The sequence below is a fragment of the Mchenga conophoros genome, linkage group LG11 (assembly GCF_057382185.1).
Source record: "Mchenga conophoros isolate Kocher_MC1m ecotype Shallow Benthic linkage group LG11, M_conophoros_male_GT1.1, whole genome shotgun sequence".
Taxonomy (NCBI): Eukaryota; Metazoa; Chordata; class Actinopteri; order Cichliformes; family Cichlidae; genus Mchenga; species Mchenga conophoros.
This window is the reverse complement of record NC_140536.1, coordinates 25693458-25975480: the sequence shown is the minus strand read 5'-3', so window position 1 is coordinate 25975480 and position 282023 is coordinate 25693458. Positions and strand designations below refer to the sequence as shown.

Below are 282023 nucleotides of genomic sequence, written 5' to 3'. Positions count from 1 at the left end.
CCACGCTGATTAAAGGAATGAATGGTGGTAGGAAAAGATTTAAGAGTAGCTTCAAATTGGACCCCAGATTAAAAAAACCTTTGTGTTTTCATCAATATTTTATCACCAGCCTTATCGGCTTAACTCGTTAATTCAGATCTGTTCCCAGTGGTGTTAACACAGAGCAGCTTTAAAACATACCACACATTGCTGGTCTTGGTTTGGTCCGTAACAATGAGAGATCCTCTGTACTCCTCCAGCAGCTCAGGAGCAATCCAGCGCAAAGGGATCCATAGTTTGTCTGGAGTTAGGTAATAGTCCTCCTTCATAAAGACACGCCACAGAAATTATTATGGATTTGACTGAATTGACTTTGGATTTCATTTTTCAGAGGAAAAAAAAATCCTGACCTTATAATGGTTATGCGAGAGGCCATAGTCCCCTATCCTGACAGTGAGGTCTGAGGTCAGAAGACAGTTTCTTAAAGCCAGATCACTGCAGGGAGAAAACAAGCAGCTACCCTCAGCAGAGATCCTCACGTTTGGAGGCGTGGCAACAGTGGAAGTGAAAGCGACAACTGACCTGTGGATGTAGTTGTTTTCGTGAAGATGGAGCAGACCCGAGGTGATCTCAAAAGCCATTCTCTGAAGGGTTAAGAGGTCCCGGGTCAGCAGGTCTGGAGTCATCCCATCTGACTTACGCTGGGCTCGCAGATACCGCTTCAAGTCACCCTACGTTGTACATCACAACAAAATATAAACAGTGGATTGAAAAATATGGCTGAGTGAAGTGCATACAGAGTGTTCTTCCTTCTCCTGAAACAGAGATAAAACCTGCAGGACCATCATGTAGGCAAAGAAGATATATTTTACTTCTGCAGCAAATACCCCCCCCTTTTTTTTTAGGTGTTTTACATCACAGCGCCTCAAAAGCAGCAGGGGAATTAGTAATGAGCTGGCAGCCTTTGTGTTAGTCATTTGTGCTCCTGGAAGAGCAAGGAAATAAAATGGGGACAACATAAAGGGATGAAAAATATCTGCAAGGAAAGGACAATAGGAGACTTTATCAAAGAGGGTAACTGCAGTCAGTGAGGACTCCAGTGCTGTGTGGCTCCTCTCACTGTGTTGCTGTAATTGATCTGCTTGTATCTTTGTTTGGCCTGGAAGTCTGCTCATATGGTTTTCTTAATCAGCTGGTGATTAAACCGCCCGAGAGAAGGAAAACAAATTGATTGTATCGACGCAAAACAGATTTTAGTGACAGCGGAGCATCGATAACTGTAAAAAACAATTTTGCCTCAAATTATATGAAATTAAAATAAGATGTAAAGATCTTATCGATGCAGCTCGACTGTGATTTCTCATGTGTTTCTCACTGACATCACCGATATACCATAACCAATTTGTGCACAATTTATCTAAAAAAACCCAAGCATAGCACAACAAAAACATTGCACGCTATACTAAACTAAAAATATGCACCTTTCATTTGTGTGATTCCTATTATTAGTTCATCCGCCTCCTTTTATGTTCAGTTACTTACCAGCTGACAGAACTCCATAACCAGGAGGAAGGGGATGCTCTCACTGCACTGCCCCAAACACTGAAGGATGTTGGGATGTTTAAGGCTCCTGAATGGAAACATAAGAGGGACGCAGGAACAGACAGAAGATAGATAAATGTTTATACGCTGCCTTTAAATGCTTAACAGTGAGACTTAAAGTGAGCAAAACTTAGCTAGATGATCCTGAACACTGGAATTCAGTTCCATCTCAGACCACACAGGCTAATCAGGGCTGTCACCATTATCTACTTATATTTCTTTAAGTGACTAAAAATCTTCACATTAATTATACGAATAGTTCTATTAGTAAAATAAATCTTTTGTTCTTTTCATCACATGAATTATAAATGATTCACATCACAAATGCAAACCATGCAGAGCTAGCAGACAAGCCTTAGTGAATCTGAGTATATATGCTATAGCTGTAAGTGCACCCTTAAAAACTCAGTAGTAACACACCAATCACAGCACAAACCGATCCACAGGACCAGACACTCACATACAAACCAATGAATCCTCAATCATTCAAGCCAAAATATCACAAAACTGCACAAACACACTGAAGCCGAACATAAAGTCACGTAACAAAAGACATGACTTTCACCTAAACACACCACATGATTCAGCAGGCTGTAGAACCAACTTTAGGAGCATCGACTTGAAGCAGTTTAACTTTCTGTATGACTTTATCCAGCTCTCACATTGTTGTTGAGGAATTATGACCCACGCTTCTTTGCAACACTGCTTCAGCTCACTGAGTTGCATTTCAGATTTGACTTTGATTGCAACACTGACTCTTTTCTTTCTCAGATTTGCTCCTGTGCTTGGCATCGATGCACAATTTGGACCAAGTTTTAGCTGACAGATGGCCTCACATTTGACTCTACAGTGCTTTAGTATACAGAGTTCATAGTTGACTCAATGTGTGCAAGGTGCCCAAATTATTACCAATCCACCACCGTGTTTGACAGTTGGTATGAAGTGTTTGTGCTGATATGCTGCGTTTAGTTTTCTTGAAATGTGGTATTGTACATTATTCCAAGCATCTTTACTTTGGTCTTGACTACCCAATGGACATCTTTCCAGAGATCTTGTGGTTTTTCAGATGCAATTTGCAACTTTTTAGAGAGAAGATGCTTTCTTCTGGCAATCCTTCCAAACAAGCCATAGTTTTTAAGCCTTTTTCTAATTGTACTGGCATGAAAATGCTAACTGAGGCTTATAGAGACTGAGATGTAACCTTGTCAGACCAAGGTCTAACCAAGGTCAGACCTTTCAGAATGTAGCATTGCGTTAATACACAACTGAATGCTCTAAACCAGTAAACCACCAAAACCTTTGATTTTATACAGTTCCTCACACTTGCTGATGATCAGTTAGTCAAGCAGTACCTGGCTGCTTCTTAAGTCGAATGGAAACAGTAGTGTTACGCTTAAGTTTTCACAGGAGTCTGTGCAGTCCTGGCAAGTATAAGAGAGTCACACCTGATTCAATATCCTACATTTATTATTTCTCCATACCTGCCTCTTGTGGCTCCAGTGGTTACTGTTATGCAAATTTTACAGAATCTCACTCAAAGGCTGCAATATGGCTACCAAAATTTAAGCAGTTTCTCCCACCTGTATGGCTCAGACTCAGCCAAGAACTTCCTCTGCTCCAGAGGGCTGGCACTGACACGCAGCTCCTTCACCACAGCCTGCGAGGAGCTGCAGTCACACAGCACTTCAGCCAGAATCACCTAGAAGAGATCGATGGACAATAACATGGAAAATTCCCACAGGAAGAGACGGGTACTAAAAGAACTACTTTGAGTTAGCATCTGTAATCTGTTTGTTAGACAGAATTAAAGCAGGGGATGCTGTTTTAAAGACAACCAATGATTTGGGATGGTTATATTTCAGATTTCCTTACCTTTCCAAACCAGCCATTTCCTATCTCCTGGAGATAGTTTAAAGCGTGCCTTTTGAAGCACTGAGATTTGGGATCTACAAAAAAAAACAGAAATAAAAACAGATTAGGGTCACACAGACGTCAGCAGTTGATGTTCTTTCAGATGTACAATTTATTAACAGAACAAAAACACTCAGATTCTGCCCTGTAGCAACACATAAATATGACATATCCACCCCAACCATGTTTTAAACATATACGAAATCATATAAAAATGTATCTAGCTGGAAAATTCAGAGTCATGGACAAAATTTTAACTCACTGAGAAATCTACTCTCGCTGTATTTTTCCCTGGTTTTCCATGTTGTGTTTTCCTGCTGTGCATGTGCAATCTGAACTGCGATGATCAATGAACATAATCTTCCGCCACTTTGATAATCAGTTGACTGCTTAAGCTGTTATTCCAGGTCAAAACATCTCTCATTCCAGCTTCTCAAATGTAAGGATTTGTTCCTTCTCATTTTACAGCAAAAATGAATAATTTCATGTTTTGGAGTGTTGATAAAGCAAAATCACAAATTTCACGACATCACTTTAAGAAACTTTAACAGATTTTTGTTCCTTTTTTTTCTTGTGATTTTATAGAAACTTAATCAATAATGAAAACAATCATCAGCTCATGCCATCGTGCAGAGAGAGTTCAATGTTTCCACAATAAACTTGATTATTGTTCATGCTCATACATTCAGCTTTTTAACCTGAATTAAGCAGAGAGAAATATTTCTCTACTTTTTGAAAACTTTCATCATCAGAATCTGTACCATCAGAGTTCAAACATACAACTCAAGAAAGCTTGCTCAAAGGAAGTCAGAGTCTCTCATTATAATGTTGAGTTTGCATGGTCTCCCTGTGCCTGCGAGGGTTTTCTCCAGCTACTCTGGCATCCTTCCACAGTCTACAGTTAGGTTAATTGATGATTTTTTTAAAAGTCCAAAGGTGTGAGTGTAAGGTAGATAAAGCTCTTATGTGCATAGAATAGAACTGTGTGCACTATAAGTGTGGCCTGCAGTGTAAAGTGCTGTGAGCGGTCAGTGAGACCACTAAATAGCAAAACTCATGACACTTTACTGTATAGTTTGAATACGTTTGCAGGTTATATTGCAGTGCTACATAAATAAAACTGAATTGAACCAAATACATAAACTCCACACATCCCTGCCTGTGTCCTGATTACAGCCCTGATGCAAAATTGTCACAAATCATAGTTTCCACTTCACTGAGGTTCAGTAGGGAGTCCAATCCTTCTGGTTGTGCACTCAGTTTGAGACCTTTAGTGGATCCGCATCAGTGATTCAGGCAACAGATCCTGAGGGAGTTTAGTGCAGGATTTCATCTTTATTTTGAGCGGTAGGAAGGTCAATAAGAGTTTGAGCAAAGTGAGAGGCACTTTAGGTTTTTACCTGCTCCATCCTGCAGGGAGGGGCAGCTGGGGCGGTCTCTGACTGGCAAGGTGTAGACCTCAGGGAGGGAGGGACATGATGACAGGCTGTCCTCCTGGATGGGACTGGAGCCTCCAGAGCACTCCTCCCCATCTGCGTTATCGAACTCCTGGTTGAACCACAGCAGCACATAAAAAAATCACTAAGCTGTAATAGCTATGAATATAAAATAAAACGTATTATTCCACTTAATAATAAAGCTGAGTTTAGCAGTAACCACCAAGGACAGACAATGAAAAATCATTCATTCTGAACAAATGGTACTCTGTCTGCCAGCTGAACAAAAACACTAAGTTAAAATTAGACCGAGAGATGATTATTGACCCCTTCTGCTTCATTAAGTTGGAGTTACTGACTGTTCACACTTCGAAATCAAATACTTGTGCAGTTTACCAAGTCAGACACATATAAAAGCATGCAGACAAGCACAAAACGCATTAAAAAACAAAGAAAAGAAGCAAAAGAAAGCAGAGAGAGGTGAATAGATCTCTTACATGTTGAAGACTTACATTGAACCCCACTCCTCCCCTCTTACAGCACAGGCAGGTGAGGAGCAGCAGAACAAAAGAGACAAGCCCCGAGCAAGAGATGAGGATGACGACGTAGGGTGGAGGAGAGAGGGATGCAGCCCTGGACTGAGAAACTGAGAGGACGACAGGAAGAAAAATACAACGGAGGACAGGTTTAATGTAGAAATTCAGGGGATTTGTGCTTCTACAAGGGGAGCAATGCTAGGTCTGAGTCAGTGAAAAAAGAAAAAAAAAAGAGAGACTTCACTGAAGCAGAAAGGTGTGAAATCTTGTTACATAGGTGTTGTGTTTAGCAGAAAAACCATTGGAGCGTTTTCTTAGAAGCAGGCCTGAGACACAGTGGAGAACCCCAATGGACGGTTTGCATCAGGGAGTTGGGGAGAAATAAGCAGGAAAACAAACTAAGTTGAAGATTAAAGAACACATTGTCTGAGTCAGTAAAAAGAAAATAGAGACTGGAATTAAAATTTGGGAGAGTATACCATTCCAGTAAGGAGAAAAGCTTGGGGGGAAGGGGGGAAATATCAGAAATGGCATTCCACTCAGGAAACACAGTTAAGAAGCAGGGGAGGTGGGTGGCTGGAGTTGTCATTTAGGTAAAAAAAAGGAGCGCTAACTCGGGAAGGGATCAGAAATTGGAGAAGAATTACTCAAATCAGGAAGGTTTACTACTCAGGTGAGAGAGGGAGGGGTCGGGACATTTGATTTTTGTACCTCAATGTAGTCGAGTGTGGGAAGTGAACCATCTGCAGAAAAGAAAAGGGGCAGGGCAGCGTGGTTAAATACCCTTCAGGTATTGTTTATAGGTTTCATTTCACTTCTGCAGCCAAAACATTTTATTACCATTGACAGATGACCAAAAAAGAGGAACAATGACACCTTGAAACAGTCACGAGGTGTCAAACTCACGCTTAAACTGTACATGAAATGTAACCATTAATAATTAAATTACATCTTTTCTGTGTAAATAAGGCAGTCAAAAGCAGATATACAACTATGATCATAAGAAAAAATTAAGAGATATAATACAAAATATAATAGGGGAAAGGAGGCACATATAAACCTTGATACTGTAACTATAACTGGCAGATAAATTGCTGTTTATTTTTATATGTGCAGTCTGAAGATATCACAGTGTGATTGTCTGTGTCCCTCATAAAAATCCCAAAGTACATTCCTCAACATGGTCATGATATTGTAAACACTGCATGCATAAATGTTAAAGTATATTTAATAATTGAACAGCTTGATAAATATTGTAAGAACAGGATCAACACTCGACAAAAAAACTAAAACTTTTTTTTTAATCTAGGAAATGAAATAATATTTTGTTTCTGTGACTTCTGCACAGCACCTAATGTAGACTTTTATCAACTTTTATTTTATTTTATTTTTGTGCTCAACATAAAGTTGCAACATAGTGCAGAAGCAGCCAGAGAAAAGGTAAGTGAAGATGTGCCCAGCATATAAAACCAGCTCTGTACTGAAGTGAAAGCTGCTGTGGCCCAATCTGTGGCTAATAAAAGAAAACTGTCACTCTGGATTGCACCAAACTGATAATCCAAGAAAAGGGAAAGATAGCTAATTATTGGTCATATAAACCTCAAATCACATCTGCAGAGCAGTGGAGCATTGTAAAGTCTGAATGACCCTCTCGCCCCCCCCCCTCCTAAAAACATGCACCAGCAGCACAAGTAGTGGCACAAATCCTGATGCACAATTCCTGAGCAGTGCTATTCTTTCATCTTTCCCTAGACAGATGTCCAGACAGACACTGCATATAAATAGGAACCCAGCACAGGGCCTTTTCCACCAGCCTCTGTGCCAACAGCTTCTATCAAAACAATACACCACAATACAATGACTGCACACATTACACAAACACAACAGTCTGCCAGCTCTCAGCGAACAAGGCATATTCAAATTTACGGCAAAAAGTAAAGATGCCAGCAGTGGTTATTGGGCTAAATAGTCTCAAGAGCCAAGTGGAGGCTATTTTTAGACTAAATATCCAGCACTGGTCGACGATTTTAGCCCTGCTGTGCATACAGTACATGTTGTTTTTAAAAAGGCATCGATGTGAGGCCCGAAATATTTTCATCATTGCATGCAAATACGGTACCCAACCCATCACCCAGTCGGCCTCGCTCCTGTTGTGATTAGGTCAGCCAGCACTAATAATTCGCATTATGTCTCAGCCTAACTGGCTGATAATGCAATATTCACCTCAGTGTGCAGAGGCCTTTTCATAAATGACTATACCACCCCCCCACCCACCCCCCAAAATCCTCTTCTCCTTTCTCCAGCATCCCTGACAGCTTTTCAAACCTCCTCCTTCTCCGACTCCGCTCACCTTCCCTCTGCGGTGCTCCGAGGGCTCTCTCCGGGCTGAAGTACGACATGATCCCCGCCAACGCTACCATCACCCAGCAGTGTGGCCGCATCGTCGCCGCGTCCGCAGCAACAACAACAACAGCATCCGAGCGCCGCTGCCGACTGTCAGCGTCGGTGTCCTCTCTCCCGTCCCCCCGCCACGGTCTGTGCCGTCTCCGGGCTCACGCTGTCTCCGTCTCCCCCTCCTCCTCTCCGCTTCCTCCTAATAATAAAGAGCGTCTCCTTGCCTTCCTTGTTGTGCTCTCCCCCTCCCCCTCCTCTTCCCCTCCGCTCTAATCCGCAATTAAACACAGTGTGTGAGATGCTCTATTGTGCATCCTCAGGCCGCCTCTCGCTGCGCATCCATTTCTGCTCTGCCTCGGTCACAAGCACCGCTGAAAACAACCATCCTCTATTTCTGACGTTATATTTATATATTTCCTACCCTCTACCTGCTCCTCCTCCCTCCATCTCACGGTGTTGGAGGGTGTCTGTGTTTTTCTCCTCCGCCAGCCTACGTCAGCCTCGCACGGCGCGCATTGTCATGGTCCGGCTTGATCATTCACCACAGCCTCATAGTATCAAAACACACCCGTGATAATGCGCCCACAGGGGAGCAAACGAGGCGGCTTATATCGATCTGGGATTGGATTTTTAAAATCCACATAATATCACTTAAGGATTCATATCATGACCTTTGGGTGTGATGTGATTTGTGCTCTGGCATCCTATAAAATAATCTCAGAAACAAAGCCATAAATTCACCTTTTAGAGGTTATTACAGCCAATCTAAGCCTAATAAACTTATCAAAAAGAGCCAGCACATATGCCACCACAAACTAGCTATATCACCTATAAAAGTAGTTTTGCATTGCAGGGTGGGTACATTTCCACAGCATATGCCTGTAAAATCTCAAATCCTTTGTTCTGGTCACCGTCACACACACAAAGGGTCATTTTTTCACAGCCGTGTTCTCCTATTAGGAAAAGCACGAGTGTTACTATGAACGTTAGCGATGGCTCTGCTCTATTCGAGCATCCTGTAAACTGTGAGTGTGAGTCAGCACAGCGGCATGACCCCGAAACTGAAGCAGTCGTCAGTAATTTCAACAGTTCTACCTGTGCCTTTTCTTTTTCTGTGAGTGATGCATGATATACATTAAACACATACACAAAATAGAGAAACGGTCAGTTCGCCTCAAAGATGAGTAGAGAGAGAGCTTTTTCCTGGAAATAATAATACTTTTATTGTTGCCATTGACATTTACAGTGTTTCTTTAAACCAGCAGTGTCACAGAATACTGAAAATATTAATTATGATTTTTGTTTATATTTGATAATCATACATTATAAGGGATTTGGATCGGTGAAGAGAAGAGTTGTCGAAGATACGAGCCGTGGAGATGATCTTCCTCTGAAGCGCTTCTTTAGAGTCAGGGTGAGGAGCTCTGTCATTCTGGAAGTACTCTGAGCACAGCCGCTACTCCTCCACATCTAAAGGAGCCTGCTGAGGTGGATCGGTCATCTGAATATGATGCCTCCTAGGTTAAATGTTTTGGACATGTCCTACCAAGAGCAAACCTTGGGTTTGACCCAGAGTATGCTGGAGAAATTAAATCATTATATCCCTCTTTCTCTGGTTTGGGAATGTCTCAGTCTCTCCCTCAGAAGACCTGCAGGAGGTGGATGCATGCATGTATGGAAATGGCCTAAAACTAGTAACTCAAACCATCGCAGAAGACGATTTAATGTAAATGTTTTTAGATTAACAGACTCTTTAGATTGTTACTGTATATGTCCTGCTAACAGCTGTTCACACAGCGCTGTCTTTGCTGGCGTGCTGAGCATCAAGCCCCCTGTGATGGGCCATCTGCCCTGCTGATGTGTTCATGGGTAAAACTCTGCAGATAAATTTGACCTCTGCCCCTCATGCGAGTAACAAATAATAAATAAAAATAAACGATCACAACGCTGAAGGCTCAGACTTTCTGTTTGTATCATAGTGAGTTCACAGTGACGCCGTCCTGTGAACGTCTTTATTTGGAGTCTGTAAACAGCAAAGAGAGCTCAGGATTTTAAAATCTCATCTCTCCAGCTCTCCCGGTCCCGCCTTTGTCGCTTTCGGGCTAGTTCTGGGAAGTATGCGCTGTTGTAAGGCCTCTCCCTCTCGCTCACTTCCCTCCCAGGCTCCTTTCCTTTGCCGCTCCTCTGCTCCAGAAGTGCCTGGGCTCTCCTCCTTTCCTCAGCCTCCCTCTGTAAACGCTCAGCACGTAACCTTTCTATCGAGCTGGAAGAGACCAGACAGACATTTTGTTACCGACCTGCTTTGATATTCACCACAAGATCGCTTTAATTTGACTTGAGCCCCAGTAAAATACTAAGGGGGATAAAACTTCCAGACAATCAATACTGGTATTCTTACCTCTCGCCGCTGCTCCTCTTTTCCCCTTTGTCTCTTTTTTCCTTTTTCTTGCTCTTGTGCTCCTTTCTGTCTTTCTCTCCGAGAGCTTTCTTCATATCTTTCAAAGGATCCAAACTATCCTTCAGTCTACGATCCTTCTTCTCTCTCTCCTCTTCACTTATCCCTTTTCTCTTTTCTTTTTCTTTGCTCTCCTCTTTGTCTTTGCTGCTTTTCAGATACCACGGCGTGACCTCAGACCCCGGCTGGGGTCCCAATGACACCAGTAAGCCAATGGCTCTTTCCTGCTTCTCCTAGAAACCCCCCACAAAAACAACAACAGAAAACAAATATTTTGTGTTATTTTTTTCATTACTGTAGCACACTTTTTGTTTATACATGTGTTTGTTTTGTTTATACAATGCCCAACAGATAGGAGAATGTAAATATCTGAGTAGCCAGACGGGACATTAACCTGTCTTTAACCTTCCACGAGCTCCATAGTACTTGTTCCTAAGTGCAAATAGCAGAGCTAACTGTCTGAGGCATCATGTGTGCCGCATGCTGTGTGCTATTTGAGCAGCTCCCTCACATAAAACCAGCAGTGGGAAGATGTCAAAAGCAAACTATTTCTTGTTGTGTGATAAAGGAAAACAGTGGGAAAAAATGCGACCTGATACTCTCGACCGTATTCCAAGCTAAAGTCGAAAAGGTCTAGAAGAGCAGATGAACTGCTTTTTGATTGGTCTCTATCTTAGCTTCATATTGTTAAAACAGGAAGTTGTTGATGGGGTAGGAAAGTTTGAAAGGTACGAAACTGGTAAAAGTTTTTGTATTTTGTAGGTTTGGCCTGTGGGTGTGGGAAAAATAGTTTCTGGTGCTACATATAAAAAAAACAATAACAAGTTTCACTTACATGTATGAAATTCTGTAGCCTGACTTAAACCTGCAATATTTAGAAAAAAAGCCTCTTGGAGACATGCTCTAAACCCAACAGGAAGTCCAGTGTTTTAAATGTAAAATGCTTTTTTTCAGGCAGTACACTTTTATCAAACTCCTCTTAGAGAACTTTAATCTAAAGACCTTGGCAATGCCAAACTAAGAAGTTTTTGAGTTTGTGTTGTCTGGTGCGTCCATGTCAGCTCAGCAAATTTTGATTAGTTGCCACAAAAAGCTCTTATAACTCAAATGTACACTGTCCACTCTGTCCTGAGCTTGACGTCCTGGAAGCGAGTCTGGAGACATCTACACAAAGTCAGCGCGACAGCTAGTGGCAACAGGAAATCAGCATTAGGTGATAAATCGTGGCTGACAATATCCCTTTTGAAATCCAAACACTCAATACAGCAACGTGACATACAATTAGTAGGTGTTCTTGAAAGAAAGAAAGTGCTTATACAAAGTGTTTGGAAGTAGTGCATATACACATATGTATATACATGAAAGGTTACCAAGGAAACCAGAAATGTTTTTGAGAGCGTTTTCAAAATGCTGCGTTTTCCATCAGCAAAAACGCTGTCTCAGTGTGGACAGGAGGCCGAAACAGAGAGAAAACAATGCGTTTTCAAACGACAACGCATTAGTGTGGACGTAGCCTGAGTGTAGCGTATCTCATTATGCACCAAGGTGTTTCCCACCACACCACTTCAAAAATTCAACTTCCTGTTGAGTTCTGAATTTACTGAAGCAAAAAATTTTAATTAACTAAAACACAACAACTGTTATGGATATTCTCTGCTATTAAAACAGGACACACAATAAACTAATATACTTCAGCAAATCATTAAATAAATGTAAATGGTACTAAAGTGCCTCTGCTTTGCCATCAGCAGCATTTTGGCATTTTCTGACCTGTGATTGGAAAGCCTTGATCACATCCACGGGCTTTAACTTGTATTTATATTGTCTGTCTGAATTAATTTCCCACCCGTCTCATGCTGCATCTATTTACGCTGCATGCATACATACTGGCACTGGGCTGCAGAATAGAATAGCAGGTATGATGACAACAAGACAAAAATTTAAACTGATTGCATTGCTTTTTAAAGTGTGGTGATAACAAACCACTCAAATGACATCTGAGAAAACTACACCCACTAATGATGAGATTAGATAAGAATCATCTTTTCTCTGGCAACATTTCAAAAACATACAAAGCATTTAGCATTTTTGTGACTGAGCTGAAAAGCAAGATTTTGCAGATCCACTCCTAACTACTAAAGGTTTTTAATGGAAAAAATGAAAATGTAAATGGTATTCAGCACTGGACCTGCAACCACAGACCATGCAGGACACTGAACCCAGATGTGGTACCAAACTTGCAAAAGCTTTGCTATCATTCAGCTGCTACGTCAGAGCAAAAGAAAAGCATGAAAGAGAAGACTGACAGAAGCAGCAGCACGGACACCTTTTCTTCTTTCTTTTCCCTGAGATACTCCTCATTCCCCTTCTTCTCCGAGGACTCCTCCAGGGGGAAAAGATTGAGATGCTCCAGAGCTCCACTTCCTCCACCCTGTTCCTCATCACCATCATCTCTGCTTCCTCCTGTTGGCTGAAGAGCAGCTCGGGCTTTCCTTCTCAGATACTCTGTACGTGCCTGTAAACAATGAACAACAATTAAAGGACATTCATGGGCACGGCAAAGCTTATTTAACCTTCATAATAAAAAACTAAACTCAAATCATAAATACTTAAGTTTTCTACTGGTGCCAATTTAGAGACGTACAGTACATTTACAGCAATCTGAATAGTAACACACAGGAAATGTTAGCATTGATTTCCAGGTGTTGTTTTTTTTTTTTTTTAAATATTAACAAAAGACAGCATACAACAGTAAATGTGTTGTTTTTTACAATTGTAGAGGATAGGCGTGCACTAGTGAGAGATCTATTAGGGATGCAGTGATTGCAAAACTCTGGACCAATACTGATGTTTAAAATAACAACTTGTTTGTTTTTTAATTAGTATATTACATATTTTTACCATTAACTATCCACCCTTTTTTGGCAGGGGAAATAAAGAAAAGATCACTACACCGTTTGAACATTTAGTCAGCACAAAAGTTAGCTGACACATCAGAGAAACAATGCTAATCAGCAGTCAACAAGGACAGTATCTGATGCTTACACTCTACCTATTATAATGCATACGTGGTTGCTAATATTTAGTCTGCTTTCACTCTGTTGTTTCATAAAAACAGGGTGTTTCCTGTCTCAGTGTGGGCCTTTTAAGGGGTTCTGGACATCTGGGTTACTTAACGTATCAAAGGTCTATATGTTTTCCAATACATTTTGTCTATTTGATCAACAAAAATTTATTTTAAGCTTTAATAAGTTAAATAAAATGGTTAAAAATATTTTTAGTGACAGTGGATGGCAAAAAAAACCCTCACTGATGGGCTCAAAGCTTCTTTAAATACAGTAAAACCCTAATAATCTCTGCAATGCAACACATAAGTGTAGCAGAGAACAATCTGTTCTCGCATGATAACATTTTATTCCGGCTCTGCACGGCCCACTACATTTTACCCCCTGTGATACTGAGCTACTTCAATGTCATCTCACGTTTCCTGTCCTTTACTTTAATGTACAGTACTGACATTATTGTTTTTGGGTAACTTTTCTGTAATACATTTGATTTCAAAATAATTCTGCCTTTTTAATATATTTATTTTTTAGATTTCCATCCCATTATAAAAAGCTTTAATATTCTACATATTTATTTATTGTGCAAAATGTAGATTAAAAAGAGAATGCCTTAATTTGCATTTTGCAATTTTTATTCACAACTGTTATTGTTGTTTATAACCAATGTTTTAAATGATTTTGTTGGCAGCAACAGATCTCAAAAAGTTGGGACAGTGGTAACAAAAGGCTGGAAAAGTAAGCTTAACTAAAAGGAAACAGCTAGAGGAATATTTTGCAACTAAGTTAACTGCCAACCGCTCAGTAACATGACTGGATATGCAAAAACTGTGTCTACAAGTTGTGTACCAATTTCAGCATAAAGCTCCTAAATGTAAAGTTACAAAGACTTTGAATATCAATACTAGATGCCTGTGATTTTTGGCAACACAGGCAACAGTGCAGTAAAAATAGGCAGGATTCTGTCATGGAGTCACTGCATGGGTTCAGGAACACTTTCAGAAATTACTGTTACACTTCAAAGTAGCCATATGTGAACATGATACAAAAACGCTGCCTTCTCTGGGCCAAAGCCTATTCAAAATGGACTGAGGCACAGTAGAAACTGTTTCTCAAGGTACAACGTGTGCATTAGTGCCTATGGAACTGGCAGCTTGCAAATCTGGAAAGGTACCATCAGTGCTTCAAGGTATATTTAGGTTTACTTAATTTAAAAATCCTCAGTTTTCAGCAACACTTTACACAGTATTCTAACTTTTTTGTAACTAGGGTTGGACTAAGAGCATCTCAGGTAGGCCCTACTGAAAAAGGACATTTACTGTATACTTTTATTATAAATGAGTACTTTTTTTTATGTTGTTCAAGTTAGTAACCTTGCTTCTGATCATATCTGGTTTGAATTTGAGGTATCCTGCTCAAACTACATGGGAAACAGAGCAAAAAGTATGTACAGTAACAGCACGCCACGGTCATCCACCCGGAGTCACCTCTTGCTCCGCGCGTTCCACGCGACGCTTGGCCTCGCGCTCCTCCTCTGCTGCCTGGGCCTCGTCCCTCCGCACTCGAGCGACGTTGTCTTTGTTGCGGACATGCCAGCTCTTCTTCGGAAGGATGTTCATTGTTCCCTTGGTGACTGTTACTACTATAGGTTAGCAGTCGGCTAGCAGCGGCAAAAGTGGAAGGAAAACGTGAATAAGTTCCCCCAAATAAAGCCGCTAGTTGTGGAAGGAAATGCGTCAATGCCCCAAAGCGGAAAATAGAATAAAAATATATAAATATACAAAAACAAACTTTATATTTGCAGCTTTGACCTCCCAAGAGGCAGAGCTAACGAGATAATGTTAGCCGATGTTTGCTACTTTCCACATCTACTTTACCTTAAGGACTCAGCACCACGCATAGATATCACATTTCCGCCAATTTAGCAATATTTTTTTTAACATTTTACTCTCTAAAACAGGGCCCAGGCACTGTCACCAACTTGTTGAGTGAAGAATTGTTCTTGTTGGACAGGTAGCAGGACCTCACAGGAACAGGAAGACCCAAACAGGAAGTAATCAGTAGCTCCATGTTGAAGCAATAACACAATGGCGACAGCAGAGGGGGCTGTTATGTTTCTCATTTTATTTTATTATGTAAAGAAAAGAATATCTGCTTTGAAGGACAGACAGAAAAGGCACTAATCTATTTACATAGTGGAAATGTTATACTCTAATAACGATAAAGTTTTAATTCTCCTTCTTTATGTATTCCTTTAAAAAAAATCACAACTTTTAATACAGTTATCTTCGTGCAGACGTGTGTGGTAAAACCTAGCCTGCATTAAATTATAAACATAAAAACAAGTCTTATTATGTTGTTTTCAAGACGGTAGATCCTTGCCCATATGTCGTGTTCAATCTTGTACTCCTGCATGATGTGTCGGTATATGAGCTTGCCGACTCAGGCTCTCAATCTGCTTGATCAGGAACTGTTTGTCACGGCTCTCCTGTAAACCAAAAACTCATAAGTCCATGTGAGAATCAGGAAACCATTTAACTTACTGTTTCAAAGTGAAGCCTAATGACGTATATAAAAGATCACCATTTAATTTCGGGACTGTAGGGTCATTATAAACTGTAAGGTAATTAACGCAGATAGGTTTGTATATTTGGACTGGACTGTGTGTAGTTGTTGTAAAGTGCCTGTGAATGCATCCTCTTTGAATTCCAAGATTTTACCTATCAACACATGATATTAATCCTCGGCAGGTTTTAAAATGAAGTTAATGTAAATACACACAAGCAGAAAGTTATTATATATTATATATTATATATATCCACTTAACACACTGTTTGCTGCTACAACTACACATGTTTCTTTTCCAAATATTTATTTATAAGTGACTTATGTATGTATGTATGTATATATATGTATATATTGTACTATTCTTAGTTAGCGTATTGTCTGTCTTGTCTTAATGTTGGTTTAAAATGGAGCACTGTAACAAAAAATAATTTCCCCCAGGGATCAATAAAGTATTCTGATTCTGATTCTGATTATTAGACTGTTTCATTTTGTAACAAATACTGAAACATGATGCAGAAGCAGTTGTAGAAAACTGACAGTACAGTTTAAAAAGACTGGCTCGTTTGGAAAGGTTGCCAGGAGAAAGCCTATTTACTGTAAATCATGGCAACACAGCTTAAGTCTAAACAAACCTTAAGACTTCTGAAACAATGTCCTTTGTTCAGTTTAGACCAAAGTGGCGATCCTTGACCATAATGTGTAGCATCATGTTTGGTGAAAACCAGGCACAGCATATCAGCACAAACATTTCAAACCAACTGTCCAGCACGGTGCTGGAGGGGTAATGATTTGTGCTTGTTATTTGCACCCACTGGACCTGAGCACTTTGCAGTGATTGAGTCAACCTTAAACTCCTCTGTATACCAAAGTATTCTAGAGTCAACTATGAGACCATCTGTCTGACAGCTAAAGCTTGGCTGAATTTGGGTCATGCAGCAGGACAGTGATCCCAAGAACAGCAGCAAATCTATAACTGAATGGTTGACAAAGAAAAGAGTCAAGGTGCTGCAATTGTCCAGTCAAATTCCTAACCTTAAACATATTGAAAAGCTGTGGTGGGCCAAAATTCCTTCATAACAATGTGAGAGACTAATAAAGTCATACAGTTCTAACAGCTACTGAATCAGGAAGTGTACCTAGTTGTACCTAGTTTGTCACACAGCGCTTCTGCATTTTGGCATAATTTTTGTTAAGTAATCACATGGTGTAATACATCATGTTAGAGTCTGATAAGGACCAGATGATTTTTTTTGTTACTATGTCCTGAACAATTGAAAGAGGGTGTATTTACTTTCCTTCTTTGGCTTTTTCCTTAAGTACATGACTTTATCTAATAATAATAATAGTAATAATAATAAAGCAGTTTACCAGTTTAAGCTGAGCTTTTAGCAGTGCAATGCTTCTCCCATAGACAGTTGCTAAAGCTACGACATAGCACATCACCACACTGCCAGGGAGAAGAGAGACATAATATTACTCCATGAAATGCACAGTAAGGACTATTTAATATGCAGGTCATCATTACACAAATAGCATACTGAGAGTTCACGCACATTGCTAATGCAAAAAGAGGGATGGAGAACGCCTGGGAGCCGACGAAGAAGAGAAACTCCTGTGTGACGTTAGAGAGATTGTTGAATGAGTCTGGAACAGTTGACCACATGGTACTGGATGAGTGGAAAGGACCACAACCGTAAGAGGGACGGATCCTGTTTGAGGAAGAGGGACACACTTGTCCTCAGCAATGTTAAATAACATGAAAAATGTTTTCATGCAAAGTTTATAGCAAGTATAGCAAGACAGCAAGTTTTCTTACAGTGATGCAGAAAAAGCAGTTGTGTTGCAACTGTTACAGGTAAGTATGAAACACTCACTCAGAAAGACTGTAAATCAAGACAACTGTTGCCAAACCCCATCCAAACAGGAGCACCACCAGAAAAAAGAAGGTGGAGGTGGTAGAACGAAACGTCCTCAGCGCTGGCCGACAGTTTTGGAAGAGTGTTATCTGCGGGGGGAAAGTGGCAATTTAATAGTGGATTAGGGACACAATCACCAAGCAATGTGTGACGTGTTGGCGGTGTTAAAGCTAGAGCCTCACCTTCTTGCAGTAAAACAGGATGACAAACTTCAAGGTGTTGATGGCGGGCAGCAGAGGGCAAAAAAGAGCTCCCACCCAGACCACAGTCTGACCATAAACCAGGCCAAGCACATTGGAGGGAACCACAAACTCCTGCCGCCCCACCCACTGAACAGGCTTACAGGAACAGTTATCCACCACAAGCCTACCACATACACAAAAAAACACTACATAGCTGAACACAAGACTGATTGACCAGTATTCAAATATACAGCATGCATTTGCATGATGTGCATTAATACGACTCATATCTTTATGCTATAAAAAAGTACCTGCGTGGAAATTCAACCAGCAGAAAAACAGCAACGGTGATGAGGAGGTCAAACATTGTGAGCTTGTACATTTCCTGCCCCACACGTGTTTCCCAGCACTACCAATAAGAAAAGATAAGATTGTCTTTCAGTGTGGACATGCTGAATATATTCAAAGCTGATGTTACTGTTGTGTTAACCTCTTTGTCTGCACACACAGGCTGCTATAGCAGCTGTTAAAGAGCGCGTTTTGTATTTTACTCAAGCCTCCGTCAGCGGAACGAGGCAGTCGCAGAGCTGCTACTGTTCTCCCCAAGAGATCAAAAAATATTTACTGAAAAACCTGACATGCTTTACCATTATTGTTTATGACTTTTTAAAATACAAACGGAGTGTAAATGAGTTTCCAGTTCAATTATTCTGTCAGTTTTTCTTTTGCACGTCGAAGCCTTCAAGGGATCCTGTTTAATTTACCCAGCAAAGTCTTGATCCAGCAACAAACTGAAAGCACTGCTTTTTCTCATGACAGACAACTTAAACACAAACAACAGAAGGTCTGTCATATAGGACCCCCTCCGCGCTGTTACACTCTGAAAATGAAGATCAGTAATATAATTACTTGGAATTCTTTGTAGTTGTACCCGCACAGTGTACAGTTTCCTTTGAGCTCGTTAGGGTAGCAGGTGATCTGACTCCACAGGGTGTAGAGGAGGACGCCCAGACTCACCAGACGCAGAAACACTGCCCTGGGTGTGGAAGAGAAATGGGTCATTTTCATTCATCTAATTTTAATTTCACACTAATCTTACTTGATAACTCAACACAGATAAGGATACACTACCATATTTACAAGTTTGTTACATAAAACTAATGACCAGGTTTAAAGCAGGGAAGGTTTTAAGCTGTTTTTTGTGTTTATTTTACCTTGAGGGCCCCATGAACAACGTTTTAGCTGATGTAAGTTGTGTGGGAGCCAGGGTGAGCTAGTATTTTTTTTAAAACTGAAGGACGTGCCACACGAAGTAACCTGAGCTGAAATTGAATTGTAGAACAGGTAAGGTGGTGATTGCAGCATAATTTCCTTCGTATTGCACACTATATTGGAGAATCATGGCAAAAGCATTATAGCAGCTTGTGTATAGCCATAGTGGCCAGATAATAAAACATGTGGGTTAGATCATATTTATCATCAGGCATTTAACATTTTGCTGTTTGTTTGATCCATGGCTTGTGACTAGACCCATTATTGTCTGCTCTGTTAGAGCCAGTCGTTAAGGATGAACCTGGCAAGCTAGGCAGTCTTGATAATTATGGGCCTAGTTATAGTACTATGATTAAAGTGAGTAAAATATTTATTGTGTTTAATATTCTGGTCAATTTTTAAAATAGGTGCAGCAGCATCATTATTATCAATAGTTGTTATAGTGTTATAATTCTGCATTTACTCTCTTATTTACAATAAAAATTTCCACATTTGCTGGAGTTTGTCATATCTCATTGTGTATTTGTGATAAGAAGATATGGGCTTGGAGCGACTGATCAGATTTTTTTTTTTCAAGCATTACAAACACAAACAAATTAAATGCATGTGACATAATCTCTTTCTCACAAACCTTAAGAGAGCCAATATGATAGTAGTGCTGGGGGAGTATTGCTCTACTAAGGCGATCTTGTCACACAGCAGAGGCACCACAAAGTTTCCAGCAGTGATGACCATGGACGGGAGATACTGAATAATAAAGCCAAGGATCCCTTGCTCATCAGCCCTATTCTGTTTAGCAGAAATGGGAGATGGTCACCCAGAGCTTCAAGAAGATCATGTTGGCATCATTATTTTTACATCGTTTACCTGGCTGAACTGTGTGGTCACATAGATGCCGTAGAAAGCTCCTCCAATGAACCCAAGTGAAAGAAAAGTCATTAAAACACGCAGAGAGTATAAAATCACTTTTTTTGATGTTGACAGATCAGCCTTGTGTCTCTTTCGACTCTCCTCCTCCAGATCCACCTGGCCGAGGGAGAGAAGAGAAATGAGGGGTCACCTGAAGGCACATCGTGTATACGAAACTGTGGAGCAAAGCTGCCACGTGTGGGTCACGTTTCTCTTTTCCAGCACTTCATCCTGTTAAGTAGGATAGATCTCTTCTGACCTGTAGCTGGTAGAGGATGTTTTTCTGCTTCAGTTTGATAGCTCTGTCTCCCAGGCAACTATAGTCCCATCCGGTGAACACGATCATGCTGTAACTGCTCACTCCAGTGCTGCTTCCCGTTGCCACAGCAACTCGAGCTGCAGTCCCCATCCTGTGTGTGAACAGCCAGTGAAAAGGATACAGACAGAAGTCAGGCTGACTGAACTCAGGACTCTAAGCTAAACATGCAAACACACAGCCTTTATTTACATAATGCATCCGTTTAACACGAACTATAGTGTCTCCAGACCCCAGGAATTCAGTAAAACAAACCCAATTTTGCTGTCTAAGCAAGAACCTGGCCGTTACAGTCGTGGGACTGACCGTGTTATCATGCAGATGAGACAAAAGGCAAAGTAGAAGACAGCAGTGAGGATGTAGGCAAGAGGGATGTTGTAGAAGAAGTCCCTGTTCGGCATCTCTGTGATGTTGTAGTAGCCATAAAACAGGTATGAATACTCCATAAAACCCTGTAAAGGAGAGAAGAATATCCAGCTCAAGATGCAATTACATTTTGCCGGCTGAGAATAAAAGCAGGAGAATTGTGCAATTTCTTCACTACAATATATCGCTAGATTTATTATTTAGGCCTATATTGTAGGCTTCAGCTCCAACGTGAAGCCTAAAAGCATAAATGAACCAGTGTCATTCACATAAAACACTTTGACAAGGTGCAGCAGAAAAGCACAGGTGTAAAGCCTGAAATGAGTCACAGCTCATTCAAACTAGCTGCTTTAGTTTCAGTGTTGTGGTTCTGCGTGTGCTGCCTTACTTTCATACTCATGCCAACATAGTGTCAGTAACACCCGTGACTTTCTATTTTCAAACCACCACACACAAAAAGACATTATTACTCCAGCTGTACCTTATATGTGTTCTCGGTGTCACCTTTTTGCAGAATGAAAGTGGAATGACAATTCTATGAAAGTCTAAAGTGCCTCAAACTAAAGTGCAGGTCTATATACATTCTGCAAGTCTCTCAACGTCTCACCGTTCCCGAAAGGAAGTCGAGCAGGTACTGATAGATCTCCGTTGTGCTCTTAACTTCATACACCTTGCATTTAGCTGGATTTGAAAAAATAAAACACAGTAAACAAAAAGCTTCCTCTGAACATAAAGGTCATGCTGTTGCCTCAAGAATTTATGATATTTGTAAATAAATTAAATACACAGAAAGAGACCGGGAGATTCAATGCAGCTGCAGTGGAAACTATTTAACGTCTAAATAAGATCTGTTTCTTATGTGGCTTTAAAATAATCAAAGGATTTGGAAAAGTCATACATCATCCTGTAAAGCTATTTCAGGTCTGGAGATGATAAATGATATTAGGGATAAACTCATTTTTGTATATATTTGAATGTCACAGATGTGGAATTTTGTATAAATATTCTGCTCATCCACAGGTGAGCAGCCCACATTTTATTTCTGAAGGGAAAACAGAAGGGGTACCACTCTCTCTACTCTTACTCCTACAAATGCAGGGCTGTTGCCTGGAAACTGTTGCAGCAAAGTGCAAGAAGGCTTCCTGTTGTAATTACGAAGAAATGTGATAAAAGATGAGTAACAAGGAAAAAAGGAGGAAATGAAGAAACAGGACGCACCGGTGCAATTTGTTTCACTCAAGTTATTGCTAACAGTGAGGATATCTGTGCTGTTGGTGGTTGGTTGGTGGTGGTTGGTGGATCTGAAGACAACACTGGGAATGAGGACAAACCCAGCAATCAGAAAGAAGGACACAAAATTCAGAACCACCAAGAAGCGAAGGAACACGAAGTAAGACTGGACACCACCTCCAAAGTTCCCTGTGAGGGCAAAGAAACATGGTTTGTTTCAAATGTAAACTTAACGCGTGGGACTGAGCTGCTTCCTTTATTGTCCTTTTATATTAATTTACTGCATGTGTACCTCCAATCATTTGCACTGACTTCCTCCACAATGAGAAAAAGTAAAGAAATTCTTTGCATTTGTTTCTGAGTTTACGCAGCATCTGTCTCCCTCTCCAGGACACATCTCTGGAAAATGCGGGCGACCGCATTTGCTGCACTTCCCTGTGAAGGACAAATAATAAAGAAATTATATTACAACAACTCAAAATTCCCTCACAATTACCAAGTAATTTAAAATAAACTATATATAGGAGAATTATTAAATAAACATGAATTAGATAGCACTTACACAGTATATACATACATTAACAAGCAGTTTTTGTCATTCTGCCTCTGCACATCACCACAGAGGATTTTAAATCAATCAAGATGTGACTGAAGTGCAGGCTTTCAGCTTTAGGGGCTGTATCAAAAATGTTTTCATTGACAGTTTGTGAATTTAAAGCCATTTTGATAAATAGAGACGTATTTTCAGAGACGTATTGCATAATCATAATTTTAAATGTAAGTATCGCTTTTTAATTCTCCTTTAAATCCTTTACAGTCAACGACTGCGTGAAGTGTATTTGGACATCACCAAATGCTGTGTTTCTTCCCTTGAGGAGTCACATCAGGATCCCCTTCAATTTGCTTACCAGCCCCGTCTCGGAACTGATGACGCCATCATCTCTCTGCTCAATCATGTCTACACCCACCTGGACCAGCCGGCGAGCACTGTGAGGGTCATGTTTTTTTACTTTTCCAGTGCTTTCAACACCATCAGGCCGACCCTCCTGGGTGATAAGCTAACAGTGATGCAGGTGGATGCTTCTCTGGTGTCCTGGATTGTTGATTACCTAACAGGAAGACCACAAGGTAATCAGCAATACAGGGGCACCACAAGGAACTGTCTTCTCCCTCTTCCTCTTCACCCTCTACACCACAGACTTCAGCCACTGCACAGAGACCTGCCATCTTCAGAAGTTTTCTGATGACTCTGTGGTGGTTGGATGCATCGGCAGGGATGATAAGACAGAGTACCGGGCTGTGGTTAACTGATTTGTCACGTGGTATGAGCAGAATCATCTGAGGCTCAACCTGGCAAAGACCGAAGACTATAAATACCTCGGAGTATACATTGACAATAAACTGAACTGGGCTAAAAACACCACAGCACTTTACAGGAAAGGCCAGAGCCGACTCTATTTTCTGAGGCGGCTGAGGTCCTTCAACATCTGTCGGACAATGCTCCGAATTTTCTATGAGTCTGTTGTGGCCAGTGCAATCCTCTACGCGGTTGCATGCTGGGGCAGTAGGTTGAGGGTTGCTGATGCTATATAATAATAAAGTGATCCACAAGGCCAGTAATGTTGTGGGGATGGAGCTGGGCTCTCTTAGGGTGGTGATGGAGAGGCGAATGTTGTCCAGGATAAAGACAATGTTGGATAACTCCTCCCACCCACTCCATGCTAGCTAGCCACAGGAGCACGTTCAGCGAAAGACTGAGATTACCAAAAAGCACCACTGAACGACACATGAAATCATTCCTGCCTGTTGCCATCTCCCTGTACAACTCATCCACCTGATACACTGTGTACTGCAATAGCTACACCCTTTTTGCTCTTCTGCTCTTCTTTCTTATTCAGATATTTATTAGTAAGTGACTTATATATATATATATGTATATATTGTACATATTGTGCTATTTCTTACTTTTTGTATTGCCTGATTTTGTTATTGTTTGTACTGGAGCGCTGTAACCAACATAATTTCCCCAAGGGATCAATAAAGTATTTTGATTCTGATTGCCAGGCTTTTACTGCAGCCTCCTCCAGCTGCTGCTGGTTTGAGGGGTTTTTCTCAATCCACTTTGTCTTTAGTATCTGAAAAGCTGATCTGTTGGGTTGAGATCAGGTGACTGACTTGCCCATTGAAGGATATCCAATTTCTCTGCCTTGAGAAAACCTTTGGGTACTTTTACAGTTTGCTTTGGAGGATTATCCTTTTGTTCTGTGAAACACAGTCTGATCAGTTTTGCAGTACTTTGTTGAATTTGAGCAGAGAGTACAGTTTTGTACTTCACAGTTGGTCCTGCTACTTTCTATCTGAGGTCCCATCATAAATAAACACCAGTGAACTGGTTCCACTGGCAGCAATACCTGTGCATGCTACATTTCCTCCACCATGTGTGACAGATAATGTGGTTTGTCTCCAAACATGACCTGTTTTTCTCCTTCTCCAGACCTTTTTCTTCCCATCATTCTGATACGTCTCAGTTTCATCTGTCCAAACAGTTTTTTCCCATAGATGGCCACCGCCTTCTTCTTCCTTGTGACCAGTGGTGTGAACCCTGTAGTAAACCCTGTGCATTTACACTCATGAAGAAGTTTCACGATTGTGGACTTTGACAATGATACACCTCCTCAAAAGTTGTTTTTACTAGAGCTGATATTATAAAGGTGTTTTCTTCTTAACCACAATAATAAAAGCTGGCCTATATTTTCTTTCAGGCCTTTTTGGTTTTACTGAGCTGCTCAATGCAATCCTTCTTTTTAGGAATGAACCAGTTTACTGACTTCTAAAGTATATTTCATTTTTCTGAAAGGTTATTTTGAATTTTCAGCCTAATTATTGCCTCCTTCGCCTGTATCAACATCTCTTAGAACATTATATATATTCAATTAAAAGACTACTGAATACAAGGTGAACACTGGAAATCAACTCTAACTATCATTCATCTGCTTAATTTGTAATCAAACAGTGAGTGAACAGGCCTCACCTGGCCATGAAACTGCTCATCAATCAACTGTGCAATTACTGTGACTGTGTATACAAATGGCTGTAATTACTAAACAGTTAGTGCAACTCTTTTGTTAAGTCCACTTGATTAAAGCTGGAAGTCTGCACTTCAATCATGTCTTGATTGTTTGATTTGAAATCACTGTGAGGGTGTAGAAACCTATGAAACCTACACAAACTGTGTCCATGTCCTTAGGTTTCTAGATGTAACTGTAGGCAGACACGTACAGTTTAATATACATGAACAACCAGCTGTCTATAACAACTAGCTAATGAAATTGATTGGGTTTAAATGAAGCTATGCGTTGAATGATTTTTCTTCCAGAAATCTACTTGGAAATTATGTTGTGTGTGTTTTGCAGATCGACATTATCCCAGCTCCATTACAAGACTCATGTTATTTAGATGACTTAAGTTTTTATCATATACTGCTAAAAGTTAAAACCCAAGCACAAGTGAAGTTATAAAGTCCAATATATACTATTGTAACAGAACACAGTGAGATAAGTCACAGTGTATGATGAAGGGTGATTATGTTTTTCATTTGTAAGAGGATGAATGTTCTGCTTCATATCGGCCACATACTCATTCTTTAAGACTGCGTTTAAATTTGGGAACATGCTATCATTTACGAGCAATACACTGCTGACTCCCTGACCTTTAAACTCTAGTCATTAATTTACTCGCATTAATTTAGTCCATGACCTCAAATCTGGGCTCTCCATTAACTTTCTCTTTATTTCTCCGTTTTTCCACTGAATTACTGAAACGTCACCACCAAACATTCAGTAGAAAGTTTCATACCTTATAGTTCTTCTCAGGTGCATGGGCAGGGGAATACACCTGATGTCCCGTTTGGGTCCACCATCGCTGTCTTCATCTTCATCCTCGGGGGTTGAGTCCCAGTTGAAGTGAGGATAACTCTGATCAGGAGCTGGAGACGAAACCTGCCGACGCCTGAGTGACTGCTGCTCACCGTCATAACCATTTCCTGTGAGCGAAAGGCATTCAGACATCGTCTAAGAGTTTAAAACAAAACAACAAATACGAGCAGGTAAATCTGATCACCTCCAATGTAATTGTAAATATGAGAGTTTTGTCTCTGTATTTCACCGGCCATCTCTCTGACGAATGTTAACAGTTTTCCTCTACGATCACATCTAATAGCTGACCGACAACAAATCCAGACTCAAACAAATAAGTGAAACACTTCCTTGTGAGGATAATCTGCGTATCCATGACCTGCTTCCTTGTTGTCCCCTTTCACGGACTTTACTCCCTTTGTAAATGACTGCACATGCACTTCCTTATTGGCTTCAACCTAATGAGTTAGCTTTACCCAGCCAGAAGGGAAAAGCACACTGAAAACAAGGATGTCAGATATTTTGTCTTGAAGTGCTAAAATCATAAATGTCTTTGACTTTACAGGAGAGGGGAGGAAATTAATGCATTTTAACAGCGGACAGGGATGCCAGGAAATGAAATACAACACGCTGCTGTGTACAACAAAAGCAACAAAAGGTTTTTAATAACAGGATGTCGTTAACAAACATTTACCTAGAGAAAGCACTGCGTCCCAATGCTTTGCAGAGGCTTTAATATGACCTTTATAACAAACTAAATCTTCACAGAGGAAATGCTGAAATGTATTGCACTTTCAACACTGTTACAAATCAGGGAACGTTACAGCCGGCGCAAAAACAAAAAACCCCCACAAATAATAACCTCAAGACCATACAGTGCGAACTAACAGTGAGGGAATGGCAATAACTCAATAACATCATGTATTAACTTTCTGCTGAAGTGCACTGAGGAGATCAAACAGTTTTACATTAATGTTACAGAAATGTTTGTATCACAAAAAATGAAAATATGGCCTCTCTAAAACATCATCGCTGCCTTAAAGAGAATTAACAGTTGAGACATGCTCAGGGTGTTCCCCACCTCTTGCAGTCAGCTGAGATTGGCTCCTGAATTTATTTTAGGAGCTTTATTGACAATATCCCCCAATCCTAGCTGTGCTGTTTTCAATGACAAACACTGGCAGCTTATAGAAAATTGTAAGTCTTCACATTAAATGTTTGGTCCCTACCCAGAATGTTACACGATGGCAGTACAGACATTTTGGCAGTGAACGGACTATTGTTATCATTTACATGGCACACCTTTCCCTGGATACAACAGCATGCAGTGGAGATGCTCCTGATATGATCTAAACTGCTTACATCTATAAGCAGAACAGTGAGGGGAACTAATGCAAAAAAGATAAAAGAAAAAGGAATTTAGAGGATTAAAATTTAGGAGACAGTAATGTTTGGCATACAAAAATAACAGAACATACAGTGTGTGCATGTGTGTATATAACATATATATACACATATAACAGGAATACAAAAGGTCAATTCTTATCAAACAAACCAAAATAGCTGAACTAATGACACACTCATTAGGTTATCTCCATCATAAAACTAGTCATTCATCATTCTAATATAGGCTGTAGCCAGGATCTCAACATGACATGCACCTCGTTTGATTAGAAATACAATTCAAGACTGCTTATACCTCATGAAATACTATCAAGACCACCATACAGGTGACAGGAGTGGATTACTAGTGCAGCAGGTAATGGTAAGAATCTTTCAGATGTGAATACAAGCACTGAAATCTGGGTGTTTGCTCCTTTTAGTGCCCTTAACTTAAAAAAACCCATGCACCACTGGTATTATCCATCACTTCCAGGTGAGGAAACGGCCGTCTTTTTTTCTTTTTAAAACCACACATTTTCAACATTTTACTTGAAAGATAATTGCAGTAACACACTTATAACAACAACATATGGATACTAAGGGGACTGAAACCACTCCCATGTCTTACAGACACAGTTAGTAAGTATGAATATTTACCTACGTTAGTTTTGCTACATACAGAAACAGATTTAGTCAATCATCTGTGTCCGAGGTACTCGTTGCTCTTATAGTAATAGGTTTAACTGCAAGAGGTAAAGGTAACCTTGTAAGCATTTCACGTTTAGATCTGGAATCGTAGATGGATGCATCTATGCTCAGTATCTTGTCAACGTGTGGACTGGAGGAGCTGGAGATCGAGTCTCCAGACATTTCTAATACTAGACGACCTACTTTACACCTGGCCCAGCCAGGGTCGTGGACTCATAGATGGTGGTTGTGTAAGTGAGGAGTGCAAGGAGTCCACCCAGAATCTACCTCTACCACTACTGCAATCCTATACACCTGTTGGTACAATATTTTGAAGAACAAGAAAAACAAAGGATGTATGGTACAAATTGTGGTTTGGTTGCATCAGAAAGGCAACCCGGTATAAAAAAAACAAAACACCAATCAGACACCTGCTGTGGTGACCTCTCACGAATAAGGGAGTAGCCAAAAGTAGCTTTCCTTATATGATACTACTACTGGGATCCTGCACTTTCAAAGTCGAGTTCTACGCCAGCAAAAAGGGTTTCTCAGATTGATTTCATGTCAAAAAATAATGTTGAAACTGCTAACAGGCTTTATCAAAAGAGAAACAGAAGGAGTTTGTGAAGTTTAGGCGTTTGTATCCACGTGTGAAAGATTCCTCAGTAATGTTAAGATATCTGCTGCACTGTAACCGTTTACAGACCAGCTGCCACTCACACTCTAAAAGCCTTCACGGCGCTCGAGGATTCCTCTTCCGCTGTTCACAGCATTTGTATGAATATGTTTATATGAAATGCACTTTTATTTTTGTTTTTTAACTAAACAAGATTTGAACTTTTCTCTTGGACCTGTGTGAGCTTTCTTGTTAGGAAGATAAGTGTTGGTGAAACCAGCGTTTGAAATTCTGCTCTTGCAGCAACCTCCTCCTCCTCTCCCAAAAATGATCTAACCAGTTTTTATTTCCTTGCACCTCCTTTCAGTCTGTTTTTTCTCCACTTTTGTTTTTATCATTATCTATCTTCTCGCCCTCTCTTTTCTCTTCTTTGTCCCCTCTCCTCCCTTCCTTCTTCCCTCCCTTTAAGACCCTGCCCACTAGTATACAGCAAACAGCAATGACATGCATGATGAAGTAGATCGACATCCAGTAGTTGATGGTGTCAGTGGCGTTCAGCAACACGAAGCCCATGCACATGTAGTCGTAGGCCCTCATTTTCAAGAACCAGTGAACCCAGTCGAAGATGTTCTGCCCACGTGGACCCAGTTTAGCTCGGACAGAAGCCTCCATGGCAGACTCTGCTGCGATGCAAAGGGGGATGGTGAGGAAAGAGAGGTAGTAGCCAGGGTGCAGTCCGTGCCAGTAAGCACTGATGAACATGGTCCAGCCAGCCCTGAGAGGTACAGACACAGGAGAGAGGCACACCAAACACGAGGTGAGTTTCTGTCCTCAGTTGTTAGAGGTGTTAAGATCGTGAGGTGGGATAAGGGTGGTTTAAGTGCAAAAAAGGAAGAATTGTAAAAGGTTTGACCCACACATTTACATAAATGGGATATTTAAAGTCTGCGGTAAGTGTATTTGTAAGAAAACAAAACACAAACCTGCTTTTTTTTTTTTTACCCACATTATTAATATGCATCAGAATATTCATGATTCTGTGTGCTATAAACTTCCACAAAAACATGTGAGCTGCGTCGTGGCACTGGCTGACATGTTCTTTTATCACAATGAACACTGTGTACTCTCTTTGTAGCAGGCAGTGTAGTTTATTTTTGACACACACACACACACACACACACACACACACACACACACACACACACACACACACACACACACACACACACACACACACACACACACACACACACACACACACACACACACACACACACACGGAGAACAGAACGCTTTGCTGAGAAGAGGCTATTTAAATAAATAAATAAATAAAAAGAATCCACTACTGAGTGAGTCATGTTTGCTACAAACTGAAGTGTCAAGCTTTTCTTTTCTGTTATGTCTCATCATTGTGCAAATGAGACACATTTTTTTAAAAATGTGCATGTGCGGCAGCGACAGAGACACTTGGAAACATAAGCCAGTTAAGAAAGAAGATAGTAAGAGAAAAGATGGGACATTTGTTATTAATAATAAAATGGGGGGGGGAGACACTCAATCATCTTTTGGACGACGTTTAGCTTTCATATTTTCATGCATGTACGTGATGTCATAACATTTATGATTTCCAGACAAAGTTGCATCAACTTTTCACCAACATCTTGTTTTGATGATAAGAGACTCAGACTCACTCCCATGAGTGGAAATGAAGCCTCATGCTCCCTTAAACACTCTTTCACATTTGAGCCTGATCGGGTCACCTGACCTCATTGTTTCTGGCCACCTAATGTTGCTGAGCCTAGATCTGGCTTACTGAAGCAACCCCAGATCATAACACTGCCCTCACGGGGTTGCACAGTACATAATAGGCATGATAGGTGCATCGCTTCATTCACCTCACCCCGATGCTTTCATCACTCTGGAGCAGGTTAAATCTGCACTTGGACCACATGATCTTTTTCCATCGCCCCAGAATCCAATCTTGGATGCTCCTTACTAAACATTTCCTTCCCAATTAGCCTCACTCATAAATGAAAAGAGGAAAAAAAAAGTGTTTTTTTTTATTCTTTCCTCCATAAAGACAACATTTGACAGTCTCCCTAGCACACTTATTGACAGGTTTTGACACCTCAGTACATATAAATAAACATGTGTTTTGGCACCAGTTAAAACTGGTTCTGGGATTTTACTAATCTGTACACCCAGCTATTTTTTTATATAAGCATGTCTGAAATATGACCTATGACTCAGTTGAGCTTTGAGGGTTACCCCTAGTCAGTTTTCAGTGGGTAAAGCTTTTGGGTAAAAAGTTTAAGTGGTTTCTGACCACATTTCCTCTTTGAGGAAGATGAGACACCACTTTCCTTCCAGGTTTCACTAATGCGTTGGACAGTTTTTAATAGTTTCAGTAATCTCCTTAGTAGTTTTCTTTGCTTGATGCCGGCCAATAATTTGACACCTCTGTAAATGAATAATATCATTTACACAGCATGAGATATGTCTTCTGATGTGGTTGTTTAAAAAAAAAAAAAAGAGAGAGAGAGAGAAGCTACTCATGTCGTCAGTTAGGTTTCAATACCCTGAAGCAGTTATTCAGTGCATGGCTGTTACTTATTTGCTTATTTAAATCCAGGTAGTTACGTTTTTCCCCACGTACTGAGTTTGGAATTTTACTGTTGCCTTGTAATGTTTATTAGCCAACAACAGCATTGCATTTAGGACTTATTACTTCTGTATAAGATATGAAGCTTCACTGGCATCCCTGCTGAATATAAACAGAATATTAAAGAAGACTGCTGCCACCTCTCACATGTACCTCCTAACATTAGAACTTATTGCACAGGTCCCATATACACCACACAGGGATCTCTTACTGTAGAATAAGTAGAACCTGCTTCACATACCTGAGTGTGTAGGCTTTGAAGGGGGCGTTGGGGTAGATGTAGTGATGCAGCCACCACTGCACTGTCATATTCCAGTAACGCATGCCATGTCGGACCTTCACACAGAAGTCAGTGTTGTAACAGTCGATGTTCTGGATGGTTTTGAAGTCATATTTCTCCTCCGTGGTGGGATCAGGACTGGAGAGAAGGAAAAGAAACCAGCATTTAACACCAAAAATATGAAACCCCTACACTTTTAGAATATTCGTTTATGTACACAGATGCATCCTCTTTTTATATGCTTGCTATTCCTGTGATTATGTACCTGTAGTCGACAGTAGGTCCTCCTCCAGGTTTAGAAAGAGCCTTTTCTGGATAGCAGCCCAGGCCAGCACTGATACAGCCAGCCTCAGCGCCGCACCACGCTGAATAGAAACGCATTCTAAATACGAAGAATATTGCTACCATGTAGAACATCCTGAGGATGAAAGCAAAGACAAAGTGTATCATGCACCTTTGTCCTAAGAAACAAATAAGATGTGACAAATCTATTCAGTGCCCTTTACTGAAGAGTTAATTACGTTTTGATATATATACAGTTACTTTATTAAGTACACCTGTTCAGCTGCTTGTTAATATCAAATCAGACAATCACACGGTGGCAACTCATTGCATTTAAACCCGTAGACATGATCAAGACGACCTGCTCAAGTTCAAACAGAGCATCAGAATGAGGAAGAACAGTGGTCCAAGTGACTCTTGGACAAACTTCACAAACTTCTGATCTGTTGGCATTTTCTCCACACACCCTTCTCCAGAGTTTACAGAGAATGGTCTGAAGAAGAGAAAATATCAAGCAAGCATCAGTTCTCTGTGTGAAAATGGCCAATTCAATTTGAGCTGATAGGAAGTCAACAGTAACTCAAATAACCATTGTTACAAGCAAGGTATGCACAAGGGCATCGCTAAACACACAACACATTTAACTTCGAAGCAGATGGGCTACAGCAGTGGAAGACCACACTGGGTGCCACTGGTTTCAGACTGGCAGGGGTGGTGTAATGGTGTGGCACACGTTGGGCCCTTTAGTACCAACAGAGCATCATTTAAAAATCACCGTCTACCAGAGTATTGTTCCTGACCATGTGTATCCCTTCATGACAACAGTGTACCCATTTTCTGATGGCTGCTTCCACCACGTCAAAAAGCTAAAATCAACTGAAACTGGTGTCTTGAACATGACGACTTCACGATACACTGTAGATGTACCTAATAAAGTGGCAACTGAGTATAAATGTTATTTTTGAGTAAAATCATTCTAATGAATTCTTCTAATAGAATTTTTTAAAAATTGCTTTGTTTACAGTTGTCTTACTTTAGTCTACTTTTAATCACTGATAAAAAAAAACTTAAACAACTCTCCAGTGATAATATGACAAAATATAATTAATCTATAACTCCTATTAATTTCCAAAAGCGTATTGCTGTTGTGCTGATTCTTTGTCACAATACCTATAGAAAACGTTTTGATCCAAGAAGTCCTCGGTACGAACGTAGGCCAGCGGAAAGACAGAGTTGACAGCCAGGAACAGAGCGCCATAGACAGGAACCGGCTTCAAGCGCTGCAGGCATGGCGTCAAACCGGGGAGGGCCAGCGGGCTCGGCTGCCTCACCCAGTCAATGTATGTTTGGAAGCGGAAGAAAGGGCCTTTAAGGATATGAAGAGATGAGACAGAGGGATAAATGCAGGATTGAGAAGACAGTGACAGACAAAAATTGGGCAATCAGGATGATGCAAGGTATAGAGAGGAACATTAGAGGGCAGTGTGGTTCAAAAAAAAAAAAACAACACAGGGTGCAGTTGAGTAGGAAAAGGAAGTGAGAGAATAAAAATAGAGTAGAGATTTATGAAAACTGTTAGAAATAGAAATAATACAAAAAAAAAAGCATGGACTCACAATATTGGACAAGTAGCAGAAAGCGAGACAAAGAGAGACAACAGTTAAAATTCATGCAAAAGCAAATGAACACCAACACTTAATTACAATTTACAGCTAAAAACAGTTCATGTAAGATCAGAATTTCCTTTTTTCTGAACATTTAAGACAAGTTATTTACCCGTCATTATACCGACATAACAGTAACTATATGACAAAATGTCGTAGATGGAAGGCTCCTGCGACAGACCGCCAACGACGGGGGACTTTGCAAAGGAGCTCACGTCTTTCTTCTTCTCCACGTGGAAGCTGCGCACCTCATTGGCCAGACTCACCATCTACATAAACAGTAAGATAAGGATGCATGAATTTGAAATACACTGCAGTATAATTTTAAACTGATTTCTCCACTTGAGTGTTTTTAACTTTCCATACCTTGAGCGTGAGAAGTAGCTGGACGGCGTTGGCGAAAGGTGTTGGTGATGGCAGACCAAACTTAGTGACCAGGCGGAAGAAGAGGAGGTAGAGAAAGGTCCAGCTGAGGCTCAGCGCTGGGGCGTGCCTTGTAAACAGACATATATAGTTAGGAGTGAGACTACATGTACATGGAGTCCTGTTGCATGCTGTGATCTTCACTTTCTGGCTGAAATTAAAGCTTACAGGTTTTTATTTCTATTTATTTTTTTAACCATTTCTACACTCTAGATCAGCTGCTATATTTGAGAAATTTACAGGTGAATTCACAGACAACAGTTTGTGTGATACAAAGTAAAATAAGTCTGAAATGCATGGATGTTCGTTCCTCACCTCCAACTGCTCTTGATAATAATCCATGTTCCGATCACGGTCACCAGGGAGTGGAGTGTGTGGATGTGGCAGGTGGCGATAGTGATGGACAGGCCGAGAAGAAGAGCTGCACCCTGCTTCACAGGTGGACCTGAAGTGACAGAAAAATTGCAGAGTGGAAGCCACCTACAAGTGTCTACCGTGGGGCAGGAAAAGTGCCTGACACAGCAGGAAAAATATAATGTTATATAAGTCTGTTGATTCCCACCCACTGCTGTCAGCCCCCGTTGATAAAAGGTGGAGAAATGTAATTTTTTTTATGCAAATTGAAAATAAAAATAAAATCATCAGTTAATTAGTGAAAACCTTTAAAGAGAAAGCCATGCAAAATATAAACATGAGCATTTTTTGTGATTTCCATGTGTTTATCCTGAATATGTGGTCGTCCTTTCACATATTCAAGCTAAGGTAAAGATTGCCTTTGGGGCAAACATCATTTATTGATTCCAGGAGACGTGAAAGTCCCTTCACTTTATTATTCAACTTATACTGATTGATCAATATCCTTGCTGATAAACGGTCTACAAATTTAACTGATCACACACCAGCAGTGTAAAGCAGACTCTGCAGCAGAATACAACCAAAAATAAAATCATTAAAATGTTTTCTGCAGCACCAGCTGAATGCATACGATTTCCTGTTACAAAGTGTCACACACTTCTGTGCTGCTGTAACTTCAGTGCTGTTTGTTAACATGGACTTTTGGTGTGACTTTGAATCCAGTCTTCAAAGGACTGACTCCCCCCCCCACTAACTGTTGTTATGTTGTTTTGTTTCCAATGAATTGCACAATGTGCATCACTGAAGATTTTTAGCTTCATGATTTTATTCATCAAGATCCGATGTGCCAGTATTTTTTCCCCGAGCACTTACAGAGCACTGAAAATCAACATAATTCGTCCCGTTTTAACCCTTTACTAACCAAGTATCGTGTATGCAATCTGGACTTATTTGAATAATCACAACTCTCAAAATAAGACTTTTTTTCCCCTTTTGCATTTAAATAGTAAATTATGGTTGTGTCAGTTTTTCATCTCATAGTATAACAATCACCAGCAAACAGCATTACGGTAGATAAAAATAAATATATAAATTATGTATGAATGTGTTCATAATTTGATCGAAATACTCACTGAGGTACCGGAAGAGGAATCCAACAGGGATGGAAGCAGCAAGGACTCCCAGGTACACCAGCTCATCAGGAGACATTGCTCTGCTGACACACACACACACACACACACACACACACACACACACACACACACACGCTTTTATAATGCAACCCACATGCAAAGTAAAGCATGAGAGAAACACTCCATGCAAATACTCAGAAATAAAGTTTGTGTGCTGAGAGTGAGGGATATTTCTAAGGGCCGCCACAGTGCAGTGAATTACACAAACAGACCACTGAGGCCAGAGTGGCTAGCAACAGGAAGTCTAAACAAGTGTTGTTTAGCTGTAGATGCAGGTGTAGGAAAGGAGCCTAAAGTACACAAGAAATACTACAACCTCCTCTAAACACCATTTGAAGGACAGATTTATTTTCTGCATTTTAGTAACAACAAATCACTTGTGCTTGTGTAAAATTATCTCGCCAGCAATTATTAGGTTTGCTGAATTTGAACTTCAGCGGTTGTGGTGCCATATGCACTGGTATACTTTGCGTCAGCTCAAAATGTAATCCTAACAGCCCTTCTAGTCTCCCATAGTTTATATCGAAATTCAGCACAGTAATAGTTTATCCATTTGAATAAAAATGAATAGTTACAAACATTGAGCCCACACTTATCCAGCCTGAATGCCTGAATCTTTATATCCCAGCTTTTTCATTTTTTATATACTTTTTATATTCTCCACAAATGTGCTGCACAGGAACACACTAGGGTCTAAAATAATAATAACGATAAAAAGCCATTTTAACATCATCTGTACACATCCGCGAACCCTTGTGAGAACACAGAGTCGTCTGTAACACCCCTCACATGGTTAGAAAAAACCAAAGAAAATCTGCTCTACGTGAAGGAGAAATTATCCATGTTAAGGTAACTTCCGGTGACAAGACAAGAAGAGCCCCTTGTGCAAGAGCACACTTCTCTTTTTATTAGTGTGGAAACCACTGTCGATTATATTCCGGGGTTAAAACGTGGCTGCTGTCAGTTACCATCAGTATGCACACCTTCAACAAGATAGGTGCAGTGTTGTAGTGACTAGTAACAGCACTGTGTGTGCGGTGCTGCTTGACTGAATAAACTGGGTTAAAAACACAAGATTACGCATAAAACCCACGTAACAGGAGTTTAAGCCACGGCTCCACAACCGTTAACAGGCAGGAAGGAGACAGAAAGCAAAACTATCAGTCCACATTAATGTTTCATATTGGATTGAACACCGTTAGAGCAGTAGACACTGTTACTTACATTTATACAGCGGGATACCTGTCCGTTTGAAGACTGGTAACACACCTAACTAGCCATTCACACTTTAACACCGGATCAGTTTTCACTTCCTGGTTGACGAGCGATGCGTCAGAGATAGATTATACCATTTTTTTAAAATTATATTTTAAATTATATTATTTTATTAGCGACAGAAATGAAAATGGAAGAAGACGGGGAATAAACAGCCTCGACTGGGGACTCGAACCTGCACCTTTACAGTCAGCCTTTTCAACAACTGAGCTAAACAAGCGCTCGGATTGTACCATTATCACTTTAACGGCAGGGGTGCGGATTGGATGTCAGTCTAAAACGATTCATTTCCATATTATCTGCATTTAACGCTGTGGCTCACTGTATTTTACTGAAAACTGTCGAGCAATGGACGTGAACCTTGAAATGCATATTTTTATACCCCAGTTAATGGTTGTCATTTCCAAATTGTCCAAATAGACTTTGAAACATTAAAAGAAGCTTTAGAGTATTTTTTTTTCAGAAATTAAAAGTACAGTAATTACAGTATGCAGTGTAGTACGGTGTGTGCGATATTGAAAATAAAAACAAACCCACAGCTTTGTGTCATTCAGTTACAATAACTCATACTGCGTACTAGCTAGCATGACGGAGTTTCTATACAGCTGGGTAGGTGCTATGAAGTTACTGATAGTGAACTTTTATTTTATTCACAAGGTTAGTTAGTAGAGAAAAACGGAATCGTCTCGTATTCAGAGAAAATATTACTCAATATTTGGTATTGAGCTGAATATGAATACAGTTTGTCCCGGACTTCAGCTACAATGAAAAAGACACAAAGCTGGAGTTTTTCTGTGTCTTTACGGTGCACAGCTGCCTCTTCTTCTCTCATTCTCTCTCCCTCCCTCTCCTGTTGCTACTTCAATCATGAAACTGATCAATGATCAGCTGATCGGCTTTTCTCTCTCGTTTGTTTATCGCCCACTTTGCGCCAGAAAGAAGAAACCAGCGGATGTCGCGTTAAACAACAGCATCACGTTTAAGCTTGATCAGCTGTTGTTAGAATGTATTTAATATTATTTTCTTTACGGTGGCCCCTAGAGACAAAGCATGTACAAACTCCAAAACACATGCAAATTCCAAAACACGTACAAATTCCAAAACACTTGCAAAATCCAAAACACGTACAAATTCCAAAACACTTGCAAAATCCAAAACACTTGCAAAATCCAAAACACGTACAAATTCCAAAACACTTGCAAAATCCAAAACACTTGCAAACTAAAAAACACATGCAAATTCCAAAACACGTACAAATTCCAAAACACTTGCAAAATCCAAAACACGTACAAATTCCAAAACACTTGCAAAATCCAAAACATGTACAAATTCCAAAACACTTGCAAAATCCAAAACAGGTACAAATTCCAAAACACTTGCAAACTCAAAAACACATGCAAATTCCAAAACACAACGGAAGTGCTCCAGGACGCTAGGGGCAGTGTTGAGCTTTTGTTACCTAGTAACTACACAAGCCAGGAAGTACCAATGACCGGATTTGGGGTTTGCAGCCTTAAAGGCCGCATTTTAAGGCCGATTACGTCACAGCGACAAGAGAAGGCTTTCCCAATTCAAAGGCTGCTCGAAATGCGGCCCTCAAATGCGTCCATAATTTCCCTGAATTTTAAGGATGGGTCGGTGTAGCCTTCATGGCCCAACATATCCCAGACTTCATAGTGCGGTGGTGGTGTGGATAATTTTGCCGAAAAAAAAACGGTGGAAGCGGAGCGGAGGAAGTGTAAACTTTCAGAAGTAAGTACTGAATATTATGTCACTTATTTATGCGCAAATATTTTTTTAATGAAGAACATTAAACCATTATTGTTGGCCACATGTCGGGAAAGTTATGTGACATTAGTCATGTCTGTACTTTCAGAATTAACTTGGTTTTAAAGCCTTTACTTTAAAAAAATATATATAGTCGACCTTAATCTTACAGAGATTGTGATGATTTTGTGGATAATTAAAGTCAGTCATATATCCACAAACACAACAAGCTGTAAGTCAGTGATGCTGCTCGGTTTGCAGTCCTGAATATCACAGCACAAGCAGGATTCACTGCACTGTTAATGTTAGCTGTGTTATATTGCTGCCTCTGTTCGGTGGTGTCGAGCCAAACGGACTTTAACGTGTGTTTGAACGAGCTGAAGGTTCACTCGTTAAGCTGAAAGAAAGATGCTTTAATCACAGGAGTCACACATGTGTCCACTGCACCATCTGGGAACTCCTCTTGTTTCGTAATAACACAAACACTAAATCCTCCTTCTTTTGTGCTGTTTTGTAGCAGTGTATACACCTGAGACTGTCACCTGTCTGTCTGTCCTGCACTCTCTCTGTTTCTTTCTCTCTGATTGTGTAATAAAAATATGAACATGTGTTTATAAGTCACACTTGTGTTTGAATCCTGCAGCTTATCACACATTTGATTTCCATGTGTGACGACTGCAAGTGTCCAGAGTGAGGACAGACTGAGGGACCCACTGCTGCACATCATCTGTGAGGCTTTGCACCCCTGATGATCCACCAGGACAAACTCAACAGTGTGTGAGGAAGAGGAGGAGGAAGAGCCAGCAGCAGCTGACAGATGGAGAGAATAGACAGACTGTTCCCTGTTTGTGAAGGACTGCTAGAAAAGTTTAAAATAACTAATTGTCTGTCCTGAATCAGTCTTATTAGGTAATGTTCAAATAATTTTATCATTCCAGTGTTTTCAGTGTGGGAGAAAGTACTCAGGGCCTTCAAGTTACACACTATGAAAGGCAGCAACAAGTGTAATATTCAGAAACCTAAAGTATGTATCAGCAGCAGAATGGAGCTAAAAACAAATGTTTGTTTCAGTTCTATGAAGCTTTGAGTATTTTGGATCAGTAGCACTGCTGTGTTTGTTGCATCATATTGCTGTAATTGTTTATATGCTTTATATATTCTGAGCTAAGTTGATCTATAGTGTTACATCATATTCTGTAAGGATGTTATGTGTTTGTTTACTTTCTGCCCAGTTTGACCCATTTAGCAGAAGCCAGCCTGTTTAAGGCTCTGATATCTATTCTGTATGACTTAAAGCAGTTATGACATGGTCTGATTTTCTCACCCAATAAAGGAATATTTCATATATCAGTCTACTCTTCATTTTATCAGAAACAGTTATCACAGCTTGTACATTTTCTTTTTATAAATATATGTAAGCAATGAGCCAAATTTAGTAATGCCAGCATGAAGGAACAACATTTGTCTCTTATATATGATACACCTATATATGCACTGTCAAAGATACTTGTCCTTGAGTGAAGATTTAAGGTGATAAGACATATAAATAACTGCAACTTGAATCTGTACTGAAGCTCAGTATTTGACACAGAGTTCATGTTCACTGCTGTAATAGCTAATAACGATTAATATAATAACTAGAATATTGGCCATATTATATTTACATTACCAAAGTGATATGACTTTAGTCTCATGAACAACATCAGCTAATTCTTATTTACTAATTAATCTTGAAATGACTGTTCAGTACAGAAATGAAGCCCAAAAATCATGTTTTACTGTCCTGTGGTCTCAGCCTCAGATACTTATCAAATCACACAAAGCTCATGTAGAAACAAACAAACAAATGAACAAAATATGTTCTCCCTCATTTCTGTCAAACCAAGTTGTATGACACGTTTCCAGCGGTTAGTATCACGGTTGCTAGGCAACCTGGGAAGCGCGACGGAGACTAGACCGTCCCATACAGACAAACTTGCCGTTTATTTTGCAAATCGAGCTCAACACTGCCCCTAGCGTCCTGGAGCACTTCCGTTGTGTTTTGGAATTTGCATGTGTTTTTGAGTTTGCAAGTGTTTTGGAATTTGTACGTGTTTTGGAATTTGTACGTGTTTTGGATTTTGCAAGTGTTTTGGAGTTTGTACGTGTTTTGAGTTTGCAAGTGTTTTGGAATTTGTACGTGTTTTGGAATTTGTACGTGTTTTGGAATTTGTACGTGTTTTGGATTTTGCAAGTGTTTTGGAGTTTGTACGTGTTTTGGGTTTTGCAAGTGTTTTGGAGTTTGTATGTGTTTTGGAGTTTGTACGTGTTTTGGAATTTGCATGTGTTTTTTAGTTTGCAAGTGTTTTGGATTTTGTACGTGTTTTGGGTTTTGCAAGTGTTTTGGAGTTTGTACGTGTTTTGGAATTTGTACGTGTTTTGGAGTTTGTACGTGTTTTGGAATTTGCATGTGTTTTTTAGTTTGCAAGTGTTTTGGATTTTGTACGTGTTTTGGAATTTGCATGTGTTTTTTAGTTTGCAAGTGTTTTGGAGTTTGCATGTGTTTTTTAGTTTGCAAGTGTTTTGGAGTTTGTACGTGTTTTGGAATTTGCATGTGTTTTTTAGTTTGCAAGTGTTTTGGATTTTGCAAGTGTTTTGGAGTTTGTACGTGTTTTGGGTTTTGCAAGTGTTTTGGATTTTGCAAGTGTTTTGGAGTTTGTACGTGTTTTGGAGTTTGCGTGTGTTCTTTAGTTTGCAAGTGTTTTGGAATTTGCATGTGTTTTGGAATTTGCATGTGTTTTGGAGTTTGTAGTGCTTTGTCTCTAGGGGCCACCGTACATCAGTCACATGATCACATTTAACCAATGATCGCCCTTGACGGCAGAACGCGCTGGTTACGAGCCGGGAACGAGCTCACAAAGAGCACGCGCATTTTTTGCGGTCCGGAGCTGCAGGAGAAACACAAGTTAACTCAGAGACACAGACTTACTATATTTCTTCCATACAGACTGATGCCACAAAACCAGTAAGTAGGTGTACAGCGTACACTGTAGTGTGTAGCACCCAGGAGTATTATCTTATTACGTACACGTTGGTAAGCTGTCTTGTTGCAACTGACAAACGAGCGTGCTGTGTGTGCAACAGCGCGACAAACATTACCTGTCCTTTTATTAACTGCACAAGTAGTGCTGGTCATAGCTGCTGGCTACCTGTGTAAGGCTGTCATGGGTCTGTAGTAGTGATGGGTCGTTCGCGAACGAAATGGCTCTTGGAGCCGGCTCTTTGACGTGAACGACGCGAGCCGGCTCCTTATCGCGAGCCGTCACGTGTTGTTTTTTTTTTTCCCTTTCTCTCAGCCTCTCTCTCGCACTTTTTTTCCGCTTCACTCTGCACGCGAGCCTTGTGCTTTACGCTGGGCAGAGGGGGGAGGGGCGGTAGTTACACTCAGTAGCACAGGAACAGAGCCAGAGAGAGAGAAAGAGGGGCAGGGACAACAACATTAGAAAGGTATAGTAATCATCCACAACTATTTTCGGTTGCAGATGATAAAGGATTGAGAAAGTTTATTCATGCAGGTCCATATGACAGAGAATATGCATGTTCTTTTAGTTTTCATATTATAATTTATATTTAATTGTGTTGTGGTTTGCAGGTGTTCTTTTCACTTTAAATTTGTGAAAGGAAAAAGCTGAAAATTTAAATAGTTAAAACTTGAAATGTGAATAGTTGATTTTTGTATTATATGATTTATTTATTACATTTTATGTGGAGTGAATAAATAAAAGTATATTTACGGTGGCCCCTAGAGACAAAGCACATACAAACTTCAAATCACGTACGAACTCTGAAGCATGTACAAACTCCAAAACACGTAAAAACTCCAAAACACGTAAAAACACGTACAAACTCCAAAACACGTAAAAACTCAAAACACGTACAAAAGACAACAGAAGTGCTCCAGGATGCTGGGCGCAGTGTTGAGCCTTTGTTATCTTGTGGCTACACAAGCCAGCAAGTACCAACGACCGGATTTGGTGTGTGGTAATAACAGGTAAATGAACTTTTTTTTAAATTATTTGAATATATATATGAGTGCCTGTGTATAAATACACAAACAATACACACATGCTTTCAATTGTGTAATTTAAGTGATCTAGTAGCTCTGCTTTGGAAGTTCAGTTCATGCTAGAAATGTGTTTTGGAGTTTGTACGTGTTTTGTCTCTAGGGGCCACCGCATATATTTATATATAAACATATATAAATAAAACCACTTGTTTTTACGTTAGTAATTCCTTTTGTGCATAATTTTATATTATTGTTAATAATAAATTAATTAAAGCAACAAAACAACCTGAAGAGCCGGTTCGGAGCCGAAAGAGCCGGCTCTTTTTAGTAAGCCGAACCGAAAGAGCCGGATCTCTAAAAAGAGCCGGAAATCCCATCACTAGTCTGTAGCTCTGTCACCGTTTTAGGGAACATATTTAGTTTTAAAGTATTTAGAACATATTTAGTTTTAAAGTAAGTTTCCGGGCTTTTCCTGCCTTTCTGGAGGGATTATATTTCACTAAAAAACGATCTAATATTCATGTCCACATAATAATTATTATAATTATAATATATTAAAAAACACACGCTGTATTTTAAAGAACATACATTAAGAAGCAGATTATATTGATTTATATTTTAAATAAGACAAAAGTTGGATTTTACAGCAGTAAAATGATTGTATCTCTACAGTTTAAAAATGTAATAAGCTTTGCCCCTGCACAGAGTGGATAGTGAAACAAATGGAATCATCATAAATACATTATTTTATATTTATTACTCCCCCTCCTCTTTGCTTTATTATTGTAGCTCTAGTAATAAATAATAATGTAAGGATTCTGGATCAGCACCATGATGCCCATAGTATATACAGTATTCTGAAGAAGGTCTAAAATGTCACTTTGTGTGTGTGCATGTGTGTGTTTTATTTAGATGGATTTTTAAAAAAAATATTACTCATGATATAACATTGTCCAGACATGCCTGGTAAGGACATGAGGAGGAAACAGAGCTGTGTGAGGCTACTAAAGGCAGTGCTATAACATTTTTCTCTCATCATTTTATTGTAGATTAAGTGCTGGAGTTGTTAGGTGTGGATGATTAAATTATAGTTTATTGCAATAGCAAGTTGTGCCTTGTTCTCACATAGCAAGTGGAGAGTGATATATGAAAAGATGGGATGGAAGGAAGAAGAGAAGCAAAGAGTGATTCACAGGCAGAGCCTAAGCGCTGTCACCAATCTTTGCATTTAGTTATTATCTCATGACACTTGTTTAATCAGCTACCATCTCTCCTATGGACTTTTTAATGTCTACAGTCTCAGATCAACACAGCCCTGCCCTCCAGCACTATCCACAGCAACCCCTCAACAGCAACATTGTACCCATCAGGTAAAACATCGGCTACGTTTGCTTTGCCTTGTTGCCCATATTAGATTCTTGATGAATGTGTGTTGTTGTTATTCAGCCTGGCTCAATGTGCCCCTTTTTAGCTTTAAGCACCCGCCCCTTTAAACCTCTCTGCACGGCCCTGGCTCAGAGCACTGGGCTGTGCAGTTCGGGATCGCTGTCCCGATGTCTCTTCTTTTTCTTTTTCTTCTTCATTTCCGCAGCTCTGTCTGAATCTCCGTCAGAACTTCTACGGGATGACAGAGAACCAATCACATTGTTTAACAAAACCAAGATCTCAAGCTTTACGGCCAGCCTAAGACAGAAAAAGTGACCCATTATCAATAAAATGATGAAAATTCTTTCCGTTTTTAAGAAAATATTAATACTGATAGTGAGCTTTAACCCCATATTATTTTCAAAAAAAATCTAGCTTAAAACAAACAAACACATTTCCTTCTGTTTTCATTAAAGGATCGAGAGAAAGATGGCAATACTCACCCACTCTCACGGTGTCTGTCTTTATCCTTTGATTTCTTCTTTTTCTTACTCTTTTTGTGTTTTTTAGTGTGGTGGGCCTCAGAGCTGTCGTCCCTGTCTTTGCTGAGAGTCCTCTTGCGATTTTGAACCTCTTTGTCTGGAGAGGAAAGGCGAGCCCTTGAACTTGTTTGTTTCTGGTGCTGTAGAAGGTGAGAAATTTCCTTCCTTTGAGGAGTAATTTTCTCTCTCTTTGCCATTACTCTTATCCTTAATTGTCCAGGAGTCTTTACTATCCTGCAACCACCTCCGACTGCCACGAGACTCCTCTCGGTGGGAGTAACCATATCCCCTTTGCTCATGGTCAATGTCCTCTCTTGACCGGTAGCGGTAGTAATGGTTAGAGCACCTGTCGCGATCACGCTCCCGAGGGTGCTGGAAGGTTCGCTCCCGGTGACGATCGGCCTCCCATTCCCTGTAGTAACGTCCAGAAAGGGGGAAACAATCCCTGTACTGGCGGTGGTGACTGTCTTTGTAGTCCCGTCTGTACCGGTGACGATCATCGTCGCTTTCTCGTTCGTGACTCCTATCCCTGTAGTGTTTTTCTCTATCTCTGCCAGAGCTAGAGTACAGTCTTTTCCTGTCTCGGGAAGATCGTTTTTCATTGCAACTAGAACTAGGCTTGGACTGATGCTGCTCCTTTAGTATTTAGTCCTTCAGTCCCTGTTGTTGCACATTTTGCGACAACACTGCCTTTTTGTCCAGCTTCTTTCTCTGTCTGGAATATGAGCATAGGCAACACAACCAAATACTTTCATATGGCTAATGTCTGGGTTTTTTTTTCATACCATCTCTGATAGGGTGTTTCGTTCTTTAAAGCAGATGTTGGGAGCTTATTCTGTATGTAAGCTGCAGTAGCAACAGCTTCTGCCCAGAATGTGTTTGGCAACTTTGCATGTGACAGCATGCTTCTAGCTGATTCCACTAGAGTTCTGTTTTTTCTCTCTGCAACACCATTTTGCTGTGGTGTGTGTGGTACAGTCATTTCATGGTGGATGCCTTGAGCTTTCAAATATTCTTGAAACTCTTTAGATGTGTATTCCCCACCATTGTCAGTTCTGAGTCTTATTACTCCCTGTCCACATTCATTTGAGAAGGTTCTTTCAAGCTCTTTGAACTTGCTCAGGACTTCTGTTTTTTCTCTTATGAAATACACTTTACAACATCTGGAGTAGTCATCAATGAAAGTCACAAAGTACTTTTTTCCTCCTACCCAGATAGCAAGGAAACATTGAAACAATGTTGAGTCAATATCAGGTGATGTCATTGAATCAATGTTGAAGTGTGACGTTGACCTAACGTCACTCTTGCACCCTTTTTTAGCGTTGAAACGTCAGGTTTTGATGTTGAATCAATGTTGAAACCTGACATTGATTCAACGTTATATTTTCTAATACTGTTGACATTGAAACAATGTCAGATTCTGATATTGAAACACTGTTGAGCTATGGTGTTGATTTTCCACCTCTTTCGCACAGTTGCTTTTTATTAAAACAACAGTTAAATCATGACTGGAAATCTACCTCTCTTTATAGGTATTTTAACCAATACTAAACTACTGCATGTTTCCATCAATACTTAAACCACCTAAACACATAATTGTACTTATTCCTCAAATTGGACACCCTTTAAAAAAAAAAAAAAACCAAATGTCTCACAATGTATCATGTCAATATTAATATCCTAAAATAAGAAAGCATTGCATGTGATGTAACAGAGAAAAAACTAAACAAAAAAAGGTCAATAGGCATGTTTCGTTTGCTAAATACTTTATTAAAAGACAGTTTCCTATTTACATTTATATGTTTCACAGAAGTTTGTAATTTTTTACTCTGGGATGGGGATACATGATCACATGCATGATTTAATTAATTTATTATTAACAATAATATAAAATTATGCACAAAAGGAATTACTAACGTAAAAAAAGTGGTTTTATTTATATATGTTTATATATAAATATATGCAGTGGCCCCTAGAGACAAAACACGTACAAACTCCAAAACACATTTCTAGCATGAACTGAACTTCCAAAGCAGAGCTACTAGATCACTTAAATTACACAATTGAAAGCATGTATGTATTGTATGTGTATTCATACACAAGCACTCATATATATTCAAATAATTTAAAAAAAAGTTCATTTACCTGTTACTACCACACATCAAATCCGGTCGTTGGTACTTGCTGGCTTGTGTAGCCACAAGATAACAAAAGCTCAACACTGCGCCCAGCATCCTGGAGCACTTCTGTTGTCTTTTGTACGTGTTTTGAGTTTTTATATGCTTCTAAGTTTTTACGTGCTTATGAGTTTTTACGTGTTTTGGAGTTTTTACGTGTTTTGGAGTTTTTACGTGTTTTGGAGTTTGTACGTGTTTTTACGTGTTTTGGAGTTTGTACATGCTTCAGAGTTTGTACGTGATTTGAAGTTTATATGTGCTTTGTCTCTAGGGGCCACCAAAAATATACTTTTATTTATTCACTCCACATAAAATGTAATAAATAAATCATATAATACAAAAATCAACTATTCACATTTCAACTTTTAACTATTTAAATTTTCAGCTTTTTCCTTTTACAAATTTAAAGTGAAAACAACACAAAACACTGCAAACCACAACACAATTAAATATAAATTATAATATGAAAACATAAAGAAGATGCATATTCTCTGTCATATGGGCCTGCATGAATAAACTTTCTGAATCCTTTATCATCTGCAACCGAAAATAGTTGTGGATGATTACTATACTTTCTAATGTGACGTTGTTGTCCCTGCCTCTCTTTCTCGCTCTCTCTCTCTGGCTCTGTTCCTGTGCCACTGAGTGTAACTACCGCCCCTCCCCCCTCTGCCCAGCGTAAAGCACAAGGCTCACGTGCGGAGTGAAGCGGAAAAAAAGTGCGAGAGAGAGAGAGGGTGAGAGAAAAAAAAAACAACCCACGTGACGGCTCGCGATAAGGAGCCGGCTCGCATCGTTCACGTCAAAGAGCTGGCTCTAAGAGCCATTTCGTTCGCGAACGACCCATCACTAGTTCCCATTCTATGGAGAGCTCCATTCTTTCCTCTTATGTAGCAATGAGTCCTTTTGAACTTCACTGTGTTTCCCTTCTTGGCAGCAGCTCCCACTGAGAAAAGGTTCATTGATAACTTGGGAACATACAGCACATCATACATTGTGGCATCTTTTCCATTACTAACTCTGAATGACATTTTCATTGTTATGTTGCCCAGACCTAAAGCCTCAACTACTCTGCCATCACTGAGTTTTACTGTTTGTGGTTCTGAAAACTCTTGGTAGTTCTGTAGAGCTTCTTTATTCCATGTCATGTGTTTTGACACTCCTGAATCAATTAACCATTCTTCTTGTTGTGCATCACTTTTACATGACTCATTTACAACAAAAGCTCCCTCAAATGCGTCCTCTTTGTCCTTATACACCACGCTTTTAGCCTTGTGGGCCTTGTATTTCTTTTTAATGCTTGGACAATCACGCTTGATATGTCCTTCCTTCCCATATTTGTAACATCTCCATGAGTCGGAGCTGTTTGCTCCCACTGTTTTTGATCCACTCTGTTCATTTCTATGCATCTGAGATGACATCGCTGATACACTACTGGACACAGTGGTGTTGTCAGTAAGCACTCGCTTTTGTTCCTCATTTATCAAGGCTTGTTGAACAAACTGTAGTGTCAGACTGTCCATCTTTGTCTCCAAAGCAGTATCAACAGTTGCATAGCTGGGTGGCAAACTACCTAGAAGGGTGACAATTAGGGCTGGGACAACGCGTCGACGTAATCGATTACGTCGACGCAAAAAATACGTCGACGTAAAAAAATCTGCGTCGATGCGTCGTCACTTTCAAAAAAAGACATGGCGGCAGCGAGTAGCGGAATCATGAGTGAGGCAGTTGCAGTCAACTTAAATCACTCCACCCGAACACGCAGTTCTACAGTATGGGGATATTTTAACAGAAAAGGAAGTGATTCAGTCGTTTGCCGGCTTTGTGAGGTGGAAATGGCCTATCATAAAAGCACGACGGCTATGCACCAGCACCTCAAACGACGGCATCCAGGAGCAGCTTCTGCAAAGGACAAACCACCGTAAGTTTTCAACTTTTTTACTAACGCTAGTTTTTACCCGGTAATTCATCCAGACCGCGCCCCCCCCCCACGTAGACGTACACTCACTCATAGACACAGATAAACACCCAACCTCCGTAAATGCAAAACTCATTTAAGCTGCTGAGCAGTAACATATAGCAGCTGCTGTTGTTATTGTTTTTTTTTTTGTGGCCCATGCTGGCAAAATGAGTCTGAATGCACGCAGGCTGATTATCAGAATCGGCGAAAGACAAAAATGTGAGACAGCGAATTGGCCGCAGGAGAAATGTTAACAAGGATAATGCACCACCTGCTAAACGTAGCCGTCGTGGACACTGTTACAACATTGTTAAAGTGCTTGCAAAAGCAAAATGACAATGAACTCTTGATTTGTCAAATTTAATGTGTTTCATCCTATTTGAATGCTGTTTTTATACATTATGCTTCTCCAGCTTGATCTTATAAGTCAAAGTTATGCCATCTAATGACTAGAAAGCAGTGCACCAGTAAAGGTGCCATCAGCTATGGCTGTTTAAACATTATCTTTTCCAGCCATCATGATTACTGCATATCATATGTTCAACATTGGGGATTATTATTAACCTCTTACTGTTATGCTATGAAAGCACATGGCATAACAGTGTGTGTGTATCTATCTATCTAGCTCAACCAGATCCTTATCAAATTATTTTGATATTATGCTTTCCATATAATTATTTTGTAATTATTCGAATTCATCTGTGTGCTGTGTGTGATTTATGATTTCAGGAATAAACAGAAAAGTCTGGAGGACTACTGTCAGAGAAGAAGTACACCATGCACCCCCCAGGAGGTGGCTGTACTTACTGAGAGCGTCTTAGCTATGATTTTAAAAGACAAGAGACCACTTGCTGTGGGTGAGGGATTCAAAGAAATGCTGACCACTTTCCAACCAGGTTACACTCTGCCGTCTAGGCGTCATTTTACAAGCATGATGGAGAGAAAGTATGAAACTTCAGTGGAGAAACTAAGGAATGAACTAAAAAAAGCCACATCCAAAATCTCCCTTACCACTGATGCTTGGACAAGTCTGGTCACAGAGTCCTACTTAGGGGAAACTTGTCATTTCATTATTTGTTCAAAGACGCCATTGCTGCTGTTTGTATATTATTAATTTTTTGCTATGATTTCCTTTGTTATATTTGTTTTGCAAAACATTTAATTTTTTGTTAAAAACAGAAGATTGTAGTACAATGTTATTGTGGATTTTGTTTTGTGAAGGAAGAGCACTTTTTGGCAGAAAGCAAAGTGAATATTACATTTTGTTTGTTTAAAGACACCATTGTTGCTATTTATTTGAAATGTTTTGTTAACTTTTCCTTAATTTTATATATGTTTGCACATTTCATTTCTTGTTAAATGCTATCTCTATTGTATTGATTGTATGACCTCTACAACTTTATTTTGCAATTTTTTTATTTTTTATTAAAAGGTCTTCAAATGAATAGATTTGTGTTTTTCATTTATATACATAAATTAATAAATGTGAAATTGCTATACAAGTCAAATAATGGGGAAAAAAAATCGTTAATCGAATCGAAATCGAATCGGATTGAAAAATGAATCGTTAGATTAATCGATGCATCGAAAAATTAATCGCTAGATTCATCGATTAGGAAAATAATCGTTTTGCCCAGCCCTAGTGACAATTTGATCTTCCTCTTCAATTACAGAACCTATTGCCCCTAGCTGATCAGTAAGTTCCTTCATCCTCTTTAAATGATCATTGAGATGTTCTCCTTCCTTCATTTCACACCGGAAGTACTTCTTCAGAAATAGCTTGTTAGCAACAGTATCTCTTTCAAACTGTGCTTTTAGCATCTCCCATGCTTCTTTGGGGGTCTTACAGTTTGTTATCAAGTACAATTGGGGTGTACTTACATTCAGTACCAGCACTGAAAATGCCTTTTCTTTCTTCCGTTCAAATTCAGCTCGTGCTTGGGCATTAGCATCCGCAGCTAACTGCTCCGTCTCCTGTACCATACCCCACAGTCCTTTTGCCTTCAACGGGTGCTCCAGTTGAAATTTCCACATTGCCCAATTATCCGGTCCGCTCAGCTTGTCAATAAACAGTCTATCTTCCATTGTGAATCCCACAATTCTGTTTATGACTCCCAAAAGAAACGTGTTAGCAGCTTCCCTTGGCGACCTCTGGGCCCATAACCTGATGTTTTTAACGAATACCTTTTGAGTGTAATGCACAGACACACCAACAGAGGGCAGTAATATCCCTTCAACATACATTGTAAAATTACTATTACAACACATTTATCTTGTGGTAGATCCTTGGCTTCATCCTTGCTTACGCTAACTTTCTGTCGAGCTGCAGAGGCCCCACTGGTGCTTTGAGAGCAGCCCGGCTGAGGGGGTAAGGCTGCAGGGTTGCCATCTTGCCCAGAAGAAGAATGAGCGGAAGCAGATTCTTTAGCTGCAACAGAAGGGGTAGTTGTAGCAGTAGCTGAGGGTGAAGCGCTAACGGCGGAGGATTCTGTACAGTGAGGCAGGGGTTCAGATGGAGTTTTACCCCTTGTGACAGGAGTGGAGAAATCCTGGCTTTCATTAGCAGCAGGATGAATGCTCTGAGAAGAACTAGCCTGGGATGAGGCATCTTTGCTGGAAAAATAAAATACAAAAGCAATATGAGCAATGCTTTGTCACACTGGCAGAGAGGAAAGTCTGCACAGTTTTAAGATCACTCCTCTAAACTTAAAAATTTAAATGCATAAAATGGACAGCAGAGCAATAATTTTTTTTTTAGTTCAGTGTTAGGCTTACTTTGGTTGGCTATGGTCATTGCCTATTCCATTAGCAACAGGAGCCGTAGACGTCAAACTGCCATGATTACTGCCAGAGATCTGATGTGGCCAAAATAAATAAAAGAAATATTAATATAATATAATATTAACCATGACAAAGCATCAACATTATAACATTAGGTTATAATAATACATTTTCTACAAGAAAAGTGGGAATAAATATGTCTACATTATTAAATAATGATGGGAAAAGTTCTACTGAAGGAATAAGCCTAGAATGTTTAAAAATACCGATGTTTACTCACTTGATGTAGAAGAGGACATATGCCTGCTGGTTGAGAACGGTCCTAATGTCACTGACTGACACGGACGAGTCATTCATCTGAAACCACTGCAAATTGCTGGCCTGTGAGACAGAATGAGAGAGATGTGACACAGCAGATTCAGTTTCTGAATTGAATTTGAGCTAAAAAGAAGAATCTTATGGTTATATAGGGGTCTTTTTTTTTTTCTTTCTTTCAATGCATACAAAGTATTTTTCTCTGTTTGCATTCAGTTTTCTGCTTAAATGTGTTGTTTATGGTGTGTGTTTGTTTGTACTAAGCAACAGCAGCATTCAAACAGATTCGGGCACAGCCAGTACCTTAATATAGCAGAAATAGTGTCCAGCATGACAGCTCAATCCAGAGTGAACCAGCACAGCATACAGCCTGTAGAGCTGGGGCTCCCCGTGGGACTGAGACATGAAGGGCCGCAGATCCAGATGCTCCAAATACTTCACATCCTGATGACCACCACACAAAGAATTTCAAACATTACATGCAAATATCCTGTTTTATAATAAAACAAAGCATCTGTCATGTATCTTTATGACTTAAGCAGACACTATTGGCCATTTGACTTTGTGATTTTGCCTCCACTGAAGTCTGCAAAGCGTTTGAGTGAGAGGGTGAGCACATTGGCGCTGCGATGGATTGTGAATCTTTTTGAGGCCGTTACCATTTTTTTGCACCTGAAGGAAACAAACATTCATCATGGTTTGGCATCTCTTTGACTTACTTGGTGCATTTGTAAGCATTTTCGCCATTCCAGCTGTTCTGGCTTGACAAACTGCTTCAGAGCTTTGGAGACATTTGGAGCAGTCTATATGAACAGAGAGAGAGAGGAAAAACCTCACACTCCATAATGCAGAGAATACATAGTAGCAACGTCACTTTGAATGTTGTCCAATTACCTTAATTTCCAGAGTGATATCCAGAAAAGGGTCAAATGTATCTGAGACAGCTTTGCAGTTTAAACGTTTAACAGAAACAGAAATCAGTGCTATGAGTATCACACAAGCTGTAAGACATAAAAAGACAAATAAAAGAAAAATAAATCAAACCTTAAAATACAGTGACTTACCTCTGGATCTTAGGTACCCACCAAACACTTGATGGATGAAAGAGGTTGCCTGCGTTTGCCTGTCCAATCTATAATAAAAAGATAAAGCACAAAAGTTAACTAATAAGGACAGTGCAACAATTAACTGATTGACCATTTATTTTTTAGCATTTTGGAACCAGACGATCACTTTACAGTATTCAAGTAGCAGAAAAGACAATAGGAGGAATTGGAGCACGATTAATTACTTAAGAGGCCATCTGCTGCTACACGGGAAGAATTGATTTGATGAGAATTGACACTTTAGGTTCTTAAAAAAATAAATTAATTAATAAATTATTTTTAGGAGTCTAACAAGAAGCACAACACTCAGCCCAGTGCATCTGTTAAACGTGTAGTTTTGGTTAAATGTGCACATAGACTTCGAAGCTCTATAGTAACACATAGAAAAACCTGGATTTTCTGAATTTTGCTGCTGCAATAATAGCACGAATGCCATTAGGGTGAATAAGAGATGACCTGAGGGGTTGAGTGCTCCTGCTCAAACTGCTTACCCTGTTGGCTCAGAAGAAATCTATCTGATTGTTAAGTGATGATGTGACGAATCCTACTTCCGGGCCTAAAGTAGTCTGCGTTTAATATGGCTTTTGTGTTGTTAACATGTTTAATGTTTTGTATTTTCTTCTATTTGATCTCAAAAAGCTCCTAAAACAGTCAGTGATCCCCGTTGACCTCCCTCGGCTTTTATTACCGCTAATCATTTATTTAAGCTCAGTTTTTAAAACCTTAGGATGTAACTACAGCCCAGCCCATGCAGCAGTATATGAATGACTAACCTCGTATTGTGGATGGATTATCTCAGTTGTTCTCCTGGCTGAAGTTTGGTTCTTTTACAGCATCCTGCCATGCGATTACATTTGTTCCTGACCACCGAGAACACTCACGTTAACTTTTATCGAGTGGAAAAAAGTTAGCTTGTTTATATTATGCTAACATAGCTGTGTCGCTAGCGGTCACGTAGCACATCATTATATACCAGCTAGCCCAACTTCAGTAACCCTACAAACGTCACTGCTGTTTAGTTTTCTGTCTTCATTTATGTTGGAAGTGATAGCAGAGCTGTACGTTTTAATTTGTTTCCAAAACCAAATTTGTGTTTTGGAATTTGCATGTGTTTTTTAGTTTGCAAGTGTTTTGGATTTTGCAAGTGTTTTGGAGTTTGTACGTGTTTTGGAATTTGCAAGTGTTTTGGATTTTGCAAGTGTTTTGGAATTTGTACGTGTTTTGGATTTTGCAAGTGTTTTGGAATTTGTACGTGTTTTGGATTTTGCAAGTGTTTTGGAATTTGTACGTGTTTTGGATTTTGCAAGTGTTTTGGAGTCTGTACGTGTTTTGGAGTTTGCAAGTGTTTTGGATTTTGCATGTGTTTTGGAGTTTGTACGTGTTTTGGAGTTTGCAAGTGTTTTGGAGTTTGTACGTGCTTTGTCTCTAGGGGCCATCGTACTTTCTAGTATCAGCTGATGTTTGAAACATGAAGATGAAACCAGGAGATGTCCTTACTGAATCATCAGAGCTGAACAGATGATGGAGAAACAGGTTTACCTTTTAGGTGACATGAATGAGTTGAAGGGAAGTTATGAACTGTTTCTGAGAGACAAATAACACCAGGATCCTTTTCTACAGCTGACAGCTGGCAACTGTGCAGGGGCGGATCTAGCAAAACTTTGTCAGGGGGGCCAGGTAGGGCATTAACAGGGAATCTTACAACCAAAGTTTTCATCTGATGTAAAATGTATAGAAATCATACATATACTAACAAGACAGTGTACATCACTGTTACAACAGCGTTTGTTTTCATTCAAAGGCTTTATGGCTTTTCCTATAATACCTGGCCAATTTTATGTTTCTTTAAGCAAGTTCTTCATGACTGAGCCAAGTGTCCTCTTTTTTGGAAATCAAAATATGGTCACCCTACTTTAGATGCCACTAAAAGCGAAAACATTTAAAGCAGGGGTCCCCAATCCCAGTCCACAAGGGCCGGTGTCCCTGCAGGTTTTAGATCTCACCCTGGGTCAACACACCTGAATCACATTGATTAGTTCATTACCAGGCCTCTGGAGAACTTCAAGAGGTCATTTAGCCATTTACATCAGCTGTGATGGATCAAGCACACATCTAAAACCTGCAGGGACCGGCCCTTGCGGACTGGGATTGGGGACCCCGATTTAAAGTGTCGGCTTTTTAAAAATGAAACCTTAATAAAATATATGAGAGACATGGTGCCCGAACATATAGTTTGAACCTCGATAAGCCAGTTTTCTTTATCACAATATCATTCTGTGACATTATTGTGGAGAAATTTTGATCCACTCTTCTACACTCCACAATATTGCTTCAGTTCACCAAGGACCTGTACAGTTTGAGATGTAGACATCAGGTGTTTTGCCGTTTTTTCTGAACATTGCACCATTTGGCGTTGGGATAAATTTGCTGGGAAATCCTCTCCTGAGAGGTGTAGCATTTTGTTAACACACACCTGAGTGCTCTATGCTGACGCTCAGTCATATATCAGGCCCGGGATAAAGACAACATATGTTCTGTTTTTAATTATTAGTCTCTTCTAAGTCTAAAAAGGGAAACCCTTCTTAAACAGGAAGAGTAGTGGAGGTACCAAGGAAATATGAAATATAGGGTTCTAAAATATAATTTATTTCACATAAAAACCGTCGAGCTGCTCAGTCCCTCCCGACATAGTCCTTAAGTCTGTGACGTACCGCCGCTGCCACCTGACGTCTCTCCCCAAAGCGTTTCTCCCCATCCACAAATCCACAAATCAGTGGAAGTGTGGAAGGTGTTCTAACAAAAGTTTTCTGAGACGTGACCAGAGGGAAGAAAACTATTTAGAAATTGTGGAAAAGTTTGAAGTCAGTATGTATGTATGTATGACCCATGGCTATTGAGCGCTGAAAATCAGAAGCCTTTGTCACATAAGCAAGAATGAAAAAGAAACACTGAAAGTAGTAAGAAGGGTGAGGAACAAGTCCACTGTATGTGATCTGTTTCAGCGAGGGAGTTCATGTTAACATTTAACATGCTAACTGAGCAAGAGGAACTGACCTGAAAGATAGGATCATCGCCAACCTGGAAACTTGGACCCTCGGTAGCCGGTTACCAAGATTATGTGAAGTAATCTTGTAGAAGTAACCACCACCCTCTGAGGGTCTACTAGAGGAGGTCAATACAGCACTACAGACAATCGAGGAATCCAGTATGGAGGCACTAATCATGGCAACACAGAAACAAGCTCTAAGGACAAGATCCACAGAGGCTGGGGTCTATCACACCAGGCAAGACCCCAGGTGCAGGCTGTGTTAAGATGCCTCTGAGACAATCCAGCACATAACAGGAGGGTGTAAGATGCTAACAGGCAGGGCATACATGTAAAGCTATAACCAAGTGGTCAGCGTAGTACACAGGACCATCTGTGGAGTGTATGGCCTGGAAGTCCTGAGGTCAAAATGGGTGGTCAAGAATGACTGAGCTAAGATTCTGTGGGACTCCTAGATACAGACGGACAAAATGTTGGTGGCTAACCAATCGGACATAGTGGTGGTAGACAAGCGAAGAAGAGCCCAGGAACAACACCTGAGATCTCTGTCCAGAAGACTGCAGTCCTAGGAACAGCTAAGATTCTGTGCAGGACCCGTAAGCTCCTGAGCTTGAAGGATAGATCGAATATATATTTAAAACTTGCTATATAAGGCTTTGATAGATGTCTTATTGAGACGTTGGATGTCTACAAGACTGAGTCAACTGCTTTTAAAATAAAGTTGTGTTTTTACTGTATTACCTGTACTGTGTTTCTGAAATCTGGCCCCTGACATATTCCCTTCATGAAATAATAATTAATAAAAACTAAAACTAATAGAAACTGAACTAAAACGAAACATTTTCAAAAAAAAAGAAAAAAGAAGCTAAACTGAAATGAGAAAACTCACTCTAAAAACTAACTGAAACTAAACTCAATAAAAGCGAGTCTAGAGAAAATAAAAACAAATTTATTACAAATACAGACGTCCTGTATAAGAAGGGCCAGAGTCGACCCCACCTACTGAGGAGACTGAGGTCCTTCGGAGTCTGCTGGACTCTGTTAAGACCATTCTATGATACTCTGGTAGCATCTGCCTTTTTCTTTGCAGTGGCCTGCTGAGGGAGCGGATGCACGGACAGGGACAGGAGCAGGATTGACAAACTGGTGCAGAGGTCTAGCTCTGTGCTGGGATGTGCTCTGGAGTCTGTGGAGGTGGCGAGAGGAGGATGTTAGTAAAGCTGACATCCATCATGAACAACCCACATCACCCTCTGCATGAATCTGTGAGTGTGCTGAGCAGTTCCTTTAGTCCCTTGCTGCAGGAAGGAGCGCTTTCACAGATCATTCATCCCAACAGCAACTCCTCAATCACAATGTCATGAGTCACTGCACATTGTTGACATCCACGGTCACACTTCATGCATGTGTATCATCCATATGTATATTTATTGTGTACATGTGTGTGTGCGTGTACATATTTATACTTTTAGATATCTATTACTTACATAGTAATAGTAACAACTCTCTATCCATAATCACGTACAGTGTATGCTACTGTTGGATATAGTGTTTACTTATTTTGTATTTTTTGTACTTTTCTTCTGCCATCTGTACCTGAGCTGAGGTAACACAAATTTCCTCACCGTAGGATCATTAAAGTCTTATGTTAAGATTACAAAACTATAAGACCTAAGACCTTGAGCTTGTCATCCACAGGCCTAGTTTGAGTTTTCAATCCTATGGAGATGACACAAGCTTTACAGCTCTTTAACCTCAGTAACAATCTTAAACTCAACTTCCTGTGTTTCTATGTTGCTAAATATGAATAAGAGTGACGTAATAGTTGTCAGCTTAATCTGGCATCTAGCACACTCACAGCTACATACCTGAGCTCTATGTCTATAAAGCTGTATAGTTTTAAAAACCTCAGTATAAATAAGCATGTCAGTTCAGGTGTCAAGTTTTGTTTCACACAGTTAAAGAGACTTAGTAAAATTAACTCAAACGAAAAGAAATCTAGAGTCAGTACATACTATTGAATCTCATACACCATCTTGATTGAAAAATCCAGCAGCCACACATAGTAACATTGTATGGTTTTTCTAAAATGTTTTGTTATATTAATTATGTTTCTCTTTCTTTGAGTTACCTGGGTTTGGGCGGTGGCTGTTTCCTGTCTGGGCAAAAGGCGTGGCTGAGGACTCTGGGGACAAAATGCCTGCTCAGCAGGACCAACCATGGGCTTACCAGGAGCAGGGGTGTTTAGGGTTTAGTTAGGTTATTCTGTGCTTAGTGTGTGTTTTTGTTTTCCCCCCTATTGTGTTCAAATGGTTTGGCCAAATCATTATAAAAGCTACCCTCATTAGGTCAGTTTGTGAGTTAAGTTGTGTCTCACTTTGTTTTTTAAGTTTTTGGAAATTACTTTTTGTAGAGTTATATTTAGTTGACCTGTTTTATGGGCCTGCTAAGTATGGTTTTGAATTTTGTTAATTTTGGACTTTTTGAGGGTTAAAATAAAGAAAACCCTTTTTGAAGATATTTTTTTGCCTGTGTCCTCTTTGCTTTGGCAGGGTACAGGGTACACTATATCACTGCCTGTGGAAATGTGAAGAGATCCAAAAATTTTGGAGCTCTGTGTTAAAATATATCTCTCAGATCACAACTTCTCCTGTACCTAGGGTTGCCAACTCCCTGAAAAATAAATAAGGGACACCTCGTGGCCAGGGCCGGGCGACCCAGTTGTCTTCACCCTTCCCAGTGTGGTGAATTTTCTAGCTCTTTTTTTGTGTGTGAAATTATTTTTTTAACCATTTGACTTGAAGTTGATTTAAGTAGATGCATATTCTATTCTTTGTGATATGAACACATGTGAAACAAATGATCATTTAGCCATTTATTTTTAGCTCAAAATGACAAGTAAAACAGGTCTCTTTCTTAAACAGAAGCCTGTCATGCTTAACTTTTGAGAATATAAGTAAATCTTTCTTTAAAAGCACTCTGTCCTGCTTAACTTAAAATAATAGAAAACAATAGAAAGAAAAATATTCTTGTAACAGTGCACATTTAGTGCATTTAGTACAATTGGCTTCAGTTGAGGTATTATTTCAGCTTTTCTAATGCTAATCAGCTGCTCCTGTTTGTAAACCCGCTTGTTCCCATGATTACGCATCATAACTCATCATCATTATTCATCTATGTATTACTTTTATGTATTAGTCATCTATTTGTTGTAATCATCTATCCTTGCAGTTGTTTATTACACAAAATAAATTATATGATCACACTTCTGGCCACATAGCGCTGATATTCACTGCACATGCCCATATTAACGTTTTCCAGCCCGGTGTTTTCCTTTTCCCATTCTTCCCTTTCTCTGAGGGGAACAAACATTGCTGCTCTAATGCTGGGCTCACACTGTGCGATTTTTGGCCCATTTTGAGCCGATTTTTGAGTGATCGGACCGATTTTGGCCTTCATCGTGCGTCGTGTAGTATACGTGGGGTAACGAGAAGTGATTAACACCTCACGACCAGCTCCCGATCATCAATCGCTCGTGAGGGTGTCACCACAGGCGCTCACACTGCTCACGCGCAAACGTAAACGTTGGTGAAAAAGATGGAGCAGCACAGCTGTGCAGCGTGTGATCTGGACACAAGCGATGGAGGCACAACTTGTAGAACTTTGGAAAGCTCATCCGAGCCTTTTCGATGTGGCATCACAAAATTATCACGACCACAACAACCGTGAAAATAGTTGGATTTACACTGCTGCTCAATCACAGCTGCTTGATCAATGTTTTTCATTAGCAATTTAGCAAAGTTGATGGTAGTGGTGGTGTGTCTGTGTGAGTGAAAGACAGAGAGAGAGAGCGACAGATTTTCTGTTATAACCTTCATGTTATGGAGGCACAGTGTGAGCACTCAGGTCGCATCAGAGCATCGGGCGGTATAGTGTGAGAGTACATCGTGACATACCAACTTCTAACCCCTGCGAGTCAATCGTGCAGTTTGAGCAGGAGCTGAATAACGTGACAGTGTTTGCCCAGCTTTAGGTGTACTGTCATCCGAGACTTGCACCGCAGAGTCGGCGTTTGTTCCCCTGTTGGCCATGCTTCTTGTTGTGGTCATCTGTTGTCTTCCGGTATTTTCTCCGCAAGCGACCTTTCCTCGACCAATGAGATGAGCGGTAATCTGAATTGTCATAAGTGTGCTGTCAGCTCATTGGTCACAAAGCAGGAGAGGGGCTGGGAATTGTGTTTTCAAACAAAGTGTTAATTCCATAAACATTTATAGACTTTTGATTCTCACTGTATTACGGGACAAAGTGCGTCCCTTATTAGCTCAATACGGGACGTGTACTTTTGTTTCGAAATACGGGACAATTCCGTATTTTAAGGGACGGTTTAGGATTAACACTTCAATTATCGTTATTACTATTATTATTATTATTAGTGTTGTTATTATTATTTTAATGACTGCCATACGTTCATTTTATGTTGGTGTTGATACTGTTGAAAAAACAAATAAACATACGTTTAAAAAAAAAAAACCAACAAAAAAAAAAAACTGCATAGAGTCAGCTACTTTTTTTTTGGATAAACCAAACATTTTATTGAGAATTGTCACAACAGGAAGTATCAAGAAACACTCCTGTACAACATCCTTCTTAATCCTCCTCCTCATCGTCAGCTCCTCCAGCTCCACCCTGGCCCTTCTTGGCGTTCTTTCTCTTGACGCGGCCTGGGCGTCCACCGCCGTACGGAGACCTAAGGGAAAAGTCGATGTGCTTCTGGCTGTCCAGGCGAACCACAAAAGAGGGGATATTCACCACCTGCTTGCGCACACTGCCAAGACAGACAATAAAGGGAGGACTTTAGAAAATGTTGATGCATCTTCCAGCTGCACTTAAGAGTTGTCTTTGCAGTTTAAAAGCTGAAAAAGCTTTCAGGGTGGAAAAAGTGTGAATCTTTAATATTTTACATGTATAATTTACTGCAGGCTTCATTGACGAGGAATTCTTGACACCACAGGAAATCTGAACTTATGACTTAAATCATCAGCCTGAGTACTTCATATCCAATGCTGTAGTGAATACTACAATTGCCCGAGGTGCAATCCCCCATACCTTACCTGACGGCCACAACACCGTGGCACTGTCTGCGCCCTCGGCGGCAGGATTGGCTCTGGGCAATGTCTACTGACAAGGTATACGGTTTTGATACCGAATTGACCTTGATGAAAATCTTAACTGTTGTCAACAGGGTGTGTTACAGGTTGGTGGTCCTCTGATGGAAGAGGAAGCATCGACAGGTTCTCATGAGTCCATCAAAAAAACCAAAACAAAACAAAAAAAACCCCACTGAGCCCGTTATGTGTTGCTTTGAGCTTACCGAATGTGCCTCTGGCGGATAAGGACACGAGCGTGGTGGATGCTCTTGGCAAGTCCAAGCTTGAAGACCTGTGTCTGAAGCCTCCTCTCCAAGAAATCCTCGACCTTCAGGCCCAGGATATAATCGAGCTTCATCTTACCCTCATCGAGCACACCGATTCTCACCAGACGCCTGAGCAAAGCGTTACCTGGAAAACCACACGTATACACAAAACGTCATTTAAACATACAACCACAGAGACGTACTCAAAAATCTATGCAGAGCAGAAATATTGGCCTCATTGACGAGGAATTCGTGACACCATGGTGAAGTCTGACACTTTATATATTTAAATCATCGGCCAACACAAACCAGCTTCAACTCATCCTACCCACCTTCAAACAGACGCTTTGGGTCCTTCTCATCCAGAGTGAGCAGCTCTCTGGCAGCCTTGCGGATCTTGGCAAGGGTGAACTTGACCCTCCACACCTCACGCTTGTTCCTCAGCCCATACTCGCCTTAAAGGGAGATGAAACGCCGTAATCAGTTTAGTATACCTCATTAAAGGGTATGCCTTGAAATATATATATGGACGGAAGTTATGAAAATGAAAACATACCAATGAGTTTCAACTCCTGGTCGAGACGGGACTTCTCGAAGGGGCGGCGGGGGGTGACATATGTCTTACGACAAACCCAGCTTCTGGCAACGGGCATGATGGCTTATAAGTGCCTGCAAAACCAAGAAATTACAATGAGGGGGACGCTACATATAAGATTTATACCATTTTACACTTTTAATAGGTTATTCAAGGTTGACATGTTATTTGAATCTTGTGCACAGAAGACATTTTAAAGGCAAACATTATGCACGTTCAGCAATAACTCATGTTACAATTTACAACTAAGACAATCAAGTCAACCTCAAAAAGTAGAGTCAGTTTAATTAAGCCAAATAGGCTCTCCATCTGTCAGTCTAGTTCCGTTTTTCAAAGCGTTTACTGAATAATTAAAAAAAAGACATTAACTTTTTACCAGGCTAAAGGGACCTACAACCGTCACTATTACTTCCATGCTTCAACTGTATCGGTCAGATTTGCCACACGATCGTACGGTTTATGAAGACAAGGGTAATGTGTAAGGACCGAATTGACTAGAAACACTGATACATCGGATGCGCTTCATTAAATGTTTCTGAAACTACAATAAATCGCGTATAAACGTTTAACAGACCGGGCATCCGTAAGACTAGGCCGCAGCTACACCGCACCACGTTGTTTAATGTTAGCAGCTAGCATTAGCTTAAGCGCTTTTCGTTTAAAAACGCTTTAAAAAAACATGCAGGTCTTCAATCGGCACAGGCATAAGTTTAGTTTCATGTCCTATGACTGTTTTTCAACGTGGAGGTCCAAATACACTCGGTTTGTATTGCTGGTAAGGATGAGGATGGTAACCGTACCTGTCTCGCTCAGGCTCGCGCAGTAAAGAGGAAGTTAAAGGAAGTCCATTATCATTTATAGGGCCTGCGAGCACACTACATATCCCATGATGCCTCTCACCGCCCAAACGGAAGTCGGGCCCGCTGGGTTTGTCGCTCTCTGTTGGTCAAAGCGAAGAGCACAACCTGAACACATGGAAGAAGTTAAGATGAAGTTTGTTTATGCGCTTGAATCACGAACAGGCCTCATGTTATTACATAGATGGTATAACACACAGCTTCAATGTGCACAGAGAGGCGGGAAAGGCCTGCTTCTTTCACTCTGCACAGAGGTTTGACTGAGTGGTCACAGATCTCCTCTTACAAAGTGAGAGTGAGGGAGGTAAGGTGGTAAACTCAGAGAGAAGGACATGGGTGACTATTTATATAACTCTGAAATGGGACCCTGACCATGTGTTTCTGTCTGTCAGGCTGCATGATCAACTGATGGACACACAGAAGCTCACTGGCTTTCTCTTTCACTGCTCTAAATCCCATCTTTTCCGGGTGTTTTGGGGGTTTCCCTTGTGTTTTCTTGCTTGACTTCATTTTCGAGGTGAAGCAAAAGTCTTAAGCGTGGTCTTTTTTTCCCACCTCCCTCACTTTCTTGGAGTTTCTGTTTCCTTCATTTGGGATTTTTCCTCCCTTTTTAAAAAAAAATTCCAGCCTGATCGCCTGCTCTTCTGTGTGTACATCAACCCTTCCTTTCCCCCTGCTCTCCTTTTCCTCCCATTTTCCTCCGTTCCTCATCTCCTCGTGTGTCGTTTTTGGGCTATGCTCTCCTCACCCACTGTGATCCTCCAGCCTTATGGACTCCCCGTCTACCCACAGGCAACCACATGCTACCCCAGCATAGTTCAGGTAAACTTCTTGATTTACACTGTGGCCAGACATTATCACATAAATACTGAGATTTTCCCCCCTAGGGAACATCCCTGAAATCATCTACTGGGGAACTATAACTTTATGCAACAAAATAATATTATTTATTATTACAATTCTTAATCTCAATGTCAGTTATTTTGCATTTCTAGAGCTCTGGTTGTTATTTATTCTTTTATTCACCCAAATACTCACATTAAGAAATATAATCAAATAATTGGACATTTAAATCAGCACCTTTGTATGATTTTGCTTAATGATTAAACTAAAAAGATCTTATTCCTATTGCCAGACAAAATCCCTGTATTTTGTAAAACTTAAAACATTTTCCAGTGAGCAGAAGAAGCCAAAAGGCCCTAAGTCACAGTTTAATCTAATTCAGTCTATCGATGCATTGCTTAATATGCAACAGGATCTGTGTGAAGTGTGCTAGTTGTGAAATGTCTTATTTATTCACTAGTAAGGACATATTAGTGGTTATCTTTAGTCCACCAGCAAGTGTCCCTGACATGCCACTAATGCCACAGCTCATTTAGTATCTCTCTACCTTGTCTCTGTGCTTCACACCAGCTGTATTTTTAGCCCTCCTCTCCTGAGCAGATAATCACAGGAAGAGGGTCTGTCACCTGTCTTGTGTCCTGTAGTGAGCTGTGCTTAAGATAAATGTGTGAAACCAGCCTGTTGTGCATTTAAATGTTGAATATTAGGCTCCTCCGGGGTAACCTTGACTTATTTCATAAGATTCAGAGAGCTGTTTATGGAAAACAGATGCAGAGAGAATTGTTATTTGAAGGTGACTGGCACTGAAGTAAATAGTCTGAAGCCCCAGCTAGATCTTCCAAGATTCAAGAACTTTATTGTCAGTGCAACAATATACACAGTATACAGCGTACCGAAATGCTCGAATCCTTCACTTCAATCCAGCAATTGTTCCCTTTTTAAAAGTGTCATATTTCCAAGTGCTGGGGAAATTCCTTTATGACTGATGTGGAGCATCTGTTTTAACACAACATTTGGCAGCTTGTAAAACTCCTCTCTCCTCATTATCAGCAATCTTTTCTTCTTTTTTTTTTTTATCAGCAATATAAACAAAAAGCCTGTCGTGTCGCTCAATAGGAGGAACCGGGATGTGCAGAATGTGCAGATGGATGGATGAAAAAAAGGAATATTGTGTTACACTTTAATAAGCTACATGTTGCTAACATTTGTAACTCAGCCAGCACCAAAAGGCCACATCTGCAGTCAGCTTCGTCTTGTGTAAATCCCATGGCAACTGTCCCAGCAAGCACCTGGCTCCGAGCCGTCGACCTCTGACCGGAAGCCAGCAGCTGAGGAAGGAGACGAGCGAGAGAGGGGGAACAAATGGCAATGATAATAAAAAACAAGCCCGTGAGGAGTCTCGTGTTGAGACTGTGGTGCTGAATCAGACACAGTGGCTGGTTAGTTAGTTAGTCTGTAAGGTGGGGGGAGAGTTGACAGTGATATCTAACAGATGCATTTTCTTCGCTCAACATCGCTTTTATATCTCGGAGGAGGGTCGGAGCAGCTAGATCGTCGTTTCTTCTGATAAGTAGGACAGAGTGCAGGTGCAAGTTGTGTCAACATATTTGGAAACATGTTCCAGCTCCAGTGCGAGAGTTAAGAACGGCCTCAGAGTTGGACGGCGCCTCAATACCTATCTTTCAGCTCTGGTTCAAACTTAAATATTTCTCTTGAATAATGAGTAAGAGCTGCAGATGAATCATCTCCATCAACTTTTCCTCATTCAGTAATTATCAGGGTGAAGCCTGCTTGAATGTCAAATCTGGTTTGTTGAGAGTGCACAGTTTATTAAAAATCCTCCTCCAAACCAACAGAGAGTGGTCAAATGAAATCCTCCAAGCCAACAAGAGTCTGCCTGACAACCATTTCCTTGCTTATACAACCAGTTTAACAGCCAGCAGAGCTATGCCAGCCATTATGAGCTGGCGTGGGATAGAGTTTTTTTTAATCGTGACTCCTTTAAATCCTGAAGGCAGCTGACACACTTGTGGCATTTTGCTTGTAAGGTAACTCAGGGTATCCTCTGATCCAGTGATTAAGTGAAAGTATCAGTGCTCTAATAGAAATATTCCCAGTTACTGTGGGGGAATCCTCACAAATGTGAGGATTTTCCAGGATTGTCTTCCAGAATAAATGTTCTTAGATTTGTGAAGTCGTATCCGGAAGCCAAGACAAAATAATTTCATCTGAACATTGTGCTGCAGCATTATTGTACATCTTTAAATGAGGACTGTCCACCATCAGAATGAACATACGGGCTCTATACATTATCTTCATGATCAGCACAAACCTTCATGTGGTTGAAACATATCATGTCACATGTGTCTGAAGTATTAAGATGGAAAAGTTTAGAGTACGAACAGCTCCAATAGTAAGAATCTGCCACTCAGTGTTACTGTTGCGATGAAGTCCTTGGAAAGTTTTCCCTCCTGTAAGAACTCCCTGTCTCCTGAAAGTCTGAGAAGGCCCGTCACAGATATCTCATCTGTTTATACAAGAACTGTTGTGTTAAATGCTTCAGCTGGAAGTCCTAACACAAGATATAAAGCAATAAATCAGAAAGTTTAAATACACATATAACAGTACAGAAGGCGGCATATATACAACATATATGTAGACAGTCAGTGTGAAGAGGTGAGGCTGCACAGACTGTGTTTCTTAGTCTCCTGGTGTGTGACACGTGGACTCATATCTCCTGCCAGACGTTGTCAGGGAGTGCAGACTGTCATGTTGATGTGGTGGGATCTTTAACACTATTGAATCACTGATGCATCTCGGCCTTCCTGAAGCATGGCTGGGTCCAAAACGAGGCGGCGGTAGGTTTATAGTATAAAGCAAGCTCAACATCAGAAATTCAAGTGTAAGCAGTATAAGTATGCTGTAGTCTGACAGCTGGGTAAATGTGTTCACTTTGTTGTTTTTTCTGTTGTGTGGTCATGTTGTAGTAAGATCAGCGAAGCACTTCACTCGCACCCAACCCAAACATTGATGTCATTATTGTGCTTGTGAAGTCCTCTGTTTCTTAAAAGGCAACTGAGCCACTCCACACAACACAAAGAGAAGTAGATGTTCATGAAAATGTCTCTGAGGTAATAAAACCGTGTCTGTCAGGGCCGATATTCTCGGAGGCGACATTTAGCACGATGCACCCTCAGCAGGAGCACACACATTCATAAATACTTAATCCTGGGGGGGAAGCTCCGTACGCTTTCTGTGTTCATGAGTAGGTTAGAGGGGCCCTCTGGGCTCTTTGTGGGAGCAACAAGGTGACTGAAAGTTACAGATGTCCACAGCTGGTGTGGAACACCTCCCCCACCCACAGCCACCCCCCACCCCCGGTCACTTTTCCTCTAGCAATCATTTGATGATTGGTGGATGGGTAGAACTTATGGTGCGGTGGGCGGGTGGTCAGCTGGCATTAAAAATGCGGCAGTTGTTAGACAATGCATCAGAGATCGAGGAATGCAGTAAGGGGGTAAGACCGCTTTTATTTCTCTGCTTTTTACCTCACTTGAATGGAAACTGCGCAGGAGTTTCCTCCAAACCACTGCTTACACTTGGTTTGGAGGAGGTCCTGTTTTCCTGTTTAATCTTGTTTTTCTCATTAAAGGTAGTTTGTTACGCATTTAAAAAAAAAAAAAAAAAAGTTTTTAAGTAAACAGTTGTTTAATTAAAATGGATATTAGAGATTCTAAAGTCTATGAGACTTAAAACATACCTGTGGCTGTTGAATCTGATGAGATTCCAATAATTTTACATGACATTGTACTACATAAAGTCAACATTTTGGACATAAATATTGTTTTCAAGTGCCAAATCTGTCATTTGTAATGGGAAAAACAGAAAGAGTTAAATTTAACAATGAGCTCCACGTTTGGCATTAAGAATGAATCAGTTATTACAATTGTGAGAAATGTCTTAATATTAGAGATGTTTTTAATTATATCTATACTTGGATGTTGCTTTGGATAAGCAAAAAGAAATGTAGTGTTTAGGACTGGTCATCAGATGTATTTTTCAAGGATAATTTACTATTTCTTTATTACCACACACAAAAAACAAACTCACAAAAGGCAGTTATTTAAAAAAGAATAGGTAAATATATAAGGTAATTTATAGTGACCTCTTCCAAACACTGCAACCTACCAGTAAGCTTATTTAGCTTTGTATTTTGTCTTACTATTACTGTTAAAAACATCTTTTGCTATGGTTATTATTATCAGATTATTTAAGAGATTTCACAGCATTTTACTCCTGACAGTTAAACTGATGTGTAAAATTGGGTGGAACAATCATTTATTGTGGTATTTGTGTATCTGTCATCTTCATTAAAGATCACAGTGTCACTGCAGCGTGTTTATGCAGTTTGTTTTATTGTAAAAACAGAAGATCAACAACAACATCTTGTGTTTCGTTTGTTTACATCTACGCTGTCATATTCTGGCATGAGTGGCTCATTCGTCTCCCTCTTCCTCTTTTCCTCAGGGGGCCCCCACTCAGGAGGCTGCCCCAGGCAGCGCAGACCCTGCCCTGCCTCAGGTCTATGCCCCGCCTCCCTCTTACCCCCCACCAGGTCAAGGTCCCCCAACATCCGCCAGCAGACTGGCAACTCTCGACTTTAGCTCTGCACATCCGAGCTCAGAGTACCAGGAACATCCCCAGCTCAGAGTCTATCAGGGCCCTCAGCACGATGGGGGCGACTCTCTGACATCTGGCAACACGGTAAGAGCGGTCTGTGACAAATGTTGATGTTCCAGGCCAATAAAACATGATCGTCAGTAAGTCGACAGGTAGCACTTTCACATGTTCTGCAGAGCAACAGGCCCAGATAGGGTTTCCTTCTATATTTAGAGCCCCATGTCCACCGCGGTGTCCTTGTATGGAAATGCCTGTCACCCTCTGTGGAGCAAAATGTCGAGGCAGCTGATAAGGGATTTATTGATGAAAATAAATGCCCACTTTTCCTTTCTCCCTCCCCCAGGTCTCATTTAAGTGTCAATAAAACTGATCACCTTTCCAGATCGCCGCTCGAACTTTGTGCTGATACTTACAGTTTACAGTTTAAGCTATCTGAAGGATGTTTATAAAGTCCATGTCAGGCTTTTGTGATTTGTCTGATGAAATCATTTCTGGTACAGGATAAACAATGATTACATCTTTAAAAATGTATCAACAAATGGTTTTTGAAACTAAAGAGAATTTTTAATAGATAATTTGTGTCTTCATTCTGCTACTGCGATAAGATTATTTCAACCTGTTTACCATCAAATTTGCTTTACATATTCTTTTAAAAACCAAATTAATCTTTTATTAAATCAACGGAAGAAACCTGCATTATAATTTTATCCTCAGTTGAATCTAAAGTCATTGCTCTGCAGCTGTTCCTGGCTGGTTGCGTAGATAACCCTCGTGTTTATTACCTCAAATGTTTCAGTGTAATCTTGCCGGTGGTGTGGCAGCAGTGTCCTTTACTCATACTGACAGTTACCACACTGATGAATTTCACTGACACCCTGTGGTCTCTGGTTGCTGCTGATCTCTTTCTGTGTGTGGCCTGCACCACTTCAGCATCGGTGCACTGTGGGAGCGTCTTTAATTTCCATTTATATTGTAAGATAAAGACCCTACAATAACAGAGAACACATTAATGCACAAACAGGTCACACTGGCCTCAGTCTTTATGAGCTGCCTGATGTTTCCTCTTGATTTTGAATGAAATAACTTGATAAAACGATGAGGAATTGTTGTTACAACAGGCTACTAATCTGCTGGAATCTTATGGAAATTGTAATAAACTATATTATACAATTACACAGTTCAGAACTTGAGGGGCTCTCTAGAATTTCCATCTTGTGCTGCCATCAGGTTAAAATCAAAGTGATTTTTTTGTTAGCCTACTTGCAGAATAATGACCACCAGTAAGCTGTAGGCTACTTGCATTATTCCTAATTAGCAATTTGAATTCAATTTCAAGCTCATTTACAATAACAAATTCACAATAACAGTTGCCTCAAGGGCCTTAATACTGTAAGCTAAAAACCCTGCAATATGAGAGGGAAAAAAACTTTTTAGCAGGAAGAGACAGCCAGCAGAACCAGGCTTTACAGTTTAAAAGCAAAATTTACCATGCCACTCTCACTGAATTGATTAAAAAAACAGCAACACACACGAGAGAAAGTTTGTCTTTTTTAAATAATGTAATATTTTGACTCACACTGCCTGCAGAGACCTATTGTCACTTCCCAGGTCTGTAATTGAAAAAAACGTATTTATTATTTTATTTTGAAAAAACTTATCTTAACCATGTAAAGCCTGAAATAAATATTACCCTTAAAATTAGAAGCCATCTATGTCCACTGTAAGCGACCATCTTTGAACAGGGGCGATGGTTTACGACACCATCTATAATCCAGTTTTGAGTTCCCTCCCCAGACGCCTTAGCGCCCACTCACACCCTGGGCCATCTGACCTCAGGAAATCGCATGATAAGGTGGGGCCAGGTTTCACAATGAGCTCACCTGAAACTCTGGCTGATTGGGACCCACACCCGTTTTCACACCTTGGCTCATGTGATTAGAGGATCATCAGGGGGTCCTTTTGTCCCTCTTTGGGGGGAAACTCCCACTGGGTTTAAATCTGGGACTCTCCACCATTTGACCTTAGAACTGAAGAAGCTTCTCGGATGAGAGGTGAAACGTCTTCAAGCAACTTAAAGAAGTCCAGACGCTTTTCTTTGCAAGCTCCTTTGACTACCCTTAAAATTCTATTTTCTAAAAACTGGATTGTTTAGTAAACAAAATATTGTTTAGTAGACAAAATATAAAAAATATATTTTATTTTTTTAGTGCATCAGTGTTTGATTCATCGGGCTGTGATTGCAGCCATTCCCCAACTCTGTGAATGGTACTCATGACCATTGATCATTCGTCCTTGATCAGTGGTTGTTGATCAATGACAATTTGCATATTAATGCTCAAGGAACTGACATCACAGCCCACTGTTTATTCAGTGGTGCTAGTTTCAGTCATTATACAAATGTACTGTTTATAAGGTTGGGGAAACCTGCAGTGAGCTGAGACTGAAGAAGTCACCTGGATGAGTGACGAAACGTTTCTCCCACTGAAAACGGTTCATCCAGATGAACAGAACCAACCTTTTGGGACCTTGCAGAAGTGGTTACTTGAAGATGTGATTTCACCTTGGAACAGGTTTAAATATTCTTAACGGATTAGCAGATTTTTTTTTTCTTATTCATGAAGACATGAGTTATGTGGTCAGAGATGTGTGTGACTGTTTTGTTTTTGCAGTGCAGAAGTCTCCTTCAGACATGGAAACATCTACTCTGACACACGCAGAGCCGTCTGATCTGTGTGGCAGGTCAGCTCTGTGTCCTGCTTCTCCCTTCCTCCTCTCATAAATGGTGTTTTATGGCCCCGTTTATATATTTTATCACTAGAGTCCCAGACATACTCGGGTCCGTGATGATTTTCGGGGAAAGTTGAGACGTCGCCACGGAGGGAGGGGGTCAAAAAGGGGGGGGCGGGGTGAGGCTGACCGGATGATTCCCCCCCCTTTCCCCCGTCTGAAATATCGCTCAGGTCCAGAACTCAATCCTGCATCGTGACAATGACACCACCACCCAACTCAACCCTCTGTACCTCTGTCCCCCCCCCCTCCACTCTGGCCTGTATGTGCGTGTGTGTGTGTGTGTGCGTGTGTGTGGGTCTGCTGTCTACAGTTGAAGCCACATCGAGCCAGTGTAGTGTACACCAGTAGTAGCCTGTGTGCATTTATATGTCTGTATGAATGTGTTTCTGTACCTCTCTCTGTCTGTCTCCTTCTTATTAATGATGCCCCCTGACGAACGACTTTAACCTTTGGCAAAAAAGCAGCACCGTGACCCCCCACCCCACCCGTCCCCCACTGACCCTTCAGTTTTAAACTCTGTCCCCTTTCTGTGCACCTTCTTTGCCTTGTTTACTGAAGCCTTTTTCACTCCTTATCTGCCTCGTGGTACTAGACTGCTAATACTCAGGGCTTGGGAGTGTAATCTTATTTCCATTAGAGTAGCACATCTCCCAGTAATTTTTCTTTTTCGCGTTAATTTTTGTGCTCCCTGCTCCTCCTCTTCCTTTTGTTTCTTGCTGCTGAAGCTCACTGGTTTTAGTTTGTTGCCCTTTTTTGCAGATTTTCTTTCAAATCTATATATTTTTAACCACTTTTCTTGCAATGGTTGAACAATGCTGGTTGGCCAACACACCTGCACACACATATATATATATATGCACATACATGCACACACACTAGCATCGTGGTGCATTGTGGGATAGTGAATGTTTTGGTTTTGGCACATTAGTTCTTGAATTTTTCTGCATGGGGCAGTTTATATAAGTTAATCTAGCACAGGTATGTCTTTAATACTAAGGTAAAACAAGTAGTTGTTAGAGCCACTGTGGGAAACTTTGAGTTAGAGTCTGAAAACAGCTTAAAACAACTTCTCACTCTTCACGACGGCTGGAATGAGCAGTTTTAATACCAGACATTTGGCGTTTATTGTTAGCGTCACTGTCCTAATCTCCTACAGGCATGTATTCAACGACGCCTCACTAAACTGGAGCCCCTTCCACGCCTCCTTACATTTGCTTGAGAAGGTTCACTGGTTGCTGAATGCTGGTTGAACTTGGTTTGGTTCACTTGATCTCATGAAAGTGATCTTTGAGCTTTAATGCCATGTGATGCTTACGCAACTGGAGTTTTTACCTAAACATGAAATTCTCTGGAACATGTTGAATTTGTTGAATTTACTTTGTTGTTTGTTTGTTTTTCTCTTTTCCTTCTTTGCTTTTCTACTGATGCCCTCTCCCAATTTTTCTTCACATCTGTCCCACCTCATTCACACCCTCTCCATCTTTTGTTTTCCATCTTTTTTTGTTCTTCCTCTATCCACTTGCTTGCCTCCTCCTCTTCCTCTGCCTCCTTGTCCTGTTTCGTGCTTTCTCACTGTCAGGAGGACTCTTTGGTCCCCGTGACCTCTGACCCCCAGTCTCTCAGTGTGTCCGTGTCATCGGGGGGCGGGGCAGGAAGCGGTAGCGAGGAAGAGGGGTCAGGTAAAACCCAACCGAAACGCCTCCATGTCTCGAACATCCCCTTTCGCTTTAGAGACCCAGACCTCCGCCAGATGTTTGGGGTATGACAGTCACCTCGTTTCTGAGCTTCACACATACACAGAGCCCATGTTTTCATGTTGAATCCAACAATTTCCACTCTGTGAAAATTGCTCTGACACTTTCAGCAATTTGGCAAGATCCTCGATGTAGAGATTATCTTCAATGAGAGGGGGTCAAAGGTGAGCAGCTCAGAAATATGATCAGTGCTTTTAAACCAACGTGGGAATCATTCATCAGTAAACATATAACCGTGCAAACACACAGGGCTTTGGATTCGTCACTTTCGAGAATGCTACCGAGGCTGACAGAGCAAGAGAAAAGCTGAACGGGACAATTGTGGAAGGGAGGAAGATCGAGGTAAAGCGAGATTTCCCCATTTCTTTTTTAAAACTAGAAAACAAACATGCAGTTTTGTTTTACCCAGAGAGAGAAAAAAAATGGCCACCTCACTATAAATGTATTTATGACCCTGTAACTTCCCTTGGACATTATACCTAAGTGATATTTATTGATCACATGGCTGGAAATCACGCAGCTTTTGTGTTGTAGGTTTAACTTTCTGATTCCATGATTATCCTTATTATTTTATCCCCAGGTTAATAATGCCACTGCACGAGTAGTTACCAAGAAACCCCAAGCGCCTCTCGTGAACGGTGAAATCTCAAGTAAGAAACTTCTCATTAATATTTGGGTCCTGACTAATCTTTGGAGCTTGTTTTTAATAGAGGCCTTGTTTTTGCAGCTTCCGGTTGGAAGATCAACCCAGTCATGGGGGCCATGTACGCACCTGAGCTCTATACAGGTAACTAAAGGTTTCCCTCTTTCATGCTGACATATTGCTCTGAAGAGATGATCAGCACTGCCATTTCACTCCTCCTGCTACTTTTTTTCCTCTCCTCTATTTTAGTTGCCAGTTTTCCGTACCCTGTAGCGACTCCTACGCTGGCCTACCGCGGTTCAGCGCTGCGTGGTCGGGGTCGAGCTGTCTACAACACAATTCGCTCCACTGCAACCACACCTGCTGCTGTCCCCACCTACCCTGGGTAAGACTCTGAGCACCGGTGTCGGCTTTATATCCAATTACTTTCATTTTGATAATGTTTTATTCTTTTTTTTTCAGGGTTGTGTATCAGGATGGACTGTATGGAGCAGAAGTCTATGTACGCAGCTGAACTCTACTCATATCTTTACTTTTTTAATCAGTCAATCAGTTGCTGCTGCTTTATTGTTGCTTCATCTTTCCCATGCAGGGCGGATACCCTGCAGCATACAGAGTGGCTCAGTCAGCATCTGCTGCCACAGCGACCTACAGTGATGGGTAAACAGACAAACAATGTACACAAAGATGAATGTTCTTGCTCATTCTGATGCTGTGTTTGAGCTTCAGCAGTACCACTGAGCAGCTGTGTGCCTAATAGTATATACCGCTTTTACCTGAGCAGAAACACAAAACCTATTTGGAGCATTTCGGCTATTCCCATGAAAATGTCTTCCTACCTACACAGAGCTCACTCTTTGAACTCAAACTTGGCTTTTGTAACTTTTATCAAGATAAACACAGCTTTTGAAAATATTCTGCCTTGTGCCAGGAAGTAAAGATCTGGATTTTCTCAAACAGTCAGGAATTTATCTTGTAACATTTACTGTGAGTGGACACAGTATGTAAAATAAAAAACCTCATTTCTTTGTTCCTGTGTAGCTCAAAGATCCCACCTGAGATTACGTTCTTGTTTTTATCTCAAGGATTTTATGGGCCTTGTTAAGCAGCTTTAAATTAACCAATAACACACAAACTGCTAGTAGAAGAAGAAGCTTTCAACTGCTCCCTTAGTCACAAGGGGTCGTCACAGTGGGCAGATCCACATGTTTGTTTTGGCAGATTTTTATGCCGGATGGCCTTCCAAACACAACCTCAAAGGGATGTGTGGCTCTTCCAAGGATAACAATATCATAATAACACCCAAAGTACTGTTTTTGTAAGATACTTCAGATATTATTCAGTACCAAATGTGCTTTTGATTGGTTTCCATCACATAACTTATTACAGTGCTGGATGCTCACATTAATCATGGCAGAATATTCACATAATGTAAAAAAATTCACATATATGCCTGACTTCAGTTGGCTTTCATTAATCATAAAGAATTTGCAGAATTTCATTTGCAGATAAATTAATAAGAAACAAAGTTTAATTGGAGTCGTGATATTATTATTTTTTTAAACAGATATGGACGGGTTTACGCTCCAGAGGCCTATCACCACTCAGTCGGACCAACAACGTATGGGGTCGGTACAATGGTGAGCAGCTATCAGAGTAAACAAAGCTTAATCTGAGAAATACATCACGGTGGTTAACTTGCACCTTTCACCCTACTACTGTCAACAGGCCAGTTTGTACAGAGGAGGATACAACCGCTTCACCCCCTACTGAGGCCCGGTGAAGGGCGGGGTCGTCGGGCATCTCTGTTGAACTTTGGGACACTGCAGGGCAGATTACAATAATCCTTAAAAACAACCTCGGAAATGTGGCACACGTGGTGTCACCTCCTGTCTCCATCACAACCTCTCTTCGGGAGACTAAACAGACTGAAGGTTAAAATACTGTAGGACCCACTTACCATCCGCTCTGTTGGAGAATACGTAGGAGACGCTGTCGCTTGAAACCTTTTAATGCTTTGCTTTTTTTTTTTTTTTGGATAAGTGGTTAAAAAAATACTGTGAGATTCTTGTGTTTAATAATTTGGGATTTTTTTTCAGGGGTCAAACTGTGCAAAAAACATTTTGTACAATTTTAAATGATTTATTTTTGTTGGCATTTATCTACTGAGTGTGTGTGTGTGTGTGTGTGTGTGTGTGTGTGTGTGTGTGGGAATGTCTGTGAGTTTCAACATCAAGAGAGCGATTTGGCTGCGACACTGATATTGCAACTAAAAGCACAGAAATAATGTTTATCAGCTGGACTTATTTTTATTTCTAACAATCTACCTCTAAATCTACATGTTTAGCTTTTCATACAGCCGTTACATTTAATCCTTGTTTGCAGTTTCTTGAGTCCTTTCCTACCTTTCTGTTCATAAATACTAACACAGTGTAGTTTCTGTTTTCTGGCTTCACTCCTTGCTACCTTGCTTGAGCTTTGATGACCGGAGGGTCACTGTCCTGTATTTTCTCCCTCTTTTCTCCTTCATTACTGCTAAATGACTTCTTTTCTTGTATCAGTTAGTTCTTCTTGGCTTTGTTTTACTCTATTCTGCTTTGTTTGATGTTTACCTCTGAATAAATCAGACTTTTTTCTCCTCTATCTCTTCTGTTCTTTATTCTGCTTCTCCTCACTCCCTGGGTTTCTGGTTTTTCTTCTGTGGCAACGCAACATTACATCGACAAGGCTATAGAAAAAAAACCCCCAAACAAACCCTTCTTTTATTTTCTTTGTGTGATTTCACTGCTTACTGTTTAGTTGCATCATTCTCATATTTTTCCCTCCTCCTTCTAACACTCAGTGCCAGTATTCATGCTCTACATGTATGAAAACCATCCTGGGCCTGTTTTCTATTTTCTGCACATTCTAAACTTCCAGATTATTGGCCTTTGTTTCATTTCCTTTGTAAGTTTCACCTCATGTGATAGATCAGCAATGCATTTTAATCTTTTCTTATTAAGTCTTATAAGTGTTTTATGCAACAACTTCTTTACTCCACGTTTGTTTCCTCGTGTGAATTTCTTCTGTACCGTTTCGCTGCTCTGCTTCTGCCTTTTTTCTTCTTAGTAGTATTTCTTTTAGCGTTTAGTCTTTTTCGTTTGCCAGCTTTCTTGCTATTTTTAAACTGAACTGTCCTTTGCCATTATATGCCTTTTGCTGTTTGCATGACAAAATGATTTTTTTTCCTGCTGCACTTTCTACATCTTTAACCTTCCACACTAACTTTTTTCCAGCTGCTCTCAAGGATTTTTAATCTGTGTTGGTTAAAGTAAAAACTATCACCATATGAATGAACATTAAACCATCGTGCTTCGTCTGCTAGCTGATCTGCTTTATCACAGATGCCATCATTCAACATCTTCATAATAAACTGTTTGCAAGCAACTCTGTGCTCCACTGAACTGCTAGATTTCAATCAACTCCAGCAAAAACAAAAGACAGTATGTGCTCTCTGTACTTTTTTTTTTTTTTATTAGACGTCTTTCCAAAAGATATGTACACAATATTTACAAAATGGCAGTTTATCCTATCAGATCTATGTAGCCATGGGAATGAGGGATAGGGAGGGCACATTACAGATAGACCTTCAGCTTCAGTTGTTAAAGTGCTGCAACACAAACTATTAAAAGCACTGCAGACAGGATACAATACTTACTAGTGAGAGTTGCACACGGCAGTCACAAACATACCCAACATAAGAGGAAAAAAAAGGGTAAGAATGACAAAAGAGAAATACTGGTTAGAGAGTCAGGGGAGAGGAGAGAGGTTGAAACATCATGCAGGGAGGAGTGAAGAAGAGAAAGTGAGAAGATTCTACAAAAAACTAGTTAAAAAAAGAAAAAAAAAAAGAAAAAGAAATGAACAAAGGTGGAGGGAAAGAGGGAGATGGGAGTTCTTCAAGGGTCAAAAAAGCAGTTACAAAGACTGATGGAGGTATACACCAACATAGGAGCAAAATACACAAAAATTGGGAGGGGTGGGGTATTAAATGAAAATGTGTACATTAGTTATCTGGATGATTTTTCTATGTAAAGACAAACATCCTGGGCTGTTTCAGTGCTGAAAATCTGAGACATCAGATGTATAGAATACAAGCCTGCATTAAATTAAAAAAAAAATAATAATTCTTACATCATTTCAGAAGAGTCACTGCTTAGCATGTGAACACAAACCTATAAACTTTATACTTGAAAAAAAAAAAGAAAAGGTGTTGGTGAGTTTTAGGTCACTATGTTCTGCATGTCCAGACATTTTATTCAATGCCAATTCAACTCTCAAGCAGCCTGCCAGTATAACAAACAAAAGCTAAAACATTTCTAATCAGTGGAGAGAAAAAAAATCCAACCTAACTAAATATGAAAAGTCTTATCAACAAACAACTATGCAAATGCATCTGGACACGCAGAACCCCACAGCACAAGGAAAACACGACTCGAGAGCTTTGTTTTTAAAAACTAGAACAGGTACGATGTTGCACACAAAACCATTTTAAATAAGGGCTAGCAGCAAATCCCATTAGCAGCATTTCAACATTTTCAACTTTTCATTATGCGATGCTCCCCTGTGTTTTATGAGCTGTATGGCTTCAACTCAGGCGGGTCAAACCGAGACAGTGCTCACAATTCACTCTCTCCGGCAGGCATCTGGAGGAGTTTCGCCCACTTATCCCTCCGTGTGCTCCTGCAATGCAGCAGCCTTGCAAGCTGAAGGACGAGAAGTCTGGCGGCATGTGGGAGGAGGGTTTAAGGAGTGAGGGGAGGGGGGGCAGTAAGGAGGATAGGGGAGTAAGGTAAATGAAGGGAGGGGGGGGGGGGGGGGGGGGGGGGGGGGGAAGAAAGGAAACATGTTGAGATCTTTGTCATTACAAAACATATGCTGAAATCAAAGGTCAACAACGAACACATCTAAAATATATATATGATCCAGGGTCACACGTGATTCATCGACATGATTGGTCAGGAGGCAAGGTTTTAGCCACATTGGTCTGATTTGTCACTGAATATATACGAAACCAGCAGGAACCAATCAGAGAGCACAAAACAGGAAAATGTGGCACAAAACCTAAAGGGAAAAATTTCAACAACTTATTTTTCCTTCTTTTTTGGACCAATGGAGTCTGAGCATCGAGCCAAAATTGGATTTGACAACCTGTGCAACTGTGTTCAGGCTGCACTCGGAAACAGCGCTAACTGACATTTCTCCGATATAGCCACACTGAGATCACTGCATACAATCAAATTCTACTTTTTTTTTTTTTAACATATTCACAAATTTGTTCAATAGTTGTATGAACAAAGAAAAAACAAACAAAAAACATTCACACTTACCCATGTGTGAACAAAAAACAAAAACAAAAAACCTACACGGTGTACTAAAAAGAAATCACATCAATTATCATACAGTATTTACAAAGTATACTTTGTTAATAAGTAAACGTGGAGGTTTTACATTAAGCCTGAATCCATTCCTGTTCTTATCAATCAAAACAGGATTAAATACTCAATGTCAAACTCAATGTTCCTACAGCGGTTAATACTGATATTAATTTAGAAGAAAAAAAAAAAGAAAAGAAAAAAAAAAAAGGAGGAACAATGTTGACCACCTACACGTTTTCAGCACAACTCAATTAGGACCAGATGCTTTGCTGGTGAAAAGCAACACATGGATTATTTTCCTCACACTTAGGAGCTGATCAATCACCATTTTCAGCGTAACTGAATTTCCCCACTCATTGTCTAAAGGGTTGTTAATATACCATCAATATTACTAAACTGGGTCCTAAAAAGCACAAAGTACAGAGAATCAACTCCACGGCCACTTAGAGAGCTTGTTTTTATCTTGTTTTGTTTTTTTAAATACTAAACTGAGGCTCCCATTTCAAACCTTTTGTTAAAAATTTCATATCTTCTGGGGAAAAAAAATGGACATAAAAGCACTTGTCTGGACTCAAACTACTTCTTTATTTCACTGCTGTCTGTACCACTTTAAATTCATGTTTTGATTGCAATACTCAGAGACAGCAGCTTCCATCTGTGTAGTAAAAATTCTGGGATTTTAGGATATTGTTTAATTTTTTAATGACACGTGGACTGTCCAAAAATCATTACGAAGTATATAATTTAAAAAATAAAATTCTGATTCCACCGCCATAATTTTTTTTCCTTTTGCACAAGAGAATGCCAAATACTGATAAGTGATAAACCCACAAGATGTAAAACAAGTTGGGAAAAAACAAAAAAACAAACAAAAACTTGAGGCAACATCTCTGTTGTGCGGTCATCCACCTCCTTCCAGAAGAGTCCCTTTCTCTTACCAGCCTTGCGTGTAGTATACAAACCACTTTTTAAGCCTTCCTGAAGAAGCTGCAGGTCTTCCTTTGATGCTCCACCTCAAAAAAAAAAACCCAACTAACTTTCAGCTACATCCAAGGTGTCAGCTGTGACGTCACCATTATTTTCTGAGGAACAGCTGGTGAGGATACAGAGGTGCACTGCTGCATTTGACAGGGTGAGCTGGACACCAGGTGCTGGTAGGAACTTCTACCTGAGGGTGATGGAAGCAGAACTGCACTCTGCCTGGGGCTACTCTGGAACATGAAGCTCAGCTTCCAGGTCATGGAACTTGATCTTGATGAGGAACACTTATCCGTTACAAAGTCAATGCGTATCCGAGACTTGTTTAAGTGCTGATCGACCAATTCATAAACATGAGCAGTGGATGAATAATACTAAATCAGGAACGGGACTTTAGACTTCAGTTTCTTTCACAGACCTTGTAGAGACAAATGGGAGGAACAGCCAGCTGTAGATTTGAGGAGGAAACTAGATGCGGGAAGGGCATACAAACCACCTCTTCTTTCAGGTAAATTGCTGGCATCTCTGAGTCTGTAAGAATAAAGCTAGACTTGACTTGATTTTGCAGGTCTGACTTCAGACAGTGAAGAGCTGGATGCATGACTTGAAAAGCCGTTTCCCTTTTGGTAAAAGTTGAATCTTCTGGTCTTTGAGCTGCTGACTTGGGAAGGAAAAGACATAACAACACTGTTAGCGTTGAAATCTGAAGGTGGTAATGGAACAGGAACCGTGATCTGGTTCTGTGACTTCTCAGTCACTAAGACTACTTGATCTCAGGTCTAATCTGTTCCCTCACTTATGTGGCATCATAAATGTAATGAGATGGGCTAAACTTAGAATATGTGAGTGACAGTATGTGCAGTTCTGTGCATTTTCAGAACAGTTCTTAGTGTCAGAAAAACAGATCTGCATTTTTTGGCCTGACAGAGTAATACACTAGCCAGCATCTTTCTATATGGGTGTTAGTCTGCCACTGCTCTCATCTGAACTCGCTGTGGTATCTGAAGTGCAGTGCATTGAATATGTAAGGATCCATGATGGTCCCTTAGCCACTCCTTTCACTGTGCTACCCTTCCACCCCTCTCAGGAGGCAGCCAAAGAGGCTGTGCTGGTTTTGCAGTCTATTTTTTGGGGATCAGAAGGCGTGAATGTGACTCCTAGCCCGGTTAAAAAGGCCATACAGGAGTCTAAACAAGAGAAGGCTAAGGTGGACTGCACATACTGCACTGGCAAGTCGGGTCTGAACCTGTGGACAGAGAAAATAGGCAAACGGGTCAGGAAACTGGTCAGCAATGAAGCAGCTAAAATTTACAATTAGCATGTTACTGGAGCATAACTTACGTTTTGACCATGGCCCTAAGTGCTGCCTTTCTTTCACGCTCTACAAACTTGTCAATGAGATATGAAGCCATACGCGGGGCTTCCAGGTAGAGCTTAAAGAACCGGTGATAGTTTCCTAATGCCCAAGCTGCACGAAGTGAGAGGGCATGAGCCACACAATCATCTGCCCGTAGTGCTGGGGTCAAATACACCAACTCAGTGGTTAGATCTGCAGGGGGAAGATGAATAAATGGCCAGTGTCAGAAACTGAGACAGAGAAACTTGTAAATATAGTTAAAACAAAACAACAACAAAAAAAAAAAAAAATCCCACAATGTTCAGTGCAGTGGTGAAGACTTCCAAAAAGATCTGAGCATACCTCCAGAGTTTTTAGTAAAGATGTAATACAGCAATCTATATGCTGTAAATTCTCCAATGTTCTCTGAGGGATTGTCCTTATACAGGGCCTTCAGCTGGGTCTGGCACTGGTTGAACTCTTCATGGTCTCCCTAAAATAAATAAATAAACAAACAGATAAGCATTCAACCAGTTTAAAACAAAAACACTTTATTACTTTTAAGTAGTCTGTAATTACTGAGGAACAACAGATTCACCTTTTCTAGAGCTATCCGTGCATGACACTCGTACACTTCCACTGTGAATTCAGTACGAATTCCTTGAACCTAGGTGCAGGTAAGAGGAATAAAATCAATGAATGAACGAATAAAATAACAAAGACATCAATTAACTTTGAAAAAATAAATAGCATTTCAGGACAACCAACCGTTAGGTCCTGTCGTATGGACTTCATCTGCTCACAGGCATATGTATAGTCCTGGTTTGTTTTCCAGTGGGCTTTCACAGCCTGCAAAGATTTTCTCAGCACCTAGAATGACAGTTAAACCATTTAAAGCCTGAATCTTGATGCCCTGTGATGCAGGGATTTAGGAGTATGTACATGTAGTGCACAGATTCAGTTCCCCTTCCTCTGTCCTTGGGAGATTTTCCTTCAATATTGTAAGAAAAAAAAATCCTTATTCAAGAATATATTTCAAAAGAATTCCTTGTTCTCTTGACAAAATGATTTTATAATGCAAGTGGACATTGTATCTGAATTTAAAAGCAAAATGCACAAGTAGAATGAGATTTAAAAAAAAAAACCAAAAAAAAAAAAAAAAACCTTGACACTTACATGCACTGGGCGCACAGTGGAGGGGTCAGGGGCACAGGTGAGCCTCAGGTAGTGCTTGGTGATGTCCTGACATGTTCCCACAATGGGGCAGTCCTCCCAACTAAGGCCCTCTTGTGTTCCATCAGGCAGGTCCAGGGCATTGATGGAGAGAACCAGAGGCTCTGAGCGAAGCTGTTTTTGGAAACGGGCTGCTCGGCTCTGCTTCTTAGCTTCTCTGTTGGGATCGTGGAAATCCAAACCAGCACTGCCACCTTTCCTCTTCTTTCCAACAGCTGAATCCTCCATGTTTCTGGGGAAAAGGTGGTATACTAACTATCAGCACCATAAAGCAACTTAAAAAGACAAAACAAAAATGTTTTCTTTCTGCTAAACAACGATACAAGACTTTATAAATTTACCGTCTTCCTCTTCCTTTTCCACCTCTTCCTCGTCCTCTCTCACCACCTCCACGCCCTCTATCCCGATCATTGCCACGACCACGCCCTCCTTTCTGACCTCGCCTTGAAAGCTGAGGTCGGAGGTCACTGCAGATGCTGCTATCTGACTGCGAGTCAGAATCACTGGCAGGAAACAAACAGGAGAACATTTGAGCTGGGAGCATGCAGGAAAACTACAATAACCAAAGAGAGGAGGAGAAATGGTTCCATACCTGCGTCTGTGCCTTTGGTTGCTGCGGTCCCTGTGCCGGCTGTGCGAAGGTGATGGTGAGCGGGAGGAGGAATTGGATGAACTAGAAGTTGGACTCCTTTGAGAAAAGATATTCCTGTAGTTGCCCAATCTGTGTCCAATACCTCTGCCTCTTGAAGCTCCAGCCACTGTGCTTCCACCACAGCCAACTGAGGTATCGGTTGTCCTCTGAGGTGCAATGCTTTCCCAACGAGACTGCTTAACCTTTAACCTAAAAAAGGAGAAGAGAAAGATGAATACAGTTTGAATGCAAAACAAAAAACAAAAGCAGAACTCCAATGCCTAAAGTAGTTACAACCACAACCTACTACTGAACTCACTCTGGCAGTGGCTCACGGGTCCAATCAATGGTGTAAGCAGAGCCATCTTTTAAGCGGTCCTGTAGAACTTCTTTCAGCACCTTCTCCGTACGATCTTTGTCTTCCTCTGTCTCACAAGCTGTGAAACAACGCTGCACATATTCCTTCATGGCTTGCGGCCAGTCCTGCGGTCTGGAGGAGAAGCATTTACATTTAAAGTCATCAAGTCATTCCCACATCAAGAATTACTGTAGACAGAGCAGTTTTCTCACCGTGCCTGAGGACCTCCAGGTGCAGCACTGGCAGTAGCAGGAGATGAAGGTGCTGGATTCAACCCCGGGGGCTGTTCGCCTGGAGGGAAAGCCTGATTGGAAACTGGGGATACCTGATAGGTCCTCTTGGGAATATTGAACTTCACAGAAGTTGTGCCAGGTGCCTCTACAAGATGTAAAAATCATAGAATTGTAACTGAAACTCACTCTCATAATAGCAATAGCAACTTATTCCTTTACATATTTTTGAATTTGGATGAACACTGCTAGACTGATCACCACAAACACTTAGTCTCCTACTCTATTTCTGCATTTAATGGCCTAACAAGTTTTTAACTTGTTTGAATATGGTGCATCTACACACTGCACTTGAATACAATGAAAAGAGGGGGATAGAATGAAAACAAAAGCAGCAACACATCCATTAAACTCTGTAATAAATCAATAAAGTTAACATTAGGAATGTAAGCTTCCCAGCAAGACAATAAACCTTACGTTTCATGCGGTGCCAGAGTTGCTGTCCTTGCTTCTGGTTTTTGTTCTTGTTGGCTTCTCCTCTGCCCAGTCCAGCTGCATACTGAGCAGGCTGTTGTTGCTGCTGGGAATTATTCTGAGATGCCTGATAGGCATTCTGAGCCTGGAAGTTTTGTCCATAGTTAGGCCTTCCCTGTGAATGATTGTAGACTTGCATCTGGTTGGGGTCTCCAGGTGGGTATGTCATACTGTTGTTGGTATTGTAAGAAGTTTGTGATGGGGGAGGGGGGTACTGGGAGTTGGGTGGTGGGGGAATGGGAGGGGGTGGTGGAGGAGGGGGGTTTTCTGAGGTGGTTGGGCTCTGGGGTGGTTGAGGAGTAGCAGGGGGAGGTGGTTGAGGTTGAGTTGGGGAGGTGTAGCTGGGGGACTGATCTTCCATTCCAGGCACTGGGGGAGGCTGTAAAAAGACAGAAAAACCTGTTTCAGCACTACAACAAAAATGAAACTTTGCAAGCATAAGCAAGCTACACATGTATCTGGAGAATAAACGCAATACTTCAAAAAAACCATATAACCTGTAACACTACTACAGCTTCAGTGGTGCCTGAATATGTGCTTATTTTTCAGGTTTCTTAATCCCAGATAAGTATCATGAATCATATTAATCATTTCTACATATAAATATTCTGCTTTACTAAGAAAATGTAGATTTTGTACCTGTCCATTAGACGTAGGAGTTCCTGGGTAAGGCCCTGGGGGTACACCATACTGATTTGGAGGATAGGCACCACCATACTGGAAATTCAGAAAAGGACATTTTATAATATTTCTCACTTTAAATTCAGTTTTTGTAAAAAGTGTAACTGTACAAAACTTCTCCAAATGAAAGCAGCAGTGCTCATATCTTTACTTACTGGCCCCATGGGGTAGTAGTAGTTATAAGAGTATGTATATCCAGGATAGTGTTGCTGAGTTTGCTGGTACCACGGATAGTACTGCTGCTGCTGCATAGCAGCAGAGTCAGTTGCTGCTGGTTGGAATTGGCCAGCCTGAAATAACAGACAAACGCAACATAGCTTCAGTGTTACCACCAGGAACTGAGAAAAAATTAGTCCAACACAGACAGCAATTATAGTGCAGTGTGAACATAAAACTTCACCTTTGTGAAACCAATAAAACAGTTGATAAGACACTTTAAAAAGGTTAATACCTGGGGTCTGTACTACAAGAAAGCTTCATCATACATAAGACATCTTTATGTTGTCTAGTTTTAATAAGACCATTATTCAAGTAGGATTGTGCTACTGGATGAATACTGTGGCCATTACTGTTTCTAGGGAGCAATATTTTTATTTAATTTTGGGAATTTAACAGCCTGCATCTTTGAGAATTCTTTCTGTAAATAATTAATCCGAAGAGCAATAAAAGAAGGTACTAAAAGGAACTGGCAGCAGGAGTTGAGCCAGCTATGATTTTGTTAGTTGGTGCAGTCAAGCCCCAAGGAAAGCTGTAAAACATCTGCAAATGCAGAAGCCAACAATATATTCTAATATATCATTAACAACACATAAGTCAGACTAGAACTACAATCTAGTATTGCTTATCTCATGTTTTTGCTATGTGTAGAAAGTATTTCTATATATACACACAACATAAACACAAACTCACAGTTAAATCTGATTAGGTCAGTAAGTAGGAGGTTTCAGTGCTTTAACTGCTGTGAACAATATAATTAGGTCATGATCAGTGATCACCACTGTAACCCTAAAAACCTAGGACATCCTTGCTAGTATTCAAGCTAATCCCCCATTCTTCTTCACAGAATCCCCCCCCCCCCCCCCCTTCAATTGGCACTCTAGACTTACTTTTCAATCATTTTATTTACACAAGGATTGTCCTGCATATGAAGAAAAAACCCCCCCCCCAAAAAAAACAACAAAAACATGGAAGGTTTTGGCCTCCCTCCAATGGAGGATCAATAGGACTGACAAAAACTAAAATGCTAAAATGGATTTTACTTTACTCATCCTTACATACATTTCTGGTTTTTGAAACAGCCACAAATTACATGATAATAGTCTCAAGTGACAAACTCATGTTAAGTCTGAATGGTACTTGTGGCCATTGACCAATGATCATGAAACTGAACTCACAGCCTATTGTTAGGCACTAGATTTGGTCATTATGCAAATGTGCTGTTTATAAGGTGGGGGAAACCTGCATTCAGCCGAGACTGAGGAAGTCACTTGGATGAGTGACAAAACATTTGTCCTCATGAAAATGCGACAGAATCAACTTTCCGGATTTTCTTTACATGGATGACTGAGCATGCAACAAGATATAAAATAACTATTAAACACTTTGGTTTAACTAAAATAACAGCCTTGTAACTCTTCAAGAGCTGCACTACACTAAAACTGAAAAATAAAATTGTTTTATTAAGTGAAATCAAGTCACAACAACAGTTGCCTCAAGGCAATTTATATTGCAAGGTGAAGACCATAAAATAATGGGTGTATGGTCCAGCTGCTAGTACATCTTCCTTCGCAGCCTGGTTGAACTCGAACTTGTGATTTTTGTCTAAAGCAATAAAACAAGTTTGTAGCTTTCAAATTCACAAGAAAAAATATCCTTGCATATTTTGCAAATATTAAGCTTGTTGGAGGATGTTCAAGTGGCTCGCTTTGTAGGTGCTAGATCACTGGAGGCTGTCATGCAGCTCAGGCTCTCAAGACGTGCCTGGAGCTTGTCTCACTGATGTTCACTAGGGAATATAACTGCATGAGATTGCTAAGGCAATATCAGAATATGAATATTCTAATATTTTTGTATCATACAGAAATTTATATAGCTATAATGGAGACTATATGATATGGTACAGGTATATTCAGGTGTAACAAACAGACTGCACAAAAAGACAAACCTCTGCAGCGGTCCTGTTAGGTTGTGTAGTCTTAGCAGAGGTCTGACTCTTGCTGATGGATGCTAATGCTTGTCTTGCCTTCTCCCATTCAGGATTTTCATGGACTTGGCCGTCTGCAGCAGCACCATAGGACCTGCCATCAACAAAAGGTCAAGTATCAAGTCTATTCTAGTGATCAGAACACATGATCAAACCCATTTAATCAGCAGAAAAACAGAAGTAAGCCCAATTACCGTCTGCAATAAGATTTATATTCGTTTAGACAACTGCTCGCTTCAGAAAATAGATTGAAGGCCTACTTGACGATTACTATTGTGCTCAAAATGTTGACCATTTAATCATTACCCGTTTACACAACAAGTCTACCCTCCCTCTGTTAACACCGGATATCTATCAGCTAATTAGATCATCTCAAGCAGATGATTAAATCATTACGTTTAAAGCAACAGCTAACAGCCAAAACAGCTGATGAATTAAGGCCTACCCTAAAACTGCAACTGTCGCTTGCTAACATCAACGTACAACATTAGAGTGAGGTGCAACAAACCCTGGCGTTCAATCAAAAATATTACATGTTCACAAATAATGTATAAAAAAACAAGCATCTTAACAAATCACCTTTCTGCTAACTACTCCAACGGCCTGCTAGTACTTGCCAACACCCTGGCCTAAGCTAACATCCTTCCCACGAATTTAAGATTAGGGTATAAATACCTATTTCAGTCATACATTAAAGCAAGTTAACCTAAAATCACAATCTGTTCAAAGAGTGTTGCCTACCAGTTAGTTGTAGGGGCTGCTTGTGTCGTGTTGGCCGCCATTTCGCTATGTTTAGCGTTAGAAAGCTAACGCAGGGAAAGTTGTCTGCCAGCTAAGCTAGCAGGTTGGCTAACGGCGTTAGCGTTAGCTTTTCCGCTGTAGAATGTAAACAAGATGAAGTCCGAGGCGAGGGCCAACGGTCCGGTTAGAAGAAGAACAGCCGGTCGACCTCGAACAACACTGCCTAACTAAATATATCACACTTAAATATACTTCTGCAAGATGTCCCAATTAGTAAAATAGCATAAATTTCATCTTATTTCGTCCCTCGTTCGTTGACGACCAACTTCATCTGACCGCACAGTGGAGATACAAAATGGCAGCTAGGCGAAACCTGCCAAGTCACGTGACACCTTGCTGTTTTGTTATTGGTTGAATTTTCCAAGAGTAACGCCTTGCAGTGCTGAGCACACGGAACGTTTTTCTCTATCCTCTATCAACTACACCAATCAAACCTTAAACCGGATTATGGTTAGACTCTCATTTTAATTCTTTACGAAACTGTGAATTTTAGTATCGATCCGCCACCACGTAAATACCAATAACAGATACTTTTAGCCCATAAAGGTAGCTTATGTTGGGACGAGCAGTGTGTCAAATTCTGAATACGTTTTAATAATTCACGTAAGGTAGTTAATGCAGCAAAACATATATTTCAGCTTTTCATGTATTTTAAAACGGTTTGTTTGGGGGGGGGGGGGGGGGCTGAAATATAAATGGGCCTATTTTAAAGCACTTTTTATTAACTTCTATTGATTAAATGTATTAGAGGCTATAAATACAATAGATGTAAGCGTCAACACAAGAAGTTGAGACATTTTTCACAGTATCTGTCCATCTCCACTCCACTCCATACACATCAGTCTGTCACCAGAGTCAGTAGGTCTCAGGGGTCCATTACAGTCACTGACTTCAACAATGAGTTATACTTATTCATATAGTTTGGTAATGAAAACATAAACATCCATTTTACCAACTGGATGTTAGTGTGAGCTCAGTATAATTATTCAGTTAACAGTAGTTTAGTCCTTCTGCAACCATCATGCTGAGGGGAAGTACCCCTCGTGTCGCTTTGAAACTATAAATAGGTCATTCATGAGCTTGCACGCAGGTTTTAAAGCATGAGCCTATCGAAAACTGCAAAACAAATGAAATGGAAACCTGTTGAGGACATTGTGGTGACTTCAGTGATCCCACTTTTGCAGAAAAGTCTCTCCTATTTGTCTCTGTAATCTAACAGATATTTCTGCACTACAACTGTGGCAACATTTTTCTGTGAGTGTACTACAGTCAAAGTCGGTTACCCGTCGAGTTCACATGGCCTGCTGCCACCCCGAGTGGGTGAAGTATGTGAGGGTGGTGCAGGGCATGTATGAGGACAGCAGATTACATTTGCTGATTACAACAGGGATCTGCTCCGAGTTATTGTTTGCAGTGGTGATGGTCAAACCTACTGTGATGTGTGGTTTGGAGGTGGTGTCATTAACACAAAGACAGCTGGAGTTGGCAGAGTTAAAGAACAAGCACATCAGAGGGACAGCTCAGGCAAAACTGGACTGGATGTACCGGACAAAGGATGCTGAATACAGAGCTGCCAGGCAGGAGGAAAAGAGGAAGGCCACAGTGAAGACACGTAATGAAGGAGGACATGCAGGGGGTACGTGTGACCGAGGAGGAGGCAGAGGTGGCGACCCCTAAAGGGAGCATCTGTAAGAAGAAGTCATCGCTAATATCAATCAACAATTACTTATACAGAGCCCCCAAATGAATCCTATTATCAGCACCAGTGTCAGTTTTTATTCACGACATTCAACAAGTTTCACCACAGTTGACCATGTCTGGCAATGAGTAATGAGGGCAGCTCTTATTTTAATCAATGATGGGCAACAGTAGCTATTTTTTTTTACAGTTCTCATGATCCATTTTTCCCCTTTGACTTCCCGTGAAGCACACACAGCTGCAGGATGTGTGTTTGTGCTAGTGTGAGTACTACTGAGGGGAGGCGAGTCATTTCCTGCCTTAGTCGTTTCCAGAAATCCCCTCACCACTACACACACACACACACACACACACACACACACATTTTTCAGAAATGTTCATTCAAGAGAGTCTTTAGAAGACTCTCTTGAATGAACATTTCTGAAAATCATCATACATGTCAGCATACAATGAAGTCGTGATGTGTGTTAAAGGAGAAATCATGGGGTTAATCTTGGGGGCATGATGCTATCAAACATTAAACTCTGATAAGGAAAGAAAGACATGCTGCTGCGTTGCTTTTATTGTTGACACATTAAGTAAAAAAAACAGAAGTGCTCCTTTTCATCTTAAATGTAAAGTAAAAAGTAGGCCTTCAACGAGTAATCTCATTTTAAGGGTGCAGCTTTTGAAAACAAATACCTCACTTCTCATTTCTCACGGTGAAGGAAAATGTGCCTAAGGCTGAGTGAGCAGCTCGTTGGCTACATCATCACCAAACTATGTTTGGCATTTGTGACGAGAAATCACTCACAATGACTCAGTAACTGGTCCTATTGTATGAATACCTTGCTGTGGTAATGTTTCTGTTTGCTTTTACCCAGGGGAGGAAGTCTGATACTATCCTAAAAAGCATCTCTGCTCTACTCCCGTTGTCGGCCCAAAGTCAGGGTTTGTCTGGCCTTTTTTTTTATTTTAAAAAGATGAATCCTGACTTAGTGCACATGTAAATGATGTGGTTAGCTATGTGAAGTAATTATAAGGTGGAAACCCTTCAAAAATATGAGTGTGTCAACCGGCCTGTGTGACTGCATTCCTTTGGAAACATAATTGCAGGTATTCTGTCCACCCTACATCATTCAGCATGACATCAAAATTGTTTGCTGCTTGTGTAGCTCAACTGAGTTAAAACAGTGTGCAAGATGTCAACACAGCACAGAGAAGGTAAAACTGAGGTGCTGTTTGTCTAGGAATTGAAGCATTTTAGCAATCTTGGACAAGTTTTTTTTGATAAAGTTGTACAATTTTTAATTGGTCAACAGAGCACTACAGCAGCATATGTCACACTTACATTGATAAATAAGAGCTTTTAATCTTAAATCAGGGAATATGAAGACAGCTCTGTCTATTAATTGGATTGTGTTGTGTTCATGAGTAATTTCTGATTTCTCTAGAAAGAACTGCCACATTTTTTTATTAATCCTCATCTTAAAATGAAGCCAAACAAGTGCACTACTTAGATGATGCTTTGTTTCTCTGCTTATCAAACCCAATTAATCCCAAATAGCTAGGAGAAATGAAATATGGAAACAACAAATAAGAGCTGGAGTCTGGTGAGGTTGAGATGGTTGGGGTTGAGTGGTAAAGGTTGGAAAGTTGGACAGTAGAGAGTAAGATGAGAAAAGACTTAAGATGTGCCCAAAGTTGGGAAAATACTGTGCTATAACAGCCAAAAATAAAACACAATCCATAACCCAAGAACTGAAATCAGTAAATATAGAGCTAAATTAGAAAAAATTCAATATGACGAAAAGAATCTCAATAAGGGGAAAAAAATAATAAACTGTTAAAAAATAATAAAGAAATAAATAAAACAAATGACCTTAATCAAATAGAAAAAAGTGAAATAAAACAAAATAAACAAGCTAATAACTAAAGATCTTTTGTATACAGTGTATATAGTCTTATATAGCACAAAACACAATAAATGTAAAAAAAAAAAAAAAAAAAGATAAAACGATTATTTCGTTCATATTTTTTATATTATACATTTCTATTTTATTTTAATAGTAAATAAAGCTACAGAAGCAATTTGCTAGCTATTAAAAAGTTAGGTGGTCCTTCAAGTAAAATGAGAAGAAACGAACCCCAATGTGTGGTTAGTGAGCAGGACTCTGTTTTTTTTTTTTTTCTTTAGCAGTATTTACATTTTGGCAACATTCCCTTAAAAAGATCAAACACACGCACACCTCGTGACAGGAGCCATTCGTTACATTTGTAACTAAACTCACTCATTCACAGAAACTCTGAATCAGTTTAACTGTGAACACAAACCGGGCAGCAGACAGGTCACGTTCGTGGGTCTGGTTTATATTTAACACTGTGCGATAGAGTCGTCAGCACTTTGATCCAGCTCGCTCCAATAACTGGCGCGTCACTTCCTCAGCCCGTGCCCATCCCTTTGGAGGAAAAAAAAAGAAAAAGAAAACTCACACAGGCGGACGACGGCGAGAAAAAAGAGCGAGGGAAAAGTTGAGAGGGAAGCGAAAGCGAAAAGCCAGATGAAAAAGCTGGAGAGTGGAGAGGGAGCCAACCAAAGACCAGAGTTCACGCTTTAAAGTAAGTTTTTTTCTAAATACTTTACATGTTTTGGTGGCGCCCACACTCAGTTGATAAGCTGAGTTTTACATTGATCCACACGCTTCTCTGATTGGTTTATCAATAGCCGCATCTCCCATTACCAATACTTCTTAGAGCTGTATATTTATCTAAAGAACATTTACTTTGAATTGTTATTGGAAAACTTTGAGGGTTGGGCTTACAGGCCTGCAGCCCCCTCCCCTGCTAAACCCATAACTACAGCCAAACGTGGAGACTGGCTTCAGTCAGAGTGTATAACATGTTATAAAGGTGACTCGAGAGATTAACAAATATAATGTGCAGTAATGGCTAGCGCTTATTCCATTAATTAGCCCTTCTTTTTAATTAAATAATGTTATAATGATCTCAGCAGGAGCAGGGTTTAATCTAATGTCCACCGGTTGTTTTTAACTTAGAGATCTACTTTTGTAGAAACTGTTTAACCGTGGTTTTGTCTACAAACACCCCTGAAGGCAGAGAAAAGTATGTGCTAACTTTGCATAGTGTTCTTCAAGTACAAGTCTCAGCATGGCCTTCACAGCTGCACCAGTGCCAAAACGCTCACTGGTTTCCCACAATATTGCACAACATGGTGGATTTTCAGACTGGCCTGTCCTATCACTGGAGCCCTCCATTGTACACGTGCTTTTTTAACTTTTTGTTCATTCACTAGTTGTTGTTCTTTTTGTGTCTTCATTCAGGAAGTGCTGTCATAACAAAACAATTGAATAATTCATCCTTCCTTTTAATTTTTGCCTTCTTCCTTCCTTTACCTGCCTTTCTTCACAGTCATGCCACTCCACAAATCATCCCGGGCCTCTCGCCTGGACCCTACCATGATCTCAGCCCCGCTGGGTGATTTTCGTCACACGATGCACATCGGCAGGGGAGGAGACGCCTTTGGCGATACCTCTTTCCTGTCCACTCTTGGCCCGAGTTCACCCAAACCTGACCCGGCGAGTCCTGGGATTGTTTCTTCTTCCTACCACAGTGATCTTAATGCAGATGCACCAGAAAGCCTGCAGAACAATGAGCTTCGGCACTCTGACTCAGTGTCTTCATTAAACCTGGACCTAGACCTGGACCTGGGTCCATCTATGCTTGGAGATGTACTAGGCGTAATGGATGGTTTGGGGCTCCACTCTAATCAGGAGGTAGTGGAAACAAAGCAGGGGAAAGGGGCTGCGGCGATGTCTGTGAACAGGCAGAGAGAGCTGAATGGGAAGAACTTGGCAGAGCATGACGGAATCCAGGTGGAAGACAGCAGGATACCAGATGTGAACGGGATGAAGCTAAAGGGGTTACGACCAAAGGTGAGATTCAGCGATAAACGGGAGGAGATCATTCGTCAGGCATCGGAAGAGGAAGAAAGTCAAGGGTTTGACTTCCAGGAAGAGGATCAGGATCTGGAAGCATGTAATAGCCCAGTGAGGAGTGAGAGCGAGAAAGGCAAAAGTCCAGCTGATGGAGGTGAAATTGAGTTCACCAATCACAATGCAGATTTGCCGCCCAGTCCTGCCTCGTCACAAAGCTCCGAGTATGAAGGGGTCACCCCATTGGACAGGAGGAGGGTTGGCAGCTGCCATTCAGAGACTGATTCAGAGGAGGAGGAGGAGGTGGATGAAGAAGGACGAGGCTACACATTTGAAGATGAGTTTGATGATGAAATCGGTTTATAGGGGATAAACTACACCAACAAATCTTTGCTGTCAAGTAAATCAAATATACTGTATTTTCCTTATTTCATCATTCCTCCACCAAGGACATACCATGTGTGACCAAAGATGTTGATTTGGCCGTGAACCAGATTACGCAAAAAATACAAAGCTGAATGTTATTAAACTTTGCGGAGAGTTGGAACACGAGCAAAGGACATACCAAATGTGGATCCAGATGACCTCGTTTCAAATTACAGAACAGGATGCTGGCCTTGGTGGAGGACTGCGTTCTCAGAGTACCTTTCTTTTTCGGTAGCTTTTGAATGGGAGGTTTAAATACGATATATCTGACTTCAAACTGGATTTTTCAGAACTTAATGAGACGATGTTGCTCAACTGGAAAAGACATTGTTTTTATCTACCAGGGTAACAGATTTGCAGAAGACTTGATATTTGATCAGAAGAAAAAAAAATCAGTGAGCCGTTTTGGTAATGAAAGTGAAAAGTTTGCGACACTTTGATTTCTTTTCATTCTTGGACGTTTTTGCTTTAGAAAGCAAAGCTCAGCGGAAAGTTTGATTGAAGCTAAATTAAACTGCATCGTTAATTAATTTCTTTTGTCTTTGATGTCTTTAAAGGGAGCTATACACTTACATTATTGTACCCTGTGATATACGAGTGTCTTACTACATATTCATCATATTGCATGTTTATTAAAGTCTTTGAAAAGGTCTTCAAAGGGTTGCGAGAGACGGCGTCTATAAATAATTACTGTGAATGTGTCACATTCCAAATCTTACAACGGCTCAGACCAAATGCGACTTGATATCAAAGTGCAGTTATTAGCACAGCTGTTCCTTTAAGGCCGTGGGGCTGGGTTAACACTAAAATGCAAAGACAATCATGTGATTTTAAATCAGGAGCAGCAGTGGAATTGCTATTTTTTTGCTTTTTTGTTGTTGTTGTGTTACTTCATAATGCTGTAAAAGGGAAATACCATTCAACTCATGCTGAAAATGCTGGTTAACACATTCGTTAGCCTGTGGTTTCACAAAGATTACAGTGAAAAGAATAAAGCGACTTCAAAAAGATAGAAACCAGCCTCGGCTTTTGTTTCAAGGAAAGTTGCTGAAAAGCTAAATGCCTGAGATCCAACTATACCAGGTAGCTGCTGGTGAGAGTGAAATTTCACACACATTAATACTGAAATAAACCTGTTTCATTTTATCATTTTCATAATGATTCCATTTATATTAAAGGTTAGAGATGTTTGACAGGAAACTCATTTTTTCCTTTAGCAATTCAAAAAGTAAATGACAGAGCAGTCAAGTTATCAAAAATTTATTTTAAGCATGCAAGTGATGCCTTAAAAAGTTCAAAAGTCTGTAAACATACAGGCTGAAAGTTAAACGGGACCATAATGTGGTGCCTTTGTTGGAAAATAAATGTCAAAGAGCTGAATTATTACATACACAGCTTATTTATATACATTACAACCTTCTTAGTGCTTGTTACACATGTATCAGTCATGTAAATGCAAAACTATCCATTTGTCTCTAAAACGCACAAACGCTACACGGATATCGTCCTGAACACGTTGAATCCCGACAGAGCCGTGGAGACCATCATGCCCGGCATCTGCGGGTGCCAGTGGATCTCCTTGATCTCAGACTGACCCTGGTGCAGGAACAGCAGCTGAGGGGGAAGGTCCCTGACCGCCTCCACCCTGGCGCCCACGTCGCACGACTCCACAGACAGATCCCACTGGCTGACGATGTCGTCGGCGCCCGAGGCGGCGAACACGCTCGAGTCCACGGGGTTCCACTCCACCGAGGTGATGGGAGCGCTGTGTTGCTTGAAGTTGGCCACGGGACGCCCGGTCTACAGGAACAGGAGAGCAGTGAGGTGTGACAGCTGTTCATACAGTTTCAGCTCAGTGGGGTTTCACTCTGAAAACATACTAGGAGCAACCACTGAACAGAGCAGTTACTGTCATGCTTCAGGCCTGCTTGAAGAACAAAAGGACTGGGTGTGCATCAGAAGGGTGATCTGTGCTCATGTTTTTACCGATGTACACAGAGGTGTCTAAACTCGTCATTATGGGGGAAAGGGTTAAATATGTCACTCATACGGTGCAACTAGGACTTTGTGTACTGTGAAAGTCTCATTCAGCTCTCTGTAATAAATCATGTAAATGTTTTTTCACCAAATATATTAAAATAGTTTCCTGATTTAGAAGGGAGGCAACAGCTAAAGCTATTATTGTTACACAACTGTACAACTAATGTTAGGTGGGGCCGGAACACTAAGAGGTGAGACAATCTGACAGCACAAGCCTAAAGATTGTTTTCCATTTAACACTAATCGTGGGTCACAGTGACATGTTGGCACACTGATAATAGCTCTGTTATTGTGAGTGCAATGTGTGTTTAATTAGACTTACATAATTATCTTTAGATGTATTGCCTCCATTTATTCTTTTGTACCTTAAACTGTCGCAGATCCCACACTTTCAGGAGTCCATCGTCCCCTCCTGACAGGAGGAATGGTTCGCTCCTGTTCCAGCTGATTACATTGATGTCCGATGAGTGAGCTTCATTGGCTGAGAGCATTGAATTGGGCGGGGCACGGATGTCCCAGATCCGAATAGACTGATCCACTGAACAAGATGCAAAAACCTGGTGAAAGAGAGTCCAGTTACTTTAAAAGTTTACTTTACAATAACTATTAACACAATAAGATCCAACAGCCTTCACAAACAAGGAACTATTTCCTTTTAAGAATTTACTAGGGGAGGGCTCTGGTGGGCTTTGCATGCTTAATGATCCTTACTGCAGCAAGAAATTTTAGACAAGACTGTACAAGTTGAAAAGCCCTGAGAATCCAAAATAAATAAAGAATACTTTCATAAATGGAAACACCCAGTCTTATAGGACGAACATCGACATGTCAAACTGGTTTGGTGACTAACTGCTGCGCTAAGACTCGCGTAATTTACATAGTTTGGGCTGTAATTTGTTATGTCACAACTCTGTGGTGCCACACAGCAAGTGTTACCATATTCTATTTTTACCACGTGCCATTTAACAGCAAGTTTCCATAATTCTGCTCCGTGACCGCACCCAATTTTTTCAACGAATTACCCACACATCACCAGGGACTTAACCTTAGTGGAAGATACCTAGAAATGTATAGACATCACAATTCTTAAGATTCAGAACAGACACTCCTACTAATGTTACCGCTGCGGTTAAGGGTGCAACAAGCCAGCAAGCACAATCTGCCAAAGTTTGTGCCACTACGTCACCGTTGGTGTACAAACATACTGTAGCTTCTGTAGGCGACCACTGCAGATCTTCCACAGACTTTGTGTGGGAGCTGAAAGGTCGCTGGTCAATCTGCCAGGAAGTCCCCCCCTCCCGCGGCTCCCACACGTGGATGTTTTTCTTGCAGTCCCCGCTGACAAGCCGACCTGTCAACAAAACACAAAACAATTAACATTTTAATCTTTGACAGACATCTATTCAATTCTTTATCTCAGTCAATCGCAGCTTTCAAAGACATTCAAATACATGCAAATAAAAACAACCCGTTTACATGTTTAAGAGGAATTTGTGTTCTTCTTTGTCGGCACTTTAAGGTGGATTTCCTTCCAGCGTTATTCTTATAAAAGCCCACACTGGCATCTTTTCACTAAAACTACTGCACGTTTTTAATCGTAGCTGATCCCTCTCTGACGTATACACCGGTGTCAGCCCTGCAGTGGACAATACTTTTCTGATTCCCGATGACAGGTTTGCACGGGCAGACACAGTTAAGAACATGGGAACAAAAATATCTTGCACAAGGTGGAGACTGTTTTTATCATGTCAATCAGATAACGAAGTAGTCCAGGTGCAATCAGGGACATGGCTGCTTGCACAAAACAATGTTGCCACACAGGGTGAGCTGTTTTGCTTTTCTTTTGTTTTTTCACATCTGTATAGCAGTCTTACAGGATAAGCCTCACATACCAGGTACTTTAGGCGACCAGTCAATTGCAAAGCCTTCAGTCATGTGCCCTGAGAAACTGAAGAGCGCTGCTGCCTCCTTCTGCTGTTTGATGAATGCAGCCATAGCAGCAGAACTGTGGACGGCCTCCAGCTGGGATCGGAGATCAAAGATTTCCACCTGTCCCTTGTCTGACCACACAGCGGCTAATGACTGCTCTCCAACCTGAGTCACCTGGACGCCAAGAAGCAAAATTAGTCGAATCATCAGAGAATTAAGAAAAACTGATGCACAAGATACTGATTTTATTTACTTATAAACGTCTACATACCCTGACTCTGTTAATCCCCCCATAGTGGGGCATCATGGCCAGTTCCATCTGTGGTTTCTTTTCTTCATCCTCCTCCTCTTCATCACTTTCGTCATCGCTGCTCTCTTCCTCCTCTTTGTCCTTCTCTGTTCCATGAAGGTTATACATGCGCATGACCAAAAGTCTGCCAAAAAACAAAAAACTATTAATTAACAATTAATTTATTAGCATTGATTTCTGGGACATACCCCAGTCCAAAAAGAAAAATCAAACTATCCTGCATCAGTGTGCTTCATCTTTGAGTGCTTGAGATTTTCCAATAACCTTTAATTGACCACTGAAGTCTCCACCGAAAGGAGACCTTTCAGGGGAACAGTACGAGAGCTGACATCAGAACAAAACTGAAACTGTGCATCACAGGAAAATCCAAACAACAAACAAATAAAAACAACATTGTGGTGTGGTCTATAGTGAAGAGAGTCAATGCTTTAATGTTAGCATCCAAAAGAATCTTCCTTTAGACATTAAAGAGTTTGCTTTTCTCTGCTATAAACGACACATTTGGTAATGATAACAATAAACATGTACAACAGGAAAAATGGGAAAATAAGGGGAATTTAACATTACTACACATGGAAACGTGGCAATAATGCGATGATTTTGGATGAAAGGACACCTCCTGGGGACACCTGCACAAAGCAGCTTTTTAAATAAGGAATGAAGTTGTTGGAGGTCTTAAATTTAAAGAAATTAAAATCATTTTCAAGTTTTAGTCTTGCCCACTACTCCTGCAATACTGGTCTAATGTAAAAACATCCATCCTCTAATCTAATTAGAGGTCTTGAACCTGAACGAATGTGTTTCTCCTCCTGGCATCCAAGCAGGGATCTTTCACAGGTATTACTTATTGTTACTTATTAAGGTTAATTATGGTTATTTTCGTCTTCTTTCAGCTGCTCCCTTTAGGGGTCGCCACAGCACATCTGCCTCCATCTCTGGCTTCCTCCTCTGTCTCATTAGCCGTCTGCATGTCCTCCTTCACTACATCCGTGAACCTTATTCTGTGGTCTTCCTCTTTTCCTCCTGCCTGGCAGTTTAGCACCCTCGCTTGTACCTTTCCTTCTTTTTCATTGCCTTCAAGCAGACCTTCCTTACTCCTCCTCCTTTTTCTTTGCCCAGCAGTAGCACAATTTCCTCCAGCTGCCTGTCATTAACCCGGACCTTGACCGGGCCAGTACATAAAAAGCTCTCTTGATAATCTGCATATTTGATTTTCTGAATGCCGTTCCTGATGCAACCCTTAGCCTTTATTCGAGCTTGGGATCAGCACTTGCAGTAACCTGGCTTGTGGCCCACCGTGTCTGGCATTGGTATTCTTTTATTGTTGTATGAATGAGAAAGTGTGAGTGAACAGAGTTTCTACAACATCTACACGTTTGTTTTTATCCCACACTGTGATCAAACTATAGTCAGACTATAGATGACCAACTTAATCTGCTACATAAACTCATTGTCTTAGGACAACTTTGCCATGAATTAGGATAAAAATGCAACTACAAATACCTGTGTTCAGCTCTACTGCTCGGCACATGGCTGCAGCAGAGCTGAGCTGCTGTCGCTTCTAAATGTGGTGAAGCTTAATGCCTGCTTTCAGCTTTTTGAACTCTTTAACTCTCCCTACTCAATACTCCAGAGTAAACAGACCAAGTGCTCACTTTGTGCTACTGATTAGCTGCGTTACAGTGATGTGACTTTTAAAATTAGAGTAAGCCAGCCTTTATTCTGTGAACTGTCCTAGTAATAATAGGGAGAAAAATGGAATATTAATTGTGGCCTCACGGCTAGAAGGTTCAGGGATTTGAACTTCCAACAGACTGGGTGGCGCCGCTCTGTGTTTTCTTTTAGCTCACTTTCTCCTACAGTCGAGCGGCTTACAGTTAACTGGTGACTTAAAGCTGGGTGTGAATATGAGCATGAATAGGTGTCTGTCTCTGTAGCTTACACAGCTAAAAAAACAAAACCACGGAAGTGCCAAAAACTACAGGTGCTCAAACAGTCGCTTCAGGCTAGCCAAAGCATTAAAATGCCCAAATCCAGCCATGAAGCTACCGTGGTTACATCCTGGTCTCTGCAGCCAATCTCTCCCATTATAACAGCTGTACAGGAGTGTGTGTTAATTTAATAACTCACCGACTTGGATTTCATTTGGATGTTTTTCATAACTCTGACTCCCAGCTGTGCCAGGATCAAGCAGCTGCAGCCAGCTGCTGTGTGCCAAACTTGTTCGTGCCCTTTGGCATATTTTTAATAGAACAATCCGCTGTGTGGTATTGAGTGTCCAACAACTGTATGCTTCATTTTTAGGGAGAAAAATTCTAGTATTTGGAACAAATTAGTAGTAAACACATTTAAACCCGCAGGTCTCACAATTCCCCAGCTTGGATAAACTGGAAAGTTACCTCAGGACATCCGGGCTAAAAGCTATACCAAATCAGCATGCATACTCAGACCCCTTGGGAAAAAGGGAGCGGCTCAAAGTACCCAATTAGTAATAATATGGAATTATATTTGTCTGGGAGGGTTGCACACAAATGGATGCAGCTTCCTAACCAAGCTTTTTAGAATTAGTGGAAAACAGTCCAGTCCAACCTCTCACGCAAAAATGAATACGTCCCACTGCAAAAGTGCTTCCCTCTGCTTATGGTTTTTGTACTTGCTCTTGTTAAATTTCAAAAATATCCTTTTGTAATCACTTTACTTAATTAGTCTTGCTCTTAAATAATATTTGCAAGCCATTATTTTATCCTCTGGTGCTGTGTTTGCTCATTTTAACTTTGCCTAAATGTTGTTATGCAACTGCCATCTGAATGCGTCTGCTACGAATAAATATGTATTTAAAAACTGGGGGGGTGGGGGGAGTTTATGGGTTTAACTTGCCTCTTGCACAATGTCAGCTGGATAAAATTACTCCAGGCCAAACATGACAGATCACTCTAAAATATATTTGTGAAACTAACCACTGACACCAGTTTAAACGACCAAAATAAACACACGGAGGTGCAGGACATCCGGCGTTATTGAGCAGGACCTTTAAAAATGGTGCTTTCGGATTAAATGCTGAGTGCCGACAGTAATGAAGGTGTGGGTTAAAGGTCAGTGGTCCTGTACCTGTTCTTCAGAGCCGTGTCCGCCTGCGTGCCCGCACAGAGCAGCATGGACAGGGGAAACTGCTCCCTGCTGTCTCCATCTCCATCCCTTAAGATGTCGAAGCTCAGGCATGGAGCACCTGAACATAAACAACAAGGTAACTTAAGCCCAGAGATCCCACATGGTGGAAGCGTGAACTTCATTGGGAGTAATGATGACTTTAACTTGCCTGTCTGGCACTCGTGATACATGCGGTACGCGGAGCGGTCCATCTCCAGCTCCTCCCCGGGCTCAAGCGGCTCGATCCCGGGCACGTACACTTTCTTCTCCTCCTCTCCCTCTGCCCCTTCCTCTTCCATTTCCACCCCTTCGTCCTCATCGCTGCCTGCTTCGTCCATCTCCTCCATCTCGTTTTCCTCCACGGCGTGCTCACCGGGCGCAGACATCTTGGCAGAGGCACGGTGTGGCGTACTTCCGGTGCAGGCAGCGGCCACGTGGTTTAAACGCCGCTCACCCTCCTCACCAGCGGCGCCCCTCTCTCCCTGTTTACGGGAATTCAGCTGACCTCTTTGGCAAAAGAGCCCCTGTTGCCAGGAAAGACCAGGCTTGCAATTGTTTGTCTCACACTGTAAGCCCTGAGGATCACGTGAACATTATTAGCGTGGACACTGTTAGCGTTAGCTACATGGCAAATGTTCTGTCTCCTCCCTGGAAGATAATTAGCCTTTTGCTTAAGAACATTTGGGATCGTGTCCATGCACCGATCAGTAAAGAGTCTTCACCTCTGAGTCATGATTGTGTGATTTAATGAGATTTATTTGAATGTGCTGTATTACATCTTACGCAGCACAGCCTGGTACTGGCAGGGGGCTCAGCAGCCCCTGCACCACTAATGGGAAGTCAGGCTTTGACTCACAGCTACTCACTGGCAATAATTTATAGATAGTTTTGCACTCACTGTATCAGGGTGTTGGGAAACTGCCATAAAAGCTGCTATGCTAAATTCATAAGAATACTTGGGCAATTTCTCTTATACACGTTTGTCTAAGCATGTGTTTCTTTCTTTTACATTTGTGTTTGAATTTCATTATTAAAATTGTGCCAGAGATTCTCTTGAAACCTTCTCTGCTCTTTTAACAAACACTCACATTTAAGAGATTGTGAAACTACTCGGGGGGTTCTGTCAGGACGAAGGTGTTTCTTTCACGTGTAGCTGAGTACAAGTAGAGACAAGTGCTCTTTTATCGAGGTCTTTGACAAGAGCCTTAACATCCCGGGCTGTTCTACCACACATTCCTCTGTCATCTGCAACTGATCTCTTAGACTTTTTAGTTATTTAATTTTTTTTTTAACTAAAGCTGCAGAATATATTTGAAGAGTTTCCAGACAAAGGCTGCCTCTTTACAAGAGAATCTACGGTTGAGTTCACACGAATGCAGACTCTTGCAGTTGGAATGCAAGATTAAACACAAAACGTAATCTCTTAAAAGCAGCAGGGAGAAAACTGTAAACATATAACTCCGACTGATTAAATACTTTGCTGCTGCAAATAGCAGGACCACACTGCAAAGTTACAAATGCAAATTGGGCAAGAATTGTACCTGTGATTGCTCTGCAACTGTAGTTTTATTAATGTCATAAGTTAGTGCTGATCATAGGCTACAGTATCATTATGCAGGCATTACAGCTGTAATTGGCAGTGCACTGATTTTAACAACTTCATAAACTGTTGAGTTTTTCAGTGTGCCACAGTGCATAATCATTTTTTACAAATGTGGAGAGAAATGACAGTATTTACCTCTAAAATGTGGCGTAAAAGTGTATTTAAATGAAAAAAAAAAGTAAATATGTATATCCCAACACTTAAGCACATTTACTTAAGTAGTCTAACTGTAAATGTACATTCAAAATACTGTAATAAATATAACACAGACTTTGGATACTGGCAAGTTACACCAAAAGCTAACGATGCATATATCTAAATGTCTTTAATTTATTTTTCTGTACAAAAGTAAATACATATACATCCATTTGTAAACAGTGGCAGGCAATGCCCATTAGCAAGAAGAACATAAACCATAGATAGCTTGCTCTAAATAGTGATGCTATTGGATTACATCTGCGATATCACCTCTTACAGAGCGCTGTTGGACGGCGAGACTGATGGTTTGCTCTAATTTTGTGCATCAGATGTAACACTTGAGTTTCACAAAGCTTACCACACCGAAACACAGAGACAAAAACTTAAGAAAACAGTCATCAGTGCCTATAAAGATATATATAAGACTCTTTTTGACAACTATGGTAGCAAACACCAGTAGAGTCTTAATAATAAGGAGCTCCAAACAAATGCAGAATATGATGGGGGAACCCCACTGGACAGTGGCGGTGTGTCTATAATCCTGCCAGATTTCATATTGTCTACCGCTCTAGTGGTTAAAAGTCTGGCCCTTGATGGGCTGTAGTCCTTCCTTTCAACAGACGGTGGCAAGTTGGGCAGGGTGCATGTTTCAATTGAAGGTGGGCACCCAATTTGAATCCACCGGCTAAAAAGTTCTGATGTTAACTTTAGGAGTTCTTCTGGAGAGGAAGACACCAAGGAGAACTGGGATAAGTCTGTCTCCTCCCGAAACATCTGCAGCAAGGAAACAAGGAAGAGAGATCAGTATTATCAAGACAACAAATCTGACTAACAAAGTCATGTTTGAAACAGCTACTTGATACTGAAGCGAGCAATGTCACGACAAGAAAAAGAGAATACGTACTTCCATGTTTCTGTTCTTGCTAATAATTTTATCCAGTGTCCGTGTAAGTTCCACAACAAGAGAGTGATTTAAGTGTTCCTCCCAGAGGTTTGTCAGGAGCACTTGCCAAGAATCATGGAGGACATACGCAGCAGGGAACACGCAACACTGCGAGGAAAAACAGAGCAACACAATAACCCCAAAATTAGGACTAGCATGTAAAACACATGACAAATCACCGCAAGAACCACACAAGTAACCGTGTTACGAGAGAGGCTGGAGGCCACTTGGGACAACAGACTGTTATTAAACAGAGCATGTGACTTGTTATAGTGGAAGACGACCAAAGAAAAAAAGCAAGTAATTATTCTCTTTAAAAAAAACCCCAAGTGGGCTTCAGGAGAAGGTTAAAATGAACAGGATATATAAGATCTATATGAGCACTTCCTATATAAACAACTCACCGGATCGGTGTCACAGAGCATGTGTCTTGTATATCGATGTACCACATAGTAATCCTTAGGAAACACTGTGCGCTGAAGGAGGGAGAAAAGAGGCAAAGATGAGAAGCCAGATACCCAGAAGGACCACACAGGTCTATATGGACATAGAAGTAAATATTTAGAAACGAAGTAAAGAGAGTTTCACTTACAAAGCCTGCTGAACTCGAATCGATGGTCCCTTTGATATTTTTCACACCTTCCAGGTCAAACTCACATCCACCACATGGGGCAGTTAGTAATGACAGCAACAGTAGAACTGTTGGAGACATGATAAGAGCGAAAGCCACAGAAAACAAGTCACATAATTGCTGGAAACTTTCTGTGGTTTGTAGCTTGTTCAAAGTGCATAGCTACTAAAAAGAACATGACATCATTTCCTGTGTAAATTAGCCATTTCTTTCTTTTTAAAAAAAAAGAAAACAGCAGGAGACACTGGGCTACGATTGCAACATCTCTAATTTAATTAGGGCACCAGAAATGGCTGTGATGTTTCAAAGTGGCGCAAATAAACCAACTTTGATTCACCATTTAAATCTCACTATGCATTAACCAGGACTGCTGTTTCACTATAATCCCACAGACATTTAAAAAGGGTGAAAAACAGACAAAAATTTAACATGAAAATAATAGTTTCTCACCTCGCAGTGTCATCGTTTTATCTTGACTGCATGTCCATTTCTCTTGTTGACAGCAGTGACTCTGCAGGCAAGCTTCACTGTCACTCTGTAAAAGGCGAAGCTTCCTCCTGTGGTTTTTTTACAGGTCTTTGAAAGAGCAGGCTTCTGTCTCTTCTTCTTCACTGCTTGATATTTAGTCTTCCTGTTCACATCCCTCAGATCATCCCCTTCTCTTTACTTAGGGTCCTTTGGTACTTTCCATGCACATGCCCCACTTGTCACCTCACATCGACATGCTCTCTCACTTTGGGTTTTCCCACTTGAAGCCAGGGTGGCTGCAGCCTTTCACTTTGAAAGCCTTGTTTTTCTATTTCCCTTTCTAAATCTTTTCTCCTTTCCCTTTCTCACTACTGACCTAGAATTTTCCTGGCCACTCTGTCTCTGTCCCTTAAAAGTGGTTAATGAATAAAGTGCCAGAGCTGACCTCTTCCCCTGGATTTCTCCCTATCCCTCTGTATCCTACTCAGACACAGGCACAGCTCAAAGTGAAAGTGCTCCGCTCAATTCTCCCTTTATGCGTCGGCCACTCCCACAGGCACACGTTTTACCTCACTATTGACTGACCCGTCTCCCTCCCTTCTGCTTCCCACATTCCCCAACACCCCCCCACCCCCATCCTCCCGCTCCCACCCCCATCCTCCCGCTCCCAACCAGGGCCGAAGAGGCTTAGTTATGCAGTCAGAGCATATGTTTTTCATTTGGATTCTTCCCCACACCTCTCTGCCTGTTGATTCTATCAGTCGCTGTCCCGTAAGTCAGTGCGCAGTATCATCCCATTAAGTCATTCATTAACAGTCAGTTTCTTTTAGAAATAAGGATCACATTCATTACATTCCTCGAAGAGCTAACGAGAAAGATTGCAACACTGAATTGCCAGAAGATGCAAGTCATCCCAACATGACTGCTTTCTTTAGTCATTAATGTTAAAATTGGCTTTACAGAGTTGTATGGTATGATTGTGATGATAGCTGTGCACAGCTGTCATCATCCTGTCTGTAAAGTGTTGTTTTGTGGCCTCAGGTTACGCAAAGCATCACGTTGGTTTGGGATATCAGTCAGATGTCAACAGGAGTTGATTAATGATGAAAGGAAGGAAGTCGTTATTCTTCATGTTTGTTGGATCATAAGCCAAACGACAGAGGAAAATTTCCCAGAGAGGTATCTCTACTGACAGGAAAAGGAAACCAGATAGCCGCAGCAAGCGAGGGCTCCATATTCCCCAAGGCATGACTAAATCAAAACCTCTTTACTTATGCTACGTTTATAATGATTGATATAAATATCTAGTCAGAGTGCCGTCTTCCTGGTTCATACTGCATTTAAAATTCAGAGGGAAGTAAATACGCAGAAAATTTGTGAAGCTGCTGCAGATGAAGTCCACACATGTCGGAGCCTAACTCAACAAATGAAATCCAGATTTAATAAAAACAAAAGAAGTGCATTCCTTTAAATAGGAAAAAAAACCTAGTCACTCCAATATATGCAAACTCACTTTTTCCTTCATAATTAGGACTAAAACACAAGTTTGAAACTTAAAATTTTGGGGTCATGAAATTTTTTTTCAAAAACATCCTCCAACTTAAATAAAGCCACATTTTACTGAGTAAAGTCTGCGAGCTTCAGCACATCAACAGGCTCATATAACTGGCATGGAAAAAACAAAAGCAGATCAGAGTGACTGGTTCATTAAAAACCCCAAATCCTGCCGATGTGGTCATCTGTCCCGGGTCCTTGTTAGGCAACACTTTTTGTATGTTTCAGGACTTGGGGGAAAATTTTTTCTTTAAAAGTGCTGTCTTACACCACTTAAAGCTTGCTCGCAGGAAGACCTTCAAACGAGTGGGAGGTGATGGAGAAACAAAAGGTCTCCACCTCCGCTTCACTTTCCCTCCCATTTTCTTTCTATTCACCACAAGGTGGAGCCAACCATGGGTCGAGAAAGGATGTCAGGCTCAAAGTTTACATTGGTTTTATTTTATTTTAAAACATCAGCAGGAGTAAACAAAGTGCAAAGTCTTTTTTTGTAATAAGCTAAGCTTTACATATCTGTATAAAAAGGTCTCCTATAAGAGTTCCCTTTGACAAATAAAAGCCCTCATGCATTATCCAAACTGATTCTACTTGTTTAGTGAGCAAGATAATCATCATCGTTAGATACACAACAGTTACTGAAAACAACCATAATTGACGAGCGAAACCCTTTGTGTCATCCGTTCACAGTCCTGTCATTAAATGACAAGAATGTGGGTAAGAAAACCCCCCAAAACTAAACAAATTAATAAAAGAAAACAAAACAAAACAAGGGGAACGTCAAAGAAATGGCATTCCCCCTCATTTCAGCTCCCCTTTCTTTATCCTAATCTCCTCCTCCTCCTCTTCTTTGTCACTGGCTGGGGCTCCTCTCCCCTCCTCGGACAGCTGTCATTAAATGGCTCTTGTATGTTTTGCTAAGTCCAGTCATCCAGTACTTGAGCAGCCTGACGTTGTCCTCTTCCCCGGGCCCCGTAGCACCGAGGAGTGCCAGAACCTTCTGCGTGTCCTCTCTTCCTCGACCGTCCACTTTGGAGAACTTGAACAGCACTTTGACTTTACTGAAAAAACAAATAGATCACACTTAAGACTAATTATGCCTTCCTGAAGAAGACAGAATTCGGAAACACCAAGTTTCCGGTGGGAATCTTTGTGTGGAACGCCCTCTCAATAAGACTTCCCACTTGGAAATATCCTAAGTTAGCAATCCAAGATGGCAGTACTGAATGTAAACAACAGTAAAATTATAAACTTTTAATCTGTACTGCAAGTGTTGTGTGTTTTTGACTCATTAAATAGTGAGCAGTGATCGAGCTCTATCCATTAATGTGTTTTTCCCTGTTTCTCCCTGAATGGCTCTACCTTAATGAGAACCTAAACAAATTCTGTTTTTGCTGGCTTTTTGTAAAATGCGCTGTTCCGACATCCGAGTTCTGAAGTATCTGGAACGTGGCATAAAGGAGCTTTACTCACTTCATCCACTCCTCCTTCAAACACAGCAGGCAGTGAGACACAACATCCACCGACAGGTTCTCATTGCACAGAGCGACCTCCAGCTTGTTCAGTAATGCTGGACCTGGAGAAAGAGGACAAAGATTTAGTCAGTGGAAGAACCATGTGGGAAAGTTGAGGGAAAAAAAAAAAAAAAAGAGTCAAGCAAAAAAAATTAAAAACTCTTAGTAGGTGATTGGTTGAACTATTTGTGTATAACCGTCTGCTGTGAGAAAACGTCAACAAATCAGACTGACGAACCACAGGATGCAGAGAGCGCGAAAAGGAAAAACAGGCCGTGGTCTGAGTAGCTTTATGAGCTTGCAAGCAGTCGCTGCAACCAGCTACGCAGCAAATGTTTTGCTGTTTACTCGAACGGTTACTCATTCTCATGTTTTAGGTTTCTGTAGCTTTGAAGTTTATAATTTGGATTTAGTTTTTGACCCTTTCTCAGGTATGCTGGTATGTTTGTTGCTTTTGTGTATTCTGCTGTGTGTGTGTGTGTTCCTATATAGTCAGAACCCTTTAAAGGAGGGGTGTCAAACTCGTTTCACAATGCGGGCGACATACAGCCTACTTTGATCTTAAACTCCCCTCTCTGTCAGCGCGAAGAAGTTTAACTTCACGTTTAATCCTGGTATATGTTGGTATAAGTTTTATGACATGATCAAGTAATGGGGCCCTATTTTTGTAAAGGAATTGAGTGTTAAGAAAAAAAGGCTAGAAATTTCTATAATAGATAGTGATTAATGGGAACTTTTTTCATTTACGTTTTACTGAATTAATAGGAATTTATTAGTAGGAATTGCTGTAAAAAACGATGTTCGGTGCACCTGTAAAACCTAAAACACACCTGTAGCCGTGACCTTCTGACTCTAAGTTCATCACAGAGCTCTGATTTGCCCAGAACCAGTTTGGTTTGTCTGCTGGCACAAAGTCTGAAGACGTGTGAGATGGATTCTCTGATATATATTCTGTGGGAAACAACTAGTTTCTGTTTTCGATGCAAATTCTTCATTTTTTTTAATGGATTCCTTAATGCTCTTGCTGTGCTTGAGCATTTTTCTACTTTCACTTTAACAGCTGCTCTGACTTAAACAAGGGTTAATGAATCAGGAGGGGGAAAAAATCTGTCCTTTTCACTGATACAGAGTCAGATGATGATAAATGTAAATTTGTAATCTCTATAAATAGATTCTACATATAAAGACGTCTATTTGTAATCTGCTTTTAGTCCATGTGGTATCGATCAATTAGGCTAGAGCAGGCTGGGGTTACATAGCTGTAAGCTTTCTGTGTGAAGAGCAAGGGAAGGATGGCATTTGTCAAGATGGAAACCTGAAAACATCGGCTGCCGTAGAAAATGAAGCTTTTTATTATCGGTCTTTTAATTTACCTGACTTTTTGTAAAGAATGAGCAAAAAGCACAGAAAGAAAGCAACGAACAGAAAAACGCCGACTACACAGGAAGCCGTGAAAAAAACCTTTGGCCTCAGAGGATTAATCAGCAGACAAGCCGATGGGTTCCCAGACTGTAAATTGTGTAACGCTAACAGAGGCAACAAACATGCAGCAAATTAAATCAAGACTGATGTACTCACCCCTGTCTATAGGTTGCGTGTTGGCACTGGTGATGGTGAACTGATAAAGCGAGCTGATGTCGTCTTCTCTTACAGCTGGGATGTGACAGCTTCTCTCTGAGGTGACGTCCACGAGCACTGTAAACTCTGAAGAGCAAATCGAAGCAAAATTATTACAGTTTAATCTGCAAATACACATCTACAGTTTTTGACAGAGAATCTCACACAGCGATCTACAAATCTCAAAGAGCTTCTTGCACCTGAGGAGCTGACGTGAGCTGGAATAGGCACATCGGGGCAGAGACCCAGAAAGTTGCACTTGTAGGCCTCCTCGTACTGAGAGCTGTATGGCACGGAGCGCACACAGCCTACCGGGAGCAAAGACTAATGGGAAAATAGAGAAGTGAGTTAATGGCCGTGATGATACACTGTTTGATCTGGCTAACATTCACACAGCCTCGCTGTCTCTGCTTACTCATTAATGCTATAAGTGATGCTTTTCTGACAACTACTAAAGAACTGTGGTAAAGTAACACAAACATTACAGTATGAACTTGTCTTAAAATTATATACTGATAACATTAAAAATTTATCTTTCAAGTATTCAAATGAAAAATAACCACAAAGAAAACCCCAGGAGAGCATGTAGTCGCAAAAGAAAAGGTCAAAACTGTGCAATAACAACAGCATTACACCCTCACACAAATAGTAGGTGCGCTCCCCTGCCCCAAAAGTTCATGTTTACCCATATTATAATACAACGCTCTATCTACAAAGGCCACACCACTGGAGCAGAGTACCTTTAGCACTGTAAAAGCTGACTGGATGAGAACTGGATCTGCACCTCTCCATATGACCTGATTTCCCATGAGCACGTGCCAGGCTAGCTGTCGAAAGTCAGGAGCCCCGAGGACCTGCCGAACGAACCACAATGTTTACCAAGCAACAGCTCACAGACATAGTGTATGAGCTATTTTTTTAACCAATATGCATCACTTTACCATATAAATGATTGTAAAAACACGTATTTTTCTTTATTCAATCTCAGTTTTCTATCGCTGTTCATGATTAAGTTGGGTATACATTAGCAAACTACAAATGTGCTTAAGTTCACCTGTCTCAAATGCCTCAGTGACCTAAATTTTGGACCAGGTAATTCATCCAGTTTTGTATCATCGCTCAGGAAGTTGTGGGCCAGCTCGGTCTCTGACAGGTGTCTCTGCGTCTTTGAAGCACCTCCTTCTGCTCCCTCCCAGCAGCTCATTTCCTCCTCTTGCTCTTTAAAACACATGACATTAAAAAACAGAAAAAGCAAATGCTTTCAAGCAAAGGTTCATTACAAATGTGGGGAATTTCCGTAGGAAACTGTGATAAACGGCGGTTCATACACCACACGAGTCATACCTACACAACTATCATCATAGTGCACACATGAGGATAGCTACCCACTGTTTCCAAAACAAAAAAAACAGACTCTGTTAGTAACACCTATGACCTGCACTGCATAGCGACCACATTACTAAGTACAGTGTTTCAACTACTTGGTAACACAAATATCCGGCCAACTCACATGATAGCAACCCTGTTCATTTATTCATGTAGTCATGGTCAACATGACCTGCTGACGTTTAAAGTGATCATCATAATGGGGAAGAAAGGTGATTTATGAGACTTTCAATGTTGCATGGTGGGCTGTGGCCTGATCTTAGCAGTTCAGAAACTGCTGATGTTCCCACACAACCACACAGAGTTTACAGAGAATGGAAAAAAAAGAAGAAAATACCCAGTAAAGAAAAAAGAAAAAAAAAGAGAAAAGAAAATATACAGTAAGGAGCAGTTCTCTAGGTGAAAATGCCTTGTTGACATCAGAGGAGAATCACCAAAACTGGACAACTTCCAATTGGAAACTTGGAAAAATACTGCCTAGTGATGAGTCTCACTTTCCGCTGCAATATTCAGATAGTAGGGTCAGAATAAATAACATGAATCCATCCTGTCTTTCATCAACAGTTCAGGCAGCTGCTTGTGGTTTGGCCCACATTTTTTGGATTCTTAGTACCAATAAAGAACCATTTAATTGCCACAGCTAAGATCGGTATTGTTTACTTATTGTTATAAATGCATTGTCATAAATCTGAAGATACTGTGTGATGTTGTCATGTCATTATGAACCAAAATCTCTGAGGAATGATTCCAGCACCTTGATGAATCTTTGTCACAAATAATTAAAGCACTTCTAAAGGTAAAACAGGACTCAACCATCTCCTAGCAAAGTCTATGTAATGAGTGTCCATTTGGTGTATAAATGAACAGATTCTTGGTCAAATGACCCAGAATAGGATTTAAAATTACAGAGCTAATACTGTCAGAGAAAGTTTCACTGTAAATGTTGGGTTTCTTTTTTTGTACATGATATTACTGAATACTGACTGGAATTGTGTAAACTCTCTGGAAAATTGGGATGCTTTAGTGAATCACTGTTTTTCTGGCGTCTCTCCACAGACTTGTCTGGTGATTCACACTTTCACCAGAGCTTTCTCAGTCAGATGAGAACAACCATAAGCATGTTGTTCAAACTAATGACATGCTGTCATGAGTTTAGGTTAATTTAGGAACAAAATGAACCTTACCACATCTAAAAGAAGTGGTTTTTAAACTTTTTCACACACGTTCCACTTCAGAAGCTGAGTCAAGGTGACACTGCACATTTTTTTAAACCAATCATCAACAAGAAAAAAAGATGCACGTTGAATTTTGTTTAAAAGCTTCAGCAATTTACATCAGAAATCTCCTTTTCGCCTATTTTCCTTTTAAATGCATTTTTTTCAACTTCATATTTTTCAACTGGTTTTCTGAGCCCCACCTGTGGGACCTCAGAGAACCACAAGAATTTGCTGGTTAGATTATCCTTCTGCACTGGAACACAGTTCATGTTCCAGGGTAGAATAATTGCACAGCCAACATCTTTAATGACTTTAAAAAATAAGAATTGGGTGCACCAGTTTGGCTATAACTGGTGCACCCAATTCTTATTTGGCTATTCACTGTTGCGCTGAAGGTTCTACAAAGTCTTTACTTGCCAAGCCCTATTAATTTTCTCTCGTTGCCAGCATAAAGAGATTTGTTTGACAGCACTCATTGGATGAACCACTACTCAGAACAATGGGAAAGTCAAAGGAACTCAGGGAAGATCTAAGAAGAAGAACTGCAGATTTACACAAGCTGGGACGGTCTCTTGGATCCATTCTAACCAACAGATCAGAAAATACACAGATTCGAAGGTTATCAGTTAAAACCATTGTACGCAAGTACAAATTATTCAGATATGTCACCACTTTACCAGGTTCTGTAAGAAGACCCATACTGTCACTGTCAGTTGATACTGGAAGACTTGAGCCAGGAAGCACCAAGGCTCAAGTCTGCCTTGAAATGTCAAGCATTGTGCTGTAAGACCTTTTGACTGACAGTCAAATAATAAGTTGTACAAAGTGGATAGGATAATGAAGAAGGATGACTAACTCCACACAGTTGGTATTCCCACAGGATAAACACATCAAACCTGGTTTTGGAAGGGATAAAGCAGGCTAACACTAAGCATCTGAAATGACCTTCCCAAAGCCCTGACCTCACTCAGAAAATCTGTGGACTATGCTTATAAGCTGAGCTGATTCAACAAACCAACAAATCTAAATGAACTCTGCCAAGAAGATGGGTCAACTACCCAGCCCCCAAAATATGCCAGATACTTATTGAGCAATTAAGGTGCAACTTCCTAAGGAACATTAAACCAAATTTTAGAGGGAGTGTATGTATATATTTGAGTCTGTATGTATACTTTTGACACTGTGTGGATTCGAGAAAATCCCAAATAAATTCAATCTTGTACATTCAGTTCTTGCTTTTTAAAGTCATTAAAGATGTCATTCCACTGTGGAAAAAAATAACAGTTCAAACGAATCATTTAAAGCCCAAAATTACTATGAGATTCATGTTCATGATGAGTGTATGCAAACTTCTGATCACAACTGTATATGCATAAATAAATATCACGCCTCTTAATCGAGGTCAATGCATCTACCCATTTGTCTCTCTATGAGCACCAGAGTGTCCTCGGTGGGGGCTCCTTCCAGGAGCTTCTCCGTCAGACGGCTACCACAAGCTTTAAGTAACCTGGAAGTGAGGTGAGACCACTCATTAGCCGGGTGAGAGACTGACTGGAAAAAGAAGAACAGTTTCTTTGAACCTAATGACTCACCAGCTAAAGGAGGAGTGCAGGCTGGCCCAGAGGTTAGGATGCTGGGTGAGCGAAGTCAGCGATCGGGCTGCATTGCCGCTCCTTTGGTGTGGAAAAACTGCAGGTGAAAATGCACTGTTCATCCTCACAGCTCGCTGGGGACAAACTCCCTGTTCATTGTCAAACACCTAATGGAAAGGACAGTCCAAAGACATCAGAAGCACTAATAAGTCTGCTGAGTTTATTATGTTTATATACGTGCTCTACCTTTAGAGCTGTGCTCTGCAGACTCTGTATAGTAAGCTTCAGGTGACGCAGCAGGAAAGGCCAGGAGTTTATAAGGTAGATTCTGTCCATGGCTACCATAACAATACTGTACCAACGCTGGAAGCCTCTAGCGAGACTGTCTTTGATAAAGAAGGTGTGTGAGAACACAAATCCATGTTGCTCATCTCCAAAAAAAATGGGCCCTTCACGTCCGGGACACACCTGACACCAAAACAAACAGAAAACACAACGAAGTATATCAGTAATCAGCCGATTAAAGCCCACAGACAACACCCACATAAACATGTCACTAATTACCTCACAGCTGAGACTGCGTACGCAAGCCTGTCGGACCACGCTGAAAAGCTGGGGCTGTCTGGGGTGCTGGTGACTAAGGAAGCGGATGCCTGTTTCATCATCAATGCTAACAAAGCCCGGGTGAGATGCAGGCAAGGATCGGCAACCCTACGAGACAAAGAAAAAAGGAAATCAGTACTTTAAGGCTGAAAATTAATGAAGGAACAAATAAAGCGAGGGATCCAAGCATCTGATAAAGTCACAGTCAGGCCCCTTCTACTCACCTCACACATTTCTTTCTGTGTGGCTGAGCTGTTGGCCTTCATGGTTAGACCTTCACCATCACGGTCACCATCTCGGTCCCCTGGCATTTGGGCACCTACCTGGGATGAAGGGGATGGGGAAGGCGGGTGTAGTGCCTCAGTGCAGAACAGGGTTCGAGGGCCATGGAGCTCACAGAAGTGACAGAGAGCCACCAGAGCATTCATCTGAAAGAACAAGACAAGTTTTCATATGTTTACTGTGCTAAAGATGTCTGATTTAGATCAGGACACCTACATCTAGTTCTGGTTAATCACTGACGTTACCAGATTACACTGGGGTTAAAATACGGGTACAAGTGGCAGTATGAGACGGTCTTACCTTCAGTGCAGAACCACGTTCAACAAATGACTGGTGACACTTCACAAAGAGGTATTCATTGGACGTAGTGTTCAAAAAGCCGTGCCGTTAAAAAAATAACAGCGCCGTGAAACAAAATCAAATCTTCATCGAGCCTGTATTTTAAAAAGCCATCGTTCCTAACATTTTAATTGAGGCTTTCTACACTTTTTTGTCCTTTGTGTAGCTGCCAGCAGGCAACAAAAACAGACCTCGTCACATGATGCAGAGTCACGCGCTCCGGCACAAGTGACGCGTGGCTGCCAACTGCTGCTCATTTTCTCAGTTTTATCCGTCGAATCAAAAACATCTTTAATGCTTTACCAGTGACGCGAAAGCACGCGAACATATTTAAGAGTTTTTCGACTTTTCTGTGTTCCAATATCAGGCTTTATGTACGACAAACGAGCCATTCCTCGGCAAACGAAAAAGTGGAACTACATTACCCATAACCCAATCTGGTATAACAAACATGGGGTTAAAGGGCAATAAAAAAAAAGTCGGAACTGTTTTCATTGAAGGTTTGTGTACTACAAGGTATGTTCCGGTTGATTTATAAGCGTATATATGGTTTGATTATGCTATCTTAGCAGACTAGCTGGTTTATTAGCTTTTCTTTTAACACTGTACAACGTTAATCCGTCACTTCCGCATTAAAACATGAAATTTTTATAGGTGTGTCACTCTTAAGTAGTCAACAAAGAGATAACTTGCACACAGTGAGTGACACGGCAGATTTTTCTGACTTTTAAATCTCAGATCTTAGGATGGCTTCAGGTGGATCAGGAGTTCCCCCCACCGACCCGACTGACACACCGAGTCCACAGGCAGGGGTCCCCGCTGACTCTCAGAGTGGCAAAGACACCCCAAAAGCCAAAGGAGGTAAATCAGTTTCGCACATTTACTATATGTAATCTAAAGTGAGTCTGTGAAAGCTTCTAAGGTGGTTTGAAACACATCTTGTTATTAGACATGTACAGTAAAACCCTGCTGGTTGACTCATATGATTACACCAGCTTATTATTTTCCTAGTAATCCACTTATAAATCATATTGTTCAGCCTGTGGTGTGAGTTCTGGCCAGGTCTTAGTTTTGTAATCGCGTGGCCGGATCCTCTTATCATCAGAAGGGGGGCTGAAGGATGGAGTCCAGTACTGTATTGAACTGTTTCCTACATTTTTCACGTCCTGCTGGGCCACTCTGCTTAGCTGGAAATGTTTCAGGATTGACTGACTCTGATCTGCCCGCTTCTGCTCCCACTCGGAACTCAGCGGACTAATCTGTGGATTAACTTTATTTATACTAAAGAATTTCAAAGTTGTAATGTTTAATTTTATGCTTAGACATTTACTTATAGGCATTCAATTTAAGAGAGTTGAAAACTCTCCCAAAACTTGTGGCTGATCCAGACAACCATCTCCCTTTCTAATAAATAACTCAGAGCTAATAAGTAAAGTATTTGTGTCATGAGTCACGTCCATTTCTCCTGTCTCTAAATAGTATTGCAGGATGCGTGTTATTTGGGTGTAAAGGCAACTTCGTCATGTACAGCATACTTGGCTGACATTTGAGTCCTCTGAGTTGAGTCACTGCCACCTGTCATATGATAATACTCAGTGGAAGTGGACTGGAGATGGACTGTACACATCATTTTCTCCATGCCTCTTTCTCACTCATTTATTTATGACACAGCATGGTAACGGGAATGATAAGAGGGTTTTCTAATAAATGGACAGACGATAAGGAATCCTTTTTCCAGATGTCTGTGTGAGTGACACAGATTGATGCGGAAGCTCATATAAGGCATCAGCCAAAATGTAAACACACGCAGAAGCAAACGGTGAAAATCTACATGAACAAAAATCAGAAAGAAAAGTACTGCACAGCTCTCATGGCTGATCTGACAGGTGCTCATCGGTGGTAGCAGTAGAAAAAACAAAATCCAAGAGAACTTGCTCAGTATTATGTGGTGCAAGGATAATCATATACAGTAAAAGCCCTGTGGTACTTCATCAGGATCTCAGATTTCTTTCTTCCATTTTACTTTAAGAATGAACTTAAAACTTGTAATTTTACCAGAGGCCAAAGTGGCTCATTTGTTTTCTATGGTTACAATTACACCACATAATTTTACAAATTTTTCATGGATTTTGTTCTAAGTAGAAACATACTACATCTTCTGAAAGTATGGTATAAGTAGCACATGTGTGATCTGATATTGTTCATTTATCAATCATATCGCTTTGCTGAACACTTTAACTTAACAGCGACTACAGTCTAATAGATGAAGATAGTTTCACTGATAGTGAAAACTACTATAAACTAACAGGGTGTAAATTTCCTCTGTTTTACAGCTGGGATCAATGTGAAGAAATACAATCTTAGAACTCGCAGTTTTTGGAAGTTGGACTTTTTGTAGGATTCAGCGTAGCCCATGACCCAGTCACACAGGGTCAGCAAGGAAGTACATTTGGGTAGTGATGTTGTTTCTTATGAAACTCACTTGTTTTAACTTTAAAATACCATCACCTCTGTGGCAAATTTGGCAGAATTCTTGTGAACTTGCAGACTGACACCAGCCACACTGTCTTTTTTTAGAGATCTAAAGAGGGGCACAGCATTTTTTACAGCTACAATTTAAAAAAAAAAAAAAAAGATTCATAACATAAATCTAAGTCAGTTATGCTAATAAATTATGCAGCAATCTTAGCAGAAGATTACAAGTTTCTCACATTGACTTTTTTGGCCTGTGAAAATGAACAAGGGGCCTGGGTAAAAGTCAGCTCTACGGTTCTAGTGGTCCAATGGCGAAAAACATTATTTTGAGTACTGCCTTATTGTAGCAAAGATGGGTACCTAAAATTACGAGTGACCATAAAAGATGTAACATGCCTTGGGACTGCTTTAAACAAAAACCTGTTGATCTCTGCTGCCATTACATTGTTTTTTTCTGACATAGTTTGAATGCAGAAGAAAGGATGAAATGCTGCATGACTTCTGTTCAGTGTTATTAAACGTTGGCTCTTTTTATTTTTAACCTTTTGTTCTGTCTCTCCCTCTGGTGCCCTGTCTTTCAGAGTCAGCAGAATGTTGCAAGGATGGAGCCAAAGTGTGCCAGTTTTTCCGGATAGGAAAATGTCATTTTGGCCTCAGATGCCGTTTAGCTCACAGGTTTGCTCTCCTTACTTTATTCAGAAAAGTCATCAGAAGCATAAATGAGGATTTATAGTTTTTTCCAGATCATTTCTTGGCATCTTGTGGATTTATTTTCAAAATTAACACAAAAGACTTTGGAAATTATTGTAGAATAGCTGCTGTTTATCTTCAGATCACAGATGTTAGAAGCTTGGTTTGGAGACAGAGAGACATGGATGTAAATATCTTTGGAATGACCTTTTGTCTGCATTTTTTTTTTTTATCTGCAGGACAGTTGGCTAGATATGATGAATACTCTCACTGATGAAATTTCTGTCTCAATCTCCTTGTCTCTGCATTTTTTCCACTGCCGCTCTCTTTCTTAGTGACCCATTACAGGATGATTCAGGGGCTCTGTGTCCTGGTGTGGATGAAAAACAGGAAGAAGAAAAACACAAGAACAAGAAGGGCAGTGTGAATAAAGTGCCAAAGCCAAAACACAACGAGAGAAGAGGTGACTCCGCATTTATTTAACTTTCTGTGAGATCATACTTCCATGAGACCAATTACGCTTTATACTCTTGGAACTTGTCCGTTCACTTTTTTTTAACTGTTTCTCTTCAGCAGAGGTGAACAAAAAGCCTCGTATGCGCACAGCAGATGAAGTGATCTCCCGGATCCTGTGGGACCCATCGGTGGATGCATCAGAATTTGTAGTGGGCTATGTGGATCGATTCCTCGGCGTGCTGGAGCGCCCCTTCTGTGACTTCAACTGGGAGACCAACCCATGTGACTGTGATTACACTGTTGAGCTGGCCCTGCCCAGACACAGGATCCAGTACTTCACTTACAGAGGGCACCGTGTCTGGGACCGCCACACCAGGACTGACCGAGTTTTCGGTTCCACAGGTCAATCTCTGGCTCCCCCCTTTGGAGGGGAAGAGGAAGTAAGAGGTAGGAGAAGCAGCTTTGGTGCTGCCAGACCTTACATGTGACCACATGCATTCTGCAAGATGACTGAATGTTACGTTTTGTTTTAGAAGAAAATACAGCAGCGCTTGAAACAACTAACGAGCAGCCACCTGCAGAGGAAGAGAAGCCGAATGAGACAAATATTCACACCCCTGAGTCTGCACCACCACCAGAGTGTACAGGAAACACTTCTCAGGAACAACAGGAGTCACGAGGACCATGTGTTGTGGAGGAGGCTGCAGATAGGTCTGGTGTTCGTGTTGCTCGTTTAAATATAACTCAGAACAGATCTTAAGTAAAAGAACCCCCACCCCCCCCCCCAAAATCATTGTTAGCATCTACACATTGTTTTCCCAAATCACTTTGTGCTAAATGTTAAAACACTTAAAATGAGAAAGATGCTTGAGGATCTTCAGCATCAGTGATTTGAGGCAGAATATAAGGGTGGGGGTATATTATAGTAAGAAATTTAAATCAGACCGTTTCTGATTGGAGCATTCAAATGGCATGTTACTATCTAGAGGTCTGAGGACCTCCACCCACATCTCTTTCACTCACACCTCTGCATCAGGAAGACGAGAATAAGAGAAAAGCTGTGTGTGTGTGTGTGTATGTGTTAGTCCCCATAGGGAAATAGTTCCTCTGCATTTAACCCATTTACCCAGTGAAGCAGTGGGCAGCCACCAATGCAGCGCCCGGGGAGCAGTGTGTAGGGACGGTACCTTGCTCAGGGGTACCTCAGGGTAGCCGTTCAGTGGAGTCGAACCCCCGACCTTCCGATCATGGGGCCACCACTCTACCTACTGAGCTATCCCTGCTGAGAAATGCACTCCAGTTATAGCTTGCCTTCCTCAAATAACAACCTCATTCAGGCTTTTGTGACACATGTTAGGTATGTAACAAGCTGTAAGAGAATGAAAAGAACTTGCAATTAGAAGTTAGAGAATGGATTTTTCAAAATGTGTGTTTACAGCTGGCTCTTTATTGATTTTGCTCACCTGCTTTGATTCCAGACATCAGGTTTCAGCAGATCAGAGTTCCTCATCCGAAGAGGAGGCACCGGGTGTAAAAGAGGAGGGTGAGGGGGAGATTCTGCCAGAATGGGAGGAAAGCTGGGAAGGCCATGAAGACTGTATAGTGAGTACAGCACATCTCACCGTGAAATCTTGCTTTTACACTGTATGTTATGTTATTTGAATGTTCCCTTTCTACTACAGAGTTATCCTGCAGCCCAACAAGTTAGCAAGAATCCATCTGTACCTCTGGAGCAGAGAGAAGAGAAGCGTGGTGGTCGCCCCCCTAAGAAGAGACCCACACACTTCATCACCTTCCGGGCCAACACTCCTGCCATCCTCTCCTGTTTCCAGCAGTTGCAGAAGGAGCTCACCTCCCTCATACCTTCCTCTGCTCCTCACTGGCAAACCGCCTCCAGCCTTCACGTCACCCTGTGCCTCCTGGTGCTGCACAGCCCCGCTGAGGTGGCGGCTGCTGGGGAGATCCTCCAACGGTTTGCACAACTGGACCGAAACCCGCCGGTAGCTGTGACCTTTCCTGTGAAGCTGAAACATTTCAATGGGAAGGTGCTGTACGTGAGTCCTCAGCCTCAGCTCCACCTACAGCAGCTCAACAGCGGTCTGCAGGAGGCCTACAGGAAAGAGGGTTTTCTTCACAGGGACTCCTACAACCCACGCTACCACCTCAGCCTGGCCAGGGTACTGGACAGGGAGGCCGAGAGGATATTTGAAGGTGTGGGGGACCTGAGGGTGGGGAAGGGCTTAAACTTTGGGCGTCTGCCAGTTAACACCTTACACCTTTGTGCCATGGGCGGCTCTAAAGTAGACGGTTTTTATGAGAGGGTGTGCACGGTAACACTTCGATGATAAAGAAGTCTGATTTGCAGACATTACTGGGTGCAATAAGCCACGCCTTTAAGGTGTCGCGGATAAATACAACAAAATAAAACTAGTACCGGTACCGAAAAAAAGAAGATTTATTCATAACACACGTGAAAAGACCCAGGAAAACCGAGTTAACGATAAAAACGATAACAAAATAACGCTGAAAACCGATTAAAAACCCTCAAAACCATACATTTCATACCTGAGCCTCAACTCTCGCGGCCCGGTACCAAACGACTCACGGACCGGTACCGGTCCGAGGCCCGGGGGTTGGGGACCGCTGTGTTAAGGTACTAAATCTCATGTTTCATATTTCTAGATGAGATATAGAGGAAAGAAAAGGGCGGGGATGGGCTGTAAACATCACTAAAGCTTAAAACAACATCCTGGCTACAATACAACATATAAATAATTAATCCACAATTTAAAAAAAAAAACTGCTTAAGGTGCTGAAGTTTTTAGAGCAGCAGTCCATTTTAAAAATGTTAGCTCCGGTTCTTTTAGCCATGGATCTTTACTGCACAGTTTTCATGTTATAGTGTCCTCAGTGTCATCAGCCTGCTTAAATTCTGGTTCACTGGTGAATTCAGTGGTTGTGACGTTTTATTTGTTACAGCTAATCATATTTGGGGAAAATCCAGAAACGAATCCATAATTGTTTAATAATCAATAAGCCAAATAATGTTTTGCTTGGAGAGCCTTTTTTATGTAGAGACAGTAAAAACCATGAAGAACTGTTTGTGCAAACATGAGCTGGAGCTCAATAATATTTATGTCTAATTGACTCGGGACCATGAGTTTGATAATATCAATATTGTTTTTATTTCTATGAAGAACTTTAAGAATGTTTTAATTGGTCATCTGTTTTTCTTGGTGCAGAAATGCTTGTTATACTTTATATCTGATGGGCCTAATGATTGGGGTTAACTTTGACCTGTAAGCATGCTTAATTTACACTGTTTTACTACTGCACAGACAATAAATTTGAAGCTGATTATGGACACATAAAGTGTTCTTTTTATAGGCCTGAATAATTGCTGTTCATAATTCAGGGACTTGTACAATGGGTTTTATATGAATGTTGCATGGACTGCGCTCCAACAGAATGATCCCTTTGTACTCTTTTTACAAATGATTATGACCACTAGATTATCATGTGGATTAAATAATGAATTGGTTATTTTAAAGTCGTGTGAGTGGTGAGGTGCCAGCGCCGTTATAAATGCCTTCATTGTGGTGCCGAGGATGTGGAAACGCTCCCTGAGCTGAAATCTTACATGCATCCCTTTCTGCTCCCCCTTCTTCTTCCTCCCAGATACATAAACACTATACATAGACTATATGAGTCAGTGAGTATGCTCTCTGGCTCTCAATCGTGTCTGCACTCCCTCCCTTGCATTATCTCCCTTCCCCCACTCTTTTTCAGTGACACAGAAAAACTAACGCCGCCCCCTCCCTCTTTGCTCGCCTGCTTCTGCCCCCCTTACTCCAGTGGCAGACAACACCGTACTCTTTTTTTTTTTTTTTTTTTTTTTTTTAACTCGTTCTCGCTGCAACATTATGTCGTCAATTTGCATTTTCTCAGTCCAATCCCCCCCACCCGCGACCCAACTGAACATCTCCATCCGTGCACTCCCATCACTTGTGTCACGTTGTTGCACATTCTCCGCTGCCTCCCAGTCTCTGAATCACTGTTGATGTTGTCCTGCAGCCTCCGCTGAAAACTGGTTTTGCCTACAAATCCATTGCATGCTGCTTTGCCCCTCTCTGTTCATTGTTCACTCCATCTCTGGCTCCCTCCCTCTTTCTCTCAGCATCACTCCCTGGGAACCCACTTTTTTTTTTCTTCTACTCAGTATTTCATGTTGCCTTTCTCTGCATCTCCCACTCCCCGTTTTCTTCTCAGTGTGCCTCTCTTCCCCCATTTTTCTGTGCATCTCTTCCTCTCATTAGCCCTCATCAGACTGAGAGAGGAGTTCACTATTGTGTATCCAGCGTGTGAGTGGATTTCTAAAAATCTCTTTTTCCTGATTTGTTTAGTGCACACAGTTGGCCGGCAGCTTTGCATTTTTACTCTTTCTCTTGTTAATCTGGTCAGGGTTCAGTCTGGTGCTCTGGAGAGAGATTGGTCAGGTTGATGTTGGGGGTGGTCGGCATTAGAAGTGCGCCCCAGCTATGAAGTCAGCGAGGGGTTAGACTCCGCTAATCCGCGTTAACAGATTAATTATCTTTGGGTAATATCGTGTCACTGCGGTGTTGTGAAGTCGCTCGGGTGTTAGGCTATGAAGGGCTACAGTGCAACGATAAAGAGTCCCTTAGGGGTGTCTCCTCAATCTTAATCCCCCTTTCTCTCTCTCCCCCTCTCTCTCTCTCTCTCTCCCTCTCTCCATCTATCTCACTCTCTCCCACTCTCACTCACTCGCGCTCACTCAGAGATCCTCTCCCATCCATCAACACAAGCACCTCTCTACTGTCATCAGACGACCAGACACTTCTCGGCCATTTAATATTTAAATAACTACCAGAATTGCCGTCTTCATTTTTGTGCTTTTTGTCATATTTTTGGCATGTCTCCAAGCCATTTTTTCAGGATGATGTTTTCTCAAGAGCATCAGGCGGTGATGGCTGGCAGTATACCTCTCTGAGTGGTTAAATATTTCACGGACGCCGGCAGAGAGAAGAGACAGAAGGAGAGAGAAACCTCCCAACACAACCGACAGAGGTAAGAGACTGACCCCTCTCTTTGCCGATTACTGGCTTAATTGCTGATGTACATGCAGAGATTGGCCAATTAAAAATGTACATTATGCCAAATCACAGTGTTTTCCCAATTTGGGCTCACGCTTATCTTGGCAAATATGATTAATGGATGATCATGACACCATTAGACTGTGTTGCCAAAGGAGATCCATGCTTATCTTTTCCAACCATGACACTTAATATGGGTCTGCTGCCTATCAGAGTAATGTGAAAATGCTGTAATGAGTTTTATTGCAGTTTCTCAGGGAAATCCAATGTTTTTTCCACCTAATTGGAGTTTCATATGACTTGGAGCTTATCTTTTTTCATGATTTTCACCATCTGCAGGATGATTTACTGTCATCAGTGGGAACAAACTGTCTCACCCTCAACTTCATGCCATGCTGGACCCCTCGCACACATCACAGCTTTGATTTGCACTGACTTTCTGAGTACGAGCTGCACTCGCTTACCTTCGGTCAGCTGACTTTGAAGGTTCATTGTTGCAGCTGAACATTAATTTTGAACATAGATGTGAGGTAGAAATTTATTTTGAGGTTTGACTGTCCCTCGGCTTTTACATGGGCGAGAGATTCAACTATACAGAGATGTTACTGAATTTCTTCTGGCTGATGAAGTGTCAAGAGGGGTTTTTTTTTAATGTTGTCTCATAAATTCTGGTTATCAAGGTTGGTTTTAAGAAGCTCCACGCACAGGCTGTTATGTGAACGATAACAGGTTTTATGAGCCCAGACTGCAAACGAGCATAGTTCCAGCAGCAAGCCAACAGCATTATTTATATCTTGTGATTCAAAGAGATGTAGCCTCATAAAAAAAAGAAAAGGTGCAGAATGATTTTCCTCGTGCTAAAGATGATCCTAAATTCAGCTGACAGAAGATGCTTCAGCCTTATTCCCATTAGCTGCCTCACAAAATGGCCCTTTTTAAAAAAAAATTCAGACATCATGGAGTCTTGTATAAACCAACTGACTACATCATCTGTGTTTTCTGAGCTCTGCACAGACAGAAGACAACACATTTGTTCTCCTGCTTTGTTTTCTTTTTATTTATTTAGTTAGTTAGTTAGTTATCTCTCAGAGCTCAGAGCCATGGTGAGAATCTGTGGTTTTCCTCCATCTCTTTCATTGTCTTTCGTGTTCTTTCCTTCTCCTTTTTTCATCTTTTCTCTCCACCAACTGTGCCTAAAATCACATTTATTTGCCTTCAGTTACGCAATGGTAGCTGGCATAATAACAAGCTGGCAGGAAACATCATGTCAACTTGAGGGTTTTTATCTATGACAACTGCTGAGTAACTGGAGCTCCTCCTGGACTGTAACCACCCCCCACCCCTTCCCGTTAAACTTCCATCAGCGCCTCGTTAGGTGTTCCTCTACTTTTTGGGTTGTAGCAGAATCCTACCTGAACTTTGACCAGACATCTATCATAACTGTGCATTTCCTCTTTCTCTCACCCTGACCGGCTTAATTTTGTGCATGAATTGATCCAGATAGCTGCGCTCTCAGGCTATTGACTCATATCTCTTTACCATTAACTATTCAGCAATGGCATTTATGTGAGGTTTTCTGCTTCTGTTACCACTGATGGGCCTCACAGTGACATTCACTGCATTGTTGTTCGTCAAAGGAAGTGCTTTTCCGCGCTGACCCACTTCTCATCAGGTTCTCCTTTGATGTTGAATTAGTCCTTTACTTGTTATGGATCTCAAAGAGCTTTTACCCTCAAAGTCTGATAAATGCATCTCATAGACATGCTTCAATATAGATAACCTAATAAACACACTTAAGATAAATGGTACAGTAGGAAACGTAATACTGGATGACTTACTACAGAAGTCTGTTTACACTGCTGATTTGTGTTGGATGGATGTAGTTCTCACAGTGTGTGAACCATTATGTTCAGCACAGTTTTAATAAGGGAAATGGAGTGTTGGCTGTGATTTGATTTGTGACAGTTGGGCTGCTGGAACCATTAAGGTGAACAGGCTTATTGTAATGGGCTTAGAGAAGCCCTGTCTGCCCCGTGGGTGAGCCGTTAACTCGTTCTGGGCCGCAAAAATCTGAATGGCCAAACTGTTCGGGCTTTGAATGTGACATGTGGCAAAATCCAAACTTTTATCACGCACAGTATTTAGTACAGTTATGTGCAGTGGCTTGTAAGAACCAGAGCCACTGTGTGGGTGACTCAATAGGGAGAGTGAAAAAAGTCTCTCTTAAGTAGAACATTGTGCTAGCTGAAGCTACTGGACAAATCACAGTGGCTTTAAAACATAGAAATCCAACACAGGCCATCAGTTCAGGGTCTCTTTTGTTATTGAATAGTGATTAGAGGCAGAGTTGTATCGGTCTGTGATATCAGCATTGAGCTGCTCTGTATAGCCTCTATATTTAAGTGACAGTGCTGTTGTTGTGAATGGTTGTCTCTCCTGCCGCCTAAAAATGCTCCTTTGTCGAACAGTAAAGCTCTGACGGTCTCTTAATCTGGGCAGCCGGTATCAGAAGCCTACCAGACTCTGTCTTGCCCTCTGTTCCATCTCTGCTCCTTTATTGTAATGAGTATTCCAGTGTGTGTTTTAGCTAACCGGATTTGCCCTTTGTATTTACCCTACTTTCACCCCCTCCCCTTGACCAGCTTTAGTAAGATGCGCTGAACAGTGGGGGAGATGGTCAAGAATTGTGCAGCCTTTTCTCTTTCATAGCCTTCACTGTACCTTGTCTGCGGTTTTTCTTTACTTTGTACTCCAGAAAACACACTTTAGAGACCCCGAACTATACGTTCCCTGCATGCAGAGGCTTGTCACATACTACTATTCATTATATTAGAGAAAGGAATGGCATAAATAACAATGTTATCTATATTTCTTTAAGTCAGTGCATTTAAATCTAATTGTATTTGCTTTTTGATCGTATTTTATACTTTATTCAATATTACAAGTGGAGAGAGACAAAATAAATGTGAGGAAAGAGAGTCAGTATGCATGAAAGTCTAGTCTGCCAGATATTGAACCAGGGAGTCAGCGCTGACCGAATTTATGCCCATGTGGTCTGTGGCTAACCAAACAACTGCCAGTTGGCCCTATGAAAGATCTCTTTCTTTGCAACTAGGCAAAAAAATTAAGAAAATTTGATTTCATCTCTAAATATTTTTGTCACAAAACTCCACATATTTTAAGTTTTTTTTTTTCTTAATTTATTTCGATCATGTAAACAATATTCAAAGTTTATTTAGCAAAGAAAAGAAGAGAAAAAAATGCTATACATATTAAAGCTAATGCATTTCAATATTGCTTCAACTGTTACAGATCAAAAAAACTAGTGGGAGGAAGTACACATTTATTTAATCCCACCAGTTTAAGATGTTATAAAACACAGAAAGATCTCCTGATCATGTATTAATGGAATTATTTAACATTTAATTTGATCAATAGACCAGTGAAACTAACAAAACAATGTTTTAAACTTAAAGATAAAAGGTAAAAAAGGGAAAGTTGCCAACAAAATAGTAACATTTTAAAAATCTTTAGCAAAGCTTAAAAACTAATCAACAAAATTATAAAAGTGTAATAAAACTGCAACAATTAAAAACCAATAAGAGCAATGGTTAGGAGGTAATTAAGAGCAACACAAACGATGAGGCACCTTAAGCAAAAGCAACACCAGAAACATACGTTTCTTTAAAAAAAGTAGAATATCTCGGATGCTGAGACTGATTGTGTCACAGCTTGGAATCACAGCTGCTTTGGACTGATCGAGTTTTCTACTCATCTCAGGCAATTGTTTGTCATGAAGTCTAGTTATCACCTGCAAATGATGCTTGAAGACATTAATAGTAACCTCTCTTTCCTCTCAGCTTCACCTTGTGCTCAGGAAGACCTTCATCCCTCCTGAACCTCTTTCCTCTCTTCCATTCTTCACATCCTGGTTATTCTGACCCCTCTTTCTTGCCTCCTATAGGGTGGAGGAGGGGACTGGTGGCACCAGAAAACGGCTACCATGACTACGGTACCCAGCTATAACCCTTCGCTGTGGGTGAGAATATGTCACGCCCTGCCCCGGCTGGACTTCTCCATGCAGATGAGGGACAACGTCTTTGTCCCTGTCAGCTGGGAGTACCAGCAGGTAACCGACACCTGCCACATGCTGTGCTGTGGCTGTCCAGCCTGAGGTGCCAGATCGCATAATAATTACAGCCCTGTTACTCAATTTGCAGTTGCAGATACAATTGATATTTTACTACAACTTGTGGCACATTGGGCTATAAATTGTTCCACAAATTTCTACATGTCAGAGCAACCTGTAGCAATATGATAATGGCATTTACAGGCCTTTAAAAGCATAATTATTGGTGCAGTATGTCAGATCTTGTCATTCCTCATTTCTATACCTTGATTTTGATGCTTTAATCCTCCTTTTGAACCATACCGATTGGAGCTATTTTATGCAATTTGGTATCAGGTAGTGCAAGATATTCAACATGGCAGGAACCCGCTGGAAGGTTTCCACAGCTGCTATTGTGCTCATGGTCCTGTTTGTGCTGTAAAATGCAAGGTTCATCCCTCTCTTCCAGCAAGCGCTCATGCAAGCGCTCCAGCTAGCCATGTCTCACAGTGTTTGTGACTTCTCTGCGGTACAAAGAGGAGGTGGAGGGGGGGACTCAAATTATCCTGCAGAACAGAAAGACAAAAGAAACTGAAAGTGCTCAGAGAGAGGGAATGAGTAATGCAAGGAGGTTTTCCGAATAGAAAGCCGGGCAGAGAGAGAGAGCGAGAGAGACAGAGAGAGGGAAGGCAAAGTGAGTGAGTGAGAGTGGGAACGAGAGAGACTGGCAGTGAATGTATTTAAGTAGGTCACAGATTATTAATAGAGATTCAGTGGTGTGGATAGAAAGAAAGAGAGGGGGGAGAGAAAGAGAGTGGGAACGAGTGAGAACGTGGGGAAAGAGGGATTGGGGGAGTGGAGCGAAGGGGGCGGGCTTCAGAGGACATGAGGTGAGAATGGAGGGAAGGTGGAGGAATGGGGCAGATGGATGGAGGATAATACTGTAGATATGTGGCTGATATGTGGCTTCAGCTGTGTTGATTTCATGACGTGAAGCCTGATGAAAAGCAAAAGGCTGAAATGGCTCAGTGACATTAGAATCCAGCAGGGTGCACAGACTGATGGGCATTCAGGGGTAAAAATCTTTGAAACAAGTTGCATTAATCCTGTGGGGTATGCATTATATGTGTCTGTATCCTTGATTTATATCCTCACACCTTTTTTATAACCATCTCCTGCTGTTAGTGGAGGCAGGACAATCTGACAAGCACTGAAATTTAACAGGATTAGTCAGTATTCTTGTAAAAATGGAATCAAAGTGCCATTTTTCTTTTCTTTTTTTTTATATTCACTGACTCATCCTCTGATATTTTCCCCCTCCTCTTCCTTTTTTCAGACTTTGCTGGTTTTGTCCAGTTTATCAGCCATCGCTCTTGTTATCTCCCTATTGGTGGTTCTCTCCTTCCTCATACACTACTGCTGCTGTCACCGTGGTGACCGGAACGAAGGATCAGAAGAAGAGGAGGAGGATGAGGATGGCAGCACGGGTCACGGTTACAGTGGGAAGAAGGGGCGGGGAATCTGCTGTGTCACGTGGGTGGCGGTGGCGGCTGTCACGCTCTGCTGGTGAGAAAGAGTTTTTAGACGTTACTGTACTTCCTGGCAAATGTACACACGACGCCTTTTGGCAGTAGTTGAAGAAGTATTCAGATGTTTTTCTCAAACAGAACCAATCACACTCATTTCTGGCTCATTATTTTTTATCTATAGACTCCTCTAGAGTCAGTTTGCATCAGTCACAGCTCAAACCAATATCTATCAAAAACTGGGCCTTGGTGCAGCCCTCCAGTTCATCCTCTCATTGAAAAAGTAATTTTATCTCAGGGCACCTTCCCTTTAGCTCTTTACCTCCTGAATGCTTCAGAGTAACCCTTGAAGCTCTTTTCGAACTAAACAGTTTCTGTCAGAGTGAGGGTGGTCTCTGCCTTTGCAGCTACCTTTGAAAAACCCAGAAACTATTTTAATGGATATCAAACCACATCTTTATTGATATGGGTTAGTCATCATCCATGCACCTGTCTGCCTATCCCTCTTCTTTCATCTATACCCATCCATCCATCCATCCATCCATCCATCCATCCAATATTTAATTTACATCAAATAATTGCACAGAGCCAAGTTGCATACCTACATAGTCATTCATTCATTTTTGATGCATCATAATTTTTCATTAACTACATTTTAGAGAAAAATAAAACACAACAGTTAACTCTACTTTTTAATTATAATTGGAGATAAAAACACATAACTGCTTTGTACGTTTCATCGATACGTTTATGGAGTCTAAAACATGTTTTTCAACCATCTAAAAATACAGCAGGATGGAAATTATACTTGAAGTTAAATCTGTGTTGATAGTATATAGATCAGCACACTTGGGTCAAACCAGAATTAATCTGTAATATTTCTTTTGGTTTTTAAACCATAATGTTTTAACCATCATGAACCCAAAGCTTTTTAAGACTAAAGAATGCAAAAAACAATTTCACAGCTATTTAATTATAAACACACGCTAGGATATCCTATCAGCCACTCCAACAGTAAACCACTCTCTGATTCATTGCCTATTTAACTGTGAATTTGACCATAATTTGTAATCATGCTCTATTAAAGAAGACTTGAAAATATCTATTGAGACCATAAAGTTGTCAGGAAAGTTCCTGAGGTGTTAAATTAATTTAGAATTAGGGTAATATTCTCACAGTCTTAAATAATATTGGGCTGCTGCCACGTAGATCGCCTCCTGCAGGCCATCAGAAACAATGCAGATTTATAGTGCTTGTGCATTGGCCTCAATTTGTAGGGAAAACATCCACTTCTATGCAGTATATCAAATTGCCTTAAATATGATAAAATAAACTAGAAAACTGCAATGAAGCTCCCCGTGGAATTAAACTTATTGTATTAAATGTACTTTGCTTTCCAACAGCAGTGAAGCTGTGAATCACAAGCTGTCACCTCCATCATCCCCATCGTCATGTGTTCTTTCCGTCTCTCACTCAGTCACTGATGTGTTTATAATAAAGACTGGCCCAGACAGCAGCTGACAGTCATGTGACGTTGCTGTTTCCCAACCACAGGGCAACAATTGCACTGTTAGCTGTGTGTGTTTTGGCATTAAAGTGTGTTTGTGGATGATCTCAGCTCTCCCACCTACGGTACAGCAGTCATTTACCCACCGGTGTTCCCTGCAGCTCCGGTGACCATGCAGTCATCAAGTCAGTACATTGTGTTCACTGTATATTGCACAAAATTGCTGCCTGACATCTGTCCAAAGCACTGCAGTTTAACGGAAGTGTGAGTCACTCAGAGTAAGCTCTGCTCCCCATCAGACATTTTAAGTCTGAAGCTCCATCCCAGCTGCATAAGAAAATTATAGTGCCATTTAAAGCTTCAGCAGCACTTGTTATTATATTCCAGTCCATTGCCTGCCTAGTTATATACACTGAGACTACATCACAGGAAATAATGTGCTGCCGATTTGATTTCGGCTGCTTTAATGATTTCAGCACATGCAGACTGTAGGTGTTTGAGTTGGTTCGTGTCTCCCCCTTATGGAGCATAATGTGATGTCATAGTCATCGTCTCCTCTGATGCTCAATAAGGCTCTCTGTGCTGGACTGAATGAAGAAATTGTGCTGCGGTTTACTGTTAACAAATATTTATTGTCCTCCTGTTTTCTCCAGATGGTAACCTTTAGCCTCCAGTATGAAACAAGCATGTGTCATTTTTAAAATGCAGCTGCATTAGACAGCATTTAGGTTTGACAGTTTGAAATGCAAAGCACACACAGACACAGGCGCACATTCCTTCTTCCCCCCCCCCCTCCGCTTTCTAATCTGGGTCACATACTTTGTGGGAGATTGGGTCATACCATTCCTCTTGGGTTTGAGGGGATTTGATGAACATCTGGCCTGGGCCTTAATCTGAATATTTGAATAACAGAGAAATGTGTAAACACGTCGCTATGTTTTACATTTTGAATATTTTCCTTGCCGATGCTGTGAGTCATCTTTTTTCTCCCATCAACTGTTTATTCCATCCCCTGCTCACCACTGATGGTATGCTCACCCAGAGCGCTCATATGACATCCTCACCAGCTCTATCTCCTCCTGTCACATTCATTTAAAATGTACATCCACGCTGAATTAAACATTACATTTATGCCTCTGCTATCTGTTCTCCTGTCCCCCTCTTTCTCTCTCCCTGTCACCCTCCCACAATGTTTTCATGTTCCCCCCCCCCCCCCTCCCTCTCTCACGCAGTGTTGCCATAGGCATCGGTTTCTATGGCAACAGTGAGGCTAATGATGGGATGTATCAGTTGACCTCGTCTCTTCTCACAGCCAATTATACGCTAGCTTCCATCGATTTGCTGGTGAGTGGTGCTCTCTGCAAGTAAAATGTCATGCAAAGTATCTACCCTGTATGACTGTGTGTGTGTGTGAGAGAGAGAGACAGAGTGTGAGAGAGAGGAAGACAGATGGGCTGAATTTGTTCATCAGGTCTGCAGAGAGGGAAAGAAAATCAGATACAAACTTCTGCTTCATTGATCTCTGTGGTCAGACAGTGGTTTATGTGTCAAACTACTAAATGGCACAGGCCAGCAAATCTGTGCATATTACACATGAATTAGAGAAGATATACTCTATTCATTGTAAATGTTGGCTCAATTGAAAGCCTATAACAAAATTACTTTAATAAGTACATTAAATTGCATTTTATAGTTCAATACAACACAGCATGGCTAACTGCATAAAAGAAAGAAACTCAACAAAGCTGAAAAAATAAGGTCAATTGAAACAAGGAGTTAAATACTTAAATAAACTATTACATAAAAAAAAAAGCAATCCATTTAAATGAATAGTGTAGTGCACAGTGCAATAACGTGGTGTGAGAGTGCAGATTTATGTTTACATGAGAGAACAGATTACTCTCTGTAAAGCAGATTTGCTGCATTGCATGAGAAATACCACTGCATGATGCAAAGAATATACATGAAGAGTTACATCAGCTCTTAAACTAACACCTGAGAAACTGTAGGAAGATATGGAAAAAATATACATACAATATGTGGTACAAAAAATGAGACAATCGACCACACTTCTAATAATTACACACTTGAAATTGTTTAGAGAAGTAGTGAAAAAAGTTAAGAGAAAGATACTTTATTCAATCTACTCCTAACCTTCAACGAATTATTCTTTATAAGCAGTGTTTCTAGTGATGATTGATATGATCAGTGGAATAATATTTGGCCATATTTTACTACTGAAAAAAAGAAACCCTGAATTGAACCTCAAAATTAAAACGTTTTGCAAAAGTGAAGCGAAGTTTCAAGGCTTACAAAATCTGTTGATTTTGGTTAAAAAATAAAACTGAGTTTTCCTCAAATTGGAGAATTCAGGTTTGTTTATGAATTCAGGTTTGTTTCCCAAATTACCTCCAGGCTCAGAATCACTGCATGATCAGAGAAACTACAACACCCCCAAAGAGCTATATCTCAGACTCTACAGGCATCAGATAGCATGTTAAATGTTGAAGTTGGTGGTAGTACAATTAGAAAAAGACTGCACAGGTGTGGCTTGTTTGGAGGGTTGCAGTAGAAAGTCTTTTCATGAGGTTAGGTTTGCAAAGTTGAATCTCAACAAACCACAAGACTCGTGGAACAATGTCCTTTGGATGAGACCAAAGTGGGGATGTTAGAGAATACAAAGTAATTGATTCAATAATTAATAAAAAAAAAAAAATCAAATTTCTGCAGTAACTTTAAAAACTCTTTTTTGCGAATCACTAATCGTTTTACATGACAGCTTTCCTCCACCACTAGAAACATAATGCAAACTATTCCTACAGTTGCCTCAACCTTTGCACAAAGACTTTTAGGGATAAACTATGTTGATGTGATGTTTCATTCTTTATTAGGGCAGTACTGTACTGCAGGAAGTAGTGCTTTTGTAAAGTAAGGCTGGGGCATCAGTTCACCCTACAGCAAGATGACGTCCCAAAAACATTAGGTAAGGATAAGGATGATGAAAGAGCAGCACGGTCTCCAAATTAAACTCCAACTTCTGCAGCGTATCACTGCTAATGGGATGAAAACCACAACCGTCCCGAAAAGACCTTAAAATATGGAGACAGAGACATAAAGATAGCAAACACATATGAGAAGTAGTGAAGTATTCAGAAGTTTGATAAGTGTAAATTTGCATTATAGACTATGAGAGCCATTCTGAGGCGCCGAGGATGTCCAACATCTTTAGCTCTCTGTTTCCTACACCAGGATTTTATGACCCTATGAGCATCATCAAGCTCACTTTGTGGTTTCAGTCCTACTTTACTCCCCTCACATTCCTCCTTCCTCCCTCAAGATTTCAGACACAATTACTGGACTTCAGCTGTCTATCTCTGGACCACTGGCCTCGATGGAGGAGTTATTTACTGGCAGCAAACCCTTCCTGGTTTCGACGCGGAACTGCCGGAGGTTATCTGAGAACGTCATCAACCTCCTCTCCTCCATCTCCCTGGCTCGGTCCAGCATTGACACTGGGCTGGGGAATGACAGCGGTATCAGCGGGGCGTCCATCACGCCTCTGACCCCGGTACCGCCCTCTGTGGCGCCTACAGTGGTGCCTAACAGCGGCTTAATGGCCAGCCCCTTCTCACCTGGCTGGGCGGCCAACACACTGATGGTCAATGAGGACTACAGGTAAGGCTGGACAGTTCAGGATAATATAAATTAATAATACAGTTTATCAGTTTGAATGACTGATCTATTATTCATGCAGCATTTTCACGGGGTGAAAAGAAGCAGTTCTTACACCAGTTCAAATACCAAACTAGTGCTTTTACAGCCTGAGATAATGTGACAATGTGAGCTTTTGTTTTTTTTTTACTTGTTTATGAGAGAATTATTTGTTACAGTTAGAAAAGCCCATGAGATTTATACCCAGTGCTTTAAAAATAGAAATTAACAGCTACCTTTCAGGTTACCTTGTCAGGGTCGGAAGGTGTTTATGTATTTCTGCAAAAACCTCTTTGCCTTACAAACTTCCACATGTACAAGCTGTCTGCAAACACAGCCACACTCTTATTCCTACGATGCTGTGAGAGGCTGCCAGACGTCCTGCCCCAGCCCCTCATAAATGTTGCATGTTTATTAAGATGTGCTTGTTGATGTAATGCCATTTCCCCCCCAGTTATGTTATGTTGACGGGCTGCTTTTATATTCCATATTGGAAACATTTCAGTTGATAAATAAAAGCTAACAAGTATATCCTAGCTTAGATAAATAACGTCAGTCAAGTAATAATAATGTCCTCATAAACAAAGCAGATTGTTCCCTTGTTGCAGGGAGAGGGGAGATTTGTATGTGTAAAAAAGATTTGTATGTGTAAAAAGAATTTGTGTGTGCGTAAAAAAGATTTGTATGTGTAAGAAGAATTTGTGTGTGCGTAAAAAAGATTTGTATGTGTAAAAAAGATTTGTGTGTGCGTAAAAAAGATTTGTATGTGTAAAAAAGATTTGTGTGTGCGTAAAAAAGATTTGTGTGTGCGTAAAAAAGATTTGTATGTGTAAAAAAGATTTGTGTGTGGACTTAGAAAAAAAACCCCTGCAAGTTACAAGTACGGATTTTTGACCCTATTTTTCTACCCTTCATCTGATTGGTCAATGTCATGTCAATCACACATGTAACAATCCAATCAGAGAACAGATGGGTTAGGCTGTCAGAGGGGCGCTGTTTTGAACTGCAGGTCCTTGAAGGGTGATACCGTTTGAAGCTGGAGGATCGCTATATAAATATCCGATAGCAGCTAGGTCCCCTAACTTTCAGTAGCTGTTGAAAGGAAAAAGTTGTGGTATATCAGTGGTTAGAAATAACATTATTACTTTAGGATTAGTTTAACACAAAGTCAGGGCTGACCCAGGACCATTGCTGTGAGTCACAGTGCGCAGCATAAAAGTCCTTTCACATCGGATGCAGGATACGCTGCTAATGCTAACTGCTAACTAAAAGCAAAGGATCCAGAATTTGTTACGCTGGCTGCTGGGCTCTGTGGGTTTTTGCAGCTGCTCTACCTGTACTAGATGCACCTGCTCCTTGTCTTTTCTATCTCTGACTTTATGTCCTCTACAAGAGTTTGTTTTTTTTGCTAGTTCTTCAAATGTTCAATAAAAACATGTATGCTAATTCATAACGAAGAAAGCTTTGTAATGAAGACTGTCATTTCCAAAACACTGCCCGCCCCCACCCCGCGGTCCGCAGCGCTGTTGAAAAGGCTGTGGAAGTCCCTGTATTAAACACGTAGACCTGTGACATAAAAATCACCAAACTCGGACGACCACAGACTGTTTTCCTTCGTGGTGATGAAGGAAAACGCTGGGTTGGCATGTAAAAGGGCATTTATTCCCTTCAAAGACCTGCAGTTCAAAAAAAGCGCCCCTCGACAGCCAAACCCATCTGTTCTCTGATTGGATTGTTACATTTGTGATTGACATGACATTGACCAATCAGATGAAGGGAAGAAAAATAGGATCAAAAATCCGTACTTGTAACTTGCAGGGTTTTTTTTTTCTAAGTCCACACACAAATCTTTTTTACGCACACACAAATCTTTTTTACGCACACGCAAATTCTTTTTACACATACAAATCTTTTTTACGCACACACAAATCTTTTTTACACATACAAATCTTTTTTACAAGTACAAAATATTTATGACCACATTTTGAGCCCATAAAGCTCCTCCTGACTCATTTTACACAGGCAGCAGTTTTGATTCTGGGAACAATTGCTGGTGACTGAATGTTTATCCAAGATCAGGCGGAAGAATCAAAATGTGATCAGATCTGCCCGTTGGTGATTTGGGGAAAAGACACATACATTGGTTAAATTATTATATTTTATTTTTCAAAGAGCATTTTTCTTTCGCCCTCAAAAATTGGTCAAATAAAAGTGAAAATCACTTTTATTTATTTCTTGATCAACTTATAATTCATGTCCCCAGTAAAACTAGGACTTTTAAATTAAAAACTAGATATTAAATGCAACTAGCTCCATCGCAAGTAAACAAGTTCATAAAGCATAATTACTTTACCAGGAAGATAAAAAAACATTTCCACATGGTTTTTTCTAGTTGTAAACACTATTGTAAACACTGCTGCCGCATTTATCCCCCCATTGTTGAGGCAAATTCATCATGGCCAGAGGATTCAAAATCCATAAAAACATTGCAATTGCTACTAAAAAAAAAACCTAAGAAAACAGAAATTTGCTTTCAGAAACTGTGGGATTAATGGGCACAACATAGCAGTTGTGCTATGATAGTAAGATGTGATGTTTTCTATTAAGTAGCTTGTATGCAAGTATGGATTAATGATAAATGGTGATGGATATGTACAGACATGTAGAAAGGTATATAGATGGATAGAAAATAGATGGGTGGATCATGGGTAGATAGGTAGGGTGTGAATCTATGGATGGATGGATGGAAAGATGATAGATTGATATATAAATAGACAGATGTAGGTACATGAATGTATAAATGGGTAGATATGGGTGGATGGATAGATGGATATCCCATATTAGAAAAATGTTGATTGGACTTTAAGTAAAATTTTGGTCAAGTTGCTGTTAAGCAAGGATTGATATTGTAATTAACACACAGTAATATGTGTGTGTGTTGTAGGTGGCTGTCTTATGTGTTGCTGCTGCTCCTTGACCTCATAGTTTGTCTGTTCATCCTGCTGGGACTCGCCAAACAAGCCCGTTGGCTGCTCATCCTGTGAGTACACACACATTTGTATCTTTAGACACATACCACACAAAAACTGGATTGATGGCAATGGGTGTCCTCTTGGTTGAAGAGTTTCTGTCCCCCCCCCCATCCACAGGATGACAGTGCTGGCTTGGCTGGCCCTCTTCCTAAGCTGGGGCTCCCTGGGTTTGGAGACAGCCACTGTGGTGGTGAGTAGACTCAGTAAAACTGCGATACAGGCTGGCTATAGCGGAGAGAAGAGAGCTTTAGGAGGCCGACCCCTGATGGCAAGCCAAAGTAATGTGCATATATGTGCTTATGTGTGAATTCTGTGCCTATTGTGCTAAACTGTGAAAAGACCTGCCTCCTAGGGAACGCTGCAGTCATTGCAGAGGACCAAGGAGGCAGGAAAATGGGGCAGAGATTAAAGATTCAATGTGCGTGTGCACAAGTGCGTTTGCGAACAAAGTGTGTTTATGCAGCAAAGTGCGTGTTTTACATGCAAGTGTGTTTGCAAGTGTGTGGGTTGTTGGCTTCAAGAAGTAAAGATAGAGAAGTGCTTTCAACAAGAGTGAGGAGGGGAGAGGAGGAGCAGGAGAGTGCATCTTGAGATCACTTTTAGAGCGAGAGCAAGCCGAAGTAAGTGATAGAGAGAGACAGAGAGTGGGGAAACCATCAACTTGCGAAGGCATTTGGCTCCACAAGTCTTTACAGTGAGCATACAAAAAAATTTGTACTGTAAAATAAAGTTTTAAATGGACAGTGTTTGCCTGAAGGTCTACTTTCCACTTGTATAGAAAATGCATCAATGTGCCATTTGTTATCATCAGCAGTCGAGCCACAGTTTTAGATGGTGACATTTACCAGCAACAAAGAGCATAAAGAGCATTTTTATGTCCAAAACAGAGGGCTGTCCATATGAACTATTTCTCTTTTAAAAGCGCCCATTCTCTTTGAAGAGGAGACTTTGTTGGTGTGCGTGTGAAAAAAGAGTAAAGGGTGGGTGTTTTTCTGCATGGCTGCTCAGTTTAAGAGTCTCAGTGTCATGTGGGGCTGCCGGGAGATGTCCCAAGGCCTGTGGGTCCACACAGGGCTGCTCTGTCCCTGGTCACTGACAGGGAAACAATAGGCCAGCTGTGGGCCTCTCAACCTTATTCTGGCCAACATCGTCGCTTTCTCATTCCGTCAGCAGACTCCCTGTGTGGCTCTTGCACCCTCTTCTGGTCGGGCGATCTCAGGCTGAGAGAGTTTGTGGGAGTACACTCTCTGAACCGAAGTGCGCCAACCTCAAAAACACAGATGATATTAAAAAAGAAGCTAAATGAAAGAGTGATCTAACAGCAGAAGAGGAGCGCATGGGAGGAGGGGGGTGTCGATATTTGCTGCTGTGTTGTCCAATGCTGTCAGTTATCTGTAGAGACAAGTATGTCAGTTGGTCACTGTGTCTACAAATGTTTTCCTATCTGATCATTTCTCTTCCACCTCACCTCTTCCTCACTCTCGCTATCCTCCTGTCATCCTCTCTCACTCTCCCCGTCACTCTCGCCAGGCTCTCAGTGACTTCTGCTCAGATCCAAACGCGTTTGTCCTTAACTCCACCCACTTCAACAGTGGGACCAGCTCAGGTACAGATTCCCTCTCTGAGCAACACTTTCTGGAAAATCTAGTTGTTTTCCATGCCTGCCATGCACTTGATTTACCCCCTGCCCCAAATGTGCTTTTGCTAGCAGAATCCAATATAATGACAGATGACTGTTTCCGCATTTTTTCCTATTGTGCATTGATCTTTTGTACACTGCTGTTTTGTTGGCCACCCAGACGTGTTGGATTATTACCTGACCTGCAACAGGCGCATGAACAGTCCATTCCAGCAGGTAATGCCACCTCTGCCAGTCAGCGTATTACATTTGCAGGCATTTGCTGATTCTCTTACCCAGAGTGATTCAAAGGGAGTGAGCAGATAGTATGTCAAAGTTTCTGAAGGGCAGTTGGAGGGGAAAAATAAAACTGAGGACAGGATGCACAGCTGTTGCTACGTGTCCTGTCCTTAAATTATTTAGTCCCTCGACAAGTAGCTACACTCTCAGCACATTAATGTTATGTTTGAGAAACAATGCCAAATAAAACCTCTGATTTCCACTGACTATATTGACTTGTTGGCTTTAGCTGCTGACCCAGTCACAGAGGGCACTCTCAAACATTCACACACATCTCTCCAGTCTGGACAGAAATGCTCTCACACAGTTCCCCAAAGCTGAGGTATGTGCACTACTTACTTTTATGAAATACTACATTTTCTGCACGTGGACCGCCTCCTTGGTGGTTTTCTCACATTCTGGAATTTCTATGTCGTTGCAGAAATCACTCAGGGATGTTCAACAGATACTCAACTCAACAGAGGGCAACTTTCATCAGCTGGTGGCACTACTGAACTGCCGGGGTCTGAATAAGGTGATCAGAAGAACTCGGCACTGCTCGCTACTGTGCTGCTCTGTTCTCATTTATTCATTTCTGTATTTTTCTGCCATTTTATTTTAGGACTACATTGACTCACTGAAAGGCCTGTGCTATGATGGGATGGAGGGATTGCTCTACCTCTCCCTTTACTCTTTTCTCTCTGCTCTGGCCTTCACTGCCATCCTCTGCTCTCTACCTGGTGCCTGGAGGAGCTTCCCCAGGTGAGAAAAAAAATCAGTAAAGTGCACGTCTCCAGTGTAACACAATAGAAATGTGGGGTATAAATACTGACACTGAAAGCACAAGTAAAAGTAGGACATTGTTGTTATGTCTTTAAGAACTGGTCTTTAGTAGAAGTTATTTACATTTGTCTGATTCACAGTGTTGTCATTCAGTTTTGCCTATTTTGCCTAGTAATGCATTTCCTCTAGAAGTGTTTCTCTGTAGCAGATATTGCTGTTTAATATTTGAAGCATGAAACATCTTGCAGTTTATTCTCCTGCTAAATAAAACCTGATTTTTATTTATTTACTTTTGTGCAGATAGGTTCAGTTTAGTATTTTTGTGCTTAGCAAGCCTACAGGAGCAGGGGTGGGTGGATGGTGGAAGTGGTAGCTGGTTTTCTCTGAATACATGAAATCCATTTGGAGCATTACCTATTACAATTCCATTCAGTTCAGTTTTATTTATATAGCACCGAATCACAGCATCAGTTGCCTCGAGGTGCTTTATAATGTAAGGTAAAGAACAATGATACAGAGAAAACCCCAGCAGTCACACAACCCCCTGCTAGAAAGGACTTGGCGACAGTGGGAAGGAAAAACTCCCTTTTAAGAACCATAAAAGTAGACAGGGTCTGTCTCCTGAATCCCAACTGAGAGCTGGTTCCACAGAACAGGGGTCTGAAAGCTGAAGGCTCTGCCTCCCATTGAACTTTTAAATACTCCAGGAACCACAAGTAAACCTGCATGCTGAGAGCGAAGTGCTCTAATAGAGTGACACGGTACTATGAAGTCTTTAAGATGAGATGGGGCCTGATTATTCAAGATCTTGTATGTGAGAGAAATATTTTAAATTCCTTTCTAGATTTAACAGAGAGTCAATGAGGAGAAGCCAATATGGGAGAAATATGCTCTCTCTTTCTAGTCCCTGTCAGTACTGTCGCTGCAGCATTTTTGGATCAACTAAAGGCTTTTCAGGGAGTTTGTAGGACATCCTGCTAATAACGAATCACAGTAGTCCAGCCTAGAAGACATAAATGCTTCTAAAGTTCTTCAGGATCGCAAGATGAGAGAATTAGATGTCTTTTTAAATTCAAAACAGAATCCAGTAGCTTGGTATCGTCATATTTTTGCTCTTTTTCTCTCTTTCATGGTCGCCGACAGTGAATCAGAGGAGTACGAAGACTCAGACAGCGAGAGTGAGGACCCCTTCACTTCCCATCAGGCACGTAGACAGACGTCCTCGGGGTCTCAGCGAGGGGCCATGGCCCCCTTCTATAATTACCCAGGGGCAGGGTGGACACCCCCCTTTTCTAGCGCGCCGCCCCTCCCGTGAGTAACACAGACACACAGACACACAGACAGACAGACAGAGAGAACGCACACGCGCGCACACACACACACACACCCTAAAATTATTATTTTTTAAATACAAGAGGAGGAAGTTGCTGAAACAGATGTTTCAACATCTGGATCCATGAAAAGCTTTTTACACTGGTGTCTCCCCCCGAGCCCCAGACTGTAAAAGTCCAAGAAAATATAAAACAAAAGAGTAAATTCAGAGACTGGCGGAGCACTGTTTTTGTTTTTTGTGCAGACACATAGTCTTTTTGCTGAAGTGTGAAATCCTTCAGAACATTATTACAGCACAGTTATAGCTATACTGATGAGTGCAGGACAGTCAGCCAGGTTCAAACTCTCCTGCCTTACACACATGCACACACAGGATTAGGCTGAATCCACAGAGCTGTCAGGTTAAGCACATGCATTGCAGACAGACACACAGACAGGTCATTATGGACTACAGCGTAGGCAGAGAAACAGACACAACTCCAGAGGTCTGTCTGTCTGTGTGTCTGTCTATTCGTCTGTCGAGTGTTTCGGGACAGACGACGTAGGCCACTCGGTCATTTCACAGATCTCGTCTCAAATGGCGTCCTGTCTCCTAAACAGCAGTGCGCTGCTGCTGTGTTGGGTGGGGGGCAGGGTGTCATTGACGAGGATGCGCTCGTAAAAACTCCGGCGGTGTGAGGCTCAGGTTGACTATAGGTAACCCCTCCCACACACACCCTCCTGCATCACTCTCATCTCTCACCTCATTGTGGTGTCCAAACCCCTCAGATTATTATCTCTCTCTCTCTGTCCTGCTCCTTTTTTTTCTTCATAATTCCTCCTGCTTCCCGATTAGTTCTCTCTATATGGAGGACCAAAGCAGCCAAAATAAAATAAGCATAAAGAAGTAAATAAACTACTCGGAAAATCAATGATTATACAAAAGGAATATTTAAGAGAAATGTAGGCATGAACAAATGTATAAATGCAAGAGAAATTCATGTTTTTTTAAATTGGTTAAATAAATGAAAAGTACATAATAGAAATATGAACATCAATTTGTGTCGCATTTTGTAAATTAATCGGTGTCTACATTTCTTTTTCTTTTTTTTTTTATTATTATACTCATATATTTACTTCCTTATTTATATTTGTTTTTGGCTGTTTTAGTCCTCTGCATATCTTCAATTTTCTCATCTTACTTTGTTTTGACCCCCCTCCCTTTACTCCTTTATGCAAAAATCAAAGTATAGTTAGTGCTACTAATTTTACTTACTATCCTAATGCAGTGGATCGTCTTGACTCCATATGTGATATTAACGCACAAATACAAAGATACATAGAAACTCAGAAACTCAGCTAAATACAGTCCACTCCTCTTAAATGGAAGCTCAGGACTGCTTTAAAAGCTTTCTGGGTTTTATCGTGCAGATAAACAAATTCATTAGCAAAGCAACATAACGGCTGAAATGCAGCTGGCGATTCATACCCAGTCCTAAATGCCTGTAATTGCAGATTATTGTGCAAATCCTGTTGTGCACCAGTCATCAGGAGTGGACTGTACAGCTGCTGCTGGTGCTCACAGTGTCCTGCCTGAGTGCCAGTAGTACTAATAGCTCTGCTGAGTGCTGTGTTGTCTGCACTATTTCTCTAAACGTTCTTTCTCCTTTTTTCCTTTTACCTGTCCGTGGGTCTCGTCATCCTGCGGTCCTCTCCCCACCCCCCTTCTGTCTGTCTCAATGTGTCTCACCCCTTCTTTCCCTCTCCTCTTTATCCTCTATTCGTCTTCTCCCGCTCTCTTCTGTCCTTGTCTCTTTCTATCTCTATACAGGACTCCAAACGTTTCCTCCAATGGCAACCCTGGCTATGAGAGCCTACCCTTGACTGACAGGCAGTCCCCACCCCCCTCTGTGAGTTCCTCTGTACCTGTGACACCATCGCACTCTGTGCCATTTTTTTCATTGCTGTTAGTGCTCACGCTCGCTTTGATAACGAGTAGCAAACGGACTAACGTGATTCACTTTTACTTCAACAGTTTAAAACCTTTAAAAAGTGCAAAGCATATCAGGAAGAACATTTGTCCATTTTGACAACAAAAACTATCAACACTGGGAAAGGAAATGAACTAAAACCAATTTACAAGTTTTTTCTGGTTATTTTAAAGCACATAGGAAAGTTTCAGGTTATGATACTGTCAGAGACACTGCATGACTTTAATAGCGTCTCCCCCTCATATGTGACCTCCTGAACACCTTTATCTGTCAAGGAAGACCAGGAGATGCAGATCAAGGTGCCACAAAAATCTACTAAGTGACCTTGATCACGACAAGTTAGTCATGCTCAGCAGTTTTACAATGTTTTAACAAGGTTTCAGCTTAAGTTATAGAGCGCACAGAGTACAGACTTGCAATCTCTACCATCATATAACCTTGCTCTAACAGGTGAACAGACTTTCAATTTTATGACAGCAAAAGTAATTCTTTGAAAATTCAAATCAGACTCCATCTTCCTGGCAAAAGCTGTAAGATAGGGTTGAAAGTCCAGGTGGCATGATACGGGCTTATTTTGCAGCTACAGGACCTGGACACCTTCCAAACACAGAGTCAACCATTGAACTCTGTGTAACAATGTACTCCAGAGTCAAATGTGAGGCCATCTGTCAGGCAGCTAAAGCTTGGCCCAAATTCTGTCATGCAACAGGACAATGATCCCAAGCACAGCAGCACATCTGAATGAACAGAAAAAAAACGAAAGAATCTGGGTGGTGCATGGTCAAAATCCAGACCTAGGCCTGACTGAAATTATGTGGAGAAGAGTGGGGCAAAATGGCTCCATAATGATGTGAGGGAACAATAAAGTCATGCAGAAAGAGCTGTTAAAAGTGCTTCTACAAGCTGCTTTATTATTACTTGACTGACGTTTATCATGGTACTTGAACGCTTTCCTTTGTACATGACTGTATGACTCGATTTCAACAAGTGAGCAAGCTTTCACTTTCATAATGACAGCTTGAGCAATTCTTTGATGTTTCGGCAGACTTCAGCTTCTGAGAAATGCTGTAAAATGCACCGGGAACAATGCCAGTCAAGATTTTGCTAAATAAAAAAGAACATATTTGGATTTATAGTCTAGTTTGCTTCTGAGGAAAGAATGAAGTAAAACAGCAACATTTACTTTAGACCATCAGTTTGAGGGCCAGCCAATCTGCCACACGTATATATACCAGAGGACAAAATCAGCTGCCTAAAGGCTAAAAGAGCTGAAAATAAAACGGTGATGCTTTAAATGAGCGTAATAGGTGCCGTGTTCTGCTTTGGATGAGCCAATGTTCACATGAATGAATAACAAACTATTTTTTTTTCTCTTTTACTTTCTCTCCCTGAAACTTCGGACCATCTTGACCTCTCGTCTGTTGAACCCCGTCCTGTTCTCTGGAAGCGCAGTACTCTCCCAGCATGCTGACTGGTTACGGGGGAAATCAATCACACCCCAACCCCGCCCATTCGAGGAACCTGTATTCACGTTGATTATTATTATTTTTTGTTAGGAAATGTATAGAAAAAAAATGTTTAGTTTTCTTATGAATGGACACTTTAATGAAATGAAAAAGAAACTAATCTAAATAAAATGAATGCTAGGTGTCAAAGTGCGTAACGTCAGTACCACTGAGTATTATCATTATTACTAGTATTATTATTATTAAAAGCAAAAGATACAACCGACAGTGATTCTGCTGCTTGGTTATGCTTTAAACCAAGTGTGCTTGGCCTAAATTCCTCCCTCCCTTTTGTCCAAACTGTGTAAACTGTGGTGAGCCAAGTCAGAATGGTATTGACGTTACTACGTTGTAGTTTTATATTCTTAAATGTATCTGTACCACCACTTTATTTTCGAGTTTTTATATAAATATTGTTGTAGAAAAGCACTGGCACGTAGCAACAAGACACATTTTTTTCTGTGAATGGTTATGCAGTTCCTTCACTTGGTATGATTTTTTTTTTTTTTTAATTACTTTTTATAGGTGGCGATTCTGTATTTTCCTCGTATTACCTTATGGTACTCTGTATATCTCTCACTGTCTGTAATATCTGAATAATCATGAATCTTTGCTCTTTAAAAAAAAACAAAAAAAATCAAAAAAAACTTGAGGGCTGCCGTGACTCTGTTTTAATGACGGAACGGAGAACCGCCACTCAATCGCTGAGGGTGGAGAACTAGAAATCCCATGCCATGACAGCAGGTACATAGCAATATGATTCTTGCTACTGGTGCTGCAGTAGCCCTACCATAACTAGCAATAATAACTATGTATAGCGTTGGATTTCTGAGATCTCTCCAAGAAGTTTTTGTGTATATATGGTACCGGTGTGAGATTTCATCGAATCCCTCCCTCTCTGACCCCGTTAACCCTTGAATTGAGTTTGTATGGTTATCAATGCTCCTTTTGAATGGCATCCTTTTACACTCGAGAGTCTAATATAAATAAAAATAACTTCAATAACCCGACACTGGTCCTCATCTTCATGTCAACACAATGCCAAGAAAACACACACACACACAGACTTGTACTTAAAACAAAAGGTCAATGTTTAATATAAATTTAAATATTATTCACCTCTGAGCTTAGGTTTATGTGTAAGTTATTCACTAGTGTGTATCAGAGACAGCGCTCCTATTCTTTCAGATATGCATAGATCACTAGGGGAGACAAAACACAAGTGTAGCGCCTACATACAGTCATGTGTCCAGTGTTTTTGCAGGTTTTCAAGATTAGTGAACTTAACACTGCTCTGTACCCCAAACCTGGATTCACTCACTAACTCTTCGTGATATCAGCTACTTTACTCTTCGCATCATCTCCCTGGGTCCTGTGGCTTCCTCACAAAGTCCAAAAACATGCATAGGGTTAAGTTATTTGACTCTAAATGTACTGTCAGTGTAAATGGTCGTGTTTCTCTGTCTTGGCCATGCAACATACTGGCAACATGACCAAGGTGTACCCTGCCTCTCACCCTGTGACCACCCTAACTACCCCAACCTTGAACTGGATAAACAGAAGAAAAATGGACTGATGGAGCTTCTTCAGCGTGTGGCTTGTACAACTTTACCACACAACTATAACACAGCTGTGGTCAGAGGTTTACATCCACTAATGGAAAGGCCTTCCCAAAACCTACTGAAAATTTATGGACTATGCTTAAACACTGTCTCTGTGCCTGATTTAAATTAACTCCATATCTGCCAGGATGAGTGGTCAACTATTCAGCCAGAAGCTTCCAAAAGAGTCTGGCTGAGGTGCAAAATGCCAGGAGAAATTTAACCAAATATTAGTGTGGGTGTATGCAGATATTTAACCCTGTGTGGTTTAGAGAAAATCCAGTTTCAAACCTGCACAGCCAATTCTTGTTTTTAAAAAAAGTCATTAAAGACATATGCTGTACAATCATTCCACCCTGGAAAAAAAATGTTCAAAGAAAGCATTAAAAGCCCCAAATTGTCATAACATTCGTGCCCACGAAGAGTGTGTGTAAACTTCTGATCACAACTGTGTAACTAGACTAAAAAGAACGCAAGAAGTCAAGTAAATGGATGAACACATGCAAAGACACTGGCGCAGTCTTCTGGTGCCTCTTTAAGGCGATGCATTCAAGGCTCCTGTGCCTGCATGAGTGCTAACAAAGACAAACAGTGCAAATAACTCAAACGCTGCAGTGCATAGAAGGTTAACAACAAGGGTGAAGGAAGAGATGGCGCTCCTTCACAATCAACGCATTCTGGCATAACCATAACGCATGAAGGACATAACAAACTGGATCTAAGACAACAGTATCCTAAGTGGCGAATTCATCCTGATAGCATTTTAAGTAATCAAATTTTTCCAGTTACCAAAAACACAGTAACATTTCACAATCAGGGCCGTTTCAGAAAGCCGGTTTAGTGCAAACTCTGAGTAAGTATACCCTGAGTTAACGAAAACTCTGGGTTTTCGGTTTCACAAAGCGAGTTTAGATTAATTCTGAGTGAGTTACTATGATGACACACTCCGTGAAGCTAACCTGCCCCCTAGCAGGTTTACTACAACTAACCCTGACTTTCTCCGCCTCTTTGTCGGAAACCTGACTGTAGGAAGTGTCAGACATGGCGTGCCCCTTCCTTGAAGAGCCAGTAGATGTTGAAGCCCAAATTCTCCGCAGAGCTCTCCACCGGGAGAGAGTGATTAGAGCGCATTCGGACATTTTATCATTTCCTGATGATTTCCTGTGTGAACGTTACCGTTTTTCAGCACAATCTATAATTTATTTGAATAACATCCTCAGGCCTAATATTGCTCATGTGACACATCGCGGACATTCTCTCAGTTCTGTACATATTATTTGTATTGCACTTCGGTTTTTTGCAAACGGGAGCTTTCTGTATAATATTGGTGACGCTGAGCACGTTTCCAAGGCTACCGTCTGTCGGGCAGTCAGGAATGTTACAGTTGCACTGAAACGTCTCCTGTACTCGTCTGTGGTGTTCCCCGGTCATAGACCCACAAGATTTATCAAAGAGGGATGCCACAAAATTGCAGGTAGCAGGATGAACAAAACTTAATACATGATGTGGTGATACTTGAACTACTACTTAAATTTTACATTTATTTTCAGGGTTCCCAGGCGTGATTGGCTGTATAGATGGCACTCACATTCCAATCATTGCTCCTTCAGTAAATGAAGGAGACTATGTGAACAGGAAGTCTTTCCACAGCATTAATGTACAGGTACATAGTTCCCTGTAGCATTTCAAACTAACAAATTATTTCATTATAGTAGGGGAGACCGGGGATAGTTGTAACGTGGGTCAGTTGTAACACTTCCAATTTCTCCAATCAGGGCTAAGTTTCAAATGATGTGACTCATCCTGTGCATGCCCAACTCAGTTCTGCTATCACATGTGAAAAGTCAGCACATTTTGTCAAACACAGACAATTTAACATGAAAAAAAGTAATTTGTATGCCAAAAAGTAAGTTTTTCTACTTTATTTCAATGTTTAATAGCATTATCTGCTTTGCAGTTAAACTCATCAAACTTAAATTATGTTATTTGTATGTCTATGGGGATATATTCTGTGTAGGTCTTTAGAGCTAGTGTTTTAGCCGTTGGCTGTAATGTTAGCTAGTTCATGGCTATAGGAGTCTGGGTCAGTTGTAACAATAATGCAGATGTTACAACTTACCACACTATTACTTTAACTTATATTAAACAAGTTGGGGCAGCGACATCAGCAGAGAGAGGTTCACTGGTCACATTTGTATATGCGGTTAATGCCATTGGCAACACAATTACTTCACTGTTTGTGTTCCCCACACATACTGTACATTATGCAGACCACTGTGTCAGAGATGGACAAGTAGGAAGTACTGGTAGTGGAAATAAGTCAGGATGGATGCACGAAACAGATTTCCTCATCTTTCTGAAGCACTTTGCAAACCACACCAAGGTAAGCCATGATAAAAAGTAATGGAATTGCGATGCTGGTGAACAACTACATTTTTTCAGCTTCATTGTTATGTTTAAAATTGGTGCAAGAGTTGTAGGTTATAATGCCCACTGAGCCAATGGGACCAAACTCAAGGAAGACCAACCAAAATTAATGAAATATTCAGCTGCAGAAAATTCCATAATTTGTCTTTTTTGGGGGGTTGGAATATGTTCAAAAGCTAGATTTCTGCATTCTGTCACACACACACATAGCTACATAAATGGCTCTAAGTGCATTCATGTGTTGAATAAACAAAGATTACATGTTAATGTTTTGTTAGTACCCTTATTTCATTGTGTTACATTTTACCCCAGGATATGTTACAACTAACCCAGACTATGGGGTTAATTGTAACATTTCACTCCTTGTGTTTGAGGCCATACCATGCAATGGGTAATTGTGCTGCAGAGAAAATAGCTGCACTATTTAATAGCCGACACATGTAAATACTTTGCATTAAATTTTGAATCCACTACCTTAAAAGAGCTCCAATTTACAGACAGAAATGTCAAAAATGTTACAACTATCCCCGGTCTCCCCTAATGGATGCTAATTTGTGTTCTCTGCACTGTGAAGATCATATGTGATGCTTCCAACATTATCACAAATGTGGAAGCCAACTGCTCAGCCTCTGTGAGTGGTGGTGGTGGAGGACCCCCACCTGTTTTTCGGGCCTCTGCTTTTTTTTCTGTTGGCTATAACGGGTCACATTTGAGCATACAGAGTAAGCAAATATGTACTTGTAATGTGCTCAGATAATTTCAATAAGTGCTTACAGAGGGGAAATTAATGTAGCCTCTAACTGCAATTGATTTACATCGGACAAACAGACCAAGCACTATGGCTCATAATACAATTCCAAGCATGACATCCCAGTGTATTTCAGACCCAGCAACACGCTCAGACAGAAACTGGTTCACCCGAAAGACAAAACGCCAAAACACAAACTTAACAATGTGGTGTATGCTGTACAGTGCAGCGAGGAATGCTCAGACCTCTACATTGGAGAAACCAAACAGCCACTTCACAAGCGCATGGCACAACACAGAAGAGCCACCTCCACAGGACAAGACTCAGCAGTCCATCTGCATCTTAAGGATAAAGGACACTCTTTCAAGGATGCCAATGTTCACATTTTGGACAGAGAGGACAGATGGTTTGAAAGAGGAGTGAAAGAAGCCATCTTTGTCCACTGTGAGCGACCATCTTTGAACAGAGGCGGGGGTTTACGACACCAACTCTCTGCCATCTATAATCCAGTTTTGAGATCCCTTCCCAGACGCCTTAACGCCCACTCACATCCTGGGCCATCTGACCTCAGGAATTCGCATGATAAGGTGGGGCCAGGTTTCACAATGAACACACCCGAAACTCTGGCTGATTGGGACCCACGCCCAGTTTCCCACCTTGGCTCAGGCGATTAGAGGATCATCAGGGGGTCCTTTTGTCCCTCTGTGGGGGGTCACTCCCACTAGGTTTATATCTGGGACTCTCCACCATTTGACCTTAGAACTGAAGAAGCTTCTCGGATGAGAGGTGAAACGTCTTCAAGCAACTTAAAGAAGTCCAGACGCTTTTCTTTGCAAGCTCCTTTGAATACAATTACACCTTACCTGTTTGGACTATATTTTTATATTTCATTTTTACTTGCTGCCAGGAACGTTTGGGGCCTGTTGGGTTGCACCTGCGCTCAAATCACATCACAAAATAAAATGTATGAAATAAAAAATAAAATGAAATATAATAAAATAACGTGTTAAATGGGTGGAAATCCCTAGATCAATGTTTAAATTAACACTCACGCATTGACTCTGTCGGCTTTGTTTTGCCATGCATGCTCCCTTTGTTTTGCAGCTGAGGCTGTGTTACTTTTTTTCCGCGGAATTTGCATGTTATCGGCATATGCTGCCATCAGAATTTCGGCCTCAAGCGCTGTAAAATACATTGACCGCGCCTTCTTTCCTTCCGTCTCCATGGTGACTCGCTTAATCTGTGCTCCACTAATCAGGGCTTTATGTATCCTCGTGCGCGCGCTTAACTTTGGGTTAAAGCAACTCCGCGTTGACTGAACTAATTGTTATCAGCCTTTCTGAAACCGAATATTCCGAGTTGGACAGTTCGGGGTTACTCAACCCTGAGTATCGTTTTTCACTCTGAGTTTTCTAAACCGGCTTCCTGAAATAGGGCCCAGGTCACAACAAAAGTGTCATAAACTAGCACACGTTTGCCTCTAACCTGCAACTTTGTCAACCCAAGAGTTAAAACAAAAAGTACAAGAGTATAGTTGACGTTGCAGATAGATGGGTCATACCAGAGCAATGGTTTTCTTTTTTAAGCCGTTACAATGAAGCAGTTCTTCATTTCAGGATTAAATGCCCACCTATACTTCTCTTTGGAATTTGTATGTTTGTGTAGATATTAAATGTATTTTAGTGCATTCCCTGAAGATATTTTTTAACGAGGTGTTTGCTTCTCTCTTTCAAAATGTCTTTCATTTCCCCAGAGGAGGGTTCCCCCCCCCCACGCTTTGCAAAGTTATATTCTGTCCCAAGGCATCACTTCTTGCTGTCAGCGTTCAGCCACGAGCCGTCCTCCTCCACCTCCCGTCGGACAACGAGCAGCATCTCTGCCACGTCCTGAGAAAGCTGTTCAGTGAGAAATGTGCTGAAACAGAAGCGAAGAGAGAGAAGGTTAGAAGAACAGACAGTGGGGATTTTAATAGAGCACAGTGTCCTAACACAAAACAAACAATGAGCTAACCCCCACTCCCATGTGACCAGTCACATGGTATGACTCACTCAATGAGTTCAAACAGCACACCAAAGCCAAGTTTAGATCGAAGTCAGAGCAGAATCACTCACACAGAGATTACGTCTCTGCTCCTGAGAGTCCGGGAAACATTGGACGTATACGTGCGCAATTCTTACCGCAGCTCTGCTTCTCCGCCGATGCAGACCGGACTCTTCAGCTTAGAGTCCAGGTTGTAGTACTGTCCGCTAACTTGCCGAACTGCGAGCCAATGCCGCCGCCGGAGCGGGAGGGACACAATCCCCAAAGATACTCGTGATGGGACATTCAGAATAAAGCCTTGGACCTTTGACATACAGAGGTTCTCAACTTCCCTGCAGTTTGAAAGAGGGGAGAAAGAAATCACTAAATCAGCCACTTTGAGATAGTCTTACTTAACCAGTTATTACGCGCAGTGCATCTCAGGGCATTTTTCATTATGAATGACCTCGACCCGGATAGCCTACTTCTGCAGCACTTACTGAGTCTGTAAATCTATCAAAGCACAAAATTCATTTTCACATGTAGCTGCGGTTTGGTAAGACTGCCAATATGCTTTTTATGTGTAATCCAACAACGCCTCAGGGTTACATCACAAGTGGTTTAAAATTAAGATGTTGTTTTAAGGGGAAAAAAAAAAACACCATCTGTGTCTGAAAATAGTCTCAAGAATTCCCTTTTATTACAACAGCCTGGCACTAAGAGCTGATCTCAATATTCTGGATCCCGTTGCAGTATACAGTCCCAGCCACTTTATTAGGTACACCTTGCTAAAACTAGGTTGGTTGGTTGTAATCTCAGTTCCCTTTGTGGCCCCCGGTCTAGTCTTCTGATACTGTATCCCATCTGCTTCAAGGTTTGACATGTTGCACATTCAGAAATGGTGTTCTGCCCTGGAGATGGTTTCTTGGGAAAATTCCAGAAGATCAGCAGTTTCGGAAATAAACAGACCCGTCCATCTGGCACCAACAACCGTGCTACGTTCAAAATCACTTTAAATCATCTTTCTTCCCCATTCTGATGCCCAGTTTAAACTTTAGCAGGTCATCCTGACTGTGTTTTGATGGCTAAATTCCTAAACGAAATGAGTTGCTTCCATGTAATTGTCTAATTGGATATTTTTATTAACAACCAGCTGTATAGGTATGGCTTTAAAAAAGCGACTGTGAGATTAAGTAAAGGAGAAAGGTAGAACAAACAGCCTGGAGACATAGTGTAAATGAAAAAGTAAATTTCAAATTTAACACCAACATTATGAGCACAGAGGCGGGACCTCTACACAAAATGACTTTCTCATTTCACAGACTTCAGTGTGACTCACTTACCTGCGTTTGTCCCACCACACCGCAGCCAACTCCCGGCTCTGTAGTGCCGCCATGATGACGTTGACATCATAGTTTCCCGTCCCTAACACCGACCGATGTGGGTTCACAACACACTGTGGAGCCAGCCTGCCACAAGAGAAAAAAGGCAGAGTTTTAAAAAACCAAATGTTATACTGCATCTTCTTCACAAAACTGTTTAGATTTGTTTTACTTTCTTGCATATAAATATCATCACAATGCATAACTGTTGTCCCAAAACAACCACACCGATATGAAAAAGCTGTGTTTTTGTGGGGTTGGGGTTGAGCTGCTCTGCATTCAAATAAATGTTGTTTGTCAAAAGCCACAGAGATCATGACTCATCTGGCCTCATGTTCAATTAAGCTAATGGCTGCTGACATACATGCCAGCCTCACTGAAAAACAATGGTTTCTGCTACACGGACAGCACCCACTGCTCTTTCCCCACAAAAACTTAATGTTAAATTTTCCCAACAGTGAATGTAAAAACAACAACAAACACCCACACACTTCTGATCAAATTAAAGCTTTTGTTAAGAATAAATGTTTGGCATTTTTCACTTTTAGGTGGAAGACATGATGGCTGAATGAGGGAATTCAGTAATTTCTGCTTGAGTCTTGGAGTTCCCAGTAAAAGCCTTGCTCGGCACTGCCAAAACTGAAGCTAAACATGAAAACCTGTCATGTTCAGCATCTCACACACGCCTTAGAAGATAAAAGCAGCTGCTGCATTGCAGAAAAATGGTAGTCTGTTCACAGGGTAAACAAATGATGGAGTATTGTCTGGAATGTTGAGGTTATAAACTGGTCAGATCATTGGTGAGTTTAGCAGATGGATCGTTTGAATGCTGTCGCTGGTTTGTGTACAGATTTCCGTACACCGTCACGTCACCCAGAGGCTCCCCTACCTTTTGCATATATCGTCGGCTGTCTCTTTGGTAAACACCCGCTCCTGGAGCACGTTGTTGAGTGCGTGAATTGCGCACAGCTCCAATCGTTGCTTCTCATGAAACACCTCACCTTCGCTCATACTAAAGCTTCACAGACAAACGAGAAGTCTCGTTAATTAACTGTCATGTTACATCTGCTAGCTAGCAGTTTGTAGCCCATTCAGGCTAGCGGCTGCTCGCTGTAAAAGAAGCTGAAAAATCTGAGTATACACTGTGTTTATGACTGCTGGCAGTTTGGAAAAACATCGCCCCGATAAACTATTATTAATCAACAATAGCTAAACGAAGCTACCAACCTGCTGATAAAGCGATGCCCCGTTTAAATGATGATGGAGCCTGACAGCTACATCCAGAAACCGGAAGCTGAGCCTTTGTTGTTGAGGTGGTGTTGGGGTTTTTTTGTCGTCCGTATGCGTCCCTCACAGCAGGGCTGGAAACCCCGCCAGTTTAACAGTCTAATTATGCTGAATAGAGGAAAGTAATAATAATGGCAGGATTAACTCATCTTTAACTCACCAATGGTGTCACACACACACACTTCTTCCCCGCGTCTAATCACTGAGCTGATGCTGCAGCGCCCCCTAGTGACGAGCCTGATTACTGCTGACTGCGGTGATACAGACTGAAGTTGATGAAGTGAGCTAAGCCTCGAATAAAAATAAAAAACTATATTCTAGGAAAAATATAACTAAACTAAATGAAATTAAGTTGTACAACCACCAAACTGAAATAAACGAAATAAATAAATAAATAAAAATATGTAGGAAATAAGATAAGATAAGATAAGATAAGATAAGATAAGATAAGATAAGATAAGATAAGATAAGATAAGAAAATTTTTTATTAATCCCTCGGGTGGGTTCCTCTGGGAAATTCGGTTTCCAAAAGCACAGCACCGACAGAAGTTACAGTTACAGAATATTATATATATATATATATATATATATATATATATGTATATATATATATATATATATATATATATATATATATATATATACACACACACACACACACACATATATAAATACAGAGACATATATAAATAAAATATACGAAGGGGATAAATAGAATAAATAGGAATAAAAATAAAAATACAAGTGAATTGCACATTTCAAGTATTGAGGTCTATTGAACCATTGACTATTAACAAAAGTATTGCACAAAAGGTATTGCACAGTGAGGTGAAGAGGCACTACAGCTTAGTTGTTCCCCCCTCCTTTGTCCACCTGTTTCCCCTCCCTCTCCCCTCCAGAGAGGAGTTAAACATTTTGATGGCGTGTGGGACAAAGGAAATGTTGTTTTCAAAGCCTGCCCGACTAAGGCTTTGATGCATTGTTTGGTGAGACTTGAGATTTCTACATGACTGCCTTATTCTATTCTGAAATAGTGGACAATGATGTTTGCAGACGACATTGTGATTTGTAGTAAAAACCAGGAGTAGGGCGAAGAGCTGAAGAAAGTCAGTAGAAGCATGACTAAACTAGACTAGACTAGACAGGTGAAAAGGTAAAGTTTCAAGGAGCAGAGGTTGCAACGTTGGATGAGTTTAAATACCTGGAGTCACATCCAAGACAACAAACAGTGCATAAGAGAGGTTAAGAACAGGCAGGGTTAAGTGGTTGGAAACAAGTGTGGGGGGTGATTTGTGACAGAAGGATAGCAGCAAGAGTGAAAAAAATGGCTTACAAGATGATTGTGACACCTGCTGTGATGTCTAGTTTGGAGACGGTGCCACCGACAAAAAGACAGGAGCCTGAGCTGGAGAGAGAAGGCTCAAATGGTTTGGGGATGTGCTGTGGAAAGATGGTGGATGCATTGGACAAAGGATGTTGAATGTGCAGCTGCCAGGCAGAAGGAAAAGAGGAAGTCCACCAAGAAGATTCATGGATGTCGTGAAGGAGGGCATGCAGGGTTGGTGTGTCACAGGAGGATGTTAGGGGCAGGGTAAAATGGAGGCAGATGATCTGATGTGGCGACCCCTAAAGGAAGGAGTCGAAAAATGTATATATTCTGAAATTATTAGCAAATTATTATTAGCTCTTAATAAATATTCTCCATAGTATAATAATAAAGTTAGAACTTAAAACAATTAAAACAGAAGCAAGTAAATCCATAAACTGAAAACTGTAAATTTTCAAATTTACATTATTACAGAAAAATGTTAAATCTGTCTGTTTTTTTATTGAGATAAATGTAATTATTTGCATTCCTGAACAGGAAAAGATTTAATGGATAGATGTTGCACTTGAATAATTTCTTAAAGAAGTCCAGTGTGGGAAAACTAATTCTGTTTAATGTGTGTCTAATAGATAACAAAATATTTTTTAGTTTTAAACAGATTTTATGACAAGTAATCTAATAGATTTGTTAATTACTGTAACGGTTAGGGTGACAAAGCTTTGTCTTACTGTAGAGGCTAAGCCTACGCTTGAAGCCACTGAGGTATTTGTTGACAGGGATGACGCGCGATTTCACTGGTATGCATGAATATATTAAACTTGATACAGTCCAATAACTCCAGCCTTACTCATCTTGTCCTTTAGATTCTTTATTTCCACAATTTAACATAGCAGCACAGCGGTCACAAACTGTTTGCCTTCTTCCGATCAACAACACACCTGCTGCTAATTACGTGTGTCTACCTTAAATACATTCACCATACCAAAAAACTCAAAAAGTGACCTCTAGCGGCATACATAAGGTATCAACCCCAAAATTTCATAAATTATGGCAGTGTTTTGGAATCACTTAAACGATCTCTCTAAACTTGATTATAAACAGTGGGACAATTTTGGCAAAAAGGTCAAGATTTGGTCACGATGACCTGTCTGATCGAGCATCAGTATGCGGAAAAATACGGTGGCCCCTAGAGACAAAGCACGTACAAACTCCAAAACACTTGCGAACTCCAAAACACTTGCAAATTCCAAACACTTTGGATTTTGCATGTGTTTTGGAGTTTGTACGTGTTTTGGAGTTTGCAAGTGTTTTTTAGTTTGCAAGTGTTTTGGAGTTTGCATGTGTTTTGGAGTTTGCAAGTGTTTTGGAGTTTGCAAGTGTTTTTTAGTTTGCAAGTGTTTTGGAGTTTGCAAGTGTTTTTTAGTTTGGAAGTGTTTTGGAGTTTGCAAGTGTTTTTTAGTTTGGAAGTGTTTTGGAGTTTGCAAGTGTTTTTTAGTTTGCAAGTGTTTTGGAGTTTGCAAGTGTTTTTTAGTTTGGAAGTGTTTTGGAGTTTGCAAGTGTTTTTTAGTTTGGAAGTGTTTTGGAGTTTGCAAGTGTTTTTTAGTTTGGAAGTGTTTTGGAGTTTGCATGTGTTTTGGAGTTTGCAAGTGTTTTGGAGTTTGCAAGTGCTTTTTAGTTTGCAAGTGTTTTGGATTTTGCAAGTGTTTTGGAGTTTGCAAATGTTTTTTAGTTTGCAAGTGTTTTGGAGTTTGTACGTGCTTTGTCTCTAGGGGCCACCGTAGAAAAAGGGTGATTTAAGTGACTTTGAACATGGTATTGAACATTGATTGGTGGTGTGGTGTCAGACAGACTGGTCTGAGTATTTCAGAAACTGCTGATCTACTGGGATTTTCCCACACAACCATCTGTAGGGTTACAGAGGATCCTAAAAAAGAGAAAATATCTAGTGATCGACACTTCTCAAATGCTCAAATGTCAGGGGTCAGAGGAGAACGGCCAGACTTTTTCAAGCACATGGGAAAGCAATAGCAACTCAACAAAAGCATGCAGAAGAGCATTTCTGAAAGCACAACATGCTTAAAGCTACAGGGCTACAATCATACTGGGTGCCACTCCTGCCAGGTAAGAACGGGAAACCAAGGCTATGTCCACACGTACACGGGTATTTTTGAAAACGGAGATTTTCTGTTTTCGTTTTAAAAAATAATCCCGTCCACACGTAAACGCAGAAATGAAGGAAAATGCTGCTAGGAACATGCCAAAGCAACAGGTGGCGATATATTCCTAACCGTGTAGAAATGTTGGCCAATCAGAAGTCTAGAAGCCTCGGTGGGAAATAGTAAACAAGGATGGGGCATAGAAGCAGAACCCAGTCATATGTGTGGAGGGACAGTAACTGTGTGTATATGTAAGCATTTAAACACTGCAGAGAGTACAATTAACAGTAACAGTATGGTAGAAATTAATTTCACCGAAACAATAACGTGGCGCACAGTGTGACGTCAAAAAAGGCGCACACCTTTGACGCTGCGCTTTCTGTCCACACGTAAATGCAAAAACGGAGTTTTCAAAAATATCCACCCTGGCAGGAGTTTTTAAAAATCTCCGTTTTCAGTGACCAAAAACGCCGTTTACGTGTGGAGGAAAGGTGCAAACGCAGAGAAAAATCTGCGTTTTCAAAAATACCCGTGTACGTACGTCCACATGTTCAGTGACTGAAAACGTTTCGGTCACTGAAAACGGAGATTTTTAAAAACTTCTGCCAGGGTGGATATTTTCAAAAACTCAGTTTTTGCATTTACGTGTGGACGGAGAAAACGCAGCGTCAAAGATGTGCGCATTTTTTGACGTCACACTGTGCGCCACGTTATTGTTTCGGTGTAATGAATTTCTATAATAGCGGATGTAGACAAAATACTGTTACTGTTAATTTTACTCTCTGCAGTGTTTAAATGCTTACATATACACATACAGTTACTGTCCCTCCACACATACGACTCAGTTCTGCTTCTATGCGCCATCTTTGTTTACTCTTTCCCACCCAGGCTTATTGACTTCTGATTGGCCAACATTTCTACACGGATAGGAATATAGCGCCACCTGCTGCTTTGGCATGTTCCTAGCAGCGTTTTCCTTCGTTTTTGGCTTTTATGTGTGGACGGAATTTTTTTTATAAACGAAAACGTTTTCAAAAGGAGAGGCGGAGGGAATTCTACAGCAATTGTTTTGTTTGCTCTCAATTTTGACAGCCCTATTAAAGATTAATATGAGTCTGTATATGCTCCAGATAGCTTTTCTTCAAATTCTTTAACTCTCACTCGAGTTTTGCAACTTTGCACCTTTGTGTTACTTACAGCAACAACTCCACCTCATTGTTAGTCCATTTAAAAAACGCTGTGCTTTTCCTCAACATTTTGCAGCAATGTTTCAAAGAGCTGGAAAGTAAATAAGCAGCAGACAGAAATAAGGCAGGTCAATCTTCTTGCGCTTCACGTATGCGCAGTACTGGAACGTAAGCGTTTTCAGTCGTTTCAATGTGGACGTGCAACGCTGTGAAAACGACTGAAAAACGCATGGACGCAGAGCGTTTTCAGATGAAAACGCCGTTTTCAGATCTATCCGGCCTAGTGTGGACGTAGCAGGCTCACAATGATTGGACAATCAAATACTGGAAAATGTTGCCCAGTTTGTGAGTCTTGATTTCTGCTATAACATTAAACATGAAAGTACACATCCATCCTGCCTTGTCCCAGTGGTTAGGGCTACTGCTGGTGTTGTAATAGTGTGAGGATATTTTCTTGGCCAATTTTGGGTAACAACTGAGCCTACCTGTGATTATGTCCATCCCCTCATGACGACGGTGTGCATATTTTTTGATGGCTGCTTCCAACAGGATAATACACCATGTCACAAACCTCAAATCATCTCAAACTGGTGTCTTGAACAAGAAAATTAGTTTACTGTCCTCAAATGTCCTCCACAGCCAGTTTACCTCCAGTTTACCTCAGTCTAATAGAGCACCTTTGGGCTGTGGTGGAAAGGCATATTCACATCATGGATGTGCAGCCAACAAATCTGTTTCTACTGTGTGATGCTATCGTGTCAATCTGAACCAAAATTTCTGAGGAATGTTTCCAGCACCTTGTTGAATGTCATAAAGAATTAAAATAGTTCTGAAACCAAAAACGGCTCCAGAGCAGTACTAACAAGGCGTAGGTCACCTAAAAGAGGGTCTGATGAATAAATGTTAATTGTGTTGTTATTTTTGGTGGTGTGTTGCTCAGGCACGTTTCTGTACTACACGAATACGAAACAAAATGAGTGTAATTTAATCCAGTTATTGTTATTGCCAATTAGAGTGAACTTAATTAACCAACATTAAAATAAATCTATCATACAACGTAACAAAAGTGACCCCGCTTATCAAGTTAAGTATTTATCTATTGAATAAATTAGGCTGGCTGGTTTAAACAGTAGGCGTTTCTTAATTTTGGTGTTCAATGTAGCTGGTGCTGATCTTTCAGTATCGATTAGATTTGTGAGTTTTTCAAATGGACCTATCGCTGGCGTGTATCAGATGTACTTTTCACTCTATGTGGCTGATAGGGCTTTTTGATGTGACGCAGCTCTATCGATGCATTTCGATTGGTCTGTCTCTTCTGACGTTTCACACCACTGTGCCGGTCATTGGTCTGTGCTTTAAGGTTCAATTGAGGATCGTATTTTTGTTCCTGTGTCAACGTAGAGAAGAAAAGAAGAACGGCGATCATCAGCCAGTCGGCTAAGTTTTCATCGAATATAGTTTTTCACTCCTCTAAGCTCTATTAGAAACGGTTCTTTATATCTGACACCAGCCAGACACCCACCACCCAAGCAGAGCTCCTTTTTGAAGATGGTAAGATCAACCTCTTAGCTAACAGCTAATGGGAGACACTGCTAGCTCTAACCGATTTTAGCTGTCGATTTTTTTTCTTTCGATTTTTATGGGCGGTTGTGTCTATTTGTTGAAAGTTAATGCGTTTATTAAAGTCTTCAGATGTATATTGGTGTAATTAATAAGTACCTTTATACACAATAGAAACTATTACCACTAAACCAAAAGCTTCTTTAACACGAAATCTAATCGAGGCATTTGCTAGGCTAGGTATGCTAACGGTAACATAAAGTTAACATTGCCCGTCGACTGTTTAACTGGTATTAATTATCTACTGCTGTGCCTTTAAAGCATACTTCAAGTTGATCAAGTTATAACTCATCTGACTTCTCTGAGGATGCTTAACGTGGTGCGGGGACCGCTGGCTCGATGATGAAACCGTAGCTCCCCCAGAGGAGCTCCAGCTCATGTTCATTACGTAAATACGTGTTAAAATTAGGAAGATAATGACTGGCAAGCGCAGATTACAGAGAAAAGCTTGTGTAAAATGACAGCAGATCCGCAGCGGAAAATGTAGATGGTCTCAGGTGGTGCCGATGATAGATTTTTTTTCTTCTGCCATATGGCCGATCGACACATTATTAAAATGTGTGGAACGAAATCATCAAAGCCATACAAAAAAATATGTTTTAGTGTGTAATGAGTCGATACGTACCTACATAATAAACATTTTGATAATATGTTAAATTTACTTCACTCACACTCGCTGTATATTAAAGAAAAGGTGTCCAGTGTGCTAACAGACCAACATGTTGAGGCAGTGTCATATTTATTTGTTAGTCAAAGTTTAGGAAAGTAAACACGTGGTTGTAAAATGTGTACATCTACAGAGACAAAGGTTTTTGCAGCAAGCCAAAAACGAAGTGTGAAATAAATATTTGAGTAGACTGAAATACAAAAAAAAAAGTGAAAATCAGAATGTAGAGGAAATAGCCTTAGGTTTAGCCACTTTGGTTGTCAACATAAACTGCCTAATGCTGAAACTAAATATTTTCAAAGATTAAAAATGAACTAAAATGAGCGAACCCATTCTGGAAATTAAATGAATGCTTAGAAATAAAAAGTCAAAACATGTGAAAAATATAAACTAGTGGGCTTTTTTTTAAAGTCCCAAAGTCAGCTGAAATAACACTGAATAATATGGGACAGTTGTTGCTATAGAAAAGGAAAATAAATTTACATTGTACAAACTATCACATAACAAATGGGGAGGGGGGGGATGTAATGAAATGTGCTTCATTTTTTTTCTGGACTTCTTGATGTCAAAACTGCATAATTTGTTTAAGTCTAGTTCTCAGCATTAGTAACATGTCCCAGTGTCCTACACAAAGATATTCTTTTCTTTTTTTCTGAATCTGGTGATCCTATATTTGTTGATTTTTTTTTTTATTTTTTATTTTTTTTTTTTCTTTCTCTTCTCTTTTTCAGCTGCTTTGGCTTACATGCTTTAAATGTAAAACTTTATCTTAACAGTACCTGAGGTGAAGTTACAGCCTTCATTTTTCCTCATTCTTAGTAAGAGTACAGCTTGGTCATTCCTGTTAACGCTGTGGCTAAACTATTGTTATGTCTCTCCAGAACTCCAATGTGGAGAATTTGCCCCCTCATGTTCTTCGCTTGGTCTACAAAGAAGTTTCAGCTTTAGCAGCAGATCCACCCGAGGGCATTAAGATTTATCCCAGCGAAGAAGACATAACAGAGCTTCACACAGCAATAGAGGGACCAGGTAAGGATTATGATATAGTGTCATCACTTCACACTTAGAGCAGGACCGACACAACTCTTGGGAGTAAACTCACCAAGTGAGTATTTGCAGTATGGTCTTTTCATAATTTAGGGCTTTAGATTTGCAAAAGTTTCTTTAAGATCTCTAGTTTGAACCAGATTTGTTGAGTTTGTCCTGACTCAAAATATTTTATCATAGAAGATCAGTACAGAGCATTTCGTATTTCATTAAATAGACAAATTGTCAGAGACTGATGAGTAAAATAAACTTAATGAAATCCATACTAATTGTATTACTTCTATCCTTGAATAACTAATGTGGAAATTTATTTTCAAAACCAGCGATAAAATATCCTAGTTTAGTCACCTTGCAGCTTGTATTTTCAAGGGTTTTTTGTGTATTCTTAAATATATTATCTCTCAGGGTTTTTCCTGCATGCAAACATTTCTAGGTTTCTAACAAAAATATTTTAGCCCATTTTCTTTTTAGGCTGTATTTTATTTCCTTCAACATTACATGCATTCTTGTTTTTGAAAATGTCCAGAAATAAATTCAGATTTCTGTTAAGTAAGGTGACAGACACTCGCCGCCTTCACTGTGTGCCAGTCAGTTGTGCCAGTGTGTTATAGTCATTAATCAAAGGGTCACCAGTGTCCAGGAAAAACCCCGAGTTCTGCGTCATGTTCGCAGCAAACTGTGCATTTACAGTGTGTTAGTTACTTCACCACTTCACATCCAGAAAAACAGCTTCAAACAATAATATTTAAAGGCTGAGAGTTTCTTATTGATAGCCAACTTTGTATTATCAGCTCAAGGTAATAACATGACTGGTGATGACTGAGCTGAGTCAGCCGTCTGCTCCATGATTTTTAGGTATTATTGAAGCTTAAATGGAAGCCATCAGCTTTGATGGAATCTTTTACTATCTGTACATAATTTAGTCTTTGTGCTGTTAATTTGTAGAATAATAAATCCTCAAGGCCTGTTTTACATTTCTATTCCCCCCTTCGTGGAGCTTTCAAAATTTATGCTGTTGTGTAATCACTTAAATTATGGGTTTTGTGGGTGTTGTTAATATCATGAGACACATAAGTCACTTTAAACTATCATGATATCTTGCCACTATGCACTCATTGCTTCAGATGTTATTTTTAAGTAGGTCTTGAAGAGCCAGACACTTGTCCACATTTTCTACTCCTCCACAGAGCTCCGTCGCGGCATCAGTTTCATTTATTGGGCACTGACATTTATATCTGATTTCAGATCAGGTAATTCATTATGTTAAAGCAGCAGTACAGTGTGTTTCATAATGTCAAATTTTTGTTGTTGCTACTTGGCATACCTGGTTAAAAGCTGAAGCGTACACAGACAGATGGTGATGATGGTCAAACAAGAAATATCAGATCAAATATCAGATTATTTCATTGGAAACTGATAGAAGTTAAATAGCAGGAAATTGACTTAAGAGCAAGTGACAAGGATTTGAAATGGCCTCGTAAACTTCCTTACTCTTCTCTCGCGAAAGAATATTGTGTTTATTTCACTTTGTTACCACTGATGACAGGATAATATTCGATTATTTTTGTACACAAATCTCCTGTTCCCTAAAAAGTCTCCTCGCTTTAAGAAACCTGTCTAACAGATGGTAAGATTAAATCTTCGATGCTGGCGCAGTTTTCATTCTGGAACCTTTTTATTTTATTTTTTTTAAAACCAAGACTAGGTGTCAAGGAAAAGTGTCAGGTGGTGTTTCTTCGGCTTTGAAATATTTGCTGTTATGTGGCAGATTTGAAATGATAGTTAATGTGCTCTGTGACTGACTGACTTGTATGCGCTGAATGTGTTGTCAGAGGACTCGGTTGCAGCTCTGTGACCCTCTTTTTCTGGATGAAGTTTGGCAGAGTCAGGACATAATGTTCATGTGATGAATTCTTTATACTTCAACAGAGGGAACTCCATTTGCTGGTGGCATTTTCCGAATGCGTCTGGTCCTCGGGAAGGACTTCCCTGCGGTTCCACCCAAAGGGTATTTCCTGACCAAGATTTTTCACCCCAACGTGGGTCATAAGGGAGAGATCTGTGTCAACGTGCTGAAGAGGGACTGGAAGGCAGAACTCGGCCTCAAACATGTCTTACTGGTAAGAAGGATGATCTGTGTGTTTGTTTCAGTATCGCTTGTGTTGAGGCCACTAATTTCACATCTCTTTCCTTCACTTTCCTACATACAGACAATCAAGTGTCTTCTAATCCATCCGAACCCAGAATCGGCTCTGAACGAAGAGGCCGGCCGCTTGCTGTTAGAGGACTATGCTGAGTACGAGTCCCGGGCCCGCCTGCTCACAGAGATCCACGCCATGGGCGGCACTTCTGGGGCACCTCAGGATCCTAATGACGGCCCCCAGCCAAAGAAGCATGCAGGTGACCCGATGAAGAGAGCGGGACCCAGTGCGGCGTCTGTGCCAGCAGCTTTGGGTAATGGAGCCAATGGAGCCAGCACCACCACCAGCAATAGCAACAGTAGTAGTAGCACTAATAATGTAGCAGGGAAGAAGAAAGCAGATAAAAAGCGTGCGTTGAGGCGACTTTAATACCTCCATAGAAATTCTCAGTGGGTGTGTGTGTGCGCGTGTGTTTGTGTGAATGTGGGAGAGTAAATTTAAATATTGAAGTATACTGATGATGTTTTTGTTCCCTTTGACTCTTTATACCCTGAAAATCCAGACTTCTCACTTTGTACTTATACCTTATTCTTTGTCTTTCCATCACTCTGTCTTGTCCAGTTGGTGTCACGGGTTTAATTCTTCCCATACCTGAAGACGGTGACAAATTGTTGCTTTTCTGAAATGAAAGAATACACTTTCAGTCTAAAAAAAAAACAAAAAAAACCATCATGCCATCAGTTGTGATTTTCCTTTGGCCTACTGTGAATGAATGATACTTAATGCGATTCACTGTGCAAACCACGGCCTCTGATGTCTGTCCATTAATGAGATATAGCTCCTGTCGTCTCAGACTTAATAGCAGCCATTTTTTTTTTTTTAAAGCATTTCTTGGTAAAAGCAACTGTGATGGTACTGTGTACTGCACAGCCTGACTCATTGTCGAGTCTGAACCACGATGCTACCTTAAAGTCAGGTTTTTAAATTCAGCTCAAAGGAAATGATGGAAGAAGGCGCTAAAATTATGCAACGTCCAAATTGTATTCTTCGTTTTGTGATCCAATTTAGGTAAAGGTGTAAAGGTATGGATTGTTTCAAGTAAAGGAAGTCTGCTGTTTTTTGTTTTGTTTTTCTGACTTTTTAAAACTGTTTCACTGACCAGTATTTTCAAAAGCTGTTTTTAATCGACACGTCCATATTCAGCTGTCTTGTGGTTGTGTGTGAAGATGTAGCTCAGTGGCTGTAAGGGAACAGGGTAGATGGCATGCGCATGCCACCTCAACTGTTCTCTGTATTTAGGCATACTGTGGTGTGACTCGCTTCAACTACCCCTGCCTCCTAACAAAAGCAGCATGTCCTCTCAGATGCACCGCACGCCGACCAGCCGCGTGGAGTACCAGAGATGACAAGTGCCTAGTTTGAACCAACTTGCCCCTCCATCCGTGGCAACTGCAGGGTTTCTCGGGCAAATTTTCTTTCCGTTCTTAAATGCATGCGGGGCCTACATTTCCCAAGGAAACACACTGAAGCGCTGTTTTAATTTGGATGGAAAAGGTGCCTCTGAAACTCCTGTTACTGTGCACACTGTCTGGCTGGATATCTTGTGTCCATTTTAAATTATTTAAATTAATAAAATGTTGAAATACCAGAAGTGAAATGGAAAATCAACTCCTGTTTGTGTTTTTTCTTTGGTCCTCTTCTGTCAAGCGATGTTGAAATTAATGCTAAGAACAAATGCAAATGAGGCTTTTCTAGTGACGCGTATTAGCACATTTTGTTTAGTGGTCTCCTGTTCTGCAGTGATGGAATAACCATTATGAGGAAAAACGAGTAATTGCATCCACCCCAGCAAACCAGTGAGTTGAAGTGCACCCGATAGAGCGTCTTTGGGCCATCTAATGAAGGGCTCCACTGGCCTCTGCTGCCAACATGCAGCAGCCCACCCACCTGTGTAGAAATAGCAGCCTGCCATGCAGGTAATTATCAGACCCTTCTTAGACACCTGGGGCTCCGTGTAACCCTTTACACCTTCCTCAAGACCCGTTTTGGAAGTGCTTACCTCCTTCAACACCTGGTATAAACATCCATGCAGTGAAAACCCACACCGTGCTATTAATCATAAACACAGTTTCACTGAAGATTTTGACGTGTGTGAGAGATAAGATAAGATAGAACTTTATTAATCCCTCGGGTGGGTTCCTCTGGGAAATTCGACTTCCAAAAAAAAGCACAGCAACGACCGAAGTTACAGTTACAGAATTGTTATATATATATATACATACACACACACACACACACATATATAAATACAGAGACAAATATAAATAAAATATACAAAGGGGATAAATAGAATAAATAGGAATAAAAAATACAAGTGAATTGCACATTTCAAGTATTGAGGTTGTTAAAGGTTCAAAATTGAGGAGGGAGAGTACAAACCACCCTTGGTCCAGAAGCTCTTGGTCAAACAATGATTTTAATGACTACACACGTGTGGGAAGAACACTCTGTGCACAGACAGCAAGTGATCTTCGACTTAATCAAAGCACAAACAATTATTTTATAACATCAGGGTTTGTTTACTGACGCCCCTTCATGCGTCACAGATACATTTTATACATACGTCAAATCAACACCACAATGACTTTTAAGACAGAACATCATCTTCTATTTTCATGGCCGGCACTTCCTTTCTACCTTTCAGTTCCTCTTTCTTGCCGAGACGGCAAGGACGGTTCCTCTTTTACCGAGACACTTTCGCAGTTCCAATCCAGACATGACTAATCTCTCTCTCCTCTAAATAAATCTAACTCATGTGTGTGTGTCACGACCTCACATGCTCTCTGTGTCACCTCTTCACCTGTTGCACTTCTGACCTTTCACTAGACCAGAGGCTCACTGAGACTATGTGTATGTCTTCTACTAAATAAATGTTTTAACCAAGAACCTCTACTAAAACCTTAATATGAAATGACCTGATATATAAGTGTTTTGTAAGCATGTATTGCAATTCCTTCTATGTTCTAGTTTTCCCTCAGCATGTATCACCTGAACAGTCACGTCAGTGAAGCTTAAGACCTTTAAAGAACCTGAACATCAACTCAAATAAGCACAGATATGCATTGTGTACACAATAGTTATAACTGCATCTGAAATACAAAATTAACATCACCATAAACATCTTAAGGCCATCTTAAAGCTATCTGTTACATTGTCAAAGCAATGATCATTTTGAATAACCTAGTAATTCAAATGGCCTCGTCTGGCCTGCTCCTCAAAATAACTGTCTGCTTTCACTTCTGCAAACAACTTCCTGTCAGCCTGCAACTCAGTCTTTCTGAAAGAGACACTGTTTAAACCTCTGAATGCAATATCCATGCTGCAGATTATATTCTTAATGCAATGGTACTGTTGATAATTATTTAACAATAGCAGTAAAATAATTTCCCTGCTCCACAAGGTCTATTGAACCATTGACTATTTACAAAAAGTATTGCACAAAAGGTATTGCACAGTGAGGTGAAGAGGCACTACAGCTTAGTTGTTCCCCCCTCCTTTGTCCTCCTGTTTCCCCTCCCTCTCCCCTCCAGAGAGGAGTTAAACAGTCTGATGGCGTGTGGGACAAAGGAGTTTTTAAGTCTGTTGGTTCTTGTCTTGGGGAGAAGCAACCTGTCACTGAACAGACTCTTCTGATTGTTTATGGCCGTGTGCAGAGGATGCCCAGCATTGTCCATAATGTCCAGCAGTTTCTTTGATGTCCTTTTCTCTGCCACTGTCACCAGAGTGTCCAGCTTCATGCCGACCACAGAGCCAGCCTTCCTGATCAGTTTCTCCAGCCTGGGTGAGTCCTCCTTTGCTGTGCTGCTCCCCCAGCACACCACAGCATAGAAAAGTACTCCAGCAACCACCATATGTAGTCTGGGTCAGATGTAATATGAATGCATGCTGGTGTTTCTGTCACATAAGTGCGTGACTCATCCTGTAGGCCTGATGTGCAGTCAGTGATTTCATTTATTTGGAGGATAATCGTCGGGGGATCAACCCTAAACCCGGTTTCATTCATGCGTGGTGGTGATCTCAGAGGATCGCGAGGTTTGTAAGACGGCGCAAACACTTGCAAACCTACCGTTACCTCTCATCCAACTATCCTCTTTTTCTTCTCTGGATTTCCACCTGCCCGGCTCGTCCTACACTCACAGAAATCAAGACTTGTCAGTGTAGGTTTGAGTCTAATTGACAGTTTCGTTCACGCTTCAGTGTTAAGGCTTTTGCGCCAATCCTCTCCCCTTCCCCGTTTTCATCGCTTTCATAATTGCCACCAACATAATGACACAGTTGCTGTGGCAACCATGTCTGTGTCTCTCTTCTCTCTCTCTCTCTTTCTCTCTCACACACACGTACACAAACACACTTTGGATCTTCCCCTCACTTTACCGGCTGCTTTAAATTTTGCAAGTTTTCTTCCGTTTTTTCGGAGAGGCTTTTATACATTCTTTTTTTCATTCGTTATATTTTTTTTTACTTCTTCGGGAAGAACATCAGTCAAATCCCTGGTCGACATTTTTTTCCCCGTTTATGTTTATTTATTATTTTTATCAGAGCCAGTAAAACGTATGCAGGCCTTCAGGGGCGCGCAACTAAAGATGGAAATTAAATGGAGGAGAGTAAAGATGAACGCCACCAGTTGAATGGGCCTATTGACCATCAGCGCCGAGCGGAGCGCGGAGCCTCATCAGCGCCTGTCTGACCGGCCAATCACAGCGTCCCCCCCCCCACTGGTGGACCTCCGTGAGGCCAGTCGCAGTTTAGGCGGTGTAACCTATAGGCTATCGCGTGGAGACGATTAACTGAACCAGTCTTAGTCAGTTTCTAGATGGAGAAAGTGAGCCTGGCGGATATTTTGTTGGTGAAAAGCTTCACATTTTTGCGCACCTGACATGCGAATCCGGCTACTTTGCGTGCTGTCCGGGATAGTTACTCTGCAGGCTAACTTGTGCCGCACACCAGGCGGAAATTTCCGACGTAGTGTGTAGATGAAGTGCTTTGTCACATGTATCAGAAAATCTCAGAACATCTCGTTGTTCACCGACTCTCTCTCCCCTCCTCTCCCGCTCGCGCCCCCCCCCCCCTCGTCTTTCCGCCGTCATGATGGATTATCAATAGCCTGATGGAGACACAACAAGCGCGATCGAGATTTGCTGCACTTCTAAAACACACGGGCAATTAAAATAAGTGGCGCATCCAGCAACAGTTCACCATCTTCTGCTACAATAACAGGCTGCCATCTGAGAAACCGCTGAGATACAGTGCGCAGGCTCTTCCAGCGCTCCTCTTCAGCATCAAACCCCCCAGAGCAGCGCACAGGTAAGGCACGACATTATGCACCTTTTATTAATGCAACGCCAATTACGGAATTGCAATCAAAGCTGATTGATAAGTGCTCTGTGTGTTTGTGCGTGCATGAAAATTGAGTTTGGCATCAGTTTAGACGCATCCGCTGACCTGGAGGCTGTCAAACAAAAACATTTGAATGAAATCTGCGCCACACAAAACATCTGCGGGCTTTATTCCGCGAACACCTCTTTTCCCCCACCTCTTAATCACTTTAATCGACAAGTGGCAGCAAACTGCGACATTATAACCATATTGGTATTAAGAACACTGATATCACACGCACACACCGACTCATCCAGCCGGACTACACACACACCGGCACGGATACACCCACGCACTCTTAGCCTACTGATAGATGCAAGTCATGTCCATAACCCGCATGCTTGTTTGTTGCAAGTTGCAACTTATTAACACAATGAAGGATGTAGTGTAGTCTGAGGAGTCTGTCCACATCCGTTCGTCTGATGCAAAGTAAATGCGCAGCATATATTCGCCGGTGAGACCAAAAGCAGCCGCTGCTCCGCGCGGCTTTCGCTGCAATTAGACGTCTTTTTGCGCACACGCAACACACGACTTGTTTGCGCGATTTCTCCCCCCTCCCCCTAAAGGATTCACACCACAGTGCGTTTTGCAACAGCACGTCTAGAGGAAAAAAAGGGGCCATTTTGTTTGATTTTTTTCAACAAACACCTGTTGAAATGATTGCATGCCCAGCCGTTTGCACAGCTCCTGCAGTGAAAGAGGCCCCAAGGTTCGTTTGCTTTGACACACTGACAAATCTAGGAATTTGGAGTTGTAAGTGATTGAGTTGTCCTCCCTCCTGTGGCCATGCAAGTCAGGGCTGCTTCCTCACACATGTGAATGTGTGCCTTTCACCCCTTTGGTACAGTTCTTCCTCTCTCCCTCCCTCTCTGCTGCATTGCTTCAGCACCACACTATACAGACATCTAGAGGACCAGATTTATGAATAATAGCAGGGGGGGATTGTTTTTGTTTTTTTGCCATGGATCAGTCTTCTGTAGTTTAAATACATTCAGGGTGAAAATTTCAATGTTGGGCATCTGCATATGCACGTTTAGCAGGAGCGGTTTAAGGATTTGGTCAAAAAATCCTCATGAAGTGGAATGATTGAGAGCAGAGCACAGACATTACGGTGACGGGAGAGTTGGGCAGCGTTGGCGGATGACGGTGCGAGGCATCAGGTGTCATCGTGTTGAGAAGGAGACGTGCAGATGTGACTTTGAAATCTGGTTTGGCTAATGGGTGTAGATTGGATTCTACCTCCCTTCTCTTTCACTGCCTCTTTCACTCACACACAGACAGAGCTGCAGTGCTATTCTGAGAGAGTTAGCTGCCTCAACCCACGCACAGAATCTGAGAAAGAGAGAAAGGCAGAAAGAGGAAAAGGAGGGGAGCAAGAGGAATAAAGGAGAGAGGCAGAGACCGACTACGAGGGGGTTTACAGAATGCCAGCTTTATTCTCTCACATGCATGCATGTACACACTCGCACAGTAAAGGGTTTCTTTACTGTTTCACATTCTTTCCCTCTTACTCTTCCAACAGCGGTTGATTTGCAGTTCTGATTAGCACTTCTCTTCTCCTCTTGCGTGTGGCATGGACTGTGTTTGCAGATCTGTTTGGTGGTGCTGTTTGTGTGATGTGTTGTATTGGTAAGTGCTGGGAGAAATGTACTTGATTCTGTGCCACCCACACACCGCCCTCCCACTCATGGTCGTCTCTGCATCTATACCTCTGGCTCTTCCCGCTCGCCACAGTCTCTTTGCTCATTTAAATCCCTACCCTGCATTTATCCCTCTGCTCCCGTTCTCTATCACTGGCTTTTCAGGAGAGTGTTCCTCCTGCAACCAAACAGGCACACTAAAACACACGCACACACACTTGCAGCTTTCCACGATGCACATAGCGCATTTAATAAAAATAACTGTGGTGTGCGTGTGTGTACCCAAAATGATCACACACACTCACAAAGAGGGTCAGTAAGTGTGGAGAAGAGGTTGCAGAGCTGCTTTCTAATCTAATGTCTCTCATTTGTATTGCAGTGGACATTTGGCCAACGATTTTCCAGATTTGTCCGTACGTAAACCCGAAGACAGTTGTGGAAATCAAGCAGAACGCTTAGAAACGACAAGAAGGGGGGGGAAAAAATCACCCGGAGAACTCCTTTGGAACATTAGTCAGTGGGAGAGCTGCTGTGCTTCGTGTTTCTCATTTTTCCTCCACTGAACTCTCCTCACAAGGTTAGAGGAGCATGTAACTGAAACAAGTGGAGCCCTCGGTGATTTCAGCATTCTGTCTCCCCCATCTGTGCCTACATTCTCTGCTACAGATAGGGACATTTTGATAATTACATATAATTATAATTTCTGTGGGAGACAGATCTGCCTCTGTCTATTATTGCCAACACCTCCAACACAATAACTTCACACATTTACATATTTCTCCACAAAAGTGATATTCTTTCAACATCGGAGACAAATCAGGAATAATTTTACTTAGAGAGACATGTCACACGGAGAAGCAATGTGCCATTCACTTCATATCTAATTAGCGACACAGTTGAGTGACACGGGCAACATTTTGTGCCTACAAGCTGAAGGCAGAGCACTTAAAATCATGACATTTGCCTCATTTGTGCAATGTATTTTACAGGCTGGGAGTCGTTTCTTTGCTTTATGATTACTCCCAATTTTCAGTGCTTGCGGTCTTCTAGCACTTAACCAGAGCCATTCTCATTATCACCCACAGCCCAGTCACAGTAACGGTCCGTGCCAGGCGAGTACTGAGCACAATAATCCAGCCATAGAAAAGACTGAGATAAAGTACACAGTGTATCTATAGATGTGATGGGTGCCGAGAACAGGCTAACGTGGAGATAATGCGGTACTCTATAGAAACTAGGCCACACTAATGGACAGTATTTATCAGTGGTGCAGTCATTTATTTCCATTTAATTGTTTACTATGGCAAAAAGTGCCGAATATATAAAAACAAAATAGATTTAATATCTTTTTCCTTTTTTTTCCCCCCCAGAAAGGATTTGCTTACAGGTTAAACAAGTGCCATTTCTGAATGTACGTAGTGCCAGGCTGTAAAAGGAATGAAGAGAACAGATAAACTTGTTTACATTTAACAAAAAACTGGCCATAGTCTATTCTTTAAGTGCCATCAGCGCAGGAATGTACAGGAATGCCATATTCTATTAAAAATACTTGCTCCTAACTTTGTGGTTGCAAAGCGTAATTTCACCCCTGGTAGTAAATGAGATGTTTGTTCTTTTGTTCAGTAGGGCATGTAGGATGAGGCATTAAGGACTAAAAGCATGAAGATTGTTTTCAATCTGTGCTTTTTACAAAACTGCATCCATTTGAGTGTTCTCGAATCGAGAGGGGTTTTTAGAGGGCAAGAGATGAAGTCATTACACTTTCAGAGCTCCCTTCTAACAGGAAATTAAAAACATTTTAATACCATTATCATCAATTATTGAAACTTACAAAAACATTTTGATACTGTTTGTACAGTTTTTTTATTTTTATTGTTCCCGACCTTTTCTATTATTATAACACCTTATAAATACGAACAACACAAAAAATTTCAGATTTCATCAGCCAGCATTAGTGAATGAAACTCCAGTACCCAGTACATGCTGAATGCATCACATGCCATTTTAGTGGGTTAAACTGCAGAAGCGGATACACCGTTGCAACTGCATTGACTCAATAAAAAAAAAATAGATGTCTTAGTCATGTAAAAATGCCGCCCACCACCAATCTCCGAGTCCTCGCTGTCTCCCTCCTCTCCCTCCTCACTGCCCCTCTTGCTACCGTCGTGGAGGCCTCTCCGTCCCCACCTCCTCAGCACCTAGACCGATCAGGGAGACCGTTCACGGAGGAGCCCGACACTGGTTCCAGCTCCTCGCTCATACTCCTCGCCATCCAGGCCAACCTCAGGCCAGCTGCTCTCCAAGGAAGGACAAAAACTCCAGAAACGCTCCCAGAAACCGCAGAGGAAGTTCTAGAGACTCCTCCGAGACCCCTGCCCCAGGTAATGTTCCCCAAGAATGTAACTTCAGCAGAGGCCCTCGCACCTCCTTTTCTAGGTGCAGCCAAGGGGCCACCTGTAATGGATGTATGGGTGGATGGATGCAGAGGATATTACGATGTAATGGGACACTTTGACAGCGCTTTCAACTGTTCCAAGGACACATTCATCTATTGCTGCGGAACCTGCCACTACCGCTTCTGCTGTCCAGACCGAAGTCGCCAACTGGACCAGGACAACTGTAAAAACTACGACTCTCCGGACTGGGCCAAGCCACAGACGGAGCCCATGATTACACCAGATGACTTAGGTGACCCAGACTTTGATCCACTGAAGCAGCAGAGCCACAACACGGGCTTTGTCATCGGTGGCGTGGTTGTGTTTATGGTGGCTGTCGCAGTAGGCATCAAGGTGGTCTTCAACAAGGTGCAACAGGAAGCCAACCAAAGGGACCTGAACATGCCCAGGTGAGGCTTACACGTTTTTTTTTTTGTTTTTTTTTTAATTTCATCACACCTCATTGCTGAATTCAGTACTTCATTTTGATGTATGAATATTGTAATGAAATTAGGTTTTCAGGACTCCATAAATGGCCTACATTCATCATTCTGGGCCCAGAAAAATGTTATTAGTCATCAGCTGAAACATATTTGATCTTCATCGAGTGACTGCTGCGGAAATCGTGGCTGTTTTGATTTCCTCTTGGCTTTCTTATCTCATATATGGGCCGTCGTCTTGGCAATAAAGATGGGTCTTTTGGTGTTTTTACTAGTTGCATCAGTCATGGAAGATGACAGTTGTAGACCAAAACGAAGTGTTGGTTGATCCCCTCAGGGAAGCCCTGCATGTTATTTTGGTTTCACATTTTCCATATTTATTCATCATTGTACTTAAATTAACCGCACAGTTAACTGGTGATTATAACCGGTGTAAACCCTAATGTCCGACCACAAGATTAACATTCACATTTATTTATATTTAAGCATTCATCCTCACATAGATGGCTGATATGTTGCTTATTTGCAATCCAAAAACAGCATTCATGGGAGGAAGAATTTAGTGCCTATACCCTGTTGCCATTTTTATCTCATGTTTCCTTTATTGCTTTTTTTATGGCATCTTTAGAGCTCTGGTGGACATGTTGCGGCACCAGTCGAGCCCAGTCCAGCAGGATGAGAGAAACAACAGCGTGGCTCTGGCTGTAGGAGATGGCCAGGGGACACTGGGGAGACCGCCGAAAAATCTCTACGCCCCCGGGCTGCCCAGCAAAGACAACAGATGTGAGAGTCTAGGGCTCGTAGCGCGTTAGTGAATAGCACGATCAGAGGTGCACTTTTGTAACAGCATCCTCTCTTTATGCAGAGGCACTTTGTGCTCGTCACGTCTGTAAATGGATGCAGCTTTTTTTTTCTGTGTTCCTCCATCAAGATGTCTTTATGAGAGAGAATAAATTAAGAATTTTCAGTAGTGATGTGCTAAAAAATGAATCTTTAACCTCGGTAATTTCTCTGCGAGGGCCATGGTCATTTATAAATGATTCTTTTGGGGTCCTCTGTGTCTCTAATTCTCCACTTCAATATTAAAGTAGTTAATTGCACAAGAATGTGGAGATGGGTGCTTATGTGATCATGTGAAAATGAATTGATTTAGGTAGATACGCACGTAAAGTTTCCTTATTCCTTTTAGTTGAAGACACCGCTCAACTGCCTGACATCCATTTTGTGAGCTGATTACTTCATGTTCTTTTCACTTACAGTGGGCAATTTGCAACACAATTTCATCCACTCATCAGGCTCCAGTCCCAAGCACACTGCAACTATCGGTAAGGCAGCTGATGAAAGCCGGGCTCCCATGTAAATTGCATGTAATCACTTGGATGCTTCATTTACTTCATTCAGCTTCGTTTGGAGCTCAAAAGTAGACTCATTCATTTCAACAATAATAATGATTATCATATTTTTGGTTGCTTGTGTTAGTGCTGAAAGCAAGTTCAAATCTGTCGCTTTCAGTGAATGTTAGAAGATTCACACTCTGCTATGTGCATCGCGCTATATCCAGAGGAGCAAATCTCATTTAACACACCGTCGTCTTCTCCCTTTGGTCTCTGCAGAACGCACACCTCGGATGAACAATGCTCAGCTGGCAGCTGGAGGCACCCTGCTCTCCAGTAAGCACAACAACACCAAATCACAGCCTTCCTTCCACCACTCCCTGCACAACCTGGCCCAGCTGCCGCCCTCGTACGAGAGCGCCACCAAGCCTGAGCTCAACAGATACTCCTCACTCAAACGGCTCGGTGAGTATCGCGCTTTTCCAGGAATGAGACATGTTCCGTCTAAGCTGCGCTCCCCTTATGCTGCTTTTTCTGCAGCTGTTTCGTAAGTGCTGAAGCAGAGCGACACTCTTGACACGGGTGCTGTGAAATGCACGATGCATCATTATGTGCTCATGCTATTTACTGTGGTGATAAACAATTCAGAGAACTTTTGTTTGGCTTGCAGAGAAAGGTCTTGACGAGTACTCATCTGGGTACTGCACCACCAAGCGCCGGCCTCACACAGCCCAGCCGGCCCTGCAGTCGTCTCAGCACCACCTCCACTGGGGTGGAGACTACACCCTCAGCGGGCGAGGGACCCTCCCCAGACATGCGGCTCGGCCCTGGATCCCACCGCCACCTTCTGGCATGCCTGCTTCACCCACTCCCAATCCTTACCCTTTGGATCCCCCAGAGCCCCAGCACAACCCCAACTACGACACTCTCTCCAAGCCTCCGAGAAAAGTTAAGTCCACCGACCAGCTGCTCAACATGGGTGATGTCCCTGGAAACACCGGGACTCTGTCCCGGCTCTCCAAGAACCAGCAACACCAGTACTACAAAGCCATGGCTGCCTCCAATAAGAACTCCAACACGCAGACGCTCACCAGGAAGACCCAGGACAGACAGGACAGGCAGGACAGGCAGGAGAGACAGGAGAGACAGGAACGGCTGCTCATGTCCCCAGACCATTTGGAGGAGAGGATGGGCGTTGGTGGGATGGGTGTTGTAGATCCGTACGCCCACACGGGAAGCGGGATCGTCCCCACCCTGCCTCGCCAGCAGAAGGCCCAGTCCCAGCAGAACGTCTGTGCAACGCCTTCCCTCGACCGGCACCACATGATCAAGATGAACTCTCATCCCACGTCCGGACGGGAGCAGGAGAGGACCACGCCTATGACGGGGCACATGAGCGGGGGCATGGGCTGGGCTGGGGAGGGGCCCGGAACCGGAGTAGTCATGGGAACGGGAACACTAGGAGGCCACAGCGCCCGGAGGATGGCTTTCGCAGCAAAACGGCAGAACACAATTGAGCAGCTACATTTCATTCCCGGAGGGGGCGGTGGGGGGTCAGCAGGGAGCGGGGGAGGAGGCAGTCAGGGGATCAGGACGGGGAGTAAAAATGAGGTGACGGTGTGAGGTCAGTGCCTAATGTAGAGTTTAGATTAAAGGGACAGGAATATATCACCCTTCTGCATTTAACTATTAGACATTCAGCTACAAGAAATACAACTAGAAGTATAAAGTATTGTAACAGTATAATGTGTTTAGGCTATTCAAATTAGTGTTATCTTGTAATTAAATAGCTTAAATATGACTTACTTATAAAAACTAAAAATTAGGTAGGGGACATCTGTTCCAGTTATGTGATAGCCTACATCAGCCATATTTTGTATCTGAATTTGCCGCATTGCCATATACAGAGGTGCCATTACTTGTAGAAGGACTGACTGGGAGGGTGAAATAAAACCAACAGAAATGCCGTTCATACTTTAGTTTTTATATATTTTTTTCAAAAAGTACTCAGGAGCCATATTAGATAGGAAACCAGATGATATTAATGAAAAAACAGGGTAAAGGAAGCGGAGGCCTGTGTGGAATATCCTGTCACAGAATTTCAAAGAACTGAGCCAACTACCTGGACTGCCACTCCGCTCGGTCCTCACCGACGAAGATTTATTAAACTGACTCTCAGATGAGGAGCCCGGTGGACCGGACGAGGCTGAATGATGAACTGTGCGCCTGTTGAACTCTTCTGCACCGACCTCGTGCTGACTTAGTGAGACAGAACTGATTTTTTCTTTCTTGCTTCCTGTATAACCTAGAGGACAAGACGGGCTCTGTTTCTGAGCGACACGCAGCAGTCTGACACAACGCCACCACCCGACAGGAACTGAGGACGTATCCACATTACTGATCTGATTCCATGGGTTGCCTACTTTTCCATGTGACCTTAGATTAAACCTCCAGAGGAACTCACAATCTCATTACTGTTACACTACGGGAGCGTAAGCTGATATAAGATTATGGGTGAGTTTTTCTCAATGTTTTCATCTATAGATCAGGACCTACCTGTTTGAAAAAAATAAAAACAACGGGCTACCAAATATTATAGAGCCATCAGTCACGGCGTTCCAAAAATTCTTGACATACACATACAAAATCAAGAGATAAAAGAACAGACGTATGTGTTCAGTTTACCAATAAAGAGGCAACTCGCTCTAACGAAGAGCAGAGGCTTCTCCACAGAGCACAAACGATAGACCATGACGCAGAGGTTGCACTTACACAACTGTCCTTACAAGCCATTTATGGAGATACAAAGAAAATCCCACACAGGAAGCTGGTCTGACAATCACCATTTAATTATTATCACCAGGTGACAAGTTATTAAAAAGTCAGCAACATTTTGTACAGACAGAAGGATTGGCTTCAGAGCAAGCCGAAACCCTCAGAGTCAAGAGCGAGGGCGACCTGAGGTCCTCTCCTGAGCGGCTCCAGTGTGCCATACAAGAGACTCGGATGGTTAGGAAGCCCTTCCCATCTTCAAGACAAAGACCTTGCTGTATCATAACGCACTTCAGCCAGTATGAAAAAAAAAAACAGAAACGGAAAAAAAAAAATCTTCATCAATAACAACGCTTTTCAATACTAAGGGCTATCCTATATACTGTAGTATGTGATATCTGTGGTCCATATAAAATGCTATCTCTTTCTATTGATTTTGTGTTGATATTGTCATGATGTATTAAGTATTAATGTGTACAAAAAAACAAGAGAAATTTAAGCACAGTTCAACGAGAATCAGAGACTAAACTTTGCACAAATCTAGCCCCTGATATTTGCACCAGATACAAGCACACTTTGTATCGTGTCCTCAAGGTTTACATTCTGTACAAGCACGGCTGAACGTGTGACCAATCAATGGAAGGTATTATACTGAGAGAGGATTTTCTTTTTTCTTTTGCTTTTTTTAAACAGAAATCGTCGGTAATAACGCCGATCAAAGAACGAACTTGCACCGGCTTTCTTTTCTTTTTTCTTTTTCTTTGTGTTCAGTCATGTGGAAAAGCTACAGAGATGAAATGCTGATAAACAGAAACACATTTGGACAATCTTCCTACACACAGTGCTAAATGTAGTTGTTATGAATATGATGGAGTGTTATTATTAATAATTATTATAACTGTTATGGTTATTATTAACAATTATCTTACGATGTGATGTTCTTTTACTTGGTGGGATTTAAGTGTTTATTGTTTTTAGATAACTAGCATTCTCGCGACTAGTTGGTTTTTCATACATCTGGTCATAAACTCGAGTTTTTAAGACATTCCAAATCTTGATGCATGCCAGCTCCATTTCATTGAGAGGCATTTTTACAGGATGCCTGGATTTTAGGGTCATTGATGCCTTTATGGCCATTTTTCCAGCTGTATGTACTGTGCCTAGACATCGGCCTTATGACTTCTTGATCTTAAGTGATTACTTAGGTTTCCACTCTGGTATTGAATAATCTGCAGCCTTCTAAACGTACGCGTAGATGACGGCGAGGGATAGATGAGTTTGGGATGGGCCAGAAGTGATTTTAACATCACACGCAGTCTGCTGTCTCCTCTGCGGCAGCCTGCCCCAGTAACTTAAAAATGGGTTGTACACGCTGAACCCATGATGCCATAATGTATGTATGTATCGAATGAATGTTTATTACACAGGTTGGAGACAAAACAGGCGTCTAATGGAAACCTGATTGCTTTGAGTGCAGTGTCTTTTTCAGGGAAATAGGACAGGTGACATACAGTAGTGTTAGACTTTTTTAATAGAGCCACAAAAGGTCTGTAGCAAAGTCTGTAATATCTCACAAGCCATATCCATCGAAGCTCATTATCACAATTTTATAAATGGTTAATCTAATTTGTGCAAGTATTGTATTTTGTATAGCTAGTACAATCAGAATATTTTAAGTGATCTCTTCGGCATTAATTTGAAGATTCAGAAAAATTCTGTGTTAGTATTTAATGATCTGTACAGTGCCAAACTCATAACATTTTGTTGTCTTTTTATCGTCACACCCTCCTAGATGGCCACAGGGGTTATTTACTTTTTTCACAGAGGAGAGCGAATAGACAGCCGAGTGAAGCTGAAAAGCTCCTTTTCAGAAGGAAATGAATGAATATGGTGTGTGTTTTTAGCCATTATGAATTCATTTAGAGTGCGGATTCTTTAATGGCCATCTGAAGCGGACAGGGACAGTGTCCAGTATTGGGGGAAAAAAACAATTCATGGATTAATTTTGACGCCTATAAATTTCGAAACGACCCTTTTGTTATTGTTTAATGCATTGATCCCCTTGGATACGACAGTGACTTACAAAGAATTTGTATAATAAAGTTGGTGGGAAAAAAAACTGTGATTCTTTTCTTGCGTTAATGCTCGTCTTTTCAACTCTTCTGTCTGGGTGAATTCAGGACTTCACCTGCACCATACTTTAAAGTGCTTCCCAACTTTTTCTTTTGTCATTAAATCATAAGAAAAAAAAAACTCCATTCCCAGTCATCTCAGCATGGGACATGTTAAAGATGAGCAGCATTCAGTTTCCTTGTAAATACATTAACACCGTAAACCGAGTTATCAGCATCGCACTTGGGTTTCAAATGATACTTTATTAATCCCCGAGGTAAACATTGTTCCTCTGCATTTCAAAGCACTTCATAATACCTACAAACACCCTCGAGTGCCTGTTTTCTCAAACCTATTTAAGACTTAGCAATATATCACATTGACGTGTGTGCTCACTGGGTGCACAATGAAATCATATCTAAGCCAAGGTGTGAATAATGAGCTCTGTAGTTTAGATAAACGAGCTACTTTTCAGTTGTTTTCAGAGCTCTTACCTGCACGAACGTCTTAATAGTGCAATATAAAAACAGTCTCCGACGATGAAAATGTCAAGTGTGTTATTATCATAAACAATATCTGCTCTGACATATTTACAGTATTGCACTATATATTATATAACTGCGACAGATTATTGTTTCTCACGTAAAATCTTCATGTAACTAGTAACCTGATCAAATCTAGTGGAGTAGAAATAAAACACTGCTATGGAAGCTTGCTTCTGTCACTGAAGTGTATTTATTTATTGATTTGTAACAATCTGTGAGTCAAACTTTTAGGATAATAACCAGATCTGACACCAGTGGCTTGCTCAGCATCAGTATGTTAATAAATATGGGTTATCATAACAGTAATCATAAGGCAAACTGGTGTTTTATAAGGAGTCAAACTAAAAGCGCCTCCTATATTTGGAAAAAAAAGGCCCTTTTAGTGTTCAGTAGGTTAGTGAGCACACAGACTGGTTGTATAATAAAATCCCATATCATCTGCCTGTGAGATGTTATATAAGTTGCAGTATGGCTATGCAGTGCTACTGGGAGCGGACAACTGCACTTTTAAATAAAATGAAAAAGGTGGAATTGTTTTCGTATAATTTACAGCTCGAGATCGTCTGGGCTGCAAAGTTATATCACTGCTGGACGTGCTGGATTCCTATGGTGAAACAAGGGCTCCGCAGCTCATATTTAAAACCTCCTGTGAATACATTTATTGCACTGAGATGTATGAAGGGGCAGATAACAGCCACCGTGCTGACACAGAAATAATTCTTGCAGGGGCTACACAAGAGGGCACAAAAATGATTATGTTTGATTTAAGCACTATCTGCCTCTGATGCGTCAGAGTCGTAGTTTGCACATTTCACCACCAGGAGGTTCAGTGGCTCCAGGATGAGCTGTGCAAGAAGGCTTTGCTCAGACTGTAACTCACCCTTAAAGCTATTTCTGTTGCTTTACACGGGACTGACAAAAACAAAACACAGAACATAATATCATCTGACTGTTTGTAGATATCAGTAAATGCACTGCCCAAACTGTCCAACGCCTCTCAAAACTCATATTAACACACCATAAACAAGTACCTGTGAAAAGGTTTGAACACTGTGACTCACTCATTTTTCTTCCTTTATTTTTACTGTTTCCAAAAACAGTTACATGTGCATATTAGGTATGCAGGAATGAAAAGAAACAAAAATATGTTTCATATTTTGTTTACATCTTCAAAGTTTCAAAGTCACTACTGTTTGTCTTTATCAGTTTTTTCACATTTGGCTATGTCTGCTTCAGATCATCACCTGGAGGCTTTGCAGGTGTTGAAAGCATTCCCACTGGTGGCTTTTCAGGTGCCATTCAATTAATTCCAAAGCATCTCAGCTAGTTTTAGGTCACATGACTGTAGAGGTCATCTCATGGGCCACCCAATCACTGTTCATGGTCAAACAGACCTTGTAGAGCCTGCACGTGTGATCTGAATCACTCTATTTAAAAGATATTTAAATTATAGTTCCACTCCTTCAAAATTTAGTGAGAAAACTACTCATACAGATATTTTCTGTTTCCATTGTTCTTTATGTCCAGTCCTCTTGTTGCTTGTCCCAAGCAATTCTCTTAATTGCTCTCCTTCAGCAGTAGTTTCTGTGGAGCAATTTATCTCTAATTCACGCAAAGAGTTGATGCTGATGTGGTTTTCCTACTTCAGCACTGGGAACCATTGATGTGGGATCTAATCTGAGGTGGTGTTAATTGGTGACTTCTCAGGTTGGTAACTCTAATGAGCTTTGCTGCTCCAACAGACTCAACAGCTCTTGCTCTTCTTCCTCTTTGATGGGGAGATTCACATAAAAGACAGTTTCTTCACAGCGGTTGATGGTTTTTGCAACTGCGATCGAAACTTGCAGAGTTAAAAAATAGATTCTCTTTACTAAGCTGAGTCATAATACGGACTTCTACAGTACTCACATGACGACATTTGCTGCTCTATCTCAGCACAGCACACCTGATGATCTCGAATACACAAAGATGGCAAGAAAAAGATAACCTGAAAACACATCCAATAATGTCTGAAGCTAACTACAGTGCATTTTGTAGCACTATGTACTGTAGTGTATTCTGTGACATATGTCAACCTGAGTCATTTCAGTTTTAATCTGCACTGCAACAGCAAACATTGTAAAAACAGTAAAAAATATATATTGTTTCCTATAAATGATGAGAAGTTAACGAGGAGCTAGATAAATTTACATTAATATCTAAACTGCAAACACTGATCATAAGAGATTCTTTGCTCAGTTTTAACAGAGAGGCGTGAAATTACTCACCCCTCTTGTGACTTGGATAACTGAATCAATTGAAAAGAATAATAAAATGATTATTTAGTCTGAGGATGTGCTTCCTAAGTCACTGTTTTGCACAGATTTGGTAACTACTAAACATTATTAAATAGCTTAGTTACCCCCGACCTATTGTTGGCAATCAAACACTGAACTGTGTTGTGCAGATTTGTTGTTGAGATAGAGGGAAAAAATGCCTTTAAGACGTATTTACTCAGTATACAGTCAGTTATTTGACTCTGCCAAGCTTACAGCTGCAGATCTATTAAACTGCAAGCTGACTGTATTGAATTACATTACATTTTAATTATATAGTGCCAAATCACAACAACAATTAACTCAAAATGCTTTATATTTTTAAGGTAAAGATGGTACAATAATACAATAAAATACAGAGACAACCCCAACAATCACATAATTCCCTATGAGCAAGTGCTTTGGCGACAATGGGATGGAAAAACTCACTTTTAACAGGAAGAAACCTCCAGCAGAGGAGTGTGTAAACACATAGTGAGTGAAGAAAGTGACTGAAGGAGAAACACTCATGGTGCATCATGGAAATCCCCCAGCAGCCTAGACCTATTTCAGCGTAACTAATGGAGGATTCAGGGTCCAGCCCTAAATATATGCTTCATTAAAGAGGAAAGCTTTAAGCCTGATCTTAATAGTAGCAATAGTGTGGGGCCTGAAAGCTGAAGCTGAGTTCTACTTTTAAACACCCTAAGAATCACAAATAAGCCTGGAATCTGAGAGCAAAGTATTTAAAGAACCACCTCTTGCAGGTATTAATCATCAGCAGCAGTACAGCTTTTATACACCTTAATACACATCCAGACAAATTAGGTAAAACACTGGACTGCTCCTGTTAGGGGTCGCCACTTCAGTTCACCTCCCTCCATCTTACCCTAACCCTAGCATCCCCTTCTGTCACCCTCTACATTTGTATAGAAATATAGAAAATTAAAAGCATTTCTAAATCCTGACAAATGATTTTAAATACAGCTTAGTCCAAAAAACTAAATGTGTGAATGTTTAGCGTTTCTGTAGAGTCACTCTAATCTGTAATCCACATGTTTTTGAGACTGCACTTAAGTTTTCTATATATTTGTGTGTTTTTTTTAATGGTTCATTAATGTGAATGTGCACTCGTTTTAAAAAAAAATTTCAAAAAAGATACATGCCAAGATTTATACCGTTAACAAAAAGTAAGCAGAAAAATAAAATGATGTGGGAACAAACGTTTTAGTTTCATCCATCCACCTGTGGCTGTAGATCTTGAGATGGAGTACATCATCTACCAATCAGAGGGCTGTTGGTTTGACAGCTCTCCCACTCTGCAGGTTAGTTGATGTTAAAAGTGCTTTGGTGTAGAAAAAGCCTGTGTGTGAATGAGGCTTGCAGTAAGATAATGCTTTGAGTGCTCAAATAGAGCAGAAAAGCATTACATAAGTACCGGCTCATTTACCATCTTCTTAACCGCTCATCCAATTTTAAGGTTGCAGGACAGCTGGAGAAAAATCCACAAAATCATAGCAGCTTAAATCACCAGTGGGAAAATATTTTTTTTAATTTCACTTAATTTTATATATTTTCAATGCCCTGTGTAGCATAACATAATAACTATTTCTAGGCCTCCAAGGCATGCATATTGGAGCTTGGGGGGGTAAAGTGCTTCACGGATACTGATAACTTGTAATACAATGACACAGGGTCTGTACCCTGATGTAGCAGGCAATGTGAAAATGCTCATCTTTTAGCCCAGCATGCAACCAAAGGTGCTGAATCCGCTGTGAGCCCTAAACCGCCGTCTGTGAGCCCCGCTGCTGCTACCCGGAAATATTACAAGGGCCGGAAAGGACCAATGTTAAGGGAGCACACGTCACTCACTTTTACCCAAAAATATTATCACCGAGCATCCTAATTTTTCTCGGCCGCCGAAACATCAAGCAAAAGCTCACTGACAGCGCAACATGTCGTAATCAAATGGCGAGGAGGCGGCTGCGGTACCCGTCGGCGTCGATTTCTTGGGGGGAACTGTGCAAGCGTTCACCCAGCTCAGCATCAGTGAAAATGGCTCTGGCTAACGACTGGAAAACAGCACGCAGAAATGGAAGCGGACGATAGCTAGCTAGGCGGTTAGAAGAAGGCGTGACAGGCCTCATCCGTCTGCAACTGTGCCCTGCAACTGGATGCGTAGGTAAACATTTGCCGATTATAGGTTACGCAGATGTATATGCTAACGCTAGCATCACAGTGTTAACGGCAGTCGGCGTGCCTGTATTTTTGTGGTTTAAAATGACGGCTAACATTAGCGGTCGGTCGGTTATGTGGTTTTGTAGACTGCGTGTGTGTGGCAGCAAACAGCTAAACACGCCGAGCCAGTGTAAAATACGATGCTAAGGAGAACCGTGAAGTTTTGCATGCAAGCGCTTCCAATGTTTTCTCTCTCTGTGTGTGTGTGTGTGTGTGTTTTTTTTTTTCTTCTTCCCCGCACTTTCCTCCAAATGTTAGCCAATACTATTTCAGGATGCCACCTCAAGTGCATCCGTTATAACTGGCGCCTGTAACGGACTGCTAATGTTTACACTGTACAGCGTCACTGTGTTAATTTGAGCATTTTCTGCCCTTCTTTACAGGATTGCCGAGGTGCATTATAAAATGAGAGGCAGTCAAATGTGCGATAGATTATCTTCCTCATCTGCCCGGGGAGCTCACTCCCCTCTAGCTTCATCGCATCAATTAGAGGAAACGGTAAGATTTTTTTAAGAGGTGAGCAAAGTGAGTGAATCTGCCGTAGACAGTTCATGTTAAGCCATCCAAGTATTCGAATAAATTGGAACAACTTCATACTATTTTTTTTATTGCAACGTCCATTTATGCCTACTTGTTTTAATAAGCCATGCAGATTGTGCCCATGCTTGTTGGTAGTGGAGGTTAGATTGGTTTAAGTTTATTGCTGCCCGAGGCACAAGAAAATCACATAAAGCGTAAAGAAGTAAAAATAAAAGTGCTAATAAGAAATATATGTATGTATCTGCAGATCAGCCACCCTGTTGATCTGTATTAAGGTACTATACACCTACTGTTGCTGTGTAATTACATCCATCATACCTGCTCAGGTAATTGATCATTACTATTAATCTTTTTAAAAACATTCCTTATGTATATTATAACCTGCTCATGGACCTTTAAGATTAAAACTAACATTTGAATTGTGTGATAATTGACACAATAACATTAAAATATCTAAGTCAGCATTGTTGGTTTTGTACATTTTGGGGCTAAAACGTGCATGACTTATTGCCAAATTTGAATGAAAATTTTATTTTTTTGCAAGGCAGTTTTATTTGCATTTAAATGATGGAATAGTTTAATGTTGGAAAGTGAAGTCTTGATAATTGGCTAACAGGCTCCCATGTGTCTAATGATTCAAGTTATACAGAAACTTATCTTTAAAAGGATTCTTAAGAGTGAATAACCTCATTAAATTAATTTGTATCTAATTTGCATCTTTGAAGTTTCTCTTATCACAAGGATTGAGTTCTACTGAAAACCCTGAAACCTTCTGAAATGCAGCCATGAGAACAAGAGCGATTTAATGAGTCGTACTAGTCCTGTGAAAAACTAAGTACACCCTTACTGTATCCATAGGAATTAAGAGGGTAAGAAGCTGTAAAAGCAGACATTTTGGCAGTTTTCTGGTCTGTCATTCAGGTGTGTGTTTACACATTGCCTGGTGGAAAACAAACACAGAGTATCAGCACAGACACCTCATACCAGCTGTCACGCACAGTGGTGAAGGGTTGAAGATTTGGGTTTGTTTTTCATGTACAAAACTTGGAGACCTTGCAGCCATTCAGTTGATGAACTCCTCCTCTGTATACCAAAGTATTCTAGAGTCACACGTGAGGCCACCTGTCCTTGGCTGAAATTGGGTCTTGCAGCACGATGATGATCCCAAGCACACCAGCTTAAAAAGGAAGGAATCAAGGCGTTGCAATTAGGGCTGCCACAAACGATTATTTTGATAGTCGACTAGTCACCGATTATTTTTGCGATTAGTCGACTATTAAACATTTATTTTGTGACCCAGAAAGAATAATAAGAGTAATATTAAAACTAACTAGCTGCCGCCATTGATGGAAACTGAGCAAGGCCACGCTATGAATTCTGGGATAGGTTGGGCTACGAAGTATACACCGACCCATCCTTCAAATCTGGGGAAATGAAGGGCGCATTTGTCAGCCGCATTTGTTGGAGTCTTCGAATTTGTACAGTCTTCGTCGTGTCGCTGTAACGTAATTGGCCTACAAATGCGGGCACAGGAGGATGCAGTTCCTAAATTTGGACACAGCTACGTTACCGGACACTGCGTCTTCTTCTTCGGGGTTTTATGGCAGCTGGCATCCTAGTACATGCAGTGCTGCCATCTTCTGTTTCAGTCTGTTATTACACTCTTAAATCCTACTACTTATTCCTGCGTCTTTTGGAATCTTACAAAGCTTCAAACGACGCGTCAGTGATTTTGATAGCCGACATAATCGTGACTAGTCGACTAATCGTGGCAGCCCTAGTTGCAATTGCCCAAAGTCCAGAGCTCAACATGATTGAAATGCTGTGGCACAACTTCAAGAGAGCTGTGCTTAAATGAATGCCCACAAACCTTAAATAAACCGAAGCCATATTGTAATAAAGATTGTGCTGAAATTTCTCCACAATAATGTGAGAGACTGATGAGCGCATACTGATGATTACTTAAAGTTATTACTGTTAAAGGTGGCACCACAAGCTACTGAATCACGTTGTGTACTCAGTTTTACATTTGACTGTACGTTTACAATAAACGCCGTCTCGTGTTTTCTTGCACTATGTAAAAGAGATTGCAATGCGAAAACTGTTACTGAAGTTGTAAATTCTTACAGAACACATGGTAAAATATAGCAAGAAGTGGCTAGTGTCTAAGTAGTGTAGGTTAAAAGTAATGCAAAATGTCTTTCTTGTTTCACCACTGGTGGAGAGAAGTCACTTTACTCAAGTAGTCAGTAAAAATAACATATAATCCGTGTCATGTAAGGCTTTAAGAAGTCAAAACAACCAGTTTTTACACACAGACACACCTGCTCTTAACCAGAACCAAGAAATCTGCTGTGTGATGTGGTTTTTCGTGGAACACTGCCACATGTCTCTCTCTCTCTCTACATCTTCCTGAGTAACTGTTGTTATTAGAGAGACGCAAATGCTGCATTCATAATGTAAAACACACGAGATTCTTCACAAACTGCTGCAGCATGTTAGGGTTAAAGGGTTAGATAAAAATCTGCCTAGTTTCATACCGTGCACCTGTAAGCATAGACACTAAAAATGCTTAAAAAATAACTTTGTCTTCTGTAGCAATTATGAGTCTAATAATAAAGGAATTGGCCTTTATGCAGCAATTCTAGTTGTGCTGCAGTCCACAAGAACTACATACCGGTAAGTCATTACAAATTGTAAAATGTTTAATGTATTTAATAGTTTGCTCAGTAGCTGTGAAATGCTAAGCTTGATTTGTTAATTGATTCTTTTCCTAATACCAGTAGAAACCTTCACTTTTCCAGCCTAACAGCAGTAGTTGTATATTGGTCACATCTCAACTAAATGTTTCCATTTATAAGAAGTATTCACTTTAGGTATAAATGCCATATTTATTAAAAGTAAAGGCTACTTAAAGTCAGGTTGGTGGGTTGTGTCATCCTCACTATAGTCTGTGTATTGCTGCAGTTTAATTTGAGGCTGAGATTTAAGCATGTACAAATTCACCTCAATAAATTAAAGGACTGTTATAGAAGGGGCATAAGTGAATTTTAAATACATTTATAGACTGTGTAGTAATGCTATGACTTTCACTCCTGTTTGATTTTGTGTTTTCAGCTGTAGGAACTTCTTGGCTGAACACCGATGAGGAATCTTGCTTAGGTGAAGGAGCGCAGTAAAGGAAACAAGAAGTCGTCATTTGAACTGCTTCTCAATAAAAACTATTCTAAGCAAGTTTTAAAATTAGGTGGATCTTATCTACCTGCCAAAAGACACGTTTTACCGTCTGATCATCAGATTGTCGTCTCGGCTACCCCTCTCAGTTTGGAAGTAGTGCGTGGGCAGTGGATGATCAACAGAGAGTAGCAGCACCAGACCTAAACAATCTGGAGAGACGAACTTTTAGTTTTAAGCTATCATTTAAGTATTTCTTGAAAAAGAAGTCGTAGGTTAGTTTCACCCTTAGGGTTAAGTTTGTCTTTCACCAGTCAGTGGTGGGATCATTTTCGCCGCCCCTAGTGCTGGAGGTTTGGCACCTGCATCCCCATGTGCCAGTGAGTGGGAAATGTTCCAATTTGGAAAATACAATCTGGACATTATAGAGATGTTAAGTGGGCACCAGGCCCACCAATTCAAAGGCCTTGGTTTAGATCGGCAACTACAGCATCAGCAGCAAGTGCAGCTTCACCAGCATCAACTCCAGCAGCAGCAGCAGCAGCAGGCTGAGTCCCCTGGAGCTCTTCTGTCTGGACTTGGCTTGGGCCCCCTGCAGGGGTCTAGAGGTAACGCCTTTTCTGATTCTGCCTCCATTTTTGCCAAGATGAGTGCCCCTCCTCCCCCACCTTTACAACAACAGCCTTCCTCATCTCAGAGCTCTCGTTCAAAGTCAAGCAAGATGAGCAGCAGCAGCTCAAGCCATTCTTCAGGCTATCCACAGTTCCTGCGCTCTTTCCACCCGTCTGAGGCAGCACTAGCACAGGAGCAGTTACACCCAGGTGTAGGCCGCTTTGAGCACTTTGCTGGGGGAAGTAGCAGTAGTGGGAGCGCTGGGGGATTAGGAGGATTAGTAACATCAGCACCTCCACCCCCCCCTCCTCTGCATCCCGGCCTCTCTGTCCCCCAGGCATCACCTGGCCCCTCCTCTTCTTCTCCTTCCCCTTCAACCTCTGTGGCAACCTCTAATAACCCTTCTAGCAGCAGTGCAGTCAGCTCATTGGGACACCAGTTGGTTGGGGCCCAGTCTGATGCACGGAGCCTTCATCAACAGTTTAGTTGCATGTTAGCTGCTAATCAGTATTTTCTTTCTGGGGTGCCTGCTAATGCTAGTTTAGAACAGTTTCTTGTTCAACAGGGAACTCATAACCATTTAGGCATTGGCTTAAGTCAGACAGGCGGGGAGCCTAGTACTAGCCTTGCTCCGCCTCCTGCTTTGCACTCTTCTCACACTCATGGCCACTCTACTCCCCAGCCACAGCAGACTCCACAGCAACCACCCCAGCAGCACCAGCTTCCACCGCACACCCTTTCTCATCCTCACTCTCATTCTCATCCTCATCACCCTCTCCACCCAGGCTCTCAGCCCTCATCGCTGGGCGGCTTTGACTTCCAGGGCATTCCTGTACTATCGTCAAATCAGATAGCTTCTCTGATGCAGCAGGAAGCAGGTTTGCCCCTACCTTTGCCGCTTCATTTATCTTTGTCTAAGGATGACGGTAAAGGGGAAAGCAGCGGAGGTGGAAGTAGTAATAGCAGCAGCAGTAGCAGTAGGAGGAAGAAAGCTATGGCCGGCTATTTGCCACAGAGAAAATCTGACAACAGTAGTAGCAGTAGCAACCATGGGCACAGTAGCCACAGTGGTAATCCCAGCACTAGTAGTAACGGGGGGCTAAATCATGGTCAGCCGCCAGCTTTAATTGGGAGCGGGGTGGGTATGTCAAACATGGGTGGAGAACCGTCATCCCTGCTTGCCTCATCATCTTCATCCTCATCAGTAGTTTCTTCTTCCTCCTCCTCTGCTCCGTCTTCCACTGCTGCCTCAGTACTGGTTACTAATGATTCTCACCTTTCTAAATCTGATAACCAGAGCTCAATGCAACCCAACACCACAGAGTCTGACACAGAGCCAGTTTATAGCTGTGGAGAGTGTGGCAAAAGCTTCCCTCAACTTTCAAGCCTTCGCAGGCATATGCGCATGCATGAGCCAACCGCAGCAGGTACTAGCAATACTGCCACTACTGGCCCAAACCCTGTTCACATAAAAACACAGTCTGATCCAAGCCTTCCCCATTCGACCCAAGAACCTCCCCAACCCTCTTCCAATTCTTGTTCTAGCCCAAACAAAATATTTCATTGCCCTGATTGTGGCAAAGGCTTTAAGAAAAAAGGGCATCTCCTGCAACATGGTGTTATACACTCGTCAGCCCGCCCATATGGCTGCTCCACCTGCTCTCGGGCTTTTAATCGTAGAGAGTCACTGACACGGCATGAGAAGATACATGAGGAAAAGCCATTCCGATGTCCCGCCTGTGGTCGTGCCTTCCGTGAGAGCACCTCTCTACTCAACCATGCTGCCTCAGGCACCTGCGGCAAGCCAGGTAGGGGACCCAAACAACGGGGCAGCAAGACAGGAACTGATGGTGAGGACAGAGTCGAGGGAGGGGGTGGAGGAGGTAATGGAGGAGGGGGAACTTATCAAAGCAATAGAGGGGTTATTTATGGGAAAACTGAGGAAGAGGATGGTGTAATCATTGTGAGGGAAGGAGAACCAAAATCAGGTTTAGGATGTGATGGTCTGTTTCATTCTGGAAGGGGAGGGAATTCAAATGACAGGGACAGAGCAGATGGTAAATACCCCACTGACTACTCTCGGAATCGTTACACAGGCTACCATGATGACCACCGTTCTCAAGGTAATCCATCTCCATGCTACTCTGGTGCCTCCCCATGTGGAAGTGGGATGGCGGGCCCAGCTCTGAGAAAGGCACCCCTGGCGCCAACACTGCATCCACATTCACAGACCCACAACCAGCACCACCATCCGCAGCAACAGCCCCACCTGCCCCTCTCTTCTCTACTGGATGACTCAGAAGATGATGTCACTAGCTCTGTGAATAATGCAATCTCTGCTATAACAGCAGCTAGTAACAGTGGAAATAGAGGGGATGACAGGGGAGACATCATAGGAGGTCTGCTAGGTGGTCTTGGTTTAGGACCTCTGGGCTCACCTTCATCCACATCTGGTATGGATAAGAATTTCAGAGGTGGTGGGAGTCAAGAGGCTATGACCAGCAACCCGCAGAATCCTACTGCCAAACCAAAACGTCCCCGCAAACCAAGAGCTAAGAAAGATCCTGCAGCTGGCGGACAGCCCCCCAAACGTAGGCAGTACACCCCCAGAATGGGCCCCAGTGGGCTCCCACGCACTCACCTCTGTAGTGTCTGTGGTAAGGGATTTGCACGCCGCGAGACCCTGCGCAGGCACGATCGCATCCACACAGGAGAGAAGCCCCATCACTGCACTGTTTGTGGGAAGTATTTCAGAGAAGCTTTCCACCTCAGCAAGCATCAAACAGTCCACTCCGGGGCAAAGAATTACAAATGCAGCATCTGTGGGAAAGAGTTTGGTTACTCCCAGAGCCTCAGGAGGCACAGTAAACTCCACCAGAAAGGGGAGATGGAAGAGGTGCCCACCACACCGGCTCCAGAGAACCTTAACAGCTTTAACCCAAATCCTCAATGTAGCGTGGCCCAAGACCGGAGCCAGAACCAAGCACCAAGCACCTCCTCCTATTATCCCTACTCCCAAGACGTCAAGCCTCAAGACACCAACCCCCAGCCGCAGCCTCCTCCCCCACCCCAACCACAGCCCCCGCCGCCACCTCGACTCTACACCTGCGCTATATGCTGGAAGTCGTTCCGTCACCACTTTCACTTGACTGCCCATCACCAGACGGTCCATGAAGGTGGGGGTGAAAAGCTCTTCTGCTGTGAGGTGTGTGGGAAGGCGTTTGCTTACTCTAACAGCCTCACTCGACACAAGCAGTCTCAGCATGGCATGACCCGCCCTGAACAGTCTAACCCACAAGAAAGCAACAGTGGGTCTGGAGACAACCGAGGTGGGAGTGATGTTAATCAGTCAACCTCTGAGAGTGAGGCTGCCACGAATGCACTGCTTCAGATGGCACCTTCCAACGAAGGCCACGGAGGGCAAAGTCTAAGTGTTGTCACTCATAGCCACCAACAAGCACCCCCACAGCCACCAGTTGGTTATTCTCCCCTCTTTTATGATGCTGCAGCTACTCAGTCTTCTGCCTCTGCGGCACCAGCTTACTCTCAGCCACTTCCTCCCAACTCTACAGTCATGCCCCCGCAACACCCGCATTCTCCAGCCGGAGTTAAAGGAGAACACATATATCCAGCTGGATCCCGTAGCCGAACTCTTCACACCACGGCCCCGTTCCAGCCCCTCACGGAACTGCCCTCCACTGAACATCATCATCTGCATCACCATCATCATCACTCCCACCATCATCCCCATCATCAGTCAGGCACCCAGCCCCACCAAACCCTCGACTGCGACGTCCAGTCGTCACACGATGACATGAGACGACACAAGAAGAAGAAAAAAAAGTCCAACAGGAGAGATTGGAAGGGAAATAAATGGGAATCTCAAGATTTAGTCAGATTTGATGAAATCAAACGAAAGAGAAAGATCAGTTGTACAATAAGAGGGCAGTTGAATAAAAAACAAGGCTCTCTTCGTTTGACAATTAGGCGAGGAGGAGGATCAGGTGGTGGTGGGTATAAGCTTGTCAACACTGGTGGAATGAAAGTGCAGATCCTGTCATCTCTCAAAGTTCCTGTGAAACGTTTTGGCTGTCCAATATGCCCCAATTCTGTGTTTTCCCGTAAAGCGGGGCTGCTTGTCCACATGGCAGTTAAACACCCACAAAAAGCCTTGAGCACTCAGGAGCGACTTAGGTGCAGTGTGTGTGGGAAGCAGTCTTACAGGCCTTTGGCAGTCTTCATTCATCGGGCTTCCCACCGTGCCAGAGGGACTTTCTCCTGCCGACGCTGCTCAGCTCGCTTTTGGAACGCTACCCTTCTTCACAGGCACAAAGTGTCCTGCCGCCGCAGGGCTAAAGGACTGCAGAGGGGAGATGCTAAGAGGCTGAAGCTTTCAAAAAGACCGGGAGAAAGACAGACCCGTGAGGGTCATGAGGAGATGCCATTCCTACAGGGACCATACAGATACTGAGCTTCCTGGTTTCTGAAGAGAGTGGCATACAAGAGGGATGTTTCAGTTCTAAAATAGGAAGTGAGAGAAAAAAAAGGGACTTGAAAAGGCATCTGCTGCCTTAAGGAAAATTTGCCTCGTGTCTCTGTTGCATCTACTCTGCTGACTATTAGAATGAGTGTGTTAACAACTACTGTAGAGTGTCCTATAAAATATCTCCAGAAATTCTTCCAGATTATGTTGGAAGGTGTTTTCAAAGACGTGACTGTTTCCATAGGATCATTAATTAACCCCTTAAGTGCATTGACACTATGCTTGGCTGACACTGTGCAGTTACTAGAGCAGTTTAGGTGAAATGACCTGCTAATGTATCTCTTACCCATAACTAGAAGCCCCGCTACACCTCTTGCTGTATGATAAACGTCTCTGCTGTGTATTTTGTCTTGTTGTTGTTCAATTAGAGGCTCTGAGGATTTTTTAAAAATGTAAAGTGCATTTATTAGGAGTAGGGACACGGGGACAAAGACCTTTGTTGATAGTTTGTCAGTGCATGTTTGTTCTCTGGTCAAGTTTTTTGCTGAGGTTGTGAAATCACTCCTACAGTATGTGATGGTTTATTCAGTATATCCCCAGAAGTTTGTAGTGTAAACCTGATTTGAAAGTTGCTCTATATTCCCTAGTGATTTAATCACACATAGATAAAATGTCAACGTTGCTGGTAATTAGCATTACAAGGACCCCTCTCCTGCCAAAATGACGAAAAACTTACAAGAAGCCTTGCTTATGATGTTCACTTTACTTCATTTATTTGAGATCTTCCTAGCTTTTATACCAAGAGATTGAAAACAGGTTAAACAAGTGGACTGTAACACATGTTTATCTCATGTTATTTGTATGCTCTTTTTAGCAGTGATTATTTCTACAGTACTTCACGGTGTGTTAAAACAAGGACCTATCATGATAGAAACAAATGTAATATTCCATGTATTTATGTGTGTAACCCAATCAGTCTTCATGCCAATCTTATACTTACCCCTTCTACCTTTTTACTTTTTGCTGAGCTGCAATCATATTCTTACTGTTAAGCCTTGTTTTTTTTTCTTTTAAAGAAAACTAAGTTCAAAATACATCTTGTCACTTTATTCACACATATGAAATGTTCATACCCCTGTCAAGCCTTGTTTTTTTTCTTCTTCTAAAGAAAAATAATAGTTTTAGTAGATTTCTATCACATTATTTACTGAGAAGTCAGTAGTTGATTATATTTCAGCAATGAATAAACCTTAAGTGTAATTATTTGTTTTCCTTTCATTTCTGATTCAGAGTTACTCACTGCAATATCCAGGAAATGGTAAAAACTGCTAGTTATCGAACATGAGCGAGTTGTTTCTGAAAGGGCATGTAAAGTGCATTTATGACTTGATGTGAAAGTCAAGGATGACGTTCACATGAATCTTTGGATTAAGTGGTTATCAGCATGTAGGTACACTAATAAAGCTCATTGAAGTGCTTAGACTTACTAATGTTATCAGCCAAGTTCCTCCAGGATGAAGAATGTTTTTTACTGATCAAAGCTTGCACATATGACTGTTGTGGGGAGAAAAAAACAAAAAGAAAACTCACTTCTGGCTCCACAAGATGGCAGTAAGCAACTCATTTATGGTGTGCTCTTGGCCTGGTGGGGATGAGTGTGGCAGTCACATGGATTTTACAGCGATAGGGGGTGGACTGGAGACGCTGGTGCTGTGTGGCTGTCTGCTCCAGATTAATGAAACAAAAAAGATTGTTGTAGCGACCAGATTCAGTAACCCATAGTTAATTTAAAAGCACCTTTTCCCCTCTGGAAATTAATGTGGTTTATAAGCAGATTTCTGTGCATTCTGTGCATTTAATTTTGCATAAATTGTCCGCAGATAGATAGATAGATATATATATATATATATATATATATATATATATATATATATATATATATATATATATATATATATATATATATTTTTTTTTTAATTTAAGAACTCTTTAAGTGTTGTGAGGTTTAATTCATGCTGATGATCTGGCTTGCTTGCAGACACAAAAAATGATGATTCATCCACTCTGATATTTTTTATGTGGGGGTGACACGTGGTTATAATCTTGGGAGAACACAGCTGGACAAGACTGGAGTCTGATAGGTTAATTCGGAAAAATAATCATTAAAAAAAAGGGACTCTCGGGACAGGGCTGAACACAGGGCTGCCTCCTCCTCCTCCAGTGCTCCTGCCTCCAGTTGCATTCACTTATTTATTTTCAGGGCATATTGTTCAAATGCAATTACTCAATGCGTCTTTTGTATGCTGGTCTGTCTGTAATCTATTTACGTCAACTTCTGCATGTCTAACTCTGGAGGAAAAAAATCAAAGGGGATGAATTCCTGCTGCACGCATTGTTTTGCATGTGCTTTTCAACTTGTACAGTAGACAAGACAACCCTCGCGCTTTTTTTGTATTTCGAGCTGCTCGGTCTCACGCGGCAGTAGCATGCACCGGGAGGGAATCCGAGCGGGCGGGCTTGTCCGACCTATTTCTGCCCAATCGGCTCCGGCGCAAGGGCGGAGCAGCAGCTCTCCGCGGGCCTATCAGTGCCCGAGCTGTGAGCAGACGGGCCTCGTCTCCGCGTGCCTCATACACGTGAGCCTGAGCTGCTATTGTACGCCGGCAGGCAACGTGCAGAAGCGTTCCTCTCGCCTGAAAAAACGGCGCACTCACGTTTTCCGTGGATTACAAGGAAGCTGGAAAAGTCATGCAGCAGTGCCTGAATATTAGAGAAAGCCAAATTATGCTCCAACGGAGAGCGCGAGCCTAAGCGCCATTAACCCCCAGCTTACAGCACAGTTAGCTGTTTCTCATGGTTTCTTTCCCATCACCATGGTGACGCTGAGACTAATTTACATATTTCCTGCTTCTTGTTTGATTTTTATTTTTTTTACAAAAATAATTGTGGTTGTACCTGTCGGGAAAAACAACACAACCTGCTGCTCCCCTCGAGGTGTGGCACGAGGGGTAGGTGTGTCCTCATAAATAATTTAGGCGAAAATTGAGAGATCGGTTAAAGCCGGGCCCCGCCCCTCTCTCGAGGTGTGACGTCACGTGAACTGCCCGTGTCCATTCCAGCTGAGAGAAAGAGAAACGGGAGGAGGAGGAGTACGTCGCGCGGCCCAAACACAGATCCGAGCCCGTGCGCCCGTGACTGGATCCACCGGATGGAAAAAAAAGTACAGACAGAAAGAGGAAACGACCCCCTCCAGCCTCTCCAACCACCCCCTCCCCACCGAGGGACAGCAGAGCGCGACAGCAGAGAAGCAGCAATACAACTTGTCATCTGACCACGTACAGCTCGCGTCGCTGGCTGTTTTTTTTTAATGCTCCTCTTTCTCCACGACAGTTTTGTTTTGACGGAGGAAGTCTCTCTCTGCGATCTTCTTTCATTATTATAAGTATTTCTTTTTAAATTACCGCACCACTAACTCGGGATATCGCTCTTCAAGTTTTTACTGTAATATTTTTTCTTGTGCGTGCAAAGTGTGTGTGCGGAATTTTCACGCCTTTGCAGTTTTATTATGGACAGTATTCCTAATCAGATGGTCTGACTGTCCCTCCCACACTGTTCTCCGAGAATAACAGCTTCATCTACAACATCCAAAGGCAATGGAGTACTTCGAGGAAAATATTTTTGCAGGGAAATAAAGAACTCTTTATATCTACAAGTGAAAGGTAAGAGTTTGCGTGTGTAATTTAAACTTTCTGACATAATGCCATGCCAATGTCATGACTGTAATTACAATATAACAGATGCTCTATTCTGCATAGATAAGTCTCAAAACTACCTTTTTGTATTTGCCCACCACCCCACCCCTCCTGTGCTCACAGCCACAGTCATCCAGCCTGCTTGTCCCATTGGTAGGTACTCCTGTCAGCTCGCCTAGCCCTTTCAAGTGCCCCAGGTGTGTTTCTGCGACCCGTCTGGTCCAGGATGTCCAGGCAACTCTCCCAGCTTCCGACCCCAGACCTCCCAGCTGGGGCAAGCCCACAGTTTGGAAGCTGTACTCAACCTGGAGGCTCCCTGACAGGGGGGCACCTCAACTCTATGGCAGGTCTGAAATCCCTCCTGCAGCACCCCATGAAAGGAGACCAGCGTTTAAAGAACTCATGCGATTCGAAAGGTGAGACCCTTCTGTGAATTTAATTAATAAAAGGTCAAAGTGTTGCTTTATCAGCATAATCTGCCTTCTTCTCTACGCAGTGGAAAAGCATGGATAAATCTTTTCCATCCACTATTACTGTTGTATAAAAATATGTACCACTATTAGTAATTTTTCATATGTAAAGGCCACAAAGGTTTCATGCCCCAGGACATGTGCTCAGGATGACTCCTCAGTGACCATGGCCAGATGAGCTGAATTATAATCCCTGATGCAACTTCAAATTAGGATCTAGATTACACTGGGTGATAACATGCTTTGGTTTAGCTGTAAATCTAAACCCATACAAGCATGCGTTCTGGGTGCGTTTTCTCTGCCAAATGTATCCCTGGCTATTGTGAGATTTGTTCTGGAGTTTGTGTATACGTTATGACAGCAAATCGGCTTTGGCTGTTGGTTAATGCTGCAATTCAGCTACCATCTGGGCCCATCTGTGTTTCTGTGTGTGATTGTATGAGAGATAGGCGGAGAAGGGGATTTTGTAGAAGTGCCATTTAGTTCTGTGCAAATATGAAGAGCTGATTTTTAGCATAAAGCAGCCGAAGCGTGAACTATCCCAAGGCCACCTTCTTGTCCACTGAAACCTGTTAAAGTGACACCAAAAGTAAGCATCGTCATTTTTATATTCCACTAATAAGTCTGCTTTTTATTCCCATCTGGCAGACAAAGACAGACTGGACCTCGATGAGGACTCCTTGGGAGTGTGCCCAATGAGGAATGGAAGTGGAATAGTCAACAGTAATAGCAGTAATGGCTGTGGAGGAGGTGGAAATGGAGGAGGAAACTTCAACCAGTTCCTGGGGCCTCTTTTGTGGGATCGCACTGTGCCTGCGGATGGGGGCCTCTTCCAGCTTCAGTATATGGACTTGGAGGAGTTTCTAACTGAAAATGGAATGGGCAGCATGCACAACAACAATAACAACAACAGCTCCTGTTCAGCCCAGATTCCCTCACAGAGCCCGCAGTCAGCTGTGCCCAACCAGAGCTCCCAGTGCCTACCACCCTCATCCCCACCTGGATCTTCATCCTCACCACCTTCTACCTCTTCTTCTCCATCTCTCATCGGTCTGGAGGTGGCTCAGCCACAGAATCTTCCAGGAGGAACTGACTGCCTGCATGGTGAGTTGACTAATATCGACTAGTTTGTTATGGCCAGTGCAGAGACTGGTTATTATCTAGGGATTGTCAAGATCACCTCACAGCAACAGTCGTGGAAAATGGTTTCCAAGCTTTTCAGAGTTGACAAAGTTTCACCTGCTGCTGGTCGACTAGCAGACCTTTCGGTTTAATAACAATAGTTGTGATGTAAACAGGGTTATGTGGAGTGTGGGCTAATGATTCAGGACTTCAACTGTTCTTGCTTCACAGTGACTATCATGGCAATCAAACATTTCGCTGTCCTGTGGGGTCAAGCTGAGGCCGTGAGATCACATGGTTATGTAAACAAAGTAAGCTTTAAAAAGAAAACAGAGTTTAAAATTTGCACCTTAACCATGAAACCATGACCATTTGGTTGCATGGCTGCAAGGTAAAAACTGATTGGGAGAAAAACAAAAAGCTGAAGAGCAGTGAAGAACTTGAAAAAAAAATAGGTAAAGCAAAATAAGGAGTCCTGAGCTATTTGATGAATCAACTTCATAGCTATGACAAGAGAGTTTGGTGTAGTTTGGCATGTGATCTGTGCACTGCAGTGTACAACACAATCAGCATTCACTCCCGGCCAATAATGATTGTGAAGCAGGGTCAAAACAGTACACAGAGAGAGAGAGAGAGACAGCAGTGTGTGTGGAGTGTTTGCGGTTGCGTGTCTTTAAATCTCTCCCCACTTCACACGCCACAGCCATGTGCACGCGTCATTACACGTGCAGAGGCTGGGAGTACTGGAGTGAGAGAACTAGAGGCAGGGCCAGCAGACGTGTAGGAGGAGTCCACAGAGGAGAAGGAGGGGGGGGGGGACGACAACAGGAAGAGTTTCCCTGTGCCTGCTGGACTTCACACCGAACATATGATCACCAATGAATGACAATAAGTGCACTGATATCAAGAGGGGAGCTTTATACTTTATGGGATCTTGACTGAAGACCTTTAATTCACTCCTTCAGTTACAAAGCACTCGTTCATAAACTCCGATAAGACATTTATACTGCATGATAAAGGCTTGTGCATTTTGATCAATGTCCCTTTGTTTAAAGTCTTATAATTACGTCTAGATGCTATTTGCCTCCTTTTAATGCTAAACTGCAACATCACAAATGTACTCACAAAATATCAGACGGCCTAACGATGAACAATTATTAGGTAACCAAGGAGAATGACCCCTGTTTACCTTCGCAACGGTTTTGGGCTTTCTTGGAATGCTGTTGTACAAGTTCTGGAAAGTGTGAGGGCACATGTCGGGCCATGTAATCAAAAATGAAATCCTGCTGTTATTTAACGGTGGAAACATGTGAACGAAAAATGCACCAAATCTCCTTGGCAAATCTGCGTTCCAGAGCTGCCCGAAAGTCAGAGGTGAGAGGTAGCAGTAAACTGCAGGGTCTTTAGGTTTTCACTCCAACAAAGCACCACAACAGGTGGTGGCACTACCTAGTTCCTGCTGTTGGGTTTAAGCAGCACGACACTCGGTTAACCATATCCACAAGAGCTTTCAGCAATACGTAGATCTGACTGCTGATTGTGCCCCGGTGCATCTACCACTTTAAATAGTTTTATTATAGTACGGAGGCATTGCCAAGGGAGTGTGAGTGAACAGTGTTCACCTGGTGTCAAAATATGGCCTCACATTACCTGTCTATTATATAGCCATTACTCATGCTGTAGGTTCTGTTATACTACAGATCCACAGGTAATATAGTTAGCAGCTGGCAGCACATACAGACCAACAACCTGCTGGCTTGTTTTTTTTATTAAACTACATTAAATATTCATTATATTCACCCTGGGTTTGATATTTGTCCATATTTGGGAGGCTGCAGTGCTGTGTTAAGTAGATACCTTGTTAGGTATCCAGCTAACACATAGAGGAGCTTTGAGTCAAGTTGACATCTCTGTTAAATTGCCTCACTTGCATGTGGACAGGCTTATACATTCACAACAAGGATGACTGAGCTGTCTGGATTCACATAGAAGTTTAATGGAGGCTTGTGCTCTTTGAAAGAAAAGCCAGTCGAGTAAGGTGCATTGGCCCTACAGGGGGGTGGGCTGGCACATCACCCTATACCGGCCCCACTTAAAGAAACTGGATTGGAGAGGAGGGAGAACACATTATATAACATTTCCGCTTATAGATTTTTCTATCTGCATTTGTTCTGGTTGTGAGCTTTGGTCCACAAGTACATTTTCAGCAGTTCATGTGATAAAACTTGTCAAGGTTATGCTTTGGGCCAAGAGGTTTTGTGTAGTGGTGATTGTGTGTTATATATTCTTAAAGCCTGTGGACCAGAGGATTCACATCAAGACTGTGGTTATGTTTTTATTTTATCAGTAGCACACTCAGTGGGACATATAAAGAACTAATTTGATGTTAGTTTCCCATTATCGACAGATGCATAATAAATTATACAGATGGGTAAGAAATGAAGAGGAAATCTGCACCCATTTCTGACATGGCACAGCTTTTCTGAGAGGTTACCTTTATCTCATGATGAAGTCTTTCCACCCTGATAAAAAGATAGATAGTACCTCCATCCATAGAGGTTAAAAGATCAGTAATCAGATCTCAACAAAGTGAACACTTGTTTAAAAATAATGAAATGCTTTCCTCCATTACTGACAAAACAAATAAGGGTAAATATTGAAGAAAAAAAAGTTTCCACTCCCCCATTAGTGTATTAGAGATGTGGGTAATCTGTGCCAAGGTGCATTGAAGCTATGTTTTTGGCACAAGATGGCTAAAATCTTACTGAGACAGCTAGCATTGGCTTTCAATTAATTAATTTAGGTATTGCTTTAAACAGCTTGTTGCTTAGTTACATCCACAAATCTGTGCACTAAATATTTGTAGATTACATGATTGAATTATATTGCATTTGCTATTGTAGTATACTTTAAACATTACCTTGACTATGAAATCTTTTATCTGCCAGTGAAAGCTCACTGAATACCAGCCAACTCTTGGTTAAGGCCAAAGCAATGTTTGTTTTTATTAACAATGTAGCTCTCTGCTGCCATCTGGTGGTTATCATGGAGTGCTGCATATTGTTTTTTTTATTTTTGTGGCTGATCTGTCAAAAAGTGTCAAAACGTCTTCCACTAAAACTGTCAAAGTGTTTAGTGTACTTAGGTTTATCTTCTTTTTAATTCTAGGGAGTCAAAGGAGAATGAATGACTCCTGTGAGTCACCCTCTTCTTCCTCTTCATCCTCCTGTCCGCCTCTGCTCACACCCACTGGGAATGGGCCAGATGTGATTGGAATGTTTGACATGGATTCTTCAGACATGGCTATGTCCAACACGTCGGAAGAGCAGAACTTTGATCCGCGAAGGCACTCCTTCAGCGAGGATGAGCTCAAGCCCCAGCCAATGATCAAGAAGGCACGCAAGATCCTGGTACCCGATAACATGAAGGTGAGGCTGCTGAGGTATTCACAGCATTGATGCAAGTGGCTTACATGCAGTTTATGCCCTGAGACTGAAGTAGTTTGAAAGCAGATAAATAGTAATTAAATCGGTTATTTTAAAAATTTGTATCGAATGATTTTAATGTCATAAAATAGTGAAAATGCCATCTAGATTTACCAGAGATAAAGCCTTGAGAGGCTCAAATGGTTAATACACTGTCCACATTGTTTGAGATTCATTTATCCGATGACTAATGGGGCAATTATCCAGCTATGATCATGGAAAATGATCAGTTGAGGAAAATACTGGCGAGAGCTAAGCTGTTTACCTGATATATTTATTTTTATCAGAAATGAGCACACGCCTGGGTCTGCATTTATATTTTACATTGTTAGCGCTTCAGTTTAATGAAAACAGTGTAAAAGGCAGAACAGTTTCACAATGAGGGCATCCGATAATGGACAAGCAACAAACACAGGAGCTGCAAAATAAAAACAGAGATTACATAAACAAAAAGCCCAGTATAAGTTATAAGATTGATGACTTGTAACTGAGTATAAAGAATCATAAACTGTGCAAATCCTCACTCTGTAGTTTATGGAAGTCCATAAAATATTCTACAGCCAGAAAAAAGACAGCAATTCAGTTTTTAGCAGCTGTGTGTGGCACATGCAGGTTGTTTGCTTACTTTATTTGCTGTCAGACAGTAACCAGTAACCAAATTCTGAGGATGTGGTATGCAAATAAACAACAACGACAAAGAAGTGTCTTTTCATTGCCAAACACCCACATAGCTGTAGAAGTTAAGCTAGAAAAAACACTACACACTTCTTAAGAAACAAATCAGAACACTCACTGATTCTTTTCTTTATACATTTTATACCTAATAATCGTGAAATTCCCCAATAAAAATAAGTGGATTGCATTGGTGGATGCTGAATAATCCATATGTGCTGTTTTTTTTCTTCGGTCCTTTTGTAGGATGAGAAGTACTGGAGCAGGAGGCACAAAAACAATGAAGCGGCAAAGCGCTCCCGGGACGCCCGCCGTCTCAAGGAGAACCAGATATCAGTGCGCGCCGCCTACCTGGAGCGAGAGAACGCCGCCCTCCGACAGGAAGTGGCCGAGATGAGGAAGGAACTTGGCCGGTGTCGTAACATACTTAGTAAATACGAAAACCGTCTCGCTGACCAGTGATGGCAGCGCGGAGAAGAATTAGGACGAGGAGAAATATAAGCTGGATTCAATCTAAGACTCTGAATTTCTGGGGTAACCTGATGGACATAAAGGGGGTCAAGCTGATTATGATTATAATGATGATGATGATGATGTTGATGATGAATGTATAAGACGAGGAGAAGGTTTGTGCATTGAAGCTCAGGTGTCTTGTTTCGTTGAGGTGTCGGCTCTTAAAAGTGGCGGACAGAGAGAATAATTTAACAGATGAAAGATGTGACTTTTAAGAGTTTTGTTATTGGAGAATTGTATATTTTTATAATACTTCAGAAAAATTAGAGGGAGAGCAAATTACAGAATAATTTTGTATATTTTCTACATGATGGGGACACAGAGATGGGGGAAAGCTGCGGTAAATATCTTTTTATCATAGTTGAGTCAGGAGATGCTTAACAGGTTGTCAGCCATCGATGATTTTGTTTTTGTTTTTTTGTGTTTATAATTATAGCCAGGATGCAGCAGCAGGGTTGAGAAGGCATGTAACAATTGTAATATAGAGAGCAAAATTATCTTAAAGACGTGTAGTTCGACATTTTGTGGATTTTATTCAAGCACTTAATTTGTTTCCTTTTATGTTTCTGTCACTGGGGATGCTTGAGGGAGACAGAATGAGAGACACTATGTATACAGCCCAGCTCTATCCTCTTGGCCAGTCTCGTATATTATTTTCTATTAGAACAACGTCACCCCCCTTCCCCCTTCTAACAATATTAGCTCTTTTTACCTTGGTTTTAACTTTATGAGACTGGTACATCTTCCTCTAGCCCATATTTCTGTGTATTGCTCTTTTACTTTTTCACTATCCCAGTGGAAGTGCTTTCAATCTGCTCTGGTGTTTTTAGATATTTCCCGAGCCTGTGGAAGCCTGTTGTGATGCCCTGGGTAACTCTGCTCCTCTTCATCCTCTCTTTGAATTGCTCCCCTGTTTCTATATCCGATGTCTCTATTTCTGTCTGCTCCCACTTGCAGGCAGTCCTTTGACAGTTATGTGCAAACTCTTCCCAATGCATTTTGTCTTTGTGACTCTCTTGCACCTGAAAGGTGCACAGAGCAGTTCAATCTCAGTGTTGTAACATATTCTGCAGTAGTAATCAATCGTCCCTGTAAAAACACACGTTGTTACTTTACTGAACACACTTTAATTAGCATTATTACAGGGGTGTGGTGGGGGGAAGGGAGGGGAATTGTTGTGTATATTGGATAGGCCTCTACTATTTTGTGTATTTGATGTATTCCAGGAGATGGGTTGAGTACCCCCATTGAGTGGAATGTGTTAATTTCTCAGATTTCTGGGAGAAATAAAAGCCAAAATGTTGATCCTATGTCGATCCACGAAACTTGTTGCTATTTAGTGCTTTTTCAATCCTGTTATTGCTCCTTCCTTTTTACTGTATCTATGAACTTCTCTGTGTACCCAACAACACCTACACAGGGGTATGGTACACTATGTTATGTTCCCTGGGGGAGGGACGACTAGTAATAGTGTGATTTTAATCCTCCAATGACCATGATGAGTAGTTACCATTACAACTATTATTATTGTTATGATTATTATGATTATCCCTCTTATTGTTGTTGTTCTGTATTATTGAATGTTTTTTTTTCTTTCTTTGGATGATCTGTTGCACCTTGAAACATCTTTGATCTTCAGTGTTCCTCAGAAAGACTTTTCAAATGGAAAAACAAAACAAAACAACCCCAGTCTCGGCTATTTGCACCTGTCTTCGGACCCACATCTATCCACTTCTTCTACAGAGACTTCTGTTTTCTTTGACCGGGGATTTCACAAACGTGGCTCAGTAACTTGAACATGATGTTCACTCAGACCAACTTGACCTTTCATCATGACCGTTTTCTCACCTGTGCATGGACTGTGCACACTACTGATACGCTCCTTGTTGGTTTATCTGCCTTTATCACCTCATTCAGTGATTGTTTGCTCTCCTAACAGGATTTTAGTCTCCTGTATCTTCACCGATGTGGTTGATAACTCTTATAGTGACTCTTAACTGATCAACTGCCCTGCTGCATCAGTAGTGTCGATGATGCCCAGCCCACCAGTCAGTGCTGGTTGTTTGGATGTAGTATGAGATTTCCTCCCCCCCCCCCCAAAAAAAAAAAAAAAACACAAATAAAAGATTGTTCTCATTAATCACTGCGCTGTTTGTGGTTGCTTCCAAGTAATCCAGAATTGAATCAAAGCCCAGTTTTGAAGGCAAGACGACAAAGGTTAAAAATTCAGGTTTTTTTTTACTTAAGCTGATAACCAGACTGTGATACGTGGTGAAATGCACCATGTTGTTTTGATATCCTCCCTGTTTGTTCACATTGTGTACATTCCTTAATTGGCAAAACAGTTCAAATACCAAGTCTTGCCCAACTGAGGCAGTTCTGGTTCCTGTAAATAAATTTAAAGAGTGTTTTATGCATTTTATAATTAAATGCACACTACGTTTAAGAGACTGAGTTAGAGTATATAAGGTAAGATAATGTAAAAAAGTTTATATGATGGGCTATGCGTAAGATAAAGCATTAAAAAAGCCACACTGACCTACTTTGGTGCTCACACACACACACACACATATATATATTGCATTCAATATATAAAGTCAAATCTATCAGTTTCTTCCTTTTATAGCATTTCCTGTTTGTTAATTCTCTGTGTGGACAGTAGTTATGCATATGTCACCCCCTTTATCTGTTGTCTCAACAGAAATGGGTGAAAGGTCCTTCAGAGTGGAATTTTCCTCACTTTTCTCCTCCTCAACACGAACCAGATGTGTGCTCCTGGGCTGTACCCTCTCTCTCTCCACTTCTCCCTCTCTTTCTCTTTGGACCTCTCCCTCTTTCTCCCCCTCTCCCACCCTTTGTTCCCCCCTTCCTTAAAAATGCTGCATCTGCGTGTCCCTTGCTCATATCCTCGCTCCAAAGATGGACCGTGCACTGCTGCTGCTGTCCATGTGGGCTCTGACTGGAACCGTATCCCTGCAGGATTCAGGTAAGCCCTCCATCACTTTCACCTGGAAGAGCACTGATCCCTGCATACACAGTTAACGCAGCTGGACTGAATGCTCTTTAGTGATGCCATTAGGATTTTCCCTGAAATGCTTCATCTTTCTCTAAGTTGTAGTTTGAAATTTAGGTGAGCACATAGCTCAGATACAGACGTACGCAATTAATCAGTTGGAAAGTGGCAAATGTTGGTCATAGTGTACTAATTAAGAAACTAAGATTTTATTTTAATGTTTATTTTGTATGTATATTTTGCACGTAGCCTACATCATAAATGTATGGCTTTCTAGTCAGTAGTTAATGATTGCAAAGCTGTTTTGGATCATTGTTTACCTTCACATGAACAGTTCCAAGTCTTCCATAATACTGGCCTGCATTTCATAGTGACTAATTAGTTATATAATATCATAGGTGCTAAATATGTATGCCATGTCTGGAACGATCATGTGCTGCGCATTCATGTTTTTTGTGTGCACATGTGCTTTTGAGCAGAGTGAATACAGCAGCGCACACATTTTCATTCTGAGAATCGAAAAATGGGGCACCGAGTTTGTTTCCCCCACATCCCCTCCCCTTTCCGTCTCAAATGACAAGGTCATGTTGATGTTTATGTACAGTAATTCACTGTGGTTTTTATGATGTATGACTCAGAATTGCATGAATTGCATTTTAGATAAAGTTTCTCACACAAACACACTCACTTTTCAGTGAAGAACAAGATTGATAGCTGAAAGGCACAGAGCAGCAAAGCCCGCCATCGAAAAACCTCTTCGTTCTGCAACCTGGGTGGCAAGTGTTTGCCCGGCCACCCACACTGAATTTGCTTTCCTTCACAGAGAAAACAGAGCAGAATTGGCAAACAAAATCTCTTTACGACACAGCGTTTGTCTTTTTTTCCCTTTTTTTATGGGGGGCCATGAATGAAATAGGAGTAAACAAAGGGGCAATTACTGTGTAACAGTGTGTGGGTATCACAACAGGGTCATGTCCGGAGAGGCTTGTGGGAGAGGAGGGAAGGAGGATGTGTCCACGACCCTGCAAAGCTGACAGTGACTGTGGCAGCAAACGCCAGTGTCTGTGTGACGGCCAGTGTGGTCTCAGCTGTGTGGCTCCAGGTAACTATTTGTATGCATGTGTGCTGTCAGTTCTCACTTTGAAAAGCATTGTGGGCTCAGCTATTAAAAGGGTGTGTGTGTGTGTGTGTGTGTGTGTGTGTGTGCGTGCAAATGCGTACGCATACGCAGCTGTGCCAACATACATCAGTGTGTGTGTGTTTCTTGATGGAAAATAAAATAAAAGCCTTATGCCAGTGCTGAACAGAAGCTTTTTATTATGCTTCTGTGCTGTAAAAGGGAGCACTGTGCGTGTATCCAGACTCATTATACAGCCTCATTTGTGCTCTTTTCATTTGTCTCCTGCACATTCTCTGAATTGTTTTGTTCCCTGCCTCTTGTTTTCTCTCCTCTCTCTGGACCATCTCTTTCATCCTCAGGTCGTACTTGTCCCTGGCCTCTACCCCACAGCGAAAACGCAGAAGCTCGCCTCCTCTCTCCCACTCACTCCTTTTCTGCCCTGCTTGAAGTGCGCTGCAAGCCAGGATTCACATTGCCCAGCGGCATGGATGCCACTATTCGCCGTTGTCAGGGTGACCGACAGTGGAGTGGCGATGAGCCCATCTGCACAGGTAGGTTTGAGGTCACGGGAAAATGTTCTTTGGTTCGGGTTTCTTCCTGACAGGTAGTGGTCAGCTGGAGGTCTATGCAGTGAACACACACAGCTGTTTGTGGGTGTATATGTGAGACGAGAAATCCAGAAACCCCTCTGTGATTTGTGTCAACGTAGACATTACACAACTGGGACCTATTCTCCCCATCACCATAGCAACCAGAGCCTCGGTTATTCAGAGTGGGTCTGAAGATTTTACCATTGAACTGTCGAGAACTTTAAAAAGGAGACAAAAGCTGAATACACAGCTGTGTCTGTGCATGCATACAGTATGTCTTACATGTTTCTTATCTTAAATACAAAGAATATGCATTTCAAAAAATATGTGTGCAAGAACATATACGTGTGCAACATTTAGAGGTAAACAAGTTCAACACAAAGATACACAAGCATGTTTTATTTGTTTTTTAGAAAACAAAAATGTAGAACGTCCCAGAGCATCGCAAGCTGCCTTTTTTACTTCATGGGTCATGTTGAATAATCCCAACATTTGGATTCTTTCGTAAGATTCATAAATGCCACGTTACATGTAAGGGCAAATAATCTGGAATTTATGGACCAACTCAGAAAGTGGAAGAATTACAACTGTTTACTTACTGACATTTGAATTAGTGGCAAAACATAGTGTTACAGAAAAACAGTGTGAGCGAGTCATTAAAGCAGATGAGAAGACACCAGAGAAAGAATTCAAGCTAGATAGAGATAATATTGCTAATCAGCTAGTGAGCCTTCTAGATGGATCATACATTTCTTATCACTCATTAGTTATTGTGTTACTGTGTTAGATGATGGTACAAAACACACCCGCATGTTCTGCAGGGTTCTCTGGCTTCCTCCCACAGTCCAAAGACACACAGTTCGTGGGGTTAGGTTAATGGAAAAACTCTAAATTGCCCAACGTGAGTGCAAATGGTTGTCTGTGTCTATGTGTTAGCCCTGCAACAGACTGGCAACCTGTCTAGGTTGTACCCTGCCTTTTGCCCTAAGACAGCTGGGATAGGCTCCAGCCCCCCACGACCCTGAAAAGGATAAGTGGAAGATAATGGATGGATAAATAAAACTAATGGCAGCCTCTGTAGGAATCTTGCATTTATATAGCCTTCTAAACTAAATCAGAAACACTTAATGTCAAAATATTACATCAGCAATGTTGAACTGCCATGACAGAAATGGAGAAGCACACAACTGCCAACAAAGAAACATTTTATTTTTAATAAAAGAAACATAAAGAAAGAATAAAAACTAGCTATGGTGTATGAAGTCAGTCCTGTTGGGGGTGGAGGCAACATTATTTAGTGCAAGAAAACAAACTAAGGAGCAATTACAACCAAAAACAGCCTCTTACAAAGGAGAGACACAGTAATTGAGCTCTGAGGGCTTTTACAGATCATTGGCACACTGGGCTCAGGTGTTTCCAGTGATGCTAATTGGGAACAAACCACACCTCCTCTCCAGTACCTGCTGGAAGGATCTGCCACACAGAAAGCAGAAAGGTAGGCAGTGTATTTGGTGCTATAAACAGATGATTCCCTGTTTCCTCCGCTGAGATTTATCTTTTATTTATTTATTTTTTTGGCACGCAGAGCTGAGTCAAAATTTAAAGTTATTATCTCAAAAATGTCTATTTCCTCAGTGGTGAGTCAATACGTCACAAATTTGAGATAATAACCTGAAATTTTAACTTATAGATGACAATTTATTTATTACAGTGGCTTCCATAGCAACAGGACTACCATACACAAGAGCTGAGATGAAAATGTGCTCACTATAGCAGACTTGCTTCTTGTCTGCAGCTCATGTGTGTGTTTTTGGAAACTGTGTTTGTAACATTATTTGCTTGTTTCAGTTGTATTTATGCTGCTGCTGAACTAGAGGGCAAGATGCAGTCTACATATGGTCAAAATTATAATGTAAGGCTAGACAAAATAAACCTACCACAAAAACCAACAAGGCAAAAAAGACTAATTACGGCCTGAAAGTGTAATCACGCATAAACACAGGTTCAACTAAAACTTTGCTCATGCTGTGTTTAAAGATATAGGTTGGTACTAGATCTATAATAAACATGTGACCAGCGTATTGGAAACAGAAAGGCATTTATATAGTACTCTTCTGGTCTTACTGACCACTTAAAGCGTTTTAGACTGCAAGCCACATTTAACCATACATTTGAAACCTAACATGCCTGTCTTTGCTCTGTGGGAGGAAGACAGCGTCCTTGGAGGGAACCCACGCAGACACACAGAGAACATGCAAACTCTGCACAGAAAAGCCTCGGGAAGGTTTGAACCCAGAACCTTCTTGTGCTAAGGCGAGCGCACTAACAACAGAGAAAGAGCGAGAGGGAAGAACAAATGTCAATTCAAAGAGAGCAAGTTCAAAGGCCTTCGATTTGTGTTAATTTACAACCAAAGTGCTTCTCTGCCCCAAGGTAACCGTGTTGTTCGAATCAGGCTTGTGAGCGGCAATGTAAACTGACAACAGACTCCAGAGTTTATAAAAAATACATTGCTTATTTAAATTATTACATATCCAAAGTTAAAACCCAGAAGACAGGGTGTTAAAAAGCAAACCCACTTGAAGACTACTGCACTGCCACTGCAAGCACTGTGGGCTGCAGATATTTTATGTTTCTGTCTCATGAAATATAGAAAAATAAGCGTTGATTCTGAATTGAATTCAAACAAAAGGCATCCTCACTACTTCACCTCTATAAAGTTGCAGCGTGCAACATAAGGTTCTTCTTAGTATCTCCCCAGACCTGATCAGTACTATTGCTTAGGTCAACCTGTCAACGCTCATGATAACAATGTAATTCAGCTTTAAAGGTCTGAGGCCTGTTACATTCATCGCCCACCTGCAGCTACATGCTTTCCTAGAAATCCTCAACCCTGCTGCGTTTCAGTCTCACCCTCAGGATTTTTTCACCAATTCAGAGATGAAATAAGGATACAATTCTCAGCTCGCTCGTAGAGTATCCTCCTTCTGAGAGACAGGCAGAAGGTAGGTGGGTTTAGAGCGTGTGAGAGTGTTTGTATTGTGTGTCCTTTGCATGTGTGTTAGAGTGTGAGCCGAGCTCCTTCGTGCCTGCTGAGAGGCAGTGGGCGGCAGATCACTGTCAAAGTGGCACGGAGCTGCGTGCACGCTGCGCCAGCGAGAGCGAGTGTGAATGCGGGTCTGATGTGAGTGAGGGTGTGCGTTTAACAACACGTAGAGAGGTAGATGTGTGTGTGTGTGTCCAAGCATTACTCATGCTGGGGACATGCCTTCCTTATGGGGACAAAAATCAAATCAATGCATTTGAAATCAATCTAGTTTAACATATAAATGTGAGGGGTAGAGTAAGGTTGGGTTTAGGTCAGGATTAGGCAAATAGTAGTCATAGTTGAGGTTGAAATAAGTCTCCAGGAAATTAATGTGTCAATGCGCTGTGAAGTCAGATACACGACTGTGTTTGTGTGTGCTTGTGTGTGTGGGCGACAGATTACAGTCTGAAAGCTCTCTTGCTCACGCTGCTCGAGGCCTTTCTGTTCCCAGTTCTCTTCTCCTCTGCTCTTTCTTCTCATCCTCTTTTCCTCTCATCTCTTTCTCCTCTCATCCGCTTCCATCCGAGGCCTCTGATAAGGTCTCTCTCTACAATAGGAGCCAAGGACAAGTGTGCAGCTCTAGGCTTTTCAGCTTGTGTTGTGTGGATATGTCTCTGTGTATATTTTTATTGGAAAAAAACCCCATAGTATAAAGAGGTCTAAAGTATATGGGAACCGTGGTGTACCGTTACATCTTTCATCTCGGTCTAATTGGTGCATATTTAGCGCTGTTTCGTTGAATAAAAAATAAAAAAAACATCACAGTTTTACAGTTTTTAGAAGATGAATTTGGTATACCTGCTTTATAGCACTTTGGTGCTGCAGCCTGTGTGGGTGGCAGCGGTACAAGGTAGGAGCAGGGCGGTATGTGAAAACAGAACTCTGCTTCGGGCTCTCAACTGCAGCCAAACAGAGTCGTAACTCTCCCTCTCCCATAGGTCCCTTTACATTCTCACATTAACGTTTCTCGGTTTCAGATACCAAGATAGCCCTCGGGCGAGCGCTGTCTCTACCTTTCAAAGCCGTGTTCAGTTTTGAAACCCCGCGCTTGATGCAGCTCAGGTCACTCCAGCCTCTCTCCAAGCACCACTCTTGATATTTATATTTCCACAAGCGTGAGGCACTCAAACATCTAGGAATGAACAATGCCAGGTGTTATACAATCACAGTTAGAGCTGTGAGCTCGGGGACGTGCGGGGCGGCGTTTCACCTGCTCGTCGAACTTTGATTTATTATCTAAGAAGGCCTGTTTCAACTTGAATAAAACAAGACACTGTGTCAAACGCCTCTGTGGGTCACAAACTATATGGAAACCTTGGTTAACACAAGTCAAATGAGATGACATGATGGCTGGTCCTGCTCTCTGTTTTTCTTCCTGTTTCATTTCCTTCAGGTTTTTTCTTGATTTTCTTCACACATGGGACGAGTTTGCATTCAGGGCTTTTTGTCACAGCGGCTCCTTAAGACGCAGATATTTTAACCCAAACTACCATCTTTTCCTAAAACTAGCTATTAGGTCGTCATTGCCCAAAACTAACCAAACTATACTCTGATAGCAAACTCTGATAGTAGATTTTACCTTTCTTATCACATCTATGTCACTCAATCGAGGGCTTTTTTGGGGTCATTGTGAGTCATTATTATCATTCACTTAATATACTTAATGTCTTGGAAACAAATGCATGAGGACATGTATGCTATTGAATGCTTTACTCTTGCAATGACTGCAGTTTTGTGCACTTTTGTGCAGTCTGATCTTTAGATGTTTATATGTACTCCTGCAGTCTGTAATGCCTGTGATTATAGTTAGTTAGCAGATGAATGGAGTAGAGTAGACTGGGTCTTTTCTGCCACTGAAAAATCCTGCAACAACAACACAATAATAATATTAATGTTTTTCCTAAAAAGTGCAATATTTGCCAATGAAGTGTAGTTCAGAGTCAGCGTACCAGTAGATACAGAAAAGAAACTGCATTTGGAGAATGACAAAGGTGACTGTGTGTATTTTGACTTTGTACACTGACTTACCATTTTGTGGTTACATCTTGCTAGTACTGAGCTGGACCCCCTTTAACCTTCAAAGCTGCCTTAATCCTTCGTGGCATAGATTTATCAAGGTGCTGGAAAGATTCCTCAGAGATTTTGGTCCATATTGACGTGACAGCATCCCACTGTTGCTGCAGCAATAAAGGGATGGACATGGTTAGCAACAATACTTTGGTATACTTTGGCATTTAAAGGATATCCCTCTGGAACATCATACCCCCACCACCAGCCCGAACTGCTGATACAAGGCAAGAAATGTTGCGGCAAGAATCGAGACTCATCAGATCAGGCAACATTTTTTTTCCAGTCTTCTACAGTCCAGCGTTGGTGAGCCTGAGTGAACTGAAGGCACAGTTTCCTCTTCTTAGGTAACAGGAGCAGTATATGTTATGGCTGCTGTAGCTCAACGCTGTGCGTTGAGAGAGGCTCTTCTGCATATCTTAGTTGTAACACGTGGTTATTTGAATTACTGTTGTTCTACTATCAGCTTGAACTATTCTCCTCTGACCGTTGGCATCAACAAGACATTTTCACCCAGAGAACTGGCTACGAGTGGATATTTTCTCTTTTTCAGATCATTCTCTGTAAACTCTAGAGATGGTTATGGTGGAAAATCACAGTAGATCAGCAGTTTCTGAAATAAACAGACCAGATACAGAGTCACTTGAGACACCTTTCATATTCTGATGCTCCATTTCAACTTCAGGAGGTCGACACGATCATGTCTATATGATCAAATGCACTGGCTTACTGCCATGTGATTGGCTGATTACATATTTGCATTATCAAACCGGTGAACTGATGTACCTAATGAAGTGGCCAGTGAGTGTATTTTATAGATAGCATGTTTAACCTGCCATTCACTGCCTCTTGTCTTCTTTGACTATCAGAGTCACCTGAACTTGCTGCTGTCCAGACTTGCCCTCTGCCCGAGGAAGTGACCAACACCTTCAGCATTCAGGGAGACGCTGCTGTAGGAACATCCATCCGCTACAGCTGCCTGTCTGGGTGAGGGCAGGGTTAACGTTGAGTGTGAATGTGCGGGGGTCTCAAAACTTGAAATGCCACAGAGATGGAAATGGAGGAAGTGAGAGAATGGAGACGGAGTGTGAAGAAGAGGGAGGGAGTGAAGGGAAGGCTTGAATACAGCAGAGGTGTGATGAGCAATGAATGGCAGGGAATTCATTTTGATCTCCCAGCTGACAATCTCTCCATTGAGCTAACTAGGTCATTACAGTCTAATCTTGTATTGACTCCCCTTTACGCACTGACTCATCTCACAGGATAAGATGAGCCTGAGTGGATGTGTCAGCCAGAGAACTGTGCACACAAAATTTAGTCACTCTCACAGAGAGACGGTGGAAAAAGGAAACATTTACACCTTTTTCTCCATCACATTTAGTCAGTACTGTACATGTCGCACCACCGTCTGTCTCCATCACTCTTTCCTTTTTCTCCTGCAGGGCGGATATAGTGGGGAGCAGGGAAAATTTCTGCCAGGAGAATCAGACCTGGCAGTATCCTCACCCGATCTGTAAAAGTAAGTGTACAGGGCGTCCTGTGCTGACTAACCATCATGTGTGAACATGCATGTGTGCTACGTTTTCTTCACTCTTAGTGTAACTTCATCCATTTTTTTAGCAGGTTAGCAGAAAATGCTTGGGTAGCGAATGATCAAACTGAGTCTAAATATAACATCAGCTCAGAAATGGTTTGTTTTTCCATCATTTGTAGCATGCATGCATTTCTGAGAGCTGATATTTAAGAAATACTGAATCAGAGAAGCCAGACAGAAACACACAGACACTCTCAGGCATGCATCTTTCAGGAGCTACTGCTCCATTTTGCAGTGCTTCTCTGCCATCGTGTGGTCAAACCTGGGATTTCATGGCCTGTTTAACAGAAATGGAAAATTCTTTGAGGATAGTTCTCGAATCAGGCCAACGGGAGTACGGCTGGGCCTGTCATTTATTAAAACATGTTAAAGATAAGAGCGAGGTTACTTCAGTGGAGTTTCAAGGTTTTAAACAATGATGGAAAATTGAGCAACTGTGCATTTGTCCTGTGAAATAGTAACTCTGCTCCTGTGTTTTAAATGTCAGCAAACCTTCTGATTAAGTTTACTGATAAACCTGCTTTCTTCAATAGAAGTGTACTGCCAGCCTCCTACAGAGGTGGAGCAGGGCTATGTAGTGGCTGTCCAAAAGACTGAGTATGAAGTGGGCTTTGACATCCACTACCTGTGCAAAAAGAACTTCCTCCTGGATGGACCCCAGATGATCACCTGTCTGTCCAATGGCAGCTGGAGTGCGCCGCCCCCGCACTGTAGAGGTGAGGAACGATCCAATCTAATATCCGGACTATTTAACAAAGCTGAAGTAAAATGTAGAGAGACACCTTTGCATAAAGTCCTAGAAACTCAAATAAATGTGCACCTACACACGGCAATTAATAAACACAGCATTATGTGTCTGATGTTTATATGATACTTTCATACCTTGTTGGTCACCCTCACAGCTCGTTGTCTCATTCCTGCCGAGCGAAGCCGCGTGATGATTGGTGGCGTGAAACGCTGGCCGTTTGATGTTACAGATGCCATGGTTCCCCACGGGGAAAACGTGACGTTCTTCTGCAAACATTCTCGTAAGCAATGCAGCTTCACCGCAACCCAGACCTGCTTTAATGGAAAGCTGCAGACACCAGCCTGCTACCTTGGTAAACCTGCACCAGCCGCCGTGCCCGGTTCTTTGTCACGTGTAACTAACATCTGTAACGCCATGAAGTGTTTCTAATAGTTGTGCAATCTTATCGTTCTTCAGAGCCAACGTGGCTGCAGTATAAACTCTTTCCTCATCGGCTGGTCTCGGAAATTGAAGCATGCGAGCCCGGCGACGTGGAGTAATGACCTGCACGTCTGATCTCGACCCACCCAGCGCTCATGACAGACACTGTGCCACAATTCGAGCACTTCCAAAACACACGCCCTCCGTACACCTCCTCCCTGACCGCTCTGCAGCTTCTCTGTAACCATCAGAGCTACAGTTAGTTAGATGCAGGGACTATTTTTTTGATTTCACAGCTTTTGTGGATCAGCAGCCTAAGATGTCTTTCTTTTGGCCTCACGGGGTTTCACCACTGCTCTCAACTTTCCTCTCTTTGCCCTGAATACTATTCAACTGCAGGCATAACTGTGAAGTAATTCAACCAAATTGTGCCATAGATGCAATCTATATGTAATCATGACTGTGTGTGTGTATAATACAGTAGTACCAGCTATACCCCTGACGATACCTTCATGTAGCCTAATTCATAATGACTCGACTCTGTGATGTTTCACTGTGTGATCTTTTTTCTTCTGTTGAGCCCGACGCATCAAGTCTCAAAGCTTGTAAGTTTTTAACATGAGAGATTTGAAATAAAATATTGTCAAAATGCTTTGCTCTCCAGCTCTTTGATGGCAAATAAAACCCTCCTGTGTGATTCCACTTTACCTCTCCTGCTTTGCCCCCTTCTCTTTGATTCTTGGGAGCACAGAGAGCCTTTCTTTGCAGGCTGCAGGTTCAACAGTACTCATAGGCTGAACATGGCTACTGGTCGGACCCGGTAGGCTGCGACACCATAGCAACTCCCCTTGACCCCTCCCTCCCACAGCATTCGCAGCATCACCCTTTACACTGCACAGTCATATTTGGTCCTCCGGAAATATCCACAGCTTGGGTAAGCCAGTCCCTATGCAGCGAGAGTATGGGTGGAGTATAGTTTAAAATCCAGTTTTTAAATGTATCGAAAGCGTGTCCGGCACAACACCGGCTCTGACAGCACGGCTGGAATAAATGACAGCTCACCGGGAAAGTTTGTCCTAAAGCTGCGCTCGCGGTATCTCGGACCCTCGGCTCTAAAATGGCTGGCTGTGGGTCCGAGGAAGCTCCGGTGCAAGGGGAAGGATCCGCTCCACGCCACGACTGTGTGTAAATATACATGGGGGGGTTTTTCTACTCCGACGCGCGCGTTTGCGACAGCGTTGTCCCAGGTCCGAGAGCCGTCAGGGCGCACACGCGGAATAATAATAACGTTGGCATTTCGGACCTAGGACTGTGCGTAATGGCGTCCTCCGCGGATAGTTCTTCTCGGTTTATAAGCAGAAAGGGGGTTGAACAGGCTGGTTCTTGCGAGCTTAACCGGGTATGAATAATGTTCTGATGCGAATTTTATAATGGAAGGTTTCATCATGTATGATGAATGTGGACGGAAGAAGTGTAAGCCAGGAAATGAAATTTCACTCGCATCATTCGGACCCTTCTGTACTCCGGTGCGTTTTTTTTCATTATCGGTGATCCGTCGTTAGGAATTGTGAGCTAAGATTTGGGATCATGTAAAGTGACAGCACGTTTGCTGTTGAGGAAGAGGGTCATACGAGTCGTTCATCGTTTCGGCCCGAGGATTTAGGTTGAATAGTCTGCACGCTGCTTATAATATCACAGCACTAGTGGGTTTGGGCATTTCGCACTAAAGTTGACCCCAATAATCCCCAGACTTTCTTCTTCTTCTTCTTCTCCCATCCAGCCAACTAAGGATATTTATTTAATAATCTTCCTCTCCTGGTATAAGCAAAAGGCTATAATTAAAATGCACATTTTCTTTATTATAATTGTCCTTATTTTAGTGTCTAATCTATTATTTTACTTTTATTTAAAAGAAATATAACTAGGTATGCCCCAAAATGGATTCTCAGTTGGCTTCAGTCCTGACCAGTGGCAGCCTGGATGTCCAAAATGGCAGCCAGTGTGGAGAGGGATCAGGGCCAGTGACAGAGACTTTATTGGACCCAAAGGACGAAACTGCATGCAGTACTGTACCAGGTAACCTCCAGCCATGCCCTGTCACGGCAGCAGTGACCATCAGGCAAGATGCTCTATCAATCAATGGGAAAAAGCCAGAGGTGGGCGGGACTTATGAGCCAGCCTCTCAGGAAACAACTAAGATTGGTGGGCTCAGACAGCCAATTACAGTAAAGTCTGGAGTGCCTGTTTTGCACAGCCAGCCAATAAGAATCAAAATTGTTGTCCCTCCACGGTGCAAGAAGCCAATCACAAACTCTGCTATCAGCCTGACCAAAGACTTTGCTCTCTCAGAATTTCAGGGACCCGTGTTGGTCTCTGCTGAATCACAGAAGAAACGTGAAATCTGTGTGCCAGCTGTTAAAAATGAAGGAGAAATCATGGAAGTTACTTACCAGAAGACTGAAGAAGAAGCCGAAGCATTTCCTGAGACAGAAGCAGAGAAACGGGATAAATTGTGTAAAGACCGAGACATTTTGGATGTTAAAATTGTCCACATTGATGGGTCGGAAACTCCTTTTACTGCTAATACAGTTAAGTTTTTAAGTCAGCCGAGGATTAAAGAGGAAACTACAGAGAAGGAAATTCAGAAAAATGTTCCTTTAATTTTGCGAGAAATGGACTTGAAGTGTTGCAAAACATTCAATGAGGTTGAAACGGAGGAGCAGACAGAACCTCTGGACCTGAGTTTGCCCAAGAAAAGGGAGAGCCGAGAGAGGCGATATGGGCGTTTCTTGGATGACTCGGGCTGTGAGAGCTCTCTGATCATGGAGGTGGATGAATATGAGGGAGAAGGAGACAGAGACATAGTAGAAGAGGACGATGAGGGATGCGGCACAGATACTCTTGAAGATGCTCTTCTGTCTCCCTCTTTCTTTTCTACCTCTGTTTTGACCTCTCTCTCTTCGATAGACTGTGACACTGAAAATCTTCTTCTCATCGATGACCAGGGAATTCCGTATATGCTCAATCCGGATGGACTCAAAGTGCCACAAGTCAATGCTTCCAGGATGGAAGATTCTCAGTCTGATCATGCTAATTCAGAAGAAGCAGAAGGAAAGGAGTCGTCGCTTTTGGCACCGTTAGCAGGTCCCAGCCAAAGTACAGATAATGCCCTAAATGCACCTTCTGGTGATTTTTACCCCTCGCCACCCCCTATCAGTGATTCTTCATCACTAGGTGATGATCAGGATAAAGCTCCAGAAGTCTTCACAAGTTTGATTACAAACGCAAACCCTTCAGTGGCTGCAGAGCCGAGCGTTAAAGCTGTTCAGGATGCCAGCTCTGTTTTGTCCCCTTCCTCTGGGATATCAGTCCCCACCCAACCCATTCAACTTGTCGCAAATCCTGCAGGCAATGCTCCTGTTCTCCTCCTGTCCTCCTCTTCTCACCTCTCCTCGGCTTCACTCGGTCTCTCTCTTCCCCTTTCAGTTACTCAGACTTCACATGGTGCTTCCACTCCCGTGTTTCTTCTCCTTTCCTCTGTACCTTCTTCCTCTGGTGAGTCCACCGCTACCTCCACCCCTATTGCTGTCCTCGACTCCTCGACCGGCCAGCTGTCCCAGATTACGGCCGCAGCTCCGGTCTCCCTTCCTCTGTCCTCTGGTCAGGTTAGCACATTGGGATCGCCTCTTCCTACACTGTCTCACCCTGTCATCAGACTCAGCCCCAATAACCCCCCTGTCATCCTGTCTGGCGTGAATAACATAAATTCTGGCTCCGTTCTTACGTCTCTCACTGTCCCTTCATCCACTATTCCTCTTCAGGATGACCACAGCTCAGTTCCTCTTATTCAAACTCAGATCACTTACTCTGAATCAAACCCTGGAAATGAAGCCATATCTGCTCAAGAGGTCTCCAATGAAAACAACAAGCCATCAAATTTTACAGCATCGTCTCCGAGACCGCCGTCTGCTAGTTTGACCTATGACTCTTTATCTCAGCCCGCCTCAGAATTAGACGCCCAATCACCTGACTCCAAATCAGACCTTCACTCTGAACATTTACCTCTGGATGACCATCTTTATTTCTCTAACACGGCTGCTCCTACCTCCCCTTCTATCGGACCTATCCTACCCCCTGGTAAACTTGACCCGCTAGATCCACTCTCTCCAGAGCAGTCACCCAACACCGCGGGCTCCCGAAGGGTGCTGTACTGCCAGCTGTGCCCGAGGGTCTTCTTTTACCTCTCCGACCTTGAGCGCCATGCCATTACCCATTCGCAGAAGAAGCCTCATGTTTGCCAGCAATGCGGCAAAGCCTTCAAACGCTCCAGCCATCTGCAGGTCAGCACAAGCTAATCATAACCATCATTTCATCCTAAAGACAAGTAATAACAAATGAATATGTTGGCCACTTGGGAGCAGCAAAAACAAACTTTAATATGTGTGTAAATGTGCAAATATTGTTCATGAACAATTAGCTGATTTATTCGAAAAGTACCAGCCACACTCCTGGAGACAAACCTGACATTGGTGCATTGACCTGCTTGGTACTAAACCACAGATGAAAGCTAGTCAGTTTAATAATATCAATACAGTACACCACAAAACTCTGGAGCCACTCCTCATTTCTTTATGTTATGCTAGGAAAATGGGTACAGAGATTTACTGAAACATGTGCAAACATGCAGCATATAAGGAAAAACAAAAAATTATTATTTGGTATCACTACCTTTATTCTTCAAAGTTTTCCAGGCTTCTTTAAGGACATTCAAAGCTTTTTGGGGGGATGTTGGCTGCCCTTGTTCTGTTCTCTGTAACAACAACAACAATAACTTTATTTGTATAGAACCTTTTAAAACACACAGTTCCAAAGTGCTTCATAGTTTGAATAAAACCAAGTATACATGTTCCAGCATATGGACACACAGTCAAACACACTCATTCTTACAAAAACACATCAAATGTGAACTATGGCCAAAAATAATGGGACGATAATTAAGGGGAAACTAACTATAATAATGACTTCTCCTGATTGGCTGATGAAGGGCCGCCACCAACTTGTATGGCGTGTCGACCTGAATGCATCTCTCTCACACACATGCACAAAAGCTACAAGCCCACTGTCCGGCTCTTTGAGGTAACATCAGTAAAATCTGCAAACAAAATATCTGACATTCTCACTTAAAAAATAATTAGAAGTTATAGTTAAGTCTCAAAATAGCTGGCAGTCAGTTTTATTGTCCAAGCAGTTGTTTTAGCTCCTCTGTCATCAAACACCTGACATCTTACCCTCTTTCTAGGTGAAATATCAAACTTAGTCAAGCTGCTGCTCATCTACACACTTATGTAGAAGTTAAGCAGTAGCTATGGAGTTGATATTTAGAGATTTCTGCTTCAAATACCAGCGCCTGCTGAGGCAGACATTATCAGATATACTAAAAACTCACACAGTGAGCTAAAAGAGCCAACGAAGCACTACGAAGATGAGAGCAAACACCGAAGGAACAGCTCACCTCTAAATCAAATACACATACGTTCCTCTGGACCTGTACTGCTTTTTATTTATCTAGATCGTTTTGGTGTGACTTACCGAGTTGTATTCCACTGAATATAATGGAACTACAGTAAATAGACTTTGCCTTGTGGGGCTCAAAGCACCAAAGATGTATAAAAACCTCAGCAGTCATGCTTCTTTTTCAAAATTATGGGCTGATTATTCCAAAATGCTTGTTATGAGCATTTTCATGAAGGAACTGTTATAATTCCTGCTCGTGTCAGCATGACAGACTGTAAACATTAATGGCTTCACCCCCCACCAGCTGAGATATAATTTTAGTCAGCTGTTTGCTTCTTTTGGTTGGCAGAAAGAAAATAGTTTTACATGAAATTTCTCATGTATTTTTTTTTCAGTTTGATGGTTTGAGAACCACAAGGCCCTTTAGTTCGTTATTGGTAAAAAGAAAGCAAACATCTCTACAGAGGATAGCTCCAGAATACAGCAAAATAAAAATAAACAACATTACAGACCAGAGGAAAAGATTCTTGGGCTATGATAGTTCATTTTTGCTTCACCGCCTCCCACAAGCCCTTTTACTTGCATATAAATGTCACTTAAAATGTTGTTTATATGCCTTTGAGTAATCATTTGGATGTTCGTCTCTCGTTTTAAACAGAGACACAAGCACATCCACACAGGCCAGAGGAACTTTGTGTGCCCCATCTGTGCCAAGCGCTTCAGGGAGGCAGGTGAGCTCCAGCGCCATCAAAGGGTGCACACCGGAGAGAAGCCCTACCAATGCCAGCTTTGCCACACGCGCTTTGCCGAGCGCAACACCCTCCGGCGGCACACCAAACGCAAGCACCCCTACCACCAAGTAGCCATGGAAATGCTTAACGAGAGAAGAGACAGAGGAGGCAGCCGAGGAGACGGAGGAGGCGGTGGTGTGTCAGGAGTCCAGGAGGAAGAGGAGAGTGCTGAATGGTACAGCTCCACTGTGTCTAATTTGGATAACTCAGAGTCTGAGGTGGAAACGTAACACTTTAAAGTAAAGGGAGTTAGGGGAGAAGTGCTGTTGATGATATCTAACTACAGTTAGACTCTGATCTTTTCTTTTTATTGACTAAGAATCAAAGAAGGGAGCACTTTCATATTTATTGTTTTTAATGTTAATTTATTTATATGAATGTATATTATTCCCATTCCATTTAAAGGGCCAAAACACAGCCTTCAAAGTCAGATGTGACTTTGAATTAAGGGAAAACTCATTCTTGAAGTCATGTTTTCTTTGTGTGTGTGTGTGTGTGTGTGTGTGTGTGTGTGTGTGTGTGTGTGTGTGGGAATTCATAACATTAATTAAAACGCTAACAAGTCCTCATGAAGTTGCGTTCCCATGCAATCCACGATGAAACCCTAAAGTGCTCGAAAAAGAAAGATAGCTTATGAACTAAACAATCCTCTGCTCTAGTCGTGTATATAAAGAGTACTACTTGTAAGAGCTGCACTTCTGCACTATCTCATATGAAAGATATAATCTTTCCTACCGTCAGACACACTGTGAGGAATTTGCACTCGTTTTCTTTGAACTCAAAAGTTATTTTTTTTACATTGTGTATGAAAACGCTTACTTTTAATTTCGTTGCCGCTGTTGATCTTCTGTATTTAATCCACATCCTGTAAGAGTTTGACCAAATGTTTTTTGAGTTATTCTAATATAAACTCTATATTCAATTTTGTTTTTGTTTAAATTTTGAATATTGTTAATTTATTGGTATTAAATTTTCACAAATCTAACTCTCTGTTTCTGCTCTTTCTTTTCCTCCACTTTAAATAGTATAAACAGACTGTATTTACATATCGCTCCCACTGTTTTGAGCTGCTGTATAGAGTGTGTTTCTGTGTAAGGACACTGTGACCTGCAGGCTGGAGGAGCTGGAGATCAAACCACAGTTCTGCTTGCTGAGCTCCAGCTGCCCCGTTTTTCAAAAACAAAAAAAAGCAACAACAAAAAAAAATCCTTTTTATGTGTGAAGCTACAACACAAAACCAAAATACACCCATTAAATTATAATCTGCTAACACAATTTTAATATATAAACTATTACAATTGAGCGTTACATGCAGACTTTTGCCAAAAACGAAACAAAAAAACTCTACATTGTATTAATTTCTCTAATATTTTACTAATTATAATACATTATAGCAGAAAGACATAACCCCATCCTCTCTCTGTGCTTGTTGCGATTTAGATACAAGTTTCAAGCGTCACAGTTTTCATCACAGTGATAATAAAACTGTCGCTTCCAGTTAAACTAAGTCTGGTTGAAGTCGGGTGATAAATGCAATCCATTTTGATCACAGTTCCATGAACTTATCCTGCTGCGCTTTTAGGGAAAAGGAGAATATTCCCATTAAGTTTGAACTAATCCTCAGTTCGTGTCTGATCACTTTTTTGTCAGAGAAGAACGGCTTTTACCCTCCTACAGGTAGTACTCTCATTCAGTATTTGCCTTCTTTAGTTTGGATCTTTGTGCCGAGGCGCTTAAATTCACTGTCAGAACATCAAATGGATTTCACTCTAAAATAGCCTGAGTTTTGAACACTCCCAGAATAAATGGCAATGATTACCCACTGATGAGCCACATATCCTCCAACAATTCCTTCCTACACCTTGGTGCTTTCTCGGGGCAGCGCTAATAAAAAAAATCTTAGAATGTTTTTCCACTCAAATGGCCTCCAGGGATATGAAAAGCATAATTCCCCAATAGTTTCCCATTCTTCTGCAGATACAACTATTTCCACTTCACTTTTCCATTCGTCTGTATGACTTTGGATGCTTACTTCTAAGAATTGCAAAGCCTCGATATTATTTTATATCTGCTTTCTTGTTTGTTTGTTGATAGGAAGACATTCAATATATCGGTTTCTGCTTGTTTCTCAGCCCCTCCTTATGATTTAATTTAACCTCTCCAAACCATAATTTCTCTGTGTATAAAGCAACAGTAGGCTGTTAGGTCTTTACTAGTCCATACTTTAACTGGCATCTTTTGGGGGGTAAAATCTGAGTCATTATGTTTTATTTCTCTCTCTAAGTCACATTTTTGATTACTTTCTGGCAAAATCTAAAGGCCAACTTTATTCTGGTGGTTTTTAAAAAAAAAAAAAAAAAAGTTCACTTTTTAGTTTCCTTTCTGCTAGCATAGCTCGTACTAGAGGTCCTAAAGTTTTACTGTTCTCTATCTCCTTCCACCTTGCTTTGTAGGGAGTTATTTTAGCTCAAGTGGTAAAGCTGGTGGTATGAAGGTTGATAGTTCGGTCCTTGGCTGCTTCAGTCTGCATGCTAAATCCAAGTCGCTCTCCGATGCATCCACTGGGGTATGAATGTTAGACAGAAAGCTCTTAAGCATAGAAAAAAGTGCTTGTATGAATGGATGAATGAGGCATGGTGTATAAAATGCTTTGAGTGCTCAGATAGAGTAGAAAAGCACCATATAAGAACCAGACCATTTATCACATTGTGGATTGCACAACACAGCCTCACCTTTCAAGTCTTTACACAGCATGAAGTTATTCTTCTTCTTAATTTGATCCATTTTTGCCAGCTTAATCGCCACAGAGGAGATTTACATGATTTCCTATGATTAAGGAAAAAACAAAACATTAAGATTCGTGGATCTGCTTGGGTGTGCAGGCTGACCACTTGGACAGCCTCCAGGGAGTAATTGAGTTTGGAAGCCGGGCCTCTGTTTTTTGCACTCTCTCAATTTTCTGCTCCATTTAAGCCATGGAGCCTAAGAGAGGTAAGCTGGAGATAAGTTATTAAATACTGTATCGCTCAAATGACCTGACTGGGTCGTCATGGGCGTCCCATTCTTCATTTCTACGCCGGCCATTGTGCTGTTTGAGCAGCGTTGGCCTCCTGAAAGGCTTGTGCTGAGCACCATTGTGTTTTAGTTTAGGAAATTCCCTTTCACAGAGGGTCAGTGGAAGGAGAAAGGTGTGCAGAGTGTGAGGATCAAAGGTTAACTGAGGAGTTTATTAAGAGTGGTTAATGTACTCCTGTGAAATGCCCTGTGCTCGCAGATAGCCGAGCATTAAAAAGCAGATATTTTAGCTTTACCTCTTTGAATTTTTTTAATTACAAGGAGACTTTAGGGATGTGTAAAAACTGAATATGGTATTAATACCACTTTATTACCATATTTTCAGCAGGAATTGCACTGCTATCAGTGCAGCTTCAGTTTACAATTTTCAAGTTTGTCTTAAAACAATGCTAACAAACCCCATTCGCACTGTGGGTTAGGACTGTAAGTAACTGTAATTGCTCCCCTTGTTCATGCCTGTGAGAGGATCCCTCTTAATGGCACTTCAGTGTAGAGATGGGGAACAAAATCCACAATCAGAGCTCGCTGTAAGAGCTCTGACATTAGGCCGAATTTAATACGACTCAGAAATCTAAATTTTAATGAAAGAGGTGGCTTACAGTATCTTCAGGAACCAAATTCTCTCTTTGTATTACTACTTTTCTGCCAAAGGCCAACAAGGACACACTGCCTATGGAAGCTAAAGTGTTAAAACCTTTTAACTAGAGCAAACATCATCTGGATTTGTACAAATTCATGCTGAGGAAGCCTCATATTTTAGAGTTTTAGAGGTCAGTTTTGCACAAAAGAGGACCGTGCTTTGTACTCCATCTCTTCTGCTTGCCTAATATCGAGAAGCAATGACTTCAGTGCCAGTATGGACAGGAAGAATGATTACAGGCAGACAGACAGACTGGAAAAATACGAACCTGTCAAAAAAATTAAGGGAACACTTAAATCACACATCAAATCTTGATGAATGAAGTACTCAAGTTGAAAATTTTTACTTACATACATTTCTCAATAATCAAATAATGATTGTCCTTGGAAACCAAAATTTAAAAACTTTTTTAACACTGGTAAAATTTTTCATGTGTTCATTTATTAGTCATTTCATTAGGCACACCTTGATATTCCCGTTTGCCTGTCGAAATGTCTTCATGACACAGATTCAACAAGGTGCTGGAAACATTCCTCAGATATTTTGCTCCATGTTGACATGACCGCATCACACAGCTGCTTTCCATCACATCTCAAATGTGCTCTATTGGACTGAGATCCGGTGACTGTAGAGGCCATCTGAATATCTGGACATGGTCAGGAACAATACTCAGGTGTTTAAATAGAAAATATCCTCCACACTATTACACCAGCAGCAGCAGCACTCTGAACTACAAGGCTACAACGCTCTATTCATATTTTTGTGTTGTTTAGATCAAATTCTAATAAATATAACCCCCCCTGTCACCTAACAGCTCCTCACTTTTTTGTTGAAGAAGCCAATTGAAGTACTGCTTACCTACTGTGAAGGTCACTTCGAGCGTTCACTTAAATCGGTGGCCTCCTATCAGAACGAGAAAGAACAACACAAAACAGATTCGAGCCCTTTAATTGACACCACTGGGCTGTTGCGTTGCTGAGCTCACAAGGTCCTCAGCGCGCGATGGAGATGATGAATATTCAACCAGTTGAATGTGTGAGCTCAGCAGTCCAGCTGGAGATGTGTGTGCACTGTACAGTATGCGCGCTTCTCTGTGTGTGCTGGCTGCTAACTATCCAGATTGCACCGAGCTTCAAAGTGCAGTGACTGACAGACAGATGGATGATAGACAGACGGAGGACAGGAATCTGTAGAGTCCGTGTTTGAAATTTCCTTGTGTGTGTGTGGCTGTGTTTGTGCTGCGTGAAGTGGAACGGGCAGCAGGCCTTCTGAGTGGCACAAGGCACATCGCCAAGTGATTGAAGTGATAAAGGTAGAGGAGGAGTGGAGAGACGGACTAGAATAGATCCAATGATGAACGACCAGGGAGAGACAGGAGATGTAATGAAGTGAGCTCGGCGTGTGTGTCTCAGCTTTTTATTCCCTTTGATACATTTGGCACTTTGATATGTTTGTTGTATATCTGCTCTGTTGCATCACAGACAGCCCATTATTGTCACTGAGAGCCAAAATGATGTAGAGCTAAACAAACCATGAAAGCTTTTTTTCTTTTTAGTCCAATGTATATGACTGTCATTGCACAGTTCAGCCACGCGGGGGCACACTTACACTTAGGATGTGCTGCACGTCTGGCTCGTTCTCTATGTCAAGCCTCTCAAATGGTGGAGATACTTACACCAGGGTGAAAGGCAGAAGACAGCGACTCTCTTGAGAGCTGCATCACTCAAGCTCTGCAAATATAACAGACTGAGGAGGCGGTTACGACTAAAGTATGAAATCAGTGAATGAATTTTACAAGCCAAATGATAGACAAAGTGAGTTTTTAGCTCATTAGCCACATAAAAAAGATGGGTAAGCCCAGAAAAGCACAGAGAAATATGATATCAAGAGGGAAGGGTTAACAGCGTGCAAGCTAATTCGCTCACCAGACACAGTGTAGGATTAACACTGTGGAGTCTGTCTGTGCATATGTGTGTGTGTGTGACAGAGAAGGAGGGTAACAGGTGTTAATCAGAGAGGGAGTCCCTGCTGCAGAGCAGAGGGTGAAGCTGCGATGGGGGGGAACCAGAGGAAAAAGCAATTACATCACCTTTCCTACAATAACATGGCACGCTGTCAGTGTTTATATATATGTGTATGTGTGTGTCGGAGCAGTGTGTAAAATGCTTTTTGCAGGGCATGAGAGGAAAAGCTGCCAAAGGTGAGATTTTATAATGATGACAAACACAGACGTACTGTGCAAATGGCACCTGAAAGAGCGCTCTGTCTATAACCATCTATTAAATTAAGGTTCCCATTCATTTTGTCTTCCATTAGTTGTTCCATTTTGTTCCATGGCAACCGTAATTGGCCCATGCAGTGCTATCTCTGCTCCGTGTTCTCTGATTAGTGGATCTCCGTGCTGGTGTCTTTCTCTCCTTATCAGATAAAAAGAGCTTTAACCCACTGTCTCCCTGTCACCACACTTCCTGTCCTCACCAGTAAGACTTCCGTCATGTGTGTCGGCCTCCTTTCCTCACCAACTTTTACCCGTCGCCTCCGCCTCTCTACCTCCCCTCTCTGCCTCCCTTCCTCTCCATGACCTGCTGAACCAGCACACACCCGTCTGTCTGTCAAAAGGACTGAACAGGTGTCTCTGCTTCTCCCCCCCTCCCCTCTGCAGCATTAGCCACACATATACATGCATACACACACGTATGTATACATGTGTAGACATCATGCACGCACTGGCAAACACTGCTTGTTTTTGAGGTAAAACTTGACTGGTTTTGCTGGAACCACACTGTATAGTGTATGCTGACGGTCACTAACTTACTGACCTGTGACTCTCTGTGCTGTGTTTCATACACACACACTCACACACTTGCACACTTGCACATACACAGAACAGTAAATCACTTTAGGGGGGGGGTGACCTAAAGGTGTCTTGACAGGAGCATATGAGCCTGCAGCCGTGCACGACTTGAAGAGAGTCCAAAACACTCTTCTTCTAGCTGCTTTATAATAAACTGTCCCCCCTTTCTTAAAGAAATCCTGCTTACACTTTTCTATCATCACATCATGCGACAGTCCAGCTCCTAACATTAAATCGACTGCTCTATCCTCTTCTATGTTAAAGTCAAGTGCAACAAACACAGAAGTACTTATTGTCCTGTAATCTGTTCCTCACTCTTTCAGTCTGCAGATGTCAAGGGGGTAAATTGCTCCAAGCAAAAAGAGAGGGGTGGGGGGGTTGGTGGGGGTGAGGTCACTGCAGGGGAGGGGTGAAGTTTGACAGTCGCTCACAGTTGGCACTGATGATCCAGGATGCTTTGGGGCAGACGGGGGGGGAGAGGGGCAGAGAGAGCGAGGCAGAGGTAGAGACGGTGAACTTCTATCGGAAGGAGGACGAAGGAACCGCAGATCCTTTCCCTCCTTGCGTTTCACCTTCAGGAAAAAAACCCCAAAAAACTAAGGATATGAAAAGAACATGAAAGAAAGAAATCGTCATTAAACGCACTACGAAGTTCTCTCTTTCCCTCTCTTCCTCCATCTCGCACCTCTCTCAATTTAATCTTAAATCCACTCCAATTTCCCCCGAGGGACTCAATTCTCTCTTTTCCTGTAAGTATTCTCTTTCATTCTCTTGCTTTTATTCTCTCTGTGTTTTTTAGTTCCTTCTTGTGACTCAGCACCCTGCTGTGAAACAATGCCTGTGCCAGACGTGAAATCTCAATCAATTGCTTGTTATTTGATTGCATTAATGAACGAGAGGCCTTCTTTTGGACTCTTTAGGCTGTAAATAAGTGAAGTGTGTGCATTTATCGGATTGGGAATAGGAAGAGCTCTGCGGTGATTTAGTATGCATAACCTCAGCTATTCCAGAGTGTGTGTGTGTGTGTGTGTGGTTTTGTTTGTGTGTGTGTTTGTAGAGTCCCTTCAAACAGGCTTCCTTTGGGTGTTTTGTGGCTGGCCAGTTCAAATCAATATTGTTAATAGGTTGTGTGTGTATGTGCACTAATGCAGCTCATGTAGATTCCCAGCTCTCTCTCTATTTCAGAGTCAGCTCATCTTCCTTTTAGTGGAAGGCACATTTTTGGCCTGCCGTCCCCGGCGCCATGCTGTAGGTGTTGCGAGTTTGTGTTTGTCCGTCGCAATCAGTGTCCTCCAGCCCTGACGTCCAAGTATCTGCTGGGGTTTCTGTCTCCCTCACTCACGTGAACTCGACTTTTTCTCCTAGTCTTCCTCGTCTGGCTCCTTGCCCTGTCTCTCTCTAAAAGCCTCCCATCTGTTTAATTCTCTGTGTCGTTAGTTCTGTCTCTGTGGGTGGGCCTTGTGACTCTCTGTGTGATTGACAGGCTGTCTATAGGGAGGCCTGCTGTTGCCAGAGCGGCTAACCATAAAGTTCAGTCTGCCTGTAGGTCTGAGAAGCTTTTCGTCTCTATTTCCTCCTCAATGTATCTTCGCTATGCTTTGTGTGCCTCTATCAATATTGGTTTGTGTCTATCAGTGGATTAACAAGCATCTGTCTGCCTCTCTCCTCTGCTTCCTCCACTCTTCTGCATTCCCAACAGTGAGAGACAGAAGGAGAGGAGTCCATTCCTCCTGGTAGGGTGACGCCAGGAATTTCCTCTTTCTCTCTGCTCCACTTCCTCTCTCGTGCCCCCATCGTCTCCCCCCCCCTTCCACCATGACACTGCTGGCCTCCGAGAGGTCGCTTCTCATCCGGAACAAGTTCCGCTCAGGTGAGGATTTGAGCTCATGCCAATTAAAGGAGAGAAGGACTCGTTTTCCCACAACAATGGCTTTTCATCTCAGGCGCACATGCATGATCATCAATATTTTGAGTTGAAATGTCTGCGAAGATTATTGGCAAGTCAGTCACACTGTTGATCATGTGATCAATCCAGTGAAGGTTATTGATCATGGCGAATGGATTTAGTGATCGCTCCCTACAGACAGACATATGGAGATGTCTTGAACAGAAGTAAATCCGCTGACCCCGAGGATAAAGATCTCTGAACGTTACTGTCTGACACTTCAATCAGGAAACGGGCTGGTTTGTTGTGCTTATGGAAAAAAAACTGACTGTGGGTCTTTACCAGAAAAGTCCTCATTATTTGAAGGTTCTGCAAACCAGATTTAAAATCTATGTCTTATTAATAATTCATGTCCAAATGACAAACAATCAGACCTCACCTATAACCCCCCCCCCCCGAGTTACAATTATTATTATAATTATTATTATGTTAAAAATGTAACAGTGAAAAGCTCAGCTAAGCTGCTTCACCTTGATGGTGAGTGTGGTTTGATCAGATCTGAATGACAACTGTAAAGCAGCAAAAGCAAACGACCCCACAATTATCCTCAGATGTTGGTTCTAATATTGCTAAAGTAGGAAGAGGTGTACCAAACCTTTTGTCTGACTCTCGTCCACATCAAATCAGCCATTAAGGGTTTGCACAAAAGCAGAAATCCCAAACATAAAATAGGCACAAATGGCGCGAGTTTAAAGGAGAATGATGTCTTCATGCATTCCTACCAAAATGTAAATATCATTGTCAGTGATAGGTGTGATAATAACCTAACAGTGAACCGTTCAGGAGGCAGCCAGCAGTCTGTGACAAACAGCATTAGGCAACCCTTCCCAAGCTACACGATGCTAGTTTCCCCAACAAGTTGCAGCGGCTGCTGCTGAGTTCCCACGCAGCTGTCGTAAACGGCTGGCAAAATAGAACGGCGAGAAAATGACACAGACAGTCTCCTAGGTGTGCAAACACCTGCTGGAAAACGTGATTCTATAAGCAGCTGCTCTGTCAGAAAGCGTATATGCACATAGCTGAGCTGGAGGAATATATTTTATCTACCACTATATCCAACTTGTTGATCCCTTTGTCAGCTAGCATTATGATTGCACTTAATTCGAACTTGGACGTGCACGTATTAGATGATGACATCCAACTGAATAGAATAACAGCGATTATTTATAGCTTGTAGCCACTTGAAACAAAGCATCTGATAACTCTTTGTCTTTGTTTTTCACAGCTTTAAAGCTGTCGGCTCTTCATCTGGAGCGTCCCTGCAGAAATTTTTAAAGATTTTAAGACAATTACTGACTTTTTGGTGCAAAAAGGGAAAATGTATTATATTATATTTATTTGGCCCTTCAGGAACAGTTAAACTACCTTAACACTGCTTCCCTATCCTGTTTTAAACCCAGGGGACTGATACGTAAGGCTGCTTTAAATACAGATCTTGAAACCTTTTAAATTTTAGAGTTAGAAAGGCAGGAAAGAGCAGGAAGAGTATAGTTAGCAGCACATATGAGAGTGATGTGAGGGGGAGGGCATGCATGAGAGGCTTGTGGAGAGAACGGGACAGCTGAAGGGGGGGATGGGACCAACAGAAATAGACATACTGAGAGATAAATAGTTATTGCCCTCCACCCCCCCCTCGAGCAGTCCTCTCCTACCCTCCCCTTGTCAGGTCTCTCAGGTCTCAATGCTTGCTGAAATGTATCATGCGAGGTGGGGGGTGGGGACTTTGTGTCACGGGCACAGCCCTTCCGTGCTTCACCTGTTTGTGTGTGTATGTTAATATGTGCGTGCCAGCATTCAAGGAGATATATAATCTACAAGCACTGCAAAGTCATGGGGTAACATGAGTTTGAAGGCCATATCATTTAACAGTGAGCGTGCTGTCTAGCATTGCTTAACTCCGAGCTTCCTACGTCAGTCTGATTTCTTATTCTTATTCCAATTTTGCCTTCAATGAAATGAAACTAATGTACTGTTCCATCAGTGTAATACTTAATCATTTTCTTGGTAACACAGCTCAATCTTGTCTTTCAGTCCTGCAGCTGAGGATTCAGAACCGAAGGCTGAGTGAAATCAATGCAGACTCAGGTTAGTCTACGTGTATCATTAACATTGTGATTGATCCATTACACTATGACTGCAGGGTGCATTTCATATTAATGATCTTCAAGTCACTTCTTTTCAGTGGAAGGCGATTGCTCATTGATTTGCCCAGTTTTTTAAATTTTTTTCTTTTTAGATTTTACTATACTGACCTTTTCGTTTTTTGTAACAGCAAAATGGTTGGATTAATGCTGAATTTATTTATTTATATATTAAAAAAAAACTTTTTTTGTACATGAATCTACAAAACTCAATAAGGCTCTAGGTTTGATCTGCAGTAATCAGAAATCTAGAAACGTGAATAAGTAAATAAGTAAACAAGTAAACACTGACTTCACATAGGATATGAAACCCACCCTCTTAGGTTAAAGTCCTCAGTTTAACCGTTTGTTTTACCAGATCTTGGTTTCACAGATTTTCTTTATACTACTCGCCTGATTTGTCTAAAAAACAACAACAAAACAAAATAAATAAATCAACACACACACATATATATATATTTTAGGTATTTCTTAGCCTTTAGACAAACTGGTGACCTGACCTGGCTGTAACCTGCCTTTCACCTCATTATGGTTAGGCTAGGCTCGAGCCCTCCCCTTGGATAAGCAATTAATCAGATGAATGGGTTTGGTTTTCTAAAGCCTGAAAACACAGTTAAAAGGACGTGTGAGCATTTAGTTCCCACTCAGACCTTTTAAATTACAATATATTGAAAAGGTAGTTTTTTGCTACCTTACTTTTAATATTGTTGTATTTTAGATGAATAATCCCAGCATTACCCAAAAAATGGATAAAATAAGAAAAAAAGTATTTTTTATACCATAAACAAAATAAAAATAAAATATACTAGCTACTTTACTAAATACACCTTGCTAGTACTGGGTTGAAATGGTCAGCAACAATACTCAGGTAGTCTGTGGGATTTAAACAATGCTCTGTTGCTATTTAGCTCAAAAGTGGGCCAAGAAAACATCCTCCACACCATTACACGACCACCAGCAGTCTGAATCACTGAGACGTGTCAGGATGGATCCATACTTTCATGTTGTTTATGCCAAATTCTGATCCTATCATCTGAATGTGGCAGCAGAAATTGAGACCCAGAGAACTGCCACTCACAGGATAGTTTCTGCTTTTCAGACCAGTATCTGTAAACTATAGAGATGGTTGTGCAGTAAAATCCCAGCAGATCAGCAGTTTCTGAAAGACTCACACCAGCTCATCACAGACTTCCTCATTCTGATGGTCAGTTTGAACTTACAAAGGAAGCTCATACGCATTTAGTTGCTGCCATGCCATTAGATCATTAAATATTTGCATTAGCATGCAGCTGAGTATGTGTACCTAAAAAGTAGCTGGTGAATGTAGATATTACTCCATATGTAAAAGCACATTTTTATTTTTACTTTAAAAAGTCTATTGCTGTCAGTAGATATGCACTTTATTAGAAAGGGGAAAAGTTCACACGCTGAAGACATGAGGATAAATATATAAAGCTGGAACAATCAACAATCATTATCTGAAGATGTGAGCATAAATAAATTGTGTCATGCACAGAATTCAAAGTGCCGAGTGCAGAAATGTATTAAAAAGCAGACAAAAACAATCCCCATCCGACAGGCAGGCACCTTGCTTCACTTCCCTCCTGGCTGCAGGTTACTCCGTTTTTGATGCCTGCCAACACAAAAGAGTGTCTGAGATGCTTCATGCTGTAACTTGGAAGGATCATTTGAAAGCTGACGCTGCTTTGTTGATGCACCCCATCACTTGAGTTTCTATTCTTCTAGGCTACTGTTCTCTGAAATAGTCTAATATGAGAGTTTGGATTAAGAAAAACAAATTATCTTTTTTTTTAAAACTCTGCTTTTCCACATTTCATCTTTAACTGCATGTCTGTCTGATTGGAACAGGGCTGAAATCCACGTGCCCGCCTCAAAAAGCTGAGAAAGACCAGAGTGAAGCTCTGGTGAGTTGAATACTGTCTCTTTTTATAAAAAATTAATTTCTCACACTTCACACCAAACTGATTTTGAAGCATCCAACACATTTGAACCCTCTAAATATCTTTATGAATCTTGGTTGGTGATTATATTAGTAAGAGTCCAAATGTCAGGTTACTGCTGTGAGTTCATAAGAAATATAATTCATGATTAAGTCTCTTCTCAACTAAAGAAAACTAATTTGCACTAGTTTCAATAGAAAGTCTCCCAAAACCTTGCAATAATCCTGGTGTAATAATATGTCATTAGGCTGCACTGACAATAAAGTTTTATTCAACTTTCCTCTGGGCCTTGGCTGTTGGTTTGACCCTCTGTTTCCTGATGCAGCGTCTAACTGATGACGGTGCCACTCAGAAGTTGCCTCCTGGTGGTCTGAATGCTGAAACTGCACAAGGTGATACCATGCCCACAGTAACGTTGCTGTCTCCTCCTTGCTTTGCTCTGTATGCTCCCAGCGTAGCTCACTGTAACACACTTCCCCTCCTGTCCATTTCTCTCGGTCTGCGTTATATCATATCTGTGCTGTTCTCCGCTCCCCGTCGTACAGTAGTAGTAGTAGTGCAAAGATGTGAAGTGTGTAAATCTCACAAAGGGCTTTGTGTTTCATCAGCTGTCAGCGAGACTGAAATGTGACCTTGTAGCACACTTTAACGCTGCTCCACATGCAGCCGGCAGGACATATCAGGGATTGACAGCACGTGATAAACCTGTCAATCCAGGAATCAGAGTCATCATTTTCGGCTATTACTGAGATCTCCCTCTCTCATCATGCCACTCACCTCCTTCTCCTCTAATCTGCCTTTTAATTTTAAAACACTATGATTATAGCATCTGGCTTTTCAAAATGTATAATTTCCTTAATAGTCCTTCTGTGACATTTTAAAAATGTGTGATTGCGTGCGTGTGTGTGTTGCCTTCATTTCCAAGGGAATACATTTCCCCATGGGCAGGCGTGTTTACTTGTTTTTGATGCCTCTGCTGCTTTGAATCGGGACTGATCGCCTGTGGCAAAGCTGTTGCGCACGCTCACGTTGCATATGTTCTGAAATCCTGTTGCTTCTCTTTCTCCTATCTTGCCTCTTTCCACTGATCTCCCATCTGTCCCGTTCTCCTCATTTATCTGCACCATCCCTCCCACTTTCTCCCACCCGTAGAGCGGACTGCGTGTGGGGCCCACAGGCAGAAGAAAGCTCGCCAGGCGCAGGACCTCACTGAGAGGATCCAGCGCCCGCCTGGACCTGTGGAGCAGCAGCTCGAACGCACGCCGCCTCCGGAGAACGGTGAGTCAACGCGCATCTGCATGAACCACCACACACTTCCCCCCCCCCAGCCTTGTCTTTTGACCTTACTTCCATTTGCTTTTCATTTCCTCAGGTCCTGCCTCCTTCCCTCTGACTGCTGATGTCTTCGAAGATGACATCTCCTCCTCATCCTCACCCACGGAGCAGCACAGCACTCACCAATCACCAGCTTTTTCTTCATTGCCGAGGCTCTCAGGTGACCAATTACTGAGCGACTGCTCGGCTCTGGTCCCGACCCTTAACCATGGTCCCTGTCATGCTCAGGTGAAGGAATGGCACTAAGTATATAGTTTTAATAAAAACACACATATTTTGGAAAAAATGTCTAATATGAGCTCTCAGTTATAACCACGGACAAACATATTAAAGCATATATTCAGTAGCTGTTGAGTTTATAAATAGCTTCATATGTCAGCTCTAATAATCTGATACTCTGCCTTCAGTCTGGTTTGGCAGTGCTCCCGGGAACCGAGGGCATCAGACAACCTATGAGCGTAAAGCTGAGTGACTCAAACTCCATGGCAACGACTGGGAGGCCGACTGGGATGTATCTGACCTCTCAGACCACACCCCTGCTGCCAAAGGTAAGCTGGGGTTAATGCATGCTCCTCCACATACAAACCCCGCTGCTTTAAGCTACATGAAAACAAAAGAAGAAAAGCCGTGCACATCTTGGCGCTGAAAAAGGACGGTTTGTGGAAAAGTCACATTTCTGAACTTCCGAGTTGCTGTCTTAAATTCTTAAATTATCACAAGCCACAAAACAAAATGCATGACATAGCATGAGAAAAAAGCTCATTTTAAAAATACTCTAAACCTTATGCAATTCATGCATCTCCAACAGTTTGTACTCCATAAAGGACACATGCTGAGCAGCTGTCATGGACGCTTTCCTTTTTTCTTCTATGTTCTGTTTTCGGTTGCTCTCATTCACAGCAGATCATCTGTTTCCATTTCTTCCAATCTTCTGCATCTTTGTCTGCATCTCCTTCTGTCACGCCAACCACCTGCGTGTCCTCTCTCATCCATAAACCTCTCTGCCTCCGCCTTTCTCCTACTAACCCAGCTCCTCCAGCTTTCCCAATATTCCTCCGACGGTGTACCCAGTATCTCCCCTCTGAAAGTGTCCAGACCAACTTAATCTCACCTCTCTTGCTTTGTCCTTGAACCATTCAAACTAAGCTGTCCCTCTGATGTACTCACTTTTTAAAATCCTGTCCATCTTTGTCACTCCAAATGCAAATCTCAGCACTTTTAATTCACCCGCCTCTGGCTACGCCTCACATGTAACAGCTGGTCTCACGAGCATCTTGTAAACTTTCACCCTTGCTGGTACACTTCTAGCTGTCATATATACCACAGATCTTTACTGTATGTGGGAATGGATGTAATAAAACATCCACAGAGAGGGGGAGACATAAACTGCATCATTGTTAAAACATTAACCCTTCTCTACGCTTTGACCCTAAAAGTCTAAATCATGGACTTTGACCTCAGACCAATTTCATAATTGAATAACCTGGATCATGTCGCTAATATTGCTACTTTTCATGTAATACTCTCTGGTTATATTGTTTCTCTTTTGTGTTCTTTAGTTTTTACCACTTTCAAAATTTCTAACAATGATACATAAGTGTAAAAAACACTTACCTTCTGCATGCTCTGAAAAGATAAGTGTAAAAATGTGCATTTTGCTACATAGAGCTAACAAAAATCCTACGTGGGTGCTATTTGGTGAGTTGATTATTTTCTGTGTATGTAAAATTTTCATCCAGGAAACAGTGTTTACGTCTTACGCCTGTGTGTATGTGCTTGCTGTAGTTGTACTCACAGCAGGTGTACAACGTGAGAGATAAAAGACAAATGTAGAGGTCTTTCACCTAACAGGATGGTCACTCCTGTGAAACAATGCTCTGCTGTAAACTGCTCTGCATTCATTAATGTCAATTTGCACTTCTGGAGGACCTCAGTGTTTGCCCCAGAGGTTAACGCATTCACACATGAGCAGCTTGGTTATATGTCGGAGCCTGCGCATGCTGTCATCTGGGGGATTTGTGAGGCATTTATGCATTTCATGTAGCTTTTCTTAACTGCTATCTCTGTTTTATTATTGGAAAGCACTTTGGTTAACTTTGTTGTTTTTAAAAGTGCTATATAAATAAAGTTGGATTGGATTGTAGCGTGCAGCTAATGATGTCATATGTCAAATGACTCATTTGTTTTTTTTTTTTTTTTACTCTTATATGGTTTAAAGTGTTCTTGAAATAACTCACAAGTTTTCTAAATGCGTCTTTATAGACAGCTCGGCCTCCCAACAACCCCTGCACCTCAACTCTGCCTCACTCCCTTAACTTCACCCATCTCCCCCGTCCACGGAAACCGCGGGACACCAAGCCCAAAATGAGGAAACTCAAATATCATCAGTACATTCCTCCAGACCAGAGAGGAGGGGCTGGGACCGGAGGTACCAATATAATTGGTTTACTTAAACAGCAACACTCATTCATCAGATCAAGGTTTGCTCAGGTGATAAAGTGATTGAGTTTAGCCAGAATATTTACGTATTTTCAGGGGTGGGAGCCAAACAGAAGAGCCCTAACCCTACCCAGTCTTTAGACCCAGCCTATTCTGATCTTCTGAAACAGCAGCAGGTCTTCCTTCAGCTTCAAATCCTCCAGAACCAGCAGCAGCAGCAGCAGCAGCAACAACCACAAGAACAGATCACTGTTGTACCCAGGTACACAAACAGATTAGTGGGTGACACAGTGTTGGGTATTTTATTATGATCCTACTTAGCTGATCTTTACTTGAGTTCATGCTCCTGTCGTTCTTTTAGTGGCGAATCTGGTGATCTGAAGTCTTCGGGAGCCATACCACAGAATCCCCAACCTGTTCCTGCTACAACCAATCACACCCCTACGGACACAAACCCTCCATCAAAGCCTGAGCTTCTCCCTGCTAATCTGGTTGATTTAACAGTAAGAAAATCATGTTTATCAGAGAACAGAGATGCTAAAATGGCTTAAAATGTTTGAGAAATGATCCACAATTAAAGGAAACCAAGTACCTACACTAGTATCTTTCCAATAGTCCAATAATTGCCTCCATTTCTTCTTCCTCAGGTGTCAGAGTTACGGCAGCAGCTGCGTAAGCGCGGCCTTCCTGTCTCCGGCACAAAGCCTGCCCTATTGCAGCGACTTCGTCCTTTCCAGCTTCCCAGTGCTTGCCTCACCCCGGCTCCCCTCTGTCAGCTGGGTACCAGCCCGGAGCCACTCACCCCCTGCCCCTCATTGCCATCCAGCCAGAGCCCTGGCTCCAGCTCCAGCTCTGGGCTAGACTCGCCCAGCAGCAGCCCGAACCAGCAGCTTTACATCCAGGATAGGGCAATTCCTAATGGGATTCTCAGCAGCGCTCCAAATAGAGTTCCAAATGGAATTCTAAACACTGTCCCAAACGGTTTCACAAATGCTGCATCAGTCAGTTTGGCGGGGGAACCGTGCAGTCTCACCAACACGGTCTTCTTAGCTCCTGCCAGCACTGCCTCGGGAACTCCAAGTCCCAGTCTTCCCATGTCATCCTCCTCACCCCTACAGTGTGGGACTCCCTGGGGAACTGAGAAGGAGCAGCAGCGGCAGCAGCAACAGCAGCAGGAGCTGAGTGTGGAGCTGGAGATGAGGGAGAGAATGAGGAGCAGGCCAAGAGACCGCTCCACATGTTCCGGCAATGAGGTGAGGACAGACAGACTCAGATTTCTGGTGTGACAGATGTTGATACGAGAAATGATCATTTAATGATGTGACTGCTTTATAAAAATCTTTTTCCACTAGTCTTGTGGAGGATCCCTCCATCCGTTCCTGCAACAGGACCTGGGATGCTCTAGAGGGAAGCAAGAAACAGATGCACACGCAGAGGTGTTGTTTACACGGGTAAACATACAAAACAGAGCACACATGTCCTGGATAAATGGGTATAAATTATTCTGCACAGTGGCACACTAAACAGCCTTCCATCTAGGAGCATTTCTCAAACATGCAAACATGCGCATACGCCACCTGTCAAACAATTTATCTCTTCTTTCTAATCAGGTGTTTTGCTGCCAGCCCTGTGATGCAATTGGCAATGACTTTGAACTGCCAGTGCAGATTACAGCAAGTCCTATTCAGACCTTACCCTCTGTTCGCAGCTTGGAGGAAGAGCTACAGGAGGCTATCCAGAAAGCACAGGTCAGGAGTCTTTGGATGAACAGGAGATCACAAGGAGTATCTTTTGTTCTGTAAAATGAAGTATTTCTCCTTTTCTTTGGCTAACAGATGGACCCTCGGCAGTCCATTGATGACATTCTAGATGAGCCTATTGCTTCTGTCGGTCAGTCTCACACAATTAATAAAGAATTCCTTTTCACTAACACTCGGATTGCTTTCATCGTCTAATTCCTTGTACTGGCTCTCTTTCAGACTCCGTCAATGTGTCTGACCATAAATCTCCTGCCCACTCAGCCCGTTCTCCTTCTCCTCTTCAAAATGATCAGTCCCAGGCTTCCCAGCAGCACCACAAGGACGACAACTCCCTGCTTTCACCTCTTTGCTCCTCTCTCTTGTTGGAGCTTCCTCCATCCCCTGCTGTAATAAACCCGAGCCAGGTAGTCCCACTTCCTCCTCCACCGCCCATCTGTACCTCCCCATTGCCATCCACCAGGAGGTCCCGGAAACGACGGGCTCCAACACCGTTCGACGCTGCTGACTGGCTTGAAACGCTGTCGTCCGGCCTCCGCCCTCTGACCCCCCCAGCAGCCCCCTTTGTCGAGCCAGACTTGAGCCTGGATTCAGATCTAAATGTCAATCGAGTGCTGGACCTGATGATAGAGCAGTGGTGAGGACTTGCGAGGGGTGATCGCTCGTTATTTGTCAGTTCAGCTGTAAAAGTCACCAGCTCCACGCAATGTCGAGAGCTGGATCCATTGCAGCGATCGGATCCAGCAGCTTTGACGGGACAATGAGAACACAAACACATGCGCACACTTTCACCCTATGCACACTCGTAGTGTTTTTTAAAAGCACTTGGGCTCAGCCAGAAATGGCAAACAAGCCACACATCTGTGGATTGACACACTCCACAGCACAATGTTTGCAGTGCAAAACAAAATAAAACCTGGTGGCATATTAATTTAAACATGCTTCCTGGCTGTGCTGGGAGAATGTCATTTCTGACTTATCTCCAAAACCCGTTGTCGGATTGGGTTGAGTATGGCCCCTGGTGTTGACTCAGTCATTGAGTCCTAGCCATTCATAAAGCCCATTCAGAGTGTGTAAAAGCCAGGCAGAGCGCACAGCTTGTGTGTGGCTCCAGACCTTGACCCCGATGCCAGACACACAGTCGGCATGCAGAGGGAGAAAGCTGGCAGAAGCCACACACAGGAAGTGTGAGTACATGCTTGTGTGAAAGTGTGATCTGTGTGTGTGTGTATATGTGCGCTTTCCATATGACTGACTGTGCGAGTGCACACATGGCTGCTCTTGGCTGTATATGTCCACATACAATGCTTCCAGGTGTATTTATCAGCATCCGAGCCAAAGCACTTGTAGTTATTTGTTTGTTTGCGATTAAGTGTGCCTGCTTGTGTGTGGCATGACAGATCTGTGAGAGGATACACGTGAAGAACACAGAAGAGAGGCCGCGGATTTACAGTAAGTGTCCACTTCCTAAAGCAGACATTTAATTGTGGTCCCTCTGCCAGCGGGCAGTAACTCCAGTGTAGTTATCCTGTGTAATCATCAGAACAACCACATTACCTTGTTTAAGCCGCCATCCTCCAGGAGAGCAATCAGGAAGCCACCCCAAAAATAGTCCCCGTACAAATGCACCAATCAGCCGAGTGAGACTTTCCTCATCACTTTGCAAAAACAGGTGGTCATTTTGTTCCCTGATTAACCCCCAACAGTGTCTGGCCTGCTCCTCGGTGATTATCCTGCTACTAGCAAAAGCCAGATTTAGCACAATTTATAACCCAACACCAAGGCCACACCTGTTCACTTACTGCAAATGAATTCCTCCAATTTATTGCTAAGAATATTAAATGTTTGGTGCATATTTCAATATACAAATGGACCATTAATATTAAGAGAAAATGTATTGTAGCGTTAGCACAAAATACTGTGTTTTAGGGATGAAACATATCACGCGACCAGGTGAGCCTGTCAGTCGGAGCCAATACGCACATTTTCTTACGGGTGACAGTAATCTTAGCTCAAACTTCTACACGATTTACTGGTCGTGCAGTAGTGGGTACATTATTTGTTTGCATAATACACTTTCAGTGAGTTACGTCCATTCTCAACCCCACTTACCATAATGATATTAATGGAAAAAAAATCTGACAGAGGTTATCTGCCATTAACCTCTGCTGTACCAGATGAATGTAATTCAGATACACGATCCCATCTACATAAATTTATTCTAGGCCCTTAATTGGCTGCATGTCCCATCAATCACTTTGGAGAGCTCTGATTGTCTAATTCCTGTCTAGAGCATTTCGATTATTTGATAAATGACGCAGAGTTCTTCTTTTATGTTATCATTATATCTAAAAAACGCATTTGTTCCCTTCAATGAAAGTGAAGCAGTGAGTGCAATTTGATTCATGTAGAGGGCACAGAAACTCGAAGTCTAACTTCATACTACTGTACGTTCTTGTCTTGTTGTTTCTATGTAGGCAATGTGTTGTTGTGGCTTGTCTTCCTCTTATTGTAGTGATAAAGCCAGCCACAGTGAGTTATTGGGATAAGATAATCTGTGCATTGGCAAACCTTCAGCTCAGTGCAACAGCTTTATGCTGAAGCAGTTCTTGTACAGCTTTCAGCAAAGAGACTATGAAAATGCAGCTAAATGTGGATGGATGGCTATGATAATCATAGCGATCAATAAGCATTGACTGCTGCAAAGAAAAAAAAAAGAAAAAAGAAACGAAAAAATAGATTGGCAGGAGAGTAAGATGCTACCTCCTGTGACTTCCTCCGCTTTAGGGCTGACAACAGTCTTTTCCCTGTTTCTTATTTACTTCCGATCGTTGGTGCAGACTTTCCTGAAACACCCCAGAGACTGTTGACTAATTTAATTAAGCCAAAGTTTAATAATTCTGTTTTAAACTGAGTTAAAAACGTTGACTGAAAGCACTGGAGTGTTTCAGGTAACTGTGGTTTAGTTGCTGCTATAAATACCTTATTCTGAAAATGTGAGACAAAACAAAATGTTTTTGCTTGTACGTCTATTTGTAACTTATTTGTGCAAATGTTTCTCTCCACAATGTATTTAAAAGCATTACAAAAATTAAAGTCTTAATAGATTTACTATGTGCCTCCTCTTTCTTTCATCCCTGGGCAGGAAGTTAAGTGATGTAGCACACTGAGAGAATTAACAAATGGATGAAGAAAGAACTACTGATCACTGTCCCAAATTACGTCTTATCAAATATTGATGACCACAAAGTAAATTAAATATTCATTTGTGCCAATATGCATCTTAAATATCCATGAAACCTCACTAACACCCACATAGTTCCATAGTTAATCTTCAAAATGGCACAGTATTATAATCCTGAAGAACAATAATATGCTTTCAAATGAAAAGCTGCAGAAGTGATAACGTATGATCTCCGATTACTGATCAGCACGACAGCGATATTATATCGAAAGTATTAAAATGAGGATCAGTCTCTTCATTCATAGACAGACAGGAATACAACACACAATTTCTTTGGCCCAGCTCTTTAAAGCTGCATATGTTGATAAGTTTAACCCTACCGCAGACATGCCACAAAGAGAAGAAAGAAGACGAGACAATCTACTCTCTGTTTGACTTATCCACCCAGGGGTGAGAGTGTGTTTTCACAGGGGTAATACTCCAAAGCTGTGACCAGGGTGTAATGAGGGATTCGCTGTAATGGCCCCTCTAGCCGTTCCACATCACTTCCTCCTCGTTCCTCCCTTGCAATAACTGCTTCCTGCATGATTTCATGGAAATTAAAGGGAGAAAGGTGTGTTTCATATGTAAAGCAGGTAGCTCTTGCCGAGACGTGTGGATTCTCTCGCTCCCACCATCTCTCCCTCTCACTTCCTTACCCCCTTATTTCTCGTCTCCTGGGTCGGGGCTGGGTAGGCTTTGATCACTGGCAGAGGGTCGCTATGGTTTGATTTCTGTTGTGCTCCTCTGAGAGTTTTGCTCTGCTATTATAAACCATGTGAGAGAAGACAGGGGGCAGCTACTTTAGCCTGTGTATCACTGAGCGAATCATAATCATGCATACAATATAAGGCAGAACGAGGGCATGCTACCAGATAAAGCAATACATGAGATGTAAAATCAATCAAATCTTTTTACTGAGTGAGCTGTGTGGTTACAAGAGACTTATTAAAGCTGTGCAACAACATAAAGTCCTTCTTCCAATCCCTGGCATCATGTAGATGCCATAAACAAATCCCCTTAACCTACAGTAACTGCCACAAGGTAGCAGAAATAAAATAACACTGATATGTTATCACCTTTATAGGCTATCTAAACTTGCCAATTTATACATCCAATAAATTTCTGGTGAATGTAAGCCTAATATTTACATGCATATTAGCTGATAAAGGATGCACAGTGCTCTGTACAATGGTCACAGCGTATGTTTGCAGCAGGTAGTGTGCATGGTATATACCTCAATAAAAACCACTACATGAACTCAAGTAATTTTAGAACGTCTCAGAAGGTTACTGGGTTTAAATCTGATGGCTGGTCAGGATGTATTTGGACTTTACATGATCTCTCAGGGTTCTCCAAATAGATGCATGTAGGGAAACTGGTGATTGTAAACTGGACGTAGGTATGAGTGTGCCTGTCTCTCTGTGACCCCACCCTGTTCTCACCATGACCCTGAACTGGTTGAGAAAATGGATTAGATGTCTGACACAACCAAAAGCACGACAGCAAGATCTCGCATTAGATCAGCGCACGCAACAGACGGGATGCATATTTTATTGGTGCAGTCCTTTCAACAAATTAAAGACATGGTACAACAGTATGATTACATTAAATCTCTAAACATTGTGGCTTTGAAACACATGATTTACAACAATTAAAACAGGCTGACCCAACTAAAGGAACAGAAACAGATTCCTGGTTTTAGGCTTTGATGTACAGCTTCATCTAAGCCGCCTGGTGTAAAGCATGTTTTCTTTTTCTCTCTCAGACTGCTTCTACAAGTGCATGAACAAAAATAAAAACATCTGAATGTATAATTTCCTCATGGGATGAAAAAAAAAAACACGGGAATTTGGTGAAACCACTACAGAAATCTTGTTTTCTGTTGCAAAAACCAGTGAATTATTACTGCTGCTCTGCCCTGAGGAGGAAATATTTGAAAAATTCAGATGTTGTGCTCTTGTGCTGTTCTCTCTGTCATTAGAAGGTACACATAATGGTTGAGGGAGGGGATGACCAGATATCACTATCTTGCCACATAATTACAATATTTGTCTAAATTGCAATTGTATAATTAGTATTATTCATAAAAGAGGAAGGACCGAGAGAAGATGTGGGTCGATTCGTGACGATAAACTGCCTCTACGAACAGGCTGCTGTTGAGGAATGATTGTTCTTCTTGTGTTCAGAATAACTAATTTCCTTGTAGTTCTCTGTTGAACTGTATCTAACTGGTTCATTTACACCTCCTCATGAAATTTGTTATCTCACAGTACAGCCGACCAATATGGAACATGCCCTTCAGCATTGCTAATCATAAAATTACGGCTGTGGGAATTTTACATTCACACTGCTGCCTGACTGCTAATGCATACGACCGTGTTTCTGTGCTAAAATACTGCTAAAGGGACATGCATATGATATTTCAAAAGACATGGCAGGATGCGGCGTTATCCTCTGAAGGAAGGATGCCCCGAAACTGTTTAAAGTAGCCTGCATCTGTGTCTGTAACCAGGGGCTTCTGCAGCTTTCCAGCACTACCACACATCAAACTGCAGGGCTGGTTAAGCCGAGCAGAGCTACCGCTCGTCTTTGTTTAAAACTGTGTGAGATGGGGAAGGCTAATTGGACTAATTAGCACCAAAACAAGGCTTGACGGAACAGTCTTTCTGTACCACAGATGTTGTGCCTCTTTTTAGTTTAAAAAAAGATGCAGGAAGAAAAGAGGCTCACTTTCAAGGCTAAGCCGGTGTGCCATTTTTAAGCCCTGTGCCGTTACAACAACGCTGGGAAGGCAGTTTTTGATGTACCGATGCTTAAAACTGACCCTTGCCACGATAGCGGGAGCCTTGGGAACTCCAGCCGAGTTTCTTGACAGACCGGGTTGAGCCTCTCTAACCCCTGTGGAATGCAAGCTTTGCCAAATTTACACCTTTCTTGTGTGAACTGTCTGGTTTTACGGTTACCCTAAAAATGTTTGAAGTTCCCAACTGCAGTCCCAACACCCCGAGGCTTCATGAAGACTCAGAAAACTGCAGCGCTCTGCCTCAACATAGAGACAAAAACAGTGAAGTCTTGCAACACCTTGAATTCCATAAACAGTCAGTGTGTTTTGCAGAACTGTGCTCAGGATCAGATGAAGAACATGAGAAACATCTGAAGACTTTGTGCCTCATTTGCATCATTCGACACTGCAGAGTTTCACATTATCCTCATGAAGTGACTCCACGGTGCAGCTTATGTCGTCTTTACCAACACAAAAGTAACCCAGAGGCTTTTTTTTTTTTTTTTTGCCTGTCCCATTTGGCTCTTTTGCCATCAGAATTATTGTCTAAAGGCGAAGAAAGATGCCCAACGGATTTACTTTACCAGAGGCTTTTTTGCTAAATCTCCCTATCTTGAAAGTCTTACGAGATTGCTGGAAGGTTTATGGGATAGTCTATTTTTAATTATAGTAGTTTGTACTAGTATTAAGACTTAGAAGCTTTTGTAGATTTAAATATGTTCATCTGTTTAAAAAAAAGAAAAAGAAAAAAGAGGCTCATTTCAGTGTTTACAGGGTCATAAAATACTACATTTACAGAATAACCAGTTCAATCTGATAAAAATGCATAAAAAGTTTGCTCCAAAATAAGCTTTTCAAAAGCTTCTTCTCCTTGAAAGTCCAACCAAATTGCTTTTGCAGAGTTCTCCCAGAGATTTCAAGGTTTTAAAAGTCTTTGAGTGCCACAACTTTCTTGTATAATGTGCAGTATCTGGTATAACAACCTACAGTAGGAGTACTTTGTTAAATAGAGTTTAATGCATCAGTTTACAGGTTTAACACAACATGTCAATATCTGTGCCTTTTTATTTCACCAAAATATCTTTATCTTTGTGCCACTGATTCAACAATATGGGAAACATTTACCAGATTTTGGTCCACACTGACATTACACCATCACACAGTTGCTGCAGAATTCCCTCACACTGGGTGTTTAGTTCTTAACAGATGTTATTTTAATGATTCACTATATTAGGGACAAGTCCTTCCAAAGTAAGGCCTTCTGTAAAGCAGCAATGCAGTGCTAAATTCACTAATCACACTACAGTAACTAATCTAACTCTCCAATCATTTGCACTGTGCGGGAGAACAATAAATAAAGGCAAAAAATTAAATAATCAAACTTGCTCTTTTTCTGTGCTTGTTGAAAAATACGAATATTATGCCTGCTTGCTGTTTTCCTGCACCAAAGGACGAGAAGGTGACGGTAAAGGGCAAACTGCACCTTACCCACATACAACTGCTGCTAACACATCGGCTCTCTGCAATCAACCGCAAAGATAACGTGCTAACACAAGGCTAGCAGCTAGCAAACCTGAACCCAGTGTAAATGAGTTTGAATATTGACCACAGCCGAGGCAAGCATCCAGAACTTGAGCTTCAACAGGTAAGAAAGAAAAAGCACTGAGGCGTGGGAGCGTTGTGGCCTCCATTTCTACCTGTTTGTCCAGCAGAATCATCGCTGTGACCTTTTTTTGTGCAGTGTTTATTAGGATAGAGATATGCTTACACTGTTAGCTGGTTATTATGTAACAAAGCATCTCAGGTCATGTGGCCAAGTAGCACAAGTAGTCTAATATAGTGTAATTAATTACTTTCTCCAGGGAGTAATTAAATGACGTAATTCATTGCGACAACAATGAGTAATACATCACTTTTCTGAGTAATGATCCCAACACTATTTATAATACGCAGTATTTAGTTAATGGCATGTTTCTTTTGCCTGAAAGCAATGCCTGACTATAGATGGTGTAACATTTGAGGCAGCATTCAAGCACAGTTGGTTAATCAAGTCTTCTTATTTTCTGTGTTTTTAAAAAGGTCATTAAAGAACTTTTTTTGGATACATAAACTAATTACTGTAGCAAAAACCAAAGCCTGATAGACATTCTCATTTGAAAGCACTCACATGCACCACCTTTTTAAATGCTGTGAAGGTAATTGTTACTTAAAATTACTTACACCGGTCACTTAAACTACAAGTATAACTTTTAACCACCAATTGTTACACCTGTTTTACTGTACCTAAATATTAAATATCATTAGGAACTGAAAATTATATCCTAAATTCTGAAAATCTACACGGTGAATGTGATAAATGGCACACCACCGGTGCAGTAATGCCTTTTAAATCTTGCCAAGAGGCCCACATCTCTTCAGTGAAGACTGAATACCATACTGTATTGTGGTTCTGGGACAGTGTTAAGCTCAGGAGAAGAAAGGCTTCACAGCTCGGCTGTGTTTGTGTCAATGGCCATCTTTAGCATCCAGGTATGAAGCAAGTTCTGTAAAACAAGAAGAAACTACAGGTGATTTTGTTTCCTAAGCAACAGCTAAAGCATGCAAACAGGTTCTGACATTTTAAAAAAATCTTATTTTAGCAGCTTTGACATGAAAAAAAAAATTATTATCTCTGCACAAATTACCTTAGTACTGCATCTCATCACAAGTGATTTCCAGCTTCACTTCAGTGTTAAGGTCCTTCCTGTCAAGTTGCTCTGCATAACAATTATGCTAATTTTAGAAACCTGGTCATGAGTGTCAGTTTTGTCCAAATTAAAATCCAAATTTAATCGTGCACTTTTTTAAAAACCTTCATAATGAAGAGCAAAGAAATATCTGTAAAGTCAGATAAAAAGAAATCACATCAAGGAGCATTCAGAACCAATTTTTCCTTGTCAGTGTGTATGTGACTGAGTTTAACTGTGTGTGATGAGCTAGATCTCAGTGAATCTGAGAAGGTGTGACACTTGCCAAGTAATGCAGTCATTAAAATCTCTTCCAGCTGTTCATGAAAATGTGCACTGACTGGACACTTTATTACAACTTGATAGTCTTGGACCCCGTTTTGCCTTTAGAGCTGCCTTAACTCTTCGTGGCACAGATTCAACAATGAGCTGGAAACATTCCTCCGAGATTTTGGTCCATGTTGACATGATAGGATCATGCATGCTGCAGATTTGTAAGCTGCACATCCATGATTGTGATTTTTCCATTTCACCATACTAAGGGAGGCTGTGGAGTTTGAACAATGTTTAGTTGAATCTGTGTGGATGTTAGCCTCAGTTTCCTGTTCTTAGCTGAAATGAGTGGCATCAAGTTTTTATGTATCTGCATACCTTGGTTGTAATGAGTAGTTATTTGAGTTACTTCCTATCAGCTCACAACAATCTGGAAATTCTCCTGACCTCTGACATCAAGAAGGCATTTTCACCCAGAACTGCTGCTCACTGGATATTTTCTCTTTTTCGGACCATTCTCTGTAACCCTACAGATGGTTGTGTGGGAAAATCCCAGTAGATGAGCAGTTTCTGAAATACTCAGACTACCCCGCCTGACACAAACAATCATGCCCTGTTCGGTTTGAACTTCAGCGAGCTGCTTTGGCCATGCCTAAATGCCAGTCATTGCATAGAGTTGCCATGTGGCTGATTATATATTTGTGTTAACGGTTGAACTAGTATACCTAATAAAGTGGCTGGTGAGTGTGTGTAATAATCCTTCTGCTTTTTGCTTTGTGGGTTTGCAAGAACTCGGCTTTCTGCATTCTATCAGAGGATTAGATCATTTTTTTTGTCCTGTCCGCTCTAATTTATTGTGTTGTCCAGCGTGCTAATGAATGTCTAGCACCATTGGGGGCTGTAACTATTGTTTTGACAGTCTTGACATGTCACATCTGTGTGTAAATTTATAGCACAACCAGGCTTTTCTCAGCCATTTATCCCGTGAAATCAGATCACTTTCAAGGCATCTGTTTTCCCGGAGGAATCATTCCAGTAGTGCAAATATGTATAGATACAGAGTAGCACCACAAAACTGTCTGTGTAAATCAGACGTATAGTTGGGCTACATGACAGGACATAAAGGACACATTGCACCACGGTGTCGAATAATATACAAACCTCTTTTTGCAGGACATGGGGTGAAATTACAAAAGGCAGGACTGACACAAAATGATCCAAACCCTTCTGTGCACTTTGTTAAACTGCCTGCACCTGAACTGTAGATTCATCCTCTTGAGAGTTATTGCCTTGTTGAAGCAAGATTACAGCCAAATCAGATAAAACAAAGCCTGTGCCACGAGCGGCCCTGTGTGTTGAGCGAGTGTGTATTTATCTGTGAGTATTTGTACCTGCAAAGGACACAGCTGAGTTCCAGAGCAGGATGTGTACTACACCTCACCGATTCGTGTTTGAGGCCGAGTGTCAATGACAAGCTCACCTCACACACTCAGCCTCTGTGCAGCTGCAGAGTAACGCAGCCCAACCTTGCCTTATTTGCCAGCATTGTTATAATGAAAAATACATGCCGTGGTGGGGGGTCGTGCATGTTTGTGCGCTCGTTTGAGTGCGAGTGCATGTATGCGTGCGTCTGTTTGCGTGCTGGTAGGTGTGTTATACCTGTGGCCACGCGTCGTCCATGTTAATGAGGATATAAGGGCTCCTGTTCCTCAAGGTTACCCACACCACAGGGATTTCATACCTCCTGCTTCCTCATTCCATATGCTATGAATACATCAGTGGACACCCACAGATTAAATTGATCTAAATACATATGGGTTTCTATTTGTGCGAATAGATACATGTATACCCACATGTGTGTTTGACACACTCTAATTTTATTATATCTATAAAAAAATTTCAGACATTCGGACTCTCGGATGAAGTGGTTAAAGTTTGGTGGTCAAATGTCAAAGGTTATGATCACAGTAAGCTCAAAAAATATTTTTATGGATATACATTTATTAGTGCTGGGGGAATAAATCCATACAGTGTAGTATCGTAATACTTTGCACTGTTACACCCACCGGAAATATTGATATTTTATTAGATATTAGATACAGAGAAAACTTACATTAAATCGTCTCAAATGAAAAAGCGTCCAACACTGGAAACACTTAGCTTACTAATTAGCAAGCTAATGCTAATTAGCAAGCTAATGGCTCAACAATTAGGACTGCAACATCCTTCCATCTAAAAAAACTAAAATAAAATCATTGACTGCCTGGTGATTGTAATAGATGATTTTACGTTATGCAGCCGATTTCAGCTTGTGGTGACTAAATGGTTGCCCAGAACTTGAGGGTGTTGCACACTCACTGCCACATTTGAGCTCGCCGGGTAGAAAGCTGCAATCACTCTCAGAGAGACGGTTGAAGCTTTGCAATAATTGCTGCTAATTTATAAATGCAGGAGTTTGAATGAGTCTTTGTAATTGGACGAAACATGAGAGGACTCGACCAAACTGGCTGTCTGCTGGTTGTCTGTCAAGAGTGTATATCCCCAAATATGAAACTATTCTTTAGCACCAGGTTACATAGCATGCAGAAACAATTATGTGACAGTGTTGCTATGAAGTGTTCAGTTGCCAACTGGGACTTAGAAAACATCCTGGCATTGCTTCGTCCATTCCACAGTCGCTGCTCTATGGCTGCCTCTTTAAGCCCTGCAGAACGCTTCCAAGGAGAGATTGCCATGCTTGAGCTAATCTCAGAACCCAGAACCAAATCTTTCGCTGTGGCAAGCTACTGGTTGTCTGTCAGGAGAGATTCTGCTCCTCTACCTTCACATCCGAACTGACCAGGCATGACCTCCTCCCCTTCAACCGAAGACCCATCTAAAGCCAAGAGTCTCTCCTGCCTTTGTCACTGTGTCTCTTCAAAACGCTGTAATCCAAATTGATAGGAGGGATGAGGAAGGCCTTAAATGGATGCCGAAAAAACCTTTTCCAACTTTTGAATTGTTTTTCCACTCAGCTCTCTCAGTTTCTTGTGGACATAACTGGAGCAGAGGGTGCTCAACAAGACAGTTTCCAGTGGTGCTGCTGTCAAAGTTGTATAATGTACAGAGCAGCAGCAAGTGAGTGTGTTACATTGTGCTCTCTGTTTGATTGCCCTCTTTCTACAGGTATGGTAGACTGCAGGTTCAGTTCGGGAACTGTCTGTTTTGGGGATTCGTTTTATTGGTCAAGCACACTTGAGCTGAACAGGCTGTGTCTCACAGCTCATGTATCTGTGGTGTGTATTTGAAGGGAGTTTTTCCCTCGTGACTGTGACAGTCTGATTAGGAAGTACTGGATACATTTGTTCAGGAGCTGTTCTGCGTTGGTTTATCATGTTAAGAGGATGCGAGCGGGATTGATAGCGGCGAGGTAACCAGTGGACACCAGGTTACTCTCCCGCATATGGAGCTATTTTCTCAGCTTAGGAATTTTGTTGTGTGAAGATTGAACAAGAAATTTGGTCCAAGAATGAGGCTGATGTGTCCATATTGCTGATGCACAAGAAATGCTGGAGCAAAGAAATATTGAGTTTTTAGCTTCCAGCTGCATTCATACAAATGTATCCATCATTCAGTCAGCGGGAGGGGGAGGACTGCATGCAGAGACATTATATGGGAGGCATTATTTCTCACTACTGGATAACAGAGTCTGTTTCACAAAAGCAGATCTTAGGTGGTGAGTAACCGGCCCTACAGAGACATGGATTATGTGAACTGCGGACTTTGATGCATCTCTACCCCCTAGTCTCTTCACATACTAACATGATGCACACGCTGCCCGCTGTCCTTAAACTTTGCAGCATTTATTTTTCTGTCCGTCCCACACGACTCAAGCAGGGCTCACTTTTTCACACCTCTCTCCAATCGCCCGTTCATCAGTGTAAAATACCTCACCCCTGCAGACAGAGACAGATGGAGGGAGCAGCACCAGCCCCCTGCTCAGCTCCAGTGATTTATGCCACAGTAGCAAAGACACACATGCACGCACACACACACCTATGCAGCCACACATACTGTATGCATATGATCATACATCAGCAGATGAGGTCGAATGCATGAATATACACACACACACACACACTCAGAGCTGAATGCATGACGGCACCTGTCTTGTGTTAATGCTAAATGCCACAACTCGAGGGCTTTTTAAAAGGACATGTGCATCTTTGAAGCAGTGGCAACAGAGTCTGACATCATTTGTCCCTTTCTATGACAGTTAAAGAGGAACAGGCTGCAAGCACATTCTTCCTCCTTATTCCTCCTGACTGAGGTGTCAGACCATAAAAAGCTATGTTATACTCGGCGGCAACACTTCACTGCTAGATGGAATATCGGGCTCTCTTTCTATTAAATGCCAAGCGAGCAAACAGAGTGAATTTTTAAGGGCAGATAATGAGCATATAACGCTGCAGCAGAAAAAGAGTGAGAGGAAGCAGTCAGCTGTTTGTGTGTTTGTTTATGCTGTGTTGTGGTCTGGGGCTCGGAGCTGTTATGCTGTTGCAACAAGGACATGGTTGCTGTACATGAGGCAACGATTTGCGAGTAAGGTCATTGCAGTCCTCTTCTCATCACCCCTCCCTCCAACCATGCACACGCACATATGCAGACGCGCACACAGGCACCTTTATATTATTAATTCTGTTTTGTCGAGGGGTGGAGAGGTAAGAGGGAGCGTGGAGTGCAGAGATGGGCTTGGGATGATGAGGAGAAGGGTTGTGGAGGATGTGCAGGGAAGGGGACAGAGGTTGGAAAGTAGCAGTCGGCAGACAAGTAGAATAGAGATGTGAGCTGATGGTGGAGTGAAGTGAGGTAAAATGGCAAGAAGCGAGGTCGAGCAGTGGTAGAGGGGAAATCGTTTATACTGCAGCCCAGGTAAGGGTGACCTGTTTGTCTCTGTCGACCTCCGCTACTCCCCTGATGTCTCTATAATAGACCCGTGAAGCACGCAAGCACGACAACACAATGCAACCGCCCATAGTAACAGAGGCCCAGAGGCACACTTAAGCGCCGTTCCACCATGATAACTTTGGGGAATTCAGAGAAATTTCAGCTAATGAATTTAAAATCACCATTTGCAAAATACCAAACTCTCTGGGGTTGCTTTGACTGATACAGCATGCATTTCAAAGTAGCTAATGGCATGGCTTTACTGGTTATAATATCAGCCTGTTAGTTGGTTATTTACTTTGTTTGGTTAGTTGGTCGACCACTTTGGTTTGGAAATAACTAAAAATAGATACCATGCTTAGACTACCGTGACATTTGCTGTCTCCAGATGATGTGTGTATTTTTCTCCAACTCAGTGTGACAACAAGCTATTGGCTGGACCAGGCTGAACTTTGACTTTGTTGATTCTGTGACCTTTAATCTGGCACCAACGTGAGGTTGACATTTAGAGTATTTAGTTAAATGTCTTATGCACTAACAACCAAAGACATGCATGTTAGGTTGATTGGTTATTCTAAATTGGTAGTAAGGTGTGGATGTTGGCGTGGTTTGCTGTCTCTCTGTGTTAGTCCTGTGATGGGCTAGTAATGATAAAGTCACACTAAGGAAAATAGTGGTTGGCGACTACTGCACAATGAACATGAATTCTTGTTGCCTTTGAAATGGTTGCTTCAATGACAGGAGCATGACTTGTCTTAACTTCCTGTTAGTTGCCATCTTCAAAGTGTCTTTGGAGTGTCAAAATGGCAACAAAACAGAGTCAGTTTGCAGTTTGCATAGGGTTAAGTTGGGAGTTATACACAATATGTTTGTGATAACTTTTAAAATGCACATCAGTTGCAAATCTGTTACAACACAAATATTAACCAGAAATACGAAAATTCCTCCACAGATGGCGACATAGTTGCTGCAGGATGGTGATTTAACTACAAAATGACATAGACGGTCAACAACCGTGTTTGCATTTAGCAATACAACCCGAAAAGCTTCATGTCCCCCCGTTGCTCTCAGTCCCTAAATCACGACTCACATCATGCAATCTACTTCATTGGTGGTCTTTAAATCCAGGTTAAAAACTCTTTTTTATTCGCTGGCTTTTGACTGAGTGGGTAACTGGCACTGTTGTTTTATTGTTATGTATTTATTGTATTTATTGTTCTTATTCTACTGTTTATAGTTCTACCGTACGGCACTTTGGACAGCCTTGTGTTGTTTTTAAGGTGCTGTATAAATAAATTATGGTACTTTATGGTATGGAATACCATAAACCAGTTTGCAACAAATTGCAATGTTTCCCATTTCACAAAGTGACACGTTGCAGAAAAGTTGCACCCACTGGTGCAGCTGCCTGCGATTGGTCTCAGTTGACAGTAAATTGAAGGAAATCCCCAGACAGCCCCAGATTTTTTTTTGTTGTTGTCGCAAAGAGGTTTCCATTTAACTCTAATATGACTGAGCCATAACCAGGTTCCACTAATAATTTGATGCAGGTTAAGTGGAGTTAGTTTTTGGACTAGATTAGATCAATGGTAATATGTGACTCTTCACCAGATTAACACTTGAACTGGATTAATACTTTTTTATTTATGACCACAAAAGCTGCCAACAGTCCCCTCAGCTGTATTTTGTTTAGAACCTACAAGTAACAGCTAGCATGCTGACAAGCTAAGCAGAAATGGTGAACATGTCAGAACTGTCACATTATTTGCGCTAAACAACAGCATGTCAGCGTGAATACAGTGTAAATACAGCATCACGGAGTTGCTAGTAGAGCTGCACACTCGAAGTCTTGTTTCCCATTAATGGCTGTCCAAACACAGATGTTGCTACATCCTGTCAAAAATATGTCTATTTAGCCAAACAGCAGAATTTTTTTTTTTTTGCAAAAAACATCACTGACATGTTTGTCAACCATCAAAGAGCAGAAGCTTTTGCACCATTGTTCAGTGACTGCAAAGAGGGGAATGCACCGTAGAGTAAAAATGCCGACACTCTATGACAAACAAACGCCACAGACTGTTGACTTATAACTATCTAAGAGTATCCAGCAGTGGGTTTTTCCTTAAGGCAGTAGCTATAGATCTAGCTGGAACTTGAAATCAAAGTAAGCCAGGCAGCCAGGTGTTTTTGATTTGTTTCTCTGCCCACTTCCTCCTCCCGTTTCTCATTTTTATCATTGTCCTCTCCACATGATACCCACCCCACACCCCCCCGCAATGAAATCATCTCAGTGAAGATCCATTTTATTACTTTGATTCTGAAATAACACAGAGCGCAGTGGCAAAGTTGAAAATGAGCACAGATGACAAGTAGAAAAAGACAGAGGGTGAGAAGCAAGAAAGGCGAGGAGGAAAGCTTGGCCTGGAGCTATGGAAAGTTGTAATAGATGTTATGTGAGCAGCAGGAGAATAAAAAGCATGTGGGCGTTTATATGGAATTAAGATTTGGGTAGTCATTACCATATTGTCTAAGACTTTGGTGCTTTTTATAAGCCTGCATTAGTTTTTCTCGAATTACATCTACAAATAACACACCCAGGTATACAGTTACACACTTCAAAGAACAATAGGCAATAGGGGGAAGTAATCATAAGAAATATATATCTATATATAAAATGTAGTGTGGCTAAAATACAGTGTGTGAGAGAAGAACTCTGCCAGCCTTTTACAGAGAAATGAAAAAAGTTAGTCCACCCTTTAGCTCCAGACAAAACCAGGCCAAAAGCTTAACCCTGCAGATCCACAACAAAAGAAAGAAGGTCTCTGTTTATCAGCCGGCGAGTTCAGCTAGAAACAGCAAGTAAAGACACTGACCCTACAAAAGTGCCAGCTGCAGTGTTATACTAATCCTGGTGGTAATCGAGACTGAAGTGACAGCTGGCCTGGAAAAATGAAAGGTTTCTTCTACACTGGTGTTCAGGTCGAGTAGCGCCTCACTGTCACCCGGAGCTGTCACCTGAAAACTAATGAGCTGCCGCCACGAATCTGCCCATGTCCCACTTTACTGTCAGTTACGAGCAACATGTCACCCTGATGTGTAAGTCAGACACACAAGACAAAGAACACAAATACAAAAAAGATAAACGCAGTATAATTCAGTATATTGTTGATAGATGTTTGCTTTCACATGCAAATCTTTTTGGAAATGTGCTTGTTTTTGTTTTTTTGGGTGACAGAAACAGATATGGTTCCTCCGGTTTTCCCTCTTTGTGCTCAGCTAAGCCGGTGCTGGTCGTAGTTTCATATTTATTGCAGAAAGTCAACTGTAAATCTCTCAGAAAGAAAAATAAAAGTTTAACAAAACTTTTAAGTGAGGGGACATGAAAGGTTGGATTGGACTGAAATTTATTTACTGCTGTTTTGTGCTTGTTGCTCTTAGTGATAAATTACCTTTGTAAGGTCACCGAGTAGCAAACTGCGTGCTACCTACAATCATAGACTGTATTTAAAAGATGGATGTTTCCACTCTGACATCACTCTTTGATTTGTCAAGCTCTGAACTGTTGACTTTAATGTCACGGCCCTCTCTGTCATGTTTTTTTATACCAGACACAAGAGAGTGGAGGATTTAACTGAGACACAATTCCAGCGATGTGTTCATGTTGCAGCCCTCAAATTATTTAGTGTCTGTTTTACAAAATAGACATTAGTTCATTTTAATAAGACTTCGAAATGAGCAAAAAATGCAGCAGGTTGAAAGCATTACTGTGTTGGCTCTAGTTTCATTTATTTATTTAAACCTGAGTCCTGTGCCAGTCAGTGGGATTTGAGGTTTAGCACGGTAACTTTTCAGTTGTTAGTTTTACTTCCTTTTATAATGTCTTAATTAGTTTCAGCTGTGTCTTGGTTCACCCTCCTTGTGTACTGTGCTCTTCTCTGCATGTAAGGAATTTTTTTTTGTTTTGTTTTTTTAAAGAGCATCCAACGTCTTTGTCTTTCCCAGTAGAGCATTAGTAAGAAAAGTAGATTCTTAACAAGTTTATTCCTGATTCATCTATTTATACCTGTTGACCTTGTGTCGAATTTTTTTTGCCTGAACATGTGTTTACATTTTGATTTGTATATTTTTTTCTTGTTGTCAGACAGTTAAACCCTAATGTAACCTGTCAGATTTTCCTGTGTTAATGACAGAGCTGTGAATACTGATCGGTCTGTTAACGTCCAGAGTCAGCTTCTTTGTTAGCTTCCTGGCTTCGGATAGGCTCGACTTCATGAATATAGGAGGTCTCTTCTAGTCTTACTGACTAAAGCGTACACATATTCAAACAGAGCCTTTAATACTTTTCCTTTGACACAAATTAGTCTCCAGCACCTTTTGCTCCTTTCAGTGTGGATTATGTGTTTAACCCCTTCATATTTTTGTATCAAAATCTGTCTTTCTGCTGCCAGCAGACCAGGCCATGCTTGTTATTGGTCAGATGTTGCCAACACGACCACTCTCATGAAAGCACTCATAGCTGGATTGGGAAACCCTGGATTGACTTATTGAGTTGATAACCACCTCTGTGTGACCACTTACCCTGATTGCGGTCGTTAGCGTAAGTAGAGCCAGATAACGAGAAGACTTCCTGCATATGTTTAACTTGCTTTATCGTACAGGCCACTAGATGAACAAGGCGTCCAATATTATGTGATTCAAACAAGTCGTGTTACTACAAAATGTGTTTGTAATCAACTGCACAGTGACTCTCGGCAGCAATTTCTGATCGATACTGTCACAGCTAAGGTTTCCTTTGATTTAGATACCGAATTAGTTATTTATATGTAGTTAGAACATATTGATGCTGTAAATGGAAAGCAAACCTGTGTTAGACAACAGTATACAATGCAAATGCTTCATTGTGAGTACAGGTAATTATTTAAGACTTTCATGGTACCTGCTAGGGCTGGGCCATATCATACCGTGCGTATCACGGTAATACCGGTATAATGTTAGGCAATGATAAGAAAATGAAATATCGCGATGGAATATGAGTAAAACGTGCATGCACAGTACCTTTGTTTACATACACACATGGCGGAAAAAGCATGGCGGCGACGCAGAATGAGAAGGGCGAAAGTGGATCGTTGAATGAAACAGATGAACCAGAATTGGTTTGTAAAAATGCTGCAACTTCAGTGGTGTGGGACTGGTTTAGCTTTCATCCATCTGATACACAACAAAGCACTATTTTTGGTAGAGCATGCTAGCGGGCCGTCGTTATTACCGTGTTTTTCGGAAAATACGGCACACTTAAAATCAATTCTTTGATTTTTCTGAAAAATCGACAGTGCCCCTGTCACGGTCCTGGGTCTTATGACCCAGTGTTTTGAGTTTCAGTTCTTTTGATGTTCATAGTGTATGTTTAAGCTTATCAGGTTTCCTAAGTTTATTTGTTATCATGCCTAAGTGTTTCTAGTTCTTATTATTTCCCCCTCGTGTTCCAACTATGTTAAATCTCCCTTGCCCTTCGTGTGTTTCATGTCTGTTGTCTTATGTTGTTATGTCTGCCTCTCATGTTCCTGTTTCATTTTGGAGAGATCTCGTGTTTTTATATTATGGATTATGTTTTGAGTCCTTTGTGGTACTGTTTCGTGTTTCCCTAGATCTCAGTTATGGTTATCTTAGGTTTTGCTCTTTGGCTTCGTCATATGGCTTCCCTGTGTTCCATGTTATGTCCACTGTGATGGTTTTGTACCATATTTCAGGTTCCTATATTCTGTCTCCCCAGTTGCTGTTAAGTTTGCATGTTTAGAATTCAGTCGGTGTGTTTCCTGTTTTACTTTGAAGGTCCATGTCTCATGTGAGTGTTTCTAGTTTTGCTTCCCTTGCCTCGTCCTGCTTTATTACCCTCAGCTGTTCCTCCATGTGTTCCCACTTCCCCTAATCACCTCCTGTGTATTTAAGTCCTCTGTTTTCAGTGTGTGATTGTCAGGTCGTCTGTTGTCCACGCCATGTTTCCTATGCCATGCTTCCAAGTTTCTTGTCTAGGTTTTTCTTATTGTTTGTTTAGATTTCCCAGTTTAGGTTTGTTAATTTTGCTTCAGTTTGCCTTGCCCTTTGTTTGTACCTTTTTTTCCAGCCATATTAAACGGCTCGCTTTTTGTTAACATTCAAGTTTTGTTCCCTGTTCCTTGGAGTCTGCATTTTGGGTCCTTTTTCAATTCATACAGTCTGCCCTCGCCAGACTGTGACAGCCCCTTATAACCCGGTGTGCCTTATGTATGAATTCTGGTTGTGTTTACTGACCTCGAACAGTTTTTATGTTGTACACGGCGCTCGAAAATCTGTCAGAAATGTTTTAGTACGACTTTCGTAAGCTATGAAGCCGCACCGCTTGATGGATTGTTGGAACATTACAGCTACCGGAGGCAGGAGCCTCGCAGAGTAATACGTACTGTGCTTCAACATAATATTACCGTATTGTGTGTGTATAACCTCTTTTTAAGTTTTGTGGATATTTTACATGGTTATGTTGAGGATATGTCGGCCAATTTCCACTGGAAATGTCTTTTGGTTAAACTGTCAGCAAGGAATTTGCATTTGCACTGTTAAATTTTTATATAACTGTAATGCACATAAAAAACAGCTGCTTGTTTAAGTGAAAATACATTGATGGGTTTTTTTGCACTAATAAAGTTGTGGAGTTGTAAAGTATTTTGTCTAGTGTCAATTATATCGTCAGTTTATATCGTTATCACAAATTTTCAAATGTATATGGTGATAAATATTTTTTGGCCATATTGCCCTGCCCTATACAAAAATATAGCTTGGTGCTAATGAGAAATAGCTGCAGATCAAATTTAGTCCATTTCTAAGCCAGATGTTTTGTCTCTATGACAGAAAGCTTCTCAGTTTTAAAACAAAAACGTGTTTTTCCTTGAGCCCACTGTTTGAAGCATCTTTTGTTTCACAGGAGTACAGCACTTTTTCTGTAGTGTCTCTGAAGCATCTCTTGCTTTACATTAATCTTGTCTTCTGGAGTTTCTTTACAGTAATGGTGGTTTATTGTTCTTTCAGCTTATGAAGTGTCTCCTGCCATTTGTTTACAATGTTGTTCTTTGAAAAACCCAAAGAAAAAAAAACGTTATTGTTTGTATGTACATGCTGCAGGAAAAATGTAATTCTACCTTTGTAGATCAATAAAAACCATTGTATTCTAATGTATTCCACTCACTATTCTAATCTATCCTTTCCCATTAGCAAACATATGGGCATGCTGACTGCAATGGCTGTTATGTAATTAATAGTCATGGCGGTGCAATTAAAATTGGGAGACTTTATGCGCTTGCTGATTAAGATATTTAAAGCATGAAGTACCCAAGGCTCTTATTTTTGTGCAAGTTTCTGCTGCGTATCTTCTTGTTTATACTCGTTCGTCTTTTGTTTCCTCGAGCAAATGTGTGTTTGTGTGAGAAATGAGTGCTGCCTCTGTGTTTATGAGTGAGGCAAGCGTATGTATGCGGCGGGGAACAGTTTTTAACACTTATCCTTGACTTTTCCTTTACCCGCATGCAATTAATTACTGCCCGGAATAACGGCCCTGGGATCAGCTGCTGCTGCACTAATGAAAACACATCAGTGTAAATGCAAGGCCAGCCGGAGTGTTGTCGTGCGGCGCTTTGAGACCCTGCACCGCCATCCATTTGCAATGACAATCATTATCGCGTGAAAGCAGTGGTCTCCAACTCTATTGCAGAGGGATTGTGTGTGTTCACAGTCCCACAGTAATCCATATTCACTTTCTTAATTGGCTCAATTAGTTCACTCAGATACTGTATGAATTTTACACTCTGCCTATCCCCAGATAAAGTCCAGTTAACGTATTACTGGGCAGAGGTTACAAATTGGGTTCCCAGTGGTAAGGCTTAATACGCGGAGGATTTAAAGTCTTTTAGGTGGTTGAGTGAGCTAAAAACTGTATTGCTTACACTGTAATGAGGGAACGCAAGCATCTTGGCCTCACCGTTTAATCTCATGGGAGTCGCATACCCATGGGAATTCACACACAGAAGCACACTCACATGACATATCAAACAATGATAGCAACACAATGGGAGGTAAATATGCTTATGATAACATTGATGGAGACCCTTTGATTCACTTAACATCCATTCTGTGGAGAATATATATCTTTTCAAACCTCGTGCTCACACACACACAACCACAATAAGACTTTATCAAGTCAGTGTTGGTGTGTGGATGAAGTTAGTCATGTTAAACGGTAAAGCTTAATGTTTATTCTCGTTTAATGTCTGAGTAAGTTACTGCAAGGTCGGGAAATGGGAAACAAATGAGGTCGTTTATCGATAACTTCAAATCACGGTGATATGCACTCATCTAACCGTAACTGTCGTCCGCCTACCCGAACGTTACCCCAACCTTAAAACATGACATCACAGGGGCTTGCTTTTTGCCCTTCGTGTTGAGTACGCACATTATGTCCCCACAACATGAGTAAAATGTCACGGGGGCTCGTGCACACACCACGACGTCAGACAAATGAGGCAGTTGCATTACTGTCTGTGTAGCGTATGGAGGGCGTGTATCGATCTGGAGCAGAAGCTCGTTCATCAGTGTGGTTAAGCAAAATACCATTAAGGCTCAGGAGAAATTGTGTACACACATGGCCTGCAACCCCACACAAGCTTTTTATGCTTTTCTTTGTCAGAAACAAACCGCTGCTCAAACTGCTTTCCCATTTCCCGTTCCTTTAGCCCTGTTTCAAGGCTCCACAAAACCGAATCTGCGGGACGGCGGTGGTGCGGCTCTGGAGAACGTCGCGTATTTCTTCGACCGTGCTGCTTGTGGGGTCTGACAGGTGAACTGGGAACGGCTGGGTGATTCAGCACTACAGGGTCAGGATCTATGATAATGCACCACAGGGAACATTTCCATAAAATGAGCCCAGTACATCTTCTTTAGAGGCCCTCTTGAGGAATGAAGATGAGGACACACAGATAAAGAGAGGTGAAAGAAATAAGATCAAGGGAGATTTCGAGAATGGGGAAGCAAGCATAAAGGAGTAGGATGGAGGAGAGCTCTGACGATGGTAATAATGAGAGAGAAAATTTAATGGGAAACACAAAGAAGTGAGAGAGACAGAGGTGATGTTAGTGCAGTGCACCCAGAAGTTTGTGCTCCCTCTGCAGTGCTTGTGAACCCTCCTAGCTGTGGTGAGCACTTGTGCTTTCATATCAGCCCCCTGCTGCAACTGTAAAAAGAGACAATAGGGAGCAAGATTTTTTTTTTTTTTGTGCGTATGTACTTACGTGTTTGTGTGTATATGTGACAGCACGTCTGCAGCACTTTGTTGGGAATCTAATAACAAATTGTCATGCTGGCTCTTGATTTGTATGGGTAAAAAGAAGCCATAATGAGCCCCATAATGCGAGCTATTTGGCGTGCCATTCAAAGCAAGCTGCCATGTCTGTCAATCAGGGGAACTTTCAAGTCTCTCCATGACAAGCCTGGCTTTTGTCCTGAAGTCTTGAATAATAAAGTGCAAAGCTCTCCAGCGAGTAGTGCGGTGCTCTGAACGGATAATTGGAGGTGAGCTTCCCTCCCTCCAAGACATCTACAGGAAGCGGTGCCTGAGGAAAGCGGGGAGGATCATCAAGGACTCCAGTCACCCCAGCCATAAACTGTTCAGACTACTTCCATCAGGAAGGAGGTTCTGCAGCATCCGGTCCCGTACCAGCAGACTGAGAGACAGCTTTTTCCATCAGGCCATCAGACTACTGAACACGTCATAGACACCTCAGCTTCACTACTGGAACTTTAACATTATGCACTCCACACTGTATATAAATGCCACTTGTTTTGCACATATTCAACTCTGTATATTTTATATATTTTATTATTATTATTATTATTATTATTTTATTTTATTTTTTTACTATTTAATTTGTAAAAATGTGTATACACACACACACACACACACACACACACACACACACACACACGTAGGAAAATATTTAGTATACACATCCAGAAATGCATACACTATTATATATTGTACATATATTTATTAGTTTCAGGTTGGCCATTCTTGTATTTTGCTCGTTTGTGTTGTTGTGTTTGCACATCTCTGTTGCTTGTGGGGCTCGCACACAAGAATTTCACTCGCATGTGCTGTGCCAGTGTGCCTGCACATGTGATGTGACAATAAAAAGTGATTTGATTTGATTTGATTTAAAGTGACAATGAAATGACAAGACGTGCGCACACACCCACCTCATCTGTGAAACAATCAGGATTCTGTGGCGTCTTGCAGCGGGGAAAACGTGATACACGCGTGTGAAATTGGTGAGTAGATTACATGCGCGGTCTGTGATATACCAGCGGCTGATCAATACTGATCAAACATGGCTGATAATGTGCGGATTGAGTCCATTATTTTTGTTTAAACATGACACAGCTGAGTCATCACATTAGAGAGAATTTGTATTTATTAATCAGAGCTGTTATAAAAGACTATACAGTGTAACATCTATATGATTTTCCATCTGATTCTATTTAAACATCCAGTAATTTTACAAAAAAAAGGCAACAGCAGTACGTAACACTTTATCATACAACTTACATCTATTCAGTTTTCATAATTACACCCAGTGACAAGAACCCATTCTCCCTTTAAATGCACATGAGCTAATAATGTTATAAATGCTCACCCCGTTGATACATAATTGAAGTTTAGCTCGCGTTTGGCCCAACACGCAGCTAAGCGATCAAGGAACCAATACAATGCCTCACTACCTTCTGTCAATACACTTGGTCTGACCTATTGGCTGAGGTGGGGAGGGGGAGCTGATCCATTGCATTGACAGCCCACCCTCCTTCTCTCATGCTCTCTCATTAGATCCACTCTATTAAACTCCTTATGCATCTGTCTGTACGCTCCTGGTTGGGGGCTCGGAAACAATCGGAGAGCCCTGCTGGGGGTCCTGCACTCCACTTTAACCGAGGAACTGAGAGAAAGTGCTGAAATGCACCGTGTTTACAATCTGTCGAGGACACTTGAAGGTTATTTGTGGAAAATGTCTGAGTAGACACAAGGCGCTTGTGTGTTCTTGTGCATCTGAGCGGCATTCTGTAACATACTTCATATCAACAAAGTAAAAAGTAATGAATAATTCTTAGGTGGTGCTGGAGGATTAGTTTAGTATTTTGGGAACTGCTCTGTGCTCCTTTTTGGCAGAGAGTTAGATGAAGAGATCGATACTAGAAACTGTAGCCAGCAGCCAGTTAGTTTAGCTTAACACAAAGACAGAAAACAGAAAGAACATCAAGCTCGGCTCTCTCCAAAAGTAACAAAATCTCCCTACCAACATTTCTACAGCTCACAATTTTTTTTCTTAAAGTCATACAAAAACAACAGTGAAGTACTTTTTCCCTGAGCTAGAACCGGTAACTTAAGGCAAAAAAGAAGAAGAAGGTATTGATATCATACTCTGCTCCAGAAAGCAACAAAGCATTTTCCCAAAAAACGGTGTCTGTTGGATCATGTTGCTGTTTGCATATGGGTGTGTTCATATTTGAGAGATGACATCACATGACTCTGGTGAATGTTGACACTGTATTTGAGTTGTGTTTGCACTGTGCAAGGTGTGTGTGTGTGTGTGTGAGAGCGAGAGAGAGAAAGAGAGAGAGGCGTCATTCGGGGGTTGAGTTCAGGCGAATGGGACTGTGTGTCACGTGGGAGGGGTCAGGTACGGCTGCAGTGGTCACTCCCATCTTCTTAAGGCTGCGCTCATCTGTCACAGAGATGGAGCGAGAAAACGCAGGACGAGGGACGAGCCCTGAATCTGAGACACACAGATACATCCACTTTTACATGTGGCAAGAAAGAAGTTAAAGAGAGGAAAAAAATCAGAAGGAAAAAGGGAAAACTGTGAGCGTATTTAGGATCTTAAATTTCTGCTACTTGATTCTCCCCTGCTGTCATTCAGCTCACAGACTTGCCTTTTCATTCAATTGACTTGAGTAAATGACATCAGTTTACTTTTATTACACCAGATGAATGAAATGAAAACAATTCCTCAGTCTGTGCAGATCTGCATGCAGTGGCAGCTTTCAGCCTGTAGGGGGGCCACGGCAGTGGAGCAGGCTGCAGCAGGTTGAGCAATGACTGCAGATTTGTTGCAGCTTGATGTGTCTCATCATAACGCACAGAGGGAGAGAAGGAGAGAGAGCGCAGGCAGCAAGATGCTACAGGCCATATTGGGAATTTTACCTTTGATATCTCCCACAGCCAACCGAGGTTCACCAGACTAACCAGCAGGTGGCAGGTTGACACCCCCCCCCCCCCCCCCCCCACACACACATACACAATACCCACACATTCGCACGCACACACACGTACCCACACCATATGCCCAGGCACATACCCCCACCAGGTCTGACATTTGCAGCTAAGTGCTGCAATGGTCGGTTATTTATGTTGAGAGGGCTCGTGATGGTGAGAGTTCAGCAGGTGGCTGCATTACACTGTTTATCAGACAGACGCAGTGGCATTATCACTTCATGAGCCTTCTTACCCAACCCCCCCCCCCCGCCCCGAACCTGGCACACACACACACACACACACACACACACACACACACACACACACGCACACACACACACACACACACACACACACACACACACACACAGGCACGCACTACATCTGTCTTTCTGTCGTCCTTTTCTGGGCATACACCCTCTGTCTCTCCCTCCTCACTGCTCCTTGTGTTGTGAAATGCCTCCTGACTGCTCTTCCTTTCCCATTTTTCTCCCACAGATGTACTCCAGCCATCTGGGTACTTGTAGGGCACAGCGAAGGCACTAGTGGTGCAACCAATATCTGTTCAAGCATGCCAGTATTACATGGTTATTTATTCATAGTGTTTGCAGTTTGCTGACAGCATCTAATACCATACCAGGCTAAAAAAAAATACCTGAAAACAGCCAATGTACATCTCTTGCCTATTACGGTGTGAAATTAATAATTGTAGAGCACAAATATACATTTCAAACTTCCTGTTCCCTTTTTTTTCACTTACATCTATTCCTCCATCTCCACTCCTCTCATATCTACCTCTATTATCCCCCCCTCCGCCTTCTCGTCTCTCCTCCTCTGTGGTATTTCAGTACAGTGCAGGTCAGATGCTGAGAACTCACCGGTGCTATTCTGGCTGCATTTGACTTTGCTGTTGGTCTTCTCTTGCATCGTCCGCTCGTACTCTCTCACCTCCTCCAAACAGAGCCCTGTGGGGAAAACAGTGCATAAACACAGGCGTGCATTGAGTGGAAGATACATATTTAATTTAACAAGCTGTAGATCGAGGGTAAAACAACAGCAAAGTACAAGTACAAGTGCGCTGCTCAGAATAGATTATCTCGTATCTGTAAAATATAAAATTTAGCAGTTTACTGTAATTTTGACCCACCGTGCCATTCGTCTATCCATGCCACTGCCTGCCGGTGGCCAACCAGGAGAATGTCTCGTATGTTCTGCAATTACACAGAAAACAAAAACCTGTTATGGGAAGGAAATGTAATTAAAAAGCTACAGCTGTTGTGTGTAGTCGTGTGTGAAATGCTGCTTTTAGAATGATTTTACAGCAGATCAGTGTCAAAATCACGACAGTGCCTTTGTGTAATTAATTCAAACATATGAGATTACGGCTGAGATAGATGAGGATTTATTTAATAAGGAGGCTGGGGCGGGTGGATTTGGCTCTGGTTGTAGAGGTTGTTGCTCAATCGTGGTTGGTGGCTCAGTCGCTGGACCTTTTATGTGCCAAAGTGTCCTTGGGCACGACACTGAACCTTAAGTTGCTTCCAGTGGCTGGCCATCTTCCACAGCAGATCCCGTGGCATTGTTGTGTGTGAATAAAAGTGGTCCATCATGCCTAGCTAAGGACTCATTTAAATATTAGTTGCTCATTGATTGTATTGAATTTATTTGCATTCATCAACAGTTTGCAAGTAGTTGCAGCGACCAACTTCTGCAACCTTTGGGTGACCAAATGCTAGAAGTAGCTGCTTGCAACCACTTTTAGTCACTCAGGTGATTGCTCAGGATCTTGTTTCCAAACAATCGCAGTCCGAATCAGAGCAACTGCGACCTCTCTAATCGTGAAGGTTTGCAAAGGAATGAACACAGATGGATTGCCAACCTCGTTGCAATCAACCTAACTTAGTCCTCTGCAATAAGTGCACCTAGTTTGTGATGCATTTCTTTGCGCCAGGGGACTCAGTTCTGGTTACATTGCTACATAAAAGCGAGGTTTCAGAGCACCTATGTCATTTTGATCTTAAATCACTGTCATCGCAGCAAGTATGCGACCGTTTTTGGAGGAGTTTTTTGCTTTTTCTGTCCCTAAATCTATGAGGCTTTTGCTCTTGATGTAAGTAGTTAATGTTAATGTATGTTATTGGGAATTTCTGTGTATGTAGACAATTAATTTTTGTTTGGTAATGCTGTTCTGCATAGTGTGACTGTAGCATAAGGTTAAAAGACTATGAGTGCAGCGCATTTACTATTAGTTTGATCTGTTTTGCTCGGCTTTGTAAAAAAAATAGAGCCACAATCCAAACACTCTTGCTCCTCACTGACAGCGTTGGGGTGGGTTAAAAGGCATTATTGCTAGTTTAGCTGCTGGTGCTTCTGCTTTCTTTTCACGCTTCATTGCTTTGCCTCATTGCAGAGGATAAATGTTGTGAAAGTGTTTTTTTTTTCTTCCCACCAGCTGTACAACTTCTTCCCCTAACTTGCAACTATGCTTTGTTAAAAGTGGAAAAACAGATGTTTTCTTATCGTTTTGTATAATATAATACAGATCAGAGGTCATTTGACGCCAGCAGCCTTCTTGCCGTTAATGCTGGTAATTATGCTAATGTCTTAAAATGAATGTGGTAGTGATTTATTTGTGTCACAATGCAACACATGGCACATTCATATAATAAATGACCGAATGGCATTGAAGAAGATTGTGATGTCTCCTTGACGCAGTCACGTTACAATAGCAATGGAATGAACATAAAGGGAAAGAGTTCGATCTTACTCGATGTATGAACTCCTCCGTCCTGGTCTGGAAGCCGTAGACCTCAAAGCTGCACTCCACCCTCTTATAGGAGCACATGACAGGTTTGTGGCTGTCCCTCCAGCCCTTCTCCAGAGGTCCTCGGCCAGTTTTACTTGACTGCCACAGACTCAGGTCCTTTACAGAGTAAACAGTGTGTTATAAAAGCTGTGTCTGCAGAAACTGTGACAATATCTGTGTGTGGAGGAGCCAGCAGCATGTTGCACAACACATTGCACAAGAGGAGTGTGATAACACACATTATGAATCTGATGAAAGTATGATGGGCAAGTGTTTGTGTTTGTGATCTTTTATTTCACCTTGTCACTTAATATAATTGATTGGTGTGCTTGTGTAACATGCACATGTAAAGATGTGTTAAACCTTGGAGGAGAGACAATGAAAATAAGCAGTGATGCAGAGGTGTTTGTGTGGGGTGTGTGTAACTGATTTATTTAGAAGCAGAAACAAAAGGCAGTAAAGTAAAAAAAAAAAAATAGGTATGTGTTTTTGTCTTAGTGGATCATTGTTTGTATATTAAGCACTATGCATTATGAGCCATTATCACTTAAAAGACAATATTTTGAGTTGGATGTGACTTAAATGTCTGTTTGAGTAGTCTTAGCTTAATATAAAGTCAGGAAGTGGGAAAATCAGCACAGGAAAAACAAAACAACAACAAAGCCCCACTAGTTTAAGTAATCAACAATCTGATCAATGCAAAATGCAGATAATAAAATGACACATCAAGTTAGAGAAAATTTTAGACTGTTCCACAGCAGGAAACAAGCATATAGATCATTTGCATGAGCTGTTGTTCTGACCTATAGCTGTGGGTTTAAGTGGATCTAGCGGTCATATGAAGAAATGCATGCAGAATGCATTTTTTAGATATGGCACATAGAAATAAAGTTTCATATCACCTCTTTAGTGCTGCTTCAAAGGATTTATCTTTTCCATCACTGTTATCAAGTTTCTTTGTTGCAACATGTGAAAAATTCTCCCCGCCTGAGACTCAAACTTCAGTCACTAAAGTGTTTTATTTGCCTTTTTGCGTAAAGTTTCTTGGCTTTGAGAGTAGAAATGCCCATATATGTTGATTCCCCCAGACAAACTAATATGATTTTTGGGTGGAGTTTTTCAGTTGGTTGCATGCTTGCCATTAATTAAAAATGATGTAATTCATATTTATTGAAAAGGGCATACATAAATGGAAATACAGGATCGACCTGCTTCTTGTTCTGTTTTCTTCAGTAATGTTGAGGTCCGGGCAGGAGGCCAATCGATGAACACTAGTGTTTAATTGTTGTTTTTAATTCAGGTAAGCTTCAACTGCATTGGAGCATGTGTGTTTGAGTTCACTGAAGCTGTTGCCAGTCAGACACATTATGGATGGTACTACACAGTGGATTAAGATCTGATAGGACTTATCATCGTTCACAGTTCCATCAGTTTTGATAAGATGCCCAACACCACTGACTGAAATGCAGCCTAAACCATGACAGCGCCTTCACCGTGTTTTACAGATGGCTGACACCAACCTCTCTCCTAATCTGCTTCATACATATCAACGACAGCTTCATCCAAATTTGGATTCATCACTCCACCAGACCTGTTGCCACTGATTTTGGAATACCTCAGCCTTTTCTCTCTGTTTTCACTTCACGCAAAATATTATTTCATGCCTTTCAAACTGTGATGTCTTTGGTATTTTTCATGGATTCAACTAAAGAAATGTGACCAAATTGACAGACTGCTAGTAACAAAGTGCCTAAAGATGCAATTTAAAACCGGTTCTTTGCTAAATTGTCTATTATGTGTAGACACAACACTGATTCATTCCTCGAGGTTGGTGCCTTTTTATGCTTGAATGATTCATAGTTCAGTGTTAAATGGTTGAAGAGAAAAAAAATACCTCTGAAAATGGTCCTGTGCAAGGACTGGACTGAGAATTAGTGAAAAAGCAGCCAAAATCCAAAGCAAAGTTAGTGGGTATATGTTTGAATTAAGTAAGCTTACAGTTTTGGCTACTTGTCATTAAACCAAGTCTCCTATTTATTTTTTCACTAAATGCTGAACTATTCTTGGAAAGCAATCACATAGTTTTCCATTTGGAAGAGAAAGAAAATCAGAAAAAACAACTTTTTTTTGTTCACAGTCATTTGTTTACACCTCTGTGAAGCATATGTCCATGTTTGTGGGTTTTTTGCCAGTGCAGTGAGTACCTCTGATTCTTTGTAGTGCTTTTCAGGGATGGGGTCACTCAGGATATCCAGGAAACACACATTCTCTGCTGGGGTTGGCTTGTCCCCAAACACCTACATCCAAACAGATGGGGGAGGTCACACAGTTAAATGACAGCAGACGCACATACACCCACCCGTAGTGTCACACATGTACAGTCACTCACTCGGCATAGAGCGGGACTAAGAGAAGATGAGTAACAGTGTAGAAAACGGAGGTCACACACCATAACACCCCTCACTATATCCCACCCGGAGGCTTTTGGAGCAAATCACACTGGTGCAAACAGAGGAGCGAACAGATAGAGAGCAGAGGCGGGGGATGAGGGGAAAAAAACAAGGACATATGAGGGGTATTAAAAGAGAGGGGGGGAAAAAGTTATGAGAGCCACGTACACTTTTCCTTGAGAGAATGGAAGAAACCTGGAGAGAGAGGGAGAAAGAGACGAGACTGCACTTTTATCTGACCTTGTTTAAAATTTGCTCTAATGCCGCACTGGAGTTGTTCATTTCACAGCTGAAAACTAACAAATAAGAAAAACCTGGGGTAAAATAATAGCCTGCTACGCTCCTGCGGTGTTGTTGTTAGTCTGTGTCTTCACAAGGTCTTGCTCCCTTTTATGGAATGTGTTGTGTTAGCTGCGTGTTTGTGTTGCCTTCTACAAGTTGCTTGGGGTTTTCTCACGGTGTCGTAACGATTGTCAATTGAATTGTATAAACACCATAACTGTTATAAGGACATGCAAGAAAAAATCTATTCATATATATGAGGCCCTGAAAGCTTAAAATTTGGGGGATTTTTTTAAAAAAAGAGGGGAAAAAAAAAAAAGTGTTCAGCATTGATAGTTCAGAGCAAAAAGGTTCTTGCTCCAAAACTCCTGATTGGAGGTCCTTCTGTGTACTACTTGTGCCTCTGTGTATTTTCTTTAGGTGGTCTTTAGGTGGCATGTTAGGCTAAATCAGGTGTGGCTGTTAGCCAAGGTGTTGTCTCCTTTCCTTGTGATTGATTGGCAGCCTGTCCAGGGTGGACCCCGCCTCTTGCTCACTGTCATCTGGAATAGGCTCCAAACTCCAGAAAATGAGCGGATGCGGTCCAAATTGGTATTTTGTTAGCTCAAATTGTATGCACTGCTTTGTAGAAGGATTGTATTTTATAATCTCTCCGCATGCTTTGTATGTAAAGCCTGATTTGTAAAGCATACACTTAGGTGGGTGAATAAGTGCAGCTGAGTAAAAAGTATGATATTTCCCTTGGAAATGTGGAAGTACACTAACAGCAGGGGTTAAAGTGAGCGGGAACGATCTGGAGTAAATAAGTAAATAAGTCTGATTGGCAGTTTCATACATAATAAAGTCCAGCAAGCTCATTTTCCGGGTGCTGCAGCCTGGCGTTCCTTCCAGCTGCGGCCATGGAGCTACTCAGTCAAGAAATAAGAAAGTAATGTCACCTCACGATCCCGCCTCCTCACTCAGCATCCTTTCTTTCCATTCTCATTCCTGCCCTCCCTGCATGCGTGCACATGTTGATAGTGTTAGGTTCACTTAAATCTAAGTGTCTTCAACACCTTGGTAACGCTAGACAAGTGTAGCGTTACCAAGCTAGACAAGTGTAGCAGGCGTAAAAGGAGTTGCTTTTTCCCCCCAAAGCAGCAGATCATTTCAAATGCAGCCTTTCAAATGGGGCTCAACAAATATGACCAAACACACAAGCTGTTTTCAATATGCAGCCTGGCCATCTGTCTTACTCGCTACTGGGAGAGTATCTGTACTTTGCAGTTAGAAAGAGTGGCAGAAAGAGAAAGTGTCAAATTATTTCTAGGATAAAATCTGCTCAGTAAATGAATTTGAACTGGAATAAATTTAATGCTTGCATAAATAGTTCCTTTCATTCAGTTCTTTTAATCAGGCTGTGGGTATTTAGACTACGTGATGTGTAGTTAAAGTTATCTGACTAATGATATTTAGAAATGATACTAAATGAAATGGTAATTGTTTTTGTGTTATTCAGAGGCTGTGTGAGAATACAAACGAGTTCAAGCTCGTGCACTGAGAGCTGTACTGAGTTGGTATGTTTACTGTTACAACAGTTAGGTCAGGTCAGTAGTTCTCAAACTCGAGTTTGCAATAGTGGCGTAGAGGACGAGGAAAAATATGGAGAGAAGCTGACTTAAATAAATAAAATTTAAAATAAATAAACATATTTTTGTTTCTGAAGCTGGGCATGCTAGACAAACTTTCAGAATCAGTGGTTTACGGTGGCATTCGTCTGTTCACATTTCCTTCTAGACAACATATCTAAGAGTTGCTCCACATGTAATGGATTAATCCCAGAGTAACTAGATGAAGCACTATGAAAGGAAGATGCTAAAGTAATGTAAATACTTAAACTTATACTACCATAAACAGCATAAAACGTGGACGTAGCTTCAAGGTCGGAAAAATTAAGCCAACACTTTAAGTGCCTCAACCGTGCGTCCTATCTGAAGGCCACTAGATGATGATAGCTGTGGTTTTAAAAGAGGACTTCCAGTCCTTTTAGAAGTCAATACAAAGACAGCTTCTCTAAACACTTTTCTGCTGAATTCAAGGGTTCGGCCTCTCATTCTGGGTCATATTATATTAAAAAAAGGATCAGGTGGTTTAACAGGCAGACCCCGCCCCTCCACGTCACATCTGTCTGTTGCAAGATGGCAACAGTGGAAACGCTCATGTTGAGGCTTCAAAGCGAGACACCAGAAAACGGTGGGTGATGTCAGGGTAGCTACATCCGTCTCTTATGCTGTCTGTAGTGGTTTATAAAGGGGAAATATTTCAGTGAGAAGGTGGTAGAGACCAAAAACTGAGCAAAACTGAGTGATTAATTGATCACATACACCAGTTAGCCATGCAGCGACACGACTAATTGGCTGATAGCGTTGCTCTGTAATCTTTGATGTGTAAATAAACAGCTGTTTGCTAACAAATTACCAACTTAAAAGATTAAGGCATCTCAATTTGTTCCCCCTAGTGTATAAAACACATGTCAGTGTGCATGTATGTGGTTGCCACTCAAACAGCAATGGGACTGTTTGGAGTAAACTCGTGTAACCTGAAACTACATGACATAAAACTAGATTCACTGGATGCACAGCCCAAGAAACAACTCTTGGATCTATGCATTTTTTGTTTTGTTTTTTTTGGTTCTCCTGTCTTGACTTTTCTCAATTACACCAGGCAAACACAAGTGCCAGACAGAGCTGCAATTGCTGGTGACTTTCTGTCTGTGTGTGTCTTTGCGTGCCTTGGACAAAATGCATCGTGGCAGCCATGATCAGCACACTGCATGTCTGGTTAATAGATCTGCCAATACTGCGTTTCGTGGCTTGCTTGTTTTCCTTGTAATGGGCGCATCAATTTGATGAACATTTTTGTAGTGCTGCAGAGAAAATTGCAATTTCTCTCCAGACCCTTGTCGTTCTCCTCCCCCTCGTCTCTAATCACTCTATTTTTCTCACCTCTCACAACCCCCCTCTTACAATACTCACGTTATCGTTATCACCATTGTTGTTCTCGAATCTTGTCTCAATACGGATGCTGAACTTGGGGAGGAATGATACCTACAGGGTGACAAAGAGGAAAAATGGGGGGTGGAGGGTTGAGGGGCAGAGATAGTGTGAAAGCAGGCTGCAGATTAGATCCTCTGATACTGGAAAGAGATGAGCTCTGTTGCATTCATGTACAGTAAATGATGTGTGAGAATACTTACTGAGTACTCTGCAGCACCGGGGACATTCAATATAGATGGGAAGAAAACAGCATAAGTAACTCGTATGCTTGAACATGAAATTGCGCCCACACACATGCAATTTACCACAAGGGAATACATGCATACATAGTTATGAACATTTGATGTCACTTGAAAAAGCATCTGTTTTCAGTAAACAAGCTTTGTATAATGTATTGAGGTTAAAATAACTCTGTGTTTAACACAAAGAAAGGCAAACACGCACCTGTGATGGTGTATGGGTAGAAGTTCCAGGCCTTCTCCGTAACGTAGAAAAATCGAGGGACAAATGCTTTTACCCAAGATGGCAGTTTACTGAAAGCAAAGAAAGAAGGATCACCGTTGCAGAGTGTAAGAGCAGGAGAGATTATGAAGGGAGAGACGGAGAGATCCTGAGTGGGTCTTGTGCCGTTTATAGCCAGATTACCTGTAGGCTACTCTCACCACAGCATTCATTTGTATGACTCATTCTCAATTACACCTGTGGTGATGAACTGTTACTGTAGCTCCTAGGTCCCATGTCAGAACATGATTGAAGTAGAATACAGTGTGTGTGTGTGTGTGTGTGTGTGTGTGTGTGTGTGTGTGTGTGCGTGCGTGTGTGTGTGAAGAGAGAAAGAGCATGCGTGTGTTCTTACATATCTTTACTAATGAAGACCAAATGTCCTACAAGCACATAAAGATTAGAAAAATCCTCCACAGTGTGAACACGTCTTTACTTCTTTGAGAGTTTATTTTAGGATTAGGCCTTGGGTTTGTAGTGGTGATTGGAATAAGAGCTGAGGTTACATGAGGGTAATGAGTGAGGTTATTTCAGGGTTAGGAAGTGAATTTAGAGTTAGGAGATTTATGTTATATTTGAGACTGGGCTTTCATTATGAGCACAATTAACTGATGGGCTGTCAGCCTGAGCACAGAGAAAAGTACATGGACACAATACTCTCTCGCAGAGCAGCATTATTAAACCTTTTTACTTGTAGCAGTGCAAACACACTTAATCATGTAGGAAAAATCAACTCCTATTTAAGGTTTATAATCAGTGTGCAGCCTGTGGCTGGTTTATAACTCTTATCACTCACAGGGTGTGAAATACTCCGTTTTGTAAACAGAGCAACAATTTCACCTCTGACTCATCATTTATGGGACCGCTTGGTTTCACAATGAAGCACACTGATTAACTGTATTTTCAGAATATAGTGTTAATATTAATGTGCTATTATACTGGGTATATTGCAACTGAAATTGCAGTCTCATGGCTCAGACACTCCAAGAGTAAAAGGACAAAACCTCAGTGTGACTAGAAACAAATCGGTTGCCCTTTGATTTGGTGACCAATTGCAAATAGCTGCAGTGAACACTTTGATTGGAGGCAGCTTGTCTCCAACCAACTGCAGTCCAACTCAGATTGCCTGCAGTCTTAGACAAATTGGATTAAGTTTGCAAATAGTTGGAGTTGAGTTTATAGTTGAGCTCTAAATGCAGACATGTTACCGACATGTAGCAATCAGTTTGAGTAAGTCTGCGCTGATGAGTGATCTGTGACAAATTTAGTTGCCGTAAGGGACTTGACTCAAGTGACTGCCGACTGAATGTCCTGCAGCAACGTCACTTTTAGGGAGGAATTTCTGAATCTCTGTTTCACATCCCCAGAGTTGTGCAATATTAAGTACTTAGATGAACTATTTAATCTTAGATGAACTATTTAATCTATGTACTTAATATTAGTTTCTGTTCGACTGGATTTTCTGCGTATGTAGATAGCAGCAGATGCCAACAACTTTGTTTTTTTGGTAATTTATTAGTTATTTGCCGTATTGTAATGAGCAGATTCATTAAAATTTAAATTAATCTAAAATTAAAATGCCAAATAAAATGAGCAGATTCTCTTGGCTGATAAACTTACTAACCGACCTTCTTATTTTTCAAACATGACCATGAATTACATCCCAGTACTTGAAAGCACCGATGCCAGTGGGCACTGCAATGCCAGTAGCTTTGGATAAAATGGCAGCATGTGACACCCTGGGATGTCTGTATAGTTTTAAGTGGAGGAAAAAAACAGGGCAATACCATGCTAATAAATTATGGTATGAAAGTTGTCACAAATACATTGTAGCACTAGCTTGACATTTTGGGAAATGTCAGTTCTGCTTACCAAAAATGGGATGCTGGCAGCGTACATGCCCAGATCCAAGCCAATAGGCCGGGCATTTTACCCATTTAAAGTTTGAGAATATGTTTATATAATTTAACGACCCCTTATCATTCGCTTTACCAGATAAAAATGCAAAGCTTGAATGCCAACTATTCTGGGGGAATCATCATTGGGAGCCAAGTACTTGGTGGTTCAATTAGTTTTTTCCCCATATATCCTGTTAGATGACAGATTTGCATGTGAAGACCACTGCAGGCCTCCGGTGGAGTTTCCTCTGGCTTTAGCCTGACCAATCATCAGTTCTTTTGTGGTGAAGAGTTGTATGATAAGAAAAACACTCTCAGTATGTGTATAAAACATGAAGTGACACCCACCTAAAAAGATCAGAGAGGAATAAAAGACTGGATATGGTGGAAACAGTAAGTCTCATTCCATCCACAGGCAATAAATTTCACCTACCAGCACTAATTAACTCACTGTCTGGCTTGCTGAATCAACACTGTTGTATAAAAACAGTAGATTTAGTTTTTATTGGTTTTGCAGTCCAAAGTTTAAAAAAAAACAAAGAACTTGCATAACAGTCAACTGACGTGACTTTATGTTTGAGCTAAACACTGTATCATATAATAATTAAGAGTTTATTTCCCAAAATGTTACATAAATACTTCAAAAAAAAGGTTTACAATGTTCTGTTATGTACTCAAGACTACACTCTATAAACATTCACATCTATGTCCTGTAAAAATATGCATATAGACAAGTTACATATTAACACCTGCAGTCACAATAGCTATCGATGGCTTTCGCTTTATTCTGTAATTTTCTTTCCTGTTTTTGTCTTTTTTCCCCTACGTGTAAATAATATTTGTCTTATGTAAATATTGTCACTTCTTTCTTACAATAACAGAGTTCTGATAGACCACTTAGAAAAGCTTACCAGGGGTTAAACACATCCATTATTTGAGTGTAAGAACTTGGAGGTAATTATCTGTAGTTTTTCTACGTGTGGTTATACTGTGACTAGACTCTGACTGCCAACAAACTTTGTCAACTCTACAAAGAAAATTTAATGAGAGGCTAAATCTTCCCACATACCCTGCAATTACCAGCACCGGGATGATGTGCACGAGTTATGCCCAGCTAGAGAACTTTACTTACGTAATCCAGTGTTTACTGACCTCACGGTACAGTAATATTTCCACTTATACCTCAGCATGTCTAGACAAAGGGTGTTTGGACTTTGTAAACAGGCAGGTCGCAATGCACGCTGGGTGTTACTGTGTGTTTCGTGTAACTTGGATCGCTGAGATGTGAAGCTTTGCAGCGCAGCGATCAGAACACGGCAATCAGTTATTCTAATGGCCCGTCATGTGTACATCATTAGTGCAACAACACAATCAAAGAGTTTAATTGTACCTGCTGAGGTAGATTCGTTTCTCGGTCAGCTGCCCCGCTCCGTACTTGGGGTGATTATCTGGCTCATTCCTCACCACCTCCACCCCCTCTCCCCCACCACTCTGCTCACAGCTGTGCTTACTGATCATGTACAACTGCCCAATCCTGTACTGGAGCCCGAGGAGAGGTTTAGGATGAGGTTTATGGCGGAGAGGACGGGGATGGCGTGAAGAGAAAAGAGAGAGAGAAATGTGGTGAGAAAATGGTAAGCACAAAGCAAAAATCTCCCTCGTCCTCCTCCTGCTAATCCTCAAGATGCCATCCAAAGGGACACATTTAGAGTGCGGCCTTAGTTGAATTAACCAAGTGTTTGTTGACTGTGGTCATCCTTCGTTTAAACACACAGGTCCTCACGTTCATCTACCATAAACATGTAGCCTTTGAAATAACTCACACATTTATGCTTCATTTTTTTGCAAACAAACAAAATAAATATGAATTTGCCGTGAACTCAAAGCCATATCCAAATAACAGGCACTGCTGCTTGAGTCAGTTCTCAGAGGTTTTGCAGCTGTAGCCTCTCTCGTCTCTCGGTCTGGTACTGGAGTAAATTTTAATCCCATTTTTAGTCGCTTTTTTACATTTAAATTACTTCAACATTTATTCTACACATACATTTGAACCATAATAAGGAACTGCATCTTTACTGCTGCATTTAACTAAATCGCAAAGTGCACATTCGATTTTACTCTTCACTCCTCTCTGTGTATCATTATCCAACTGTTGCTCGAGCAGCTGTAGTTGCTCTTCAGAAAAGTTGTATTCTTAATCTGAACTTTTTGGGAATATTTTAAAGACTGGAATTGGCATTTAAGCTGAAGGAGGGCAGACCAAATTTCTCATGGAGCATAATAATGGATATGAGGACTTAAATAAGAAAAAAATTCATCCATAACAAATCAATACAATGCAGGTCCCATTGAAGAAAATGTAATACCCATCTGCCACTAAGAGGAAGTAATGAGAATGATGGCAGAAAATCCTCCTGGCAGCAGGTTCACCCTGGTTGCTGAGTCCGGTTTTGTCTCGACAGGCACTTACTCAGGGCTGCTTAGGCACAGGCTTTGTATTTGCTCTTCATTTTTCAAATCTTAGCCACTTGCTGTGTATAAAGATT

The 282023-nt window shown here is 41.5% G+C and overlaps 22 protein-coding genes and 1 pseudogene across 47 annotated transcripts in view; 11 read left to right on the top strand and 12 right to left on the bottom strand.

Moving 5' to 3' along the window:
* lmtk3 (lemur tyrosine kinase 3) overlaps positions 1 to 8366 on the bottom strand; it is a 21443-nt gene extending 13077 nt beyond the window's left edge. The window contains exons 1-9 of one of the 2 annotated variants that reach the window (XM_085291928.1): positions 7815 to 8366; positions 5426 to 5574; positions 4893 to 5040; positions 3454 to 3527; positions 3162 to 3280; positions 1522 to 1609; positions 562 to 710; positions 390 to 474; positions 181 to 302 (exon numbers count right to left, since the gene is read on the bottom strand). In XM_085291928.1, the coding sequence (XP_085148054.1) occupies positions 181 to 302; positions 390 to 474; positions 562 to 710; positions 1522 to 1609; positions 3162 to 3280; positions 3454 to 3527; positions 4893 to 5040; positions 5426 to 5574; positions 7815 to 7905 (1025 nt within the window). In that variant the 5' untranslated portion in view covers positions 7906 to 8366. The remainder of the gene's footprint in view (positions 1 to 180; positions 303 to 389; positions 475 to 561; positions 711 to 1521; positions 1610 to 3161; positions 3281 to 3453; positions 3528 to 4892; positions 5041 to 5425; positions 5575 to 7814) is intronic. The other variant, XM_085291929.1, reaches the window with a different exon arrangement.
* Positions 8367 to 9055: 689 nt separating this feature from the next.
* Positions 9056 to 15443, bottom strand: leng1 (leukocyte receptor cluster (LRC) member 1). 3 transcript variants are annotated; one of them, XM_085291924.1, is made up of 5 exons: positions 15253 to 15443; positions 14863 to 15090; positions 12640 to 12828; positions 10257 to 10546; positions 9056 to 10121 (listed from the first exon to the last, which is right to left on the bottom strand). In XM_085291924.1, exons 2-5 carry the CDS (start codon positions 14992 to 14994, stop codon positions 9902 to 9904), a joined length of 831 nt encoding a protein of 276 aa, XP_085148050.1. In that variant the 5' UTR covers positions 14995 to 15090; positions 15253 to 15443; the 3' UTR covers positions 9056 to 9901. The 3 variants fall into 3 exon arrangements, with proteins under 3 accessions (XP_085148050.1, XP_085148051.1, XP_085148052.1); XM_085291925.1 differs by having other exon boundaries at positions 14863 to 15035; XM_085291926.1 differs by having other exon boundaries at positions 14863 to 15035; positions 15357 to 15422.
* Positions 15444 to 15479: 36 nt separating this feature from the next.
* Positions 15480 to 26444, bottom strand: tmc4 (transmembrane channel-like 4). Its single transcript, XM_085291923.1, has 16 exons — positions 26254 to 26444; positions 25990 to 26176; positions 22427 to 22569; positions 22123 to 22323; positions 21512 to 21585; positions 20845 to 20990; positions 20482 to 20632; positions 20181 to 20339; positions 19945 to 20102; positions 18951 to 19077; positions 18353 to 18450; positions 18042 to 18225; positions 17818 to 17948; positions 17497 to 17652; positions 17312 to 17390; positions 15480 to 15863 (listed from the first exon to the last, which is right to left on the bottom strand). The coding sequence occupies exons 1-16, from the start codon at positions 26303 to 26305 to the stop codon at positions 15771 to 15773; spliced, it is 2139 nt and encodes a 712-aa protein (XP_085148049.1). The 5' UTR covers positions 26306 to 26444; the 3' UTR covers positions 15480 to 15770.
* Positions 26445 to 26686: 242 nt separating this feature from the next.
* On the bottom strand, positions 26687 to 37655 carry mboat7 (membrane bound O-acyltransferase domain containing 7). Of its 2 annotated transcripts, none has more exons than XM_085291922.1 (9): positions 36817 to 37655; positions 35533 to 35615; positions 34361 to 34490; positions 33989 to 34115; positions 33735 to 33891; positions 33129 to 33324; positions 31942 to 32094; positions 31638 to 31814; positions 26687 to 29509 (listed from the first exon to the last, which is right to left on the bottom strand). In XM_085291922.1, exons 2-9 carry the CDS (start codon positions 35606 to 35608, stop codon positions 29098 to 29100), a joined length of 1428 nt encoding a protein of 475 aa, XP_085148048.1. In that variant the 5' UTR covers positions 35609 to 35615; positions 36817 to 37655; the 3' UTR covers positions 26687 to 29097. The 2 variants fall into 2 exon arrangements, with proteins under 2 accessions (XP_085148048.1, XP_085148047.1); XM_085291921.1 differs by having other exon boundaries at positions 35533 to 35612.
* Positions 37656 to 42978: 5323 nt separating this feature from the next.
* On the bottom strand, positions 42979 to 56149 carry LOC146564264 (uncharacterized; annotated as a pseudogene). Its single transcript, XR_014894329.1, has 11 exons — positions 55980 to 56149; positions 52878 to 52951; positions 52714 to 52778; positions 52539 to 52622; positions 52382 to 52491; positions 52123 to 52265; positions 51785 to 51885; positions 51248 to 51336; positions 51030 to 51151; positions 44548 to 45222; positions 42979 to 44296 (listed from the first exon to the last, which is right to left on the bottom strand). The product of XR_014894329.1 is annotated as an uncharacterized LOC146564264 (transcript).
* A 4387-nt stretch (positions 56150 to 60536) lies between these two features.
* Positions 60537 to 62825, bottom strand: rps9 (ribosomal protein S9). The gene is made up of 5 exons (XM_085291920.1): positions 62780 to 62825; positions 61941 to 62053; positions 61717 to 61839; positions 61343 to 61529; positions 60537 to 60796 (listed from the first exon to the last, which is right to left on the bottom strand). Exons 2-5 carry the CDS (start codon positions 62035 to 62037, stop codon positions 60619 to 60621), a joined length of 585 nt encoding a protein of 194 aa, XP_085148046.1. The 5' UTR covers positions 62038 to 62053; positions 62780 to 62825; the 3' UTR covers positions 60537 to 60618.
* Positions 62826 to 63221: 396 nt separating this feature from the next.
* Positions 63222 to 77794, top strand: rbfox1l (RNA binding fox-1 homolog 1, like). Of its 2 annotated transcripts, none has more exons than XM_085291918.1 (12): positions 63222 to 63658; positions 68207 to 68443; positions 72729 to 72908; positions 73014 to 73067; positions 73153 to 73245; positions 73484 to 73553; positions 73631 to 73690; positions 73796 to 73931; positions 74009 to 74048; positions 74139 to 74206; positions 75114 to 75186; positions 75275 to 77794. In XM_085291918.1, exons 1-12 carry the CDS (start codon positions 63572 to 63574, stop codon positions 75317 to 75319), a joined length of 1143 nt encoding a protein of 380 aa, XP_085148044.1. In that variant the 5' UTR covers positions 63222 to 63571; the 3' UTR covers positions 75320 to 77794. The 2 variants fall into 2 exon arrangements, with proteins under 2 accessions (XP_085148044.1, XP_085148045.1); XM_085291919.1 differs by lacking the exon at positions 63222 to 63658 and adding an exon at positions 67129 to 67196.
* Positions 77795 to 79419: 1625 nt separating this feature from the next.
* Positions 79420 to 88256, bottom strand: leng8 (leukocyte receptor cluster (LRC) member 8). The gene is made up of 15 exons (XM_085291917.1): positions 87889 to 88256; positions 87109 to 87241; positions 85100 to 85234; positions 84903 to 84980; positions 84207 to 84642; positions 83712 to 83877; positions 83461 to 83631; positions 83103 to 83351; positions 82852 to 83013; positions 82454 to 82742; positions 82046 to 82147; positions 81876 to 81944; positions 81641 to 81770; positions 81283 to 81490; positions 79420 to 81187 (listed from the first exon to the last, which is right to left on the bottom strand). Exons 1-15 carry the CDS (start codon positions 87927 to 87929, stop codon positions 81025 to 81027), a joined length of 2532 nt encoding a protein of 843 aa, XP_085148043.1. The 5' UTR covers positions 87930 to 88256; the 3' UTR covers positions 79420 to 81024.
* A 3721-nt stretch (positions 88257 to 91977) lies between these two features.
* Positions 91978 to 94653, top strand: cdc42ep5 (CDC42 effector protein (Rho GTPase binding) 5). The gene is made up of 2 exons (XM_085291916.1): positions 91978 to 92244; positions 93055 to 94653. The coding sequence occupies exon 2, from the start codon at positions 93057 to 93059 to the stop codon at positions 93942 to 93944; it is 888 nt and encodes a 295-aa protein (XP_085148042.1). The 5' UTR covers positions 91978 to 92244; positions 93055 to 93056; the 3' UTR covers positions 93945 to 94653.
* A 595-nt stretch (positions 94654 to 95248) lies between these two features.
* On the bottom strand, positions 95249 to 101917 carry grwd1 (glutamate-rich WD repeat containing 1). The gene is made up of 7 exons (XM_085291915.1): positions 101600 to 101917; positions 101392 to 101509; positions 98245 to 98407; positions 97937 to 98147; positions 97250 to 97395; positions 96410 to 96601; positions 95249 to 95804 (listed from the first exon to the last, which is right to left on the bottom strand). The coding sequence occupies exons 1-7, from the start codon at positions 101814 to 101816 to the stop codon at positions 95496 to 95498; spliced, it is 1356 nt and encodes a 451-aa protein (XP_085148041.1). The 5' UTR covers positions 101817 to 101917; the 3' UTR covers positions 95249 to 95495.
* A 1259-nt stretch (positions 101918 to 103176) lies between these two features.
* LOC146564258 (uncharacterized) lies at positions 103177 to 105850 on the bottom strand. Its single transcript, XM_085291913.1, has 5 exons — positions 105256 to 105850; positions 104767 to 104873; positions 104579 to 104650; positions 104136 to 104282; positions 103177 to 104005 (listed from the first exon to the last, which is right to left on the bottom strand). Exons 1-5 carry the CDS (start codon positions 105266 to 105268, stop codon positions 103670 to 103672), a joined length of 675 nt encoding a protein of 224 aa, XP_085148039.1. The 5' UTR covers positions 105269 to 105850; the 3' UTR covers positions 103177 to 103669.
* Positions 105851 to 107252: 1402 nt separating this feature from the next.
* On the bottom strand, positions 107253 to 115746 carry flcn (folliculin). 2 transcript variants are annotated; one of them, XM_085291902.1, is made up of 12 exons: positions 115336 to 115730; positions 114978 to 115181; positions 114715 to 114861; positions 114397 to 114618; positions 114151 to 114317; positions 113974 to 114065; positions 111010 to 111173; positions 110696 to 110809; positions 110156 to 110279; positions 109917 to 110042; positions 108298 to 108400; positions 107253 to 107885 (listed from the first exon to the last, which is right to left on the bottom strand). In XM_085291902.1, the coding sequence occupies exons 2-12, from the start codon at positions 115179 to 115181 to the stop codon at positions 107678 to 107680; spliced, it is 1671 nt and encodes a 556-aa protein (XP_085148028.1). In that variant the 5' UTR covers positions 115336 to 115730; the 3' UTR covers positions 107253 to 107677. The 2 variants fall into 2 exon arrangements, with proteins under 2 accessions (XP_085148028.1, XP_085148025.1); XM_085291899.1 differs by having other exon boundaries at positions 114397 to 114861; positions 115336 to 115746.
* On the top strand, positions 115738 to 122538 carry leng9 (leukocyte receptor cluster (LRC) member 9). 3 transcript variants are annotated; one of them, XM_085291910.1, is made up of 8 exons: positions 115738 to 115890; positions 116113 to 116235; positions 118431 to 118524; positions 118875 to 119002; positions 119116 to 119442; positions 119529 to 119706; positions 120474 to 120597; positions 120678 to 122538. In XM_085291910.1, exons 2-8 carry the CDS (start codon positions 116121 to 116123, stop codon positions 121338 to 121340), a joined length of 1629 nt encoding a protein of 542 aa, XP_085148036.1. In that variant the 5' UTR covers positions 115738 to 115890; positions 116113 to 116120; the 3' UTR covers positions 121341 to 122538. The 3 variants fall into 3 exon arrangements, with proteins under 3 accessions (XP_085148036.1, XP_085148037.1, XP_085148035.1); XM_085291911.1 differs by having other exon boundaries at positions 119113 to 119442; positions 119532 to 119706; XM_085291909.1 differs by having other exon boundaries at positions 115739 to 115890; positions 119113 to 119442.
* Positions 122539 to 122676: 138 nt separating this feature from the next.
* ttyh1 (tweety family member 1) lies at positions 122677 to 146487 on the top strand. 6 transcript variants are annotated; one of them, XM_085291907.1, is made up of 15 exons: positions 122677 to 124080; positions 128071 to 128235; positions 129551 to 129780; positions 132480 to 132591; positions 134585 to 134922; positions 137903 to 137998; positions 138108 to 138180; positions 139521 to 139596; positions 139790 to 139845; positions 140138 to 140230; positions 140330 to 140422; positions 140510 to 140649; positions 141814 to 141874; positions 143813 to 143891; positions 145425 to 146487. In XM_085291907.1, exons 2-14 carry the CDS (start codon positions 128110 to 128112, stop codon positions 143849 to 143851), a joined length of 1533 nt encoding a protein of 510 aa, XP_085148033.1. In that variant the 5' UTR covers positions 122677 to 124080; positions 128071 to 128109; the 3' UTR covers positions 143852 to 143891; positions 145425 to 146487. The 6 variants fall into 6 exon arrangements, with proteins under 6 accessions (XP_085148033.1, XP_085148034.1, XP_085148029.1 ...); XM_085291908.1 differs by having other exon boundaries at positions 145420 to 146487; XM_085291903.1 differs by having other exon boundaries at positions 141814 to 141981.
* Positions 146488 to 146544: 57 nt separating this feature from the next.
* josd2 (Josephin domain containing 2) lies at positions 146545 to 155352 on the bottom strand. Its single transcript, XM_085291912.1, has 5 exons — positions 154882 to 155352; positions 154544 to 154672; positions 153616 to 153741; positions 152431 to 152625; positions 146545 to 152167 (listed from the first exon to the last, which is right to left on the bottom strand). Exons 2-5 carry the CDS (start codon positions 154663 to 154665, stop codon positions 152059 to 152061), a joined length of 552 nt encoding a protein of 183 aa, XP_085148038.1. The 5' UTR covers positions 154666 to 154672; positions 154882 to 155352; the 3' UTR covers positions 146545 to 152058.
* A 5610-nt stretch (positions 155353 to 160962) lies between these two features.
* ube2s (ubiquitin-conjugating enzyme E2S) lies at positions 160963 to 166754 on the top strand. Its single transcript, XM_085291898.1, has 4 exons — positions 160963 to 161162; positions 162780 to 162927; positions 164875 to 165065; positions 165156 to 166754. Exons 1-4 carry the CDS (start codon positions 161160 to 161162, stop codon positions 165513 to 165515), a joined length of 702 nt encoding a protein of 233 aa, XP_085148024.1. The 5' UTR covers positions 160963 to 161159; the 3' UTR covers positions 165516 to 166754.
* A 2186-nt stretch (positions 166755 to 168940) lies between these two features.
* Positions 168941 to 181170, top strand: shisa7a (shisa family member 7a). The gene is made up of 6 exons (XM_085291897.1): positions 168941 to 170450; positions 172542 to 175007; positions 175666 to 175820; positions 176297 to 176362; positions 176651 to 176836; positions 177042 to 181170. The coding sequence occupies exons 2-6, from the start codon at positions 174253 to 174255 to the stop codon at positions 177992 to 177994; spliced, it is 2115 nt and encodes a 704-aa protein (XP_085148023.1). The 5' UTR covers positions 168941 to 170450; positions 172542 to 174252; the 3' UTR covers positions 177995 to 181170.
* Positions 181171 to 185882: 4712 nt separating this feature from the next.
* Positions 185883 to 196401, top strand: LOC146564251 (uncharacterized). 6 transcript variants are annotated; one of them, XM_085291893.1, is made up of 4 exons: positions 185883 to 186276; positions 186716 to 186830; positions 187120 to 187198; positions 189990 to 196401. In XM_085291893.1, exon 4 carries the CDS (start codon positions 190438 to 190440, stop codon positions 195127 to 195129), a length of 4692 nt encoding a protein of 1563 aa, XP_085148019.1. In that variant the 5' UTR covers positions 185883 to 186276; positions 186716 to 186830; positions 187120 to 187198; positions 189990 to 190437; the 3' UTR covers positions 195130 to 196401. The 6 variants fall into 6 exon arrangements, with proteins under 6 accessions (XP_085148019.1, XP_085148018.1, XP_085148022.1 ...); XM_085291892.1 differs by having other exon boundaries at positions 187120 to 189551; XM_085291896.1 differs by having other exon boundaries at positions 187120 to 192466; positions 192755 to 196401.
* An 821-nt stretch (positions 196402 to 197222) lies between these two features.
* On the top strand, positions 197223 to 207238 carry dbpb (D site albumin promoter binding protein b). 2 transcript variants are annotated; one of them, XM_085291889.1, is made up of 5 exons: positions 197223 to 198860; positions 199051 to 199309; positions 200012 to 200467; positions 203654 to 203913; positions 204889 to 207238. In XM_085291889.1, exons 2-5 carry the CDS (start codon positions 199120 to 199122, stop codon positions 205102 to 205104), a joined length of 1122 nt encoding a protein of 373 aa, XP_085148015.1. In that variant the 5' UTR covers positions 197223 to 198860; positions 199051 to 199119; the 3' UTR covers positions 205105 to 207238. The 2 variants fall into 2 exon arrangements, with proteins under 2 accessions (XP_085148015.1, XP_085148014.1); XM_085291888.1 differs by having other exon boundaries at positions 197224 to 198860; positions 199017 to 199309.
* A 765-nt stretch (positions 207239 to 208003) lies between these two features.
* ntd5 (ntl-dependent gene 5) lies at positions 208004 to 218447 on the top strand. The gene is made up of 8 exons (XM_085291887.1): positions 208004 to 208141; positions 209136 to 209270; positions 209648 to 209839; positions 215903 to 216020; positions 216476 to 216552; positions 217161 to 217343; positions 217530 to 217727; positions 217832 to 218447. The coding sequence occupies exons 1-8, from the start codon at positions 208075 to 208077 to the stop codon at positions 217912 to 217914; spliced, it is 1053 nt and encodes a 350-aa protein (XP_085148013.1). The 5' UTR covers positions 208004 to 208074; the 3' UTR covers positions 217915 to 218447.
* Positions 218448 to 218672: 225 nt separating this feature from the next.
* On the top strand, positions 218673 to 225085 carry LOC146564248 (uncharacterized). 5 transcript variants are annotated; one of them, XM_085291885.1, is made up of 3 exons: positions 218673 to 218729; positions 219709 to 222135; positions 223968 to 225085. In XM_085291885.1, exons 2-3 carry the CDS (start codon positions 219733 to 219735, stop codon positions 224328 to 224330), a joined length of 2766 nt encoding a protein of 921 aa, XP_085148011.1. In that variant the 5' UTR covers positions 218673 to 218729; positions 219709 to 219732; the 3' UTR covers positions 224331 to 225085. The 5 variants fall into 5 exon arrangements, with proteins under 5 accessions (XP_085148011.1, XP_085148010.1, XP_085148012.1 ...); XM_085291884.1 differs by lacking the exon at positions 218673 to 218729 and adding an exon at positions 218740 to 218976; XM_085291886.1 differs by lacking the exon at positions 218673 to 218729 and adding an exon at positions 218988 to 219321.
* Positions 225086 to 231148: 6063 nt separating this feature from the next.
* LOC146564247 (myocardin) lies at positions 231149 to 245346 on the top strand. Of its 2 annotated transcripts, none has more exons than XM_085291881.1 (16): positions 231149 to 231418; positions 232369 to 232539; positions 234646 to 234699; positions 236625 to 236680; positions 237042 to 237108; positions 237869 to 237994; positions 238089 to 238279; positions 238459 to 238599; positions 240314 to 240479; positions 240587 to 240752; positions 240852 to 240993; positions 241138 to 241743; positions 241843 to 241926; positions 242101 to 242238; positions 242326 to 242380; positions 242470 to 245346. In XM_085291881.1, the coding sequence occupies exons 2-16, from the start codon at positions 232485 to 232487 to the stop codon at positions 242886 to 242888; spliced, it is 2466 nt and encodes an 821-aa protein (XP_085148007.1). In that variant the 5' UTR covers positions 231149 to 231418; positions 232369 to 232484; the 3' UTR covers positions 242889 to 245346. The 2 variants fall into 2 exon arrangements, with proteins under 2 accessions (XP_085148007.1, XP_085148006.1); XM_085291880.1 differs by having other exon boundaries at positions 241843 to 241941.
* Positions 245347 to 266652: 21306 nt separating this feature from the next.
* pitpnc1b (phosphatidylinositol transfer protein cytoplasmic 1b) overlaps positions 266653 to 282023 on the bottom strand; it is a 20117-nt gene continuing 4746 nt past the window's right edge. Inside the window, exons 2-10 of the mRNA XM_085291879.1 lie at positions 280868 to 281016; positions 277523 to 277611; positions 277279 to 277286; positions 277058 to 277129; positions 273516 to 273608; positions 271273 to 271428; positions 269653 to 269716; positions 269384 to 269470; positions 266653 to 268026 (exon numbers count right to left, since the gene is read on the bottom strand). Coding sequence (XP_085148005.1) covers positions 267875 to 268026; positions 269384 to 269470; positions 269653 to 269716; positions 271273 to 271428; positions 273516 to 273608; positions 277058 to 277129; positions 277279 to 277286; positions 277523 to 277611; positions 280868 to 281016 — 870 coding nt within the window. The 3' untranslated portion in view covers positions 266653 to 267874. The remainder of the gene's footprint in view (positions 268027 to 269383; positions 269471 to 269652; positions 269717 to 271272; positions 271429 to 273515; positions 273609 to 277057; positions 277130 to 277278; positions 277287 to 277522; positions 277612 to 280867; positions 281017 to 282023) is intronic.

Coding starts and splice junctions, on each gene's coding strand:
- LOC146564248 (XM_085291885.1), top strand. CDS start 219,733: ATGGATTCTCAGTTGGCTTCAGTCCTGACCAGTGGCAGCCTGGATGTC. Junction 222,136..223,967: donor AACGCTCCAGCCATCTGCAG/GTCAGCACAAGC, acceptor CGTTTTAAACAG/AGACACAAGCACATCCACAC.
- ube2s (XM_085291898.1), top strand. Junction 162,928..164,874: donor CACAGCAATAGAGGGACCAG/GTAAGGATTATG, acceptor ATACTTCAACAG/AGGGAACTCCATTTGCTGGT. Junction 165,066..165,155: donor GCCTCAAACATGTCTTACTG/GTAAGAAGGATG, acceptor TCCTACATACAG/ACAATCAAGTGTCTTCTAAT.
- flcn (XM_085291899.1), bottom strand. CDS start 115,181: ATGAATGCTCTGGTGGCTCTCTGTCACTTCTGTGAGCTCCATGGCCCT. Junction 114,066..114,150: donor CTGCACTCCTCCTTTAGCTG/GTGAGTCATTAG, acceptor CCTCACTTCCAG/GTTACTTAAAGCTTGTGGTA. Junction 108,401..109,916: donor CACGCAACCTATAGACAGGG/GTGAGTACATCA, acceptor CTCTTTCTCCAG/GTCCAGCATTACTGAACAAG.
- cdc42ep5 (XM_085291916.1), top strand. CDS start 93,057: ATGCCACTCCACAAATCATCCCGGGCCTCTCGCCTGGACCCTACCATG.
- leng8 (XM_085291917.1), bottom strand. CDS start 87,929: ATGGCGGCCAACACGACACAAGCAGCCCCTACAACTAACTG. Junction 82,148..82,453: donor CCACTGTGCGCCCAGTGCAT/GTAAGTGTCAAG, acceptor CTGTCATTCTAG/GTGCTGAGAAAATCTTTGCA. Junction 81,771..81,875: donor CACGGATAGCTCTAGAAAAG/GTGAATCTGTTG, acceptor TATTTATTTTAG/GGAGACCATGAAGAGTTCAA.
- mboat7 (XM_085291922.1), bottom strand. CDS start 35,608: ATGTCTCCTGATGAGCTGGTGTACCTGGGAGTCCTTGCTGCTTCCATC. Junction 34,116..34,360: donor ATTATCAAGAGCAGTTGGAG/GTGAGGAACGAA, acceptor TCTGTTTACAAG/GCACGCCCCAGCGCTGAGCC. Junction 33,325..33,734: donor TTATGTCGGTATAATGACGG/GTAAATAACTTG, acceptor ATATCCTTAAAG/GCCCTTTCTTCCGCTTCCAA.
- LOC146564258 (XM_085291913.1), bottom strand. Junction 104,651..104,766: donor ATTCGAGTTCAGCAGGCTTT/GTAAGTGAAACT, acceptor TCCCTCCTTCAG/CGCACAGTGTTTCCTAAGGA. Junction 104,006..104,135: donor GCAAGAACAGAAACATGGAA/GTACGTATTCTC, acceptor TCCTTGCTGCAG/ATGTTTCGGGAGGAGACAGA.
- LOC146564247 (XM_085291880.1), top strand. CDS start 232,485: ATGACACTGCTGGCCTCCGAGAGGTCGCTTCTCATCCGGAACAAGTTC. Junction 237,109..237,868: donor GAATGCTGAAACTGCACAAG/GTGATACCATGC, acceptor TCCCACCCGTAG/AGCGGACTGCGTGTGGGGCC. Junction 237,995..238,088: donor CACGCCGCCTCCGGAGAACG/GTGAGTCAACGC, acceptor TCATTTCCTCAG/GTCCTGCCTCCTTCCCTCTG.
- tmc4 (XM_085291923.1), bottom strand. CDS start 26,305: ATGGCCGGTGAAATACAGAGACAAAACTCTCATATTTACAATTACATT. Junction 20,991..21,511: donor TCGACTTCCTTTCGGGAACG/GTGAGACGTTGA, acceptor TCTCCTTTACAG/GGTTTTATGGAGTATTCATA. Junction 20,340..20,481: donor ACATCCTCTACCAGCTACAG/GTCAGAAGAGAT, acceptor TCCCTCGGCCAG/GTGGATCTGGAGGAGGAGAG.
- LOC146564251 (XM_085291895.1), top strand. CDS start 190,438: ATGTTCCAATTTGGAAAATACAATCTGGACATTATAGAGATGTTAAGT.
- ttyh1 (XM_085291903.1), top strand. CDS start 128,110: ATGACTACGGTACCCAGCTATAACCCTTCGCTGTGGGTGAGAATATGT. Junction 128,236..129,550: donor TCAGCTGGGAGTACCAGCAG/GTAACCGACACC, acceptor TCCTTTTTTCAG/ACTTTGCTGGTTTTGTCCAG. Junction 140,231..140,329: donor CACAGTTCCCCAAAGCTGAG/GTATGTGCACTA, acceptor ATGTCGTTGCAG/AAATCACTCAGGGATGTTCA.
- grwd1 (XM_085291915.1), bottom strand. CDS start 101,816: ATGTCTGCGCCCGGTGAGCACGCCGTGGAGGAAAACGAGATGGAGGAG. Junction 98,408..101,391: donor GACACGGCTCTGAAGAACAG/GTACAGGACCAC, acceptor GTTTTTTGGCAG/ACTTTTGGTCATGCGCATGT. Junction 95,805..96,409: donor GGGATCTGCGACAGTTTAAG/GTACAAAAGAAT, acceptor CTGTTCCTGTAG/ACCGGGCGTCCCGTGGCCAA.
- dbpb (XM_085291889.1), top strand. CDS start 199,120: ATGTCCAGGCAACTCTCCCAGCTTCCGACCCCAGACCTCCCAGCTGGG. Junction 200,468..203,653: donor AGGAACTGACTGCCTGCATG/GTGAGTTGACTA, acceptor TTTTAATTCTAG/GGAGTCAAAGGAGAATGAAT. Junction 203,914..204,888: donor TGGTACCCGATAACATGAAG/GTGAGGCTGCTG, acceptor GTCCTTTTGTAG/GATGAGAAGTACTGGAGCAG.
- ntd5 (XM_085291887.1), top strand. CDS start 208,075: ATGGACCGTGCACTGCTGCTGCTGTCCATGTGGGCTCTGACTGGAACC. Junction 208,142..209,135: donor CGTATCCCTGCAGGATTCAG/GTAAGCCCTCCA, acceptor GTATCACAACAG/GGTCATGTCCGGAGAGGCTT. Junction 217,728..217,831: donor GACACCAGCCTGCTACCTTG/GTAAACCTGCAC, acceptor ATCGTTCTTCAG/AGCCAACGTGGCTGCAGTAT.
- rps9 (XM_085291920.1), bottom strand. CDS start 62,037: ATGCCCGTTGCCAGAAGCTGGGTTTGTCGTAAGACATATGTCACCCCC. Junction 61,840..61,940: donor CCAGGAGTTGAAACTCATTG/GTATGTTTTCAT, acceptor TCTCCCTTTAAG/GCGAGTATGGGCTGAGGAAC. Junction 61,530..61,716: donor CCCAAAGCGTCTGTTTGAAG/GTGGGTAGGATG, acceptor GTGGTTTTCCAG/GTAACGCTTTGCTCAGGCGT.
- leng9 (XM_085291909.1), top strand. CDS start 116,121: ATGGCTTCAGGTGGATCAGGAGTTCCCCCCACCGACCCGACTGACACA. Junction 119,443..119,528: donor AGGGGAAGAGGAAGTAAGAG/GTAGGAGAAGCA, acceptor GTTTTGTTTTAG/AAGAAAATACAGCAGCGCTT. Junction 119,707..120,473: donor GTGGAGGAGGCTGCAGATAG/GTCTGGTGTTCG, acceptor CTTTGATTCCAG/ACATCAGGTTTCAGCAGATC.
- shisa7a (XM_085291897.1), top strand. CDS start 174,253: ATGCCGCCCACCACCAATCTCCGAGTCCTCGCTGTCTCCCTCCTCTCC. Junction 175,821..176,296: donor GCCCAGCAAAGACAACAGAT/GTGAGAGTCTAG, acceptor TTTCACTTACAG/TGGGCAATTTGCAACACAAT. Junction 176,363..176,650: donor CAAGCACACTGCAACTATCG/GTAAGGCAGCTG, acceptor TGGTCTCTGCAG/AACGCACACCTCGGATGAAC.
- rbfox1l (XM_085291918.1), top strand. CDS start 63,572: ATGCTCTCCTCACCCACTGTGATCCTCCAGCCTTATGGACTCCCCGTC. Junction 68,444..72,728: donor CTCTGACATCTGGCAACACG/GTAAGAGCGGTC, acceptor TCTCACTGTCAG/GAGGACTCTTTGGTCCCCGT. Junction 73,932..74,008: donor GCTGTCCCCACCTACCCTGG/GTAAGACTCTGA, acceptor TTTTTTTTTCAG/GGTTGTGTATCAGGATGGAC.
- leng1 (XM_085291924.1), bottom strand. CDS start 14,994: ATGAACATCCTTCCGAAGAAGAGCTGGCATGTCCGCAACAAAGACAAC. Junction 12,829..14,862: donor TGGAACGCGCGGAGCAAGAG/GTGACTCCGGGT, acceptor CATTGTTTACAG/GCACGTACAGAGTATCTGAG. Junction 10,122..10,256: donor AAGAGGAGCAGCGGCGAGAG/GTAAGAATACCA, acceptor GGTCTCTTCCAG/CTCGATAGAAAGGTTACGTG.
- josd2 (XM_085291912.1), bottom strand. CDS start 154,665: ATGAGCGAAGGTGAGGTGTTTCATGAGAAGCAACGATTGGAGCTGTGC. Junction 153,742..154,543: donor GCCGACGATATATGCAAAAG/GTAGGGGAGCCT, acceptor CTCTTGTGGCAG/GCTGGCTCCACAGTGTGTTG. Junction 152,168..152,430: donor GGCGGAGAAGCAGAGCTGCG/GTAAGAATTGCG, acceptor CTTCTGTTTCAG/CACATTTCTCACTGAACAGC.